Source organism: Mastigoproctus giganteus, chromosome 3, assembly GCF_048544385.1.
Source record: "Mastigoproctus giganteus isolate SK-2022 chromosome 3, ASM4854438v1, whole genome shotgun sequence".
Classification (NCBI taxonomy): domain Eukaryota; kingdom Metazoa; phylum Arthropoda; class Arachnida; order Uropygi; family Thelyphonidae; genus Mastigoproctus; species Mastigoproctus giganteus.
The window spans coordinates 16988316-17276673 of record NC_143577.1 but is presented as its reverse complement, the minus strand read 5'-3'; the positions used below and the strand labels follow the sequence as shown (position 1 = coordinate 17276673).

Below are 288358 nucleotides of genomic sequence, written 5' to 3'. Positions count from 1 at the left end.
CCTATCTCTTTTGGCCCTTTGAAAATCACATCTAGCTGTACGAGTAAGTGATTTTAAGTCTTTCAAATGAGAAGACCACCAGAGTAAGTGTAAGTGTAAGTGTAAGTGTGTGTTGTTGTCTTACGGCACCAGGGGTTTCCCCCATCTCCGCGTTGCTTTCATTGTGGTGAACCAGTTCACTGGGAAATGCCAGAGATTTAAAAGTGTGTGGGAATTGTTCATGTGTTGTGTTCTGTACCGTTGTTCATCTGGTCATTTAGCCGTTGGACCCCTATTGAGGCCCAACGTTGTCCCACTTACGCCCCGTGGAGGCAGACCAGGAACCCAGTAGCTGTAGATTCACTCTGGCAGGTCCTGCCGCTTAATTTCCTGGGATTTCGGCGGCTAGGACCTTAAAAAAAATAATAATAAATAAAATAAAAAAAAATAATAAAAAAAAATAAATAAAAAAATAAAAATAATAAAAATAAATATATAAGTAAATAAAAAATCTGCGCTGGGGTAATGTCGCTTTGGTTTGCTAGGCCGAGTTTTGGGCGTAAGGTAATTTTATCATATTTAGTTTTTGACGTGTGGGGCTTTCGCTATGATGAAGGTAGAGAGGGGAGGGAGACCGAAGAGTACATGATAGGGTTTCCTCTTCTTAAACGGTATACTGTCATCACAAGCTTGAAGGATTGAATCCTGAACAAACTTGACCAGCTGCGCCGTATCATTCATCTCCAGTTCAAAAGGATCCAATATCAACATAATTCCGGAAATGCTTGGTTTCTGAGTTTTGACGGTCTGTCTATGACACTTAACTATTCACATCGCCTTATAGTAATTGTTGAAAATGTCCAGCTTCTGCCTGAACACAGGCCTCACATCGACGTTTCATGGACTCGCGAAGATGATGCCAAATTCCTGGCATGTTTCGTATTGTCTCACGACCTGCCACAATTCGATTGCGGGGGGGGTTTGCACATCAGCTACCGGAGTCGAATACACCAATGACTTTAAATGGCCCCACAAGAAGAAATCTAGTGGGTTTAAATCAGTGAGCGTGGAGGCCAGGCAGTTGGTCCACCTCTACCTATCCACCGACCAGTAAACCTTCGATTCAGGTAATTGCGGGCTATGTGGGTGAAATGTGCGGGAGCGCCATCATGCATGAAGTGCCGCTTGTCGACGAATGATCAGTGGCGTGTCGTTAAAGAAATTAGGCATGTTGTGTTCCAGAAAGTTTCTGTACACCTGCCCTGTGAGTTTGGAAGTACATGGAGGCCCAAATAACTTATCATCAAAAACACCCGCCCAGATGTTGAGGCTGAACCGCTGTTGGTGATGTGTTGGAAGAATTACATGTGGGTTTTCCTCAGCCCATACATGCTGATTGTGAAAGTTTTGGATTCCGTCTCGTGTGAACTGTGATTCATCTGTGAATATCACTGAGGCAGGAAAGTGAGGAGTTGTGCCACACTGCTGCAAAAACCACTGGCAGAACATGACTCGCGTAAGGTAATCTGCTGGCGACAAGGCCTCTACCCGTTAAATATGGTAAGGATACAGTTGGTGTTATCGCAACACTCTCCAAATAGTCGAACGTTGAACAGCCAGTTGCACTGCTACTCTGCGTGTGCTGATTCCAGGAGTGGCATGCACAACATCCAAAATCTCCTCGTCTACTTCAGTAGTCGTAGATCTTGGTCGTCCTCTGTCGGCAGTACGAGGTGTAAAGGTCCCATGTTGACAAAGGCGGCGATGGATATCTTCAAACGTTTTCCTTTCTGGACATCTTCGTTCTGGGAGCCTTTCGTGGTACAAACGACGAACCTCCAGAGCATTGCCGTTCGCCAAACCGTACATAAAATGCATATCCGCTATCTCCTGAATCGAGTACATGGTCGGAATGGAAAACTAACAGATTCTGTCAGTACCTTGTGATGAAGGAAATCACCTGCGGGAGATAAGACATTCCGGTTAATAACTCGAGAACCAAGCATTTCCGGAACTATGTTGATATAAAATATTTTTATTGTCTACATATGAAGAACTCATTCCTGAAGTTATGCCGTGTATTTTTAAAATAAAAATATAAATTTAAGCAACTTAAACCCAACTTACGTGGCACCCCTTGAATGTTGTTGCTGTACCCTAAGGTGCCGCGGTACCCAGGTTGAAAACCATTGGACTGAAGGCAGTGTTGCCAAAAAGTTGCAGAACCCCGGTTCGGAATTACTTGTGGAGCTGTATTTGGTTTTTTCTTACCTTCAGAACTAAAAAAACAATACAGATATTATTGAAAGCGAGTATAACATAAAAACAAATTTAAAAAACGTCCTACGTAAGATATATAACGAAACATACCCATTGAGAGTGAGGTGTACGCTCTACGTCTTGTAATTTTCAAGTCGAATCGCGCAAGCACTATTGGAGTGACGAGAACGTGGGTAACTAAACATTAAGGTGGCGGTAGGCTTGTTGACAGAAACGCGGAAAAGGGGTGGTGATATTATGATTTAGACCATTTGAGCGCGTGGCCCTGTTCGACGAAATCGGTTGAACATGCTTGTGGCCGGCCCTGAGTCTTGCTAACATGTGAAGATTGAGTTTGCAAATTCCCAGCATTTACTTCTAACTTTATGCATTGAATAATACAACTGATGACATCAACTTGAGTGATTTGTGAATAAAGTACACATAATAGCGAAAAACGAATAACATATCTGGAATCAATGTATAAAACCTGTTTTTACCAGATTTTTGCCATTAGTTTTCAGACATCGAAAACCACGCGGAATGGTGTAATTTATATGCATCTTATGCAATTTTCTTCTCTGCCACAAGTTTCTTCAGTTCATCGGACATCCATTTGGGTGTCAATCTTGAACAGTATTTCTTCGTTTGTATGAAAAGCCTAGTAGCTTCTATTATTACTTCCCTGAATGCTTCCCATCTAGAATTTGCTGTTGGTGACATCATCAGTTGGTCCCAATGTATAGAATTTAAATTTAAGAACTGTGTCCTAATAAAGGGAAGTAAACACACCTAAAACGTTTAACATTAGTCATTAAATTAATATATTGGATTTTTTTTTTTTTTGCTATTTACCTCAAGCTTTGTGAATTTACTATACATTAAACAGTCAACGCTTCTAACACAGTATTTGGAGAAACCTCCAAATCCCCTTTAAATTTAATGCATTAAACCTAGTGAAATTGAGGTGAGTTTTATTAGAAGCATTGGCTATTTAAAGTATATTCGTCATTAATTTTTTATTAAATATAAATATTACATTTAATATTTATTTATCAGATGTTAGGAAGGACCTGTTTTGTGATTTTATTTGTACCAGAAGATGGTCGCAAACTTCCTCGATACGTATCATGAAGACAGTTTCGGTCTTATAATTTTTTTGTGTTGTTTCTTTAGCGCCCTCTATTGGTGTCGGATAGAAGTGCGTATCGTGTGTTTCGCGCATTGCGTTTTTATTCATTGTATCCGTTTTGCAGTGATAGTTGTGCGCCATTTTTAATCCAAAGCGTATTTTGATTCGAAGTAGCATTTAAAGAATTCCAAGTAAGATTTTATTTATCACAGTAATTTCCGTGTTGAAGTATTTAATGTTTCTTATATATGTGTGTGCATTTGTTGTAGTTAGTCGAGAGATATCTTATATGGGCAAAACAATTCAATATTTTAGGTTTCAGTCATGAAGTAGAAGGTAACAATATGGAATATTCCGAATGGCTTCAGTTTGTTCTTATTTCTATTTGTCATATATGTAGTGGTATATCATTAAGATTTTAAAAAAATAAATGTTATGCAATAATAATTTTTTTCAGACGTCTCATTTGTAAACTTTGTTGTTATTTAAATTATTTTGCGGTGCCAACGGAAACGGCCACCATTTTGTGCAATCATGTGTCCTGTAAATGCGTAAATTTTCTTAAAGGGCTATAAGTAGTTGTCCTTCATAACTCGCTTCAGTTGTTAACTGGATGTTATCGATTTCATTTTATTTTTACATAGTTAAAGCGTTAAGATGAAAAATTACTGTAAGCTAGTATTTTTTTTTTTAATAAGGTAGTACAGTAGTTTGTTTCACCGGAATGGTGCACTCCATAGAACATAGCGTGTTTTGTAGTTCGAGTGTTAGTGCCGGTGCCAGAATTTTTTGGTAAGGGATTGAAGCAGAATTCCTGGGATTCATTGAGCTTTAGTCATCATGTAATAGTAAAAAAAAAATAAATAAATAATAATAATAAATATATATATATATCATAAGTTGAGGGGGGACAGGGATATACTCTTTAGCTGCTACTCAGGACCACCCTTGTAGTAAACTGGTTCTGTTTTGAAGGATGCCTACATGAAAAACTTGCATTTAATTAAGCGACCGACTTGTTTGAATCAGTATTGGAAATAAAAGTTTATAATTTTCGTACATGATTGTAATATAATATGCAACACTTGTGGTAGCTACGATTTTTTTTTTTTTTTTTTGCTCTCGTGGCCTTAATGTGTGCTGTATATGTTGTGTTTCGCCAGTTAGCATAAATGCATCACTTGAAGGGCATGTGTATTCACATCTTTAATATTAACGATGATAAACTTCAACCGGGTTTCTCCCCACAGTAATGTAGTTAAAATATGCCAAATAACCTAGTGTAGAAATCTTTGTATAATGATAACGCTCTCAGGAGGCATCCAAGTTTGTAGGTGGGTGAGAAGTTGTGAATTTTTGTAGTGTTTTCAAAGTTATAGTGAAATTATTTTAAGTTGCAATGTATTTTTACAATTGACACCTTGAAAACATGTGCTTAAAACTGCAGTTTACTTACAAAGATAAAAAATAAACATTTCCCTAATTCTTCTTATAGACATGTAATGCATGTAGCATATACAAGGTGTTTCGTGAAATTATAGACGATGGCCTAAAATTTTCCGATACAACATGCTATGTGTATGCCAAAAAAAAAAAGTTTGAATGTGTATTATTTATTTGTATATAGTAAAAAATTGATTGAAGGAACTGAAAAATTAGACATTTTGTATTATAATATGTTGAACTAAGGTTAAGTAAAAGTTTATTGAAGTGGCACTGTTTTTCAGTTTTACAAATGAAGGATGAATCCAGAGTTTTTTTTTTAACATTTAGTTATGTCTTTACCTTTGTGTTTAGCTTTTGCTACACAATCATGAAGAGGGTCATTCTTACAAAAATATTCAAGTGCTTGGTCAATCATTTCAAGGGCTTACTTTAATTTTCAAATCCTTGTAACTGCAGGGACTCAGATAATGAATACACAGATACCGGGAGCTCCCCCTTGCATGTGCGCACACACACACACACAGAGGGATGGTATCAAGTGCAAACTTAACCAGTGGCATCTGAAGACATCAGTTATTCTCTCTCAAAGAAAATGTGTGCATGTGAAGAAATAAATGTATAAATTATATTGACATATGTAGTGAAAGAAAATGAGTGAAAACAATGGCAAACTTTGGTGCCACCCAAGTTGGAAAGCTATAGACAAAACATCAAGAGGTTGTTAGGCAATTCCTTTTCAGGAATTTTTAGAGCTGTGAGCATTTAAAGTTTTATACATAGTTATTGATGAAAATCAGTAACTATGATAGGGACTCAAAACTCCAGCAATCTACCAAGTGATGCACACCCGATTCAAGCCTCAAAACAGAAAAACCAAGTGCAAACTACTCTGGTTAAAAAGGACATTGTTTTATTAGGAGACTCCATTGTCAGGGAAACGAGGAATATTTTTTGTAATAAGGATAGGTGGAGCAGAACCAGGGTATGTCTGCCGGGAGCAACTATTGATGATGTCACCAACAGATTGTCAGATTTTAAAGGGGGTAAAGAAAATATTATTATTCATGTGGGGACAAATGAAATTAAACGTACACAATCTGACGATTTGTTGGAAAAATACAGGACCATGCTGAGAAAATGTCGCGAGCTAGGCCATAATGTCTGTGTCTGCAATTCTGCCCAGACACGATAGGAGGGATTATATGTTAAGAGCCTTGTGGATTAACTCAAGACTTGAAGGAATCTGCAAGGCTTTAGGGGGTAAATTTCTATCAGCATGGCCCACACTTGTAGGTAGAAGGAATTTTTGTAGAGACGGGATACACTTAAACAAAGGTGGTGCAAAAGTTTTTGCCAGTATTATTGAGGATACCTTAAAGGTTCAGGGAAACTGCTAGTTAGGGGGGATGTGGGTAATACTGACACGCGTTTATCTGATAATATTGGTCAAAGTAACTCTTGCACATACCTTAAGAGTTCTTATCTGTTACCCCAACTGGACGTATTATCTAGATGTTCTGGGGGCAGAAATGTTTCACGTGAGCGGGTAGCTAATATCAGGGAAGAGAGCCTAAAAAACTTCTAGGGTTGTTAAATATACAAGAACAGTAAATCTTATTTGTTTATACAGTAACGTTAGAAGTGTCATCAATAAAATGAGCGAATTCGAACTGCTGGTTAAAACAAGTAACGCGGACATAGAGTTTACAGAGACATGGTGCCACCCTGAAATTGGGGATGATGAGTTTCAGTACGGCTTGTATAATGTATTTAGGAAGGATGGGTTAGATAGAAGGGGTGGTGGAGTAATGCTTCTTATCAGAAGCAGCCTGAGTGCGACGATAGCTTTCCCCGGATTCAGACATTTCACATGCTAGTATAGAGTCTGTATGGTGTGAGATAGTTGGAAACAAAGGTATAATGCGAGTAGGAGTAATCTACTGACCAGGTGATTGTGAAGATTATGACAAAAGCCTCTACATGCAAATGGAATGGCCAAGTAAGCGTCAATGTCTTATGGGTGATTTCAATTTGCCTGTAATTGATTGGAGTAAAGGGAAGGAAACTCGACATGGGGAACAAAATTTTTAAATCAACTAGACTGCAACATGTCAGGGAAATTACTAGAGAAAAGAATATCCTCATCATCACACATGAATCAGATGACATAACAGGGCTGACAGTAGAGGAACCAGTAGCAGGAAGTGATCACGGAGTTCTACGGTGGATGATGACGAGAGAGGTAGCAGAAGTAAAAGGCAAAGGAATGGGTTTTAATTTCAGAAATGGAAATTACGATGCCTAAGGTACTACATGTATTCAAGAATGAATACAATTGAACTGTGGTATGCTTCTAAAACATTAATCACAGATGCCTTGAATGTGTATATACCATTAAAAAAATACTCCACGAGAAGGGTTCCAAGTTGAATGAATACTGAAGTTGCCACATTACTTGAGCAGAAAAAGGTGGCATGGAAAGGTTACAGAGCAATAAAAAGTACTGAAGCCTATAACAGCTACAAGGTGATGTGTAATAGAGCCACAGAAAAGGTTCAACAGGCAAAGGCAGTTTATGAGAAATCACTAGCAAACAGAGCAAAGAGGGGGGGATAAAGAATTCTTCATATATATAAATGCCAAGAAGAGCAGGACAAACCAGATTGGACCTTTACGTAAGGGAAAGGGGATAGTAATAAATACACTAGCTGCCGTTGCAGATGAACTCAACAGTTATTTTGCATCGATATTTACAATTGAAAAACCTTTTGTGGCAATGGGAAATTGTGGGAGCGAAGTTAAAAAAATATGTAATTAATGATATTGAAATTTCGTAAGATTATTTAATGAAAAAACTTTCGAGCCTACAGACCAGTAAGGCTCCTGGAGTTGATGGAATATACCCTATAATCTTAAGAGAGGCGGCAAGCGAGTGCATTGAGGCTAATTATGCGAGCATCACTAGACTGGGGAGATTCCCTTGGATTGGAAAAGTGCAAATGTATCTCCCATACATAAGGGTGGCTCTAAAAGTGAAGTTGGAAATTATCGACCTGTCAGTCTGACTTCAGTAGTAGGGAAAATCAAGGAGGCAATGATCAAGGTTGGAATTCAGGATCATTTGGATCGAATTGAAATTCTCAAGGATACTCAGCATGGTTTTGTAAAGGGAAAATCATTTTTAACAAATCTGGTTCGCTATTTCGAAAGGGTCACTCACGAGCTGGATTGAGGGAATATTTTTGACATTGTTTATTTAGATTTCAGCAAAGCTTTTGACTCAGTCCCACATGAGCGGTTGCTTTATAAGCTGGAACAGGTTGGAATCACTTGGAAAATCCTTAGATGGATAGAAGGATGGCTTCAGGGCAAGGAGGCAGAGGGTTGTGATAAATGGCTATTCCTCAGATTGGGTTGATGTAAGAAGTGGGGTTCCCCAAGGATCAGTATTAGGACCACTGTTGTTTTTAATTTTTATAAACGACATCGATGAAGGGATAGAGGGAGTGATGTCTAAATTTGCAGATGATGTTAAAATTGGTAGAGTAGTTAATGATCACTGTCAGCTGAGCTTCTTCAGAGAGACCTAGATAGACTTCAGGAATGGTCAGAAAAATGGCAGCTGTGCTTTAATCCAACAAAGTGCAAGGTATTACACCTGGGAAACAGTAATCTCAAAAAAACTTATTCACTTGGAGCATTGTAAACAGGTTGCAAGAAAGGCCCACGGTGTCCTATCGAACTTTTGCAAGTAGAGATAGGGACGTGATAATCCCATTATATAAGGCTTATGTTAGACCACACTTGGAATACTGTGTTCAAGTATGGAGACCGCACCTAAAGAAAGACATCAAGCTTCTTGAAAGAGTGCAAAGAAGGGTAACTCGCCTGGTGAGATCGGCAAAAGGGCGTCCTTATGAAGAAAGACTTTGAATATGTGGGTTGCAGAGTTTGGAAACCAGACACCATAGAGGAGATTTGATTGAGGTGTTTAAGGCTCTGAGAGGCATCAGTAAAATGAATGAGGACAAAATTTCAAGATTATAAATGATGCTAGAACTAGGGGACATAAATTCAAGTTATGGGGGGAAATGTTTAGATTGGACTGCAAGAAGTTTTATTTTAGCCAGCGAGTTATAAATTACTGGAATAAGTTGCCTTCATGGGTGGTAGAGGCCGACAGTTTGGGGAAATTCACCGGTCATCTGGGAAGGAAACTCGACATGGGGAACAAAATTTTTAAATCAACTAGACTGTTACTTGTATCAACATGTCAGCGAAATTACTAGAGAAAAGAATATCCTCATCACACATGAATCAGATGACATAACAGGGCTGACAGTAGAGGAACCAGTAGCAGGAAGTGATCACGGAGTTCTACGGTGGATGATGTAAGGCTAAGGGAAGCGCATGGGATGATAGGTTTAATTTCCTTTTTTTTTTTTTTTTTTTTTTTATCATTGTTTTGTTTGGATTTTTTTTTTTTTTTTTTTTTTTTTGGCTGGTGCAGCATAAGCCATAGGCTTTCTTGCACCATGTGGCCGTTACTAATACTAAAAGCAAGTAAATGATAAGGAAATTGGAAGAATATAATTTCTGGTTCTGAGTTAACCTGTCATGGGTGCATTTAGGATTTATTTCCTTTATGCACATGGGATCAAAGTGATCACATGCATTTAAAAAAATCAGCAAGAATTAATTCAAAATTGTTCACTTATTTTCACTCTTTTCTAAACACAAATGTGAAAAATCCATTCTTTATATGCTTTTGTCAGTGAGCAAAATGCAAATAAAAAACCTGTGTGCTTTGATGAACTTTTGCAATTGGATGTTATCCTGTCAATAACAGAAGGCACCACTATGTGAAACAAGAACTGGATGTGTCAACAGTTTGATTATAAATGGAACTTCAGTATCAAAGCCAGATTGTCTGGGGTCTCATCAACCATGTGACAGGTGCAGAGTTAATAGTAGGTTATAATAATAACTGTCACCTGCCATTATTATGCAAATTATTAACTTGTGCGTGTTAAAAGTATAACATTGGCCGGCACGACTATGAACTTTTTCCACCAATTGTTATGCTTGGAATAAAGGCACAAAATAATTTTAAATTTTTAATTTTTTTTCTTTTTTGAATCCAGTTATTTTCAATCTATTATGAACATGGCTGTGAAAAATCCGCTTTTTTAATTTTAAAATGTATATTTTTAATTTTTTAAAATAACATGTCCTTCTAGCATACCTTACATATGCTCTTTTCATAACATGTTTTTCAATGTCCACATCTGGGCATGACCTTCGTTGCTAGAAAGCAAAACCTGAAAGAAACAAAAATTGAAAAACTCATAGGCCTCAGTGACTGAATTTCAGACATGCTTACTGCAGTTGTAAACAGCCTCTGATGCTAGCATGTTTCTATTCATTCACTTGCTTCAGGTCAAAGGTTATGCTAGCTCGTCTTTTATTGGATGGTATAGATGCTGCAAATTAATTTCTTAATTTGAGAGTGCTTGATAATTAATGTACGAATTGGCTTTATGAAGAAAAACTTTCTTTTTTATTATTATTATTTATTTTTTTTTTTATTATTATTATTTTTTTTTATGGCCATGCTTCTGTAACAGAAGAATTAATGATACAGATCGAAAGTCAAACTGGTAATGAAGGAATACCAAAATTCACAATGATGCCATTTTAACATATTTGCTGCTGGCTGTAAACTATGACATTAATGAACCAAATTTAAAAATTATGGGATTGTAGATTGGGCAGGACAGAAATATTTTTGGGCTTCATTCTCACTGTGACTAAATTAGCCACTGGCAAAGGTTGGACAAAAATATCTCGTTTTTCTTTCATCAAATTGTAAGAAAATTGTTCTTAAAAAGTCAGATGGTTTTTCATCCATGTGGATTAAAAAAACCCTTCATATACAGATGCCTCAACCAGCAGTGAATGTGTTAATGGCTATTTTTAAATTTAAATTTAAGTTGCTTTGGTGTGCATTATTACCAAAGTACCTGGTAAAAGGTTAAACAAATGACACCAGTAGTTTGTTACCTATTACCATTAATTGTGCATCATGACAGTGGCAGTTTTTTTTTTTTTTTTTTTTCTATTTTCCATAAAATGCAAAAGGGCATTTACATGTAAATGTAGAGAATCTACTGTTTATTAGCTGCAGATGATTAGAGTAATTTTTTTCAGGGAAGAATGCGAGAATTATAAAGAAATTCTGTAATAATTGATGATATGGATGTTGGTGAAGAGGCCATTGCTGCGGTAATGGATCAGACTAGGTTTTCTTTTTGGAAAATACCACAGGGGGAAATGGCAGGAAGGACACTGGTTGTTAGGCAGAGTTGATTGAAGGTTGGATAAATATTTCTACATTGCAGCTCCAGACAAAAGATTCATGCATCAAACAGTTATTATACAACATTCTTTTGGGATGTGCCCATATACATAACACATTAACTTTCCAGGTGTTGACTGGAATTTGTAGGTTGGTTATTCACACACTAGCAAGATTTTTGTAGATTTCTTGAATGACTGTTTTCTACAGCAGCATGTTAGAGAGGCACCAAGATGAAGCAATACTTTTGATCTGGTTATCAGCAGTGGTTCTTCATGCATTAAGAACCTGCAGGTAGAATACTCTCTGAGTGGCGGCGATCATGGTGTACTGATGTGGAATTTAATTAAAGGGAAAAGTGTAAGGGTGACTACAGTTGTCTTAGGCAGTTTTTAAATTATATGCAGTTGTATCAACTGATGATGTTACCAACTGTTAAAAATAAAAAGGTTATTTTTGTAATTGAAGTAATTGAAATAATTTTGTAATGGTAAGGGTGTATCAGGGTTAGTGTCTAAGTTTTCAGATGACACAAAGGTTGGCAGGGTGGTTGATGACAGTAATGATGGCATGCTGCTGGAACAAGATATAGAAAAATTAGGTTGATGAGAAATGGCAGTTAAAATTTAAAATTGACAAATTCAGGGTACTGCATATGGGTAGCAATAATCCCAGAACAACTTATCAACTGTGTAGTATTACACTCAGGTTAGTGGAAAATGAAAAAAGACCTGGGGATAATTGTGTGGTCAGATATGAAATTCTCTGAGCAGTGCAGACATGGTGCCAGGACAGTTCATGAGGTTTTGTCAATGATATACACAAACTTTGTTAGTGGGGACAAGGAGGTGATTATCCCCTTGTGCAAGGCCATGGTTATGCCACATCTTGAGTACTCTATGCAGGTCTGGAGGCCTCATTTTAGGAAAGATGTAGATTTGCTGGAATGGGTGCAGAGAAATGCAACCAGATTGAAGGGAACAAATGGGTGCTGTTACCTAGAAAGGCTTCAGTTCTGCAATTGCAGCATCTGGAGACTAGGCACTTGTTGGGAGATCTGATTAGGGTGTTAAGGCCTTTAATGGATTCCATTCTTCCTCTTGCTGAGACTACACAAGAGAGGTGGCATAAATTCAAGTTGGGGAAGGATGGTTGCAGGATAGATGTGTGGATGTTGTCTTAAACCAGTGGGTGGTTGATTGTTGGAACAGGTTTCTCTGTTGTGGAAGTGGATGATTTTAATAAATTCAAGGAAGAACTATATCTGAAAACAGATACGTTAGTTATTAGCTTTCAAAGAGAATGTCCATGACTCACTGGCTGTGGAGTACAAAGCATATGAAAAAATAAATATAAATATACAGTCAAACTTGGTTATAATGAGCATCAAGAGACCCACGAAATTTCCTTGTTATAACCATTACTCATAATATCAATGATGAGTTAAATCTACCTCTATATTTTTTTTAAATCTCAATAACTTGATAAAAAGATTCAAAAAACAAAAGAAATACTAGAGAGAAAAAAAAAATAGTATATACCTACATATTATTTGTATTAATATGCTTGTATAAACAATACACTTAATATTAAACACGATTTCAATTAGTCTTTTTATTGTGGTGAGCTATTGAAGCAATGCTTCGTCAACGTTTGTAACCTCGCACTTTCTGTGTTTTTTTTTTTTTTTTTTTCTCTTTCAGTTATGTTCTTTTCCAGTGCCAATATGCAAACCACAATGTCGAGACTGTTAAAGAGGACAAAAAACATTTTACACACTTCAATGTTATTTGCACTATATTCTAACTTGTGAATACAGCCACTGCCTGGCTTCAGTAATACTTGACTTATGGAAATTCAACTTTATGTAAGTTTTTGCTGGCTGGTGCAAACTTAAAAAAATATATATTTTGCATCCCATAGGAATAAATGGAGGTATTGTGAAAATATTATAATGTGAACCTAATAACACACTGTGGTTTTTTTTTTTTTTTTTTTTTGGTAATTTGTTCCAACACGACTGAGAAGCAATATTTGTGATGTACCTATGCCAAGAGAGATTAGAAGTCGGGGTATTCTCTAATAGAGATATGTGATCTTGTCTCAAAATCTGAGTGTCATTAAAGATGATCAGAAGAACCCTTTTTAGGATATGTGACAGGACTGAGTTTTAGAAGGGTTGAAATAAACTTATCTTTGCTCTGCTGAAGAATTACCTGGAGATCAGTGTTTAAGGAATTGCTGATGGATATTCCAGAAGTTGGAGCTGTTTGTGCAGGGCAAGGTTTCTCAAATGCAGTGTGCTGTCAGCAGCAAAACTATGGATAGGATTTCCTGTCAATGGAAGGTCATTAATATATAACAGGAAAAAGTGGAAGAAAGAACTGAACCTTGGGGAATACCACCTTTAGTGAAGAAGCTAGGAGACAGCCATCTACCATCACCTGCAGTGAGCAGTCAGAAACAAAATGGGATAACCAATTACAAAACTCTTGGAAAACCATGAGATGGAAGCTTATTTAGAATACCTTTATGCCAAGCATGGTCAAAAGCCTTTGAAATGTCAAGAGCAACTGCTTGAGTTTCACCAAACTTTTCCATTGAATTTGTCCATAGGTGGGTAACACACCAGTGGATTGACACACTGATGGAATCTGCATTGGTGATCATTGATCAGATGGAATGATTCTAGGTAGTTTATGGATTTCTCCATAATTTTAGAAAGAGTAGAAGTAAGTGCAATGGGATGATAATTGGGTGGGGGAGATTTGTCATCCTTTTCAGGAACTGGCTAGATATGAGCAAATTTTTAAGCAGAAGGGGAAAATGCCCATGGAATAAGAAAATGTAAAAGATGACACAATAGGAGTAAGCTCATGAGCACTGGTTTCGAAAACAAGTGGAGAAATTTCATCAGGTCCTGGATCTTTCAAGACTGTTCAAAATTCTTCTGACATACTTTTGACACACATTGAATGGAGTGTACTGAGAATGGTAGGAGGTGGTTTACTAAGCTTGCTTGTGAATACTTGATTAAGAAGAAAAGTAGGTTGTTATCAGGTCAGCTTATCTTTAGCTGGGGTGCAGTAGAACCATTAGGTTTTGACAGGTGGGAGTAGAGAAGGGCAGAAGTTGCAGTCAGTAGATTTGGCAAGAGACCAGAATGCTTGATTACCATTTGGACAAGTAGCAAGTTTTCTACTCTTAGCCTATTCAAAATCTAAATTCGACTGATTAATAACTGCTTTACAGTTGTTGCAAGCTTTGGTATAGGCACAAAATGAACCTGGAGATTTGGATGCAACAATTGCGATATGCAACATTCTTATCTTGAGCGGCCTTAGCACATTTATTGGAAAACTGAGTTTTTAATGAAGGATAAGATTTTAAATTGAATGTGGAATAAAGGATTTCATTCCTACAGAAATAACACCGAGCAACAAATTTTGGATCATCTTGTTATGGGTATGAAAGTAAGTTTATTTTATAGATTTTGGGGTGCTAAACATGGAAATAGTGTTTAAAATGGTAGATTGGCTCTTATTTTTGAAAAAGTAGTTTTTTATATTTATATGGCAGTAAAGTGTAGCTACGAACATACCTGTATCAAACATGGGACCATTTCACCTTTCACTTGTATTCAGCTTCGGGAGCATCCCTTTTCACCATCCAACAATAATCAAAAATTTGCTTTTGTATCTTTGTTCCATCACTGCAATGTCTTGATGGAAGCGCTCAACATGTTCACCACTGACGGCACCACAGTTTGGAGAGAAGAAATCCAGGTGTGAGTGAAGAAATGCAGCTTCGATGACATGTTGCACCCCAGTTTTTCGTAAGAAGTAATGAGATCTTCCATAAACTGCCTGTAGTTGCTGGCTTTAACATAACACTTTGAACTTTTCATCTTTGAAAAATTGCCTTATTTGTGGACGAATGAAAACACCTGCCTTAATCTTCTCTGTACTAAGTCTTATGAATTTCTCTTGCAAGTATGTGAATGCAGAACCATTCACATCCAAAGCCTTCACGAAATTTTCCACAAGCCCCAGTTTGATGTGGAGTGGTGGAAGCAAAACTTTATTTGGATCTACCAGAGGTTCAAATGCTACATTCTTTGTTCCAGGTGTTAATGATTTTCATTGGGGCCAACTCCTCTTCTTGTTGTGCATATCCTTGGCATGACTATCCCACTTGCAGAGAAAGCAACAATATTTAGTATAACCCTTTTGTAGTCCTAATAAAATGGCGATTAACTTTAAATCACCACATACTTGGCACTCATACTTCTGATAGTGTACACCTAAGAGGATGTTCTCCATGTTTGCATGTTTCTTTTTTGTAGATGGCATGTGCAAGAGGTATTAAAGGCAGCATATTTCCATTGTGTGATAATGCAGCCTTAAGTCTAACCTTAGAAGTGCCTATAAATAGCCGCCATTCTTTAGGAATGTGCTTCATGTTCATTGCTGCCGTTAGACCATCAACATCCTTACAAACAGTGAGTTCACCTCTGTTTTGATTTTGAGTTTTATTATTTCATTATTTTATATTTTTGCTGATTTCGAGTTTTATTATTTCGAGTACAACGTGTTGTCACTTTCACAGAGTGATCTAGAAGATTGCACTGTTGTAGTCTTGAGGCTAAAAGTTCTGCCTTATTCTTCTGCAATTCAAGATCCCTGATGAGGTCATTAAGCTCACTTTCTGTGATCTTATGTGGTTCAGAAGGATAAAGGTTTGGACAAAATGGTGGATTCCTTGACGTAGACAGCTGTTGTACTTCTTCGTGTATATCAAGTTGATGTTCATCAGTGTACAGAAAAACTGTCGTGTGGTTCAGGAATAGGTAGTACTTCACCATGAGGCACAGGACGAATGACAGATGGTATATTTGGGTACATTTGTCCTCTTTTTCTTCATTGTCATCCCTTTTCTAATAGGAGGCACCATCCAGAAGTAACAGCCTGTGGCATGATTCGTTGTTGCCCTCCATATCATGGGCACTGTGAGAGGCATAAAACATCCCTTTCGATTCACCCACATGTTGAGTTTTGATGAACTGGTAGTGCAATATGTGTGGAGCCCTGTTCTTTTCCTGGGCTCATACTTTACATCCAAAGTACAAGAAGTGGGCTTTTTTTATGGTTAGAGTTAAGGGTAACTTTCTTGAAGCTAACATGACTTCTCCACATATGTAACAGAAGGCATCTGGACTATTCACACAATTACGGGGATATTAATCTTACATGACACATACTGTGCGAAAAGTAGGAATCACACAGAGAACAGCCATTAACTAAGAACAAATTACCCTGTATCTAGCCATATTCGAGGATTACTGCAACGGAGTTGACGACGCATTCGAGGCCACAACTTAACACCCAATGCAGAATGTGATGGTACTGAAACTGTAGTGTTGCTATGTGTTTTGTCAAGAGCCATCCCACCTGTAATTTGAAACAAGTCACTCAACAAATTTTAATGTGATTTTCTTGTTCAGCAGCATAAAATTAGTCAATATTAGGTATTTTCGTTTTCTTAACATTTTACATGTTGACCAGTGTATGTATAATATCAGTGTAGAATACATTATAGTTTACCCATAAATTTAGCTACATACGTTAATGTTGACATCAGAAGATTTGAAACAGTATTCTAAGGAAAAGCACTCTTGCAGATCATCCCTTTTTGCATTCTTGTAATGTCAAACAATGAGGTTGAGAATGCCTTAAGAGGAAGGGTCTGTTGGAGAAGAGATCATTACCAAGTTGTGAGCTGAGGTACCTAGAGGACCACTCACCTTGACCGTGTACTTTGTTTGTGAGAAGATCAAGAGTGGCTGTGTGGTTAGGATTGTCTAGTATTCAGGTAGGTGAATGAACACCCTCTCAACCAGATGGAGTTGTGAATATTAGAATCATTCCTTTGTGATTCTAGTGTCTTGAGGCAAGAAGTTTGGCATCCTCTTTGGAGAGGGTTAGATTCTGATGAGATCATTGACTTGTCTCCGTAAACAGCTCTGTCTCTGATCTCTTTGTTGGGTGTGTATACCCAGGATAGTCTGAGGTTGACAGGTGCCAGTTGCACATTCGTCGCATTTCATCTTCAAAAGATTCTAGTCTGTGCTGTGGCAGTACTGGAACCATTATATTATTAACATGAGGAATTGGTCTCATTACTGAATCCAGGTTTGTATAAAGCTGATAATGGTCACCATTATGATCTTTTGGCTTCCTCTGTATCATGTTTATGGCAAATGGCTTAGCCTTTTTCCTTTTGTTCAATCAGTCATGTAATCCATTTGAACTGTGGTGAACACACTTTTTTTTCCTAGAGGGCAGCCAAAATGTAACTGATAAGTTTTCTGAATATCCATCATGATTTTTTTGTTACGATTTAGGACAGCCACACATACACAACAGAATTTGTTAGTGATTTTTACTTTCAAGGCATGAAATTTGAAGTGTTTCACTGATTCACTGGATCTTGCTTGAAACAGCTATCAGATAATTATGAAATAACAGGAATGTAGATATTCAAACAGTTACATAAATAAATGTATAAACAATAATAAATATATTCACATAGGTTGGCTGGATATGTATGTGAGTGGTATGATCAGTCTGATCATGTTTGTGTAATTAGTCTCAACACAAAAACTAGAAATTGGAATTCTCTCTCGTGAAAAAAACTTGTTGATCTATGTTATATATAGATCAGTGATGTCATTATTATCTGGTAAGGTCCTTGTTCACTATTGACTGCTTTCTCTCTCTTTTTTTTTTTTTTTTTTTTAGCATCATGGGAGACAATGAAAATGAGCTTTTAGATTATGAAGAAGAAGACGAGCAAGATCAAACTACTACAGAGACTACTACAGAAACTAAAAAACCCGCTGGTGGTTATGTATCTATTCACAGTTCTGGTTTTCGAGACTTTCTCTTAAAGCCTGAGCTATTAAGAGCCATAGTAGATTGTGGTTTTGAGCATCCTTCAGAAGGTACTTATGTTTAAGATTCTGTTTTTAATGTATGTTAAACCTAAATTATTAATTTTTTGATTTGATTGTTAAGTTTTGAATGATAAGTGTACGAATGTCTCTTGATGTCTGTTATGTTCAAACTGGTTGTCCTTGATATGCATTGCCTCCACCCATTTGTAATATCATGCACCTTTTATCCTAGGTATAAGCCTGCACGGTAGACATGATCTGATTAATAGCAGCAAGTTGTATATTAGGAATCTTCAAGTAAAGGAACCATTGGGTTACATTTTTAAATAGTGTATTGATGTGGAATTTATCCAAGGAAATTGCCCTTTCTATAAGATGGTGGAACCACATTCAGTATATTATTGTGTTCAGGTCTTCAAGGCCACTCCCAAAGAAAGAAAACTTCTAGAGATGGTTTAAAGAATGGCAGCTGGATTGGAGATGGGTTCTAATCGACATCTGTATAAAAAATGGCTGAGAAAGTGCTCACTGCAAAGCGCGGCAGCTAGACATCTTGGGGAAGAGGCTGCTTGTTGATGTATAGGAGGCCCTGAAAGGGATCAGTGAAATGAACAAGGGAGGTATATTTTCAATGGTAGGAGAAGCGAGAACTAGAGTTATGTAAGCAGTAATAGAAAGCTAGATCTCATGAAGGTTACCTTTTGACAGTGATTGTTATAGATCATTGAAATAAGCCACCTGCCACTGCAGTTAGAGGTGGAGATATTGGTAATGTTCAAAGTGAAATTGGGTAGTGACTTTTTAGTGGTGGGAATTTTTAAAATTCTTTTATTTTTGGAAGTTACAGGAAAAGTCTACTTCTACGTCATTTAGCCTTACTAATATTAAATGATTACTATTTGGGGATAATGGGAAGAGATTATTTTCACGAAGGTGCTTCTATAATGGGCCCAAGCATTTTTTCAACTTTTCATTGGGACCAATTGTTGGTCCCATGGAAATGCCAAATTAAAAGTGTTCAGATATCAGAGGCTACTAAAGTTTTTAGACAAAAGTGGATGTCAGATTAACTGAACAGCTTAGCAGTGAAAAGGAAAAATGCAAAGAATGATGATAAATTATCAGGGGACACAAGAAGCCTACATTGTGTATACTAGTCTGCAATTAGTAAAATAATAAGAGGAGTTTACCTCAATATAGTACGTAGAACCCTTCCGTATGATACCCTCCAGAAATTAAAATGGAAAAAACGAAAAACTCGGCAACTTACCGGTACATTAGAGTAAAATATAAATAATTAATCAATTTAACACAATTCAAATCAATTTAAAACAATTAAAAATCAAATTAATGCAATTAAAAGAATCTAACGAAAATATTCAAAACGATTTTCAAATATTCAAAATCGTTTTGAATATTTTCGTTAGATTCTTTTAATTGCGTTAATTTGATTTTTAATTGTTTTAAATTGATTTGAATTGTTAAATTGATTATTTAATTATTTATATTTTACTCTAATGTACCGGTAAGTTGCCGAGTTTTTCGTTTTTTCCGTTTTAATTTCTGGAGGGAATCATATGGAAGGGTTCTACGTACTATATTGAGGTAAACTCCTTATTATTTTACTAATATTATCATCAGCGTAGAACATATTGAGTAGTACAGCTCTGATTCATACTAACTAGTCTGCAATGATATTGCTGAAGTTAAATGTGAACTTGACTCCTGTGGATGATGTTATTCTATCCAGTTGTATTGGATTAGATATGCAATCTGTTATTCATAAGGGTGGTTCAAATGGCGAAAGTGGGTAACTAAAAACTTGCAGTTTAACTACTGTGCCAGGAAAATAATGGAGTTGCTAGTTAAACAATTAATGCAGTGGCTGAATCAGCTTGTTAGCAGTGGAGCTATAAGGCAATCACATGTGTTTGTTAAGTGGAGATAATGCCTGGCCATTTGATTAGCTACTATGAAGTCATCTAGGTGCAAAGGATGATTTTTACATATACTGAGATCTCAGTAATGCATTTGATACTGTTCTGTCAATGATTGTTGTATAAATTGGGGCAATGTGGCATTAGGGGTAATTTATAGGGGCTGTGTGTAAAGGGATGGTAAAATGCTAAGAGGTGGAAATAGCCACTGTTCTGGTAGTAATGTCATGAATGGGCTACAGATTTGGCATTGGGATTCATTTACTGTTAATATTTATTTATTATAATGATATATTAAGTTTGACGCCTATATTTGTTGGTGACACAAAAATTTGGTGTGGTTGATTATTATAGTTGATATTTTTCAGGATGTGTTACTTCAGAAAAGTCTAGATAACCTAGGAAGAGGATACGAAAAATGGCAACTGAATTTAACATTGATAAATCTTAAATCTCAATTGCCATTTAGGTAGTAGTAGTGATAGAATAGCATAGTATTTTGGGTGTGACATCAGAATCACGGTAGTTGATAAGGAAAGGTTTAAGGGTGCAATGTTAAGTCTGGTATGACTTCTGAGAAGTGCAGACGAGTTACTAGAACAGCCTTGTGAGGAGTCTTTCAGATATATTTAGGGACAAAGAGGTGATTATTCTATTGTGCATGAGAGTGATTATGCCACATTTGGAATACTGCATGGATTAGTAAACTCCATTTTAGGCAGGACATAGATCTGCTGGAGTGGGTGAAAGAAGAGTACAAGATTTGTTGGGCTACAGAAAGATATTCTCAAAAAGAAAGACTGGATTTTAGTAAATTGTATAATCTTCAAACTAGACATTGGTAGGGTGAGCTAATTGGAATGTATGAGACTAAAAGGTTAACTGAACTAAATGCTTTTCACATCTAAGGGAGGTAAATTTAAAATGAGAAAAGATGGTTGCAGAATAGATGTGCAGAAATTCATATTCATTCGTAGAATAATTGATTGTTAGAGTAAACGTTCACTTGTGTCATGAAAGTGAATAATTTGAATGTAAATTATAAAAACGGTTCCAACAAATTGTTGGAATAAATGGGCAAATGAAGTAAAAAGGCCCCCACCTTTTCTTTTTTTTTTTTTTTGCTATTGCTGTGCGAACTTTGCTTCCTTAAATCATTTGACAGAACTTATGAAAGTAAGTGCAGTCAAGAAGATATCAGAAAAAGATTTGAGGACTTATTTTTATTTTATTATTATTTTTTTTCTTTTGCAGTTATGTTCTGTTTATACTTCAACACAATCACTAGGTTGAAGAGTTTACAATTCTGACTTGTGGGGGGGGGGTATATTAGCCAAAATTATTTTGAAAAAAATGTTTTTTTGTAAGGTTAATTTGTTTGTAAATATTGTCCTACCTTGTTATTTAAAAAAAAAAAAAAAAAAAAAAGTACCAGAATGAATTTTTCTATAGATGCTCTGTAATTGAACAGCAAATAATGTGTTATTTTAGAAAATAAATGAAGCATATAGTTTTAAAATACAGTCTGTCCTCGTATAGCACAATAGTTGTGTTCCTAGAAACCCTCGTGCAATGCAAAATCATACAATATAAACAACAGGCCCTATGGGAAAAGTGGGTTAGGTGCCAACCACCCAAGATTGAAAACACATTTAGAACCAAAACATTACCAAACACAATAAATAATCTGGTAATTTTAATCGTTATAAAATACTTACGTATTTTATAACGACTAAAATATGTAATAAAAATAATATTATATTTTTTATTTTTATTATAATATAATAAATAATAATAAATTTATTTTTTATTATTTATTTAAATAATAAAAATTTATTAATAAAATAGTAAAAAATTTATTATATTAAATAAAATAGTCGTAATAAAATACTTACGTATTTTATTTTTACTTACGTATTTTATAATACGTAAGTAAAAATTATAATACGTAAGTCGTAATAAAATGCTTACTTATTTTATTACGACTATTACGTAATAAAATATTGCTAATGCTTTTGCTTCTATCGTAAGCAAACTTGTTTTTTGTTTGATTTTCTATCCAAACAGATGACAGTCATTCCATCTCTTCCAATTCTTTGTATCTTAATCTAATGGATTTTAATTACACTTTGTGTTGTTCCTGCTATGAAAGTTGTTTTTATTTTCTCTGCATTCTTTCTAATTCTTGGCGTTGCCTCATTTTGCTCAAAGCGTTTCACAGTTTCTTATTTTTTCTCTATCGACAGAGGCGGACTGGCCATAAGCCTTGCCCGGGAAACCCCGGTGGGCCGGAGTGATTTTGGCCATAAACCGTAGTATGAGGCCACTATAAATTTTCCCGGGTAAGAATTTTTGATCCACTCTGCCTCTGTTTATCGATATTGCTTTTTTTTTTCTCTCTGAATCTGCAGTGTCTTCGCCAGGATGCTTCCTTTTCACACCTTTTAAGTATTTTACTAATTTTTAGGGAATAAAGCACAATTACAAAATGAGGAGGCATGCTTGATACACATAAACAAAGCTGCGCCCGCGTAGCAATTGAATAAACAACACTGTAAAGGCCGAGATATACTATTAACACCTCACATTTTACTAAAGCACATTTCTAGGGGTTACTACCATAAAACAATTTCCAGTTGCGTTTCTGCTAGTGGAATCTGTTATAAACTGGTAGTAAACTCCATCTAATTGCATTTGCGATTATATCGATAGCTGGAATTGTGTTGGTTTTTACATTATTATGGTGAACTGTGTTTCCCCTTCACTGATATAAAAAACAAAATACAATTTCAGAATCTTCTCTTCATTCCTATTGTGTTTCGTTCGGTTGGGGTGATTCTGCGTTCGACTGCTATTTCTTGTAAACACAAAGGCGAATCGTGCATAAGCGAATTAGGTTCGTGTTATATATCGTTCCCCTATTTATAAATCGTATATGATCGAATTTGTGTGAACACGTGTTATACGAGGACCGACTGTATAGGTTGTTGCATTTCATGCAATAAACTATATTTTAAAACTATTTGCTGTAGCAAGTGCCTGCCTGGCAACCCAAAGGTCGTGGGTTCGAATCCCGCCTTGGGCTTGGATCACAATAAAATGCAAAAACTTTGGGATGTGCATTATGGCCACAGAAGCCGATGTGCCAACAATGCATTATGGCCACAAAAGCCATGCGCCAACAACTAACAAAAAAAAAAAAAAAAAAATTTGCTGTAGCATATTAGCATCTTAAGCTTCCTATTGTTTTATATGACAAGCTTGATTACCATAGTTACTAATTTCTAAAAAATCCTCCGAAATACCATTATGGCGGTAAGACACTAATCTGTATTGAGTTTTCAAGTTTCTTACCTCTTTGAAGGTATGCTGAGGTAGCAGAAGAGAATGTTTTGCTGTTTTTAGTGTATAGGGAGGTGTTTTGGTATTGTGTGAAGAGATGTGCTGGTATTAAGCAGCACATTTCACATGCAGGCCAATTATATCACGCCGACTGGGCTAGCCGGGTGGGTAAAGTGCCTGTCTGGCAACCCAAAGGTCGCGGGTTTGAATCCCGCCTCGGGCTTGGATCAAAGTACTGCAAAAGCCTTGGGAGGTGCACTATGGCCACAGAAGCCGATGCGCCAACAACTACAAAAAAAAAAAAAAAAAAAGTTATATCACAATGCAATGCAAACATGTGAAACTGCTATCAGTGACATTTTGTTTCATAAAACATCACTAATTTTCTAAACTAATTAGATAAAACTGTGTCATTAAGATAAGTGAGGGAAAGTAAACACAGAAAACTAGCAACTTATTTGGAGCCAGCTCTTTTGATAATTTTGAAATAAACTTTTTTAATGATTTTGTTTGGTATTAAAATGTATCAATAAAAGTATCTATTTTTGGTTAAGTATTAGTATCTATATTGTTCTTCTTGCTAACTACCAATCCTGAATGTGGTAGTAGTGATAGCCAGCCTTTTGCACTGCTAATTTTATTGCTATTTGTAAACTCAGTGCCCCTGAATCTTCATTTTTATTATGGAATTCGACTTTTTATTGTTAGTTTTACACTGATATTGATGGATCAGTTTTGTAAGATTTTGGGGAAATTTTTAAAAAACCACTTGACAAATTCCCCACCCACTCACACACGCACATATTTGCGGTTAAAAATGAACTGCAAGTATTGTGCCTTGTTGCAAATATGCATCCATTTAATTTCAGTCAGTAAATGAGTGCTGTAAAAGGAAAGGCACATGAAATGAACCACCAATTGATATCGGCACACTGATTGAACAATAGGCTATTTGCATTATGGCTAGAATTGTGCTTAGCATCAAACCCACAGTCTAGAGAGCACAATAAAAGTTGTATACAGGGACTCCCCGGCTTATGTAATACTCTACTTACGGAAATTTGATACTTTACATAAGTTGTTTTTACCGGCTGGTGCAGACTTAAATAAATGGAGGTATCATGAAAATATCGTAATGTGAACCCAATAACACATTGGTGGTTTTTTTTTTTTTTTTTTTTTTGTAATTTGTTCCAGTACCTCAGAAGTTAATTTTCGCTACATAACTAAGCTATTTATTTCTCTAAAAGGTCATTTTTATAATGGAAATTGCACTACACTTTCATCATTATCATATGTTCCATTATAAGAATAAATTTTAAATGCCTTTGTGATATTTTTCTAAAACACATTTCTGGAGGTCACTACCATAAAACAAAAACAATTTGCACTTTCGGGTTTATTGGGCTTTTCTATTAGCACGATCTGTTATAAATGGGTGGTAAACTTGATCTTATTGCATTTGTAATAATACCGATAACTGGAGTTCTGTGGGTTTTTAAGTTATGGTGTTATGGTGAACTGTTGTTCCCCTTCACTGAAATAAACCTTTTTTTATAAAAAACAAAGAATGCCACTCCAGGTTGGTACCTTTCCCTTCACAATGGTGAAGGGAAAGGTACCAACGAAAAGTGCAAGTGCTGGACCAAAGTATTTTTGCACCCCCTTTACTAAGGATATACACTGAGTGATCACTGAATTATGACCACCCCTATGACCTGTTGACCACGAGGTAAGAGTGCACATTTAGTTGACTTATGTAGCATAGATAAGGTGTCAGTGGTTCAATAGGTAGTAAAATTCCGAGCATGATGGGTAAAAGGAAGGATTTATCAGACTTTGATAAAGGGCAGATTGTGGGTGCTTGATGAGCTAGTGCCTTGATTTCCCAAACAGCTGAACTGGTGGAGTGTTAGTATACCAGGACTGGCGTCAAAAGGGTCAGTGAAAGGTTGATGTTAGAGGTGAGCGCAGGGTCCGATGACTCGTACAGGCAAACAGGTGCAGCACTGTCCAAGAGTTGACTACCCAATGCAACATGGGCCAGCCCAGAACAATATCTGCCATTGACCATGCGTTGCACACTTGCATGTATGGGCTATACCAGCAGACGACCCATACAGCATCCTCTCCTAATCGAGGTTCATCAGCGTAAAAGACTCGTCTGGTGCAAAGAGCTTGTAAGTTGGATGTTAGAAGACTGGAAGAATGTGTGCTGGTCGGATGAGGCACGTTATTTACTCCACACCGTAGATGGTCGTGTACAGATTTGGTGTCAACAACATGAGGCTCTTCATACATGGTACCAAAAGTGCAGGCCGATGGAGGTGGTTGTATGATGTGGGGCATGTTTCACTGGAAGGAACTGTACCCCTGGTGAATGTGGAACAACGTATCACCGGTCTCCACTATCATCGACTGCTTGCTGAATGTGTACACCCCACTATGTTACAATTTTTCCCGAATGACAGTGGTGTCTTCCAAGATGACAATGCGCTGAGCCATCCGGCACTTGATGTGCAGGAATGGTTTGAGGAACACAGTTCTGACTTCCAACATGTCAATTGGCCTCCAAACTCCCCCGATATCAATCCCACAGAGCACTTGTGGGACACTATGGAAAGGCATATCAGACGCCTGGATACACCAGTTACCTCCATACCTGCCTTGCTTGCCGCATTACATAGCCTGGTTGGCCATACCTCCCGAATGCTACCAACGTCTTGTTGAATCAATGCCACATCGGATAGCTGCTGTACTGACAGCAAAAGGAGGACCTACGAAGTATTAGGTAAGTGGTCATAATTCAGTGACCACTTAGTGTGTGTGTGTGTGTGTGTGTGTGTGTGTGTGTGTGTGTGTGTGTGTGTGTGTGTGTGTGTGTGTGTGTGTGTGTGTGTGTGTGTGTGTTTCATGATTTGTAAAATTTGGCACCCCTTAAAGAATGCCACTCCAGGCAAGGGCCCTGCTAGACCATGCCTTAATCCAGCACAGGTTCTGACAATGCTAGGAAACAAAACAAAATTGATTTATAAATGAAGTACGAAGCAGGACAGAGTTTGTCATCTATTTCATGGAATTAGGTTTCGCTGCTTCAACAGTGAATACTATTTTAAAGGACGGTGCACGTATAAAAGATCAACGCATTTTAGATCAACAATGATATTGACGCAACCCGTCAATGTAAACCTGAGGTAGGATGACCAGATTTTTAGCAAGGAAAAATAACATTTTATAAATTATATAGTAGAAAATTTTATTTGACAACTGAGAAAGGAATAAAAAAGATGTTTCCATTTTAATTTACACATTAAAATAATTGTTTAATATTTTAATTGAATACGGAAAAAACAAATTAAACTCTTATTATTCAATTAAGATTATAAAACAATTAAAAAATGATCGATTACAAAACAATTAATGAGAAGGATGAGCTTGGATTACCGATAATATTTGATCCATATTTGAAATTGCCAATCTTATGTCATCTTCTGGATCAAGTCCGGAATGCTGTTTTGTTTTTATAGCTGTTAATTTTGAGAAGCCAACCTCATAAATATGTAGACCCGAAAGGTAGCAATGTTTGTATTGCCGTTTTCGATAATTCTTTATACTCGTCTCGAAGAGAGAAAGCCAAAATTTTTCACAAGTTGTGTAGTCTTGCAAGATTACATTAAGCATGTAATGTTTCAAGACTGTAATGTTGAAATGAACCGTTGTAATGTAATGTTGAAACGAACCATTACATTAAGCATGTAATGGTTCGTCAGTGACAGGTCAGTGGTATTTGTTTGGGGATTAGACGCATTGGCATCTGTGGCCATAGTGCATCAAGGTCAACGAGATCTTCCTTTTTCTGAATGGTAATTTTGGGACATGAAGAAATTTCAATAGCAAAGGGATCACGAATCTAATCTTTTGGAGATACATTAAATCGTTGGAAAAAATTCTTAAATAGGTAGGTGTAGGTGTTAGGTTTTAGGTAGGTGGCAATGATATCCTTAAATTGTAAAATGTCAGTATTATTAACAAAATCAGAAAAACATGGGAACATTTCAGTATTGTTAAGCTCAAATTCAGTTTTCCAAAGATTAAGCTTCTATTTTATCACTGATTATTAATATATTTGTTCCTTGTCCTTGACGACTTAAATTTAAATCATTAAGTTTTTCAAATATATCAACAGGGTAACTAAGTTTTCCAAGCCATTTTTGATTTATAAACAATTAGCAAGATTTTGATTTTTATCTGATAAAAACAATGAAACTTCATGTTTGAGGTCAAAAAGATGCCGCAACACTTGTCCACTGGACAACCACCTCTTTCGTATATAGAAGAAGCATTTCGTAAGCGGATCCTATTTTGTTGCAAAGAACAGTGAAAAGTTTGTTATTTAAGCTTATACTTTTAATAAAGCTGATCACACTTACTGCATCTTTCAAAACTTTGCAAGGATAACAAAAGATTCAGCAATAGTGTGTGATTACAAATTTTTCCTATTGAATATGAAATTTCCAACGATGCTCTTAAAACTTTACGATGAACTGCCACATGTTTCTTCATGAAATATTTCAAACTTTTACACAGGTCTCCTTAGCCGAGTGGTCAGGAGCGGGAGTGCAGTAGCACACACTCTTTGAGTAGACCGGGGTTCAAGCCCCTGACTACTGAATACGGTCGATCTGCCAACCCGCACTGGACCAGCATGGCAGATTATTGTCCATTTCCCTCAGCATGAATTGTTGAGGCTTCTATCCTGCAGTAGGTTGATAATGGCTGCACTTTACCTTTTTATGGCACTGGCATGTCTTTTGAAAAAGGATTCAGTGTTTTTCATTAGCTCTGGATGTTTTGTATGTGTCTTTTTAAATTAACAGGTTTTATGCTTTCCTTGGCCAGTTTTTCGTAACATATTACGAACACAGGACATTGCTCATCATCAACAATTCTGTAAGTGAAGACGTATTTCATAAATTTCTCTTGAGGTTTCTATTCTTTTTCATTCCTTTTGATTTGGAATATGATGGCTTTTTACCAGAAATTGGTGGTTGCACTACGCTTGAAATAACATTAGTGTCCATATTTTCACATGATATATTTCTTACCTTATTAGCTTCTGAAGTATTTATGGCAACATTATTCTCGTCACTCCTTGGCCATTTTGTTATGCTTACCTGATTGTCCATGGTAAAATATATTTTTTCTTCTTAAAAACGATAATAACATGAAACAAGCAATATGAAAAGTAGCAGAAGAATGAAAAACATCCAAGTTGACAAAGCACCGAATTACAAAACAGAATAAAATTTGCTGTATAAAATATTTACTGCCACCACATATTTGCACCTGTAGCCTTTAGGCAATTTGAGAATTTGTGCTGTAGGAAACATGAATTAAGAGCTAAAGGGATTACCATTCAGCAAGTGTACTGAGAAGTATTAATACATACCAGGGAGCTGCACTAGTCAGCATCTTTCTGTGTGCGTCAATAGCCAGACAGCAAATTAAGGTGTATTCACAACGCAGATGATAATAAAGAGTGGCGGTGGGTTTTTTGTATTTGAGACCAAGTAGTAAGGTCTCTACATCTACAATACCGAAAAAAAAGTAATTTTAACATGTTTTTTAGCTTTTATGTACACAAAAAATATTTTTGTGTACATAAAATAAAATTTTGTGGAAAATACTAAACTTTATCTAGTTTAGTATTTTCCACAAGAAGGAAAGGTAAAAATTTTAAAAATCTTTTAGAACATGCAAACTAGGAAAGGAGATGCAGTTGTCAGTCACAATTAGTGGGAGCTTTGACCTTAGCTTTTTTTTTTTTTTTTTTTTGTTATACACCTTGTCGCACAGTCAGTTGTGAGATCTATTCTATATCAAAATGAGAATTTGCTTATTGTAGTGGTAAAAAAATCTCTAATCTTGCTGTATCTAACTACAGTCTGCAACCAGAGGCAGACTGGTCATAAGACTTACCAGGGAAACCCTGGTGGGCAGGAGGCTGATGTGATTTTGGCCATAAACACTAGTATAAAGCAGCTACAAATTTTACCTGGTAAGAATTTTTGACCCAGTCTGCCCGCCTCTGTCTGCAACTTTTCTCTGATTACACTTATAGAGGCATGAATTATTTTAATTTTCATCAGGGGCCGCATATTTGTTCCCCCTTTTTCTAATACTATAGAGAAGTTTGGATACACGGTGCCTGACACGTGGTCAGGAGTAGTCCCCTGATGAAATTCCTGGCTGCTATGTATCATCTTTTCATTTACTGTATTCAGATTTTGCATATTTACCCTCCCTTGATTTGACCTCTTGCTAAAATTTCCTTCCCATATCTGAATACTGTTATTTATTTATTTGTTATTTATTATTTTTGTATATTGTTTGCTTCCTCAGTCCCAGTTCATTTTTGTACTAGGTTTTTCAAATTCTTTCATTTTTTCACCACTACTTCACTTCCAGTTTCTACTATCCCTTAAACTTCTCTTAGTTCAGGCACTTTGTGTATTTTTCATTTTCACAGACACTATTTATGTTACAAACCACACATTTATATCCTTTTGCTTCCTTTACTGCTGCACTGTGCATTTTGGAGCATTAGAGATATGATTGCTTTTGTTATTTTCCTTTTTCTGTTTATTTTGCTTCTTAACAGTTTAATATTACTATATATATATATATATATAAAATGTGCATGTTTAAAATAATAATAAAAGTAACTTTATTATTCAGTTCAGCATGAATGTATTCCTCAAGCCATTCTTGGGATGGACATCATATGCCAAGCAAAATCTGGTATGGGCAAGACAGCCGTGTTTGTACTGGCAACTTTACAACAGCTTGATCCTGTTGATGGACAGGTAAATATTAAGCTTGTGTAATTTAAATTCATAAAATTTTGCTTGTATATATATATATATATACACACACACACAGTAGAGCGTCGATAACCTGAAACTAATTGAGACCTGGGGTAGTTTGGACTTCCAATTTGTTCGAAATACTGTTCTGGAAACTAAAAAAAAGTTCAGTAAGCTTAAAAGTTGTTCTTACGTATTTTTATTCATAAGTAACAAAACAAATTACTTTCAGTCACAATAACGTGAATAGGCCTTTAACAAAAATAATTACTTAATTTTTGCTGCACCTTTTTCGAACTTCGTTTCTTTGCTGCCAGATCTCTCTTTTCAGCAAGAGTAGTTGAGTTGGATAGCATTCAGTTTGTTTGTCAATTTTCATGTGTAATTTAGTTTTGTTAATTGGCAAGCTAATAAAAATGTAAATTTGTGCTTTATCTTCATTTTTATAGCCTGTGGATAATATTCATCTGATTTTTGCTTATTAGAATTGCCGTTTAAAAGAATCAAAATTCAATTTGCAAATGTGATCACAATAACTAGCTATTACAGTAAATGTTGGCTTGTTCAGATTTTCGATGCTCTTCTGTATATATATTATTTATTTATTTTTTTTTAATGGTGTTCAGAGATTGGACAGGTGATGTAATGCTAAATGTTTTGTTTAGTATATTCTGATAAATGGTTCTTAAAAATTTATGCAAAACAGCCATTTGTTGGAGAAGAATACAAAATTGACGGTTAGTTTTTAAAAGCAAGAATTTATTGTGGCAGTTGCCACTCTTTGAAGTACAGACTGAATAAAAGCATAATAATTTAGCTTATGTAAAACTGCTATGTGGTAAATAAAAATGGCCTATTTGTACATCTGCTTCATTGTTAATATTTTCTTTTCAGTTTTCAAGGTGAAGGGATGATTTTGAAATGTGTGATCTTGTTGCAAATCTGTCTAGGAGCAGTTAAAAGTGAAAAATAAAATACTCTGTGCATTGGGAACCTCTTCTTTTTTGTTCTGAGATTACAGGTGCTTTGAGTGGTTCATTTCCATTTAATGAGATTTTGAATTTTTGTTCTAGTCATGGATCGTTAAGTATCTTGGAAGTACTTCTGGAAAGTTCATTTAGAACTTGCTTGAAAGCTAACCTATCCTATCACTCTTTGTTGTTTGTATGTCATCATATTGATGTCCGTTCCTGTTCCCTGACTGCCTAATGACGAAGAGGTTCTGTGTGGTGAGCTCAGTGGTGAAGAGTCGTGAATTACTGGACTTATTCCCTTTGGCTAAAAAATTCTGTGCATATAGCAGCAAATGTGTTGGCCTTATTGTGGTGAGGTAACCAGTCTAAAGGTTCACCTAGAATTTTTCTACTAATTGCAAAGGTATTTCAAACTTTAAGGTAGAACTATTAATTGTTTGTCCTTCTGGACTGTATTTTTGGCAAACAACGCCTGCACAGTCGAAGGCGGGGGGAAATGCTAGGAGTGTAGCATTTTGTTTTTCTGTGCCTTTTTTGAATCAGGAAGGAAGAAGTCTTACACTTGGTTGACAGCTAGATGATTTTGGGATCAAACCCATAAGTTGCATGGGTTTGATCATTGGTTGCATGTCCAAAGAAATTGGAAGTAACTTGCTGGTGGTATTCACTTGTTCCTCTGTTAACAGCCATGCCTCATGCTTTGCTGAAACATGTGTTGTGTTAAAAGTTTTGTTAAAACTGAATGACACGATCTGATGGAGATATCTCTTCACAAACAGTTAATTTTTATTTCATAATCCAAGTTCATACTTGACATGATTTTGTGATTTTTTTTTTTCCCCCTTTTTTATTTTTTTTGTTGAGAGCCACCAGATCATGGATAACTTTTAACAGATTTGCTACTCCTTAAAGCACAAGAGCAAAATGGCTCTGAGCTTCACTCCATTTTTCTCCCTTACTAAAATTTTTAGGCAAATTTTTGATTCTAGACAGTTTGCTGTGGTGTCTTGGCAGGTTCATTTGAAACATGTTTTAAACTCATTTCCATGATTTACTCAATGAAAAGGGGGAATCTACACTGCTTCATTGTCACCAGTATCTTCTACTCAATTGCTGTTGGTCCTCTATCTCTTCTCCAGATCTATTACTGCATATCAGGATCCCTGCTGAAAGTGGTTCAAGTGTTACTTTATGATCACACTTTTATTTTCTCTAACAAATCCCAACCTGTGTTCTGAATGTTAGGTTAGGCTTGCCCCAAGGAGGGGATCTTTTCGGCCCTTGCTTTATCAGCTCCTTCTAGCAATATCATCCGTAAACCAGAGTAAATTTTTAGGATTATATCTGGATTCCAAACTTCACTTTCTGGCCCATTACACAAAGCGTTACTTTCATTCATAATCTGAACACTGTATGGAATATTTTGCCATCTATATCCTACCATATTATTGCAGATTGAAAATTAGCCTGAATTGAGTTGGATGGTTTAAAAATGCAAATATAAACAATTTACTGATGATTTGAAGAGCAGATAAGTCAGTGTGGACTGCAAGTTATTTATTGGCTGTTTGAATATTGTAAACAAAGGGACATTGGATCAGTTCACTCAACAATTGATGGCTTTTCAAATGTGACAAAAGTAGCTGTCAATTGCAACTTCAGTTTTGTAGCATCTTTGAATCGAGGGAATTAATTTTGAGATAATCTACAGAAAGTTTGTTAATTCCAGTTGTTGCACAGTCAGATCATATTTAATTTGTAACTGAAATTTTCATAAACTAACATAATGAATGCTGTGACTTATCCTATGGTGATGCATGGAACAAAGTTAATCAGACTCTACAGTTACTTAACTTTTTTTTTTTTTTTTTAATTTTGTATATTTAAATTTGTTAAGTCTTTATTTGTGTATGAAGTCACTGAGAGGTATAAATTTGCTTCCCTTTATCTTTAGGTATCAGTACTTGTGATGTGTCATACCAGGGAACTGGCATTTCAGATTTCCAAAGAGTATGAACGTTTCTCTAAATACATGCCAACTGTCAAAGTTGCTGTTTTCTTTGGAGGCTTAACAATAAGCAACGATGAAAGAATTTTAAAGAATAGTTGTCCCCACATTGTTGTTGGAACACCTGGACGGATTTTAGCTCTTGTCCGTAACAAAAAACTTAATCTTCGTCATATTAAACATTTTATTTTGGATGAATGTGACAAAATGTTAGAACAGCTTGGTGAGTAGATTTTTTATCATTTTTTAAAATTTATTTATTTTTTACGTCTTAAGTAATGTGGACATTTTAGGTATGAATAAATATTTCAGGATATTGATTTCAGGTTTAATGTTGGTGCTACTGGAGAGCTCAACTTTTGTAAACTAGAGGAGCCACATTAAGCTCAGATCCAATTAAATTGCTTTTTAAAATATATTATATGTTTTAAACATATTTATCAGTGATTTTAAAATATATTATATGTTTTAAACTTATTTATCAGTAATTGTTTGCAGTTATGATATGAACAGGTTAAATAAAGTGTTGAGGAGTCTTTAAGAGTAATGTGGTTATACGTTTTATTTCAGTAGAAAAACTTAATTCATGAATACACCATAAAAATACTTGTAAATTTGTATGCATGATAGTTATTTCTTTTAATCAGGCTTATACAGAAAAGTTGTAATTTCCATGAAGGCTGTATTAGAAAATAATACTTGATGAAAGGGGATGTTGGCTTAAAGGTTGAGAACCATTGCCTTAAATGCTCCATTTCTTTTTTAGTATAGATGAAAGTCTTAAGGTTAGACTGTTTCATAAAGCAGACACCTAGCTAACACTCACTCTCCTGATACAGCATTGATTTGTCTTTATTTTAATGTAACTGCACTATTATATTCAAGTGAAATTGTTGCCAAAAATTAAATCAGAATTTAAAAAAAAAACGCTGTATATCATTTACATGTATTTACATATCACTTGATCCAATTCCATGAACTTCTGAATCTGAATTCCAGAGAATCTTAACTTCTGAAATCCACAGCAGGCAATTAAAGCTAATGGGATCGATCTCTCAGGTTCAAGGCTATTTTCATGTTGAAACGAGGTATCTGCCCTTCTCACTGTTGGGCAGCTGTGGTGTTCTCTCTTTGCCAGTGAAGTTTTCAGAGGTGTTAATTCCCACACAATCTAAAAACTTCAAGTGTGTGGAATAAGTAGGTTCTGTGGAATGACATGTATATAATACTTTAAGCTTGTAGCTATTATTTAATTGTTGCTCATTTAGTGTTTTTACATTACATATAATTGCTTCCTTATAAATCTAATTTTAATAAAAACTTTCTAGCTGTAAGTATTGCCATTAGTGATATAGGATGGTGTTATTAGGTTTAAACATTCCTTGCTGATCATGATTTCTAAATCTAGTAACCTTTTGGTTAAAATCTTGACTCCATTTTAAGCCTATTTGTAAGAGTGTATAGCTCACCTGCTAGAATTATGTAGTTATGAATTTTTAACAAATGTGCATGATGCCGTCAGGAAAGCACATCCAGAGTGTGGTTGCTTTCCTGATACTATTGTTCAGGTATCTCAGAATTGGGGGCAGACTGATGAATTGTTTATATTATGGTTCAGTTTGTGCTATTAATTTATAGCCTGAACCTTGCAACCTAGAGAGCCTCTAGAGGAGCAATCAACCTTTTTTTGGCTAGAAAACAAAACAGATAAAATGCAGAAGGTTGTAGGCTGCAAGACTAGTTTCTTACCACTAATTATGAATTTTTTGAAATAGAATATAATTTTTTCATCTTTGTATTTAGTTTTTTTTTTTTTTTTTAACCTTAAAATACATAAACCATGAGAAAACTATATAAAAATTGAATATTATTAAAAAAGGATATTTCAAAAGTCAATGTGAAACTATTTTGTAACATGTTAGTTTTAAGTTCAGGGGACACAACACTTGAAGGGTATCTGCATAACTGAGGGGTCACATGCAGGCTATGATTTGGACACCCCTACAATAGATGTATTCAGTGCATACTTGGCATAATCAGTGACCATTATCAGTATTTATAAAATATAATAATACAGTAGTAAAATATATTTTATATATTAAAATTATCTTAAGCCAGTAACTTATCCAGATCCTATAGGTTCTTTGCCTTGCTTCTACTACACACACACTACTGTAATATTTTTTCTTACCTAAGGGGGAGGAGTTGAGTCTCCTTTGAGTTCACCATATGAAATATCTCCTTGAAGGCTGTGGTCAGGTCAATGTAACACTTATCTAGTCTAGTTTCTTTCCATTCTCTGTTAGCAATGCATTTGGCAGTTTTTCAGTCATCCTGCATACATGTCCAAAGAAATTATAAAGAAACATTGCAATTGTTTCTTTATAATTTTAGCAATGGATTTTATGCAGTTCGGTTCTCTTTTTATTGTGCCATTAGTCTTCTCCTCTGTTCAGCTAGTTCTGTTTATTTTTCTGAGACATTAGCATTAGTATAATCATATTATGCAAAAAAAAAAAAGCAAGCTTATACAGGTGATAGAGGGTACCAAACGAAACATTTTTTGTCAAGTAAACATAGGTCATAAATGAGTCGTTATACCAACAGAAGCTATTAAAGGGTTGTAAAAATCTGAACAACACATTCAGTAATTTAATGTCGTTTAATGCATGCAAATCATTTGCCGTTGCACACAAAATAGAAAAAAACAAACCAGAACATAGTGCTCGAACGTACAACTACCATCAACATTAACGTATGCATGCATTGAGAGGTCCTCGGAGTGGTGCGTATCTGCTGCTAATAGCATAAAAGTATAATGTCATTATCATCAGTACGGGTACATATATGGAACGTTTCACCGTAGCAGAAATGGCAGATATCGATTTAATGTACGGCGCAGCAAATGGAAATGGAAGAGAGGCTTGCAGGATTTATCAGGAACGCTTCCCAGACAGAAGGTTGCCTCACCATGCAACATTTGCTGCGATACACCAAAGATTGCGGGATAGTGGCTCTTTCGGTGTGAATATGCATGATACTGGACGTCGACGTGCTGCTGGGATACCCTGGTTTGGGGAACGGGTTTTGCAGATCTTCACTAATGCTCCTTCTATCAGCACAAGAGCCGTTGCACATCGATTGGATGTGCAGCATCATTTGGTGTGGGATGTGGTGCATGAAGCCAGACTACATCCTTTCTGATGCCAGAAAGTGCATGCACTAGAACCTACTGACTTTGCCCACCGTATCGAGTTCTCCCACTGGTTTTTACAGGAAATCAATTTGCAGCCTGATTTTGCCAATAATGTGCTTTACACTGATGAGGCATGTTTCGCCCAAGAGGGATTGTTCAACAGCTGGAACAGTCATGTGTGGACAGAGAATAATCCCCATGCAATGGTTGAACATGGCTACCAACACAGGTTTAGTGCCAATGTATGGGCATGCATTGTGGGAAACGTTTTAGTTGGACCATACATGTTACCTGCCCGTTTAGATGGATGACTCTATTTTCATTTTCTAGAGCACACACTTCCAGAGTTGTTAGAGGATGTTCCTCTGATTGTCCGAGGCACAAATGTGGTTCCAACATGATGGCGCACCACCAAATTTTGACAGACGTGTATGCATACACTTACATACAACCTTTCCAGGCGATGGATTGGTTGAGGTGGACTTGTAGCCTGGCCAGCAAGGTCGCCTGGTCTGACTTGTTTGGACTTTTTATTTTGGGGATACATGAAGACTTGTGTATGAAATGCCAGTTGACACAGTGGAGGAACTTATAGCACGGATTGTTGCAGCAAGTGCAGAGATACAAGACAATCCTAGGAACTTCCAGCGCCTACAACATTCAATGATGCGTCAGTGTGAGTTATGCATTGAACATCATGGTCACCAGTTCGAGCACTTCTTATGAATTGTTTTTTCTATTTTGTGTGCAACAGCAAATGGTTTGTATACATTAAATTACTGAATGTGTTGTTCTGATTTTTACAACCCTTTAATAGCTTCTGCTACTATAACGACTCATTTACAAACTATGTTTACTTGACAAAAAATGCTTCTTTTGGTACCATCTATCACCTGTTCAAGTTTGTCGGTACAGTTTCTCTGCATGCACCCTGTATAGCATCAGCCAAAAAAAAAAAACTCTTCCTGTTTCACCCATCCATTCATTCCAAAAGTTTGTCTTCAGTCTTGAATTTTTTTAAGCTGTCAACTTCCAGAACAACAGATGGAAGTTAGTTCCAGCAATCAACCACCCTCTGGCTAAAAGCAGATTATTGTCACATCTATTCTACAACTGTCTTTCCTCAATTTGAATTTATGATCCCTCAGGTGCAGAATCTGAGCAAGAGGAAGAATCTCCCATCAGCATTGAGCTTGCTCAAACCATTCAAGGCCTTATATACCTCAATAAGATTGCCTTGCAACTACATAGTCTCCAGATGCTGCAATTTGCAAAACCCAAGCCTTTCTTGGTAAGCGCAACCCTTTGTTCCCCTCACCAATCTCGTCGCCCTTCTCTGTACTCGTTCTAGTAGCTCAACATCTTTCCTAAAATGAGGCTTGCAGGCCTGTAAGTGTGGCCTGACCTTTGCTTTATACAAGGGGATAATCATTTTCTTGTACTTGCTAGCAAAATTCCTATATATCATTGACAAGACCCCATGAGCTACTCTTGCAGCCTGCCTGCAGTGATCAGAAAACTTCATATCTGACTACATAATTACCCCCGGGTCTTTTCATTCTCCACTACTCTGAGTATAGTACTGCATGGTGTATGTTACTCTGGGGTTACTGCTACCCATATGCAGCACTTTGCATTTGTCAGTGTTAACCTCTCAGCCCATCTGCTCAAATTTTAGTTCCTGTTACACTAGCATGTTGTCATTACTGTTGTTAACAACCCTATCAACCTTTGTATCATCTGCAGACTTGGATATTAAGCCTTCATCAATATCATTGATAAATACGGAAAAACAATGGGCCCAACGTGAATCAGTGGGAAACTCCAATAATAACATTAGTCCATGAAGAGCAGTGTCCGTTGATTACCACTCTGTCTTCTCCCACTCGGCTATCCTTCTATCCATTGTAGCAACTTCCTGTTGCTACAACGGATATTAAGGGCAACTTAATGCCATACTGCTCTGACTTGTACAATAGTCTTCTATGTGCAACAGTATCGAAAGCTTTCCTAAAATCCAAGTATATGATATCAGAATTATTTTTTTGCATCCAGTTCCTTTGTGACCACATCATAGTATCCAATCAAATTGATCAGACAAGACTTCCCCTTAAACCCATGCTGACTCTGAATTATAACTGCAGTTTTGGACTTCATATGATTGGTGTTTTCTCGTTGTAAGGTTCTCAAGTAAGTGAAGCTGTGTACTTGTCCTTTTGTTTGGCTGTTGATTATTAGATAAATGTATTCTAGCTTCAACTGGCCTCTGTAGCTGAGTGGTCAGGAGCGGGAGTGCAGTGGCACACGCTCTTTGAGTAGACCGGGGTTCAAGCCCCTGACTGCTAAATACGGTCGATCTGCCAACCTGCACTGGACCAGCATGGCAGATTATGGTCCATTTCCTTCAGCATGAATTGTTGAGGAGGCTTCCATCCTGCAGTGGGTTAAGGGCTGCAGTTTTTATCCTGGTTCTACTTATTATTTTCATTTTTGTTTCATTGAAGTTCATGTGTATGTCGTATTTGATGTATGTTAAGTTGGGACTGTTTAGGTCTTTTTTGCCAATAACTACAGTAAAATCTTAGAACTTGAAGTTTAAGGGTCCAAAATAAATTGGTTTACATTTAAGTGGGGTTGAAGCATATGTACATGTTTGGAACATGTCAGTATTAAATAAGTAAATTTTTAGTTACTCTTATTAGCACTGCAGAAATTTCATAATTCTCATTTGAATTAATGGATTAATTTAGTTGTTGTGGGAAAGGTAACATTTGTCTTGTGTAGAATTTAGTAAATTTCTTGCATGTGGTAACAAAATTGCAAAATTTCCTTTTTTCCACCATTATACAGTTTCCATACAAGCTATGTGTAAAAATATAATTGTACACTGAAAGGACAGAATTCACGGGATACCTGGTTCCGGGGCAACGCGATGCTTTCACTCCTCTCGCTAGTGGACAAACCCATCGATTGGCAGGTATATATGTACACTGCATTTACGTTGACAGTAATTCGATGTCAGTGCAGATAAATGTCATGAGTTAACAGACTTTCAAAGCGGGTTGATAGTGGGTGCCTGATGCACGGGTCACTCCATCATGGAATTGGTACAGATATTGTGCTATCCCTATTCGACGGTAACAAGAGTGTATCGGGAATATGTCATTTCCTGAATAAGATCTCATCGTGTGCAGAGAAAGGTGGTGGATGAATGTGGCCTTCGACGTCTGTCTCATTGTTTCAGTCAACCGTAGAGTGACAGTGGCACAAATCACTGCCGACTTTAAGAAGGGAGGTGCCAGAAACGTCTCCACCAAGACACTTAGGCGATCCTTAGCCGTAATAGGTTATGGGAGCCACCGATCCACCAGAGTCCCATTGCTAATGCCATGACACAGAACTCCATGCCTTAACTGGGAGAAAGAACATTGGCACTGGACCTTGGATCATTGGAGACTGGTCTCCTGGTCCGATCAGTCCCGTTTCCAGTTATTTCGAGCGGACGGTAGGGTGCATATCTGGCCAAAACTGCACAAAGCTATGCACACGTCATGTCAACAAGGAATTGTTCAGGCAGGTGGACGGTCGGTAATGGTCTTGGGTGTATTCAACTGGCACACGTTGGGACCTCTAGTATGTCAAGATGCATTTCTGAATGGTCCAGGTTACATGTCCCTCTTTGCAGATCATCTGCATCCCTTTATGGTCATTGTGCACCCACAGGGCAATGGACTCTTCCAGCAAGACAATGCGCATCCCCATAGAGCCACAGTGCCTAGAATGTGGTTTGAAGAGCATTCCGTAGATTTTACCACTATGGAAAGGCCTCCCTGTTCATTGGACCTGAACCTTGTGGAGCATCTTTTGGATGCTGTGGAAAGATCCTTTTGAGCTTTGGATATAAACAGCTGTCCATAATTCTGCTGCATTCCTCCACCCAGGAATGCGGCAGAATTGTGGACAGCAGTGTAGCAGGCATGGGTGGAAATACCTTTGGAGCGCTTTATTGAATTAGTGGATTCAATGCCTCACCTTGTGACTTCCCTTATCCGGGCAAAAGGCGGGCCTACCCGTTACTACGAATGTATCCCATGATTTCTGTCCACTCGGTGTACATACCTGAGAGAGAGATTAAGACATTTATACTGCATGGATTAGGAAAAACAAAAGTTTTTATTGATACTTAATATCATTTACAAGCACAATCTTGACACTGAATTGTTTCTAACTATATTTGAACTGGAAATTGCACTGCCCATTGCATCAGTGTAAGCACAACGTAGTTTGTCAGGTGGAGTAATCCACCAAATGGTTGCTGAAAATTTTGCCTAATGTTATTCCTAATTATCCATCACTGTACAATACCAAACAACACTGAAAAATTCTGTTATTTTACTTTCTGAATATTGTGCGAGAACTGATTGCAGCAGTGACAGTTCATCTGGCAGGGTGAACCACTAGTGGCTTATTGTAATTAATGCTTTGTTGCAACAATTAGCACTAGTTCAATGTGGAATCATGCCACTCTTCTCTCAGGCAGAGGGAGTTAGGGTTTTCCCTGTGAGTTATTCCAGGTTTTTTTAGCCCACACAACATGCAGATCAGCCTGCAAACACCTCTACAGACATAATACATGTGGCATAACAACATGGTCAAACAGCAATACCAATTTTAATTTTAGAGTTAAGTATATTGCTGGGGAACAGAGGATACTTCTCACTGGAATGGATAAAATTTTTAAAAATGTACCCACTGAATAGGTGACATTTACAGTTCGTTGTGGAAGTGTTAAAACTGTGTATGATGGTTAGGCTTCTTCTGGCAGTGTGGGTCTTAGCCTTCTCAATAATTTTCCACCAGTAAGCCCTCCCAGAAGTCCAACTTCTTATTCCCATGATCTTTACGTCCTCTTCTACATCTTCCATCCATCTTTTCTGCTTTCTTCCTCTCCCCTGAAATGGTAGGTTTCCATTTCATTACACTTTTAGTTGTTCTGCCTTGATCCATTCTCATAACATGTCCCAACCAGGCAAGTCTCTGGCCCTTCACAAATCTGATGATGTCCACGCCCTGAATAAAATGGTCAAGTTCATGGTTCATTCTGATCCTCCAGAATTCATCAACATTTTATATGGGCCCGAAAACTTTTCATAAAATTCTACGCTCAAACACTCAATTAGTTTTTCATGTGCATGGAAACATCTGTTTCCACTCAGGATACGGGACTTAATTTCATTAGTACAGTGGATTCCGGTTATTTGGGCCACCGGTTAATCGGGGCAGCCGTTTATTTGGGGCAAATCTTAAAAAACAAAAACCAATGGAGAAAATAACCAGGGTTTACTTCGCTTAATTGGGACAAAATGCCGTTTAATCGGGGCAGGAGACCTCAGCACTGGAGATTACCCTACGATTGTCTCTGACCGTACCACTTAGTTCGGTCGGATTTCTGGAGGTCACAACCATAAAACAATTAGCAGTCACCTGTTTATTGGGCTTTTCTGTTAGTGCAATCTATCATAAACGGACAGTAAACTCGATCTTATTGAATTTGCAATAATACCGACAGCTGGAATTCTGTGAGTTATTATGGTAAAATGTGTTTACACTTCCATGGAATCTTCAATCATAAAAAAAATAATTTTCACAATCTTCTCTTCATTCCTATTTTTAAAGCTTCCTAATTTGTTACTCTGTTCTCACTTGCGCGTGTTGTGTTACTTGCAATTTGTGTGTGCCCTGTTATTTGTTATTGATTGCTTATCTTTTTACAGTTTTAAATTTTAGCCCCCACCAACAAATGTCAGTGAACAGAAATGTCAACTAGTTTAGTTAGTATGTACATATTACAGTATGTATTAATTATTCCGATTATCACGTATATTCTTCAGATTTTCGCGTATCATTTAATTTTTTAATTGGTAAGGTAATAAAGGGTAAATTTGTGCTTAATATATCTTTACTTTTATAACCTGTGGATAATATTCCTCCTATTTTCGCTAATTAGAATCGCTGTTTAATAGAATTAAAATTCAATTCACAAACGTGATCACAATGACCGGCGCTTAGTGCACATCGTATAGTGAACGGTACTTTACTATTTTGAGTTCGTCGTAACGTGATTTGATTGTACAGTGAACTAATTGTAAAGGGGGGGGGGTAAATTGTATTTTTAACTATTTACGTGAAACTTCGGATAATTGGGGCAGCCGCTTAATCGGGCCAAAATGCACTAGTCCCGATGTGTCCCAAATAACCGGAATCGACTGTATTAGAGTTGGACTGGTTTATCTGTGAGCCTGAACATGCTCAAATGAGAAGCCACTGGTTCTTAAATTTCCCATGTTATCTGCCATTCTCTGGACTTCCATATATTTTGTCTTCACTTAATTTATCCTAAGTTCTCTTCTTTGTGCTTTGCTATCCAGCCCAGCCACTGTTTCTTCCACTGCTCCTTTAGTCCTACTGATAATAGCAACATCAGCAGAATATGCACAGACCTGCATTGTCTTTGTGCCTATGTTTCCAGTCACTTCTAATTTTCTGACAGTTGCCTCTAAAATCAATTTAAATAACACAATAGAGAGTGCATCACCTTGCTAACACCAGTGTTAATGTCGAAGGGAATCGTCAACTCATTGTCAATTCTCACCACTGCCTTAGAGCCAGCCAGGGGTGCTTTTATGAGCCTAACAATCTTTGCAGGTGTGCCCAAGAGAAGGAGACATTTATCATTTCCTCTCTCTTGAGGGAATCAAAGCTCATTTGAAATCTACATATAGGTTAAATAAGTGTGTATTGTTCTCAAATGTTTTTTCCTGTATCTGCTCAGTTGTTGGGCAATTGGGTCCGAAACCACTGATACAGTATGCTGCCAGTCTGTTATAAATATCCCCCCACAAAACCTTGTAAGTAATGCCCAGTAATTTAATACCTCTATAGTTGGAGCAAATCGGTTTGCTCTTGTGAATCAGCTGTATGATTCCAAGTGTCCATTCATCTGGAATTTTTTCCTCGGACCATATTAACAGTATCAAATTATGTATTGTTCTCCCTCGTGTCACTCCACTGTTCTTGAGCAACTTTGCAGTTATTCCATCAGCTCCCAGTGCGTTTAAGTTCTTTAAGTACTTAACTTTTTGAATTTCTTCGAAGCTAGGGTCTACAATGCATGGCTGCTATTAATTTTTAGTTTGTAAATTTACAGTATACATTATTACAAAATTCATTATTCTGTGAATATTTAATGTTCTCAGTTTACTTTTTTTTCTTTTCTTATTTTGTTATTCTTTTAATTTTTTACAGTTTCCATATAAATCTAATTATAATAAAATTTTCTAACCCTGTGGTTGCCATTTGTGTGATACAGGCTAGTATTATTAAGTACAGTAAATCCCCGCTATTCGCGGTCGCTGATTTAATATAAAATGAAACCTAAAAAAATGTGAATTTTAAAGCGCCGTGAACATTTTCCGCCATAAAAAAACATGGGCGTGGCTAAAATTATCTTCCCTGGTCAAAACAGCACTCAGTGGGTAGGGGGAGAGGGGTGACAAAATCGCGAGTGTGGATGTTTCTCGCTAATCCTTGTTCAGTATGTGTTATGCGCTTGTCATGGGAAGTTTCGTCGTTTGTTTTTAATTTATATGCTTATAAATTGATAAGCTTTGATAAATTGATATGCTTACAAAAGTGATAAATCTACCGTTTTGCAGTGTAAAACAGACTTTTTCAAGAGTGTTAACGGAAGAAAGTGACTTTATTGTGGACAAGTTCTTTCTAACCCGTACAAAAATATGGCTACGAATAATAAAGGAAATGTGAAAATATCAAAGAAGGTGATGACATTAGTGAATAAAACTGAGTTATTAGATAAAATTTCTAATGGTGAAAATGTCTCCTCAGTGGCAAAACATTATAAAATCAATGAGTCAATGGTACGATCAATCAAGAAATCGGAAGAAAAAATCAGCCGTAGTGTCCATGAAAATGCGCTAATTGCTTCAAAAATTTGCTCTGTAACTCGTGATGTTAAATTAGAAAAAATTGAAAAAGCTTTAAATCTGTGGATAGAAGACCGAACTCAAAATAAAATTCTGTTAAGTTCACTCATCATTCGTGAAAAGGCAAAACTCCTTTATCAACACTTTAGCGAAACTGGTGATAGCACTGTCGGAATAAGTTTTTTAGCTATAGCAAAGGCGCTGGAATTAAAGATTTGTTTGAAATTTCTAAGAAATATTACATTTAATATTAAATTTGTTTCTTATTTTCATTTCGATTTTTCACTATGTACTGGCTATGTACATAGTCATATTATGAAGGTACATATAATACATACATAGACAAAATTTTACACTAGTTTTTCTTATATATTTCATACTTTGGAACGGAACCCCTTTATTACTACGGAAGCCATAACTCAGTATTTGCGGAATTTCTCAGAAACGTAACCCCCGCGAATAGCGGGGGTTTACTGTATTAATATTCCTTATTAATCATGGTTTCTAAATGTTAGTAGCCTTTTAATTAAAACCTTGGCTCCATTTCAAGCTTATTTCTGTGAAGTCTGTATATGATTGTCCACTGGCTAAAATTATGTAATTGTGGATTGTTAACAAATGTGTATGGCTGTATGCAACTAGACATTGAATATATAATTGCAGATCAGGTAATTGTAAAGTGTGTGGATTTAAAATGAATATTATCCAGGTCATTTATTTATTTGTGTGGATAAAAAAGAAAAGATCAAAAATTGCAAATCACAGTGCCAGTGGGTAACTGAATTGACCGATATAGCGGTTAATTGCAATCTCATAAAGTGGGCTACGTTTCATGATATTTCAATTAAATTCTTCAGCATTACTATTAGCATCTGTTTTGGAGATGAAGAAATACATTTTTCATGGATGCTGTTTAGTGTCAGGAAAATAACCAAAAGTGTTAAAGTTGATGTAGTTATTGGTGGCCAAGCACAACTGAAATTGCATGCTGTAATGGTTACTCTGCTGGTTAGCTAGAAATGTAATTCTGCCTGACTAGTTGTTCATTGCCTTCATTTCATACACTGCTGTTTAACCAGAACCATGTGTAAATGTATGTTTCTGTAGACCAGCTGGTTTTGTATAAAGCACCACACTTAATGCTGCTTGATGCAGCATGCCTCCAAATTTGTTTACTACATTTATAATTGGCCTGTATATATAAGCAGTATACATATATTTTAAATATATTAGTATTTTTCTCTTGGCTTAATTTTTGTTTAATTTATTTTTTAGATATGCGAAGGGATGTACAAGAAATCTTCCGCAACACTCCACACGAGAAGCAAGTAATGATGTTCAGTGCAACTCTAAGCAGGGAAATTCGTCCTGTGTGCAAAAAATTTATGCAAGATGTAATTATTTCCTTCCTTCATCCGTTGCTGCATCTACTTAATTTCAATGTCATATTGTTTCAGTTTTGGCTACTCTCTAAGAATCTAATTGGTTGTGTGATAGCTGTTGTCCATCTTTGTGCTAGGTTAATAGGCTTTAGTTTATCATTGTTGCAAAGGAATTGCTGTTTTAGAATAGATAGGTAGACCCTAGCAAGATAGGTATTCTACTGTCAAAGCCATTTAGGTGCATTTGACATTATGCATTTTTTCTAAGATAGGTTAGCTGAGAATTAGGACAGGTCCATTTTCAGCTGCTACACAGATCACTAAATAGCGGTAGTCTAAACCTGTTAGTTTTCAAGTTAAGACAGCCTCCCTCCTCATGTGTGTAATAATAAACAAGGTTCTTGTAAGGTCTCTCTCTTCGCTATTGCTTCATGGTGATTTTTCCCACTTGTAATAAAAAAAATTTGGGGGTACAGGGGCAAGATCATGGTTAAGTTAACATAATTTTTATGGCTTTCTTCATTGGTTTGGTTTCTGAAGATTTGTGATTTTAAACCTGTATTTTTTCCTACCCCCATCTTTTGAATAATGTTCTGTGTATTCTGTTTCAGTCATTTCTTTGTTTCAAGCCAAATTCAAAATTTATAAGTGGTTTTTAAATTTCCCTGCAAGTATTGTCATCGGCAGCAAACCATTTTTAGATCAGAGACTCAAGTGATACAGACTCTTCTCTTAAACCAAGAATCATCTGTAAACCAGATTTTTGCAGTCATACAGAAAACAGATATCTGAAGACCTTCAGTCATCATGATCTGGATACCGAGAAGTGGATATTGGTCACAAGTATCCTCCTGATGACAGCATTCCTGGTGATCGGATGCCTCATCTCTCTCCTCTCTCTCTCTGCCTTCCAGTTTCTGAGATGACAGTCTTGCCGTGATCCTTGGGAATGTATATGGCTCTACTCCATGTCCAGCTCAAGTTTCCAGGTCTAGTCAACATGCCTACTAGATGACAACAGAGCCCTGATCTGCTACTTTCAGGCTATTTTTTGCGTGGTTTTGTTGCTAAGCTATACATTAAGTACTTAAGTAACTTTGTATATTAATTATAATAATAATTTAAATTTAACTTGCCTATGAAATTATTTTTAGTGTTTGTATATACAAACACTAAAAATATATGATTGTCAGTTATTTGTGCCACATAACTTTTTATGCCACACATGTTTATATTTTTAATGATTTATCTTGATAAATTATTTAGCAAATTTTGTAGTGAAAAAAAAAAAATCAGTTTTTCAGACCTTAACTCTATTTATAGGATCTTCTCATATTTCATAAATGAAATATGCATCAGCAGAGTGATACAACTCCATAATTTTGTTAGAATAATGTTTTGGAGAAGCATTTGAAAATGCTTCACACAGTTCATCAAAGTGCAGTAGATCTTTATAGATGAATATGATAGGTGAAAACAATATTTTACCATTTCTATGTCCTATTCAGTATTTTAATATTTCCAGTTTTGCATATAGAATTCTTTTTTCTCCCTTTTATTGTCTACACATTCATTCTTTCAGCCTTTTGCGTTCTGAGAAAATGACTTGTGCTATGGTGTGTCTTACAGATACCCATTTTGTCTTCCTGTAACAGCATTGATTAATTTGGAGGTTGAGAGTACTTCTGATTTTAACAGTAACCAACGTTATTCAACAAAATATGGATGTTATAATGTATTAATTTTTCAAAGTTAATAGGAAAAAAACTTTATTTTACTGTGACTCTTGCATGCTCTTTTTCCAATATCTTTTTTTTTTTTCACATCTGATTACAATGATATTTTTTAACTGCTGTTTCAATTGGTTTCAGCCACTGTCTAAGATAAAAGCATTTCATATTTATTGAATATTGATGACATTGGCAGACTTAATCTCAACAAAACCTAGAGAAATCAAGCAGATGGGTCATTCCATGTCAAGTGGCCTAGGGGTCCCTGCTCAACCATCTTCAATTTTGTTGAAACTTGGTGTGCTGTTTCAACAGGTTTCAAATGAAGCTGTGCAAAATTTCAGTTCAAAATATAGTGTGCTTGAGGCACCAGCACCTTTTTTGTGGAGGTCACTTGTGTTATGCGAAATAAATTACAAAAAATTTTCAAAGTTAAGTGTTACTGTTGCACAGCAGTGATAGGTAGTGCTCTGAAACTTTGCGTCCGGGCTCAAAACCCTTCACAGTTTTTACAATGCGGTCTAAAAACGGCACTAAAAATTTGTCGCAACATATTTAAGCCAGACTTTTGAAAGTCATAACTTTGAAATAAAAACCTTTGGTACCTTCTTCTTTGGACATTCAACTTACCAACTGCATGAATTCAGCCTAACTAAATATGAGCTCTTGTACTTGTTTTCTGGCTGAGATATTTTCCTTCAAAGATTTGACTCAAAATTTGAAAGTTAAATATGACCTTAAGGGGCAAATATTTTCATGTGGAGCACTTTCAATTCTCTCATTTTTGCCACCACTGGAAAGAGCAGACCTTCAGCTACAAGGATCATGGTTTATCTGTTTTGTGTTTTTGCACTTAAGGCCTTAAAATTGAGCCTAAACATCAAGTAATTTTATGTGCTGTATTGCTATTTTATGAGATCTCTTTTGTTGCAGAACACTTCCTTAATCCTGCCTAATGTTTAGAATAATCTAGAAATAGGGTATATTCTAGAATACCCAAGAACTATAGAATGTTCTAGAATAACCTTGAATGCCAAAAAATATATAAAAAAAAAATAATAAATAAAAACTTATGAACATTCTAGAACTCTGGAATATTCTAGAATCATACAAAAAAGTATAAATAGCTGATATTTGAACCATGCTGTTATTAATGTGTTTTATCTTCATGATGAACAGTTTATTTTGTTCCTCTATATTTTATTGTTTAACTATAATAAAGTTAAGTTTTCATTGCTTGCAAAAACATCTACTTATTCGTTGGCATGAAAGCCATGGAATCAGAATATTTTCTGGAGATAAGCTGGACTCTTGCATCATCAGTCATATGAATAATTCTAAATGTCATGTGCTATCCTATACACGCAAAACTGGGTTAGAATTTGAATTTGAAGAATAACAGCTGGTAGGTCGATGTTGTGGATTAAAAGTGGGTGAAGTAAGAAGACAATTTGTCTACATCATGAAGCTTTCTTTTTGACAAAATTTGAATTTTTGCAGCATTCATCTTGCAATCCTTTCCAGAAGAAAAATCATATGGTGAAAAAAAAAGTTTACAACCAATTTATTTGTCAATGGCAGACTACCTGAAAGACCTAACAAAGGTAAACATAAAACCAGACCATGATGACAAAATGCATGTGACTGAAAGCTTGAACACAAGTTTAATGGCTATTGGTATTTCTCCTCCAAAATTTCAGTGAATGGCTAAGAGAGATTCACAAGGCTATGCCAAAAGGAAGGCAAGTCAAGTACAAGATGTAATTTCCAGTAAAATTGCATCTATTGGTGGCTTGGATCCAAATGACATCATGGAGCCAAGTGCAAGTCATCAGTGTGGAAATTGCTTAGATTACAATGAGCTGCTGAAAGAATTGGAAGAAAAGTTGATGGTATCAAGTCATTCAGAAATACTTCAAATATTAACACTAGCTCCAGTTAGTTGGTCCATAAAGAAAACAGTGGAAGAGTTTAGTGTCTCAGAAAGAATGGTCAAGAAAGCTAGAAAACTTAAAGCAGAAGAAGAAATCATGGCCATACCTGTAAAAAAGTTTGAGCAAGTAAAGCAAAAGGTGATGGAAATTTTTGAAGATGATGAATTTAGTCAGATATGCTCTGGAAAGAAAGATTACATTTCCATTAGAAATGCAGATGGAATAAAAATGCAAAAGCAACTACTACTCAGCAACTTGAAGGAAATGTTTATAACTTATCGAGATAGAAATGAATCTGACATTGGATTTTCTAAATTTTGTGAACTTCGACCCAAGTGGTGTGTCACAGTTGGTGCACCAGGAACACATTCTGTATGTGTATGCACAATCCATCAAAATGTCAAGTTAATGATAGCAGCAAGTCCTGTTGAATGTGATTACATTAGTAAAACAGTCTGTGATTTGGAGTCAAAATATTGTATGCTTCATCAGTGTGAAAAATGTCCAGTAATAAATGAATTTAAGTTTCTAGAGAATATTTTTGAAAACAATGAGCCAGAAGATATTGAATTCAAGCAATGGATATATACTGACAGAGATACACTGGACACAAAGCAATTAACAACAGAAGATTTTATTGAAGAGTTGAGTGTAAAGGTATTTAACCTTTCCTGTCATCACTACATTGCTAAATGTCAAAGCTACCATTTGAAGTCAACAAAAGAAAGCCTAATAACAGGAGAATTGGTCATCTTGATGGATTTTGTCTGCAAAATTATTCATTTGTGCAAGATGCTGTTCAAGGGTTCCACTGGGAGAATAGCCAGGCTACATTGCATCCATTTGTCATTTATTACAAGGATGTTGAACTTCAGAATATAAATTTCTGGATAATCAGTGACTGTCTTCGCCATGACACAATTGCAGTGCACGTTTTTCTAACCAACTTAATTGAATATTTGAAGAGTTTCATGACAGAAATCAGGCACATTTACTACTTCAATGATGGTTCTGCAGCTCAATTCAAGAATTTTATTAACTTGTGTCATCATCAGAAGGATTTTGATATCAGTGTTGAATGTAATTTCTTTGGCACTAGCCATGGCAAGTCACTATGTGATGGATTTGATAGAACAATAAAACGATTGGCAGCATGTGCAAGTCTCCAATGCCCAATTGAAAACCAAATCCTGACACCAAGAAACATGTTTGAATTTTGTGACAAGCATGTGACTGGAATAAAATTCTGTTTTGTTTCTAAAGAGGAAATTGATCAAGTAGGGCCATTTCAAGAGAAAAGGTTCATAGATGGTCATACTATTTCTGGAACAAGAGAAAATCATCACTTCATTCCTATTGATGCAAAACAGATTCATGTTTGCAGAGTATCAAATGACACACCATCATTTGTAGCCCATGTAGATCAGACTAGTGAAACCAATATTCAATATGTGCTGATTGTTAATTTATAACCTAGCCAATACATTGCCTGTATTTATGACAATAATTGGTGGATTGGAAATATTTGTGAAATTTCATTTGAAGAACATGATGTATTGGTAAATTTTATGCATCTTCATGGAGCAGCTCACTCATTTCACTGGCCTGCTAGACAAGATGTCTGCTGAATTCCTGAACAACAAATTATTGCCAATTTTCCAGCTGCAAAAACAACAACAGTGGGATGACAATATAGCTTGCTGAAGTAGTAATATCAATCATCAGTGAAACTTTCCAGTTCATTACGAAGCAGTCATTCAATATCTTCACACTCACTTGCTTATTTCAAATTGTATTGTGTTTTAAATAAAATTTGCTGCAGTTATAACTTCTTTCAAGCATAGAAACTGATAGAACATCATCTTTATGTTTGGAATCCTGAATAAAGACCACTTTTCAAGCTTGGGAACTTGCACTAAAAAAAACCAATGCAATTTCTTTTTGTGCCATTTGCACCCCCATTGTAAAAAATACAGATCTTTTTGTGCATTGCAAATATATCCTTTCTCCGTAAACCAAAGGGCAGAGTAATTGCTCTTGTAAATGCAATAGTTCTGCCCTTATTGAGATGTGAAATATCTTTGAAGGAAAATATCTCGGCCAGCAAACAAGTATATGAGCTCATATTTAGTTAGGCTGAATTCATGCAGATGTTAAATGGATTACCCAAAGAAGAAGGTACCAATGGTTTTTATTTCAAGGTTATGACTTTCAAAAGTCTGACTTAAATTTGTTGTGACTCATTTTTGGTGCCAGTTTTAAACCACATTGTAAAAAATGTGAAGGTTTTTGAGCCTGACACAAAGTTTTGCATCCTCTGCCAAAAGTTAACTAGGTATATGAAGTTTCAAGAGCACTACCTCTCAATGTTATGCAACAGTAACACTTAACTTGGAAAATCTTTTGTGATTTGCTCCACATAACACAAGTGACCTCTACAAAGGAGGTGCCTCAAGCATACTATATTTTGAACTGAATTTTTGCACTGCTTCTTTGGAAACCTGTTTAAACATCTACACCAAGTTTCAACAAAATTGAAGATGGTCGAGCAGTGACCATCTTCAAAATTAGGCCACTTGACGTGGAATTACCCAGATGTGATGAGAAGGGTAGATTGAAATTTAATACCGAAAAATGTAAGGTACTGCATATGGATAGCAGTAATTCCAGAATAACATACCATTTAGGTAGTACCACACTTAACATAGTGGAGAGTGAAAATATCCCAGAGGTAATTTTACAATCCAAAAGATCTCTGAGAAGTGCTTACAAGCTGCTAGGACAGCTCGTTGGCTTTGTATCAATGATCAGGAATTTTGCCAGCGTAGAAAAGCAGATGATTATCTCATCATATAATGCAGTGGTTTGGCTGTAACTAGTATAAATACAGGTTTGGAAGCTTCATTTTAGGATGGAAATGGATCTGTTTGAACAGGTGCAGTGAAGAGCAACAAGATTAGTCAGTGGTGCAAAAGGGCGCTGTTACCTAGAAAGACTAGTTCTGCAGATTGTATTCTGAAAACTAGGCATGTGCAAAGGGACCTGACTGAGAAATTTGTAAGTCAAGCTCATATGTGGTTTATGGCTTGTGAAAGTTCTACCTTGAATGATGGGTACAATATCACAATAAGATCTTTTATATGAATCCATTAAAGAAAGTCTGTTTTATTTGCATTATCAGTTTGGTATGTCTCTGGCATTCCAATTTTAAAGTTTATGCGTACTTCACGGTGTTTGAAAATGCATCAGTAGAGAATTGGGGGTTATACACTTAATGTCACAAGTATATCAGTGAGAAACTAAAATTTGTTTAAAAAGTGTACGGATTAAAAAATTGCAAATAAAAAGGACTGTGGCTTCAGTTCAAATTGCATACATATTTTGATATACTTAATGAACAGAGAAGGTTTTGGTATTAAATTACACAGTAAACTTTGGAGGATAATCTGTTGAAATGGAAAACGTTTTCAGTATATCAGCTACAAGCATTTAAGACCATCTGTAGCAGAAAATGAAAAATTGGTAACTACCTAGATTATCGGCAGTGATTTTGTGGAGATTGTTTCTATACATGTGGTCTTTGAACATAAAAAGTAATTTCAGGAGTTGATGTTGAGAGAATATTCTGGCAAAGATCATTCATGGCCAGAATGTGTAGGAGAGTGATTTTAAATAACACAATTACCAAAATGTTCATTGAGAAGATTCAGGTTGCACTTACCATTCATTTGAGTCCCATCTGGTTGGAAAACTGTTTCATCTAATTGCCTATGCTTTGGAGAAATGCCAATAATGTTCAGATGGAATTTTATTGGTGAGGAAAATAGGACCAACAATTTTTATGGGTATAGTCATCCCTCCATCATTAAATGTAACTATGGAGGTTAAAATAAGCCATGTCTCTCAAAAACAGTGTTTCAAAGAAAGTTTTCTTTCTCAGAATGCAGAGTTATTTTTTTTTCAACAGATTTGAATAGCTGTGTAATACTTTTCATTTAATACATCAGAATCACAATTATATATGATACTGTGTGGTTAAGGCAGTAAATCCATAGTAATGAAAAAAAAATCATGCATGAATGATTGGGAAACTTGTTCTTTCTTGGATGTACCAATTGCATTTTGTAAGTGTACAGTCAGTTTTAGTCACCATTGCCATATTTTCTTAAACTGCATAAATGCAGCAAATGGGTCGACTGGTTCATTATCTCTACATATTGTCTGCTTACTACTTTCACTAAATGATTCTCAGTGGTTATTATTTTAATTATAAATTTGTGAGGCCTTTTGTACATTTCTAATCTCAAATTCTTTGAAAACAAATAAAATAAGAAAGCGCTTAAAGATGACTTTATGCTCCTTTCACTGAATAATTCACATTTCCTGTAGATATTAACATTAAAGTAGCTTTAACCATCCAGGAAGCATAACGTTTAACTTCAGATATGTAAACATAGTCCTGAAGGACAGAATAAACTTGCTAGTTATTAAATCTTATTTATTTTTTCCTCAAAATAATATCCTAAGTTATTGAATTCTTGCGTGGGAATCATATCTTGAATAATCAAGCATATATATTGCGGTGCATTCAAACTTTTCTAGACTGTCCATTTTGAGAATGAACTGGGATTTATTTTATATTAATTGATTTGTTTGGTTAAATCCATTTGAAAATGGATAATTTTCATCATAAGCTGAAACAAGCATACCATGAGTTGTCTTATCTGATATTCAAATCTGTAAATCAAATTACAATATTTATTCACTGTGCTTTTTTTGGGACGGTACAGCATACCGGCACCTTTATTAACAGTGACGTGTGACATTTGAATGCATTTCGAAATTTGTAATATTCCATAACTTTTTTCACGTTTACCTACTATTCAAATAACCTTAAAATTATTTAACTAAATTTGCATTTTTCACTGTCTATTGTTAAGATATTTTCTATATAAAACTGTATAACAATTTTTATATTTCTAAATTACTCAGTCGGGCCCCTTTTTAACGAAGTCCTTTTATAGTGAATTATTTGAATTCCCCTTGGAAGTTACATTTAAAATAATTTTCGTTGGGTGAGAAAATTTTCATATAGGGAATGGATTAGGAGAGAATTAACTTGGTATGCACTGTTCGTGCATTTCTGGCCTTCAGGCAATTAGTCCTGCTGCACGAATTAAGAGAGCTTAAAGGGATTACTATTCTATAACCTGGTAAAACCTATCCGACCACCTGTCTCCCACATACGGAGAAGTTCCGCTGGTCAGCAGTGAGCAGATATATTCCCGGTGGGCTCTAGTCAACCTTCTACTGCAGTGTTGTCCAAACTTTTCCCATACAGGGACATGTTCAAAAAAAAAAAATTCAAAGTTAGATTTCTTTAGTGTGTTACTTTTTGTATGTAAAAGTAAAGTTGAAAATATTCGAAAATTTTATTAAGTACAATGCACAATTACATTTACTGAACAAAACATTTAATGAGAAAATTTTTTTGATAATTAACAAAATTTAAATTGCTGTTTTAGTTCACTTTCCAGGCGGGCTATAGGTTGGACACCTCTGTGAATCAACTGTAAGAGTCCCGTTCGAGAATTTGGAGAGCACCCCAACAAATAATCATCTGTTGATCGCGGAAGTGCATCATCCACATTTTTCCGTATCTCTGTTTACCTGGTCACAGTACCTGAATATCCGAATGACACTGACATTTTGGACAGTTTCAAAAAAAATAGAAAAAATTCAAATTTAAGAACTAGTGACAATGCAGATGATGGGAAGGAAAATGAGGACAACGAAGGTATTAAACCATCTAAACGTGAAATGTTGGCATTAGGTGAAAATGAAGTTAGAAAATTGTCAATTAGGTTACAGTTAAATGTAAGATATAATTCGTGGATTTCGGGAATACCTAATTGAAAAGATAGTTTCAGAAGAATTTGATGGAAGCTCTGGGTACGATACCAATTTTCTTCCAGTTTCTTAAAAACAGTAGTGAAGAAATTGTTTTTCTCATCAATGAAGCTCTGGTTGGGCTGGTGATCAGATTCATTTGTGAAAATCCTCGTCACATTCACTTGATGAAATTGTAGGTAGGTCCGCCGCTGATCCAGCAAAATATGCCGATTCGTGGATGCTTCGGAAACGTCATTCAGCAAGAGACACAGAGGAAGGAAAGAAGTCGGCATAGGGTGTCAGTTGAGAACTTAATAAAAATTTGGAAAGATATAATTCCAATAGAAAGACCCGTATAATGTCACTCGGTTGTCTGTCTATCCGTCTGTCACAGCATTGTATCTCTGGAACCACTCAACCTATTGACTTCAAATTTTGAATGGGTTTGTGCATCATGTGGACCAACATAACACCATATTGATCGTTGTTGACAAAAATTTGTCTGAGAAATGGGGAGTACAATGTGGTGGGAACAAAAATGTTGCTAACAACCTATAGCTTATTATATACTGTTGAAAAGAGCTAAACAAGTGGGCTTAAAATATAATTTTAAAATTAAAAATGGCGGCACCAGACAGGAAAATGTAAGTTTGAATGTCCCCCTTATATTTCCGTTGCTAACTGAGCTAAAAATTTAAAAATGGTATTAGCTATGCGTTATTCGATACTTATCAAGGAAAAACTATTCCAGTCGAAATCTATCATTTACTTTTTGTGTTAATTAAAAGACCAATTTTTTTATTGCACTTCAATAGCATGCTTCTTTCTACTAAGTAATTCTCCTTTTGGTGACAAAAAGGTTGCTAAATAGTTAGTTAATAATTCTATAAAGATCATCTATAAATTTTGCGACGAGAAGTATTTTTTAACAATTTTCAAAGGTGGAGTTTTCCCGGCTAGGAGGTACTCAGAGAGTCAGTGTTGAGGCGGCAGTGGTGGGGAGGTGCCTGTGCGGAGTCCTGCATGGGCCTCACCTGCTAGTCGCTTCTCCCACCCTTATCATTCACAACAACTGGAAAGACTCAAATAGACGTTTTCGTTAGTTCCTCAGTTTTAGACCAAGCCAGGGATACTAGAAACTCTTTTCAGTTACCATAAAGCTCTATTTGAGATACTGCACTAACGACCAATCGTGACTATGGTCCCTTCAAATAAGTAAATAAATCAGTCAACTACTGAGTGCTGGGCACTCAGTAGTTGACCGATTTACTTATTTTACTCGTTTTTTTTATACTTGAATAATAAATTTATGCTTAATAAACTGTGTTAATATACTAAATTTATTGTTCTTATTCTAAAAAGCATTACTACGAAAGTAACAATATCGGGGGGGGGGGTTACAGTAGAGTACATTTCATATCCTTTTTAATTTTAAATTTTTCCTGATAGCAAAGAATGAGTACTGACACTTTTTTTTTTTTTACAAAAAAAGCACTGTTTATTCAAATTAGAGATTTCAGTTTTGTGTGTAAAGTTGAGATTGTTGGTGTTCAAAATTATAAATTATTGATTGATTGATAGATGATATGATTGCGATTCAGATGAAAGTGCAAATTATTTTTTTACCAATAAATGGTGCTTAATTTTAAAAAAAATGTCCACTACAGAGTATTCTATCCGTGCATCAGTTTTTTTTTAACTTCCAAATGCATGAAAATTATGGAAGATGGTCTAGGCCAGTGGTCTCCAAAGTGGGGTTGTGAGATAATACTCAAAATCGTGAGGGCTGTTTTCCATACTGATATATAATCTAGATAAAATGCATACCATGTAAATTATTTATAAATAAAACAAATAGTATTACATTACATTTACTATGCTTGTTACATAATGATTTCTTATTTTGTACTTGAACTTCAATTTAATTTTGTTTTGTATTTTTTTAAATGATTATAAATAAAAAAATATATATTAAATTTTTACATATTTATTTATTTATTTATTTATTTTTTTTTTTACCCCGGGATGCACTCTAGTCCTTTTAAGTAAAATAAGGGTGCACGACCAAAAAAAAAAAATTGAGACCACTGGTCTAGGCAAGCCCATGACTGATATCACTACCCTGGCTGCATCAGTTGTATGTTGTTTTAGGCAGGGGTCATTGTGCAGAGTTGATAGATTTCAAATGGTTGACTTTTAGGCAGGGCACAAATATAGGAATAACTAAAAGGGATATTTTAGAAAATACTCGCACTCTCTGTGCCTGTAACTGTACTTTTTTTTTTTTTTTTTTTTTTGTTGTTGTTGTTAAACAGATAAGATCAAACTGAAAGATCATTTTGTCAGCTTTCTGAATAGTTAACTGTATCCTGTTACAGTAGTTGTTATTAGTGCAGATATTTCATATCACGACAATAGTTTCAGTCCTTGTGGTGGTGTGGTAAGCCAGAAAGTGAGAGGCTGTGTATTCTGGTTCATAGTGCATCATCATCTATCTTATTGTAGATTGGGTTTTGATAATCAGTAAACTTCCTGATCTGTTATTGGCTTGCACCACTGAAACCACATCAGTCACTTGCATTCTTCAGTTTACTAATTTATTTAACATGCCATATATGAGGTACAGTCAGGAATGTTCAGACATTGACTTTGTATTTTAAAAGTGTAGCATTATAGCTTGTTGCAACATGTTTGGTGTCTTGTGTAAACATAGGAAAACATGAATCCTTTGTTTTGCTTCAGTCAATCTGAATTGACTTGCATCGAATAAAAAGTTTTTAATGTCTTTTGTCAATTTTTAAAATGGATGATTTTTATGAGTGGTGAATTTTGTATCAGTTTTGTTTCAAATCAACAAAAAGTGCAACAGAAACTCATGAGATGTTAAAGGTTTTGGGGAAGGTGCTGCTTGTCTATTGGAGATGATCCTTGCTGTGTCCATCTTTTGATTTCAGAAACCAGTGATTCAGTCACTTGTAATCTGATTATGAGCGATGGACAATTAGCTGTCCACAAAGTTGCTGGTGACATTGGTATTTCTTACGGAATGTAAACCAATTTTAACATGTGCATGTGTGTGGAGGAAAGTTCTTGCATGTCAGGATCTCAATGTGATTATGCTGCTATACACTTTTTCTCCTATCATTAGTGATGGCGAATCGTAGGTGTGTGGCTATGACCCCGAAACAAAGGTCCAGTGTAAGAATCCATCTTCTTCGAGGCCCAAAAAAGGTAAGATGGTCTTGATCAGATGTGAAGATCGTGCTTATTGTGCATTTGTCCTGCATGGTCAAACAGTGAACCAGGTTTGCAATTGCAGCAGAGCAGTTCTGTGATTGCAAAGTGCTATTCAGAATAAACAGCAAAAACTGTGTACTTTGGGGATGAGACTTGCAACATGTAATGCCTTATATTTTATGCACTTTCTATTTAAAAATATTTTGCAAAGTTCCCCATCACTGGTTTTCCATCTTCCATACTGACTAGATTTAGTTCCCTGTGATTCCCCATTCCATCATCTCTCCCCATATTTAAAGTCCCTTTGAAACGTCACAGAGTCACAGATTTGGAATGACTGAGAGAATTATTCAGAATTAATTCCAGAGACTGTTGGCAATTCCAAACGAAGCATTGTCAGGAATGCTTCCAGAAGTTGCAGAGACATTGGAATTGGTGTATACACTGTCAATGAGACTTTGAAAGATATCATCCAAATAGCTAGCTGGTAAGCTTTGTTATTTCTCAAATATTAGTGTAGTCTCCCAACCTTTTAATTACACCTTTTAGTTTTTGCTATATTAAAATACAATTTTATTCTAGTAAAATAGCTTTATTGGGATGAAAGAGTAGCTGTTATTCTGAGATTATTCTCAGAATAATGGCCTTTGTAATAGAGTCAAGTGAAGGAATTGTGACAGCACTTAGTGTCTGTCTCAAACAGTATCATGAAAATAATGGACAAGTTTGAGAAAACTGATTTGCTAAGCATAGGATATAGGCATTGGTCAAAACTTATTCCCAAATATGAGGTAGGGAATATCATAGAACAATTTGACTGCAATGAAACCAGCAGTGGATGCTGTATTTGGAGTTGGTTTGGTCTGTCTTATGCTGTGGTTCAAAGAGACCAATGGCAATGTAATGATTCATTCTGGGTTGGGTATTTATTTTTAGCATTAGTTGTTAAGAAATATCGCTTGCACTTCTTGGTGTGTGATCATCTGATATTCAGTGCATTATTATGAGAAGATTTGAAACATTAAGGACACATTTCATTTTACATTCGTGTATTGGCTTTTAATCATTATCGTCTTTCATATCCTTCATGTTAAGGTGTACATTATCCTGTTTAGAAAGGTTAAGGACACAAACTTATTGAGCCACTTAAGTTGGTGAGTTATCCACTCTCAAGCAGTTATATATGGTTTTTTGAGACCATATTTTCACTGGTTTAATTCTGGAAAAAAATCTTGCTGTAGAGCACACACACACACACACACACACACAAAGTCTGAATCCCTTCAGTACACAAGTTTCATGTTTTTTTACTCTTGCTTGGGGACACAAATTGCTTTTTTCTCAAATTTTATAAATAAGATGAGTGATTTTTTTTTTTTTTATTGTTAGCATTAGTTCAATTTTAAAAAAGGGCATTTTTATTATTTTAAATTTTTTAATGATTTTTGATAAATTCAAAGCTAAAGTTATTTGGAGTTTAAATTTTCTGACAAATTTTGGAATGAGCTTTAAATGTTTAGTAGTTTCTTTCCTTTAATCATATATATATTTGAAATTGACTCCATTTAGCATTTGTTATGTGGCATAAATAATCTTCTATGAGATAAAATTAGCTTTTACTATTGTGAAATCTTAAATCCCTTGCCAACAAGCATTGCATTATGATATGTTAAAATAACATTAATTTCTTTGAATGACAATTATATATGCTCATTTAAGTCATTTGAAATTATTAAAATATATCCAGGATATTTGGGTTATGGAGCCTTTATCCTTTAGTAAGAGTGTTTTAAAATGATCCACGAAATGTATATTAATCAGTTTCCATTTTCTTAACTAGTTAACAAATAATTATGTAGTTCAGTGTTAAAGAAATTTTATATTTGTTACTAGGTGCTTTGACTTGTTTGCCAAGCAATGAATTGTTCTGAATTCTTTAAAGAAAATCCTTTCTTCATCTGTTTTTTTAATTAACATTAATTTCATTGGTGTTGTTGGAACAGACAGCATGAAAAGGGGATTGTTTATATATTGACCTCATTAATTTACTGCTAGAAATAACAGGTAGGTTATTTATTTATAAAAATTTTAAAAAATGGAATAATATCATCCCACTGCAGAACTTTAAAGCATAATTTCATAAATATATATTGGCATATCATTTTCTAGTTTTTCTAGATTCCCCACCCCCACAACTTATTTTATAATAGCAAACCATAAAAATTTTCTGTTTATAATGTTCAAAATGATAGTTGAAGACTTAGGGCCATATGCATAAAAGAAGAGAACTAGTTTGTTAATTTATGTGTCATTATATCCTGTTTATGTATGAATTTCTACCAACAGCAAGCACTGGGCTCTAAATGCACTCTCTCAGAATGTTGAGCAAGAAATAACTCGTTTGAGGTAACAGCAGACTTTGGAAGAACCAAATAATCAAATTCAATGCAGTTTGCCTTTGATTGTGAAATTCTTTAACATAAAACAAAAATGAATTTATATCTTAAAACATTTCCCATGGAAACTTAAGATATCTGTAAGAAGCAGTGGTTATATGCCTAGGTTTAAGAATTTTACAAGGAACAATAACAATAAAATAAAAATAACATGACTGCTATTCTGGAAGATGCACAGTTCTTGGACTGAATTTTTTGTCCATCTGCTGATGACCAGTAAAAATTTCATTTATAGAGTCTATCATTATGTTTTGTCAATTAAAAAAATCTGCAGTTGTACAGTTAGACATTTTATGCATGAAGCCCTTAGTTGATTGAATATCACTTTATTACAACTGTTATACTTTAGTGATGCCAAAGTTTCATGTAAATCCCTTTAAATTTGTTTTTTAGTGTTTCCTATATTAACTCTTCCTCTTTTTTGAGATTTTTTATAAATGTGTGGTGCCATGGTAACCATGGGCATATTACACATTCTATACTATATTCTATACATTCTATACTAGATTTTTATGGCTGGATAATCTTCCTGACGTTTACTGTGGTTAAGCTATGGAAATATATCTGACATACTCCGAAAATTGTTTAAAATTATGTATAGCAGTGATTTTTCTGTTCATGCAGGATATTGGAATAATTCTGGTGAACAGTCTCTTGATCTAGGGGTAACTTGGAATTTCATTATTGTCAAATAATAGTAAAAAAATGCTGACTTTGGCTTTGTGTTGATATGTCGTACTTACTGCTTTTATTTATTACACAGTTTTCTGTTGCTTCCTATATTCTGCTGTGATGTTTCTGTAGTGTGAAGAGTGGTTTATAAATAACATTAGAAACATAACAAAATAAATAACATTAGAAACAACATCCAGGTTTTCTAACAAAATTGGCCTGCACACAGTATGTGATCAGACTTGTTTCATTAGGCCAATTACATGAGCAAGCATGCCATGCATTAAAGCACCCTGTGATTTATAAAAAAAAAAAAAAATTCATAAATGACAGGCACTTTATAAAAATTATTTAAAATATGATTTCATTATAAAAAGTTATTTATTATAGTATTAAAATAAATGATGGCATCAAAAAAGGGACAGTTTTAAATAATTTCTAGCCTGTTTTGAGTTTGTTAAAAGGTGGCACTTGAGAATTAAATGAATTTCTTAATTAAAAATTATGTAATAATTTAATGTAATTTGCAATATATCAGTGGTCTTACCAGACTTGCTGTGTGTATTCTATATAGGTATGTCACAAATGTGGTTATCTTTCATTCAATATCAGCTTGTTGAATGGGTTGAAATAATAGAGGAAATCAGTGACATTCTAGAAGAAGAAAAGAGAACTTAAATTATTACCATATTTGTTTGGAACCCACTTGGCATACACCTACTGAGAAAATAAAGACAGCAGTGGGGTTTCTTTTGCAGTGGATTGATTTTCTTAGGAAAATGTCCTTCAAATTGATATAGCCCTTTGTGAAGCTTTATAAAATTTAAATAGTTTGAAAAATTCAGTAGTTTAAATTCCAAAGGTAAGTCACTATCTAAGTCAACTCAGCGTGGTATCATTTTGGACATGGTATTGTGAATCGTTTCTTGAATAACTGGTGATCCAGTGCCATTAAGTTTTCTTTATGGTTACTTATCTTAATGTAAGTTAGTATGGTTAGATAATCTTAAATTTGTCTGTAATAACTTAGATTCACTTTACAAATGGTGATTTAGTCAGGTATTGCATCTTGTCAGATTCATTATTTCGTTATAATATAAGGGTTGGGTGGTTCCACATGTTTCTGGCCCATTGGTAACTAGATTTTTTTTCTAGTTATGTTTTATCAATTTGGAAAGTTATGCTGTACACTTCTCTTATTTAATGGCATTTTTCATTGAAAAGTATAGTTATTAGAGAACAGTTTCAGGTTGTAAGTTTAAAGAATAAGTTCTGTAAAGGAATCAGAACATTTCCTGTAGTATTTTAATTGAAACCTTGTTCAGTTGAAATTATGCTAGTTATTCTGGTTTGTTTTTTGTATAATTGAGTTTCTCAGAAGTCACAAATACCTTAAATATCCATTTATTGGTATTTTTAAACTTGCACAGGGTGCAGGTCCATCTGTTTTTTTAAGAATATAAAAGATACAACTGCAGGAAGAAATTCATATTTTGTTTTTTTAATAACAATGCTAACAAACTACAGGCCTCTTTGCTCAAAGTATTACACGAGTAAGAATTGACATGTTGTATGCTGCTCAGTGTGTGTATATGTATATTAAAAAAAAAAGTTGATCATGTGAAAAGTTATGCCAGCAAACATATTGATATGTTATATGTACCATTGTGAGAGATTTTTTTTTTTTTTTTACAGTTATATTTCTTGAAGTTTAGCAGTTAATGCAGGTTGAAATTCAAAAGGAAGGAATCCAAAAATTCATTCCCCCCAGTGGTATACCAGTCAGAGTAAATCATGAGAGAGATTGGCAGATAAACTTTTTCTCTTCTTTGTTAAGGCAGAAAGAAGAGCTTTTTTGGATGATGAGATGGAGTTCAGCTGCCTATTTGTGTTAGGAATTTTTGAAACCAAATAGATAATGCCAAGTGCCCTGTGCAGTTTGAGAGATATTTCATATGGCAATAATGAAATAAAGATGTTAAATGCTCAGTTGGGAATAAAGTTGGTGTAGGCAAAAGTGAACTGCTTTTAATTTTTTATGTAGTGTTAAGCAGGTAGAAAGGTAGTCATAGCATTGGGGGATTTGGTAGGCCTGTAAAGATTGTCAAAGATTTCAAGAGTAAGTCACCACAAATAAGGATATCAATTTTTGAATTGAATTTTTCAATAACTCTTGCTACAAGAGGTTAATAGACAGCTCCAACAAACCCTCAGTATTATCATCACCCAATGTGCAGAGAATGCACTTGCTATTGGTATAATAACAAAGTTGTGCCTTCAAGGTTAGTATTCTCATTTTTAGATATTCTGCATTTTGCAAAATTTCCTTGGTAGTTGATTTTTTTCTAGCCAACTGAAAGATTTCATTGACTGCTGTTGTGGTAATCAGTATAGCAACTTCGTTCCCCCTCTCCCATTTTTTTTAATGTATGGTGTCATTGTAGAAGAAAAAAATTCTTGAGTTTGATATCATGATGTTAAAAGAAATACAGGTAAGCTTGCAAAGATTTCTTTTGTACTGTTATGTACAGAAGGTTGACTTTATTGTTATGAATTTGCAAATGAGTCCCATGCCAGTTTACTGGCTTGTCTAGCATGCAGCACCACACTAATCAATAAGACAATTTTTAATATCTGAGGTGTGTGTGTGTTGATGGCAAAGTTACCTGTATATATTTGATTTTATTGTACTCTTCCAGATGTTTGTACTACTGTCTGCTACTCCATCAAAATGTGTTGTTAATCCATCAAAATGTGTTGTTAATCTATTTTGATGAGATTTTGTGTAGTACCTTTCAGGACAAGTATCTGGCAATGCACAAGTCAAACCACTAAACAATATAAATTTTATCTCTATTCCATAAACTATTTCCTATTGTTGAAATTACACTGTTTATAACTGCATATATTTTTGTTAAGTTCAGTTGTTAGGGATTGGCATTCATTTCTAACATATCATTTGTAATGTTGGTTGTATTAATTTTTTTTAATAAAATTTTGGCAGGGTGGCAGTTAAAATGAAAAATAATTTCATTAGCATATTGTTTTGCTCTTAAAAATATAAACTCTATATCTTTTAAGATTGTTTGTTATTACAGCCCATGGAAGTTTATGTGGATGATGAAGCCAAGCTTACACTTCATGGTTTGCAGCAATACTATGTCAAGCTAAAAGATAATGAAAAAAACAGAAAACTGTTTGAGCTTTTAGATGTACTTGAATTTAATCAGGTATTTTTGTCTTAGATGTTTTCTGAAGTCTCAGCAGCTATTCTTAACTATAAACCTTTTAATTCATAATATGATATAGTATATTATATATTTAAATAGTTGTATAAGCATTTTTCACTAACTTCTTGAACGTGTATAAGGTTTGAGGTTGACCTGAACTGTTTTAACACACACGTGTGCACCAGAATGACAAAACACTAGTAGGTAGTGACAGTGCTGCTCTCAGTTTGATATACAGCATGCCTTCCATGTATGAGTATTAGAAACAGTACAGATTATCAGACTTCATTACTCAAAATGTAGCGGACAATGTTGTATCATCAAATTTCTTTTAAAGAAAGTGAACTAGGTGGAAATTCTTTCCAGTTTAAGTGTACAGTAATGGAAAGATCTTATCGTATTCAAGTGTATCTGGCTGATGCAACAAGTTTTTCAATGGCAGGAGGAGGTTGCCATTGCAGATCATTACATCAAGGAGCTGATTTTGCAAAACAATTGCATTGCTTCAGAATTGGAAAGGTTATTCATAGCTACTTATTGTTCAAACAAGTAGGTGCTAAAGATGTGACATCTGACCTGGAGGGAAAACTTGTTTCAGTAGTGACTTGTGACAAGGCATTGGTACACTGATTCACTTCAGAATCAGAGGTCAGCATGTAGTGGCACCACAAAGGATCCCCCCCACACAACCCATAAAAATTCAGAATGCACTTCTCAGGTGGTGAAATTATGGCAAATGTCTTGTTAATACTTGTGAAAAAGAGCAATGAGTTTGATTGTGATATGTACTTCATTTTGGTCAACCTTGAACTACCCTCATGTTTGAGGCAATTTATAAAAAATCTACCATATAATTTTACCAATCCAGGGCAGATTTTCATTCTAGAAAGACAGCTAAACTGGTTGTCACTCTGAAGGCCAAATGGCAGAAAATGTCAGAGGACATTTACAAAAAACTGGAAAATATATAATTAATTCAGTCTCCAAGCAAAATTTAAAGGGGGAGACTTCAAAATAGTCCTGTGCCTGTCAAGTGTAGTATAACCACTTGTTACAGTAGGAGGTGCAACAACTGTCAGGTTAAAAGTAATATTGACTAACTACAATATTTAATAATGATGCATTCATTTTTTAACCACAGTTGTGGTTGTGAGCAAAGAAATAATTTCTGCTTCCTTCTGATAATTACTTAATATAAATAGTTAAAAATTGACGTAACTGATATGGCACAAGAAAGATATTGGACTAGATAAAGTTTGCAACAGCCTTGCTGATTAGATAAAAAGCATGATAAGCCAGCCCATGGACCACCATTTCTCCACCCTTGTAATGTATGCTCTGGTCTTAGTGTGAGACTGAGCAAATTAGCTTGTTGGGTGGGAGAGATGTGCAGCATAGTTGGTAGTTGTACTTGGTTGATGTCACCTCCAAACCTTTTCTATCTGTCAGAAAGAGTTGTACTTAAGATTGGATGAAGTCTATATGTAAAACCCAGTTTGTTTGTTTTTTTTTTTTCACCTGATTTTAATGTGATGTTAATTTTGAGAAATTGCTGCATAAGTGGGTTCTTCTAGAACACATGTTCTGCTAATTTCTCAGATTAGGTTAAAAATTAGTTACTTTATTTTGATTGGCTCAAGCAAAATGACTTGTGTTAGTTGTTTTTTTTATGTCACATTTTCTTTATCCTAGTGAAATAAGCTTCCTATAATGTCAGTTTCTAGATACTGGCATTTTAGTTTTTTAGAATAAATTGGCCTACATATTTCTGCTTCTGAAGCTTAGTCTTACCTTTTCAGGTTACAGGCTCATATTTAATTCTTCAGTTTCCTTGTCACCCCTCCACAGAGGCCGCCTCTGTGGGCAGGAGCAGCAGTGCATAGCACACGCTTCTCGATTAGAATGGGGTTCGAACCCATGACCACCACCTATCACCAGAGCAATATGGCCTTAGTTGCTAATGCTCCTAAAAACCAAATAACAAACAAACAAACCCCTCCGCAGATGCTTTTGGTGTAAATCACGAGAACACTAGTAAAGGAGGGTGTCCCCCTGACCTTTAGCATTAGTAATGGCTACATGGTGCAAGGAAGCCTATGGCTTATGATGCACCAGCCAAAAAATACATAAAATAATAATAAGAAAAACAAATTAATAAGAGAATAAGAAATGGACAACTTATGCATTTCCTTCCTCCCTTGGGTAATTATCCAGCTGACTTTTGAATTTCCCCAGACAGTCAGCCTCTACCACCCATGTAGGTAACCTATTCCAGTAATTTATAACTGGCTGGCTAAAATAAAACTTCCTGCAATCCAGTCTGCCCCCCCCCCCCCCGTAACTTGAAATTGTGGCCCCTAGTTCTAGAATCATTTATAACCATGAAATTTTTGCCCTTATTCATTTTGCTTATGCCTCTCAGAGCCTTAAATGTCTCAGTCAAGTCTCCTTTAAGGTGCCTAGTTTCCAAGCTCTGCAAACCACATATTCAAAGTCTTTCCTCATATGGAGTTACCTGTCTTTGGACCCTTTCAAGATCAGTGTCTTTCTTTTAAGTGCAGGTCTCCATACTTGAACACAGTATTCCAAGTGCGGTCTAACAATAGCCTTATATAATGGGATTATGATGTCCTTATCTCTACTAGTGATTGTTTTATAAATCATCAATAGGACACCATGGGCCCTCCTTGCTATATGTTTTTAATAGCCTGGTATATGTAATTTTGTAAGTGAACTTGTATTAGCTATAATGAAATTGAAGTCTACATCAAATGGAGATAATATAATTTAGTTGTCTCTTTATCGCAGAAAGTGGAACTCGTCCTGCTTTGTGGGGATGTTGCTACATCCTGTGAAAATCCAAGATGCATTTTCAAATGGGCTAAATGAACTGTACTATCCCTGTAATATCTTGACTGCACAAGTTTCTGCAAGTCATGAATTGTATACCTTGATAATCTGCTCTTATTATCAATATAATGACACGAGAGGGAGTACATCCAAACCAACTTCCAGTACCTATAGCTAAAGTATAAAGTTCTCTCCATTTGATTCTGTAATGTGTATTTGCGTTAGCTTTGATGTACACTTTCATTTAAGAAAAGGCTCAAGAAATGAGTTCGTGTGAAACAGTTAGTAATAGTAAATCAGTTTGCTACACAAGTAGTCTATTTTGTAAATTCATTAGTGTGTGCTCATGACATCTCATACTTCATGTTGCTGGATTAGTCATATCATCTTTATGAATGTAAAATGAATTTGAGACAAAAATTTGATATCTTAGCAAATTAAATAAGAAAAAAATCAAATTTAAATAATATTAAATGGCAATTACTTTGATAATACTCTAATAGACTTAAAGAAATATGCCGTTTTATTAAATTTTTTTGAATATTTAAGGGGTCACTTAATGAAAATGTCACATCTTCTTTAAAGTCCATACTCAGTAATTGAATTGCCTCAGGCATCCCCCCTCCCACAAGATACTGTATTGAAGATGATTCTTAACTTTACAGAAGTCATATGGTGTTATAACTTATTTGGCCTTTTTAAATTAACATTCAGTTAATATACTCCTATTGGCCAGCTAGTCCTAGGGGGGGGAGCACTATGCTGTACTGTATTTACTTGCTTTTCATCCATCTAATCAGACACAGTGGTACCTTGCAATTCGACAGTTGAATTTTGCGGACCGGCACAAACGCTACGTGATATTGCACGTTAGAATTCTTTGCCGGACTATGTAGCTGCGTTTAATGTTACTAAATAGCACTAAATAGTGACGGTTGCTTCATACATTTTAACCAATGGTATTAAAGAGCGGGAGCAACATTTAACCAATGATAGATAAAGTGGGAATAGATCCTACAATCGTTCAGCTACGTTAGCTGCCCTCAAAGATAGCTACAGGTATGCCGTCAGTTCTTCCTCAGTTATAAGACATCTCGTTAATAATCGTAGTCTGAGTTTGCTCGAGTTGTTTGTGCTAATTTATAATTCTGCATTTCTCGTAAAGTAAATTTTGTGCTTTGGCAGTTTATTTTTTGAGTGATAATGGGTCCAAAGAGAAGTGAACAGCAGAATAATTCAGGAGAGAAACACACTTGGTTGAGCATAGAAAAGAATAAAAATTATAGATAAAGTGCAGAAAGGTAGAACAATTACACATGTAGCTCAAGAGTATGGCAGCCCTAGGTCAACTATGGCAACTTTTTGGCAACAGAGACAAGATTATAGGTGCTAGGGGCTGGAGCAATGAAAATTTCTGACAGAAACAGATCTTTAATCAATGAAGAAATGGAAAAGCTGCTTCTTACCTGGATTAGAGAAAGACAGATGAAAGGAGATCCAGTGACTCGGGCAATGATCTGCGAGAAGGCTAGGTTAATTTTTGAAGAATTGCAGAAGAAAATTCCAGGACGTATCTCAGATCAAACTGATGAATTCAAGGCAAGCTGTCGGTGGTTTCACAGATTCAAAGGTAGAACAGGTATCCATAGTGTTCTCAGACATGGGGAAGCACTAGTGCAGATAAAAAGGCTGCAGAAGAGTTTGTAAAAAAATTTGAAGATTTAATCATGAAGGAAGGTTACTTGCCGCAGCAAATTTTTAACGGGGATGAAACTGAGTTATTTTGGAGGCGCTTACTAAATCGAACATACATCACGCAAGAAGTAGTGACGCTCCCAGGACATAAGCCTATGAAAGATAGGCTTACCTTGTTATTGGCAGCAAATGCAAGCAGAGACTTTAAAGTAAAGCCACTTCTCGTTTACCACTCTAAAAATCATTGGTGCTTTGGGAAGAAAATCATCAAGTCCAAACTGCCAATGATGTGGAGATCCAGTGCAAAAACCTGGGTAGACCAGAAAGTCTTCAAAGATTGGATTTTTGAGGAGTTTGCCCCGAGCCGAAAAAAAATTCCTCACTGACAACAATTTACCTTTGAAAGCACTGCTGATTCTTGACAATGCTAGTGCCCATCCCCCAGACTTGGCAAACATTCTTGAAATTGACTTCGATTTCATCAAAGTCCAGTTTTTGCCTCCAAACACCACATCACTGATCCAACCCATGGATCAAGAAGTACTTGCCTGTTTTAAAAAACTTTACACCAAGGCTTTGTTTTCACAGCTTTTCAACGTGACTCATTCTTCTGATAAGACACTGAAGGAGTTCTGGAAGACTGAGTTCAATATTCTTCACGCCATTTCCTTTATTAAAACTGCCTGCCTGCCTGGGAGGGAGTGACACAGAGGACCCTTTGTTTGTCATGGAAGAAACTCATTTCTTCCTTTTTTTGGGATGACAGCAGTGCAGTCCAAGCTGCTGAGGAATCAGGAGCAGTGCAGCCATGCGAGAAATCATTTCGACGGCGGAGAACCTCGAAGTAGGAGAAGTTGATGGGGCTGATGTGGAAGAGTTTGTGGAGGATCATGATGACGAACTAACCGTGGAAGAACTCAAAACACTCAGCGAACAGGAAGCAAAAGAGAGAGAAAAGGAAATTTCATGTGAAGAAGGCGGAAAAGGGGCCGATGCCAACTGCTGCCATTAAAGAAATTTTATTCCATTGGGTGGGAGAAGGTGCAGTCTGCTTGTTTAAAATGGCACTCCAACACTGCTGTTGTAACTAGAATGACAGACTTGTTTAATACTACTATGCATCACTTCAAGGCTATCTTGAAAAAGAGGGAGAGACAGTCCACCCTTGATCAATTCCTCATCCCCATTCAAGCCGAGAAGAGAAGGGGTAGAATAAGATAAATAAAACATCCTTCCTAACAACATTCTAAGGCTCAATGAACTGTATGTACTCATTATGTATTTTGTAATTTCGTTTGTTATATGGTAGAATATAGTAAAGTCAATAATATTGTGTATTTCTCTCCGACAACGAATTAATCAATTTGCCATAAACTTATATGGAAAATATTGACCTGCAATTTGACAAATTCGCAATTCGGCTCTAATTCGGCAATGGATTACAGTCGAATTGCGAGGCACCACTGTATTAATGTTAGAATATTTATTTTAAATAAAAACATATGATTCATTTCTAATTTCATGATATAATTACAAAGGAAATGGTATTGACATTTAATTCTGTGTAATTTTATAGAAATATCATTATTTTACTTTTAATTGCAATTAACTAAAGAGTGATTACAAAAAAAAAAAATCTATTTCTAGCTATGGAAATTGTTGAAAAATATTTATCAATGTGATTAATTTTTACAGTAAACAGCTTTTATCAACCTTCTTTCAACAAAATTGCACCTTATCACTTTACAAAATAAAAAAATTTTTTAATGGAATGGTAATGCACAGATAGTATACACTTTGAATAACAGTGCAACTAGTTTCATTGCTGTTCAGGTGTAATAATGCTTTGCATTAAATGTTTCATTTACAACAGAACAAGAATGTTCAGTTGTTGGTCTATACTTTCTTAACCTTTGACAGGTGCACAAATTTTCTTATGACAGATCCACCTTGGGATAGGTATGCCATTTTAAAACCTTAAAATAACAATAAAAAAATTAATTTAATCTATTATGAAAATAGAATTCCAATTGTGAAAAATCTGTTTTTATATTAAGAGCATATATTTTATTTTTTAAATACCCCTCCATCTATCATGCCTTGTAATTAGTGTTAAAAAACTCCCATATTTGAACATTATTGTTGAGAAGTGAAACTGGAAAGAAACTAAAATCAAATAACCTGTAAGCTGCAATGAATGGTCTGCCATCAAGAGATCTGGTAAACAAAATCTGAAGTAAGCGAACACTTGTGTGAAGGTTCTTTGATCAAATGTAACAGTGTGCTTCAATAATTGTATGGGATAAATGCAGGTAATTTTAAATTTAGCTTTGCAATATGAGTTTATTAACAGGCTTAAGAAATACTTGGTTTTTATTATTTTGTTTTTTTATCGCCAAACATCAGTAAAACAAATTGATGCAAATCAGTCAAACACAATTGATTAGCATTGGTATAGACTCAGATTTTGTTTAAATTAGAAAAAAAAAATAGCTTTGGCATACTTTATCTGGGTATGCTCCTGCCAGAGGTTAATATGATAGCAGGACTATGACTGGATAATTGTTTTATCACTTGCTACAAATTTTGTGTGGTTCAAGGTTTTAATTTCATTAATGTTAATGAGGAATTTATTAAAGCTTGTTTTCAGACTTTCTCATTTAGGAAGTTTGGGATAAATAAAATTTAAAGACATGCCAGTGCTTTTTAGCATCACTTACTTTGGTACTGATTGGAAATAACTTCAGCTCTACTGACATGGGATATCCTTTAAAAAAAATTTATTTAAACTAGCATCCTTGTTTGTTTCTATAAGGATTCTGGCCATTTTGTTTAGTCATCTGTCATTTTTCTTGAGACTGTGTCTCTTGGGTCATCTACTGTGTAACCCCATATGTCTGAGTGTTAGCCAAGTGGGCAGGAGCAGCAGTGCATAGCACACGCTTCTTGATTAGACCAGGGGTCGAGCCCGTGACCACCGCATACCCGGAGCAATATGGCCTTAGTCGCTAATGCTCAGGGGGGGAAAAAAACAAATAACAAATAAATAAATGTCTGAGTGTGCAGTGTATCATTTGGGATATTTCTCTTACATTCTTCATATTGTGCTGTGATGTCAACTGTTGTACAGTGGCCCGCCATTGAACTGATACAAATGCTGCACTGTTCACTCACCATGAACATCTAACTTGCATAGTCCTTTACAATTCTGTTTGCAGGAGGTGGTTTGACACCATCCTTTGTACACCTCAACTACAGTGGACTGTCGGCAAGAGATAATACGTGCCATTTCTGATAGGGAAACACCAGATACAAGTTTTCACAATCGTGCTCATTTGAAATTGGGCATTGATTCCATTCGGAAGTAACATAAGGTGGTATTATTCTTGCAAATACGGTTAACATTAATAGTGAATACTGTCTGTACTGAAGTTATTGTTTGTGGGAAGGGCCCAAGCACTGTTTGCTTTTAAAATTCATTGAATTAACATCTTGTGTGGCTGAAGAGAGGAGTAGCATGTGTAGATCTGCACTTTAGACCTGGTGAATTCTGAATATGTGCTACTGAAATTTTAAACAAAGTTGAAACATGGATTTTAATAAAATGGTTCTTAAAAGTGTTGTGTGCTGGAATGTAACACTGTTTCTGTGTAATCTTTATACTGCTGTTTACTTTAATGCCAGACTGCATTCACACATCGTTTTAAAACTGTAGCAATTGAATTGAAGTTGTGCCAATTCAGAGAAAACATGAGGGATTCTTTACCTGTAATAAATTTTTGAATTTTACAAAAATCAAACCCTACACCAGTTTCAAAAGTCACTTGGCTATGTTTTGGAATTTTTTGTGTATCTTATCAGGGATTGTCTTTGGGCTTTAGATTAGGTAGTCTCTTAACACACACATTTAGGTTTGAATACTGTAATATGTAGCATCTAAGTATTTACCAGATTTGTATCCAGAACATGTTCAGAACAAATTAAGTTAGACATTCCCCGTGAAGCTCGGATATTTTGGTTATTTGGAGCTGGTTTTAGGATTTATTACGTGAAAAATTCTTATTTTTTTATCCAGTAAACTAATTTACTGCACATGGAAAAGTGTATTCTTATCCTTTAATTTAATTATATACATACCAACTAAATCCTTTCAACAAAACCAAGATGCTGATTGTTTCATCTCACTTCATGTTTTATAGTTTTAGACTTCACACTGCATACTTGTATAAAAGTGTATTGGATGATTCTGTAAGCTATTAAAGTGATCTGCCCATTTCATTCTGAATATAGGAGTCCTGAAATGCAGATTTCCACTTTTGTCTGTTGGCTGTCATGTGAAATCATATACAGGATATTGCTAACTGTTAAGATTCTTTTCACTTTATTCAAATATGAGGAGTGATTTAATTTGCAGACTGGTGCAAGATTTTGTTTACTGTGCGTACTTTCAATAACTGGTGCTATGGGTGCTCTCCTTGATTGCTACTGAGCAGCCTGTGTGCACACATGCTAGTACTTGTCGAGCTACCGTTACATGAAGTGAAATTGGCTGCATGTCACAATTGTTTTGAAGCAAGTATCATGTCTGACATACAGATCGAACAGTGATATGATTCGTTATTGTGTCAGATGGGACTTAAATGTATCAGAAACAGAGATGAATGAAGCACGTGGTATTGAGTGTCTTGATGGGGCAGCCATATTTAAATGTCACGCATTCAGTGAAGCATGTCTGTGAAATATGCAATTTCACAGATTCGTAGACATGCTATGAGTCTGTGAAATTGCAAGAGCCCAGAAATCTTGGATGAAGAAGTGTGAATTACACTTCATGAATTAGCTGTTAGAATGTCCATTTCATATGGTAGTGCTCACAATTTTGTGATAAATCACCTGAAAGTGTCATGAATCATTGCCTGCTGGATTCCACAGAATTTGACTCCAGAACAAAAACAGCAAAGAGTTGACTTGTGCAAAGAAATGTTTTGGTCGTTTTGAAACACAAGGTCAAAACTTCTTAAATATAATAGTGGCTTGTGATGAAATTTGGATTTTTCACTATGATCCGGTGACAAAACAAGAGTCAAGTGAGTGGAAGCATTCTGATTCACCAAGACTTAAGAAATTTTGATCTTCTTGTTCAGCTAACAAACAAATGGTTCTTGTGTTTTTTGACGTAAAAGGCATTCTTGTTGAACATTTTGTGCCTCGTGGAACAACTATGAATAAGTAAACATACTCTGAGGCAGAGTTAAACTTGCCGTGCCATTCGTGTGAAATGTCAAGAATTTGCCTGTGTGAGGTGGTTTCTCCATCACGACAATGCCAGGCTCCATACGTCTAATGTTGTGCAGCCAGTAATCACTGCCATAGCTGCCAAGGTTCTACCACATCCCCATTATTCACTGGACTTAGCCCTGTGTGATTTCTTCCTGGTTCCACATCTGAAGAAATCTCTGAAAGGCATGCGCATGAAGTCTGACACAATGCTCACTGGGCCACAACGGAAGCACTTTGCAGTCTTTCGAAAAATGGCTTGCAAGAAGCATCTAATGTGTGGGTATGATGGTGGTGAAAGTGTGTAAAGTTCAAGGGAGAGTGTTTCAAATTTATAGAAGATTCAGAGCCGACTGGGCTAGCCAGGTGGGTAAAGTGCCTGCCTGGCAACCCAAAGGTCGCGGTTTCGAATCCCGCCTCAGGCTTGGATCAAAGTACTGCAAAAACCTTGGGAGGTGCATTATGGCCACAGAAGCCAATGCACCAACAACTACCAAAAAAAAAAAAAAAAAAAAAGAAGATTCAGATGATTACAATTAAGATCTTGCACCCATCCATGAATTAAATGATCATCCTTCGTAATTTGAAATTTTAAAAGAGAAACTGAAGCATAAAATTGCCTTTGCATAGTTACAGTAGAATGGTTTTTCAATGCAAGTGAGAGCAAAATAGTATTATGGGTGTCGGTGTGACCATTACATGACTAGCTGGTCAAATGTCCTTTCCTTTCTCCATTTTTTCCTAAGTATTTTGTTTGTTATCCAGGACCTGCTTTTTTTTCTCTTTAGATTTGGGAGTGTTAAACTCAGAAGTGCTTGCAGGTGCTTAGTGCAGCAGTGATGGCATCAATATCTTGCTTTAATTTGACTGTTGATTGTGGTTCCTTAATTGCTACATTTGCAGATTGGCCACGTGATGGCCAAAATTTGTCAGCTTCTTACAAACACCCTGATAACCATATTGCACGGGTATATGTCACTGAGGATGTAATTTACCATACTTGTACTGGATAAAAAAAAAAACATGAACCTTTATTCAATATCAAAGCAGGTCACCTTTGTTTCAAATAATAACAAGCATGCAGCATGGCACTGATTCTATAGGGCATTTGTAACCATTCTTCCAGCAGAATATCAAGTAGCTGCAACAGAAGGAAGAGGGCTTTGTTGCCGAATATCTCTCTCCAGCATATCCCACACATTCTCAATAGAGTTGAGATTGGGTGAACGTGTCGGCCGAGGAAAATGGTGGAAATCTATTGTCTTCTCTGACCTATTCTGGCACTGCACTGTTGTGTTGTCATCTATAAAGTAGCCATCTTCAGGATAAAGAGTAACATTGCATGCTGCAGTAGATCTGATAAAAAAAAATTTAGATCCTCCCTGGATGATATTTTAATATTCCACTGGTATCAACCTACCCAGTCCATGTCAACAAAACATTCTCTATACCACGACGCCATCTCCATGTGCTTTGGTTGTCTTAACAAGGCAAGCAAGGTACTCACTCACTTTCTCTCTCACTCACTTTCTCTCTCTCTCTCTCTCTCTCTCTCTCTCTCTCATCAGTCCAAAACAAAGTGGCTTCCAAATAGTCAGGTTTCTTCAATTCCTTGTTCATGGTAGTACAGGTTAAAATAAGGCAGTTCTAGACTTGATTTAATTCAGATATTATTTGCTGCACACTGGATGCCTTATTTTTCTTTAGAGTACAACAGCTTTGCTCTTGATGTAGTGATTTTCTGCCACATTTACACCTTTAATATGCGGAAGAACCACTTGCTTTCCAGTCATTAAAAACCTTTCAGATGGATACTTTTGAGAAAAAGGTTGTCTTTTGTTTTCTTGGCTAATGGTTCCTGCTAAATGTTCAGCTAAGATAAGGCCTTTTCAGTCTGATTAATCACATTTTCCCCACTCTGGCTTCAGATTACTGCAGTCAAGCTGCTTGTGCAGTCTTTATACTCAATGAGGTAACGTGTCATTACTGTTGTTGGGTAGTTCAGACTGGCTGGAAAATTTGCTAAATAAACCATTGTATTAAGTTTAACAATTTACATCATCTATGCACCATGCTGGTCAAGCAACATCTTAGTCATTACTTTTGACCAGCAAAGTAATTAAAATACCAAATGGCATTTTATACAGTTTTTAGGATTGTATACTAAAATTTTTAGTTGTCTTTATGCTATTTTTCTCTAATATTCTTAACATTCTGCTGTGACACTAACCACTATTACATGTGATCTGAACTGATAGAATTCTTAATTTTTTATGCCAGACTTTTCCACCACTTCTACTTGTTTTTATGGGGTTTAATCTCTCTCTTTCTCTCTTTTTTTTTTTTTTATATATATATATAGTTTATATATTATGTTTCCACTCTCCAAAGTAGAACTTAATTAAGAGCATATAAATCTATTTGGGATTTATATGCCAACATTGTTAAATGGTTTTATTTTTTATTGCAAAATGTAAGATGCAGAAACAAAAAAAAATTACAAGTATCTTTAGTTAAAAGATTCATTTAAAAGCTGCTTACTTGTTTAATAAAATTCAAAATTTTGTTAAATGAGTCAATTTAAATTATAAAGAATTATATGCGAATAGTGAAATTAATTAGAAAATTTTGGATACAGAGAATAATAATGCATAATATGCGATTATAAATAATTTTGTGTATTGAGTATAGAGCATGTTTCTTTACATTTCATTTCCTAATTATAAGCTTTAACCCTTTCAGGAGTATGTATAGATGTTTGTCAGATGCGAATTCACTGCAGTGCACACAAGGACTGTACCAAAAGGACATTAGTTCACACAAAAAAGAAGGTAAAAATAGAACCACTTAGAAAAACATGAACACATCACCCATACACAATCACTTGCAGACAAATTCACCCTTTCTACTGGCTCTTGAAATTTTAAAATACTCTTGCAGTAGAAGTGCATTTCAGCTCACACGAAGTGCTTGCACTTTGTTTTTCTAGGACCTGAACAGATGGCAGTGGGTTAGGGAACACTTCGTGGCCTAAATTTAATTTTCTGAGATGAAGATAGCAAGCTTTCTCTCAGTTCACTTGTATGATAGATTGATGATGTCTACATTTGCGATCTTTGAAGTGTTTCCATGTAGGCATCCCATATACTTTGGCATCATCCGCTGCACACTGGAGTAATAGATACATTATTGGTAAAAAATTTTCTCTTGCTGAAAATGCAAGTGGTGCACATGCACCATCTCAGCTCATCTCTTAATGGAGATGATAATTGGTGTTGGCAGATAATGTACATTTTCAAGATTGTTTCAAACAGTGCATCTGTTTGTGTATGATTATAATCGATAGTAGAGGAAATAGTTTTGAAAATTAAAGGTTGAAAATTAAAGATTGCACCCATTGTCCAATTTAAACTTGCATGAGTGAAATTGAGTCAGTTATGTTAATAGATGAAGAGATGATACTATTGGGGTGGGTGGATGTCGTTTTTATACATTTTTTTGATTACTGAGAATCATGCCCTATTGTTTGGCTGTTGGGTAGAATTAAGAAGGGATTGATATTTAAAAGCATTGTACAGATAGTGTTAATATTTTAATAAAACTTGCACATATATGAGCAATAACCTGTGCCTCCTTAAAGGATTAAAAATCAGATTGAGTTTGTAGATTATGTATCATAGACTTTCTGCAAATGGCTTTTTTTTTTTCGTTTAAGTAAGTTAGTTTGTATGCTGCTGTTGAGTTTCAATTTTCTAAATGCTAATGCTGTTTTAATTGAAGCAAAAATTAGTTGTTTTTTTTATTATTATTATTTAATTTGTTTTCACAGGTGGTTATATTTGTGCGGACAGTTCCACGATGTATGGCATTAGCTCAGTTACTGGTTGAGCAAAATTTTCCTGCCATTGCTATTCACAGGGGAATGACACAAGAAGAAAGGTATTTATACATAATTATTTCCATAGAACAAATAATTTTCTTTGTAAATAAACAGAATTGGGATATTTGTGGGGTTTTTCTGAGTTATAACAGAAGTCTGTTACTTAGATAACCTAAAATTCTGTCCACTTACATGCTAATTTAAATGACCATAGGTTAAATGGAAAAGTTATTCAACTACAGGAACTCTCCGCCTTGTGTAAGGGTTACGTTCCGTGGAACCGCTACCCGGGTTGGAATTTCTCCCATGCTTGTGCAGCACTCGCAACTGTGCTCGCTGAACTGATTGAATCAAAAAAGAAATGTTCGATGAAATATGTAAATAGAATTATTTATTGTATATGTGCCGTGGGCATATTTTCTTCCATGCATCATTTAAAAAGGCGCCTCCGTAGCCAGGTGGGAAGGAGCAGCAGTGCGTAGCACACGCTTCTTGATTAGTCCGGGGTTCGAGCCCGTCACCACCAAATACAGAGGATGCGGAAAGGTCAGGGAATGACCACCGCATATCCCGGAGCAATATGGCCTTAGTTGCTAATGCTCCTAAAAACCAAATAACAACAACAACAGCATCATTTAAACAACTTTTAGTAATTTCTGCGCAGGCCTTATTAATGTTTAAGATGGCGTGTAAATATTCTAAGCTTTCCAAAAGTCTCTGGACATAATTTTTCTCATCGTCTACTGCAGACAGTGCCTGAGCAAATATGCATAAATAGTATGCTTTTAAATTCAAAATAACCATCTGATCCATAGGTTGGATGAGTGAAGTTGTTTGGTGGTAGAAATATGACTCACGTTTCGATTGAAATCATCTAAATGCATAGTATGTCCAGGAGCATAATCTAATAGAAGCAAGAGCAGCATTTAAACCAATCCTCAAATAGAGATATTGTTATCCATGCACTTTAGTTCGATTGGAAATACACAAGTAAAGTGGCTTTATTAGTGCCCTTAAATGCCCGAGGATTTCCAGAATGGTACACAAGCAGTGGTTTTAATCTGTAATCTCCCGCTGCATTAGTCCTAAGCAAAGAGTTTGATCCTATCTTTTGATGCCTTGAAACCTGGCATTGTATTTTCCTCTTTGGCAATGTATGTTCGATCTGTCATTTTTTTCCAATACAGAGCGGTCTCATCAACGTTAAAAATTTGCTGCATTGAATAGCTGCCTTCATCAATAATTTTTTCCAACACATCACAAAATTTCTCTGCAGCTGCCGAATCAGCACTGGTGGCTTCACCACATTTTAACGTTGTGGAAACCAACACGATGCTTGAACCTGTTAAACAACCCGTTGCTTGCCACAAACTTGGTTTGGGGTTAACCGTACTTATCCTTAATATCTTTATAAATACTTGTTGCTTTTGCTTGAATAGTCATAGACTCAGGGGCACTCACTTCTGAATCAGATTTTCCATCCATATTATTAATGGTTGTTCCATATTTGATATAGCACCTGAATGCTATTTTTTGTATGCTATATCTTAAGTGCATTTATCCTTTGACATGTTCTTTTATATGTGCACTGTCCTTTAAAATAGTATTAGTAAATTAATACATTCATAAAACTTTGTATTACAGCTCTGATTCATACTATTTAAAATAGTATATACTGTTGTAGCAGCGAGACCTAATTCCCTTGCAATAGATGGCAAACTTTGTCCTGCTTCGTACTTCTTAATCATCTTCGTTTCTGAAAATTTGTTTTTTATATGATTGAAGATTTCAGTGAAGGGGAACACATTTCACCATAATAGCATAAAAACCCAGACAATTGCAGTTATCGGTATTATCACAAATGCAATAAGATCGAGTTTACTACCTGTTTATAATTAGATGCACTAACAGAAAAGCCCAATAAATCGGAAAGTGCACTTTGTTTTTATGGACGTGACCTCCAGAAACATGCTTTAGAAAAATATCACAAAGGCATTCAAAATTGATTCTTATAACAGGAACATATAACTATGAAAGGGTGGTGCAATTTCCATTATAAATGACCTTTTAGAGAGATAAATAGCTTAGTAAGATAGCAAAATTTTCATCTTCCAAGGACTTGAAACAAATTACAAAAAAAAAAAAAAAAAAAAAAAACACCACCGTGTTATTGGGTTCACATTATATTTTCACATACGTCCATTTATTCCTACGGGGACAGTGAAATACTGTTCCATGATTTTTTTTTTAAGTTTGACAGGCAAAAAACTTATGCAAAGTCGAATTTCTGTAAGTTGAGTATTACATAAGTCTGAGAGCTCCTGTACTTATCCACTGTGTATTTTTATGATGCTTTATTGGTTGAAATATAATTTTCATTGCCAACCCAAAGCATTCTATGGGCCACCTTGACGAACAAATTTTCTGCAGACCACACACAAAATAAAACAATCTTTTAAAAATAAAAGATCAATTGCCACAAAAATTTATTTTATTCATTTATTTTTATTATATATCCACATCAATGAGATATTTACTTTTCTTTGTGATCACTCCGTTTTTAAAATATACTTCAATATTGATAGTTGCACATCTTAATTGATTTTCTAGATTTTCACTATTATTGAAGATTGATTTACTTTTAATAAATTTCATTTTTGAAAAGAAAGTTTTATGAATGTATATGGATCCGAAGCGGCTCACAATTTTTTGTGCAAAAAATCTTAATTTGGAATACTTTTCTGCTGTCACATACGGGTTGTAAAGGTTGATTTTGGATGTTGTGGTGTGAATGTGTTTTCATTGTTGCACTGTAAATCAATTACTTCCATCTACAGAGTTTCCGGTTCAAAGAAGGGTAGGAATTGTCGGAATTCAGGGAAGTACAGCTGGTCTAGTATTATGTTTGTCGTTATTTATTGTGCCTAGTGCAACTAGTGAATGATTTCCCACTGATGTAGTCAGTAGTATAAAAATAATGTGGTGGGCTGCAGGTTAGCCAGGCCTGGTTTAGGTTAAATTTTTTGCCATTTTATTTTTAAAGATTAAATGGCAACAAACAAAAAATTTACTTTGCCACTGTTACAAAAGCTGTTATTGTGCCGTGTGATAAACTTCAGCCAATTTACCAAATATGGTTTTTATAACTGAATTTGGCCATTACGTATATTATTAAAAAATTGTCTAACATTGTGAAATCCTTCAAGTTTCCTTCTCTTATACTTTAAATAAGTAACACCCATACAGCACTGCTTTACTTCTCATTGTGGATTGGTAGGTACCCAGGGGTATAAGACCTGACACTGACCTGGTTGTTGACTTATTTGTACAATATGAGAGTTAACAAAAGGTTTTGAACTGGGTCGTCAGCTCTTGTGCATCTGGATACCTGTCTGCCCTCAAATAAGAGATCAGATAGCTTTGAAATATGTGTGGTGATATTCAACTGAGAATAAGTAATAACTGTAGGCTTATCTAATGGGGTAGTGTTGCTTATTCAAAAGTATAAGAGGAAGGCAAGTCATTGTTAATGATATCACAATATGAGATGTTATAAAAAATTCATTAAACATGAATTTCAAGATGTTTATGCATCTTGAAATTCAACTATGCAGTAGTAATATTCTGAAAGAGGCCTCTGATGTCGGGAAAATTTATGTCTGGGAATAAATAAACTCATACGCCGACCATTAAATAAAATTTTTACTGTAACTGAATTTATACAAATAATATCAAAAAAACAAATTATTTACAATAAACTGATGGTTGTATATTACGGAATGCTAAAATATAAAAGTTAAAAGCGCTAAAAAACCTGAAGCTTTCGAGAGCGTCAGCTCCCTTACTCAACAGTAATAAGACTTCTTGTGACCTCTTTATATAGCAGGCTTACTGTACATCCACACGTGGTATTTCTCCACCTGGTTCTATCGACTATCATTATCATTTATAGTCAAATTCCCCACAAAATTTACAAACTCTGTGGGGAATTTGACTATAAATGATAAGAGCATGATCTCTTTTGATGTATCTTTATTCACATGTATCCCTATTAATCATGCAATATATTGTATAAAAATGACATTGACCAGGGATGTCTCACTTGGTAATAGATCACTGCTTGGTGTTGAAGATATTTGTGCTGGGGTAGAATTATGTCTGGCTAGTACTACCATGTTATTTCAAGGAACTATGTACAAACAGGTTCACGGTACGGCCATGGAGTTGGAAAGCAGGGTTTTTAGTGGGTGTTCGTTTCCTATTAGAAATTGGAAAAGATATGTTGACGATACCTTTGCCCTGGTCCAGAAGGGGAGGGAGGATGATGCCATTTGCTGGCTTAACAGCTTCTCCCGGTTTATTCAATTTACCTCAGAGGTGGAAACGGATAGTACCCTGTCATTTTTGGATGTATTGGTCTCTAGGGCGGGTTCTAGACTTAAGACGTCAGTTTTTAAAAAACCCATGTGTGTAGAGGTCAATACACATTTTTATTCAGCACAAGCTGGACAATACAAGAATAATGTAGTAAAAGCTTTATTTGACAGGGCAGGATCCCGCTGTACCACTTCTGAGGATAAAGAAAAAGAAATTAATCATGTCACGGCAGAACTTAGAAAGTGCGGATACCCCCCAGAGGATCCTGGATAGATATAGCAGAGGAGTGTCTGAACGTATGGAGCCGTTCGTCCCGGTAGCCACCGCATACATCCCCTACTATCCGGGCCTTTTTTTTTTTTTTTTTTTTTACGAAAACCCCAAACACGAAAGGTATCAAAACCTATAGTACTGTGCATGGGTTGAAGGAGAAGTATGGGGGGAAGGGGGTGCCGGAAACTTTGCTCTAGAGACCAAACATGGGTTTCACCACTTGATGAAAGTCATCTACCACCATATGACGAGAATTTTACGGGGTTATGAGACATGCTGTGTGCAGCTTCCTGGACGGTGTCGCAAGTTAAAGACCGTATACCGACAGATCTCAGTAGTGGAGTTGTATACAGAATAGAATGTCCGGATTGTGGGGAGTGTTATGTGGGGGAAACAAAACGATGGCTTGGGGATTGTCTGGGGGAACATTTGAATGCTATAAGAACCGTTGACTATAATAAGTCTGCTGTGGCCGAACATTTTTGGGAGAAGCAGCATCAAATCTCCCCAGAGGACGCTATTATTATGGATTGTGCACATGGATACTGGGAGTGTAAATTGGCTTGAGGGTTTGCGGATTGGCTCATCCAGTAAGAATACTATGAATAGAGACAGAGGTATGCGTATTCATCGTATTTTCGAAGCAACTGTATTAAGGTTGGATGAATGTTTTTGTTTGCCACGTACCCGAACCATGTGGAGAAATACCACGTGTGGACATACCGCGAGCATTAGCAATAAATAAACTCATGCACCAACCACGAGAATAAGTATTTTACTGTAACTGAAAATTTAGAAATTAAAATAAATGAAATTACTACACTATGTATTTACAAAAACTGATATTATAATAAATTAAATTATGTACATTGTGAAAACATTAAAACTGTAATAAAATCCTTGCAATAAAATATACTAAAATAAACCGGATTAAAAACGATAAACCTGGAGCTTTCGGAAGCATCAGCTTCCTTCCTCAGCAGTAACAAAACTTCCTGCAACACTTCCTTATATAACAGGCTCGTAGTACTTATACAGATGGTTCAGTCGGCGCATGGTCTGAACTGGAAGCGGAAACAGCTCAGGAGCATGCCAAGCAAAACTGTTCATCCGTACTTAGGACAATGGTTTCAAACAGAGGATGCATGCGCATACCTCTGTCCCTGTTCATGATATTGTTGTCGGATGAACTGATTCATAAGCTCTCGAACCATTTACTGTCATAGAACCGATGTGCTCGATCCACAATAACCACATCCTTTGGGGAGATTTGATGCTGCCTCTCCCAAAAATGCTTGGCCACAGCAGACTTGTTGTAATCAGCGGTTTTTATAGCATTTGCATGCTCCCCCAGACGATCCTTGAGCCGTCGTTTTGTCTCGCTCACATAACATTCCCCACAATCCGGACATTCTATCCTGTATACCACTCCACTACTCAGGTCCTTTGCTATTGGGTCTCTTACTTGGGACACAACTGTGTGCAACCTCCGCCCAGGAAGCTGCACACAGCATGTTTTATAACCACGCAAAATTCTCGTTAGATGCTCAGTAACGCCCGGATAGTAAGGAATGTATGCGGTAGCCATAGGAACTGATGGTTGGATTCTGTTCCTCAACTGAGTCACAGCAGACCTTAGAAAATGCAGATACCCCCAGAGTATCATAGACAGATTTAGTAGAGGAACAGAGTTCTCAGGTGGTAGATGACTTTCATCAATCGGTGAAATACCACCACTTTGCTTATTGGAGGCGTGAAGTGGTGAAACCCATGTTTAGTCTCTAGAGCAAAGTTTCTGGCACCCCCCCCCCATACTTCTCCTTCAACCCATGCACGGTACTAAGTACTATAGGTTTTGATACCTTTCGTGTTCGGGGTTTTCATAAAAAAAAAAAAAGTCAGGAGCCGTTTGTTCCTGTGCCTACCGCATACATTCCTTAATATCCAGGCACTACTGAGCATCTAGCGAAAATTTTGCGTGGTTATAAAACACGCTGTGTGCAGCTTCCTGGGCAGAGGTTGCACACGGTTGTGTCCAAAGTAAAAGATCCAATAGCAAAAGGGCCTGAGTAGTGGAGTGGTATACAGGATAAAATGCCCGGATTGTGGGGAACGTTGTGGGCGAGACAAAACGACTGCTCAAGGATCGCCTGGGGGAGCATGCAAATGCTATAAAAACCACTGATTACAACAAGTCTGCTGTGGCCGAGCATTTTTGGGAGAGGCAGCATCAAATCTACCCGAGGATGCGGTTATTGTGGATCGAGAGCTTAGGAATCAGTTCATCCGACAACAATATCATGAATTAGGGACAGAGGTATGCGTATGCATCCTCTGTTTGAAACCACTGTCCTAAGTACGGATGAACGGTTTTGCTTGGCACGCTCCCGAGCTGTTTCCGCTTCCGGTTCAGACCATGCGCCAACTGAACCACGTGTATAAGTACCGTGAGCCTGTTATATAAGGAAGTGTTCCGGGAAGTTTTGTTACTGCTGAGGAAGGAAGCCGATGCTTCCGAAAGCTCCAGGTTTTTATTGCTTTTAATCCGGTTTATTTTAGTATATTTTATTGCAAGGATTTTATTACAGTGTTAATGTTTTCACAATGTACATAATTTAATTTATTATAATATCAGTTTTTGTAAATATATAGTGTAGTAATTTTATTTATTTTAATTTGTAAATTTTCAGTTACAGTAAAATACTTATTCTTATGGTTGGTGTTATGAGTTTACTTATTGCTAAGATATATATATAAAGAGATGTTGCTCTGTTGAGGAAGGGAGCTGACGATCTCGAAAGCTTCAGGTTTTTTAGCGCTTTTAACTTTTAGCATTCCGTAATATACAACCATCAGTTTATTGTAAATAATTTGTTTTTTGATATTATTTGTATAATATCAAACTTCAGTTACAGTAAAAATTTTATTTAATGGTTCGGCATATGAGTTTATTTATTCCTAAACATGTAGTAGTGATAAAATTGCACTAACCAGTGTCGTAGTTCAAATATTATGTGTTATATTTGTTTTACAATACTCATGTTCACCCATTCTAGGCAAGCTATTTCATTTTAACTTGTTTGCTCAGCCTTACTTTTATTACTTATTACTGATCCCCAAGCTTTCTTATTGGCGCCTCCGTAGCCAGGTGGGAAGGAGCAGCAATGCGTAGCACACGTTTCTTGATTAGACCGGGGTTCGAGCCCGTCACCACCAAATACGGAGGATGCGGAAAGGTCAGGAATGACCACCACATATTCGCGGAGCAATATGGCCTTAGTTGCTAATGCTCCTAAAAACCAAATAACAAACAAACAGCTTTCTTATTTGTTCATTCAAAATATGGTCTCTCCATTGTTCTTATCCCTTTGTTCCATTTAGTTTCTTAATCTCATTTCTGAAGATTCTAATTTTTTGATTAGTTCCTTTATTTCTTACCCAGTTCTCATCTCTGTAGGCTGTTTCTGTCCTTTTCAAACTTGTTTTCACAACCTAGATGTCAGTTTTTAAATATTCTATTTGATGCGTTGGATTTTGCATACTGTTAATTTAAAAGCTCTTGACAGATTGATGTACATTTAGCACAGCTTGTAAACTTCAAGTTGATTGCAGTTCGTTTACAGTTTGTAGTAAATATTCTAGTTTCCGTAGCTGAGTGGTTAGGAGTGGGAGTGCAGTAGCATACGGTTGATCTGCCAACCAACACTGGACCAGCGTGGCAGATTATGGTCCATTACCCTCAGCATGAATTGTTGAGGAGGCTTCAACAATTCATGCTGAGGGTATGAATGAATTGTTGAGGAGGCTTCCATCCTGCAGTGGGTTGATAATGGCTGCAGTTTACCTTTTATTCTAGTTTTGAAATATTGTATTTAGCTACTTGCTTTGACAGGTGTCAGTTGAATAACATGTATCCTTAGTAGCAAGCATTAAAAAAAATTGCAGCAGAACTAATTAAGAAGATTCTCTTCAAAAGCTATAGTAATAGTATTTGCTATATAGTGCAAGGAAGCCACAGGCAAAAAAAAGATAAGAAAACAAATTGTTTCTCTCCTCACTTAGGTAACTATCCAGTTTAGACTTTTGAATTTATTCAAACTGTCAGCCTCAGCTACCTGCAAGGGCAACTTATTCCAGCAATCAACAACAAGCTGGCAAAAAAAACTTCCTACAATCTAAGCTAAACTTCAATCTCTGTAACTTGAATTTATGTCCCCTGGTTCTGGAATTCTTTATAACAGCGAGAATTCTGCCTTCATTCATTTTATTAATCCCTCTGAGGCACCTGGTTGCCAAGCTCCTGTAGCCCACATTTACAGAGACTTTCCTCAGTATTGTTGTCCTTTTTCCAATCTCACCATTCGAGTTGCCCGTCTTTGGACCCTTTCAAAAAGCTCAATATCTTTTCTTCAGGTGAGGTCTTCACTGTGAATCCAGGGAGTTTGCAGGTATACATGTAAGTTTTGATTATATTCTTTCCGCATAGCCCCTGGCCATCTATAGAACATTTCCCCCATACCTGTGGTAATCAGTATCTTAAAGAGACCAAGCTATAGTACATAAACGTCCTGTCCATTTTCAAAATGCCAGCCCCTGAAGAGGTTCTTTCATTTTGGGTAATGAACTGAAGCCACAGTGACTCATTGATAATTTAATTTCTTCTTTACTATGTACTTTTTGCATGTAAGTAGGCTTAGTTTTTCTTATTAAAACTTTTCTTTCAGATTATCCCGATATCAACAATTCAAAGATTTCCAGAAACGTATTTTGGTTGCCACTAACTTATTTGGACGAGGAATGGATATTGAAAGAGTAAATATTGTATTCAACTATGATATGCCAGAAGATTCTGATACGTATCTACACAGGGTAAGTTTAGTGTTTATTTGAAATTATCTGTTTTATGTGTGTGTATACACAGTAAAAGCCTCTTGTCCTGCATCCAAGCCTTCTGCAAAAAGCCTGTATAACCAGGTATATTGCACATAGTGGACAATGTCATCATATTTATAAGTATATGGTTTGCTAACAAAATACTTACCAGCCCAGTAGCAAAGACAGTGCTACTGGACAACAAAAGACAACAATATATATTAAAACTAACTTTGAAAAAAAATATTTGGAAGGTTTGAAAATACTGTACAGGTAGTTCTCAACTTTAAGTTAATTCGTTCCTAGCGTGTACGCCTCCGTAGCCAGGTGGGAAGGAGCAGCAATGCATAGCACAAGCTTCTTGATTAGACCGGGGTTCGAGCCCGTCACCACCAAATACGGAGGATGCGGGAAGGTCAGGGAATGGCCACCGCATATCCCGGAGCAATATGGCCTTAGTTGCTAATGCTCCTAAAAACCAAATAACAAACAAACAAACCTAGCGTGTAAAGCGAAAACTCGTGAAGCGGGAATTAAATCCCATAGGCATAATGTTAAAAATGGGGGTTACGTTCTCAACAATGAAATTAGTTAGCTAATTAGTTTGTTTAACAATGATTGATTTATCCAAAGAAACAAAAATCAAGCAAATTATAATAAATTACTTATGACGTACCAATTTTAAAGAATGTTTATTCTTCATCGTCAACTAAATGCACACTCGTTGATCACTTATTATTGGCTCGGCATTCGTTGGTTTGTTGCACAAGGAGCCATCTTCAGAAATGCTTCAAGAGGTGTTTGTTTCCAAGATAATCTCTTTTCTTTATAAATTTCAATAGTGCATAAGCATTTTTTAACGAAATGCACAAATTGCAACTAACATGATTTGTGCGAAGTAACAAGTTTATGAAGCTTTAAAAAAAAGAATGAGGAGAAGATTCTGAAATTTATTTGTTTTTTTATACAATTGAAGATTTCAGTAAAGGGTAAACACATTTCACCATAATAACGTAAAAAACCGCATAATTCCAGCTATCGATATTTTTGCAAATGCAATAACATCGGGTTTACTGCTCATTTATAATCGTTTGCAGTAACAGAAAAGCCCAATAAACCGAGAAGTGCAAATTGTTTATGGTCGTGACCTCCATAAATGTGCTTTAGAAAAATGTCACAAAGGCGTTCAAAATTGGTTCTTATAATGGAACATGTGATAACGATGAAAGTGTAGTGCATTTTAGTGGTTTGAATTGGTAACTAATACAATTTACACTATAAAAACTACCTCTTAGGGAGTTATATAGCAACATTTTGAACTTCCGAGGTCATGGAATGAATTACCAAAAAACAATGTGTTATTGGGTTCACATTACGATATTTTCACGATACGATGGTGTCTCTGGATTGGATTAATATCATAAAGCTGGGGTACACTGGGGTATTGTATAGCTATGCGCGTGGTTTGAAATGCGGTACTTATGAATGTTTAATGTTAATTTTTTGCAATTAATGTTCATGTTTTCGATTTTGTCGATACTTGGCACTTTGGGGTGGGAGAAACTCGTAAAGCAAGAAATGCCTGTATTTACTTTTGCATAACATCAGAGGATAGACTTCAGTCTGTCCTTTACCCACCTGCCGCCATTTTGTAGAGCACAGTGTTGTCTACTTGAGCAAGTGTTTTTTATCATATCCATAAGCCATCCATACATTATGCTATTCAAAAAAGAAAGTTTGTGAGAAATGCAAGTGTGTTGTGTTAACCTTAAAACAGGAACTGAATATTTGTAGAAGACTAGAGAAAGGTGAAAATTGTAATGTGCTTAGGAAAGATTACAGGAGTGATCATGGTACCCAAATATAAGAGTGCTAAAAGCAGGAGCATTGTTATGGGAGTTTACCATATTCCTTTATGCACCTCAAGTTAACATGCATTTCTGCATGTTAACAAACAACAGAATAATTAGATTTATTTTCAGCAACCAAAACAATAAAGACCCTTAAAAACCCATCTTTCAAAACTTCTCAACCTTCAAAACCTTTGCAACCGAAGTTCCCATCGAAGACTTGAGGAATCCATGATGGACTCTTCAGTCTGGTTTGTAGTTGTTCTCTCTCAGAGGGCATAATCCATCCCTTGAGTTATGCCAATTTTCACACCATGACTAGATGCAGCAAGAAACTCAACTCTGGAAACAATCATCTGTATACATTTTTTTTTTTTTTTTTTTTTAAATTTTCACATGTAGCCTTGTGTTAACTGTGACCTTCCCCATTTCATTGAGTTATGAATTAAATGAAATGGTGCAAATTTAATATACATTTAGATTAAATAGTTGCTTTTATTGGATGTTATTCATTATTTGATCTTTTAAAAAAAAATGTTTCTTCATTAATAAATAAATACCAATGTATGGAAATATGCTAAATTTCGAGTGATACCATAATGCACATAGAAATGAATTTCCACTTAATATCGACTTGGAGTGTAACATGTCAAAAATCAGTTGATTAATTATAACCAGTGGCCTAAGAATTGTAATATTTTTAATCATTTTAAATTTTCCAGGTTGCACGAGCAGGTCGTTTTGGAACCAAAGGATTGGCCATTACATTTGTTTCAGATGAGACTGATGCAAAAATTTTGAATGAAGTCCAAGATAGATTTGATGTTAATATTTCAGAACTACCAGAAGAAATAGATATATCTTCATATAGTAAGCATTTTTTTTTAATAATTATTCCTGACTCTGCTGTTAAATTAATAGAAATAGTCTGGCTTTAACTGAGCTTCTGTTTAATAGGTAATTCAACTTTTTATCCAACTGTGTAAAAAATATCAATTGTGAGGAAATTTGTAAAGGAACTTTTATGTAGTTGGCTAGGTAATAGTAATAGCCATATAGTGCAAGGAGGACAGCAGGCTTTTGCTGCACTAGCCAAAAAAGTAAAAATGCAAATCATTCCCCCCCCACACACAGGTTGACCGTTGAATTTATTCAAACCATCAACCTCAACTACCTGTGAAGGCAACCTGATCTGGCAAACAGTGACTCACTGGCTAAAAGAAAACTTCCGGTCTAAACCTCTTCCCCTGTAATTTGAATTTATGCCCCTGAATTCTGCAATTTTCTATAACAGTGAAAATTTCACCTTCGTTCATTTTACTAACCTCTCTGAGCCTTATAAACCTCAATCAGGTCACCTCTGAGGTGCCTGGTAGCCAAGCCCTGTAGCCCATGTATGGTTTCCCTTTTGCCAATCTCACCCTGCAAGTTGCCTGTCTTTGGACGATTTCAAGTAGCTCAGGCTTTTTTCAAATGATGTCTCTATACTTGAACACAGTATTCCAAAAGTCTTACATTTGCCTTATACATTGGGACTAATACCTCCATATCTCTGCAGGATAATGTTCTATAAATCATTGATAGGACACTGTGGGTTTTCCTGGCTGCCTGTTTCCGCTAGGAAAACTTCATATCTGCCTTTGCCTTTGTTATAACTTCCAGATTCCTTTCTTCCTCTACTGTTTTTAAATTAATCCTGCCATCTGTATAATATATTTTTAGATTGTTATTCCCCAAGTGTAAGATTTTGCATTTTGCTGCATTAAAACTTTCTGACCATTCTTGCAACCATGTTCAAATCTTACTAAGTTAGTTAGACATGATTTTCCCTTAACTAAATGTAAATCATTATTTCTAAGATTTTCCCTATCACTGAAGTCAAACTAACTGGTCTGTAGTTACCAGCTTTACTCTTAGGACTTCCTTTATGTATTGGTAGCATGTTGGCGCTTCTCCAATCCAAAGGAATGTCTCCCACATCCAAAGATGCTGTCATAATTAACTTCAATGGTTCAGTACACTCCTTGGCGCCTCCCTCAAAATTACTGGGTATGTGCCATCAACTCCGGGAGTCCTATTTGCCTTTATGCTCAAGTTTTTCTAATAAACAGTCATCTGTAATCATGAAATCGCTAATTTCATTTACTGCCTCACTTGCACAGCCTCTTTTCAGCATGAAGGGTCATTCTTCAATAAAGACATGCAAAGTACTCAATTCATCCAGCAACGTCAGTTGTGTTGTCTAAGGCTTCTTACACCCAGTGCACAAGTGCCCAATCTGATTTGCTTTTTCAATTCCTACTATTAGTTCACACTCTCCCTATATATATTTATATATCTTGTTCAAATTTTCAGTCGTTAATAAAATACTTTTTATTCATCCACTCAAGTTCAAATACATTTTTTTAAACTTGTAGTGGATGACACTTGGTGTTAATACAGTTTTTTCAAATATTAATTCATTAATTAAATTTAATTAATTAATTTTAGTTTTATATGGAAGAAAAAATTTTTTCTTATATAACATATTTAGCAGGATATAAATTTAGGAATAAAATTAAAATCAACAGGCAGTAGCTCATTCGGTAAAATGCAAGGATTTCAGTATTTTTCACGTGAAGGTGAAGAATGCGAGTTCAATTCTTGTGAAAATCAATAATTTTTTGATAAATTTTTGAAGTCGAAAGTTTGTTGACCTAAGTAGGATGACTTTAAAAAAAAATTTTTTTATATTACTTGTTTCTATCTTGTATTCACATACATGAAAAATTATCCCCATTTTTTGCTCTCTTAGTCAGTGCTTTCTCGTACACAGCTTTGGCCTCTAACCTTCGTCTGTGGTAATATTGCAAATCAACTTGGTAGCTCTTTGTAGGGTTCAGTAGTATTTTTCATCGCTCTGTAAGTGTCTCATTCTATCTTTTTCTGCTATTTTTGACCAGACAGATCTGCATTCATTCAATTTTGGAATCCTCCTCCATTAATATTTTCATAATGGTTTGTATGCTTTTCTTTATGGCTTCTTTGATTTTTGCTTTAAAGATATTCCATAATTCAAGTCTGCAATCCACCCGATTAATAGATGCCATATAGCGCTTTAAACTGTCAAAGTCCTCTTCTGAAATTAAAACCCATGCCTTTACCTTTAACTACTGCAATATATTCTTCATCTTCCAACTGATGACTGCACGATCACTACCAGTGAATGGTTCTTCTATTTTAAGCCTTTTGATTTCATTTAATCTATAAGTAATGATGAGGTCAAGAATATTCTCCCCTGTAGTATTATTTCTGACATGCTGGTACAAATAATAATCATGTACTTTATTTAGAAAACTTTGCCCATTCTATTTGGATGTAACAACTTTTGTCATTTTTCACAACCTTTTGGTCTTTAGATTACTCCCATTCTCATACCTTTGTTTCCAACTAACTCACACAATGCAGACGCATCTTCAGACTCAGCGAAATCTTTGTCAGGGAGTTTGCAGGTATACATGTAGTTCAAATTCAGTCATTTTATTGACAACACTCCTGACATTACTGTAGACAGTTAAGATTAGTAGTCCTCTATAGTTAATACTGACACCCCTTAAAGTTATTTAGGCTTGTTATCCTGCTCATTTGAAGCACTTCTACCCTCAGAACATCTTTCCAACATCAGCTGTTGTGGCAACAAATAAGAATTCGTGAGGTAAATGCAAGCATTACTTTGACCCATATCACCAGATAAGTACAAATCTATGTTACCCTTTTCCCCCTAACTAGCAGTTTCCCTGAACCCTTTAAGGTATCCTGAATGATACTAGCAAAAATCCTTGCATCGCCTTTGTTCAAATGAATACCATCTGTACAAAATAGATGCCTTTTACCTACAAGTGTGGGCCATGCTGATTTACCCCCCCCCCCCCCCCCCGAGTCTTGAGTTATTCCACAGGGCTCTCAGCATATTGTCCCTCCTATCGTGTCTAGGGGAATTGTGAACAAATGCACATTCTGACCTAATTTGTGATAGTTTTCGGCGTGGTCCTATATTTATCCTACACATGGTCGGGTCATGTTCAATGCTCTTTATAACACCCCCCCCCCCTTTTAAATCTGACAATCTGTTGGCAACATCAATTGTTACTCCCAGCAAATATACCCTGAAAAAGTCCCAATAAATAGGTGTTTTATTATCTATAGGTGCTGATTTTGCTGTTGTGTGTTTCACATGGATTTGTTTTACCAAATTAGCATAAGCTTTATAGCATAATCTAATTTGGTGAAACATTCATGTGACAAATAATGTAGCTCTTAAGAGCTATAACAAAACTTGGATGCTACATGAGAATGATCATGCTTTATTCCTTTGGAGAGAATAAACTTAATTCAGTAAATTAACAGTAACAAGCACAATTTATTGATATCTATCCTTTGTGCTTAGATACAGCAACATTAATTCTATGAGGGGCTCCTGTTTTTTTTTTTTTTTTTTTTTTTTGCTTCTGGAACAATAATCCACCATAGGAAAAGAATTCTTTTCCTATTCTGTTAGTACAGGACTTTAGTATTTTGTTGCTTGCTCTGAAACATTGGTCCACCAAAAATAATAATTATTATTATTATTTTTTTTTTCTGTTATTAGTATGCGAGTGGGTTTACTAAGGAAGCAAGACATGACTGTTCTTGCAAAACAAAACATATTCCTTCCATCTTTATCAGGAAACAAACCCAAGCCATTTCCACATTGTATGGAAAGGCAGTGATCATAACCATTGTGCTACCTGTGGGAGAAACTGAATGGTACTCTTTTATTTATTGTGTAAAGTGGCCCCAGCCAACCTATGGCAACCCCCTCCCCCCTCTGTATAAGTGTGTGTATGTATCATACTAGATGAAGGCCTGTCAGTGGTGTCTGTGTGCTGTTGGATTATATTGTTTGTATTGGACTAACCTAAAATGGCTGCAGAGGCTACAACCATCTGGTTTGTGTCCCTGACACATGGTTCGTGAGGTGTACTGCCTTGGATGAAAGACTACAGGGTTGTTGCAAAAGTATGTTCTGCCACATTGGCTCGTTCTGCAGACAGTAATCTGTTCCTTCATCAGAGATGTTTGTTCTGCCACAGTAGTCTTTATTCCTTACATTAATTGGTGTCCAACATATGACTTAAAAGATTACTGTGCTACTTTGAATACTGTTTAAGGCATTGCATAGTCAAGATTGTAATTGAGCATTCTTTTTGTAATGAAGTAATGTATCATACCATTTTAATGAACAGTCATGTTTTCTATGAATGTATAAAATTTTTTAGAAGCCTAATTATATAGTGGACAGATTATAATATGGAATTTTATAGTTCACTTTAAAGAAATACTGCTTAGAGTATGGTAGATTCTTGGGTATATTTTAAGTAGAACTTTCATTAATCTTTTTTTTTTTTACTGCTTTTAAGAAATTTGCCAGCCATCTTGACTTTTTCTTATATTAAAAGGTATGTTGAGTGTAAGCAGTTTAACTGCTTCTGTCAGTTATCTATATAGTATTAATAATTATTTCTAAATCTTATTGATTATAACAAGGCAACTAAAATGTTTGGAAATTGTTACTAATTTTTTTTTTTTTTTTCTTTCTTTCTTTCTTTACAGTTGAAGGTCGTTGAATTTCATTTGCTGTTTGTCATCAGTCACTGTTAGGTGCATGTTTAATATACATCATCACTGTCATGTACTGATTTTTTTATATTGTATTTTTACTTTCTTACATTGTACATTTTAGTTAGCCTGATTGCTTGCTTAATTGAAGCAATATTCATCCTTGTCATTCAAAAAATAAACTTTTATTAATCATTTATTTTCGTGTGTTATTTTTTATTTATTTTCAGAAAACCAAATTATTAAAATCAGTGTGTAACTATTAAATTTACTTATTGTGGCTTTCAAACTGTTGTAAACTTTAAGGGATAAATTTTAGGGGGGTGACAAATTAAGGTGCAATGGCTGCTTGAGCCATCTAAATAGCGTTAAATTACAGTCGTAGAGCGCTTTGCCACGTGCTTGCTTGTCTGGGGGAATTGGTAGAACGAAGAGTTATATAAGCAACAACAGTATGCGTCAAAAGTCAACAAATTGGCTGATGTTTGTTGTGGTCATATCAAAGTTTAATGATTGTCAGCCAATTTTGTTTGTCTATAGATCTTGTAGTGCATTTACGAAGCATTGCATATTAAGTTACTACTGGTTCAAACTGTATACAAGAAATTTAGTTAACCCATGACTCATGTAATATCATGCAGTTACATTTTTTTATTTATTAATACAATAAAACCTCAAATTAAGCACTATTTTGTGAAAAATTTTCTTAAATAAAGGCTTGTTTCTCCAGTCGTATTTGCCATTGTTAATTATACGACCACAGGAACTGAAATGTAGTTTCCTCAGAATGTTCGTTTCCTGCTGTCAGTCAGATTTATTCTACAATACGTTGGACAGTTCATTAATAAGGTAACTGTGCAGGGTATGATATTCAGTTGTTTTGGCAACTCTGTTGCATGTACGTTTCTTGTACATGCAACAGTAAAAATTACAAAATTTAAAAATTAAAACGTTAATTCTGTTATGTGAAAGCACAGAAATTAGATATACACTAACATGAGTGACAAGTGGCCTTCCAGGTGAGGGAGTCCCTCAGTTACATTATTGAATACTGCATGGTGTGCCAAATGTACCTCATGCATATATAATGGCTCAAAAATTAACTATTAATCATCCACTGGTATTGCACTACCTCTAGTGGATGCAGTATTTTAGCACACTACTGAAACGCAGATAGTAGATTATGCCCGTCTGCACATGTCTTGGGACAGGCAGCAGTTGCTCAGATGTTGGCTGCTCGCATTTCAGGCCGTTTACACATTCTGTAATCAAGACAGAATTTGTGGAGATGGGCCCAGGTCCTGGAGACGCTACAAACAGACCACAATGCATACACACATAAATGTCACTGAATATTTGAATTTTGAGAGTTGTGTTATATAATTTGTAAGAGAAGCTCCATTTTCTGCTGGAGTTTCTTACGCAGATTTCAATGATTGTAAATAGTGTATGTAAATAAATAAAAAAAAAATATATATATATATATATATATATAGTAAAATGGATAGTCTGCAGTGGTATCATCATCTTGTGCAGTAGAAGTACATTAGAAGTCTAGTCTTTCGATGTGGAATGGTGGTTGAATGCCACATCTGTACACCAATAATTTAAATTATACTCATGCATGCAAAGTTACAATTTGAAAAGAAGTTTTTAACCGGTGGTGTAGCAAACCTGCGGTGGGGGTTGTCCAATCGTTTCTTTGGTTTAATATAAGAATGATGGGAGAATTTGGGAGGTATGCTGCATTCTACCAGTTTGTTATATGCATGCTTTCTCCAGCAGCCCTGGGCTCAGGTTTTAATGTCACCTTTCATTTCTCAAAAAATACGTCTTCAGTACAAAAGATGTACTTGGGGGGGGGGTTGCCTGCAGGTTTCTATGGAAACAAATAAGCTGCCCTGTTTTGCAATTTGTAAAATTATAAATATTTAACACCATATATTTACTTTTGAATGAAAAGTATCATCTGACAGTGGTTTTGCCATTTTTCTCTGTTGCATGGGTCTAAGTTGGAACTTTGCTGGAGGCAAAGGGAGTAGAGTTTCTTAGTCATTCAAAGTTTTTCATTTTGCACAACATTCAGATCAGCATGGACATTCATATACGAGGGTGGTTTAATAAAGTTGCCCTGACCTAGCTGCAGAGGTGCTAATCTGTTGATTCTTGGCACAGATTTTAGTCCTTTACATAGCCAGCCACCGTGCAGATTACACATTTTTCCCATTGATGGATGAGGCTACGGATACTGTTTTTGTAGAAGTGAATTGGTCTTTGAACCATGACTTGCAGAAATTAGTGTCTTGTCAGGGAAGTGGTTACCCCGAAGAAATGATTTGAGGGAAGGAAATAAGAAGTCTGATGGGGCAGTATTTCATATCCACAAGTGGCTGCTTGCGTTGTTGTAATTATACTTTAGGTTCACACTTCTGAAATTACTTCAGAAGTGTGAACTGGGGCATTGTCTTGAAGCATTCTCGCACCTTTGGGCAGCATGCCATGCCTACATGTTTTGATTTTCTCCTGTAATTTTTTGGGAGTAAGTTGGCATAATATGCACCTGTAATTGTTTTATCTTTTGGCAAGTAGCAGTCATTATTATGCCTTTCTCATCCCAAAACACTTACCAAGACCTTTCCTGCTGATGCTTGGACCCTTGCCCTTCTTGGGGGGTGGGGAACCATGATTTGCCATTCCACGGACTGCTTTTTACTTTGGGGTCAAAATGGTGTATCAAACTTTCATCCTGAGTGATCCAACAGGGCTAACAGCTTGTGATTTCCATTGTCAATCAGAATGAAATTATAACATCCTCACTAATCTTTGCCTCCCGGGACAATTCACACACATCTGATAATCTTCCGTGATTAATGACTCCACTTCTGGTCGTGCTGTCATCAATGGCTGAATGGGGACGACCCGGAATTGGCTCAGATTCTACCGATGTCATCATCAGCCGTTTTCAGTCTACTGCAGGATGAAGGCCTCTCCAGCAACTTTCCAGTTCCTTCTAGTTTGAGCACTGGCCATCCATTTACTACCCACAAACTCATGAATTTCATCTATCCATCTCCACCTCTGTCTTCCAGGTTTTCTTTTAGCTCCTCTTGGGCACCATTCTGTTATTTTCTTAGTCCATCTGTCATCATGTCTTTGAACTGTGTCCTGCCCAAGACCATTTTAGTTCTTTAGTTTTCATAAGAATATCCTTTACTTGAGTTTGCTGCCTAATCCATGTGTTTCTCTTATCTAACAGTCTGATTCCCGATATAATTCGTTCCATTCTTCACTGTGTAGTTTTCAGCTTCTCTTCCATTCTTTTGGTGAGTGCCCAAGTTTCATTTCCATAAGTCATGGTGGAGAGTATATGTTGGTTCATTATTTTACGTTTCAGACAAACTGGGATATTGCTCTTCATTTATCATTACAGCTAATAACTTGTCCCAGATAAATATAGGACTCCACCTTTTCAATTACTGCTTCTTCAATCATTATTTCCCTTTCTGTGGCATACTTGTTCATCATTACTTTTGTTTTAGCCATATTCATCTTTAGTCCAAAATCCTTACTAACTCTGCATAACTGATTGAGATGTTCCTCTAATCCTTTGGGACCGTGGCTTATGACCACAATGTCATCTGCAAATTGTAAATGGTTTAGGTACTCTTTTCTGCAAAAAACCTAATTTTTTCTTCTTTGGATTTCTTTTTCCCTATAGGTTTCTTGGGCTTTATCACTTTCAGAAAGTTGTAATATTCCTTGTCGATATCTTGGTCCTGAGCAGTCTGCAGAAGCTCAAACTTGTTCTTAAGTTTCAGTACATACTGCTTTTTCTCCTCTTCTGTTATCTCAAAGACCTTTGTATTATCCTTTCCTACATCTATATCAAGTGTACATCATTCACAATATATCTTCTGTTAGTGAGGATGAAGTCGATTTCATTAGTTGTTAATCCATTTGGACTCTTCCATGTCCACTTTCTGTTCACCCTTTTCTTGAAAAAAGTGTTCATTACTGACAATCCTTGAGATTCTGCAAATTCCACAAGTCTTTTGCCTCTTTCACCAATTCCAAAATTTCCTATAGTTCCCCTTTCTGCACTGTTTTGTCTTTTTCCAACCTTAGCATTGAAGTCCCCCATAATAATAGTGTAGTGGGTTTTCTGCTCATCTAGAAGACTCGATTTCTGTGTACATTTCTTCAACCTCTTTATCATCATGGCTCGATGTTGGTGCATATATCATTATAACCTTTAGTTTGTACCTCTTAGAAATCTTGAGTATTAGTCTTGACACCCTTGATGTACTTTTGAATTCCAAAATGTTGTTTTTTAAATCTTTATGGACCAGAAATCCAACTCCTTTCACTGTTTCCATTGGTGTACAGCAGATTTCCACTTGATAAACTTATAGGTGATTCATTTCCTCTTGTTTCAGCCAAACCGATGATATTCCAATTCACATTTTCTAATTCCTTTTCCAACTCTAATAGCTGTAAGGTGTACATCCACTGATGTACCACACCTAAACTGTCTATGACAGTGCTTTACGGTGTCATAGGATGGGGCTTCATCCTTATATACAGCAGTCATCTTGTGGATTTCTTTAGATTTCCCCTTCAAGAACAGATACTGGATTACAGCTCTAAGTGAAAAAATTAAAACAGTGCTCAAATTTTACACCTTTAGTCCAGAGATATGATGCAATACACAAAATAAGACTGCGATATGTGGAAGTAGGTGAGGGCGATTCTTTGTGGTCTTAAATTGCCTTTTGCAGTGAGGCAATAAATCGCTGAAAGGACTCCGTGGTGTTTAATGGATCCCTGTTTACACTGCTCAGAAAACTTCATATCTGCCGTATTGTAACTCCCAGATCCCTTTCTATTGTATGTAATTCAACCCCACCAAATATAATTTATTTTGGGATTGCTGTTCCCCCCAAGTGTATGGCTTTGCATTAAAACAGCTGCCACTTTTCTGACCATTCTTGCAGCATGTTCAGGTCAATCTGAAGAAGTGCTGTTTGGTGTTGAGTTACTTTAGCTAGCGACTAATGAATATTCTTCAGATTGGTGTAACGTCAGAATTGGTTCTTGGACCATTATTTCAAATTTTGACGATCAAGCTGTCATTTAGGAAAATCTGAAAATTCTAAGATGGATTGCTGCTACCCAGCAATCCAGCTTACAATTTTTCCAATAATCCTCAGTGGCAGTTGGGATGATCACTGTCATCTCCACAACAGGCGGAAAAGATCTGAGTCTGAACCACGTTGAAGCGAATTTCTTTTTCACCATTTAACTGAGACAATCTACTCGATGCAATATGTTCTAGAGTCCGATGCACCTAAAAACCCTAGATTTCATCCATAATGGTTTGGTTAGGTGGACATTAACAAATAAGGCTATGGGGTGTCAGCATATTGTGCCTGTAACTGTGTGTACAAAATACGTGTAATTTTAATAATCAACAATTGGAATTGGCAAGCCCTCTAATGAAGGCATTATGACAAGTTTGGATATTTTTGAAATCCAGTTTACAGCTGATTAAGTGCAGACAGAAAATTAAGATGGAAATTTTAATAATTATGATATGCTTTATTCTTTTGCTAAACAATATTAACACAATTATTGGAAAATCAATAATTGTGTTAATATTGTTCTATTTAAAAGTAAACACTTTGTTGCGGGTAGATCATGCCATATGGTCCACCCACAAGGCAGCAATGAAGGGTTCCCCTCTGCTCCACCACATCCAGGCAAGATGGACCTTCGTTGCTGTCCTTTTTCCCAACATTAATTCCTGAATCTGGGTAAGCTCTGGGCTTACCATCAATGCAATGCATTCAAATAATTTGTATCTACTCCCTTTAAAAATAATTTTATTTTAAAGTAATTAATTAAATTTTTATATGAAAAGTATCTTTTAACACAACAAAATGCTAAATACGTATACATAACGCACATGACTGGCTATGCAGAGATGATATTGAAGGATTGTAGGAGAATACTCTGGAACCACCTAGACAGTGACTACATGTCCCCACTTCAACATTATTATTATGCCCACCTTTCCTCGCCCCATTTCCGTCCACCGCGAATCTGTGCTAATTGATAATTGAACTCAATCATAAAGTTACTAGAACTAGCATTATTAATTAGCAGTGTTCGCTAATAACATCATATTATTCTCAACGATGAAAATAATAATTATAAATAATTTTTCAATAGACTACCAGTGCATTCTTAACGCAGGTTAATGCAAAGAACTGAAATAGCATCCTCGATAACGCTTATCTGCATTTCAGTCGACCATATGAGGACACTGTTGTCCTTCCGGTGATGGTGACATCGCTTGGGCTTAAGCTCTTTAAAAATGACTGCATCTGTTCACGACGTAAACCTAAAGTAATTATTTTCACTTAATTGGAATTTTCACCCATTAGGCGAATCGTTTACCCATTAAAAACTCGATTCGATGCTCAGACCGGTTTCAGAACTGGATAACGGATTCGCCTAATGGGTGACGCTATCCGATTGAAGGTGATATTTGGTTATTTTAAGTTTACATGGACAGATGTATTTGTTTCTGAAGTGCCTAAGCCCGACTGGTGTCACTACACCAGGGGGACAACAGCGTCATCAAACGGTCGACTGATAAACAATGCAGAAGCGTTATTGATGCTGTTTCAATTAAAAATAATTTTGTCTGAAATTAAAGTTATTAATATTGAATTAATCTTACTTTAAGTATTTAGTTAATCTATTTAATATAAAATAATTAGTTAAATTAATTTGTTACTTAAACAAATTAATTTAAAATGTTATCACCGTTGTTATTTGCGTTCTGGTGCCATTAGATCCCACCTTAACCACCCCAATTCACCGTAGAAATAGACTAACGAGTCTCATCCAAATACTGAATTTCTTCTGCAGTTCCATATGATCAGAGAAAATTAAGTTTAATGATCCCTAAACAGAGGTCACTGTCAAATGAAACTATATTAGAAATTAGTAACTGGTTTACTATTTATAGTCATTCAATAATTGAGCTGTAAACAATATCTTAATGACGTCACACAAAACGTAGAAAATTTTTCTGTAAACAATGGTATGTGCATTACTTTTAGCAGTATTTTCATTGTTGGCAAAACTCCGATGTGAAACCGTCTGCAGTAGAGAGGAATGCAGCAGACCAGTAAAAACAAGTCTATTCAAATGAACTACACTCCATTCTGCTGCACATCACAGTAATGATCCAGACCAAGGACATCAACATATTCTTGACTACACAGTGGCCTATTAGTAGCCCAGACTCAGCAACTACAGTTGTTGCTGTTGTTATTGGGTTTAGGAGCATCGGCGATTAAGGCCATGTTGCTCGGTGTACATCGTTTGTAAATGGCCTGTATTCTGTGGTCGATTTCCTGTTTTGCTGGATGAAAAACCCGAATTTCTGTGAGAAAAACTATGCAACCCTCATGTGAGACCGACTAACTCAACCACATTGTGAAAATCAATGCTGATGGGATTCTTGCTCAGAGATAATCACCTGAGGACATAAATTCAAATTGAGGAAAGACGGTTGTAGGATAGATGTGTGGAAGTTTGCCTTTAGCCAGCAGGTGCAGCAAACTTCCATCTCTCGTTGTAGAAGTTGATAGCTTAAATAGATTCAAGCCAGAACTTGACAGGCTTGAATCTAATTTTTTTTTTTTTTTTTTTTTTTTGGTGATGCTATATAAGCTTGCTTTCTTGCATCATGTGCCTTTGCTAATGCTAATGCAAAAAAAAGCCACTTAAAAATTCCTCCAGTCGTAGACGGGGCTCGCACTCAGGTCTTTTCCACCCAGTGTGGGGAGGACGGCGATCCTACCAACTCTTCTAGCCACGAGGGCTGCAACTACAGGACATAAAATAGAGAAAATTACAGGGTTATTACAAAGTATATTAACAACTTCGCATGCTGATTAATCCCAGGGGCGCGCATCTGGTGAGTATGGGCTTTTGATGATTCCTTTCTAATTCTCTCTCTCTCAGAGTAACTCGGGAATTTTTTTTCGCTGGGAAAGCCTCGGGCTTCCTCACACCATATTGCTAACAATAATAATGATAATGATGATGAAAACCTCGAGAGAGTACCGTATTTAATGATGAATCCACATTTCATGTTAGTGGCGATGGCAACATGTCAAAGTTCATGTTTGGAGCAGAAAAACAAGGTCAGTATATACTTGAATATGTTCGTGATAGAACGAAAGGCAATGTGTTTTGACTTCAGGGGAAGTTCACGGGATCGCACTCAAATCTTTTCCACCGGTGTGGGAAGGACGGCGATCCTACCAACACCTCCACCTCATTATGATCGAGAAGTGAAGGCATACCGTGATCAGCACTTGTAAGATAAAATGGACTAGCTGTTAGAAGACCATTCATTGTCCTCTACGATCCCCAGACTTGATGCCAGTGGAATTCTACCTTTGGGATTTTGTAGAAACTGACATCCATCGACTACCATTACCAAAGAATGTGGTTGAAATAAAGACCAAGCTTGCCGAACTTCCAGGGGGTGCGTTCTCAACTTTTGAGAACCCTCCAGGGGAGGGAGAGGGTTGAAAAACACTGCTGTAAATAATTTTTTCATCTTCAATTTATTCAACGCTTCTTGGCAAGTCGCTGAGTGATTCACTTGGATTGGAATTTTAATCATTTCAATAGCCATTAATAATTTTTCCGAATTTTAAGTTTGTAAAATCTAAAAAGAGATAACGAATTCATATACATTTTGTTGTTGGTATATTATTGTTCTAAGGATGGAAGCCTTCAAGTACACTTAACAGAACCGTGCACTGGTATCCTGGGGCTGATTTCATGGTTGGTTTGGTGGCCCTTTCTTTGGTTGTAGCGGTGACAAGAAACGATTTGGCACCTACACCTAAGTCGGTGCCCCAGTGTATCCAGAATACTCCCCATTTGTACAGACCTGCCATTCAACAATTTCTCATGTCTAAATGCATTTCTCTATTTAGCTAATAAGTTCTCGTTATATAAATTTAACCCAAAAAAAGCTCATTAAAAAGATAATCTCATCATACAACAAAATAAAAATACTTTCCTAAGGATTTCAAAGTTATTCAAGTATTATTTTCTGAAATAGTAAATTTCTGGACATTTTTTTATTTATGGGGACGGACAGAATCCTTGAAATCAGGACTCTCGGTCACCATAACAATAATAGAATTACTACATGCTTAGAACAAGGTAGATTTCCATATTCTTTTATGGACAGGGCCTACCGATTCAGCTGACTAGACCCAATCAAACCTCCACCTATATATATATTTTTTACCTATTTTTATTTGGCAATGAATTTGCGGACCATTTGAGAACTACACTGCTCGACAAAGCTTACAGAACACGTAAAAGACATGGTGTAACTCATCCATCTTGCGATGAAGCGGAACAAAAGTTGGTATTCTGGTGTATCATAGCATAACGATGAAATGAGGGGACATTTATAAGGATTGTATAAGAATTTCCAAAAATGTCACATTACAGAAGTCGATACAATATGCTCGAAAATATGGACACATGACATCAGTACGACGTGTGATCAGCTCCAACGGTTAAACAGGCCTGACAGCCGTGAACCATGCTTGATATAAGGGTGTCTATAAGCTTCTTTGGCAACAAATCCCATTCTTCCACAAGCTGAGACCTCAGCTCACCAAGTAACCGAGGAGTTGGCTGTCGGCGTGCAATGCAACACCCAAAGGCATCTCACACATGTTCTATTGAATTTAAGGCTGGAGATCGGGCTGGCCACGGCAGTCGTTAGATATCTTCAGTTTCAAGATATTCCTCTCCACCACTTGAGTTCTATGGGCAGTGGCGTTGTCATTCATGAAAAGAAAATCTGTGCGAACTGTACCCCTCAAAAGTAGCACATAAGGTTAGCAGGTCTGTTCTCGGCACCTATGCGTACTTAAGGTACCCATATCAAAAACATGAAGAGGGGTGCGGCCGTTGATCTTTATTCTGCCTCACACGAGAACATCGCCTCCACCGTAAGCGTCCCTTTTTCTGATGTTGGAAGTTCGGTACCACATTCCTCATTGTCTCCACATGAAATAACGTCTATAAGTTATTTTTAGGCTAAAATGGGACTCATCAGAGAACAGAACTATACCCCATTTGTCAGTACCCCCAGTCAGATGTTCATGAAACCAGTTTCGACAAGCTCTGTAGCTTGTCGAAACTTGTCAAATGGCCGTATGCAAGAAAGCCAGTAGTTTGGGGTTAATGGAACACAAACCACTGGCTTCCTTGCATAGGACCACTTGAACTGAGCCTCCTGAAGGCAGTCCAGTTGTAAATGTTTTCACCTGTGGCCATAACAACCTCAAAAGGGAGTTGACGACAGGACATCGTAGGGTTCCGTTTTGCTGATGGAGTCAGACATAGGAGTGAGTGTCCTGGTTGATGTAGCCTTCGGGCGAACTTGGCCAGCTCTTATTTTAATGGTTGCTTTCTCTTAAAACTGCTTCCATAGTGCCGAGATGACACTGCCCGACACCTTAAAACAATGTGCCACCTCTGCCTTGCTTCAAGTCGTCCAACGGCCTGCCATCTCTAAGAATCATCTAAACGACGGTGATTTGCCATCTTGAGTACTGAAGATGTGACTATCCCACTGAGCAAGCAAAAAAAAAAAAAACTGTAATGTAGTGATATAGTCGCATCCTGTGTTTTTATAGACATGAATAATTTGCATAATGTGGCTCTCTAAGGTGGTAGATCGATTTCTATTGGATACTATACATTTGCATGCCAGGATGCCTATTATATCAAAAATTCACTTTTGGCGACACTGTTCACAATAAAATATTCAAGAAAAACATTTTGTCGATCAGTGTAGCTTTAGGCGCCAAATTGTTGTACTTGTTCTACGGATACCATTGAAAGTGGTGTAGCAAAGATCTTGGAATTTGACAAAATAAAGGAACTTGCAGATAGAAAAGCAAGACGGATTAGGATTTAAGGTATATAAAAACTTTACCGTTATATAACTAAATGCTCATTTTGCAATAAAATAAAAACCATGCCTATGTGGGTTTAACAGTGGCTATTACAAAATAGTCCTTTGTCATGCACATATATGAAAAATATAGGCCCGAATTGTGCACATATTTTCAATAATAATGTCCATACTAGGCAAGCCTGCAGTCCCAACCTAAATATCACCCCCCCCTACCACGTCCTGCGCCCGATTCAGTCAGACCATGTAGTCCTGCTCGAGAGTATGTGGAATCGAGACAAATTAATGTTTTTCTAATCTTTCGCTCAAATTTGTATAGCAGCCTTCAAGGTTTTTGCTCAAAATCCGACTAGAATGAGAATAATCTATGCGAAATTCATCAGCCAGCAGTGTGGTGTATATATTTTACTGGCTGGAAAGAAATTTCATATTTTTAGAAAAATAGTGAAATTTTTATAATAAAAGATGGCGCTGTTACCAGTAGAAATTTGAAAATCGGTGAGCACATGTTCATGATTACACTTATTGCAGTTAATATTACCAATGACATTAAAAGTACGTTTTATCCAACAAGTTGTGTTTTATGGATGGGGAAAATTTTTATGGCTTGTAGAGCTTTCATGAAACAGTACTTCATTTATTGAAAAATTATACAATTGATTTTTTTTATTACATTTTTAATTTAAAATTTCAGTTACAGGAGCTCACATCTGATGAGTATGGGCTTGGCACACCCAGGGTCCTGAGCTGGATATCATAATTCTTTGCTTTCTTGGTGATTCCTTTCTACTTCTGACTCTTGTTTTCTCTCTCAGGGTAATTCAGATGTTTTTTTTTTTTTTTTTGTGGCTGGTGCAGCATAAGCCTCAGGCTTCCTTGCACCATATGACTAATTATTATAATAATGAATTTTTCCTGACTATATAATAATTTTTTATAAAAGTAAAATATGAGAAGGCTTTGATTAAGAATGCGGTGAAAGGTAAAAAATTCTTTACTTATGTTAACACTTAGATGGAAATGGATGAACCACATCCATGATGATCCTGTTCAGGGTGCTGGCAAACAATAAATATTTCACACTTGCATTCATGCATAAAGAGATTTTAATGAATTGGGATATCAGAAGTACACCAAGTTGTAACTAATAACTTAGCAATATGACCATCCATACAAACAGGAATGTAGTTATATCGCAGCACAGCAGGGATTTGTTAAGAGGCGGTCTTGTTTGGCCAATCTGATTGAATACTGTGCCACAGTAACAAAGGATGGAAAAAATAATTTCCACATCATATACTTAGATTTCATAAAAGCTTTTGATACTGTTTACACATAAAAGACTGCTATACAAATTGGAGCAGTGTGGCATTAATTAATTAAGGACAAGTTGCTGCCCTAGATAAATTGATAGTTGAATGAAAGAAGACAGAAAATGGTTATCAATGGGCACAGCTCTTCTTGGACTAATGTTATTAGCAGAGTACCATAGGGTTCAGTACTGGGTTCACTATTGTTTTCTATATATTTTTTAACGATATTTATGAAGGCATAACAGGCTTAATATCTAAGTTTACAGATGATACGAAGATTAGCAGGGTTGTTAAATACATTATTAGGGTATTCTACTACAGTAATATCTATACAAGTTATGCAGATGGGCTGAGAAGTGGCAACTGATGTTTAATATTGCCAAATGCAATGTACTTCATATGGGCAGTGGAGAATAAAAAAAATCATGGGTAATTGTGCAGTCAGATATGAAATTCATTCAGCAGTGCAGACAGGCTGCCAGGACAGTTCATAGAGTTGTCACTGATATACAGGAATTTTGCCACAAAGATAAGGAGGTGATTATCCCAATGTATAAAGTACACATCTTGAGTACTGCATGCATGTCATGTAGCATCATTTTAAGGATGTGGATCTGTTGGAATAGGTGTATAGAAGGGCAACAAGATTGGTGAGAGGAGCAAAGGGGTGATCTTACCAGGAAAGTCTTGTTTTGCAAATTGCATCATCTGGACACTAGTTACCTAAGAGAAGATCTGACTAGGGTGTTTAAAGCCTTGAATGGATTAGGTATGCTCAGTGCTAATGGAATCTCTCCTCTTGTTCAGCCTACACACTGAGAGGACATAAATTCAAACTGAGGAAGGATGGTTACAGGTCAGTTGTATGGAAATTTTCTTTCAGCATGAGGGTAGTTGACTGTTAGAACAAATTCCCATTTGGTGCTGTGGAGGTGGGTAGTTATTATTATTAAAATAATTAGCAGTGGCAAATTATTTTAATAATAATTTGCCACTGCTGATCCCAAAAAAAAAAAAAAAAAACTTCCCTTTTCACCTATTAATTCCCTCCAATAGTTTGTCTAGTTCTTCTTTGAATTTATTTAAGCTAGCAACTTCCACAACCACAGATGGAAGTTTGTTCCAGCAATCAACAACCCACAGGCTAAAGGCAAACTTCTGCACATCTGTTCTGCAACTGTCATTCCTCAATTTCAATTTGTGCCCCCTCATGTGCGTAGTCTGAGCAAGCAGAAGAATCCCATCAGCACTGGGCTTGCTCAAGCCGCTCAAAATCTTAAATTCCTTAATCAGATAACTTTGCAAGTGCCTAGTCTCCAGATGCTGCAATTTGCAGAACTGAAACCTTTCTTGGTAACAGCATCTTTTTGTTCTCCTCACCAATCTCGTTGCCCTTCTCTGTGTTCGTTCCAGTAGCTCCAGTTCCTTCCTAAATTGATGCCTCCAGACCTGTATACAGTGGGATAATTACCTCCATATCCCTACTAGAAAAATCCATACATATCATTGGAAAAACCCCCATGAGCTTCCGTGGCAGCCTGTCTGCATTGCTTGGAGAATTTCATATCCGACTACACAATTACTCCCAGATCTTTTTAATTTTCCACTACTCTGAGTGTATTACCACACAGTTGGTATGTTACTCTGATGTTACTGCTACCCATATGCAGTACCTTGCATTTGTCAATGTTAAACTAAAATTGCCATTTCTCAGCCCATCTACTTAACTTTTCTAGATCCTGTTACAGTGGCATACTGTCATTAACCTCTCTGCCAGCCTTTGTATCATCTGCAGACTTGGACATTAAGCTTGATATGCCTTCATCAATATCATTGATAAATATACAAAACACAAGTGAGTCCAACACTGAACCCTGAGGAACTCCACTAATAACATTGGTTCATGAAGGGCAATGACCATTGATTACCACTCTCTGTGTGATAATCAATGAACCATCCCTTTATCCATAGCAGTAATTTGCCTTTAATGTCACACTGCTCCAATTTGTACAGTAGTCTATAATGTGAAACAGTATCAAAAGCTTTCCTGAAATCTAAGTATATAATATAAAAATTATTTTTGGCATCCAGTTTCTTTGTGGCTACATTGTAGTATCCAATCAAATTGATCAGACAAGATTTCCCCTTAACACACCCATGCTATGTTTGAAAATCGCAGTCTTGTCTAGATGATCCTGCATTACCTCTTTTACTAGTGAGTCAATTATTTTTTTCCCAGTAACAAGTTAAACTTAACAGGTCTATAATTACTTATGTTACCCTTTGATCCCTTTTTTGAATTGGGATACATTCACACATCTCCAGTCTGCAGGCAACTCCCCTGAATCCAATAATGCTCTCATAATTATGGCTAAGTTTTGGCTAGATTGTGGATATAGCTTGGCTTAATTTTTCAGCACTCACCTCATAGTAATCCACTTAGTTGGTTGAAAGTTTTGCCACGTGCATAGTGGTTAAGAGATTCTCATCAGGCTAAGTGATGAGATATATCTATCCTGATTCTCATCAGGATAGATATATTCCATCCAGCTGGGGTGCCTTTGTTACGTTTAACTATAAAAATTTCTCTTCCGCTTTCCTCTCAGTTATTACAAAGTCATTTAGCTCCCTATTAGAGTTTGATTAAATTCCGGTATCCCCTTCCCTAAAGAATTCCTCATGTGTGAATGTAGATGCAAAATATTCATTCAGTTTGTCAGCAAACTGAGGAGGATCATCAACAGTCGAACCATTGATGTAAAGTGGACCAATTTGATTTATGCCCTTGTTTCTAGTGTTTACATAAGTAAAGAAGTTTTTGCTGTTTTTCTTTGCATCCTTTGCGAAATATTTCTCGCAATCTGCCTTCGCTTGTCTAACCTCCTTTGTGACTTGATTACAGACTAGTTTATATTTACTATAGGCTTCTGTGTCACTCGATAATTTATATGTATTATAGTTCTCTTCCATGAGTCTTATCAGTTCATCTGACATCCGTTTAGGCCTATACCTTGAAGAGCAGTTCTTAGTTGGTATGAAAAGCTTAGTAGCTTCTATGATTAATTCCTTGAATGCTTTCCATTTAAAATTTGCTGATGGTAACATCATCAGTTGATCCCACTGTATAGAATTTAAAAAACTGTCTGAGAACCACTGTAGTCAGCTGTATAAAAGCAAAAACTCTTCCCTTTACCTTTGATGACCTTTAAGTAAATCTCAAATCTATACATTGTGATCACTGCCATCTAGTAGCTCTTTTATTTGCAGATTCTTAATGCATGAATAATTGCTGCTGATAATCAGATCAAGAGTATTACTCACTCTGGTTTCCTCTAGAACCTGCTGTTATAGAAAACAGTCATCCAGTATATCCACAAAAGCCTTGCTAGTATGTAAGTGACCAACCCAAAAGTACAGCTGTTTGTTCTCATCAGAGTGATTACGCCTATAAGACACTCCTTTAGTTATATTAAAGGAGGCGGCAAAGCAACTAAGCAAACCCTTAACCATAATTATGAGAGCATCCTTGGACTCAGGGAAGGTTCCCATGGACTGGAGATGTGCAAATGTATCCCCAATTCACAAAGGGGGATCGAAGGGTGACACGAGCAATTACAGACCAGTTAGTTTAACTTCTGTTCTTGGTAAAATAATGGAGTCACTGGTTAAAGATGCATTGCAGGATCATCTAGACAAGACTGCAGCAATAATTCAGACACAGCATGGGTTTGTTAAGGGAAAGTCTTGTCTGACAAATTTGATAGGATATTATGATGTGGTTACAAAGGAACTGGATGCAAAAAATAATTTTGATATCATATATTTGGATTTCAGGAAAGCTTTTGACACTGTTGCGCATGGAAGACTATTGTACAAATTGGAGCAGAATGGTATTAAGGGTAAGTTGTTACAATGGATAAAAGGATGGTTAAGTGGGAGAAGACAGAGGGTGGTAATCAATGGGTGCTGCTCTTCTTGGACTAATGTTAGTGGGGTCCCACAGGATTCGGTGTTAGGTCCACTGTTATTTTGAATATATTTATCAATGATATTGATGAAGGTATATCAGGCTTAATGTCGAAGTTTGCAGATGATACAAAGGTTGGCAGGGTTGTTAATGACAGTAATGGCAGTGTGCTACTGCAACAGGATCTGGATAATTTGGGCAGGTGGGCTAAGAAGTGGCAACTGAAGTTTAACCTTGACAAATGCAAAGTACTGCATATTGGTAGAAGTAACCCCAGAGAAATGTACCAACTGTGTGGTACTACACTTAAGGTGGTAGAAAATGAAAAAGACCTGGGAGTAATTGTGCAGGCAGATATGATGTTTTCTGAGCAATGCAGACAGGCTGTCAGGGCAGGTCATGGGGTTTTGTCAATGATATATAGGAATTTTGCTAGCAGGGAAAAGGAGGTGATTATCCCTCTGTATAAGGCAATGGTCAGGCCATGCCTTGAGTACGGCGTACAGGTCTGGAGGCCTCATTTTAGGAAGGATGTAGATTTACTTGAGCGTGTACAGAGAAGGGCAACAAGATTGGTGAAGGGAATGAAGAGATTCTCTTATCAAGAAAGGCTTAAGTTCTGCAAATTGCAGTGGCTGGAGACTAGGCACCTGTGCGGTGATCTGATTGAGGTGTATAAGGCCTTGAATGGGTTCAGCACGCTGAATTCTGATGGGATCCTTCCACTTGTTCAGATTACGAACCTAAGGGGGCATAAATTCAAATTAAGAAAGGACAGATGTAGAATAGATGTGCGGAAATTTGCCTTTAGCCAGCGGGTGGTTAATTGCTGGAACAAACTTCCATTTGTCGTTGTGGAAGTTGATAGGTTGAATAAATTTAAGGAGGAACTGGACAGGCATTTGGAGGGAATGGTGTGATTTTTTTTTTTTTTTTTTTTTTTGGCTGATGCTGCATAAGCTCATACACTTGCTTTCTTGCATCACATGCCACTACTACTACTACTCTCATTTTTTGCTTTTCCAGTGCTGATGTCAACATTGACATCAACACATCAGCATTTCACTTCTGACCCATGCAACTAACTCAACATTGCACTTGGCCACCCATGTCAACTGGATGCACTACTTTAGATTTTGTGCTTCTTAACTAAGAGCATAACCCTACCCTCCCATCCTGTCTGTCCTTTCTGTGTACATTATACTCCCCATATTCAAATTCTGCTTCCTTTATATCTGAGTGGCACCATGTCTCTGATATCCCAACAATGTCTGCATTTGATGTCTTGATCAAATTTAATTTCTGTGCTCCTAGCATTGATATACATGCAAGTATACATGTACCTGTTCTTCCACTTGTTACTCTAACTTAGCCCAAGTATATACTTGTTTCATGATGGCTCCCAGCAGTCCTTGAAATCCCCAGCATCTTGCTTTTAAGTCTGCTGGTCGTTCCAATAGAAGCAGTGCAAGAGTCACTTTCACCTCTACCTGGGGCTATTGTTAATCTATTAGTCTGTGCACCCCCCAGCTAGCAGTTCCCCAACCCACCTAGCACTGCCTTAGCAGCATCAGCAAATATTCTTGCACCCTTTCTATTTAAGTGTATCCTATCCTTGTAGAAGCAGTCTCTCCTCTTAACAAGCACAGACCCCACAAGCCCTGCACATTCTCTCCAGAGCCGAATTGATTGAAGGCTCTCATCATATACATCCTCCCTCATGTCTGGACAGAATTGCAGATGCTTTCAAATTTAACCCTAACTTGTGACTTTTTTCCAACATTGCCTTGTACTTGTTAAGTCTGCAGATGTCCTACCCTTAATGTTATTAGTGCCTTGAAATAATAATAATAAAATACAATACAATTTATTCATAAAAAAATATTGTTTATAATATATAAACTCATTAAGAAAATTAAATTTCTTGACAACAAGTTATAAATCATCACATAAAACAGTTTTCCATACAAATTTATTATTTAACAGAAAAGATAAAGAAATTACTATACACAATATATTCCACACTGTAAACAGAGTTCTATTTATATGCAAGATATGAAAATAGGTTAACTTCTAAGTCTCAAATCAACACTAGTCAACAAATTGTTAATTATATTCATTGTATACCTTTCTCCAAATCTATTTAGTACTCTAGGGTGAGGCAAAACAATTGATTTTGGGTTCCTTAAATTATGTGAGAAATTCCTTTGCTCATCCAACTCTTCATTATTATTATATTAATAATAACTCAAAGAATATCTAGATGAAATGTATGAGTCAATGGACAGGTGAAGTGGGAAGTGTTTCCTTCTTTTTTTTGGCTGATGTTGTATAAGCTTGGTTTTTTAGCATCGTTTGCCCCTATTACTACTACTATTGATAAGTGAGAAGACAGTGTAAAAGAAATTGTTTAAGCTTAAAGTGAATAAGCCATGTGAGGCCTTCAGAATCTATTCAATTATACTAAAAGAAGCAGCAGAAAGGTAAGCAAACCTTTAGCCACAATTATGAATTCATCTTTGGATTCAGGGGAGGTCCTTAGAGATCACAGATGTTCAAATGTCTTCCCTATTCACAAAGGGGGATCAAAGAGTGTGTGGGTAATTGCAGACTTGTAAGCTAAACTTCCATTCCAGGTAAAATAATGGATTCAGTTGTCACAGAAAAATGGAGGATCATCTTGAAAATAATGCAGTATATGGCAATTACAGCATGGATTTATTAAGGGAAGACCTTGTCTCACTAAAGTACTATGATGTAGTAACAAAGGTAGAACACAAAAAAATAATAGATTTCAGTAAAACTTTTTACACTATTCCACATTACCATTAGTTGAGGCATATGATGCAAGAAAGCAAGCTTATACAGCATCAGCCAAAAAAACCATTCCCATTTCACCCATCCGGTCACTCCAAATGTTTGTCTAGTTCAGCCTTAAATTTATTAACTTCCACAACAACAGATGGAAGTCTATTCCAGCAATCAACCACCTGCTGGCTAAAGGCAAACTTCCGCACATCTATTCTACAACTGTCTTTCCTCAATTTGAATCTGTGCCTCCTCAGGTTCTTAGTCTGAGCAAGCGGAAGCATCCTGTCAGCATTGAGCCTGCTCAAACCATTCAAGGCCTTATGCACCTCAATCAGATCACCTCGCAGGTGCCTAGTCTCCAGATGCTGTGCAACTTGCTGAACTTAAGCCTTTCTTTGTAAGTGCACCCCTTTGTTCCTCTCACCATTCTTGTTGCTTTTCTCTGTACTCGTTCTAGCAACTCTACATCCTTCCTAAAATGAGGCTTGCAGATCTGTATGCAGTACTCAAGGTGTGGCCTGACCATTGCTTTATACAAAGGGATAATCACCTCCTTATCTCTGCTAGCAAAATTCCTATATATCATTAACAGAACTATATGACCTGCTCTGGCAGCCATCTGCACTGCTCAGAGAACTTCATATCTGACTGCACAATTACCCCCAGTATCTTTTTCATTCTCCACCTCCCTGAGTGTAGTACCACACAGTTGGTACGTTTCTCTTGGATTACTGCTACTCATATGCAGTACTTTGCATTTGTCAAGTTAAACTTCAGTTGCCATTTCTCAGCCCATGTACCTAACTTTTCTAGATCCTGTTGCAGTAGCATACTGTCTTTAGTGTCATTGACAACCCTGCCAACCTTTGTATCAAATGCAAACTTGGACATTAAGCCTGATATACCTTCATCGATATCATTAATAAATACACAAAACAACAATGGACCCAGCACCAACCCTTGGGACACTCCACTAATGACATTAGTCCACGTAGAGCAGTGTCCATTTATTACCACTCTCTGCTGTCTCCCACTCAACCATCCCTTTATCCATTGCAGCAACTTGCCCTTAATGCCGTACCGCTCCAATTTGTACAGCAGTCTTCCATGTGCAAATGTATCAAAAGCTTTCCTGAAATCCAAGTACTGTATATGATATAAATATTTTTTTTTGCATCCAGTTCCTTTGTGACCACATCGTAGTATCCAATCAAATTGGTCAGACAAGATTTCCCCTTAACAAACCCATGCCGTGTCTGAACAATTACTGCAGTCTAGGTGAACCTGTATCACCTCATTAACCAGTGACTCCATTATTTTCCCCAGAAGTTAAACTAACAGGTCTATAATTATTTGTTACCCTTTGAACCCCCTTTGTGATTTGGGGATACATTTGCACATCTCCAGTCCATGTGGATCTTCCCTGAATCTAAGGATGCTCTCATAATTATGGCTAAGGGTTTGCTAACTTCCCTCGCTGCCTCCTTCAATAACTGGATAGATTACATCCACCCCAGGCACCATTTTTATGTTTAACTTCAACAATTTGTCCTCCACTTTGCTCTCAGTTATTACAAAATCACTTAGCACCTTGTTAAAGTTTTATAAACTTCTGGCCTTCCCCTACTTGAATAACTCCTCATGTGTGAATGTAGATGCAAAATACTCATTCAGTTTGTTAACTATCTGAGCAAGATCATCAACAGTTGAACCACCAACATGAAGTAGACCAATCTGATTCATTCCCTTCCTTCTATAGTTTACATAAGTAAAGAAATCTTTGTTGTTTTTCTTTGCATCCTTTGCCAAAGATTTCTCATAATCAGCCTTCGCTTGCCTAACCTCCTTTGTGACTTGATTACAGCCTAGCTTATATCTGCTGTAGGCTTCTGTGTCACCTGATAATTTATGTGCATCCCATGCATTTTTTTTCTCTACCACAAGCCTCATTAATTCAATTGATGTGACATCCATTTAGGCCTGAACCTTGAACAGTATTTCTTAGTTGGTATGAAAAGCCTCCAAGATTAAGTTCCTGAAGGCTTCCCATTTAGAATTCACTGTTGGTAACATCATCAGTTGATCTCACTGTATAGAATTTAAAAGCTGTCTGAGACCACTGTAGTCACCTTTACAAAAGCAAATACCCTTCCCTTTACCCTTGATGGTAGTTACATCTTTAAGTAAATCCCATATTAGTACACTGTGATCACTGTCACCTAGTGGTTCCTTTATCTGCAAATTCTTAACGTGTGAATAATCACTGCTGATAATCAGATAGAGTATTATTACCTCTGGTTGCTCCTCAAATATGTTGCTGTAGAAAACAATCCTCCAATTATTGTGGTGGAGGTTGTTCTGTTAATGATATACAAGGATTTTTCCAACAGGGACAATGAGGTGATTATTTAATTGTATGAGGTAGAGGTCAAGCTTATTCTTCACTATTAGTCTTCTCTCTTTAATCTAAGCTAGAAAGCAGTTATCAATATACACTGCTCTTTTTGCACTAATGTTGTTAGTTGAGTCTCACAGGGTTTGGTGTTTGGCCCATTCTTGTTTTCTATATTAATGATATTGATGAGGATATACACTGAGTGATCACTGAATTATGGCAACCTACCTAATACTTCGTATGTCCTCCTTTTTCCCTCAGTACAGCAGCTATCCAACGTGGCATTGATTCAACAAGATGTCAGAAGCATTCGGGAGGTATGGCCAACCAAGCTGTGTGTAATGCGGTCAGCAATTCAGGTATGGAGGTGAATGGAGTATCCAGATGCCTGATATGCCTTTCCATAGTGTCCCACAAGTGCTCTATGGGATTGATATTGGTGGAGTTCAGAGGCCAATTGATATGCTGGAAGTAAGAACTGTGTTCCTCAAACCATTCATGCACAACAAGTGCCTAATGGCTCAGCACATTGTCATCTTGGAAGACACCATCGGCATTCGGGAAAAAGTGTAACATAGCGGGGTGTACACAGTCAGCAAGCAGTCGATAATAGAGGAGATCATTGATACGTTGTTCCACATACACCAGGGGTCCAAGTTCATGCCAGTGAAACGTGCCCCACACCATACAACTGCCTCCACTGGCCTGCACTTTTGATACCATGCATGATGGATCAAGAGCTTCATGTTGTTGACACCAAATCTGTACATGACCATCCACGGTGTGGAGTAAATAATGTGACTCATCTGACCAGCACACCTTCTTCTTCCAGTCTTCTAATGTCCAACTTGCATGCTCTTTGCACCAGGCGAGTCTTTTACACTGATGAACCTTGGTTAGGAGAGGATGCTGTAGGGGTCGTCTGCTGGTATAGCCCATACATGCAATGCATGGTCATGGCAGATATTGTTTCGGGTTAGCCCATGTTATATTGGGTAGTCAACTCTTTAGCAGTGCTGTGCCTGTTTGCCTGTACGAGTCATCGGACCCGGCACTCACCTCTAACATCAACCTTTCTCTGACCTTTACAGTTTTGCTGTCGGGTCATTGTTTGACCATTTTGACACCAGTCCTGGTACACTTTAACTACGGCAGCTCTTGATATGCCTTTGCGCCATATGGACAATCGAGGCACCAGCTCGTCGAGCACCCACAATCTGTCCTTTATCAAAGTCTGATAAATTCTTCCTTTTACCCATCATGCTCGGAATTTTACTGCCTACTGTACCACTGACACCTTATCTATGTTATGTAGGTCAACTAACTCCATACTCTCGAACTTCACATAGTCAACGGATCGCATTCAGTTTTCATAGGGGTGGTCATAATTCAGTGATCACTCATTGTATATATCAGGCTTATCGGATGAAATTGACAGTAATGAAGGTATGTTACTCCAACAAAACCTAGAGAAATTAGGCAGATAGGCTGAAAAGTGGCAACTGAGGTTAATCACTGATAAATGCAAAGTACTATATTTGGATAGAAGTAATCCTATTATTATTATTAGCCATATGGTGCAAGGAAGCCTGAGGCTTGTGCTGCACCAGCCAAAAAAAAAAAAAAAATTCTGAATTACCCTGAGAGAGAGAGAGAGAGAGAGAGAGAGAGAGAGTCAGAAGTCAAAAGGAATCACCAAGAAAGAGAAGAATGATGATATTCAGCTCAGGACCCTGGGTGTGCCAAGCCCATACTCACCAGATGTGAGCCTCTGGGGTTAGAATAACATTGAGTGGTAATATACTCAGGATAGTGATGATTGTAAAAGATCCATGGTAATTTTACATGCAGTTCTCTGGGAAGTGCAGACAGGTTGCTGAAACAGCTCATGGGCTCCTGTTAATGAGATACAGGAATTTTTTTGCTAGAAAAATTCCTGTATATGCTGGCATTGAACATTCCAGCAGAATGCTGAATGCCAGTGGTTAGGCTGCATACAAGTATGGAAGCCTCATTTTAGGAAAAGTGTGTATATGTTGGAACAAGTGCAAAGATAAGCAACAAGATTAGTGAGGGGGCACAGAAGGGTACTCTTAAATGGAAAGGCTTGAGTTCTTTAAATTGCAGTGTCTGGAATTTTGTCCCCCCCATCACTTGATTGAAATGTTTAAGGCTTTAAATGGATTGAGTAAACTAAATGCTGATGGCATCCTCCTTACTGTTTCTCAGATAATGCACATAAGGGTATATAAATTGAAAAAGGACAGATGTGTAAAAATTGCCAGAGTGTAACTGATCATCAGAACAACTATAAGGTAGGATTAGACAAATTATTTGAGGTAATGGGCAAATAAAGTGGCTATTTTTTTTCTTATTTTGTTTTGACTAATTGATATTCAAACCTGAAATATTTTAAAAATTACAAATTTTTTTGAATCTGATAATGTAGAAATGAAGTAATTAGGTAATGAAAAACAGAATATCTCTATTAGATGTATTCATTTATTTTATTTAAATATATTATATACTTAAGTAACTAATATTTAAGTAAGTTATGTAACTCATAAATTTAAGTTATGTAAGTGATCTATGTGTAAATAACAAAATATACTTAGATGTTTTCATTTATCTCTTTTACTCTCCACATACAGTTGTCTAGGTCATTGGCCACGTAAACCATCTGAAGACTGATAAAAGTTTCAAGGTCTTACCTTCCATGGCTTTATTGCTAATGTTATCTTCAGTATGCTGCTAAGACTTTTGTAGATTTGAAGTATTCCTCATTGCAGATAGGTAGGTGGCAAAGAATTATGTTTTTTAACATTAACTAAAATAATTATCCAAGATCATTGCCTCTTAAATTGAATGCTGGGGTTCAGTCTATATATATTGAGTCTAAATATATATATATAACTGGAAAAATAATAAGTTAGGAGAAAGAAAACCCAAAAAATATATCTTAAAAGCATATTTTAATGGTTTCATTTTTTAAAATAAGTCATTACTTGATTTTAAAAAAAAATAGTAAACCATTAAAAATTCTTTCCGGGTATATCTTGCTGGATTTAAAATTTAGGAGATATATTGACAGTTTATACCTAGAAAGTGTAAACACGTCACACAGATAATGATTTTATTCAGATAGCCACGCTGGTGAATGTGATGCAATATGTTACATGTGATTTTAAGAGAGACAGCCTTTCTTGTTTTTATTGCAGAAAAGGGAAAAAAAGTATTTTTCATCACAAATAGTTCACCATTGTATTACAAAAAAAATCCTATTCATATTTTGAAAATTTTGTAAATATTTTCAAAATGCATCTCACTGTAGTTCTTACGTATTACCATAGAAAATTGTAACAAATGTGCCTACTTTACCTAATGGATTAAGTAGTTCTCGTAAAGTCAAAACCTTAAAAAGAATAAATAATTATCATTTTTTAAGATCTTTTAAAGTGTTCATAACTAGAAAAGTTTTTCTTTATTTTTTCTATTAAAAATTCTTCAAGAAACCTTCATCAAAGAGTTTGTATAAAATACTTTTAAAATAATTCCTTGGAAAAAAAAAAACAATTCTTCAAATTAGTTTTTTCCATGAACACAATTCTTGGAAAATTGAAGTTTTAAATGGTTAGAAATGATTAAAAAACAAAAACTTAAACTAGTCTAAGACTAAATCGGACATCTATTTCAGTAATAATCACAAATTATTCTTAGTCCTTAATTTTATAGCTAGTGGCGACTAGCTATAAAGCTAAAAAAATTGAGTCAAATTAATATTTATTATTTTGTTTATTACTGATTTATATTTATTTTGTTTATTACTGATTTGTATTTATTTTGTATTTTTAACCAGTGTTATAAATAATTTAATGTTATATAATGGTATATAATCTGTTAATCTACAGAGTGAAGCAATGTGCCACTCTCAAACTGACTCTCATGACTGATATAGTGAATAAACTATGCATAGCATTGCTTTGCATAGTTTATTCTTCTTTTCGGCCCATAGGAATGAATGAATATGCCACGACAATATTGCCTCCAGTTTCAGCTGCTTTTCTTGGTGTTTATTTATAGTGAAGAAGATAATTAATTTATTAAAATAAAAAATAAAAATCTTTTCATCACTGTCATGTGGCGATAAATTTAAATGATGAAGTAGACCTCCATCTGATTTAAATATTGTGGGAAAGCAGTGGTCTAATGAAAAAAAAAAGAACTTTTTTTACTTTGGCATTGCCAGTTGAAATCATTAGCAGCTGTGGCTAGTCCCTTCATCTGTGTTGTTGACAATTAGTGAAAGAGTAATACCACAAAAAAAGCAATTTTAATTCTCAGGGAAGGTGCTGATAAGCTTTAAGATAGCATCTGCCCATTGTACAAGGTCTCATAGCAACAGCAACCTTACTGCAGTTGTGCACAGAATCTACCCAACAGCCAGTGGTGAATTTGGCTATTCTAAAGTAGTAGTTCTCAAACTTTGTGATACCACAACCCTCTAAAATAATGAATGGTTTTATGCAATCCTCGGTGAATAAAACTAATGATTTCATTTGGGTTAGAATTGAGTAAGAAATAAATATGCTACTTACTTTTGATGCAAAGAAAAACAGCAAAGAGTTTTTACTTATTAGCATTAGTAGAGGCACATGATGCAAGAAAGCAAGCTTATGCAGCATCAGCCAAAAAAAAAAAAAAAAAAAAAAAAACCTCTCCCATTTCACCCCTCCGTTCATTCCAAATACCTGTCCAGCCCAGCCTTAAATTTATTTAGATTATCAACTTCCACAACAAAGGATGGAAGTCTGTTCCGCCATGTAAACTCTAGAAGGAAAGGGATGAATCAGATTGGATCACTTAACATAAATGGGTTGACTATTGATGATCATGCTCAGGTAGCTGATAAACTGGATGAGTATTTTGCATCTACATTCACACATGAGGAGTTATTCGATGAGGGGGAGTGCCAGAACTCTATCAAACTCTAACAGGGAGCTAAGTGATTTTGTAATAAGTGAGAGTGAAATGGAGGAGAAATTGCTGAAGTTAAGCATAAGGAAGGCACCTGGGATGGACGGGATCTATCCAGTTATATTAAAGGAGGCAGCAAAGGAAGTAAGTAAACCCTTAGCCATAATTATGAGAGTTTCCTTGGACTCAGGGGAGGTCCCCATGGACTGGAGGTGTGCAAATGTATCACCAATTCACAAAGGGGATCAAAAGGTGACACAAGTAACTACAGACCTGTTAGTTTAACTTGTGTTTCAGGGAAAATAATGGAATCACTGGTTAAAGAAGCATTGCAGGATCATCTAGACAAGACTGCAGTAATAGTTAAGACACAGCTTGGGTGACCAATTTGAGTGGATACTACGATGTGGTCACAAAGGAACTGGATGCAAAAAATAATTTTGATATCATATACTTGGATTTCAGGAAAGCTTTTGATACTGTTGCACATGGAAGACTGCTGTACAAATTGGAGAGGTATGGCATTAAGTGTAAGTTGCTACAATGGATAAAAGGATGGTTGAGTGGGAGACAACAGAGAGTGGTAATCAATGGACACTGCTCTTCGTGGAAAAATGTTATTAGTGGAGTTCCCCAGGGTTCGGTGTTCGGCCCATTGTTGTTTTGTATATTTATCGATGATATTGATGAAGGTATATCAGGATTAATGTCCAAGTTTGCAGATGATACAAAGGTTGGCAGGGTTGTTAACGACAGTAAAGACAGTATGCTACTCCAACTGGATCTAGATAAGTTGGGAAAATGGGCTGAGAAGTGGCAACTGAAGTTTAACATTGACAAATGGAAAGTACTGCATATGGGTAGAAGTAACCCCAGAGAAACGTACCAACTGTGTGGTACTACACTTAAGGTGGTAGAAAATGAAAAAGACCTGGGAGTAATTGTGCAGTCAGATATGAAGTTTTCTGAGCAGTGCAGACGGGCTGCCAGGGCAGGTCATGGAGTCTTGGCAATGATATATAGGAATTTTGCTAGCAGGGACAAAGAGGTGATTATCCCATTATACAAGGCAATGGTCAGGCCACACCTAGAGTACTGTGTACAGGTCTGGAGGCCTCATTTTAGGAAGGATGTAGAGTTGCTATAATGAGTACAAAGAAGGGCAACAAGATTGGTGAGGGGAACAAAGGGGTGCTCTTACCAAAAAGGCTTAAGTTCTGCAAATTGCAGCACCTGGAGTGTAGGAACATGCGAGGTGAACTGATTGAGGTGTATAAGGCCTTGAATGGATTGAGCAAGCTGAATGCTGATGGGATTCTTCTTCTTGCTCAGACTAAGAACCTGAGGGGGACACAGTTTCAAATTGAGGAAAGATAGTTGTAGAATAGATGTGTGGAAATTTGCCTACCAGCAGGTAGTTAATTGGTGGAACAGGCTTCCAGCTTTTGTTGTGGAAGCTGATAGCCTAAACAAATTTAAGGCTGAGCTGGACAGACATTTGGAACAAATGGAGGGGTGAAATGGGAGGGTTTTTTTTTTGTTTTTTTTTGGCAGATGCAGAATAAGCTTTCTTTCTTGCATTATATGCCTATGCTAATAACTGGATTATAATGGATAAATTTCAACGTTTTTAAAATAAATAGATATATGAGTATAAAAAAAAGTTAATTTCAAGATAATAGTCAACAAATAATACTTTAAAGAATGCAGCATTGTTAGTAATTCATAGAATCCTTGTGCCTCTGCTAAGTAAAGTAATCAGGTGGAAAGCTAATTAGAAAGCTTAGTAACATTCATAACTTAGCAAACTTAGTAACATCCAAAAGTCCAAACTCATCTACCCTTGCCTTAGGCAATAGTTTAAAAAAATTGTGGCACACCGAGTTGCTGTTGTTGTTTGGTTTTAAGGAGCATTAGCAACTAAGGCCATATTGCTCCGGGATATGCGGTGGTCATTCCCTGACCTTTCCGCATCCTCCGTATTTGGTGGTCACGGGCTCGAACGCCGGTCTAATCAAGAAGCGTGTGCTATGCACTGCTGCTCCTGCCCACCCGGCTACGGAGGTGCCTACACCGAGTTGCTCACAATCCCCTAGAGGGTTGTAACCTACAGTTTGAGAATTCCTGCTCTATGTCATAATTGGTATAATTTATAATGACATGAATATCAAATATGAATGATGCACAGTGCAGCTTCCAGCTTACCAACAGTGTCACTCTTCTTCTGAATGGATAGGGTTATGTTTCAGAGAGCTGCGTGTGTGTGTTTTTGGCGGGGGGGGCCCTCTCCATATATGGAAATAATATTCAGTGAAGAACATATTTGAAACTGTATAGAGTTAGCATATTCTCTTTCAGACATATTTAAATGCTAATTTAAATATGTCCACTACAGTATATAACAGAAAGCTGTTTGCACTAGTTATATCTTATTTTGGAAACTTTCACATTGTTAAATGCTTTTTATAAATATTTTTAATTGTAATTATACTTTTATATACATTTTTAAAGCACTTACTGATTTATTTTGTTTTTAATTGATTTCAGATTAAAATGACTTCCTTATTGAGGTTACCATTGCAAAGATTTCATTGTTCAACACTATGCAAAATAAATAGTGCACTGTTATTTTCCAGAAGAAATTATAGTGCAGATGCCCCAAGCTCAGTACCACATAAATCACTAAAAAATGAAACTGTAGGATCTCCATCAACTGTTCCTCAATCGGCAGATGCTGTTATTATAGGTATTTTTACTTTTACTAAGCCAATGAAACACAATGGAAAATTTCTTATATTTAGGATCTGAGATTTTTTTTTTTCCCCACAATAAATTTTCTTCTTTTGGAAGGTTGAATTAACTCACGTTTTCAGTACAATAAAATGTTTCACATGGTGAATTTTTTAAGTGTGAAAAATGCAAAGGTGTGAAAAATATGTTAATAGTGTACTCCTGACCACTCGGCTATGGAGGCCTCTGGCTTTTAGTAATTTACTAATCATCCCTCCGCCTCTGTCAGGTCAGCCAGGAAATATATGTTGGCACGAAGTACTCTGCACGCTACGATTAACTCAGCTTATACATACAAAAACTTGGTTTCATTATACCTACCATGTTCTATGTATATTTCGTGTTAGAAACAGAGGCCTTACTTCTTGCTGCTTTTTCGTTGGTTTTGATGGCTGGCCCTCGATAACAACGTTAAAATCATCGAAATTGCAACATTAAGTACTTTTAATATATTATTTTTGATATTATGTTTTTTACCTTTATTTTTGCAAGTTCGAATTGAATCATTTTATGACTGCTATTCCATGATCTCGGTCTACATTTTATTATACAACCTACTAACCGCTAGCCACGTTGAAAACGTAATCTCCTATAATTATGTATATATATATATTTATATATAAGTAGGTTAGAATACAAATGGAGGAATGCTGACCACATCAGATGTAGTATAGAAAAAATTAAATAGGTACCTGTAAAATAAAAGTAAATTAAAATAAAATTGAATAAAAATACATATAGTACTTAATGCTATAGATCCAATGATTTTAACTTCATCATCAAGGGTCAGCAACCAAAAACCAAAGGAAATATAGCAAGAAGCATGGCCTCTGTTTCTGATATGAAATATATGTTGCAAGAGGTAAAAAAAAGTAGGCTGACGTATATTTCATAGCCGACCCGGCAGAGACCAAAAAGGAAAGGAACGAAAACCAGATCAAATCTAAAATAAAAAATAAAATGAAAACTTAAGGTAAGATTAATCTTATCTTAATTTTAATACTACCTATAAAATTTTGTTACTTTTTTTTAGGTGGTGGTGTGATAGGATGCAGTACTCTGTATCACCTTACCAAATTAGGATGCACCAATGTTGTTTTGTTAGAGAAGCACCAGCTGACAGCTGGGACAACTTGGCATACTGCAGGTATGTTTTTATTAAATAAAAATCAAAATATAACACAGCTGATATTCGTTTTCTCTTATTTTCTTTAATACTTTTGTCATTACCTATATATCATATAAATAAATGTGTTTGCCAAAATTTTGGATGTCAAGTGAAATGCAAAGAACAGATTTAGGTCATTTATATAATATGGTACAGGTTTTTAACGTTGGTATCAAGGGACATAATTATAAACAAATAGACATATAATTGCATAGACTGGGCAGAATAATTCATTAGAATACATGTATAAATTAATAAATACCATCATTATTATTATTAATAACTTGAATATGTGATAAACCTTTTACCAATTTTTGACAAACCTCATCTCAATCGCATCTCCAATTTTCCCAACTTATTCAGTGCAGTTTAGATTACGGTTCTCTGAGAAGATTGCTTCATTGTTATTTCCCTCAAACTAGTCAGATACATGTCATATCTTGTGGCAGATATTGCCCTTCGATATAGAAGAGGAATATTGGGACAGAAGACTGGTGATAAAAGTGTAACATTACAGGACATCATGATACAACTTTCTGTTTAGCTTTTGATCCATAAACACCAAGCCCTTAATGTACATTACCAAGCATTAGAGATATTGCTTGGCAATGTACATTAAGGTCTATGTCCATGTGCTGGCTTCAGATCGAAAAGGATAGGTACTTCATCTCATCCACTCCAGAGAACATGTAATTATTCCTCAGGTTTTTGCAAATCTAACACAACAGAAACCATTCTAGTTCACTAGGTTTACTGATCGTAGGCTTGTAGGTAACAGCTCATTCAAAGAACCACTGCATATTACACACATATATTTTACCGTCTCTGTTCTTGTTGATCTAGGCGCCTCCGTAGCCAGGTGGGAAGGAGCAGCAGTGCGAAGCACACGCTTCTTGATTAGACCGGGGGTTCGAGCCCGTCACCACCAAATACGGAGGATGCGGAAAAGTCAGGGAATGACCACCGCATATCCCGGAGCAATATGGCCTTAGTTGCTAATGCTCCTAAAAAAAAAAAAAAAAAAAAAACCAAAATCTTGTTGATCTCATGTATAATCATCCAATAACTTTGGGCACTAACAATAGGTGTTGAAACAACCATATGGTCAGTTGGTTCAACACTACATATCCTAGGTGTTATATGTGATGTTCCATACTATCACTTTAGGGTAAATGTAAAGTCCATCCCTGAAATTGATCATACACTGAGTCTTGTAATGTGAAATCCCAATATCTTTCTGCATTCAACATCACCGTGTACCATCCATTATATAGCTACAAATGACAAAATGTAGCTTCTATAACTTCTTTTTGAGCTCAGTTCCCAAAATAGAAAGTAGGCTTATATGATCGGCGCCTCCGTAGCCAGGTGCAGCAGTGCATAGCACATGCTTCTTGATTAGACCGGGGTTCGAGCCCGTGAGCCACCACATACGGAGGATGCGGAAAGGTCAGGGAATGACCACTGCATATCCCCGGAGCAATATGGCCTTAGTTGCTAATGCTCCTAAAAACCAAATAACAACAACATAACAACAGCTTATATGATCATCTTGTCTGTGTGTGTACCCTTTTGTGTTTGCATTTTAATCAAAACAAAATTACAGTATAATTGAGGGGGTGGTGTTGAGACTACCCTGGTGGGAATTTTTATTTCAATTTGATGCAAGATTGCCACCATTCTGGGGTTCTTGTATTAATAATCCAAATTTAAAAATTTATAGCATATATTAGGGATTGTAGGTTATCCTAATGTGGGTATTTTTTATTTCGGTCTACCATCTCAAAACAAAATGATCATCAGTTAAATTATAAGTTATATTCATTTAGGACACTTTTGCTTAGTCTGATTTAAACCAGATTTACAGTACAGTGTTATTATTATTTGTTTTTTTTTCTTTTTAGGAGCATTAGCAACTGAGGCCATATTGCTCCGGGGATATGTGGTGGTCATTCCCTGACCTTTCTGCATCCTCCGTATTTGGTGGTCAAACCCCGGTCTAATCAAAAAGCGTGTGCTACGCACGGCTGCTCCTGCCCACCTGGCTACGGAGGCACCCACAGTACAGTGTGAAAGGGTCCTGAAGTATTCTGTTGGAGATATTTTTATTGAGATTTTCCTTCTTGAAATAGGATTACTACCATTTAAATTTTAAGTACCACCAGTTAAGTCTGATCCAGTCAAAATTTATGTACATGTTGGGGGGGGCTGTCTAATATACTCTGAGAGGTATTTTTATTTCAAGTTGCCATCTTGAAACAAAATTAAAAAGTCTACAACGTTCTCCATGTTGATAGGTCACTCCATAAGTTTGATTAAAACTTTTTATTTACTGCCGAAATATATAGGTACTTTCTATAACATCACCAAACCTGGTTTGGCTCATTTCAGACAACTAGGAATTTCTCAATACTTTTGCTAATGCAGTTTATATGTAGTGATCTTTCTACATTTTTTTTTTTTTTTTCAGTTCATTAAAAATTGTTTAATTCAAGATTTCTTTTTTATTTAATTTTTAGATCCTGTCCATTTTTACTTTATCCTCTGTACCTTCTTTTAACTTTTTATTACCCCACATCAGTTGACTAATCGTGTTTTATTATGCTTTGCTTCATTTAGGTAACTGCCCCCTCCCATCTGCATTTACTTATATATGTGCATTATAGCCTAAGCTGCTGATGCACCAACAAATTTAACAACAACAACAATACTTATATATGAACATTTCTGATCGGTGTTCCCTCCATAGTAAGTTGAAGAACGTAATGTCTCCACAACAGGTATACAGGGACAGATTTAAGTATGTGACCACTTAATATTTCAGCATGCGGAGATAATAAGTTTACTATAGTCAAAGCAGTGTCAGGAGCTAATAATCTAAATATAAAGACATTTGCTTGAAGTGTATTTTACAGTTAATTAATTTATGAAAAATACAAGTAACTCATTATTTAAAATTTATTATTTAAGTTAACGTATTTAGTAATTTATTAAAAATACTCCTACATCCCTCTGTTGTGGAAATGAAATAAACACTTGGCTCTATGGTGAGGATAATAAGATAATTTATTCCAAGAAATCCTATAACTAAGTAAAATTTCTGTTATACTCAAGAGAGCCGAGGCTAAAGTTTTCAAATTCATCGTAACTGCATACTTATAGAATTAATTATTAAGGACAGCCAGATTTTCAGTGACACAGTTCCAAATGGGCTGTATGTTTTTCATGCCAGCATTTGGGCTTAAACCTGCAACCTCCTTACTTGTGGTCCTCACGAGACCATGGCCAGCCTAATGCAAGTACTAACAATTCTTGAACCTTACAGCTTTAATATAACAAATTTAATTAAAAACTATATAAATATGATGAAACTCATATTACATTGCAGTGAAACATTTGTTCTGTTTCAGCAGCAAGATTCTATTATGCAGTGACAAAGCTGCCTTCACTTGGTCCTGTCTTCTAAGCCTGTTTAGGCCCACCATAACTTTCATTTAGGTCTATCTTGCATATGGAGCATTGCTAGTTACAGTTGTGGACCTCATTTTCCTGTATCATCTGGAATATGTCTTGATATTTATTTACTTCTTATTTAAATTTGTTATATTAATGAGTCCAAAAATTGAAACATCCCTTAATTAGTTATGTTAATATTTCTTGAAAACTAGCTTATTATGATTTACCATAGAGCCAAGGGTATTTCATTCCCATTAAGGCAACCTGCATATATTCACCTGAGACAACGTCTGGGAAACTTCTGTTGTTTTGCCCAAAGAGCTGCATAAGCACATAAAATATAGCTCATAATAAGCATCAAATAAGTACATAATGTATATACAGGGTCATCAAGAAAAGATTCAACAATTTTGAATGCCTATATTTTTTTGAGATATTGGGCTGGAATTGGAGAGTTTAGTGTCATTAAAACATAATATATAGCACCTCCGTAGCCAGGTGGGAAGGAGCAGCAGTGCGTTTAAGTACATGCTTCTTGATTAGACCGGGGTTCGAGCACGTCACCACCAAATAGGGAGGATGCGGAAAGGTCTGGGAATGACCACCGCATATTCCCAGAGCAATATGGCCTTAGTTGCTAATGCTCCTAAAAGCCAAACAACAATAACATAATATATATTTTTTTTACTGGAGTGAACATGGAAGAAAAATTTTTCCTATCAAGGCAGGCAAGATGACATGCAACAAATGTGGTTTTTTTATCTCCTGAGTGAACATTTCAACGATAGGGGTCATCGCTGAAACAAACTTCCAGATGGAAGTTTGTTCCAGAGATGATCCCTATCGTTGAAATGGTTAGTTTAAATAAATTTAAATAAGGATTTGACCAAATTGCAATGGGATAATGAAGTGGGTAATTTTTTTTTTTTTTTTTTATGATGTTGTATAAGCTTACTTGCTTGCATCATTTGACCACTACCAATACCAATAAATATCTATACAATATGGAATGGGATGGTCTCATTGATTAATGGTTAATGCAGGAATGTTATTTTTGAGCCACACCTGTGCCACCACTGCCAGGTTAAATATTAATTTGTTCTTATTTTGACACGAGTTCCAAAATTAGAGTGAAATTACTGTGCAAAAATCAAATCAGTATTTAAAAAAAATCTTAAATGTTAAAAAATATGTAAAAAAACTCATTGCCACTTCCCTTTTTTGATGTAATAATATCTTCTATATCTATTTATGTATGACTTGATTCAGTTTCATCAACTTTTGGATCTCATTTCCAGAGAATTTCAGCTTTGTAAGCCCAGCTGAGACAACAATGACTGATAGGTGTGATCTCCTTTGATTTTAAAAGCCAGTTTCATTTTGCCATGTTAGACTGTGTCTATGGTTACTTTGAAATGTAGATAAGATATAGCAGTATTGCAGTATTTATTGGAAGATTTCAAGGTGATTCATACATAAATAGAAATAAATGCCACACATTATTTGAATTGTACATGAAATGACCTTTACAAGTGTATATATATATTCTTCAGTACCCACATGTTAAAAATGTATATATATATGAAGTTTAAGTACATAGATTAAATGCATTACTTTCAGTAGTAATAGCATGCTTTTATAAGAAAATGTTTAAAATAATGATTGTAAATTACTCTTTAGAATGCAGTAATTCCAATAGTTAATGTAAAATGTCAGCAAAAGTGTTTCAACCATTAAAGTGAAAATTTAACTTTTGATTAATGTTTACCATGCCAGCTATAATTAATTAAGTAGTTATTTTTTAGGGCTCATCTGGAGACTTAGGCCAAATGACACAGATATTCAGATATTGAATCACACCAGACATCTTCTCCATGAAGTTTTGGAGGCAGAAACAGGAATTCATCCTGGATGGATCAATAATGGTGGTTTGTTTATAGCTAATTCTAAAGAACGTCTTGATGAGTACAAGCGCCTGATGACTGTAAGCCTTCTATATGCATTAACATATCAGAAATTTAACTCCAAGAGTTATATTAATTTATTTCCAATATATGAAGGTTATTCAATTAAAACATGTTAAATATTTGGTCGTTTTCAACAGAGTGGGCAAAATATCCAAGTATGTGTTCAAACCAATATGCCTGGCATACTAGTTCATAACAAGAGCAGATTTGCTTTTTGTTTCAGTTGTATGTGTAATTTTTTATATGATATTTCAAATATACGGTGCATCCAGAAGGATTAGTGTCCAGTGATTTTAGTTTAACTGCTAAAATCACAACAAAGTCAAAACAGAACTTTGGCTATGTATAGCAAGGGTTGATACTTAAAACCAGAGAATAAGCTTTCCTGTATGCAGTGCAATCATCTTCAGCCTCTAAGAGCAAAAAATGTTGATTGCAGGATTCTGTAGGGAAAGTATGATAACTGTTTCTTCTACCACTGTTGTCTTAAGAAACTGATTTTAAATAAACTGATGTACAGGTAACCCTTGTATAACACGGTTATTAGGTTCCTATAAAATGTGTTTTGCGAAACCGTGTTATATGGGACTAAGAAAAAGCACAAAAGTGTGTGGGGGGGTTACGTTCCAAAAGCTAACAAAAATACACCATTCTAGATTTTGTGTATCTTTTACTCTCTTTAAAAAAATCAGTAATCTGGGTTTGTTTGCTTTTGCTTGATAAATCTTTGTGAATTTCATCGTATGGAACTAAGCATTTTTGAAGCTCCCTTTTGAACTTTGGGTTCCTTTCATTCAAGAATCTGCATTCAAAAAATAAGATTCTAATTGCTCGGCTAACTTTATGCCTTCCTCTATGCTTTTTGGTGTAAAATTTGGAAGTTTAGAATTTTCATCTGCGATATCATCATCTGAATTGATTTGATTTTACCTCTGGTGCCATTTGCACCAAATCTGCTACACTGGCTTCTTTTTCTGCCAGTAATTCTTGAACGTCTTTAGTTATCATATCTTTTTTTTTATTTTTTAGGAGCATTGGTGACTAAGGCCATGTTACTCTGTGTATATTGTCTATAAATTGCTTGTGTCCTGAGGTCGATTTTCTGTTTTGATGAACGAAAAACCCGAGTTTCCAGGAGAAAAAACCATGCTGCCCAAGCCCGACTAACTCAGCCATGTGAAAAAAAAACCCATAAAAATTCCTCCCTTCATTGACAGGATTCGAACTCAGGTCTTTTCCAGCCAGTGTGGGGAGGACGGCGATTCTATCAACTGTGCTACCCATGTAGTCATATCATCAAAACCTTCCCCTCCTACCGACGTAGCGAGTTCTACTATTGCACCGATTCCGTTTTCTGCTGGCTTGACCATATTTCCTGAATGAACTGACTCTGGCCATACAGTTTTCCACATGTGTTTAACGTTGCCGGTTTTACTTCTTTCAGTGATAATGCTATGATTCTGATACAGTCCACAATTGAGAAATGTTTCCATGCCTCCATTACTTCAGTAGATTCGGAATCAATTTTTTCCAAAATCCATTGTAATGATTTTGTGATGGAATGAATTTTAAAGGTGGATATAATACCTCGATCTAATGGCTGAATGAAAGAAGTTGTATTAACCCCAGTACAACTATCGTGGTAGGAACATAACTTCAACGTTTGGATGACTTAAGTCTTTTGGATGGCCTGGTGTGCTATCCAGTAGTAATAAAACTTTGAAATCTAGATTTTTCCACAATTTCAACAAGTAAAAGTTCAATAGTACAGAACATAACATGGGAATTTCCCAACAAAATAAAATACAGGGATTTCTGAATAATTTTTTTTTTGACTAGCGAGTCAATAGCGGAGATTCAAAAAGAGTGGAAACATTGAAAAATTACATCCAACATAATAGCAGGGTTTTTTCCCACACAAAAGCTCAAAAATACCCTGTTATGCAAGGTTTACCGAAATTCTCTAACTGTGTTAGAGTGAAACTGTGTTATATAAGTACCATGTTGTGCAAGGATTGCTGCAATTTATCAATCGTGTTAGAGTGAAATATGTTGTAGAAGTACCATGTTATATGGGGGGGATTGCCTGTAATTTTAACTGAAATTTGAATTGCTTGTGCCTCAGCAACAAAAGCAAGGTCCAGGTAAACTGATGGAAGAAATTACTCTGCTTTGTGATAACACATTCTCACTTGCTGCCAAACCAATTCATGCGTTGCTTCAAAATATGCAGATGGAAGGCATTTCAAAAGATGCACTGGGAAGTACTCAAACATCCTCTGTCCGGGTTTGTCAATATATGACTTGTGTTTCGGAAAAAACTTTAAAAGGATATTGTTTCAATTTGGATAGTGAAGTCAAAACAGCCGTAAAGGAATGGTTCCATCAGTGGCTAAAAGAATGTTCTGAAGAATTAATATTAATAATTAATATGGTAAATCTGATTGTCTTGTAATGGGGGATTTTAACTTCCTGGATACTGGCCGGAACTTGTGGGTTGGCCACTCGCACACTAGCAAGGCTGTTGTGGATTTATTGGATCTCCCTCTGGTTGCTCTCGAACATGCTGCTGTTTTCTACAGCAGCATGTTCAAGAGGCAACCAGAGGGAGTAATACTCTTGATCTGAATATCACTACTGATATTCAGATTGACCAAGATTGATCAAGAGTGACTACAGTGGTTTCAGAGAGCTTTTAAATTCTATACAATGGGACCAACAGGAAATTCTGAATGGGAAGCATTCAAAGAAGTAATCTTGGAAGCTACTAGGCTTTTTGTCCCAACTAAGAAATACTGTTCAAAGTTTAGGCCTAAATGTATATCAGATGAACTAATTAGACTCGTGGGAAAGAAGTGTTTCTCTTTCCTTGAGACTATGCTGTCTCAAGATCTCACATATATCTACAAAGTGCTACCTGACCAAAGTATACCTTAGAGAATCTGCACATTCCATTTCTTAGTTGACTTTGATCCTTTAACTAACAAAGATAGCAGCTTTGATATTTATTATTATTATTATTAGCCATATGGTGCAAGGAAGCCTGAGGCTTATGCTGCACCAGCCGAAAAAAAAACTTCTGAATTACCTTGAGAGAGAGAGAGAGAGAGAGAGAGAGAGAGAGAGAGAGAGAGAGAGAGGTAGAAGGGAATCACCAAGGAAAAGAAGAATGTTGATATCCAGCTCATTCCTGATCAAACTGTGAGAGATGTTGATTTTCATGATCATGTGACCTTGAAACCAAAAGCGTTTGGAACTGTCATGTTTGGTGACCACATTCCATTGTTTAGGAGTTAAGAGATATCTCAGTTGTAGGAATCTCCTCAGTAAAAAAAAAAAATTTTGGCATGGATGGTTTACACTGTCTGCAAGCAAGTGCACTTAATAGAGCTTCTAAGACTTTTATTGAGAATCTTTTTTGGAGAGTGGACTGTTTCTTGACTGACACTTTTAAGTTATTCTTGGTTCTTTATTATTTTCTAAAATTTATTGCCAATGATATAGTCAGAATTAATATTAAGAGAAATGGATAGTTTTGGTATAAGATGTTGTTTTCACGAGTACTTGGAAAGAAAAAGTTTTTTTTGTGTGTGTGCCAAGTTAGAAGACTCAGTATTGCATTCTTTCTTTATCCCTTCACTATAACATTCCTCTCACCCATTCCTTCCACCACCACACTTACATTTTCAAATTCATGCTCTGTACTCTCTCACATACAAGGTGGTGTGGCTATTAAATAAAGAGAATGCACACACAGCCACTACACACTAAGTGCCACTTGTGTAACAAAGGCATCAGTTGACCTTGAAACTTTCCCTAGTTGCCAGCAAGTCATGTTTCAACATGCTCATTCACTTTGCAGTGAGACAGGTTTTCATTGCCATGTGTTTTTGCAGTTTTGCGTGAAAAATGACAAACTAAAGAATCAACCTCAAATTTTTTACAAAACTAAATAAAACACCAACAAAGTTATGAGTTGTTACATAAAAATGTAACATGTGAGCTCTTTACTATGTCAAGAGCTCATGTTTGAATAACATAAAGGATTTTTAGAAGGGAGAGAGAATGTGGAAGAGAATGGGGAAGATGGCTATCCAGTATCCAGGAAAACTGATGAAAATGTGGACTGGATAAGGACATTGATTAGAAGTGATCCTCATTTAAGCATTATAATGTTTGCATCAGAACTCAATATGAACAAAGCAACAGACAAATTTTAACTGAAAATTTAGGCATGAGAAAAGTGTGTGCCATAAATTTTGAATGAAGACACCAAGTTTGTGAAGATGTTTTGAAAAAAATTGAAGAAGATCCAAACTTTCTGAATACTGTAATTACTTGTGATGAAAGTTAGCTGTTCCAGAATGATCCAGAAACTAAAAGACAGTCAATGCAATGGAAGACAAAACAATCTCCCAGACCAAAAAAAGCAAGAATGTCAAAATCAAAAATGAAAACCATGCTTCTTGTTTTCTTTGATATTAAAAGAATTATTACGGCTGAATACATTACACCAAATCAGACTGTCAATCGAATGTACTGCATTGAAGTTCTGACAAAGCTGCATGAAAAAATTTAAGGAAGATTCCTGAATTGTGAAAGTATGGTTGTATGAATGTCCATCAAGACAATGCCCCATCACACATGTTCTCTCCTTGTCAGTTACTGACCAAAAAATGAATTCCTGCATGTGTGAACATGCAGGCCACCCACCAGACCTAGCCCCTGTGACTTTTTTTTCTCTCCCCTAGACTGAAAAGTGTACTTAAGGGAACTCATTTTCAGTCCATTTAAGACATTCAGAAAAAAAGACCAAGTGTTAAAAGGTCTTACAGAAGATGACTTCCAGAAGTGTGTCTGAGCTTAGAAAAAATGTATTGAATAGTGTATGCAAATCCATTGGCAATTATTTTGAAGGGAATAACACGAAAGGTACAAAATATTTCATGGCTAAGGTAAAGAAAGCCAATACAAGAACCACGGGAAACTTTGCTTAACTTACTGGGCAAACTTGTTTCCCACTACCGCAGTTACTCGCTGCATTCTCGGTAAACAGACGGTGTGTGTTATCAGTAGTGGCAGTAGAAGTCGATAACAATGTATTGATTAGTTTTTTTTCTCATTATTAAAAGCAGATTATTGGAGTTCGTGAGTGGGCTGAAATTTACTTTTGGATATACCCTCCAGACTGCCTCAGTCTTAGGATGTTTATTCCCCCTTCTCACTGTTTTTTCCTAATAGGAAACAAACTTCTACTGCTATTAACGATAACACACACCGTCTGTAGAAGTCATTTTCCTATTTTAAGGCAGCGGGAAGTGTGGGATAAACACCCTAAGACTGAGGAAGTCTGGGGGAGTATACCCATAAGTAAATTTCAGCAGTGAAGGCATTACACTCATGAAGTCCAATAATCTGCTCTTAATAATGAGAAAAAACTAATCAATACATCATTATCGACTTCTACTGCTACTAACGATAACATGCACCATCTGTTTACTGAGAATGCAGGGAGAAACTGTAGTAATGAGAAAGGAGTTTTCTCAGTAAATTTTCCCGAAGTTTCCCCGTGGTTCTCGTGTTGGCTTTCTTTACCTCCGCCTATTTCATTATATTTATTTTATAGCCACACCTCATATTTCACAGAATGTGACTCTCTCATACAGAATTGCTATATTTATCATACAAATTGTTCACTTTCTGTTCCAAACTTTTTATATAAATATTTACACAATGTTGGTCTAAACTGTTCTTCATAATCTGTCAGAACCAGACATTCAAATTTAATTTTTTGGCCCCATTCTGCAAATATTGAAAAGCTCCTCTGAAACGAGTTTTAAGTACATACCCTGGACTTATTTGAGAACTTGAACCCCCCTTCATTTCTGAGTTATGCAGTACAGTAGTTATGCTACTGATTACAACATATGTAGGAAAGCCAGCAGCAACACTACCATCCTTTTTTTGTCTGCATTTTATAATTCACCAAAGTCATTTTTATTCATTTTTGTTTATTCCCTCCATATGCATCCCCTAAAAATTATAATCTTCAGAAGTTCAAGTCAAATACAATTCTGTTCTTTTCTATTTAAGATACCCTAGTACCTCGAATAGAAGAATACTTTGAATATTTTGTATTTAAAGTAATAGATGCTTCTATTCAATGTGTTAAAATATCTTCATTAGCCTTTTTTATTTGATAATACCATTAACATATATTTACATGGTCTGAATTCTGCCTTTAGTTAGGTGCCCTTTCCTCTCTCTCATCATTTGCTGTGTATGTTGACAAACACTGCTACATATAGTGAAAAAAATGCTGATGTTCAACTAGAAGGCATGTGTTGCTGTTTCTCTCACAGTTTGAATTGGGAGCAAAGTCATTTCTGCAGTGAATAATGATTTTTTTATGAAACATTAGTGCAGGGCTGCATTGGCAGGTTGTAGCTCCACTGGCTCCCAACAGTTTTGGTCCCATCTGAATCACTTATCATGTCATGACTATTAACTGATGACCCAGTTTTTATGTTGGCCACAGTAGGAAATGCTACATAACTGCCTAGGTACACTACTTCATCCCAGCATCGGAGGGTCAGTATGGAATGGCACCATAAAGGTTGTCCACTACCAAAAAAATTTGAGAGATAGCATTCAGCTGGCAAGCCATGATAAATGACTTATGGTATTCACATGGGTTGATTCTTTTTAATTTTTGTGACCTCATGCAAAAGATTGTTGTGTCAGTATTACAGCAATTTGTTTCTCAATGATATGAGAAGAAATCAGTTCTGCTGCATGATCATACATATCAACATACAGCAAAATTAATGATGATGTTGTCAACTTTTGACTGGAAATCATAAACCACCTTCTTTATGGTTTGGATTTAACCCCCGATGATTATTATTTGTTTAGACCAATGAGGGAGCACCTGGGAGGGCAGAAATTCAAGCAAGATGACAGAACTCATGTGCATTTTCCTGAATTGGTCATGTAGTCAGCCTACTAATTTCTATGCTACAGGCATCAGTGCCTTGCCATAGTGATGGCAAAGTGTGCCAGTGTAAAGCAGCAGTGTCATCCTTTTTTTATAAGGTAACTCACCTAACTGTAAAAAAAGTCTGTGATCTGCAATTTTAGAAGTTGCATTTACAGAGATTGAAGCATTCATCATTTTAGCTTTTCTCAATTTTTCATATTCAAAGTATGAATATTATTTGCAAAAAATTACTAATTTATTATTAAATATTCATTTACTTTTAATCTAATCCTCCTTCTTTTACAAAAATTTTGTGACTCACCCAGACTTGTTTTTCAGCCCACTAATGGGTTACAATCTATAGAAGCACTGATATACAGGGACAATATCTTGAAAAACAAAAATTAGTTTGTTGGTTCTAGTATGTCTGCCTTTTTTGTAAAAAATAAAAAAAAAAAGTCTGGATCAACCTTGAGGTTGACCCAGACATATAAATCAAAAATATTACAAGAATGGTTTGAACTATCATCATAATATTTTATGTAAACATATATTTGTATTTATAATTATTTAATTAAATATAATCTTTATAAGTGAATTTCTTCCTTTGCATTCTATGAGCAAGTACACTGTATTGTAATCAGGGTTTCTTTGTTATTTCCTTGATCCCAATTCCATGATTTAGAGATGCAAAATTTATTGTAATTTCAATATAATTTTCTTAAAAAAAGCAATGTCACTGTGTTTATATTATAACTTTAATTTAGGTAGGGAAAGCTTTTGGCATTGAATCGTTTCTGTTATCTCCTGAAGAAACAAAGCAGCTTTATCCATTAATGAATGTAACAGATCTATATGGGACATTACACAGTCCAGGAGATGGAACTGTAGATCCTGCTGGATTTTGTACTGCTCTTACCAGGGCAGCAACTAAAGCAGGTGCAAAGGTATGCTCATAACGTATACTTGAAAATCAGTAAAAATTACTTAGACTGCAAACTTTTAAAATTTGAAACTCTGTTTGTTTATAACTTATAATCAGAATTTAGTTAGGGTTATTTAGATTAGCATAAAGGTAGTGAATATTATCATACACCTGTGTGTTACAACAGTATTACCTTTAATACAAAAGTTTGTTTTTCAGAACAAAAAACTCAGTGTTCTAAAGGTTAAACCTCACTACTTCAACAAGACTAACCCATTGTCAAGATGAGATAGATGGCAAGAGAGTTTTAAAAAAAGACACCAGAGGATAATACATGCTAATATATCTCCAATACACATTACAGAATAATTCAGGATGCCATTTTCAAGACGTGTTTTGAAATTCTCCACATTTTTCTTCCCTCACAAACTGATGTGACGTGTTGTCCCTAGTACACACAGCTTAAAGAATTCTGAGTGAGTTTTTTAAACATTTAGTCCCATCATAACAGTAGTTTTAAGTTTTAACCACTAAAGTTATAAGGTTTGTTAAAATCATCTCTTTTGACAATTTTTAGTTATATATTCTGTGAAAGTCAAAACATTGTCAGACAAAATCACACTAGATAAAAATTTTTTTAAAGGAATTTAAGGACTGGCTGTTGTATATAGACAATGGCTGGAACAAGTTTAAACTATTTTTATTAATAACAGAACTAATATTTCAGATATTATTCTGTAATCCTCTTCAGATCTTGTGAAACATGTAAAAGTATGTTAACGGAGACAATATTGCAAAAATATAGTATCCCTCAATTTGTGTTGCCTTGATTTCTGCCTTTTTGCTTATACATGCATAACCAAACCCCTGTTCATACCTGGAGCCACTTGCAAAAGTAAACAAGATAATGAAATATCCACAGAATATGTAAGGATAAATATTTTCATTTTGTGACTGCTGGAAAATAATACATTAAGTTGGATGTTTTTTCTTTCTCTTACCAGTGTAAATAATAACATTGCTCCAACTCTGAAACCATTCTGAAAGGAAATCAACATCTTCAAGGCCATATACATCATTGATAAAGCCTGTAATGAAGTTTCCTCTAACTGTATTAATGACGGCTGGAAAAAGCTATGGCAAGAATGCTGTAGTAATTTCAGAGGATTCAAAGAAATTGCAGAGCAAGTCCGAACTGAGATTGTATAACTAGGCAAACAGTTGGTCTTTGGGGAACTGGCGAAGGATTATGCTGAAGAATTGATTGCCTCATATGATGAGCCATCAGTAAACAAAGGGCTCATTCTACTGGAAAAATTGAGGACAAAAGTGATGAAGTAAAACAGGGGTGGTCAATCTTTTCCTATAGCATGCCACATATTATGTTGGAAATACATCATTATGTCACTTGCAGGTGTGGATCCATACGCTTCCATAACCCCTACTGATTTTACGTTTTTAAAATAAATTTAATATTGGTTAATGAATAAATGTTTGTCCTTACAGAACTGATGTCATGAGGAGCATACAAAATCCCTACTTTCCTGCTGTGAATTAATGGTGAGGTGATAAATATGGCTATATGTTACCACCGCATTGGAACTTTGGTAATAAGATTCAAAACATAAGTGTTTAATTTCTATGAGGTGCTTATGTATGTTTTTCATAATTTAATTTTTTTTATATACGTTTCATTCAATATTATTCATGTTAATATAATTATTTAATGATGTTAACATATTTTCAAGTAAATTTAGGGAAAGCCTCATGCTGCAAGGGCCAAAAAGCATTATTGCACAAGTAGGACATAGCCTCATTCTCTATTTAGCAATCAGAAAACTAGTTTTGCTACTTAGTGCATACTGTGGGGACACTTCTTGCTATGTACAGAACGCAGCTATGTCCGGCTTGTGAAATAATGTTAACATATGTATAGTGCAGTTTATCAAAGGGAATGTGATACATTTTTGCTCTATATCACTGTATAAACAAAGTGTTTATTAATTTATATTCAAAAAGAGGAAATGCTTTATTTCTAGGTAATTCTGAAGTGTCCAGTTACAGGAATCAATGTACAGAAGGATGATTTTGGTGTGAAAAGGGTGAAAGCTGTGGAGACATCATCTGGAAGTATACGTACAGACTGCCTTATTAATTGTACTGGTAAGTTATCAGAGTTTTATAAATTTTCTGGATTACATAATATATATATATATATATATAAAAGGTTTTTATAATAAATGTTGTGCATATTCCTCCCACAGTTATAAATGAGAATGGGAAAAGATGTTTTTATCACATCTGGGATTTCATATTGCTATCTCACTTGGAAAGCATGTGACTGTTCCTTGTATCCTGACAACAGTGGATCGCATTAGCATAAAATACTAGAATCATGCATGGCATCAGCTGTTTGTTTGTTGTTTAGGAGCATTAGCAATTAAGGGATATGCGGTGGTCATTCCCTGACCTTTCTGCATCCTCCATATTTGGTGGTGACGGGCTCGAACCCCAGTCTAAGGAAGAAGTGTGTGCTACGCACTGCGGCTTCTTCCCACCTGGCTACGGAAGTGCCTATGGCATCAGCAAAATAATATTTCATTTTAAACAATAACAGTTGAAAAGTTCATTAGGTTTTTAATTTTTTTATTTGTTTGTATCTTGTAATTGATGGCTGGAAAAAGCTATATGAAACAAATAGCTGAACAGTATATATACCTTACAATTACAGGATCATCAACAGAAGCTACTCTAAATTGGATTATTTATATTTATTGAAGTTTTACTTATATTTGCTTAATTTTCTATTGTTACAATAATCATGAAGAATGGAAGTTTTTTTTCTTCCAAAACCATTTTCATCATGTTGATCCTTGTGTATCCAGTAGTACAGGGATCACAAATGGAATATTGATGGAAATTTCCCATAATGTAACTGTTTCTTTATTGATGCTCTCCACTGCAGCTGTGATTTCAGCTTTAAAATCTCAACAACAAATCACATTCATTATATCAATTTAAAATTACTGCAGTATGAAAATGTTGGTAAGGAAATCAACAGCTGCATTTGACGTACACTGTCTTGTTTCATCTCTTTAAAAAAATGTTTATTACATATTAATTTGCCGTGTCCATGCTTTGAATATTTATAATGTAGGATTTGTAGGTAATAGTTAGCATTCATTATGTTATAGGGGAAACTGATCTGGCAATTCCAGCAGATGAAACGATGCACTAGACTGTGAGGTTTCTCCCTGGCCCATATGTACACATTCTGTTTACTGACCTACCCATTTAGGTGGAAGTATGCTTAACTATAAACTAAATCATCACCAAATGACATCTGGTTATGTTTACTGTAAGCTGGATTGCCTTTCAAAAATTAAAAGATAATCACAAAATTTGAGTTGCTTGTCTTTGTCAGTATCAGTCAGATACTGTATTTCTATTCTTTGTTGAATGGTGGTTAAAGTGAGTGTTTGTTTAAAATTAAGCTGTTAAGAGAGCACTTTTACAGATATTCCTAGACTATGAATAATTGTTTCCTGAACATGTGCAATGCTCTCAGGAATTCCCATATACTTCTTTCTGCTAACAACTCTTTTCAGAAAAACAGGTAGTAGCAAGTGAAGAGACTGGTGTTATATTGTCATGTGTAATAAGTTTCTCCAAACTTTTTAACAGACCTATTATTGCTGATGTGTTTGGCCCATTCTGTGTTGTGAAGTAGTCCTTTGTGACAGTATAGTGGTTTTTCCAACAGTCACTCATTTGGAGAAGTCTGGGTAGGTTTGATTCCCATCTGTGAGTGGAGGAATTTATAAAGCCTTCAATCAAGGCTATAGTTAGACAATATCTGAGGCAGAGGGAGTAGAATTTTTCAGCCTGCACAACATGCAGGCTGAAACAATACTGTGACAATACACTTTTGCAGACACAATGCCTAATGGTGCAGTGTGGTTGTTGCTGATGCACCTAAAACCCTACAATAACAAAAGGAGCTGTCACATTTTAATTTGAAGCTTGCACTGTACCTTAGTGACACTACCAGTTTAATAAAACGTTTTCATAAAAAACACAAACCATTCAGAATATGTATACCATTCTGTTCCTAATAGCTTAGGGAACTTTTCACCATAGAGCACCACTGACCAATAATAAACCCCTAAGTTCTTCATGTTCTGTGCTACCAAACTAATTTCTGTAAATTAAACACTTAGACATAAGCAATTTGAATGTTCCTTTTTTTGATGATGTAGAGTTTTAATATAACAGTAAATTTTTCTAAAGTATCATACCATATAATGATCAAACTTTACATACACACTAATAAACTGATAATGGACCCTTGTATTCCTAAAAAATAGAAGTTCAGATAGCCCATATGTGCCTACTCAAGAGTTAAATTATTTTCATTTTATTCTTGACATGAAGCATTCTAGCTTCATATCAAGAATAAAACTCTAATACAAGGCATCTTTTTTTCCAGGTGTTTGGGCTCCATATATTGGTAAAATGGCGGGTGTTAAAGTACCCTTAATTGCCATGAAACATGCTTATATTGTGACTAATCGTATAGAGGGTATACAGAATATGCCAAATGCTAGAGATCATGATCTTGCTCTGTATTTTCGTTTACAAGGTGATGCTCTTTCCATAGGAGGATATGAACCAAATCCTATCTTCCTGGAAAAGGTAAGATGAAATTTTAGAAACTAGAATTCTACCTTCTTCATAAAGTGAATTTTTAATTTTTTTACTTTTTAGTGTCATATTAAACTTTATTTATGGGTGTATATGCATGGGTTTGCGACAGGCAGTCTGTGCACTGCTCAAAGTGCACAGACTGCCTAGTTTTACTTATTTTTATAATTGTGTTATATATGCATGTAACATATTTCCATGGCCAATATCTATCTGAATCCATGAATAACATTCCCATAATAATAAATTATGATTATTCCATTCTTATTATTTTAATAAAAATTAAAATATGTTAAATAAAATTTGTTAAACTGAAATGTGATCTGTGGCATCAGAATGGTTAAGAAATGTTTTAGACCATTTAACGAACAAAAGCTTAGTTGATTATTAAAATAAACTATATATTACAAAATACAGTGCATGATGCTTATTGTAATCTTGGACAATGTTATTATTCAGGTAATGTTATCACTTTTATAAAGTCCCAATCAGGTGACTACAGATACACAGAAAAAAATGCTGTTTATTGTAATCAACACATTGGTTTATGTTATCACTTTCTTGCTTTATCTCAGTTTACCCATGTGCAGTGGAAGTGACTATGTAACATCCCGATTTATTCTTGAATTCAGACATGTTGTGTGGCTACTTACTGATTTTGCTTTGTAAAATTTGTATTCGTTGCTAATGTCATTACTCCTTGAAAGAAAGTATGTATCTATACTCCTACCAGTCTGACTGTTTTACAGTAGAGCATTAACTCCTTTCTTGATTTTAATATATTTTTTAATTTGTTTTTATTGGTTTACAAAAGTAGTTTATATTGCTTGGTTTTCATATTTTTCTGTCCACTTCCACATTTTTATGTACATATTTTCACTCTGCATCAATAAATAGTGCTGAAGAGCTGCATTCTTGTTCCAGTTATTGTTATTACTTTAGCTGAGTCTCAAAATGATTACAATAAACTGCATCCACTGTATTAAAGATGACTGATAACAGTTATTGATGTATCATCCTTACCTTTATTTTTTTGAAATACTGAAGTCTATATTAATTTAAGAGGTTCAGAAAAAAGTCATTTGGAAAACTGTAAAATATTCTTATATTTAAGTGTCAGTATAAAATGATTTTTTATAAGATTATATTAGTTAATGTTATTTTTATTTAATAAATTTTTATATCTATATAATATCAGTGTAGATACACCAAAAATAACTCTTAAAGAAAAACTATGGTAGTAGTGTGAAAGGCATCATTTCATCTGTATCTCATATTGTGCTCATCCTTCACAACGAGATGCCCATGTATTGCACTACTTCAAATAAGTAATGCTTCACTAATAGAGAAGGCTATTGTTACTTATTCTCGGTGGGCACCACCACCCAGACAGCACCATTTCAAAGCTTGTTTGTATACATGTGGGATAATAACTCTACTATACACTTGTCCCTATTAGACTTAAAAAAGCAAAAAGTAGAGGGAAAGTTATAGTAGGAGAGGAAGAAGAAAAGAAATGGCATAGAAGAATGAAAGGGACTAACTCCTTCAACTCACACCACTCAAACTCATAAACTCTTCAAATAGGCAATACTTCCCCAGTGAGAAAGACTGTTGTTACCTATTCTCAGAAACTCCATGAATATCGGGCTCCCCAGACAGCACCATTTGCAAAATGGTATGGGATAAGATACTCTGTTATTCACATATTAGACTTAGGAAAGCAAAAAAGGTGTAGGAAAATGATAGCAGGAGAGGAAGAAGAAGAAATGCTGTTGAAAGAGGAAAGGGGCAGTTACTCCTCATACTCGCACCACTCAAAAACTTGTAAACTCCTCAAATAGGCAATGCTTCCCAGTAGAGAAGACTGTTGTTACCTATTCTTGGAAACTCCAGGCAGCATCGGGCTCCCCTGGTGATCGTTTCAGGGATATTCGGCCCTTCTTTGGTGGGTGGGTGGGTAGGTACCCTGGTATTGCAAACATGACAGCCCAGTTGTTGAAGGTAGCACAATACATGGGCAACTCGTTGTGAAGGATGAGCACAATATGAGATACAGATGAAATTATGCCTTTCACACTACTACCGTAGTATTTCTTTAAGAGTTATCTATGGTGTATCTACACTGATATTATATACATATAGAATCTTAAAATATGCCTAGTTGCATTTAGTTTTATTTTAATAAATTTTTAAATCAGTTGAACTACCATTATTGAAATATTTAAATTTGTTGTCATTGCATACAATCACTGTAAGCAATATAAAATTTATATCATAATTATTCATTACATATCCATTACTTTTGCAAGTATTAATCAGAACTACAGTTTTTTATTTCAATTCCATCACCTCTCCCATTATCCCCATGATTCTTGCTAATAAGTTGTGATATAAATGTTTTCATTTATCATATACTTGCTCCATGCACTAGTTTTGCTGTTATGTGTATGCTGTGTATGTGTATATGTCTCATTTATGGTGAGTAACTTTTTTCTACTGTACATTAGATGGTGTGTAAAGCATCCGTGATGGTACCTTACAGCAAATACTGTGTGAAAGAACCATATCATGTGAACAGCAAAATTGTCTGATTTTTAGTGTGGAAATTCCTCACATGAATATAAGCATATAACTTGCTTATATTCATGTGTTTGAGCAGATAAAGTATATTTTCATTTCCACAAGGGATCCATTCTCAGAATACTGTTATCTGCTATCATATATGGTTGCTATGGTTGCTATTCATCCATACAGTAAGAGATGCCTTTGGTTCAAATTTCATCTAAACAGGAAGAATGTTTAAGAGGCTTTTTTCACACATGGCTGAATTGGTTTTGGGAGAGAGGTGTACAAATTTTTCACCTAGAAATGTTATTTGGCAAACAGGCAAATTGAATATGTAGCAATTCAATTTGCTACATATTCAACTGGCATGATTTACTGATGCTTTGTGGCTATAGCTATCCTTAGCAGTAATTCTAAACAACCCAACCCAATGCTTAATCTGAAGGAGCAGTGAATGTTTCATTGTTAGCATTACACCAAAATAGTGTTTCTCCACTGTCTACTTCTGAAAACTTCTTTTTGGATTAAAAATTCATAACTGATCTATAGCATCCTTCCTGGTCGTGGCAAGCCCTGTTCCCTTCATCATTTGAGACTAGTTTTCCATTTATAATTTGCTATGGTCTGTCTCACTCTCCCATGATATTCATTGAAATCTCCCATTGAGAACCACTGTAGAATTCTGTGCACTGTTTGTTTATGCTTTTGGTATGTTTGGAACAAGTGAGTGATGGCAATCACTTTAAACCATTAGTTGTGCAAGGAATTGTCCACTTTGGCTCTTTGTGAGCTGCACTCATTGCTGTTCAAAAGGTGAACAGTTAGTGATTTTAGAACTTAAGGATTCTTGTCATTATGCTATTGTTTTACACTGACTGGTATGTATTTTCAGGAACTCAAGTTCCATCACCTGCACCATGCTGTACTGATAGTTTGATAGTGTATTAGTGTCTCTATTCGGAGGATAGGTCAATTAAAAATGTTTACTTTTTGGGATTTCTGTATATACTGATAACATAATCAGTGTGTGTGTACACACACACACACACACACACACACATATATATATATATATATATATATGTTCTAGATATGATAGAATATGGTAGAGTAAAAATATATCGGATTAACAATGAGGTAGCAGGTTGAGTTACAGATAACATTAAGTTATCTATAATGTTAAAATTTACAAATAATTCTTCGCCTAATATGGATATATATATATATATATATATATGCATGTATATATTTTAAATTCATTTTCTTGTTTAAGGTTGAGCAGGATTTTGCCTTTGGTTTGTTTGAATTAGATTGGGATGTGTTTGGAACACATATAGAAGGTGCATTTCGTCGAATTCCAGTTTTAGAGCACTGTGGTATCAAATCTACAGTCTGTGGGCCTGGTATGTATGTATACAGAATTATGAAATTACAACCAATATACACTTGTCATATACGTATATTACTATTTCCAGATGTAATTGTAACACAGATAACTGTAGTTCTGTAATTTTTTGCTTTAAAAATATTCTTGTAGAAACTGCTGTACAGCTCACTTCAATTTTTGTTGCTTGTATAATAACTGATTAATATCTTTTAATGCCTATATAAAGTGTGATAAAAAAGTTTCTCAACCATGATACTACAGTAGTTATTGCAAAGTTCATCTGATAGGTAGTGGTAGAATGCATTTTTGCTGAATCATCTGTTGTTTATATCAAGACGAGTGGATTTGTCACTGAGAAATGATGTGTCTTTAAGTCAGTGGTTTTCAACCGGGGTGCCGCAACAACATTCCAGGGGTGCCACGTAATTTGGATTTAAGTTACTTGAACTTATTATTTTTTTAATTGATATGTTTATTTCGTTATAAAATGGTGTACAGTATCCTTTTAATTTTCTGGTGATCTATAATTGATGTTTACTAGTACCTCTATAAAAAGGATAAAATTATATTATTGTAATAACTATCATATAACATATATATTTTTTAATATTATATATGTGTATATATATATATATATACATAGAGAGAGAGAGAATCGGATCTAACAGGCAGAAAATTGAGTAGTTGAGTAGGGGTGCCGCAAAATAAAATAAATTACTTAGGGGGTGCCATTATTAAAAAAAAGGTTGAAAACAATTGCTTTAAGTAAAGTCATGTGGAATGCTAGATGCAATGTGTTTGTTTTTCATAAAATGTTCTTATTTATATGCCAGCATGAGTACAATGAATACAATGGTTAACTGTATTTAACTGTCACACAGGCTTGAACCACAGTCCCCTCAAACACATGTGCATTTCTGCACTCTCATGTTTGACCAAACCCTTTCAGCAGTACATATGTAGATCTAAGATTTTTTCTTATTTGTGTTTTCAACTAATTGCAGACAGTTTATAACAAATTAGTAATGATGCAGTGCATTACATTTCAAGCACATTAGCAAATAATAATAATTCCTGATTTATAACAAAAAAAAAAAAAAAAAACAAGCAAAAAAGCAACTTTTATGCATGAACTGAGAAATGTTTTTACACATCTGCCACATTGCCTATTCATTCTTATAATCAGTGCGCATGGTAACAAACATAATATCCAGTGCATTATCTACAATATATGAATAGCCTATGTGATATATATAGAAAAAAAAAAAGAAAGAAATAATACTTACCAATTTTCTGTTGGTCTGATTTTAATAAATTAAAAGGAAAGGCTTGGCAAATTTTTCTAACAGAAGAAAATTAAAATTTCATAAAAATCCATTCACTGGGGTCAAGTTATTATTTGTGGACAGACAGACAATGAAATAATAATTGTTGGATTTCTGTTGCTCTGATTTTAATGAAATTTGGGCTGGCTTGGCAAATCATTTTAAAATGCTTATATATAAAATTTTGCAAAAACCTGTCCATTAGGAGCTGAGTCATTACATGCAGACAGATGGACATGGTGAAGACAATAGGTGAATTACATATATATGCTGATGTACCTAATGGCAACATGAAAATAGCTTTTAAAATCACACCTGTTGACCTAAGTTGTTCTGATTCAGGCTTTAAAGCATTTATATACAAAATTTTCATTTACAGAATTTTCAAAATTCCACAAAAAATTTTAACTGCACTTTACTCTGCTAAGAAAATTCACTGAAAGGGATCCCACATCACTCATCATTGAAAAGGTTAAAGAACAGCATTTGCATCTAATTCTATTTGAAATTAGGTAAAACTGCGACAATCCTATGACATCTTTAAACTTGTTGTTGGGAGGAAACAGTGAGCAGAATTCAAATGTCAATGGTTCTCAAAGGTTTTCTTTCAGAATATTTCTAAAGCAGATTGTGCATTCACATGTCTCAGTGTGAGAATCACTAGAGAAGTCAAAATTTGTAGTTAACTGAATAAAAATATGCTACATATTGAAAATTTACAAAGTGAATCTGTGGCCTGAAAGGCAAATCATGGAAGTAATTTAAAAATTGAAGAATATTGAATTCAATAATTGAAGATTGAAGAACGAAGGCAAAACTGAAAATCAAGAAAATCGAAACCTGAAGAATTTTCATTTTTTTAATTTAATAATTGCTTTAACCAGCCAGAGAAATCTCAAAGAGATGTACAACAAGATTTCGCAGCTCTTTATATGATGAGATTCTTTGAGCTACAAATCTTTTCAACTAGACATATTCCAGAATTTTTTTCTCTTTGGTCATCATATTCTTTCTAATGCAGAGCAATTTGAAGAATAATGTCAAGGTATAAAGAGAGCAGGGGTACAAGAAATGATCATTTATTTTTTAATTTGAAAATCACAGAACTACAATTTCAAGACTTTCTGGTGAAGTCAGTGATTACTTCTTAGTGTACCTTGCCCAAGAAAAACTCTCTGAGGAACTGGTTACAAAATTTGAGGTTAAGTAACTTAGTGTCTTCCCTTTCAGAGTCAAGTTGAAATTGGTGTTGCCTTGTAGGAAAGACTTCAGAATATTCCAGTGATACTGTAGTCCAATGTTTTTCAATTAGTATACTAAAAAGCATTGCCCAAGTATTCCACAAAATGTTCCATCCAAAATTATCACTCATCTACATTTTTATACTTTGATGCACTTTAAATAAAAAAGAAAATCTACTCAGTATACCTATACTAAAAGAAATTCTCATCTAATTAATTTGAATTATTTTTTTTCTAGTCATGAAGGCAGTTTTTTATACTGAAAAGTGAATGAAGAAAATAAGGCTTATATAGATTTGGTATTCTGCCAATTTCATAACCATTTCATCTGTCATTCAAAAAAAGATTGAAAAACACTGCTCTATTCAACTGCTTTGCCTCCCCATAACATTCAACATCATACTGTAAGTTATCAAAAGAGCAAACATGTGGGATTGTGGAATATTGAGTGTTCTGCAAGGTAAAATACCCAGTTGCACATAGTATTATTTCAAGAAATTTGCTTAATCTTTGAATGGGAACATTCATCTTCTCTTTTTATTTGGTGAGTGTAGGATACAAACAAAATAAATATATGTATAGCATTGTATTTCTTATTATTGTTTGTCTGGTAAACACCACCATTAGCACTCTATAAAAGAAAATCACATGCTTTGCAGCAATAATTATTTTTAAAAAAAAGTCCCACTTCCGAAATGGTCACACTGGCTGATTTTTCATCTCTTTGCTTTTTAGTAGCTTATAAATTGAGAATTTTAATTTAATTTTTTTTTCCCCTGCTTAATGGTACTGAAAAAATTTGATGAAAAAGCTCAGTAAAAAACTTAATCAGTTGCCCTTGACATTTCCAAAGGCTTCTGATCACGTTTGGTGTAAAAATCTTCAAAATAAGTTCCCATCGTATGAAGTGTTATCTGTTTTTTGCAATTGGGTGGCCAGTTTTTTTTCCTGACCACTCACTGCAGGTGATAGTAGATGAGAGCTCTCTGTCTTCTGATTTCTCAACTGATGCTGGTGTTCAGTGCTTTCTCACACTTTCCTTCTTGTATATTGACCTTTTTTCATTGATTGAAAATTCTATCAATAGTTTTGTTGATACATAATTAGCATTATGTAGCCAAAAAAAAAAAAAAAACCCTTCCCATTTCACTGATCCATTCATTCTAAATGTTTGTCTAATTCTGCCTTGAATCAACTTCCACAACAACAGATGGAAGTTTGTTCCAGCAATCAACTACCCACTGGCTAAAGGCAAACTTCCACACATGTATTCTACAATTGTCTTTCCTCAATTTGAATCTATACCCCCTCAGGTTCTTAGTCTGAGCAAGTGGAAGAATCCCATCAGCATTGAGCCTGCTCAAACCGTTCAAGGCCTTATGTACCTCAATCAGATCACCTCGCAGGTGCCTAGTCTCCAGAAGCTGCAATTTGCAGAACTTAAGCCTTTCTTCATAAGAACACCCTTTTGTTCCCTTCACCAGCCTTGTTGCTCTTCTCTGTACTTGTTCTAGAAACTGTACATCCTTCCTAAAATGAGGCTTGCAGACCTGTACGCAGTACTCAAGGTGAGGCCTGACCATCGCCTTATACAAGGAAATAGTATATACACTTTCCAGTCTGCGAAACTGCTGTGCACAAAGAGCTTCAACTTCTCAGATATCTACCACCAGTTCATAATGTGCCAATATCTCCAGGTTATTCTCCAATTTGGCAAAAAAAAAAAAAAACTTAGTTAACTTGAATCTTTCTAAAACTCAGTCCTGCCTTATTTCTTGGAAAAAAAAAAAAAAAGTCTACTGCTCCCACACTCATCTTTGATGACACACAGATCACTAAATGAGATCACATATTCCTCTATTATCAAAAAAACTGGATTTTCTTTTTCATGCTTGGCCTTTTCTTCTAAGTAGCTGCTGAATCTTAAATCTGCTATATTGTTCCCATATATAGCAGATTTAGCTGAGGTGGTGCTTCCAAAATCTCTCTCAAGCTTTAATGATCTATCTGTCAGCTCTTTGTTTTATTGACATTCAATTTCTGCTGTATGCCTTTTCTATAGATACTTCCATGGGCAGTGTCCTAAAATTGGCATCTAATTCCATGGCTCTCATCCCAACAAGCATGAACATATGCCTCAACTAGTCAACATTTTTCTATAGTTGTCCATTCATTGTTCAACTCAAAACTCACAAAATTCACATTTTCTATTCCTCATATATGCCTTTTTCTTCTCTCCTTTGGAACAATCTTCCTGTGAAGTAAGGTTGTTCCAAAATTTCATAAGAATTACAATATACAGAAATTCATGTCTAATATTGACAAATATCTTCTATTTTCACAACCTTCAATTCATTCATGGTATTAAATTCTATACGTTCTAATACCATTTGGTTTGAGATTTTCATAAAAAGGGACAGGGGGAGAGTGTAAACAAGGTATGTAAACACACTTAAGCTAGTTTCAGCTATCTTATTCCATTTTTATTCAGAAAAAAAATTGTGGAACAAATCAGTTTTGAGCACCTCATAATTTTGACATGCTGTCATTGTCAGTACTTTATAAGTTGTACTTTAAGCAGATTAAATATTACAGTTGTGATATTTAATCTACTCAAGAAGGATATTTGTGAATTTAGTATCTAAGCATATTTTAGATTAATTTTCAGTTGATTATTATTTTCTTTTATCAGAATCATTTACTCCTGACCACAAGCCACTTCTTGGAGAAGATCCAGAAGTACGAGGTTTTTTCCATGGATGTGGCTTTAATAGTCTTGGGATGAATGCTGGTGGAGGAAGTGGCCGTGAACTAGCTAGATGGGTAATACATGGAAGACCAGAGTTAGATATGTATGGATATGATATCAGGTTTGTAGTGCTTTTTATTTAATTATCTTAAAATAAAATTATTTATATTAAAAACAATTAACAAAAAATTTAAATAGTTGGAAACCTTTTTATACATGTGTGAAATTTACATTGGAAATAATACTGAATTGCACAGAATTTCATATTAAACAGAAGGGACTTTTAAAATATCACAGTGTATAAAGCAGCAGCTCACATAGGCATGCATTTCAATCAGACAAAAATCTATCAACACAAAATTAATATTGTAAAATGCACAAAAAAAGTTAAGTATCATTATAGATATTGACCAGTTGCAGATGATTCTGGAAGAAGACCACCAATGGAACTTTTGATATGAGGTATCTCTTAGGTATAGTATAAAGAGTGTGAGAGTTCCATTTTCAGTCTTCCAGGATCAATTGGAACTGATAAATAAAGGTCCTTGTTTTTTTTTTTTTTTTTTTTATGTATTTTAGAATAGTTATTATGCTGGTGAATTTTTTGGGTAGAATCTGAAATTTCTAATTTCTTTTATATCTTTGGACTGAATGCCTGCAAGGAATGTAGTTCAGAGCAAATTAGAACAGCAGCAAAGTGGTCCAGATATCTGGTTAATTGGAACTTTTGTAAGAATATTTGTAGAATGCTCAGTAAACTTATTTGCTATGAAATATGGTTAAGTGTATTGATGTATTAATAACTTGTTTAACTGTTGCAAGCTTTCTTTGAATACCCTTTTGTTAGGGTTTATTCCTGAATAATAAGTTACATGATCTGTTGCCATCATATGTCAGTTATAGGCCATTTGGCCAAATGATGAGAAAGTGCACTTTTTCTATACAAGCCAAAAGAAAAAGAAAAAAAAAACCATCAAACAAAACAGAATTTTTGATACCATTCTGATTCCCACAAAGTAATCATACAGTTTAGCTTTAAACAGCCAGATTCACTGCCTCCATCATGTTGCGGATTCCAATGTTTGATAACTACTGCCCATAGGTTAACTTCGGGAGGTCCAATCTATTATTCTCTGAAGTATTTGTGCCCCCTGGTTCATGTCTCATCCAAAAGGGAGGACAGCCTTCCTCATTCATTTTATTCAATCCCTTATACATGACAATCAGATTTCCCCTGAGATGTCTAGTTGTTGAACTTTGCAGTCCACACCTTCTAAGCCATTCTTCATATGTGCATCACTTTGCACTTGTCACCAATCTGGTTGCCTTCTCTGAGCCCTCTCCAGAAGTTCTATTTTTTTTTTAGGTACAGTCTTCAGACCTTAATACAAATGCAGTCTAAATGTCTCCTTATAAAGTGAAATAATGGCATCCTTCTTCCCACTAGCAAAGATCCTATAAATCATAGACAGGACACCATGTGACTTCCTAGCCTATTTTTCTTTATGCTGAGTAAAAGCAGTAACATCACATAGACCATTTGCACCAGTTCAATAGAACCAATTGTTAACACTTTAGAAATGTACTATTTCTGTTATATTTTACCACCTCTAAAAGAATAATTGAAGTGAACCAGGTTGTAAAAAATTGTGGTGTGAAATCCACTGGCAAAAGGGAATACAGATTTTAATTTGCCTTTTATAAACAGGCGCCTCTGTAGCCAGGTGGGAAGGAGCAGCAGCAGCAGTGCGTAGCACACGCTTCTTGATTAGACCGGGGTTCGAGCCCGTCACCACCAAATACGGAGGATGCGGAAAGGTCAGGGAATGACCACCACATATCCCGGAGCAATATGGCCTTAGTTGCTAATTCTCCTAAAAACCGAATAACAAACAATAACAATAACAAAGCCTTTTATAATGATTCCATTCTGGAATCCTTTTGAAACAGAATAGAACAAGTTCTTATACATAATATAATCATTGTGACATCTTGCAGTTATGATAACAATAGTAGTAAGTGTATGTGAAATTCACTTTAGGATTGTCTTGTACAAGTCTTCACAGCACATTCTTATATTTTGATACCTGTGTTGAAATAATATAATAATAAAACACTTCACTGCTTTATATATTTCTGTCTCACTGTCTTGAAGAAAGCATTGTTCCCTCAGTGACAGCAATAGGCTTGGACTTGTGCTCACTTTCGAAATGATTTCATTATCCACAAGTAGTCCCAAAATTACTAATATCATTTTTAGTTAAATAACATCACCAAAAAGACAATTCTGTTATTTATTAAGGCAGTGCTATTATAGCTGTTTTGAACCTTCCTTGGATCCTCATCAGATTGTGAATGGCTCAATTAGCAACTGCTTGTTGAAATGGAAATGGTGAATAAATATAGCACATCTAAATGAGCAACTATGCAATGCATGGAAGGGAGACTTTCAGTTGAAAATATAACAGAAGTTACATAAATATTAAACCCTTAGAATTGGGCTACATTAGTCCACTGCCTCTGTAGCCGAGTGGTCAGGAGCGGGAGTGCAGTAGCACACACTCTTTGAGTAGACCGGGGTTCAAGCCCCTGACTGCTGAATACGATCGATCTGCCAACCCGCACTGGACCAGCGTGGCAGATTATGGTCCATTTCCCTCAGCATGAGTTGTTGAGGAGGCTTCCATCCTGCAGTGGGTTGATAATGGCTGCACTTTACTTTTACTTTTTTTAGTCCACTGCAGTAATTAAGTAAAGCAACTGGGGTTATATATCAAGATAGGTGTTGAAATATAAAAGAACAGATAGCAGGTAGCCACAATTTGCATCTTCATGCTATAATGCATTTTAAGTGTCAATACTGCATTGGCCCATTATTTTCAACATTGTGTTGAAATACAACCACATTCCTTTGCTTCATTTACAATGGACCAATCAGGATCAGTACTACGGGTTTAAGCCGACCGGGTTAGCCGGGTGGGTAAAGTGCCTACCAGGCAACCCAAAGGTCGCAGGTTCGATTCCCGCCTTCGGCTTGGATCAAAGTACTGCAAAAACCTTGGGAGGTGCATTATGGCCACAGAAGCCTATGCGCCAACAACTACCAAAAAAAAAAAACTAGGTGTTTAATATTTACATAACTTTTGTTATGTTTCAGTCAGAAGTTTGTTGTTTCTCTTCTTCACAGTGCTTATTTCATTTAGTTGTTCATTTAGAATTGAGACATTTATTTGTCACTTCAACAAGAAGTTGCCAATTGAGACCACTCATAGGGTCCAGTAATACCTGAAACAGCAGTAATGAGTTTTTAATGACTAGCATATTCACCTTCTTGGTGACATTATTCAATGACATTATCAAAATGCACATACAACAAAGTGAAAAGCTTGCACCCCAAAAGTAAAACAAAGATGATTTTAAGTATTTTTATATGGTTGCTTTTTTTTTTTTTTTTGCATAATATATTTATATTTTGCATATTTTTAAATATTTACATTAAGCGCAATTTTCATTATATATGCACCAGTATTTTGGCTTGCACACTGTGAACTATTGAAGAAACTTTCTTATAATTTAATTTTTAAATTTTTTTTATTTTATTTATCTTGTCGCAAACAGACACTTGTAATACCTCCTCTTATTTGCACTTATGGCTAGATAGGACTAGGATTGCTTTTCTTCCATATTATGTGGAAAATTCACATCTCTTTTGCAATATTCTAGCAGAGTTCTGGCTACAAATGCAGGCTCAGGGGAATAGACACCCACAATTACTGTGCCATCCTAAATAATGTTGATGGAATCCCTATAGTCATCATGTTTAACTACAAAAACTATCTGATAAGTTTATTAATAACCCCAGGGGCTCACATCTGGTGAGTATGGGCTTGGCACACCCAGGGTTTTGAGCTCGTTATCATCATTCTTCTTTTTCTTGGTGATAATAATAATAATAATAATAATATGATAATAATAATAATATGTTGTTGTTGTTCAGATCCTTTTTTTTTTTTTTTTTTTCAATAGAAGCTTCAGGAAAAGAAAATCTAATTTTTTACAACACAAATTAGAAACTGGCTTTTAAAACTCTTCGTTTACAGACAGTACATTAATGCATAATGGCCTTAGCACAATTTACAGCCATGTTTTAATTTTTGCTTTTATTCAGATTATATAACACATGATTATTATGGATTTTGTCCATGGTTTGTTTAAAAACAAAAACCTTTCATAATCTGGACTGATGAGAAAAACAGCCCTCCTTGACTCATTTGGAAAATTGAGATATGAATTGAAACTGTCTAACGCACAATGAAGTAATCACTTCAAAAATATCATGCATACCTTAAATGAACATTCACCCATTAATTCCCATAGTCTTTTCAAAATAAAATGACATCTATTCAAGTATTTTAAATTCATAATAAGCACTGGAAGTTACACTGATCATAAAAAGAATGTACAGAAAAATAAAAATTAAAAGACTATCTAAAAATCATACTGTCCATTGAATATCTGATATTAGAAGCAACTAATGGAGTAATCATTCATTCTTTGTCTTTGTAGACGTTTTTCCACTAACTTAACAGATCACCAACGATGGATAAAAGAACGGAGTCACGAATCCTATGCTAAAAACTATTCTATTGTGTATCCTCATGATGAACCTTTAGCAGGGCGTAATATGAGAAAGGATCCTTTTCATGAGGTATATATTCGGAACAAATTATTTATAATGAATATTTTGTGATACAATAATTTTATTTTTGCTTATGTTTATGCCATATATAAAGTTAACTATATTTTCATAGGGAGTGATTCTGCTTATATTGTTTTCATTATCAGTCATATGTCAGATTCAGTTTAAATGAGAGCAAATCAAAGTAAATTAAAAGACATGATATATTACATTCATTTAAGGAATTTATTTAAAAATAATTAGGTACAAATTATCTGTTGTGAGCATCGATGTTATACTGTTGCAAAAGAGTACTTTGCCTCAAGCTTTTGTAGGTAACAAAATGGATAGTGCTGCTGCTTTTTCATTTGGAAAAAACCTGGTTTTGATTTCATTACTGGCCAAAATTGAGAAATACTTCTCAATGTGACAGGAAGAACATTTATGGACTTTTTTAATACCATGACCAAGTTAGTCAAGTCAATCTCTCAGACCAGGGTTGCATGTTTTTCAGATGGAAGTGTGTGTGCCATTACATGTGTTTGTAAACCCATGTTTTTCATGCAGCAAAAAACACAAGCCAAATAGAGATGTGAAATTTGCAGACATACACACAGACTCACAGATCAAAGCATGAAATTTCAATATGCCATTTTGCCAGTTCTCAGTCATTTGGAAAGGTCTATGTTCAAATCCTGTTATAGACTGGAGGAATTCTTAAAGGCCTCTTCAATTGAGGCTGTAGGCAGCCAATTTCAGGTGGAAGGAGTAGGATTTTCCCCTGTGAGTTATTCCACATTTTTTAGCATGCACAGTATACATATCAGCCCTTTTCACCTTTTGCGTGCACCATTGGATCATTTTTCATTGAAAGACTTCCATTTAAAAAGCCTTTGAGATGTCAAGAGCAACTGCTCTTGACATCTCAAAGGCTTTCGAACATGTTTAGCATAAAGGTCTTCTAAACAAGCTTCCATCTTATGGTTTGCCAGCTGTTTTTTTGTAATTGGTTATCCAGTTGTCTCTCTGATCGCTCACTGAGGGTAGATGGCTCTCTGTCTTCTAACTTCTCCATTAATGCTGGTGTTCCCCAAGGTTCAGTTCTTTCCCCAACTCTTTTCCTCTTGTATATTAATGACCTTCTTCCATTGATTGGAAATCCTATCCATAGTTTTGCTGATGATAGTGCATTGCATTCCACTTTCCAGTTTGAGAAACCTTGCCCTGCTCAATCAGCTTCAACTTCTCGAATATCTGCTACCAATTCCTTAAATGCCAATCTCCAGGTAATTCTCCAGTTGGGCAAAGACAACTTACTTGTTTTCAATCCTTCTAAAATTCAGTCCTGTCTTATATCGTGCAAAAAGGATTCTTCTACTCCTATGTTATCTTTGGTGATGCTCCGATTTCTAGGCAAGATGGTATATCTCTTTTGGGGATTACCCTGACTTCTAATCTCTCTTGGCACAAACACATTACAAATATTGCTTCCTCTGCATCCAAAAAACTTGCTTTTCTCTTTCGCTCTCGGTGTTACTTTTCTTCCAAACAGCTATTCGTTCTGTGCAAATCTGCCCTACCATGAAATACTGTTCCCACATCTGGGGTGGTGTCCCCAGAATCTCTCTCAGGCTCCTAGATTCCATTCAGAAGAGGACAGTTAGGTTAATTAATGACTCATCTCTAACAGAGTCTCTCCACTCTCTGTCTCATAGATGTACTGTTTCTGCTGCATGCCTTTTCTACTTCCATGGGCACTTTTCTTCTGACTTGGCTTCTATAATTTCTGCTCTCTTTCAAAACAGTCCAAACATGTGCTGCCACCAGCCAACATCCATTTACTTTCCAACTTCAAACAATCAGAACCAATTTTTCATTTTCCTCGTTTATTCATTCAACTGCTGTTTTCTGGAACAACCTTCCTTCATATGTATTTCCTGAAAATTACAGTCTACAGAAGTTCGTCTAATGTCAACAAATATCTTATCTCATCTTCTCAAACTCCAACTTAAGCATGGTACTAAGTACTATAGGTTCTAATACCTCTCATGTTTGGGGATTTCATAAAAAAAAAAAAAAAAAAAATTTCAATTTAGTGAAATAATGAATGCATCAATGATAGTGTAACAAACACATGAAAATTTGTTTTTGCATATATCTTCCCGTTATTTGTATGGGAAAGTAACTTCTGATTTATGAACTTTTTAGAATTACTGTGATTATTTTTTACTGAACTAGAAATTTCTACAGATTAAAAAATGAAGAAAATTCAATTGGTTGCATTAAAGAAGTGCTGAATAACTTGCTAGTCATTCATGTATAATTAATTTAGTTGCTCTCTTTCAAAATGTGATCTGAAATAATTTGTATATTTTTTTTTTTTTTTTTTTTTTTGGATTTTTTTTCTGTCCTTTTTTTTTAATGTTGGTCCAAATATGGAATGTTGCTAAAATCTATGGAATCCAATACTGACAGTTGGAAAGCTAGAAGAAACACGCTGGACTTGAGTTTCTGTAAGTGTAGTTTTTAGGAGGAAGGCTGTTCCAGAGTAAGAACATCTAACACTCCATCGTCTAATTTAGTGGTTCTCAACCAGTGTGCCGTGATCCTTTTCAAGTATGCCGTGAGATTACAAAAATTTCATTGAGTTTGATGGCAATCACTCTTTTGGTGTACTGTGTTAATATTCATCTTTTAACTTAAAGTGTGACTTGAGTGACAAAAGATTGGGAACCACTGGTCTAATTGATCTCTCTTCTGTGTAATTGACAGGTTAGAGGTAATAAATTAGAGCAGAAAAATGAAGTTAAATAAATTAAGGTAACCTAATTTAAACATATGTTATCATAGGTTGCTTAATAATTACATAGTGATATGGGAATTACTAAAGGTTAGTTAGGTTATGTCAAAGTAATTTAAGGTAATCCAACTGATTTATCTATTAGAAGAGATTACCATAAATGTTACATGGTAACCTACTAAAATTATAATATTAATATGACAGTGCATTAAAAAATGTAAAGCTTAGCATCCTGGTTAGCAGCAAATGATTGTGAATTATCCCCTGTAATTCAGTGTTTTGCAAACATAGTAAACTACATTTAAGGGTGAGCATTATGTGCGTTTGTCTATTAATGCTGTGATACAGCTAGGAGAAAAGTTCTGCCAAGGTAGTTTGAGTTAGGGGTTGAACTGTGAATGGATGCTAGCTGGTTGATGCACACATTCTAATTAGTTTAAAATAGATGGAATTATGAATGCAAATAGCATTTTGGGTTTGATTTCCCAGAAGAAATCTGAAATTTGAGTCTTCACTTCAAAATGAAAGGGAATGGCAAAATTTCATATTTGGTAACAAATTTTAATGTAATTTAAAATTTAATTACATTACATGAAAAAGAAACTATTACTAGATATGCAGGAGTCGTGTCACTTTGACCCATTTTTCACAGAGATCTCTTGAATTTTTAATGGAAATTAAATAAAAACTTTTGTTGTATTTTGAGTGAGAAATAATCTCTCTGCATACATATATATGTGTGTATAATAGGTTGTTTTAAAATATTTTTAAAAGCTTTAATTTTCTTAAAATAGATACATTTGTGAAATAATAGTGCTTTAATTTGTTTTCATAGCACTATTTTTTTATACAATTTAAAATGAAATAAAACTACTTTTGTATTCTGCAGGTGTTGCTAAATGCTGGATGTGTATATCAAGAAAGAATAGGGTGGGAAAGACCAGGTTGGTTTGCACCTACTGAAAAGGTTCCTGTAAGTATCAAATTTTCACAATATTAATATATATAATGTATAGATAAATAATAGTTGGTGTATGGATAAATAATAGCTGCTGAATAAATAAATAATAGCTATAGCAGCTATTATTTACCTATACATTATTCTATCCATATATTTCCTTTTTTCCCCCACATTTTTTTCTCTTTCCTTTTCATATTATATATGTACAAACACAGCTGAAACCCATTAAAACGTGATTCGTTAGAATGTGATTCTGCTTATAATGCAACATATAAGCATGACTTCTATGTTGTCAGTTGAAAGGTGTTTTTAGTCACTGAAGGTCAACATTTTGGATTCCTTGTGAACATGTGACGATATTTTCAGTTTAAAGCGAACCCATGGTACACAGTATCCTTTGATTTCTGTAAGAACTATAATGAATGACTTGTAACTTTACTTGTTGCTATATATTATGGAGGCACTTGCTGGTTTGCAAACCGGACTTAAATTTCTTGAAACAGAAAAGGTAGATTCCCTTTCCATTTTACAGTTAAAATGCATTATTGAAATTGTTAAAAAGAAACAAAGATGCAATGAAATAGTCTACCCTTGATACAGTTTTTTTAAAATATGAAACACTTGAAAATAATTTTTTTTTTTATGTAAACCCCAAACACGAGAGGTATTAGAATCTGTAGTACTTAGTACCGTGCTTGGGTTGGAGGTTGAGAAGACGAAAGAAGATATTTGTTCATATTTGACTTGAACTTCTGTAGACTGTAAATTTCAGGAAATGCGTATGACAGAAGGTTGTTCCAGAAAACAGCAGTTGAATGAATAAACGAGGAAGATGAAAAGTTGGTTCTGTGAGTTTGAAGTTGGACAGTAAATGGATGTTGGCTGGTGGCGGCACGTGTTCGGACTGTTTTGAAAGAGAGAGCGGGAATTATAGAAGCCAATTCAGAAGAACAGTGCCCATGGAAATATCTATGAAGAGGCATGCAGCAGAAACAGTACGTCTATGAGACAGCGAGTGGAGAGACTGTTAGAGATGAATCATTAATTAACCTAACTGCCCTCTTCTGAATGGAATCAAGAAGCCTGAGAGAGGTTTTGGGGGCACCACCCCAGATGTGGGAACAATATTCCATGGTAGGGCAGATTTGCGATTTATACAGAACGAATAGCTGTTTGGAAGAAATGTAATGCCGAGAGCGAAAGAGAAAACCAAGTTTTTTAGATGCAGAGGGAGCAATATTTGTAATGTGCTTGTGCCAAGAGAAATTAGAAGTCAGGGTAATCCCCAAAACAGATATATCATTTTGCCTAGAAATCGGAGTGTCACCAAAGATAAGCACAGGAGCAGAAGAATCCTTTTTGCGAGATATAAGACAAGACTGAGTTTTAGAAGGGTTGAAATCAACTAAGTTGTCTTTGCCCCACTGGAGAATTACCTGAAGATTGGCATTTAAGGAATTGGTAGCAGATTTTCGAGAAGTTGAAGCTGATTGAGCAGAACAAGGTTTCTCAAAATGGAAAGTGGAATGCAATGTGCTATCATCGGCAAAACTATGGATAGGATTTCCAGTCAATGGAAGAAGGTCATTGATATACAAGAGGAAAAGAGTGGGGGAAAGAACTGAACCTTGGAGGACACCGGCATTAGTGGAGAAGTTAGAAGACAGAGAGCCATCTACCATCACCCTCAGTGAGCGATCAGAGAGAAAACTGGATAACCAATTACTAAAAACAGTTGGCAAACCATAAGATGGAAGCTTGTTTAGAAGACCTTTATGCCAAACACAATCGAAAGCCTTTGAGATGTCAAGAGCAACTACTTGTGTTTCACCGAACCTTTCCATTGAATTAGTCCATAAATGGGTAACATAAGCCAGAATATCACCAGTGGATCGACACTGACGGAATCCATACTGGTGATCGTTGATCAGACGGAAGGTTTCTGGGTAGTTTAAAATTTGGCGGTTAATTGATTTCTCCATTACTTTAGAAAGAGTAGAAGTAATTGCAATGGGATGATAATTGGATGGGAGGGATTTGTCACCCTTTTTAGGAACTGGCTGGATATGAGCAAATTTCCAAGCAGAAGGAAAAACACCTTTGGAATAAGAAAGTGAAAAAAGGCGGCAAAGAATAGGAGTCAGTTCAGGAGCACAGGTTTTGAGAACAAGTGGAGAAATACCATCGGGACCTGGAGCTTTCTTAGCATCAAGATTCGTCAAAATCCTTCTGACATCCTTTTGACGGAAGACCACAGGAGGCATTGAATGGAGCGTGTTGGGAATAGTGGGAGGTGTTTTACCAAGATCGTTAATGCATGAGTTGAAAGAAAAATGGGATGCTAGCAGGTCAGCTTTATCCTTGGCTGAAGTGACAACAGAACCATCTGGTTTGGACAGAGGTGGGAGCAGAGATGGGCAAAAGTTGCGGCCAATAGCTTTGGCAAGAGACCAGAATGCTCGGCTACCATTAGGGCAAGAAGCAAGTTTTCTACTCTTAGCCTGTTCAAACTCTAGTTTGGACTGGTTAATAACTGCTTTACAATTGTTGCGAGCTTTGGTGTAGGCAGAAAATGAAACTGAAGAATTAGAAACAAGCCAATTATGATATGCAACATTCTTCTCTTGAATGAACAGCCTTAGCACATTTATTGGAAAACCAAGGTTTAGATAAAGGACGAGATTTTAAAGTGGAGTGTGGGATAAAGGATTCCATTCCTGCAAGAATAATTTCACTGACACGATCTGAGCAAACGTTGACATCAGAAGTTTTGAAACAGTAATCCGACCAAGGAAAAGAAGAAAAGAAGTCTCGCAGGTCATCCCATTTTGCATTCTTGTTATGCCAAACAACACGAGGTTGGGAATAGCCATGAGATAAAGGTTCCATTGGAGAAGAGACAATCACCAAGTTGTGATCTGAAATGCCTAAAGGACTTCTCACTTCGACCGTGTACTTAGAAGGGTTGTTTGTGAGAAAAAGATCAAGCATATTGGCTGTATGATTAGGATTGTCCGGTATTCTTGTAGGTAAATGAACATTCTGTGCAAGATGATTAGTAATTGCAAAAGCTTCAGCATCTCGACCTGCTAGGTCGGTGTGACTAGAAAATGGAAGCCAGCTGGAGTTGTGAACATTAAAATCACCAAGGAAAATTACCTCACTGTTAGGAAAGTTGGACTGGAGAAAGTCAAGTTGCAAAGAGAGGAAGTCAAAGAGCTCCAAGTGATTAGTGGAGTTGGGAGAACGGTAGAGACAACAGATGAATTTGACACAATGAGGTAGAGAGATTTTAAGCCAGAGAAGATCAAAGAGAGGAGATTCCAAATTGCCAAGTCTCTGACAGGGAATATATGAACAGACATATGCACAAGTACCACCTTTGAGGCGAAAAGAATCATACAGCGAATAATTTGGGCATCTGAGATGAGCAGTAGTTGAATCAACCGATAACTGAGATTCTGTCAGAAAAAGTACATGGGGTTTGGCAGACTGCAAGTGGAAATGGACATCGTTGAGATTAGAATTGAGACCACGTATATTTGTGAAATGAATTTGGAAGTGCTTGGGAGGTTTAGATCTTTTCGCAGATAAGCTTGCTCTATTAGTTTGACAATTCATGGTGTATGCAATAGTAAGAAAAAGTGGGTGGGACATGCTGTATGAAGTAATGAAATTTTTGGATATGGCGTACACATGGTAAGAATATACCCAGATCCTTGACATAACGTGGCCTCGACAATGCTCCCCGCATACACACTACTCGGACTCCCTCCAGTCACTATCTGGCAGAGTAGAGGTAGCAAGATTATACACTAGCTGATCCGGAAGCCTCCTAGAGAGTTACCAATAGGTTCAGTCCGGTGTACTAACTAGCGGCCGGCCTGCGAACACCGTTTTAGAGCTGTACCCTCGAAATGTAAGGAATATTGGATCTCACCATGATGTTCATCATAACCTCAAAAGTCATCAATCATACTGCATGATGGAAGAGATGGGGAAGTGTTGTCCGGAACTTAGCTCTAGAGACTAAACATGGGTTCCACCACTTCAAGTCTCCAATAAGCAAAGTGGTGATATTGCACCGGTTGATGACAGTCATCTACCACCTAGTACTGCCTGGTAACATAGAGGGGCGCCGTTTCTCCATGTGGTGTGGGTGCCACACCTCGACCCCTGCTTACGTTGGTTCACACCTGGATGGTCACCCACCATGTACTTGTGCATGGAGGTTATACCCAGGATTACTAACAGTCCCACCATCGTGAAGGTGCAAGCAGAGGATTTGACTGTCACAGACCGTCCGGACTTCGCCGAAATTGGGTCCGCTTGATTAGTGTTACCCGAATATCAGTTCCATCAGCGTTTTAGACTCACAGGTAGCAAGTACAGCTTGTCTGGCATATCTGAGAGAATGCCTGTGACAACCTCAACCTGACGAAATAAATATCGCAGAGACCCTCAAACCTTTTGTTTGAGATTCTCTGTGATACGAAAGATTTCATCTAGTTCTTTTACCGTTATCTCCTTCGCGGTAACATTTTCATCTGGCTCATTTAAAAATTTGAATTTTTAAATGCAAGTCTGCATTGACTTTATTAGTGGGAGACAAACGAGTAACAAGTCTTCTTCCGATGGTTGATGGAATACACTGAGGCGAGCAGCAGGCAAACTGCCCTCTGTTAGCTAACGCGCGATTCAAATCTTTTTCAACTATCGCATAAAAAAAAAAAAAAAAAAAAAAAAAAAAAAGATCACGTAACGGGAAATTTGCATCGTGTAAAGTGAAAAGTGGTATAATTTTTTCAAATAGCGGTAACTTAAAAACACGTTAATCGAACTCGTGTTATGTGAGGCCTGGCTGTATATATGTATATATAAATATATAGATGAAATTAGAAAGAATTAATAGAAAATACAAAAAGATGGAGAAGTATTAAACATAAGGTGCTGAGCCTAATAGAAGAAAAGTAAGAAAAAGAAAAGAATGAGAAATATAAAGAATATTAAGAACCTACAAAAAAAAAAAAACATTGTAAAATTATATAAAATTAAAGGCTAAATCAACGAGCCATTAAAGAAAATATGATTAATTAATACAAAAAACAGTGAGCATCAAACTGAGGGTGGGAGGGCGGTAAATAAGGGGGGAAAAAAAAAGGTTGATGCAAACTAAACAAAATTGGTACATAGATCAGGCATTTCATCAGGGGACTACACCTGATCATGTACCACTGCATTTCTATACAAACTTATGTTAATGGAGAAATGATTAAAAATAATAGAGGAAAAAACAAAAAGGAGGGAGAAAAAGACAGAACCTCCAAGAACACAAGTAAGATAGCCCCAATGCAGTGTATGTAATTAAGCTAAGGAAATTAAATTAAACAAATTAAAGTATAAATGAATTAAAAAAGAATAATAAATGCCTTGATTTCATGTACATAACTTGAGAATATATAATGTAATGTAAAGGTGGAGGGAAATGAAAAATTAGTAAAAATAAAAGAGGTGAAAATTCTGAATCGCCCAAAGGACGGAAAGAGAAAAAAAATAGAGCGAGTGTGTAGAAATGTTTTGAAAAAGAGAGACGAAAAAGCAAATTTGGAGATCATAAATGTATTAACTGTGACAGGCAGTGGTATAGATATGGGAAATAAAGCAGGGCAAGGATAAAGATAAAGGAGGCAAAAATAGCAAAGAAAAGTAAGAATGTCCAAATCGCCCTCGTATTATACTAATAGTTCAATGGATGGAAGAAAGAAGAATAAAAAGTAGAAAGATAAAGAGAAAGGGGTTTAAAGGATACTAGGCAAGCTAGGTGCGTAAATACCCAACCTCTTAGAGAGGGCCTTGGCTGAGAGAGCATTAGTAGAAACTAATACCACTAGTCTGTTATATTTTAAAATGCTGAAAAATAAAAATATATATATGATGAATAATAGAGAACAATTAAATACCTGTTATTCGTTATGTTACATCAAGGTAGGCAAAAATGTATTATTACCAAGAAAGACAAATATTTCATCAAGATAGGTATAAATGGAATATAAACAGAAGAAGAGCTATGACAACTGTGGAGTTGTTCAGTAGAAAGCTGAGTAAAAAGCACTAGTGCCCTCTATAGCTATTAAAATAGAACTCAGTGAGTTGAGCTATAGAAAAGAAATAAAAATGAATGTGAAACTAATATTGTGTATATTAAAGCTGACTGCAGAAAAAAATTCTAAAGAAATGTGAAAGAGAAACATGCCATAGACAATAAGAAGAAAATAAAATACCATTACAATTGTAAATGATTATTAAAAGTAATAAAGAAAATAAACTTAGAGAGTGAAAAAGCATAAATATCATTCAGAGAGAAGTCATGTAATGCTTTCAAAGTAGTGGAACTACCACCATTAAAATATACATCTATACAAGTATCAAGTTAGCACTAACCAAAATGAGACATAATAAATCCAAATTTTTGTTTGATGAATGACGACATATTTTTCATATTATAATTGATAAAGTTAATTGGAATATCATTATTGAATACAGTAATTTATTACAAAGGCCATTTAAGGCATTAGTGAAAAGTGTTTGATTACTGCTTAAATTTGTGAGCTGAATAATCTGCGTACAGATGATGTTTTTATGAACTTGAATAGAAATATTAGAATTCCAATTAGTTAGATAAATAATGTTAAAATTAAATTTACTTCTTTTGTCAAATAATTCCAAATTATGATGAAGAGAGGGGCTATTTAAAGTAATACTTAAATCAAGGAAGTTAGCGTATTGATTACCATCATTTTCTTTATTCAGAGTAAGTTCGATTGGGTATATAGTTTTAGCAATATTCTCAAAATGAACATTCAAAACAAAGATGTCGTTGACATAGAAATTATGGTTTGGTTTGTTATGAGTATATAAATCTTCATAATAAGGTAAAAATAAATTAGAAACTATGCTTGGAATTTGTGAGCCCATGGGTGCTCCTACAATTTACCTATAAGTAAATTTACCATCATAAATGAAATTGTTGAGAATACATCGGTTAATATAGCTATTCTAAATAACCATCTACGTATAAAACGTTCTTATATTTAGAGTATAACTGATTAAGTACAAAAATAATCAGATGAGGTGGCAGAGAGGTAAATAGGTTTGAAAAGTCATATGTTTCAATGCTAAAAATGTTAGTATTAGAATTAATGGTTTTGATCGAATAATAATCAAAACATCATCAAAACCATTAATTCTAATACTAAAATTATTTTAGCATTGAAACATATGACTTTTCAAATGTATTTACCTCTCTCTACCACATCATCTGATTATTTTTGTAATCAATTATACTCTAAATATAAGATCTGATCATGGCATTTAAGGCTTTGAATGGATTGAGTAATTTTTTTTTTTGGCTGATGCAGTATAAGCTTGCTTCCTTGCATAATTTTTAACTACTAATATTAATTTTGTGGAGCACACAAAGGTATATAAATGAACTACAGAGATACACTTCTGAATTCTAGTTTCAGGATCTACTAAAACTTCAAGATATTTTCTTCCATTACTGCAGTGTGATGGTCTTCCAAATGGTAAAAAGGTAAAGTAAAGTGCAGCCATTATCAACCCACTGCACGATGGAAGCCACCTCAACAATTCATGCTGAGGGAAATGGACCATAATCTGCCATGCTGGTCCATTGCGGGTTGGCAGATCGACCATATTCAGCAGTCAGGGGCTTGAACCCCAGTCTACTCAAAGAGCGTGTGCTATTGCACTCCCGCTCCTGACCACTCGGCTATGGAGGCCTTGGTACATTTATATTTAATTGTGAGGATAGAATACACTTTGGAAAAAAACATGGAAAAAAATGGCAGGAATTTTTTTTGCACATTCATACTTTTTATTCTTACATGTTATATTCATGATGAGAACTGAACCAAAGCCTTTTTCAGAAGTGTAAAAGAAGAACAATTGTAATTACAGCATTGTTGTAAGTAGAGTTGCCATCTCTCCAGGTTTCAAGAGTTTTTGGGTTTAAGCGTCCAAGATTTATTGAAATTTCTTGGAGTCACAGAATGGTAGAAAAATAAAAATTTCATTCCACTTTGAGGTGAATGTTACGTTCTAAAAATGCATATATGGATTTTTAGAATGTATAAACTTACAAAATCAATATTTGTGTTGTGTACCACATTTTAAACCAAGGTCTGGCAACCCTGCTCAGTTATAAGCTAGTTTAAAAATAAACAAGGTCATGAGGATGATCTTGTTTATTTTTATCTATCACAATTTTTTTTTTGAATGTGCAAAACTGCAAAAACAGGATACAAAAGTATATGGATGAAATTAGAAAGAATTAATAGAAAATTCAAAAAGATGGAGAAGTATTAAACACAAGGTGCTGAGCCTAATAGAAGAAAAGTAAGAAAAAGAAAAGAATGAGAAATATAAAGAATAATAAGAACCTACAAAAAAAAAAAAAAAAAAAATGTAAAATATAAAATTAAAGGCTGAATCAACGAGCCAATCAAACGTGGATAAGCTAAAAGGGAAAGAAGAAAATATGATTAATTAATACAAAAAATAGTGAGCATCAATACATTAGAATATGATCTTGTTAAAAATTGCAGTTATTATTATAATTTATTTCAACTTTATCTTCTTTTATTTCTTTATATCACAGGTTTTGGAGTATGACTATTATGGTTATTATGATCACCCACGACATGAAAAATATGATTATGAAGAGAAGCTAAACCAGGACTATTCCTTTGGTTTTCCAAAACACCACAATACTGTAAGTCACAAATTGTATCTAAATTGAAAACTAGAAGCATAATATTATTTTTTGTTATGGAAGAACACAACTCTTTTAATGCAAAATATTTATTATAGCCAAGTTCCTGTAGGCTCCTACAGGAACTTGGCTAAGCTTCTGCTCCTTGGGGATCATACTGTGAGAGAAGATGCTGGTTATGTCCTATCTTTAGAAACTTTTGACATGGGCATTTTTTTACATTTTTCAAATTTTTCTAGTCAATTGCTATTGTAAGTAGTAATGACCAGAAAAAATTAATTGCCAGGAACTACAAAGATGCACTATCTAAAATAACTACCTGAAGCCCTTACTGTATGCAGTTACATTAATCTGTATTAGAATCCTAATATCGGACAATGTGAATGCATATTGTACACCTATGGGACCACAGGTGGAATCTCTCTATGTCCTGGATTTGTCACAGGAAACATAAACATGAGTTCCAAACAATGCCAAACACCTTCCTATGCTACGTATAAATCAATTAGGGAAAAAAAAAAATTTTTTTAATTCTGCTGACTTCGAATGCTTTCATTGCTTTTGCTTGAATAGTTTCACTGATGGATTGATTTCGGCGACTTTGCTGCAGAAACCCATTTGACGATCTGAACTGGGTACTCTAACCCGGTTCCCTTTATTTTGTTGTTGTTGTTGTTATTTGTTGGTTTTTAGGAGCATTAGCAACTAAGGGGATATGCAGTGGTCATTCCCTGACCTTTCCGCATCCTCCGTATTTGGTGGTTACGGGCTCAAACCCTGGTGTAATCAAGAAGCATGTGCTATGCACTGCTGCTCCTGCCCACCTGTTTACGGAGGTGCCGCGGTTCCCTTTAAAACTCCATCCCAAGGCAGGGGAGGGAGGAGACAGGTCTCTGTCTCCTCTCCTCCCCTCCCTGCCCTGCCTCCTCCATACTTCACCTGGTGGAGATCATCTCCACTGACCTCTTTGGGGATGCCTACTCTATTGTCCCTATTCTTCTGTTTCCCCCCAGTCTTCAGTCTCCCCCCCCTCTCATTAACACCCCTTAACAATGCTGCCAAATTCTAATCAACATCTAAATTCTACCGGTTTTATGTAAATCTCTAAGACAACTAATACTATTATCTTTTATGTAGCATATAGCCTCACATGTCTAAATTTAATAACATCAAAATTTTGCCCGACTTACTAGGCATATTAACACGTCTCTCTAGCGTTCAACCCTAACCAGCAATTTACTAACAGCAATCCCATTTAAGCATTAATGTCAAACGCGTAATTTTTTTTTTTTTTTATAGGTCCTAGTCACTGAAATCCCAGGACACTAGGTGGCAGGACCTGCCAGAGCAACTTGTTGTGATACTGGACACACTCCGGCTAGCCTCCATGCGGCAAGGTATGGGCAACATCGGGCCCCCACTAGGGGCCTGGCAACCAATAAGCCAGACAAACAATGGGCACAACACATCACACTGCACAGACACGGCCCACACACTTTCAAGTCTCTGGCTTGACAGTGTACGGTCCTCGATACAGCGAACACACGCGGAGGTGGGAGAAATCCCAGGTGCCGTCTGACACGAACATACCTTATGATGGGTTGATTTTTTATTGGTGAATTATTCTTTAACATTTCATGGAAAGATATAAAAGTATGAGAATAATTTCTGTTTCTGCATAGTTAATATTTTCATACCAGTGGGATGACATGACATTACATAACTGCAGTTGTGGGTAGGGAAGTGATTCTGCTTTCTTTCATATCCCACTTCACCTCCCACACGGGGTGGCCATTCCTAATGTGGGACATGTTGCTGTAACATATGTGTTCACAAGCCGATTTGCATGTTGCATGGATGGAAAACCTTCAATAACTCATGAAAGAAAAATCAGTGCCCTCCACCTGAAATCGTATCTCTACAACTAATTGAAGAGGCCTAAAGAATTCCTTCAGTCACAGATAGGAATTGAATCCAAATCTCTACAAATGAGTGGCAGATGGTAATGTGTCATGCCGACTATGCTGCCATGGAGGATGGGGTGACATTATAATTTTTACAATAATAGATCAGTGTTTGTTTGGTTTATCAATGTACAAAAAAAGTTATATTCTTAAATCAGTCTAAATTAAATGGGGTGTAATCAGTGATGATACTCAAATTAAACAATTTATACTGCATATAAATATTGTTGCCTAACGAAAGAAGTGATACTTAAGAGCTGATAGCTACTACCTGTAGCACCAAACAATTAAAATAAACAAATTAAAGCACTGCGAGGCAAACATTGAGGCATATGAAACTAAAAAATGAAAAATGAAAACCAAAATTAACAAACAAGAGTCAGAGCCCACCCAGGGAAGCATAGTGGCATGGGATCCTGCAAGGATAAGATGCAACTGCTGCACAAAGTAACATTAGGAAACCTTTCTCTGCACTACCCATAAGCACACTAGCACTTACTAAGAAAAAAAATAAAATAAAATAAAGAAAAAGTTTAAGGAGCCATAGTGACATCCTGATAATGGGACATCTGTCACTCTGAAAATTCCTTGAACATATGTATTTGTCATTGCCTATTTATTACCAGCAAAGTAACTGTGGAAGTACCAATGGAAACAATGAATACAGATCACTTTTTTTAAAATTTAGCAGCAATATATATATATATATATACACACACACACACCGATGAGCCAAAACAGCTCGTACCTGGCGAGGCATGGACATTACAAGATTTCTAAATGTGTCTTGTGGTATCTGGTACCAACACGTAACCAGCAGATCCTTTAACTCTTGTAAGGTCTGTGGTTGAGATGCCGCAGGTTGGAATTGCTGTTCCAACACAAACCACAGATGCATGATGAGATTGATGTCTGGGGAATTTGGAGGCCTGGGCAATACCTGGAAGTCTTCCTCATATTCCGCAAACCAGTCTCAAACAATCTGGGTGGTGTGGCATGGTGCATTATCCTGCTGAAAGACAGCACTGCCAGAGGGGAAGACAGGCCGACCGGGCTAGCCGGGTGGGTAAAGTACCTCCCTAGCAACCCAAAGGTCGCGGGTTTGAATCCCACCTCGGGCTTGGAACAGAGTACTGCAAAAACCTTGGGAGGTGCATTATGGCCACAGAAGCCGATGCGCCAACAACTACCAAAAAAAAAAAAAAGGGGGGGGGAAGACAGTTGCCATGAAAGGGTGTACTTGGTCAGCAATGATGTTTAGGTAGGTGGTAGATGTCAGAGTGCCCGGCACATGGATGACTGGACCCAGGATATCCCAGCAGAACATCGCCCAAAGCATGACACTGCCACTACCGGCTTGTTTTCATTCCACAGTGCATCCAGGTGCTTCTCCAGGTAAACGACACACTCACGTACCCCGCCGTCCACATGGTGCTACAGGAAACGTTATTCATCAGACCAGACGACCATCTTCCAATTGCTCTAGGTCCAGTTTCGATGCTCGCGTGCCCACTGTAGGAGCTGCCGCTGGCGAACCGTAGTTAGAATGGGCACTTGGAGCAGCCTATGGCTACACAGTCCCATTTTCAGCAGGGTTTAATATACTGTGTGTTGTGACACATACTCCCATCACCAGCATTCCAATTACCGGCTAGTTATGCCACAGTTCTGTTGCCACGTACCATCCAGAAGAGCCTTCGCTCACCTCGAGGCGTGGTCGTGCAACACCTTGCCGGGAGTTCATGGGTTTCCCCTCCTCGGACCACTTTCGGTAGGTACTAACCACTGCTGACTGTGGGCAACCCCACCAGCCACGCCATTTTGGATTTGCTCTGACCCAGTCGTCTGGCCATTGCAAGTTGGTCTTTGTCAAACTCGCTTATGTCTGCTGCCTTTCTCATCTGAAGAACAAGAGTAACACTGATTAACGGAGCTCATCATCGGGTGTTTTTTATACCGTGTCCTGACGTTCACCTGCAGTTGCTTAGATTTGCATAACGACTCGCTAGTCATAATGTCAGTGTATATGCATCGTATAAAAATGTTTAACTTGAGACACCATTAGTTAATTTCACTTGTTAATTAACTTTTTAATTACAGTAAGATTTATACCATATACAGTAAACCCCCGCTATTCGTGGTATCTGTATTCGCGGTTTCGCATATTCGTGGTCGCTGATTTGATATAAAATGAAACCTAAAAAAATGTGAATTTTAAAGCACCGTGAACATTTTCCGCCATAAAAAAACATGGGTGTGGCTAAAATTATCTTTCCCGGTAAAAACAGCACTCAGTGGGTGGGGGGGGAGAGGGGTGACAAAATCGCAAGCATGGATGTTTCTCGCTAATCCTTGTTCAGTATGTGTTATGCGCTTGTCATGGAAGGTTTCGTTGTTTCTTTTAATTTATATGCTTATAAATTGAATAAATTTATCAATTTATAAATTGATATGCTTACAAAAGTGATAAATCTACCGTTTTGCAGTGTAAAACAGACTTTTTCGAGAGTGTTAACGGAAGAAAGTGACTTTATTGTGGACAAGTTCCTTCTAACCCGTACAAAAATATGGCTACGAATAATAAGGGAAATGTGAAAATATCAAAGAAGGTGATGACATTAGCGAATAAAACCGAGTTATTAGACAAAATTTCTAATGGTGAAAGTGTCTCCTCAGTGGCAAAACATTATAAAATCAATGAGTTAACGGTACGATCAATCAAAAAATCGGAATAAAAAATCCGCCGTAGTGTCCTTGAAAACATGCTAATTGCTTCAAAAATTTGCACTGTAACTCTTGATGTTAAATTAGAAAAAATGGAAAAAGCTTTAAATCTGTGGACAGAAGACCGAACTCAAAATAAAATTCGTTAAGTTCACTCTTCATTCGTGAAAAGGCAAAACTCCTTTATCAATACTTTAGTGAAACAGGTGATAACACTGATGGGATAAGTTTTTTAGCTATAGCAAAGGCGCTGGTTTGAAAGATTTGTTTGAAATTTCTAATAAATATTACCTTTAATATTAAATTGTTTCTTATTTTCATTTCGATGCCATATGCTTGCATTTCAGTATGTACTGTCTATGTACATAGTCATATTATGAAGGTACATATAATACATACATAGACAAAATTTTAGACTAGTTTTTCTTATATATTTCATACTTTGGAACGGAACCCCTTTATTACTATGGGAGCCATAACTCAGTATTTGCGTTTTCGGTATTCGCTGCATTTCTCAGGAACGTAACCCCCACGAATAGCGGGGGTTTACTGTATGTTAATGTATATATAATAAATTAACACTATTATACCATGTGAAAATTCTTAACAAATAGGTTTTATTAAACTCACATAATACAAGCTCGATACTACACTAATTTGTTAGCAGGTGATGCTTCGGGATTCTTGCTGAACCCCACCTTCAGACCATAAATGATAATAAATGATACACTTTGGAGGAACTGGACTTACTTCCTGCAGTGTAATACAAACTCATTTGCATTACAGTGCAGGGCACTGTAATGCAAATGAGTAAGAAGATAATACGAACCCATTTTTATTATAGTGCAGGAAGTAAGAAGATGTGAATGTTTGGAAATTTTCATAATAACAGACTTCCCATGATTGCGTGTTACTCTGGTTTGTCAAAACTTTATTTTGAATTATTTTTTACTTTGAGAGAGTAATTGTTAATTTTGGTTTTATTTTTCATTTTTTAGTTTCATAGTTTTCTTTCATTTGCTTATTTTGTTTTCTTGGTTGCAGTTAGCACCTCCCAAGTATCATGCATTGCATTTGGCAGCAGTATTTTTACATGAAATAAAAGTGTTAATTTTGAGACATCAATAATATTAACTTTTAAAGATGCTAGGATAGCAATTTTCTAATGTCTTATCTGATACCGAAATGAGCTACCTCTTTTTTTTTTTTTTTAAAGAAGAAATGGAATATACAGGGTGATTCACTACCAGTGCGACAAACTTGCAGGAGGTGTAGGGGGCACAAAGACGAATCGGAATCACATAGCATTGCAGGGTCCGAAATGCCTTCGTCATGCGGTAGAGGACGTTGAACGGAAGGTCGCGTGAACAGTGATCCCACTGGAAGTCAGCATTGCGAACCAGTTCCTGAGGCAGTAGGATGGACGAGTATTCAAACATTGAACTAGCCGACATGCACCTCGCGTATGGAGCTGCGGACTGTAACGGGCGCGCCGCTCTGCGCTTGTACCAGGAACGTTTCCCGCACAGGTGTGCTCCTCATCATACGATTTTCGCATGTGTGCACAGAAGGTTACGTGTTTGTTTGTTTGTTATTTGGTTTTTAGGAGCATTAGCAACTAAGGCCATATTGCTCCGGGATATGCGGTGGTCATTTCGTGACCTTTCCGCATCCTCCGTATTTGGTGGTGACGGGCTCGAACTCCGGTCTAATCAAGAAGCGTGTGCTACGCACTGCTGCTCCTTCCCACCTGGCTACGGAGGCGCCTAGAGAGAGAGAAGGTTACGTGAGACTGGTTGTTTCACGAGAGGTACCATGAATTGAGAGCGAACAACGAGGATGCCAGACAATGAGGAGAATGTCCTACGTCTTGCAGAAGGCAATCCGAGTACGAGTACTCGAGCGATAGGCCAACGATTGAGTATTTCCCGATCCACTGTATGGAGGATACTGTCAACAAACCAAATGAGTTCATACCATCTGCAACGCGTCCAATCATTGGAGCCTGCGGATTATCCACTCCGGAGGACTTTTGTTACTTGGTTTCTTCAACAGAAACGGTTCACAAATGCTGACTTCCAGCGGGATCGCTGTTCACGCAACCTCCCGTTCAACATCCTCTACCGCATGATGAAGGCATTTCGGACCCTGCAATGCTATGTGATTCCGATTCGCCTTTGTGCCCCCTACACCTGCAAGTTTGTCGCACTGGTAGTGAATCACCCTGTATTCATAATGTATTCACATCGCAGCACTCCAGTATATTACTTAAATATGGATGCTATATAATTTGTGTATTAGAATAAACAAATGTTGATATTATTTTGTTTTATGTTTGTTTTATTTTAATTGAAAACAATTAAAATAAATTTTTAGATTAAACAGGAATGTATGCAGTGCAGAGAGAATGTGGCTGTTTTCAATATGTCTTACTTTGGAAAGTTTTATCTGACTGGACCAGATGCCCAGAAAGCAGTAGACTGGATCTTCACTAATGACATGTCAAAACCAGAGGGTGTGTAGTTGGAGTTTAGTAATTTAATTTTAAAATCAACTCTGTTCTTTATGACAGTGGAAATGTGAAGTAGTGTGAATAACACAAATAATGGATAATTTAAAAATAATATTATTATACTGTTATCTTAATGCAGAGGTTCCCAAAGTGTGGGATGTGCCTCCCCAGGGGTGGCACACTTGGTTTTCATGAAGCACTTTTTTTTAACAAAATATGGACAAATCATCCCACTAATCTAGGTATTTATTGTATTTTATTTCAGTGTTATTGAAGTAATAGTGAATAATAAAGTAAGCAATACTGAAACTGGAGTGAGTAATACTGAATGCCGAAAATTTACAAACATATCTATACTCACAGCTAATTATATGTAAAATCTGCTTATTTGCACTTGTTCTGGGAGATGGAGGGCATGAATTTTATGAAATATTTTAAGGGGACATAAGATTTATGAATATTTAGGGGGGGGGGGGGCAGCACAATGTATAAAAGTTTGGAACCTTTGATCTAAAGGAATTTAGAAATTTCAGATTGGCTGGTTGTTTTTGAAATTCCTTGGTAGGTACACTGACAGCTTGGGTCATAGTGTTCTGATTCATCGGTACCAGATGTGATATTATTACGGTCTGTACAGATAATGTGTTTTGTGGTCCATTTTACATGTTGCTTATGCTGAAAAATTTGGCCTAGTTCATGTTATACTTTTGGTATTGCTGTGCTTCTTTGCATTTTTAGGTAAAGCCTTCTCATAATTTGCCTTAGCTTGCCTAACCCTCTTAGTGACTTGATTGCAGATTAGTTTGTATATACTGTAGCCTTCTATGTCTCCTGATAATTTATACGCATCCCATGAATTTTTATTCTCTAGTGTCATCAGTTAATCTGACATCCATTTCGATTTAAAATTTGAATAATAACTCACAATTGGTATAAAAAGCCTAATAGCCCTATGATTACTTCTCTGAATGCTTCCTGTATATAATTTGCAGTTAGTAACATCATTAGTTGATCCCACTCAAAAGAATTTAAAAATTGTCTAAGACCACCTTTACGATAGCAAAATCCCTTCCCGTTATCCTTGACCATAGTTATATCTTTATGTAAATCCTACATTTTATTATTATTATTATTACTATTAGCTATATGGTGCAAGGAAGCCTGAGGCTGCACCAGCCAAAAAAAAAAAAAAAAAAAAATCCCCAAGTTACCCTGAGAGAGAGAGAGAGAGAGAGAGAGAGAGAGAGAGAGAGAGAGAGAGAGAGAGAGAGAGAGAGAGAGAGAGAGAGAGAAGAATGATGATATCCAGCTCAGGACCCTGGGTGTGCCAAGTTCATACTCACCAGATGTAAGCCCCTGGGGTTAGATGAATACATTGTGATCACTGCCAGCTAGTGGATCTTTCTTTTATTTTCAGATTCTTAATATGTGAAGAATCATTGCTGATAATCAGATCAAGAACAGGGAATTTCTTTCTCTTTTTATTTCTCTAACATGCTAGTACAGAAAATGGTCATTCAGTAAATCCTGAAAAATCCTGGATTTTCTGGATGACTGTTTGAGAGAGAGATTGTTTGGAGAGGTCTAATTTTGAATCCTATTGACTGGAAGAATTTCTGAAGGCCTCTTCAATTGAGTTTGTAGTTAGCTGATATCAAGCAGAGGGAAATAGGGTATCCCTTTGTGAGTGAGTTATTCTGGGTTTTTCAGTGGGCGCAACTCGCAAATCAGTATATTATTGCACATGTGTGTGCGTGCGTGCATGCACACTGGCACAGGCATAACACAATGGTTCAACTGAACAACTCTCTTTAACTGTACTTATAGAACTCTCTCTCTCTCTCTCTCTCTCTCTCTCTCTCTCTCTCTCTCTCTCTCTCTCTCTCAGTCACCATCTGTAGTGCTAATACTTTCTTCAGATTCCTGTGAACTGTGAAAGACTTCTAAGGTTCCAGCAAATCACACACTATACAGTTTGCATAAGTTCTTTCCTTGTGTGTTCTCCTCGTCTATAACCACATCAACATCAGGTATAATAATAACTACTTAAACATCACATCTTCTACTTCAAGGTAATTTACTATCTCAGCAAGAATAATATCTCTTCAAATATCTTTTCAAACAAAATTTTATTAGAATTGTGTAAATTGATAAAAGAAGATAAACATATATTTATAATAAAAATACAGGTGACAGGAAACTAAAAAGGTAAAATATGTGATAAATTTAAATCAGCAATATGTTGCAGTGTTGAAGCAACTACATTATATCAATGTCACAATAATGGATTGTGATGAAAATGATGTGTTGTGCTTACCTAAATGTTTCAAAAAAGTTGTTGCATTCTTTGACCCTCTTGCAACTACAAAAACAGTTTTGTAGTTGCAAGAGAAGTTGTAATTCAAATAATTATCTGAAACATATTTCCAATACTACAAACTGAGACAGTAAAAAATTCACAAGACAGGAGTCTTTAATAAAGCACTCCTGTTGGTAAATTATGAAACTAAAAAATACACTTCCTTTTTTTTTTTTTTCTATCTGCGGCAACCAGCTCCAAAAACTTAGTCAAAAACATTCCTAATTCAAAAAACAAAATTTTTAAAAAATAATAATTGTTGATAAATTTGATTATACTGACTTTTCTCATGTTTCTTTATTAGGAAGTACAATATACACTTGCATGTTAAACAAGCAGGGTGGTGTGGAAGCAGATCTCACTGTCAGTGTGATTGAATCTGGAGATGGCTCTGTGTCTAATCCAAAATTTAATGGTAAGCTTTATGTACCGATCTAATTTATTAAGCTAACTGTCACTCTCCTGATTTCATTGAAACTTGTATAAAAAATTATCACTTCTCCAGATTTTTATTTTTGGACTGGCTCAAAAGGAGTCACATAAACTAATAATCCACACATGTTGAACGCATTAAAAGCCAATATTGAATGAGAAATTTCAAAGATAATGTTTCAAATTCTACATGTATTCTTATGAAATATGGTGAAAAGAGTTCATGTTTACATTTGGAAAGGAATGCCTTTTATATACTTGTACATATATATATAATCCATATGCCTACTAACAGACATTGTTTAATTTACACCTAGTGTGAGATGGGAAATAAGTTGTAGTGTTTTAATGTATTTTATTCTCTGGTAAAATAGGTTATTTTTTTGAATTCAACAAAGGAAGTGTAATTTAAAGATGGGATAGAATATAGCCAGAATATGACAACTTACTGTGAGCCTGGCAGGAGGTGGTGAAGTAGGCTGGAAGAAGCAAATGCAACAAGGCTGTATCGGACACCAAAGAAGTTGGTCTCTGATAGAGCCTTGTCACAATTCCCCATCACACGGGTAAGGTTTACTTCGACCTATTTACACCTCCTTCCCCCCATACATGGGGTTACTTTAACGATTATAAATTTGCCCAGAACTCTCGGCTAACTTCTTTGGTCTCCAATATGGCCTTGTTGTGTTCACTTCTCCCAGCCTATTTCAACATCTACTGGCAGGCTCAATAGCAAGCTATCATATTCTGGTTATATCCTTTTGTCTTTAAATTATTATTATTATTAGCCATATGGTGCAAGGAAGCCTGAGGCTTGTGCTGCACCAACCAAAAAAAAAATTCTGAATTACCCAGAGAGAGAGAGAGAAAAGTTTTTGTTGAAATTCAAGTAGGACTGTTTGCTTTTCATTCAGTTTTTCTTCAATTGGAATTAATTGCTATTAATTTCATCTTAATTTTGCATTTTATTTTTATTTATTTTAGAATTATATTTGTTTAGTTTTTTATTCCTTTTCTTTTCGGTCTCTGTCAATTCGTCTGTGATATATATGTCTGCTCATTTTTTGTCTGCTACATATATATAATAACAGAAACAGAGGCCTTACTTCTTGCTATATTTACTTTGGTTTTGGCTGCCAGCCCTTGATGATGTACTTAAAATCTTAGGATCTACAGCATTAAGTACCATTTGTATATTTTCATTTAATTTTATTTATATAATCTGCTTTTATTTTTTAAGCACTTTTTTTAATTTTTTCCATTGTAACTAAACCTGATAGGTCAACACCCCTACTCATACACTTATCTAATCTATTTGTCTATATATATATAGAAAATTATTTTAATGTTATGTGCAAATCTTTAATTTAACTTATGCCAATAATGAAAATACCGTGTACCCTGGGAGCGATGTATGTTGAATAAAGGGGGGAAGAACGGAAAAAAGTAACGTTATAAACAAAGTGCGAATTTGGAAAAATGCAAAATTTGAAAAGAACGACCAAGGTAGAAATAGCAGATTTTTGAAAAGAAATAGCATTGCAGTATCTTTCATAATTTCTGTGTCTTCTTCAGAGGTCATCCACCTAAATTATGAAAAAGAACAGCAATACTCTTACTTCTGTTTCTGACATGTTCTGTATGTCAAAAAACACGTGTACGCGGACACGTTGTAAAAAATAATTTAGAATATAAATTTTGAATAAATAAAATACAAGTTAAGCCAAAATATTATGCCAAAGTATAACATACAGAACATGGATGACCTTACAGAAGTAAGTAGCCCGCCAAAAAGAGAAGACAAAGGAAGCGAGTGTCCGAATGACAAGAATGCCAATAACTTACCGCTACGTGACCTGTCGACAAAAAAGAAAGAGCCGGAGGCTAAACCGTGTATATATGTGAAGAAACGATAGCGGCACCTAGCGTTAGACGAATTTTGGTGTATGTATATTTTGTAATTTACGTAAGCGGTGGAGCTACGCTAGGTTCAAGTTAAGTACATGATACTCAAACTTCCGGGATAGCAAAGAAATATAATTGCTTACAAAGTAGCAATAGAGTAGCTAAACTTTGTTAAGGCGAAAAATTATGATTGGGTATATGGGTATAGTTAGAAAAATAGTACTCTGATATTGCTTTCGTTACACTAATCGCTCACAGAGCATAAAATGTAGAATTTAGTAAAGCAAAAAGATGATGAAATTAGGGATATGAAGTTGGGCTAGGGTAGTTCGGGGTTGCAAACCCGTTCCTATAGTTAGGACCCTGAACGACTGTCCGAGAGTAGGTGCATCATGTACTTAAGTCAGTTGTGTTAAAGTGTAAGATATATATAAGTTACAATTAACAAATAAATAGATAAATAAATTAAGATATAATCAAAATTAATTAAGATATAATTAAAATTAATTACAAGATAATTACAAGGTAATACACTATGTTAGACCAATCGGTGGGTACAAGTTTTCCAGACCGTAAGACACCAAAGAGGCCTAGTGTATTGTATTTACACTATTTACAAACTTGATGCATATGGGAGTAATTATTAGTTATAAACTAATAATGCTGTTTATATTGATATCTATTAAGTTTTTGTGCCTTAATATGTTAAGGGCTTTATTGATATGATGACGCAGGTATTTAATAGGAAAAAGATTTCTGGTCAATTTACTGTACAATGTTCTGATGTTATCAATAACTGTTGTTTTGTCGCTGCATATCGTTGCTATTCTGATGCATTGTGCTAAGATAACATTAGCATGTACCTGTTTGGAAATATTGGAATTCCATTGTGTATAGTTTACTATGCTAAAGTTGAAAGCTTCACGTTTGTTGTACAAATTGATGGAGGCTATACCGTTTTTTATATTGATGTCTAGATCCAAAAATTGGGCTGCTGTGTCAGAATTGTTAGTTCTTTCTAGTACAAGTTCGCTAGGGTATAGATGTACATAATCCTGGATGAAATTCGGGCAGTTAATTACTATGAGGTCATCTATATATCTAAATAGTATTAGTTCCTGTGGAAATGAGGTTTCTGACCAGTATAGATATAGGTTGGCTATTATACATGAGGCTGGGCTGCCCATAGGTGTTCCATTGGTTTGTTGATATACTGTATCGCCATCATATATGAAATTATTGGAAATACATAAATTAAGTATGTTGTTCCAGTAATAGGTGTTGCAGGAAATAAAATTCTTATGTTTATCACAGATATCTTTGAGTACCAATTTGAGATTGGTTTGATTGATACTGGTAAATAGGCTATGGAAATCAAAGGTTTGAATATTATTGACTGTATTACTTTGCAAAAATTTTAATACAGGTTGGTTGTTGCCTATGATTTTGCTGTTATGTATCATATTCATCAGTGGTTGCAGTAGTCGTTCAAGTGTTTTTCCTGATTTGTGTACATAACTATTTTTGCATGAGGTTATGAATCTGAAGCCTATTGGTTTTTTATGAAATTTAGGAATGAAGTAGATGTAAGGTAAGCTGTAATTACTTAAGTTGAGCTTTAGTTTTTTATTGAAGGCCATTAGTTTTTTTGTAATGATATTACATGTACTGGAAATAGGTTTGTAGGTATTGCTAGAGTTCAGTTCATTAGTTAAAGTATATGTATAAAAATATTTGCAAATGAATGCAAAATTATTGGCTGCTTTATCTACCGGTGTGATTACGAAGTATTTGTGAAATAACACGCCTATAGAAGCATACCAAATGTGGATTAGCCATACATTCGCCCTATTCAAACATAAATATGCATTACAGAGTTCAAATTTATATTATCAGGGCACATACTACAACTTGACTACATTAAAACAAAAACTGCTAGATTTTCACAAAAACTTCGTAATCACACCGGTAGATAAAGCAGCCAATAATTTTGCATTCATTTGCAAATATTTTTATACATATACTTTAACTAATGAACTGAACTCTAGCAATACCTACAAACCTATTTCCAGTACATGTAATATCATTACAAAAAAACTAATGGCCTTCAATAAAAAACTAAAGCTCAACTTAAGTAATTACAGCTTACCTTACATCTACTTCATTCCTAAATTTCATAAAAAACCAATAGGCTTCAGATTCATAACCTCATGCAAAAATAGTTATGTACACAAATCAGGAAAAACACTTGAACGACTACTGCAACCACTGATGAATATGATACATAACAGCAAAATCATAGGCAACAACCAACCTGTATTAAAATTTTTGCAAAGTAATACAGTCAATAATATTCAAACCTTTGATTTCCATAGCCTATTTACCAGTATCAATCAAACCAATCTCAAATTGGTACTCAAAGATATCTATGATAAACATAAGAATTTTATTTCCTGCAACACCTATTACTGGAACAACATACTTAATTTATGTATTTCCAATAATTTCATATATGATGGCGATACAGTATATCAACAAACCAATGGAACACCTATGGGCATCCCAGCCTCATGTATAATAGCCAACCTATATCTATACTGGTCAGAAACCTCATTTCCACAGGAACTAATACTATTTAGATATATAGATGACCTCATAGTAATTAACTGCCCGAATTTCATCCAGGATTATGTACATCTATACCCTAGCGAACTTGTACTAGAAAGAACTAACAATTCTGACACAGCAGCCCAATTTTTGGATCTAGACATCAATATAAAAAACGGTATAGCCTCCATCAATTTGTACAACAAACGTGAAGCTTTCAACTTTAGCATAGTAAACTATACACAATGGAATTCCAATATTTCCAAACAGGTACATGCTAATGTTATCTTAGCACAATGCATCAGAATAGCAACGATATGCAGCGACAAAACAACAGTTATTGATAACATCAGAACATTGTACAGTAAATTGACCAGAAATCTTTTTCCTATTAAATACCTGCGTCATCATATCAATAAAGCCCTTAACATATTAAGGCACAAAAACTTAATAGATATCAATATAAACAGCATTATTAGTTTATAACTAATAATTACTCCCATATGCATCAAGTTTGTAAATAGTGTAAATACAATACACTAGGCCTCTTTGGTGTCTTACGGTCTGGAAAACTTGTACCCACCGATTGGTCTAACATAGTGTATTACCTTGTAATTATCTGGTAATTAATTTTAATTATATCTTAATTAATTTTGATTATATCTTAATTTATTTATCTATTTATTTGTTAATTGTAACATATATATATCTTACACTTTAACACAACTGACTTAAGTACATGATGCACCTACTCTCGGACAGTCGTTCAGGGTCCTAACTATAGGAACGGGTTTGCAACCCCGAACTACCCTAGCCCAACTTCATATCCCTAATTTCATCATCTTTTTGCTTTACTAAATTCTACATTTTATGCTCTGTGAGCGATTAGTGTAACGAAAGCAATATCAGAGTACTATTTTTCTAACTATACCCATATACCCAATCATAATTTTTCGCCTTAACAAAGTTTAGCTACTCTATTGCTACTTTGTAAGCAATTATATTTCTTTGCTATCCCGGAAGTTTGAGTATCATGTACTTAACTTGAACCTAGCGTAGCTCCACCGCTTACGTAAATTACAAAATATACATACACCAAAATTCGTCTAACGCTAGGTGCCGCTATCGTTTCTTTTTTGTCGACAGGTCACGTAGCGGTAAGTTATTGGCATTCTTGTCATTCGGACACTCGCTTCCTTTGTCTTCTCTTTTTGGCGGGCTACTTACTTCTGTAAGGTCATCCATGTTCTGTATGTTATACTTTGGCATAATATTTTGGCTTAACTTGTATTTTATTTATTCAAAATTTATATTCTAAATTATTTTTTACAACGTGTCCGCGTACACGTGTTTTTTGACATACAGAACATGTCAGAAACAGAAGTAAGAGTATTGCTGTTCTTTTTCATAATTTAGGTGGATGACCTCTGAAGAAGACACAGAAATTATGAAAGATACTGCAATGCTATTTCTTTTCAAAAATCTGCTATTTCTACCTTGGTCGTTCTTTTCAAATTTTGCATTTTTCCAAATTCGCACTTTGTTTATAACGTTACTTTTTTCCGTTCTTCCCCCCTTTATTCAACATACATCACTCCCAGGGTACACGGTATTTTCATTATTGGCATAAGTTAAATTAAAGATTTGCACATAACATTAAAATAATTTTCTATATATACATTATGGTTGTAGGGTACCTTTGCTCTTGCAGTGTCCCTGATCCATAATTCATATTATTGATATTTCAAATTCAAATCCATTTTCTTTATTTACTTAATTTTTATTCATAATTATATATATATATATATATATATATATATATATATATACACACTTGTGCATACACACTATCATGTTATTATTTAATCAAAATATTTCATTGCATACAATAAATTATTTTAAATTGGATGACAGACCAGACATAAGAAACTGATCAGTCAAATCTAGTCATTATACAGTGAGTTTCACAATATAAAGTAAAAATATCCATTTATTTTTCTTTTGTAGGAAGGGGTTTTTATATTGCAGCTGCAGGAGCAGCTTCCCAACAGAATTTCACACATATCCTTAGTATTATCCAGGATAAAAAGTTCAATGTATCATATACTGATCACTCAGAGGAGATGGGAATGATCAGCATTCAAGGACCAAAGAGGTTAGTAAATATATTATAAGTCTGTGGTCAAATTTGAATTATTTAAAACAATTATCATACTCAAAAACTGTTCCATTTTTTTTTTTTTTCTGTATATATTTGTAGCCGAGACCTACTCCAGTTATTAACAGATTCAGATTTAACAGATGAAGAATTTCCATTTTCTAGCAACAAAATGATAACATTTGCTGGACATAAAGTAGGTATATTGCTAAAATATTAAAATATTCTCTCTCTTTCTCTCCACTTAATGAACTTTTTATAAATCATCGCTGACTGGGCTAGCTGGGTGGGCAAAGTGCCTGCCTGGCAACCCAAAGGTCGCGGGTTCGAATCCCGCCTCGGGCTTGGATCAAAGTACTGCAAAAACCTTGGGAGGTGCATTATAGCCACAGAAGCCGATGCGCCAACAACTACAAAAAACAAAAATATATATATATAAATCATCATGACAGAAGTTTGACTCTAATGATAATTTTACAAAATGAAAAATAACACAATATATGGTACTAACATTAAAAATGAAGATAAGACTGTGTTCTCGTCTAAAATTAAAATTACGCAATAAAAACAAACTTACTTGGTAAGTTTAATAACTATATTGCAGCTCTGTTTTAGTATACAAAATTCATAAAATATGAATCTGATATTTTCTGATCTTATTTTATTTCAATTTTTTCTATATTTTTAAATATTTTTGAAGTATTAATTATTACAGTAAATGCCAGACGTTAAAACTGCTTGAAATTTGGTATTTATCCAGTTATCTTTCCATTTATAATCGTATTTCAAAAAATTAAAATAAATAAATGAAACTATTTGTTCCATAACAGATGGCAGCACATTCTCACTAGCAAAGCTCTACATTTAATTATTAGTTGGACAGCAGGAAATATTTGTGCTAGGTAAATGCTTATTTTAAAAGCAAACTTCTTAGGTCAGTAGCAACTCACGTTGATGCATAAGGACTATAGAGGGAAAAAAATTCTGGTACTAAAGAAACTGATGTGATAAAGGAATGCTGGATGATTGAAAATGTGTATATTTCATTTTTAGAATGAAGTGGATTTCTTTTCAAAGTAAATTGCAGTTTAAGAGAATTTTAAACTCAATTTCAAAATTTCAAAATATACTGTTTACCAATGTGTATGATAAACTAGATTAGCAATTCCATGGACTCTGGTCCATTCTGAGCCCTATTATGTTGTTGTAATTTGATTTTTAGGAGCATTAGCAACTAAGGCCATATTGCTCCGGGGATATGCGGTGGTCATTCCCTGACCTTTCCGCATCCTCTGCACTTGGTGGTCACGGGCTCAAACCTCGGTCTAATCAAGAAGTGTGTGCTACGCACTGCTGCTCCTGCCCACCTGGCTATGGAGACACCCCCTGTTATGTACTGGATTTGCTGTGCATGGTATTGGCAATGTAATGTTAAAATATTTTCTTGAAAATATTCAAAGATGGGCAATAGACCTGGTGAGACTGACTGAAGAGTGCATGATAGACTGAGTGTGTAGGCTACAGAACGTGGTTACAACATACCTTAGAAGAAACCTAACTGATGTTTATGTCTCTGAGAGGAGATAGTAAAATGAATGAAGATAAAATTTTCATGGCATTAAAAGATGTCAGAACGAAGGGGTTTAAATTCAAATGAAGAGAGAACTATAGACTGGATTGGAGGAAATTCCCTTTAGCTTGGAAGCTGTTATAGTCTGACCAGTCAAAGATGAGCGATGCAAATAAACCACTTTTGAATGGGGGAGTCTATTTGACAGCTTTAAGTGAAATTGCTTCACTTTAAATTCTTAAAGCTGAAGAATGTGTGTAAGTGATTAAAATGTTCATTTAGTTGTGTTACTTTTGTGTTATTGATAATAGAGACATCTGTTTCTTACATCACCATCTTCTGAAATAATAAACATTTTGTATAGCTACTTTTAGGTGAAAACATCATTTCAGTGTACAAATTCATTTCCCTCCTGAGGTACGGGGGGTCCTCGGTATCCGAGTACAGTCAGTCCTCGTATAACACGTGTTTACACTACACAAATTCAGTCATACAATTTATAAATAGGGAAACGATATCTTATATAACACAAACCGAATTCGCTTATGCACGATTCGCCTTTGTGTTTACAAGAAATGGCAGTCGAACGCAGTACCACCCCAACCGAACACAACACATGTAGATAGGAATGAAGAGAAGATTCTGAAAATGTATTTGTTTTTATATCAGTGAAGGGGAAACACATTCACCATAATAACGTAAAAACCAACACAATTCCAGCTATTGGTATAATCGCAAATGCAATTAGATCGAGTTTACTACCAGTTTATAACAGATTCCACTAGCAGAAATGCAACTGGAAATTGTTTTTATTGTTTTATGGTAGTAATCTCTAGAAATATGCTTTAGTAAAATGTGAGGTGTCAATAGTCTATCTCTGCCTTTACGGTGTTGTTTATTCAGTTGCTACATGCGCACAGCTTTGTTTATGTGTATCAAGTGTGCCTCCTCGTTTTGTAATTGTGCTTTATTCCCTAAAAATGAGTAAAATACTTAATTAAAAGGTGTGAAAAGGAAGCATCCTGGTGAAGACACTGCAGATTCAGAGAGAAAAAGAAAAGCAATATCGATAAACAGAGGCGAACTGGCTCAAAAATTCTTACCTGGGAAAATTTATAGTGGCCTCATACTATGGTTTATGGCCAAAATCACACCAGCCACAGGCCCACCGGGGTTTCCCAGGTAAGGCTTATGGCCAGTCCGCCTCTGTCGATAGAGTAAAAATATGAAATTGTGAAACGCTTTGAGTGAAATGAAAGACCATGTGATATTGCACGTGCTACAGGCCTAAATGAGGCAACGCCGAGAATTACAAAGAATGCAGAGAAAATAAAAATAACTTCCATAGCAGGAACAACTCAAAGCGTAATTAAAATCCATTAGATTAAGACACAAAGAATTGGAAGAGATGGAATGCCTGTCATCTGTTTGGATAGAAAATCAAACAAAAAACAAGTTTGCTTACGATAGAAGCAAAAGCATTAGCAATATTTTATTATGATTATTTATTGTGTTTGGTAATGTTTCGGTTACAAATGTGTGTTCAATCTTGGGTGGTCAGCACCTAACCCTATTTTTCCCATAGGGCCTGTTGTTTATATTGCACGATTTTGCATTGCATGAGGGTTTCTAGGAACACAACTATCGTGCTATACGAGAACTGAGGACTGACTGTATTCATTATCCAAGTCCCCGCAGTTACAAGGATTTGAAAATTAAAGAATTAAAGCTTTTTCCCTTGAGAAAATAGATCAAGCGGTTGAATATTTTTTTTTTGTGAGAATGATCTTTTATAATAAAAAATGTCTAATAAAATAATTTTCCCATTTTTCAGTTTCTTCATCCATTTTTTACTATGTACAAGTACATAGTAACCATTACTACTGTATATAATATCAGTGTAGATACACCATATCTACTCATCCTTCACAACGAACTGCCAATGTATTGCACTCAAATAAGAAATGCTTCACTTGCGATACCAGGCTACCTGCCCACCCACCGATGAAAAGCCAACTAACTTTGAAACGGTGCCATGTGGGTGGTGGCGCCCACCGAGAATAAGCAACAATAGTTTTCTCTATTAGTGAAGTGTTACTTATTCGAGGTAGTGCAATACATGGGCAACTCGTTGTGATGGATGAGCACAATATGAGATACAAATGAAATGATGTCTTTCACACTACTATCATAGTTTTTCTTTAGGAGTTGATACCAAAGAGTCTGTGCCCAGTTAAAAACAAATTTGCCTGAAGCATCAGTTATCATAATGGATAATGCAAGCTATCATTTGATAAAAATGGATTGTATTTCTAATAGAGCATCTAGAAAAGTTTTCATACAGGAATGCAAGCACAAAATAATGTCATTTAGAGTGATGATTTTCAATCACAGAGCTTTTATATCTAATTAAAAATATAAGAAAAATCTGTTTACAAAGTCGACTATATGCCCTGAAACTATGGACATTGCATTCAATGTTTATGATCTCAACCTGCCATTTGGATTTAAATCCTACTGAACTCGCATGAAGTGATGTGAAGGTTTATGTCACAAAATAATTTTTGTGTGAATCAATGAATTTCCATTTAAAAACTGGAAATATTATTGTAAGCATCTCATAAAGATCAAGTAACAAATTGGAATGAGATGCAATCCTTGACTGTATGATTGAAAAAAATATTTCAAACCATGTCTTGGATTTGGAACTATTATTTTTTATTTTATTTATTTATTATTTTTTTTTTGTAATGTGAAGAATTGGAAACTGGGTAGGAAAATATTTAGAGAGATGTATATACCTGTTATGTCTTCATAAAAATATGTTTCAGTTAAATTCAAAATTTATACTCTGGTCATCCCAGAGGAGTTCTCAAGATAGAGAGAATACAAGAAACAGCACTGTATTTAACAGTCAGGGATCGAACCCTGGTCACTTACTTGTGTACTTGTGCCCTTTTACAGCCGACCACTCAGCTACAGTGGCCTTTTTCTTCTTACTGCATTACTTGCAATTCCCCTCAATAGATCAGTCCTTGTGTATTCAACATACATTGACTGCACGTTATTCAATTCAATAAACATAATGTCAGCCTTCAAAATTTGACTGCATATTTATTTTATTATTATTCATACAGTAGGGGAAATTTTTAGTGTTTTGTATTTTAATACACAAAGAGATAAAAAAAAAAAACACTATAATAATAAGTTGTGCTATAAGTTTTTCCAGTAAAATACGATTACTACTCTTATGCTTCTAATAAAAAAAATTCATAGTTGTCCTTGAATTACTTTTGATAGTATCAGTGAATATTTGCATGTTTAAAAATATAAAATTTAGAAATAATGAACCACAGAATTTCTAGACATTTTTTTATATGTGACATGCTCTCTAACTATGTAGTAATAGGTACAACCACTACTTATCTTTCACCAGTCAAACAGTAATCACTGGAATAAATTGTCTCCATTAGTATTTGAGGCCATAATTTTGGGGAAATTCAAAGTAGCGATGGACAAAACAAGTCTTTCAGCTGATTTGACTCATTACAGAAAATTAATTCATGCCAGTAAATTGAGTCATCAAGTCACTTTGAAATAATTCACTATTCAGTGTCTAGTATTAGGTAAATAACAGATATGCTACACTTGCTTTCCATACCAAATAACAAGTACAACTGAATGAAAATTATTGAACAATTTTGTTGTTTCTGAAATAATCAAATAAACAGATGATTAGAGCAGCATTTATTAGTGTGATCTATTCATTCTGCATGTCAATTGAAAGTTACCAAATAATCATTTGATTTGTTTAGGCTAGAAACAGAATGACGATTCAGTAATCAATTTCTGTTGCTCCATCACTTCAAAATAAGTTGCCAGTCAGCATACTTCTCTCAACTGGTCTGAGCCTTATGGTCAGAGCAGGCAAAAAGTTTGTTGTGCCCATGGGTATTCACATGAACAGATTCAGCCTTTTGTTATTTTTTTGAAGGGGAGAATTGGCAGTTTAGGTAAATAGAACATCTGAAATATCTTCACAAATATATTTAACATTAATCTTATTACAAATAGGAATAATGCATAATTTGCTATTGTCTTTCCCCTCAATAGATCAGCCCTTGTGTACTCAATATACATTGACTGCACGTCGTATTTTAATTTTATTATTCATGCAATAGGGGAAATTTTCAGTGTTTTGTATTTTAATACACAAAGAAATAAAAAAAAACAAAACATTATAATAAAAATGCAAAATCTGTTTTGGATAATTCAAAAGCCTGGTATAAATGATTTTGTTTTCTTTCCACTAATTTAGTGGTTTTTAATGTTTTGACAGAAAGGGTTAATATTTAAATCTAGTTCTACTTTAGCAATGCTGAATTCTCTAGGATTTTCTGTTTGGACAAGATATGTCACAGCAGAATCAAATTCCTGGTCACTGAATTGAGTCACTTTTTTACTAGCCATCACTAATTATTCAAAGGCCTGCTGGGTGGGTCTGTGGGAAGAGAGAAACTCTGTGTTTTTTTTTTTTTTTTTTGCTGATGCAGCAAAAGCCACTAGCTTTGTTGCACTATATGGCTAATAAGTATTATATTATGCAATTGAAAACTTGATTTAATAATATTAATTCAACTGATTATTAAATGATAACTACATAAATACAATTTCAGATAGTATGGTGATCACAAAGTCATGTGATTCTCTGGTTATGCATTATCTCAAATGATGACAACTGTGTGTTATTAGAACATCAGGTGAACTTTATTATAATTAGATAAATTCGGTTATGTCTTCAAGACTGTTATAAAAAAGAAACAGTATTTACCACAGTGGAGTGGTAATTTACCACTGCTTACTTGTTTTGTGTAAACAGTTTTTTTTTTTTTTTTGTTTCATAAATGGTGAATTTTCTCAAGAAAAATTAATTTTTCTTGGTAAACCATTGTAATATCATATATGGGAAGTTTACCACAATTTTACCACCACTCATCAAAATTATGATGCATTATTCTGTATAGTCTTCTATTTCCCCTGCTACACAACCATAGTTGTTGTTGTTTTGGTTTTTAGGAGCATTAGCAACTAAGGCCATATTGCTCTGGGATATGCGGTGGTCATTCCCTGACCTTTCCGCATCTTCCGTATTTGGTGGTGACGCACTCAAACCCCGGTCTAATCAAGAAGCATGTGATACGCACTACTGCTCCTTCACACCTGGCTACGGAGGTGCCACGCAACCATAGACCTTGCAGTCTAGCAGTTATGCCACTTCTGCAACTCTGTCAAATTTTTACTTCCTTATATATCTTTGGTTTAGTGTGGAAAATTTTGCTCCATTGGTGCAAAATAAATGCTTGGGTATTATAAATATAACATGGATCTTAATTTAAATGGACTTTCAGTTTTTCTATTACACAGGCAGTAAAACAAAATCTTCATTTATTTTAGGTTCGAGCACTGCGATTATCTTTTGTGGGTGAGCTTGGTTGGGAGTTACACATTCCAAAAGCAAGTTGCATTCCTGTGTACACTGCTCTGATGGAACAAGGAAAACAGTTTGGTCTAATCAATGCAGGATATAGATCCATAGATTCACTAAGCATTGAAAAAGGTAAGTGATGTAGAAACTACATTGGAGTTTTCAGAATTTTAAATAGAATTATGATTAAAGTGGATCCTGATATTGTATTCCCAAGAATCTGCTGATTATTGGAACTTTATTAGAGAAATAGCCTTAAGTGTCAAGAAACATGACACGAAAATTTTTTTAACTAAACATGTGTATCTAAAATAAAACTTTAAGAAATAAATAATGCATTAGTTAAAATACAAAATCAAATAAAACTAGTAAAATGAACTGAGATGCTTTTGAGGTGGAATGCCCCTTTATTAACTCAGAAAAGTGAACAGCATATAGTAGTTAAAAAGCAGCAGGTCTGTGTGACAGATATAGCCAAGTGTAACAGCATTCAAAAAAAGGGGAGGGGAAGAAAGAGAGGAAAAAGAAGGCTAGACTTTAATGCAAAATGACACTTAATTTTGTGATGAGAATTACAAACCCCTTGCACACATTGAATTTTGAAAATTTTAAATCTTTTTTCAAAAAACACAAAATTTTCACATTATAAAGGAACACCTACCTCAACAACATCTTGATATTTTTAAAGCTTCTATCTATTGATTTTATCAGTTTTTACTTGATTCTGTATTTTAACATTTTCATTTCATTTTAGTGTTTCATACTTATACTTATGTGTGTTATTTATTTTATTAAAATTTTATTTTAATCACCCGTGTTTAGATAGTTAACTTAAGAAAGTCTTTGTGTGTATTATTATCAGATATTTTTGTTTGTCATGAATATCCTCACTTATTCCTCCATTTTTTTATAGACTGTATATTGTACAAGTTCTAGCAAATATTTTCTGAAAAGAAAGAAATTGTAAATGGAAACTCACTCACTAGAAGCCAACAACCTATGCCAAAATAAGTGCAAACAGCGATATAAATTGTCAGAGGATAGAATATTTAGGAGTAAAGTAACTAGTATTAGTTGGCAGTAGCAACTGTGTAATTAGATCATGGATGATTCTGGGTAGGTCCTAAAGGGTCACAGTCTCCCATGATCAAAATGATTCTCAAGAACACTGGTTTAACTCCCCCCCCCCCCCAGAAAATCCTGGGACTGCCCCTGAATTAGATTCCTTCACACCTAATTTATATTTTTATCAAAACTTTAATGTATTATTCAGCAGAGTGTATAGTTTAATTTAATAATGTGGAATTTTTATTCGACATTCTAAATTGAGTATATGAGCAACATAGCAGGAATTTTAAGAAAGAGTTAGGGACTTTTACTTACATTCTGTGCGGTTTACTTTCTAGTACTTCTTTTTGTCTGGTGCCTGGATAGAATAAAATGGCTCAATAATGTTGAAATAAATTTATAAATATATAATTAATTATTTATTAAATCCATATAAGTTTAGAGCTAAAAATCTGCAAACTGCAGAAGGTATATAACTAGCTTAAAAATAATGTGAATGCATCATTCTGTACTTAGCTATAATGACAAACTGAAATTCATGAATGCATCAGACATCCCAGTGACTCTTAACCTTCAAATAAATAGCACTTCTCTGTAATGAAGTGTCTATTACTATTTATTGAGTTTGTGCCTTTGGGCCAGCCATGGTCCACTGTGTATAGCCATAAGTAAGAAAGTTGGTTTGAGCTTGAATACTACCACAGAAAAATAAGCATCCCATTGTGAGCTATGTCATTAAAAAATCTGGCCTCTACCATCTCGAGAATAAATGGATATTTATTTATTTACCTATTGTTTTTTATTTGTGGGTAACTAAGCACCCTCGATGTAAGAGCTGATAATTGAGTTGTGATGAAAGATGTACAAGAGATATCAAAAGATACAGTATGTTTAAATCTGTATTTAAATGTAGTTAAGCTATCATTAACATAATTAGCATGCCCACTTTACAGAATACATCCACTTCAAATAAATAGAATTGCTACTTATGTGAAGATTAAATGAGGTAACTCATTGCTTTACAATATGAAATATATGACACTTTTATGTGCAAACTTCAGTTTGCCATGATAGCTATATTCACAGTGAAACTTGTATGTAAAAATGGTATTCATGATTTTGGTTGACTGAAAACTATGGGCACAGTTTTATTTCCCACTTAATAGTATTTTGCCAATCCCAATGATAGCAAAATGAAAGTTGTAGGCATTTTAATTTTACTTGTTAATTTATTACTATTAGGGTAATAGTGGGCCTTACTGATGATTATGAGGATTCAGCAATCTAGTCATCATTTGACTACCCTATATTCTGATGTATAAGTTGATCTTTGAAGCACTAAAGAATTTTCTGAAGTTTTAGTCAATTTTGAAGCTGAGCATAAAATTCTAAGGCTGAATTGAAGGAACATACTTAGGGTTAGAAAGACATGAATAAATGTTGATATATTACATATATATTTTTACATAGATGTTTTGTTTCATACTTTAATACCCAAGGTTTTGTTACGCTTCTGCATCAGATGAAAACTTTATGGAAATTGTCATGAGTTGTTTTAGGATTTACTTTTCAAGTTCTTGAAAAGTAAACTGAGATTTTCAGTTTCTTAGAGCAAGTTTTCTTTCATTTTGAGACATTGTTTACAGCAAAATAAATTGCAGTGCAGTATGAACAGGTAACAAGGAATGGCTTGGTTACATAAATCCAATCAAAACATTGGATTTTTGTAACCAACCATCGGTAAGAATGACATGTCATCATTATCTACGCCTGTTGATTTTGGTTTCACAACTTGAATGAGGAAGTATTATGTGCATTTATATATTTTATAGAAATTTTAAGAATTTCTTTTAAATGTTTTTAATTGATATTTTAATATTTAAAGCTGAAATTTGAGTTAGCATTAGCAAAGGCACATGATGCAAGAGAGCAAGCTTATATAGCATCAGTCAAAAAAAAAACAAAAAAACACCCTTATTTCACTCATCCACTCGCTCCAAATGTTTGTCAAGTTCTGCCTTCAATCTGTTTAAGCTATCAACTTCTACAATGACAGATGGAAGTTTGTTCCAGCAATCAACCACCCCCTGGCTAAAGGCAAACTTCCGCACATCTATCCTACAACTGTCTTTCCTCAATTTGAATTTATGCCCTCTCAGGTGATTATTCTGAGCAAGAGGAAGAATCCCATCAGCACTGAGCATGCTCAAACCATTCAAGGCTTTATACACCTCAATCAGATCACCTCTCAGGTGCCTAGTCTCCAGACACTGAAATTTGCAAAACTTAAGCCTTTCTTTGTAAGAGCAACCCTTTGTTCCATTCAGTAATCTTATTGCCCTTCTCTTTACTCGTTCCAACAGCTCTACATCCTTCTTAAAATGAGGCCTCCAGACCTGTATACAGTACTCAAGGTGTGGCCTGACCATTGCCTTATACAAGGGGTTAATCACCTCCTTATCCCTGCTAGAAAAATTCCTGTATATCAGTGACAAGATACCATGAGCTACTCTTGCAGACCATCTGCACTGCTCAGAAAACTTCATATCTGCCTGCACAATTACCCCCAGGTCCTTTTTATTCTCTACCACTGTCAGTGTGGTACCACAGAGTTGATACGTTACTCTGGGATTACTACTTCCCATATGTAGTACTTTACATTTGTCAATGTTAAACTTCATTTGCCACCTCTCAGCCCATCTGCTTAACTTTTCTCGATCCTGTTGCAGCAGTGTACTGTCATTAGTGTCATTAACAACCCTGCCAACCTTCGTATCGTCTGCAAACTTGGACATTAAGCCTGATATACCATCATCAGTATCATTTATAAATACAGAAAACAACAAGGGATCCAACACTGAACCCCGAGGGACTCCATTAATAACATTAGTCCACGAAGAGCAGTGTCCATTGATTACCACTCTCTGTCTTCTCCCACTCAACCATCCCTTTATTCATAGCAGCAATTTGCCTCCAATGCCACCCTGCTCCAATTTGTGCAGCAGTCTTCCATGTGCAACAGTATCAAAGACTTTTCTAAGATCTAAATATATGATATAAAAGTTATTCTTTGCATCCAGTTCCTTTGTGACTACATCATAGTATCCAATCAAATTAGTCAGACAAGACTTCCCCTTAACAAACCCATGCTGTGTCCGAGCTATAACTGAAGTCTTGTCTAGATGATCCTGCAATGCTGCTTTAACTAGTGCCTCCATTAATTTCCCTGGAACAGAAGTTAAATTCACAGGTCTGTAATTACCTGTGTCTCCCTTTGATCCTCCTTTGTGAATTGGGGTCACATTTGCACATCTCCAGTCCATGGGTACCCCCCTGAGTCCAGGGAAGCTCTCATAATTATGGCTAAGGGTTTGCTTACTTCCTTTGCCGCCTCCTTTAATATAACTGGATAGATTCCATCCACCCCAGGTGCCTTTCTTGTGTTTATCTTCAACAATTTCTCCTCCATTTTACTCTCAGTTATTACAAGATTATCTAGCTTACTGCCAGAGTTGAATACACCTCTGGCATTCCCCTCCCTGAATAACTCCTCATGTGTGAATGTCGATGCAAAATATTCATTCATTTAAGTTTACACTGGTATTACATGGAATGTAATACCAGTGTAAACTTAAAAGAATAGAAATAATTGAATTATGAAGTAAGCAGTGGTTCTAAATGCAAATTTCACTGTAATACATGACTGTGAGATGTAGTAGTAGTAGAGACATGTGATGCAAGAAAGCAAGCTTATGTAACATCAGCCAAAAAAAAAAAAAAAACCCATTTTACACATCCATTCCCTCTAAATGTTTGTCCACTACTTCCTTTAGTTTATTTAAGTTATCAACTTCCAAAAAAAAATCAAAGCAAAATCATATCTTGGTCTTCTTTAATGTAAAATTCATTTTACATTAAAGAATATGCTATCTGCTGTGCTATGTAGAGTTACGCTGCTTGAACAGTACAGTGAACTATGACATAAATGCTATGTCACATAGCCTAATGTTTAAAAAAGGCATGAAGCAAGCCAAAACTGCTGTCTCATGACAATTAACATGTTAAGAAACACGAAGGTGGTGTGTGTGTTCTGTTAGTATTGGCAAATAATGATGAAGACAGCAAGCTTATACAGCATCAGCCAAAAAAAAAAAAAAAAAATTACCCTTCCCATTTTACTTTTACCTATCCTTTCGATCCAATAATCTGTCTAGTTCTTCCTTGAATTTATTTAAACTATCAACTTCAACAACAGATGGAAGTCTGTTACAACAATTAACCACCTGCACTGTCCTTCCTGAATTTGATTTTATGCCACCTCATGTGCGTAGTTTAAGCAAGAGGAAGAATCCCATCAGCACTGGGCTTACTGAAGCCTTAAACATCTCAATCAGATCACATCACAAGTACCTTATCTCCAGATACTGCAGTTTGCAGAACTGAAACCTTTCTTGGTAAGAGCACTCCTTTATTCTGCTCACTAATCTCATTGTCCTTCTCTGTACTCATTCCAGCAGCTATATATCCATCCTAAAATGAGGCCTCTAGACCTGTATGCAGTACTCAAGACATAGCCTGACTATTGCCTTATACAATGGAATAATCACCACCTTATTGCTGCTAGCAAAATCTCTATCTCATTGACAAAACCCCATGAGCTGTCTTGGCAGCCTGTCTGCATTGTTCAGAAAACTTCATCTAACTGCACAATTACCCCCAGATCTTTTTCATTTTACACTACATTGAGTGTAGTACCACACAGTTGGTACATTACTCTGGGTTACTGCTACATTGGCAGTACTTTGCATTTGTCAATGTTAAACTTCAGTTGGCACTTCTCAGCCTATCTACATAACTTTTCTAGATCCTGTTGCAGTAGCATTCCATAATTAGTCATTAACAACCCTGCCAACCTTTGTATCATCTGCAAAATTGGATATTAAGCCTGATATTTAGGGAATTCCACTAATAACATTAGTCCACAAAGGGCAGTGTCCACTGATTACCACTCTCTGACTTCTCTCACTCAACGATCCTTTTATCCATAGCAGTTACTTTCACCTAATGCCACACTGCTCCAATTTGTATAGCAGTCTTTTATATGTAGCAGTATTAAAAGTTTTCCTGAAATCCAAGTATACAATATCAAAATTATTTTTTGCATCCAGTTCTCTTGTGACCACATTTTACATATGATACCTATATTATAGAAAATTTGAAGTATTCACCCTTATGATTAAATATAGGACAAAGTGTTGTAGAACAATAGGATGCAGTATCCAGAAATATAGGATTAGTAGAGGCATATGATCAAGAAAGTAAGTTTATACAGCATCAGCCAAAAAAAAAAAAAAAAAAAAAAAAACCCATTTCACCCATCCATTTGCTCCAAAAGTTTATCCAAGTTTGTTTATAGAAAATATATATGTTTCAAGCATACAGAAAAAGATAGGTCAGTAGAAGCACTGATTAAGTTACAGCCAGTGAAGTTGGTGCATAAAAACTCTATTCATGTCCTACTGCAGTGACTGATTTCAGCATTCAAATAACTAACTGTATTCAGCATTTGGAAATTATTAGGCAAAAATAATGAACTATATATTCAAAATTGTGTATTCAGAGGTATTAAAATAAACTGTATTGCCTCCATGTTTTTGGAACACAGGCAAGAAGTTTTGAAATGAGTAGTTGCATCCCTATTTTTCAAACAATAGGGATGCAACTACTCAGTGTAAGGATAAGAAGTTTTAAAATAAGTTGTTTAGTTCTCATAGTTTTGGAAGGTGGGCTGTGATTTAAAAATAAAAAGTCTCATTCCGGTGTTTCTGAGATGTGGGCTTGGAACTAGTTTAAATGATTACTTGTAAATTATTGATGGAGTAGGATAAAAAAACTGTAATCTAATTTTTTTTTATGTGAATGATTATAACATGTGCATTAACTGCGTAAATGCACGTGTGTTATGGGGTTTTTAACCCTCTTGGAGAGGGAACCACCTGAAAACTAATTTTATTCCAATATGACAAGGAAAAAAACTGGTTATTTTTGTCAAGCAGCCTTTGCCAGCAACTGATTAATTCACCCATAGTGAGAAGAAAGAACAAAAATGTCTTTTCCCTCCCCTGTCCAGATCATAAAGGTTGCTGGTCATGCCAGTGGTGAAGGGGTTAAATTATGAAGTATTCCACTTTGGACTTCAAAAACTGTAACTGCTTTAATATATGAGCTGAAGAAAAAAGCAGTGACAGCATGGCCATGTATCTCAAACGGCACTGATGTTAGTGTGAGTGTCGTGTAGGAATCAGTAAGTGGTAATGTTACTATTAAAGGTGTAACATGTAGTTTAGGTTAGATATTAATTAGTAAGTATAATAAACCAAGTATATCAGTTAAAACAAAGTTAACTGCTCAAGATGAATCGGAGGATTGCTGCAGAACAGCAGGCACAGGGTTTTGCTCCAGTGCACCCCTTGCATCCCTAGGATGCAAGGGGTGCACTGAACCCGGGTACCAACGTTCAAGGGGTGCCTGAAAACCTGAAACTTACATGCACATATGAAGAAAATTTTAAAGGGGGGTGCAAACTGTGATTGGCACCTGAGTGCCACATACCCTAGAAACGCCCCTGAGGGTAATAAGTGAGGTGTCTTGTGGATTAGTGCTGGGACCACTGTTGTTTTTGAGCTTCTTAAATGACATTGATGGGATATGGGATGTGAAGTCAAAATTTGTAAATGATATCAAATCAGAAGAGTGGTTAACAACCAGCACCAAGCAGTGTTAATGTAGAATGATTTGGACAGGCTTCAGGAATGGCTAAAAAAGTAGCAGCTATGTTTTAATGATACAGAATGCATGGGAACAATACTTTTATACTTGGGAACAACCCCAAAATAAGTTATGTGGATGTGAATGAACTAAAAATAGTAGAGCAGAAAGGAATTTTGGGATTATAATATAAGCAGATGAAAGTCTCCATGCGAAGACATGCAGCAAGAAGTGCCCATGTCCTAGTTATGATTTATCAATATTGGTTGGTGGAAATAGGGCAGACATAATCCAACTACATAAGACAGTTGTAAGTTGGCACTTTAAAAAGATATCGAGCTTCTTGAAAAGGTTCAAAAATGAACATTGTGCCTGGTGAGATTGGCAAAAGGGCACCCATGTGAAGAAAGCCTTTGCATATGTGAGATATGGAGCTTGATAACTAGATACCTTATAAGAGTTCTGATTAAGTCTATTAGTAAAGCAACCATACATATCAGTTTGACCAGGTACTGGCTTTAGAGTATATCTCATTGTCCGGAAATTCTATATAAAACCACATTTGTACCAGTTGTCTTTTCATGATGAAAAAATCAAAAATAAAGAACAACTACCTCTGATGCTGAGCAACAATGCAGATTGATATATCAGATGGTACTTGCACTTTTGTTATGCTTATTTGGATTAAAAACATCTTTATTACCTATAAGTATACAATAAAATGCAGTTTTTGGGAAGAATTTAAATAGAAAGATAGTAAACCTGAACAATGAATTTTGTCAACTACTCTGAGAAAAGAAACCTTGTTATAATGCAGCCACATAATGAGGCATCCCAGTCTGGGTTACAGAAAGTCTGGTCACTTTATTTATAAGGCTTAGGGGGATAGTAAAAAAACTTAATGAAGGTGAGATTTTTACAGTTATAAATGATACATGAACCAGGGACCATAAATTCAAATTATGGGGGAAGAGGTATAAACTACATGTATAAAGTGAGTTATTAATTACTGGAAAAAATTAGCTGAGAGCTTAGAAAAATTCAAAGGTCAGTTGGATCAGTACCAAAATGTGGAGTGACAGTGTCTTTTCCCTTTTTAGCTTATGCATCAAAAGCATTTGGCTTCTTTGCATCATATTGCTAATACTAATATGTAAACCCAGAGCCTCAGACTACTTAAATCCAGCATCACTGTGAAAGGCCTCCTCAATTGCGGCTGTATTGATTCAGCTTTGGGTAGAGGGAATAGGATTCCTCCTGAGTGTTATTCTAGGTTTTTAAGCCCACATAATATGGAAATCAGCCCATCGACACTCATTTTTACAGATATAATACACACAGCACAATATCCGTCTTTGATGCTAACGTCCTATAAAAATAATAACAATGCTCTGGGCTCAGGAGTCTCCTTCAACTTCTCCTTGACATCAATGTTCAATAATGAGAGAAAAAAATGCAAGTTTTCTGGGTTTTTGGTGATGGGAGAGACTGGCTGTAAAAAATATTCCATAAACAAATGCTTACAATAAACAACCTACTAAACAAATCCTTACAATAAACAACTTACAAGGGGATTGGGAGTGCAAACATGGGTTTATGAGGTGTGGCTATTATATAACAAGACTGTTTGCAATAAAATAAATATAAAGAAATGTTTCATACCTTACAAGTTATCCCTTCAAAATAATTGCCTTAAGTTTGCACACATTGTTCCATACGTTCTTCCAAGCACAGAAACATTTCTGGAAGTCTTCTGTAAGCCCTTTTAACAAATCAGTCATTTATTTCTGAATGTCTTCAATGGACTGAAAATGGGTACCATTAAGTACACCTTTCAGTTTAAGGAAGAGAAAAAAGTCACAAGAGGCTAGGTCTGGCGAGTACAGTGCATGTTCACACACAGGGATTTGTTTTTTGGCTTGAAACTGATGAACAGTTTCAAACCAAAAGAAACTGATGAATAGTTTCAGAACATGTCGTGTGCTGGAGCATTATCTTGATTGAGCATCCAACCATCCTTCTGCAATCCAAGTCTCTTCTTTTAAATTTTTTCACGCAGCATTGTCAGAACTTCAATGTAGTAATGTTTGATTGACAATCTGATTTTGTCGGACATAATCAGCCATAATAATTCCTTTAATATCAAAGAAAACCAGAAGCATGGTTTTCATTTCTGATTTTGATACTGCTTTTTTTGGTATGGGGGGATTGTTTTGTCTTCCATTGCATTTACTATCTTTTCGTTTGTGGGTTGTACTGTTCCAATACAACCCAGAAACTAAATCAGAAACTAAACCCCAGAAACTTACAATATAAGTAATTATAGTACTCAGAAAGTCGAATCTTTTTCAATTCTTTTCTAAACATCTTCAGAAACAAAACATGTAAAAAATGTGGTGCAATGTTTGCAGCTTGCAGTAAAGCAGGACAAAATTTGGTATGGTGGTGTACCATAAAATAACAACGAAATGAGGAGACAGAAAGAAACTTCAGAAAGGTATAAGGCACATTCATAGGGGTTGTATAAGAAATACAAAAAAGGTCACATTACAGAAGTCAATACAAGATACTTGAAAATAGGGTCAAATTACATCAGTACAATATATGATCCCCTCCAATGGCTGAACTGGCCTGACAGTAGTGAACCATGCTTGATATAAGGGTATCTATAAAATTCTGGGGCAACAAAACCTATTCTTCTACTAGCACACACCTTAGCTCACCAAGTGACTGAGGAGTCAGCTGTCAGTGTGCAGTGCAACACTCAAGGGTGTCCCACACGTTTGATCAGATTTAAGTTTGCTGATAATGCTGGCCATGGCAGTTGTTGGATATCTTCAGTGCCAAGATATTCCTCCAACACTTGAGCTGTATGTACAGTGACGTTTTCATACATGAAAAGAAAATCTGGCCATCTGCACCCCTAAAAAGTCACACATAGGGTTCTAGGATCTGTTCTCAGTACCTTTGTGCAGTTATGGTACTCCAATCAAAAACATGGAGTCGTGCGACCGTTGATCACTATTCTACCCCACACAAGAATGCTGCCTCCACTGTAAGTGTCCCTTTCTCTGATGTTGGAAGGATGGTATCGCATTCCTCGTCTCCATATGAAATAACATCTAGAATCTGTTTGTTGGCTAAAACGGGACACATCAGAGAACAGAACTGTACCCAGTATATGTCAGGCCTCTGAGTCACATGTTCATTGCATCAGTTTCGATGAGCTGTGTGGCGGTTTGCAGTTAATGGGATACAAACCACTGGCTTCCTTGCACAGAGCCCACTTGAGTTCAGCCTTCTTAACACAGTTCGGTTGGAAATGTTTTCACCTGTGGCTGCAGCAACCTCAAGAAACAGTTGATGACAGGAAATCATACAGTTTTGGCTTGCTGTTAGAGCCAGATAGAGGTCTGTTTTTGTTGATGTAGTCCTCAAGTTGACGTTGTCCTGGTCTCTCAACCCATATTTTTATAGGTATGAATAATTTGCATAATGTGTGGCTCTCCAAGGTAGTAATTGTTTTCTATTGGATACTCGGTATTTGAATATCCCGATGCCTGTTTATTCTACTATTTGCCTTCAGCAACACTGTTCAGAATAAAATATTCATGGAAAAACATTTTGTTGTGTTAATTTTGTCAGTGTATTTTGGACTATGACCTTTTGCTCCGCAAAATAAGCTCTTAACAACTGATATAAATTCCAGGAACGTACAGTGATCCTCATTCTGTACATAATGCTCTCCCACCATAGACAATCAAAAGATGGAAGTCAATAAAGACTCCACCAACGTACTTCATGAAAGTTGTACCTTATTCACCACTTCAAGCATCCTCAGTGGATTCTGCTAGTTCTAAACCAAAACTTGTTTTTTGAGGCTTGATTATACACTGTCCTACCATTAATATCCAGACACCTGCCTTTAGAAAAAAAAAGAGCTTTTATTGTGTCATTTAATTTTTTGTGCTGAAACCTTTCGCTTTTATGACGGCCTTCAATCTTCACGGCATATTCTCAACCAGCTTTTTATAAATGTCAGGTGATATGTTCCTCCACTTGGCCTTTAACACAGTCACCAGTTCGGCCTTGTTCTTTGGGCGATCTCGACATGCACTTACCCTATGATCCAATACATCCCAAAGACACTTGATGGGGTTCAGATTAGGACTCTGGGCTGGCCAATTCCACACCCATGTCCACACTCATGGCCTTCCCCAAAGTATTGCCATAATGTTGGAAGTGCATAATTGTCCAGGTATTGCACAGCATTCTTGGTTTTATTGATAACGACAAAATGAATGGGCCCAAGCTAAATCATGAAAAGCAGTCCCATATCGTGATAATGATTCCACCAAAGCTCATTGTTGGGAGCATACAATCAGGAAGGAACTGTTCCCTGGCATTTGCCACACCGAAGGATGGCCATCAGACTGGTAGAGTGTGAACCTCGACTTGTCTGTCCATAGGACTGTTTTCCACTGCTCTACAGTCCAGGATTCCTGCTCCTTACACCATGTTAATCAGCATCTAGCATTTGTTGAGGTGATCAATTAGCATTAGTAAAGGCACATGATACAAGAAAGCAAGCTTATATACACCCTCAGGACAGCCCATCCCTGCTTGAATCTATTTAAGCTATCAACTTCTACAATGACAGATGGAAGTTTGTTCCAGCAATCAACCACCTGCAATTCTGTTGAACTGTTGAGGTAATTCTGTTGAACATGTCATCTTGCATGCCCACTTTTGCAACTGTCTGTTCGAAGCCCAGTGTGCATATTTATAGCAGGTTCTGTGACATGTTGCATGCATAGGACCTGTTTCCCCATCCAATTTAACGGTGTCCAAATATTAATGGTAGTGCAGTGCATATGCTCTATCACTCTTGTTGCCTCTTCGTTACCATGCACTTCAGAGTTTTCCCCCACGCTTGACAAGGCCAGAGGCTTATTTGATCTTATATCTTGTGGGTCTTTGTCCTGCATCTTAACAAAATTTTAATTATGGCCTATTTAAACATGCTGGAAATACCCCTTCATGTAACCGACTATTATATATACCTAGCAGAATTTCTGACTATTTATCAGAAAATGCCTTTAGAGCCTCAATAACCACATTTATTAGTCAGGAGGCTTTACGGAATACAGAATCTTTCAGCTCTTGAACAGTGAACTCTTTCTCATTATCTTCATTAAGATATATTCTATTATTCTCTACTAATCCTCATCTAATTCTTAAGCACAATGCAATGTCCTTTCTGTTCATTAAGGAACACATGGTGTAACATGAAGGCACTATTCAAAGCAGTTTCCTACAGCACTCATCAATGTAATATCTGCAGTGACCTCAGTATCCCCACACCAGCTGAAAAAGGCCTGGGTTCGAGCGCCGTCGATGATGAGGAATTTTTATGGGCCTTTATCACCATGTGGCCGAGTTATTTGCCCTCAGACGAGAGTAGCATGGGTTTTTCATCCAGCAAACAGAAAATCGACCACAGAACACATGCAATTTACAGACAGTATACACTGATGGGCCAAAACATTATGACCACCTACCTAATATGATATTGGTCCTCCACGTGCAGCCAAAACAGCTCGTACCCAGTGAGGCATGGATGCTACAAGATTTCTAAATGTGTCTTATGGTATCTGGTACCAACACGTAACGAGCAGATCCTTTAACTCCTGCAAGGTTGAGAAGCTGCAGATTGGAGTTGCTGTTCCAACACAGACCACAAATGCTCGATGGGATTGATGTCTGGGGAATTTGGAGGCCAGGGCAATACCTGGAAGTCTTCTTCATGTTCCACAAACCAGTCTCGAACAATCCGGGTGGTGCGGCATGGTGCATTATCCTACTGAAAGACCGCACCACTAGAGGGGAAGACCGTTGCCATGAAAGGGTGTACCTGGTCAGCAATGATGTTTAGGTAGGTGGTAGACGTCAGAGTGCCTGCCACATGGATGACTGGACCTAGGGTATCCCATCAGAACATCGTCCAAAGCATGACACTGCTGCCGCTGGCTTGTTTTTGTCCCACGGTGCATCCAGGCGCCATCACTTCCCCAGGTATAAGATGCGCGTGTGCCCGGCTGTCCACATGGTGCAACAGGAAATGTAATTCATCAAACCAGATGACCTTCTGCCAATCACTCAAGGTTCGGTTTCGATGCTCGTGTGCCCATTGTAGGTGCCGTCGCTGGTGAACCGTGGTTAGCATGGGCACTCCGAGTAGCCTGCAGCTACGCAGCCCCATTTTCAGCAGGGTTCGATGTACTGTGTGTTGTGACACATTACTCCCGTCACCAACATTCCAATTATCGGCGAGTTGTGCCACAGTCGCCCTTCTGTTGCCACATACCATCCGGGAGAGTCTTCGCTCACCTCGAGCATTGATGAGCCGTGGTCGTCCAACAACTCGCCGGCGGTTCATGGGTTTTTCCTCCTCAGACCACTTTCGGTAGGTACTAACCACGGCTGACCGTGAGCATCCCACCAACCCTGTCATTTCGCATATGCTCTAACCCAGTCGTCTGGGCATTACAATTTGATATTTGTCAGACTCGCTGCCTTTCCCATCTGAAGAACAAGAGTAACACCGATTAACGGATCTCACTATCAGGTGTCTCGACCCACGCTGTAGTTCACCTGCAGTTGCTTCGATTTACATAACGACTCGCTGGTCATAATGTTTTGGCTCATCGGTGTATAAGGAGCAATACGACCTTAGTCGCTAATGCTCCTAAAACCCAATAACAGCAACAACCTCAAAGTCATTGGTGTGTTAATAGGCTTAAAAGGAGGGGGAGTTCACAAAATGTTGTTTCTTATGGTTATGGGACAGCAGTTATACCGCAGACCATTATACATGATTTGCTTCAAAGAAACATATATGAGCCAGAAACGAGTAGGGTGTAGTATTTTGCTTCCATTTCACAATTAAATTTGTCTTAAAAGTTTGTGAAAGCGATGGATAAGATGAATTCCAGAGGATTTCATTGCTTAAGTTGGAAATTTGCAAAGCTCATTACCATAGAAATGAGAGGGAATCTTTATAAGACCTCAAATCATACAGTTTCTATAAGGTGAAAGCTTTGAAAAATGCAAGGCCGAGTGGTTAGAGCGATTTTGAAATAGTACACGCTTTTCCAGTGGACCGTAGTTCAAGCCCGTGACTGCTAAATACAATTAAGGATTGTATTCATGATTTATTATGAACTGCTCTGACCTGGCGGTCGTGCTGGAGTATAAACAAAAACATTTTTTTGTTTAAACTAAAAGTATAGCAGAATTTCAAATACAGTACATAGTTTCGTTAAAACATTTTGGGTAATGAAAGGTCTCTTGCATACAAAAGTGCAGTTTAGAAATTGCTCGACGTATATAAATAAATGGAATGTCGTATGTCTCTGAAACTTCATTTCTTACATCCACATTTCGACATGTGATGACTAGCCAGGGTGCGATTCCATCAAGACATAAGTCAATGAAAAATTGCCATCACGGTTTCTAGAATGGGCGTATGATGGCAGACTAACACGACATTTCGAACAAAGAGTACCGAAGAAAATCATGTGCACAATATTTTTAAATTGCACTGATATCTTTTACTGAAGTTTACTGTATTATTTCAACTATGTGTATAAATTATATTGGGGTTAAAATGAGAAAATGTATCTGTAACCAGTCTCGTGTGTTTTGTAATGAAATTATCTTACCAAAGTTCCACGGAAAAAAAAAAAAAAACACGAGTTTTTGGTAAAATGTGGGATTGTGGAGCTAAACCACTACTTCCTTATTCTGCTGATATACCTTTTCACTAATATTTTTCTCCATTATGAAATCCAGGTTAAAAGAACGACAATTTGATGGCGTAGAGCACATTGAAAGACTGTGACAAAAGAACTGATGGCGATCAGTTCATTTGCATTTAAAAATGTTTCCAACAACTTTACAAGTGATATCACAAATGTGCAGCTACTTATGATGATTAATCTGAAAAATATTGAAAGCTTTTCCATTTTGACTTTTGGTTTTCCTTAATTGACTTAGTCCTGGAACTAAATCGTTAACTGCATGTTACTTAACATGTTTTTACATTATATGATATTTGTTTAAAACGATGATCCAGCCATAACACCATCCTTTATATTTAGTGGTGCTCATGTAACAAATAAGAATTAAAAAACGAAAGGGGGGAAAAAAAGGAAGGAAGGTAGTGAGATAGGAAGTTGGGATTAACAAACAGTTTTGATTGGGAGTGAACAGCCAGATGATGGACGGATAGAGAGTGCAAGCAAACTTGAATTATGGGGGAGAAATATATGAGGAGCATATTGCATAACTGGGTGCTTCAGTTCCTTCTCCCATCCAGCGTCCTGCAAACCAAAACATTTCTGCCTGCCATCAGCAGGAAACGCTAAGAAAGCCACTTCCGGTAGGGTGCCGTCATCATAATCAAACTATTAGAAAAACAACATAAAAACTGCTGTGTTCACTGGTGAGAGAGACACTCACCAGCAAACGGGGTCGAGGGTCAGATGACGACCGGCCTTGACTTGATGGAGAACAGGGAGAAGTTAGGAGACGGAGGGAACAAGACGGTGGGCGCATGCGGTATATCTCGGATATTTCGGAAGTGGAGAGACAGGCATGTAACCCTATCTGGCAGACAGCTGGGCACGATCGGTACGGCGAGTTATACGACGGCCCTAGGAAACAGGCGGTATGATGGGGAGACGGGATTAAAAAAAAAAGGAAAAGGAAAAAAAGTTTCCATTGGAGGTCACTAGCCGGTGGCAGTGACGAAGAAGGAATCGGATTACTGAAGAAGAGAAAGGAAGACCTGCAAGAATAAGAAATTGGGTGTGGATATGTCTATTGCAGACTCGTTTTTTGTTTATTTTTTTAAAGTTTTGAGCTTTTGTATTGAATATATACATATTCTGGGAGTGGCTAAGCCCAGATGAACCTTATGCCCTTATTTGAAGTGCATAGACAAACCACTTAACATGTGTATTAGTGCGCATTGATACAAAACAATTAATGCGTGACCAAACTAATATAACTTTAACTGAACAATAAAGCATAATGGCAATAAAAGACAAAAAAACAGGTCATTACAAAGTAGAATGGCTTTTGAGGGGGGTTAATGATATGGTGATTTAATGCTGGTACAATGGCCTATTCTCATAGAGGTAACGTGCAAAAATAAGATATCTTTTGAGCAACAATATACCTGTCTTACATTCCCACGATGTTTTTTTTTTTTTTCGCCATCTTGTTACATGATGGCGAATTGGGTACATAATCATTTGTTTTCATACCATTTGGGATAAGGATAAAATTTACAACTTTTTCGGTATGTTTTACACTTCCGCTTTCGGTAGAGAACTCCCCAACGACGATTTCAAAGTAGAGGGAACGGAGGGTGAAGATATACTGGACCGTTGACAGATTGTCTGCAGACAACAGCGGAGGTCTTCCAAAAAAGTGCAAGAATCTCGCGGTTCTTTGACCACTTGTTCTCTTCGATCACTAGCCACGGACAACAAGGTCATGACCTTGCTGGTTACTTACCGTTTGTTCTCACCATTTGGACATGCAGTTCTGACCTTTGATTCTAATCGTTAACAGCAGTACTGACGCTTCAATTCGTTTTTCTTGGTATCCGGGGTTAGTTCCGAGACTGTCATCCCAAACCTGGGAAAGCGCCACTAGCCGTGAGAACTAGAACGAGATGTTAAGGCCAGAGAGACGGGGGAGGGGGGGGGGGGGGTTGATTGCAATGATTTTGAAAAATTTGAGAGGGAATATATCATTTTTGATCAAATACAATTTGTGCTATTAAGACTATTAATCTCCTTTCCTATTGGATACATGACAACTCAAAAGAGTTCACGTTTTGAAATGACCGGATGATAATCCTGATAGTATCTTTCATCATTTTAACTAACAGAAGCATGTCCCCGGACTAGATTTATTGTATCGGTCAGTTCAACGTCTGTTTAACATTTACACACTGATTTAAAGGCTATTCACAGTTCCGGTTCCTAGGACACAAAACGAATACTTTCTATGGAAAGACACATTTAGCAGCCCTACCCTTTTCTTCCTTCCTTCCATCAACCTTCTATATTCGCACAGTACATAAAACATCCGTAAATACGACAACTAAATCTCCCTCCGCGTTTTTCATGTCCGAAAGGGTCAGCAACCGCTGTGGTTTCCCACCCAACAAGGTCAGTTCTGACTGAATAACATCGGTATTGGTGTCAACCCAACCCTATTTGAGTGATGTATATCTATCACACAAATTACTACATAACCTTTTATATACATGTAAAAACTTTCATCGCAATTCAACCAACTTCCTTTGCAACATAACGTGAGAATCAGCATGGAACATCGTTACTTCCTCCACGTGCTTTGAATTTTTATATTCTATCACCAAGCGTTCAATCGTTAGGAAAGTAAAAATAGTCTGATTGCTTTAAAAAAAAGTGAGAATTCCCAAAAAATCAAAACGTTATTCGATTTTCGATGATATGAAATTCAAGACAAATCATAGTAGATTTTTTTTTCATTTAAGTAATTATTTTAAAATTTTTAGCAACAGAGATAATCAAACGCAAAGCTTTCGGTTGTATTGTAGTAGTAGTAGTAGTAGTAGTGGCACATGATGCAAGAAAGCAAGTGTAGAAGCTTATGCAGCATCAGCCAAAAAAAAAAAAAAAAAAAATCACACCATTCCCTCCAAATGCCTATCCAGTTCCTCCTTAAATTTATTTAACCTATCAACTTCCACAACGACAGATGGAAGTTTGTTCCAGCAATTAACCACCCGCTGGCTAAAGGCAAATTTCCGCACATCTATTCTACATCTGTATTTTCTTAATTTGAACTTATGTCCCCGTAGGTTGGTAATCTGAACAAGTGGAAGGATCCCATCAGAATTCAGCGTGCTCAACCCATTCAAGGCCTTATAGACCTCAATCAGATCACCGCGCAGGTGCCTAGTCTCCAGCCACTGCAATTTGCAGAACTTAAGCCTCTCTTGGTAAGAGAATCCCTTCATTCCCCTCACCAATCGTGTTGCTCTTCTCTGTACACGCTCAAGAAAATCTACATCCTTCCTAAAATGAGGCCTCCAGACCTGTACGCAGTACTCAAGGCGTGGCCTGACCATTGCCTTATACAGAGCGACAATCACCTCCTTTTCCCTGCTAGCAAAATTCCTATATATCATTGACAAAACCCCATGACCCGCCCTAGCAGCCTGTCTGCACTGCTCAGAAAACTTCATATCTGACTGCACAATTACTCCCAGGTCTTTTTCATTTTCTACCACCTTAAGTGTAGTACCACACAGTTGGTACGTTTCTCTGGGGTTACTTCTACCCATATGCAGTACTTTGCATTTGTCAAGGTTGAACTTCAGTTGCCACTTCTTAGCCCATCTGCCCAAATTATCTAGATCCTGTTGCAGTAGCACACTGCCATTACTGTCATTAACAACCCTGCCAACCTTTGTGTCATCTGCAAACTTCGACATTAAGCCTGATATACCTTCATCAATATCATTGATAAATACACAAAACAACAGTGGACCCAACACCGAACCCTGTGGGACTCCACTAATAACATTAGTCCACGAAGAGCAGCACCCATTGATTACCACCTTCTGTCTTCTCCCACTTAACCATCGTTTTATCCATTGTAGCAACTTACCCTTAATACCATTCTGCTCCAATTTGTACAGTAGTCTTCCATGCGCAACAGTGTCAAAAGCTTTCCTGAAATCCAAGTATATGATATCAAAATTATTTTTTGCATCATAAACTGACTACAGTGAAACAGAGAGTAGCGACATCTATAGTAAAAGTAATGATAAAATAGTGAATTATATACTTGTTTTAATGGGGAAAAGCGAAAAGTAGCATACACAAAGGAAAAAGAAAATCGTCTACATGATTGTTTTAAAATGGCTTCTTTCTGTTAAACTGGGCACATTAATCCATGAAAAAATCGCAATACATGCATTATTAAAAATAACTAAATAATGAGCTATTTGGTATAGGCCAAATTCACTCTGAAGTTCGTTCCAGTTCTGTACAATTCTGGACATGGTGCATTATCCTGTTGGAAGAATCCATTCGCCGATCAATGGCCACTGCCGACGTGAAAGGATGTGCTTGGTCAAAAACCACTTCCAGATAACCTCTGGCATTCGAATGTTACTCCACTGCTATTACGGAGCCCAACGTTCACCACGAAAACACTCCCTACACCATTTCATCGCAACCGCCAGCCTGCATTGTTCATACTGGCAGGATGGGTCGATGGACGCATGCTGTTTGCCCGCGTGGGCAGCACAGGTTGGTAGAATCGCCGTCTTCCCCACACCGGTTGGAAAAGACCTAAGTTAGAGTCCCGTTGATGACATGAGGTATCTTTCACAACGTGATTGAGTTAGTCGGTCTCAGACAAGGATAACATGGTTTTTTCTCCCGGAAACTCGGGTTTTCCGTCCAGCAAACAGAAAATCGACCACAGAACACACAATTTACATGCAATATATACGGAGCAATATGGCCTTAGTCTCTAATGCTCCTAAAACCCAATAAGAACAGCATGCTGTTTTCGCCATATTCTGGTCCTCTCTCCAGCATGAAATAGCAAGAACTGGAATTTATCAGTCCAGGCAATTTTTCCAATCCTCTGCTGCTATGTTCTGAGTCTACTGTAACCATCTTCTTAATTTTTGCTGATAGGAGTGAACCGGGTTCGGTCTTCAGCCGCGATACCCCATACGCCACGAAGCACGACGAGTTGTGCATTTTGAAACCTTTTGACGGTTTGTAGCCTTTGTTTAACCTGCAAGGGTCTTGCCAGCCTCCATTCAAGCTGTATTCTAGCCTGTCCATTCAAGGAGTTGTTTCCAACCACAGGGTCGCCGTCCACTGGATATTTGGTTATTGGACCAATCTCGATACACCCGATACATGGTCGAAAGTGAAAACTCAGCAGGATTGCAGTCTCTGAGATACTCATATCAGCGTGTCTCACCCCGACCACCACTTGCAAAGTCAATTAAACCTTTCGTTTTACTCACTTGAAAAGGTGAGAGTATACTTTTTTTTTTTTAACTGAGATCATGCTATGTCATCGCATTCTTAAACGTTAAAAAGAAAAGGTTTTGTTTAAACGCACATGAGATATGCATGATTGAAATCAGTTGTCAGTCCGCATTAGGAATAACAATGAGAAACATGCATCACCCAGTTTGATTATCAACGTACCATCCAATAATATGACAGCATAATTTGGATTGATATCGAAAGAGACAGCTCCGAGAAGCGAAAACATGGGGTCAATAAGTTACGGATGCCAAGCATTATAGAGGTTCTTTAAAGGAAAGAATACCGATTAAACGCTTCACAGTAACTACCAGGTCGGTAGTTACTGGGTCGGGTCCTGTGAATCTTTTGCAACCGACATTATCAACAGTTTTGAAGATTACCAGCATAAAGGAGACATGTACATGACATAATAATATTATACATCTCGTGAGTCGTAGTTAAAAAAAAATAATAATAATAAAATAAAAAAGATATTGTGTGGTTTTGACTGCGTGACACTCCAGTCTCCCAGTATTGCATAAATCCAAAAATGACATTTAGATTTATTGCATTTTCTCCATAATAAAAGAATTACTGTATCCTGTTTTATTAAATATAATTTCATGGGACTTGAGATCGTGTCGCGACTGTAGTGACTTGTAAAATTGGGTCACATGCTGAACATGTTGGGAACCAGAGGCCGAAATAATATTGCGCTATTGTGGCACACATAATTGCCCTTCACGTTTGATAATGTTGGTAGAACATTGCATGAAACAGCTTTTTTATTGTCATTTCTTTTAACTTGACCCACGTTCGTGACGAAGTCCATTCTGTTTTGCAATTACAGTATTTTCCATTCATTTTACCCTTTAATTTTTGAATTTCTGGCATAGTGGGCAGGCCTAGCCTTAAACTTTTGGAGTTCTTACTGAATGCCGCTATTAACCCAAGAAGAAAATGATAAACATAAAAGTTCTTTGGCTGTTTATTCCTCTAATTTAAATATTACTTCACCGTGCTCATGGCATTAAATGTAAGATACTTATTGGTTTGTTATTATGCAAACTGTTGGAGTTCTGAAATTTGCTGTTCGCTGGATAAAAAGCCAGAGTTTCCTGAAGGCAAAAAAAAAAAAAAAAACGATGTAACGTTTATGCTCACACCCGCTACTTACTCTACCGAATCAACGTTACTGACTGAGCGTCATCTAGGAAGTGACGTCATTTCTATCTCGCATTTTCGTTACCAATCTGTTTTACTTCAGTCCAAAATATTTAGTATATGCTAACGTTTTATGCTCACGCCTGCTACTTACCCTACTGATTCAACGTTAGTGACACAGTTAGCGTTATTTAAGATGTGACATAATTTCCGTCTCGCATTTTCATTACCAATCGGTTTTTACTTTAATCTGAAAAATTTAGTAGGTGCCGCCAAAGATGTTTTCACATCAAAAACCATCAAACTCATCTTTTCACAGCAAAGGTGTTTCCACACCAAAAACCATCAAAACTCAGAGACCGACTAACTTAGCAACGTTATGAAAAAGGCCCATAAAACTTCCTCGCGTCCTTGATTCGATTCGGACTCGGGTATTTCCCACCCAGTGTGGGGAGGATGGTGGTTATGCTAACTGCGCTACTCACGATGGTGTTACGTATATTGTCCCTAATCTATTATACCATCAAAGCGGCAGTAGTATAGGCATATGGTGCAAGAAAGGAAGCTTATACAGCATCAGCAAAAAAAAAAACGTTTCATACATCCATTCCCTCTGAAAGTTTGTCCAGTTCTTCCTTGAATTTATTTAAGCTATCTATCAACTTCAACAACAACAGATGGAAGTTTGTTCCAGCAATCAACTACCCGCTGGTTAAAGTCAAATTTCCACACATCTATCCTACAACTGTCTTTCCTCAATTTGAATTTATGCCTCCTCAGGTTGGTAATCTGAGCAAGAGGAGGAATCCCATTAGTATTAAGCCTGCTCAACTCATTCAAGGCCTTTACACCTCAATCAGATCACCTCGCAGGTGCCTAGTCTTCCGACGCTGCAATTTGCTGAACGTTTAGCCTTTCTTGATAAGAGCACCCCTTCGTCCCCTCATCAACCTTTTTGCCCTTCTCTCATCAACCTTTTTGCCCCTCTCAAGCAACTCTACATCCTTCCTTAAAATGAGGCTTCCAGACCTGTACACAAGGTACACAGACAGTACTCAAGGCGTGGTCTGACCATTGCCTTATACAAAGGGATAATCCCCTCCTTTTCCCTACTAGCAAAATTCCTGTATATCATTGACAATACCCCATGACCTGCTCTGGAAGCCTGTCTGCACTGTTGAGAAAACTTCATATCTGATCTGTACCAAGGTCTTTTTCATTTTCTACCATCCTAAGTGTAGTACGACACGGTACATTTATCTGGGGTTACTTCTATCCATATGGAGCACTTTGCAATTGTCTTTGCAAATTTGTTTAATTTGCAATTAAACTTCAGTTGCCACTTCTCTGCCCAACTTTTCTGGATCCTGTTGCAGTAGCACATTGCTTTACTGTCATTAACAATGCTGCCAACCTTTGTATCATATGCATACTTAGACGTTAAGCCTGATATACAATCATCAATATCATTGATAAATATACAAAACAACAGTGGACCCAACACCGAACCCTGTGGGACTTCACTAATAACATTAGTCCACGAAGAACAGCGTCCATTGATTACCAATTCTGTCTTCTCCCACTGTTGTTCTTGGATATATTTTTGGTCACGATATTGGCCTCGAATTTGGCGTCTACAAAGAGATATATCATTGGAAATCTCAATTAGGAATCGAGTTTATATTAACTCGATACTAACCAGAATTTAATGGGCCATTTTTTAAATACGAAATTAAGTAATTGATGCGACTGTGCAAATAATCGAATGAACTAATATTAAAAATCAGAGTATTATACTGGTGTGCAAAATTTAAGGACTAGTCAGGTTTTCACCTGTAGCTTCTCATAGCAGTGGCCTGGATATGGGAAAAGCATATCAAAGGAACCTTATTCAAAAAATGGCAACATAGCACTGGTTGCCATTATACAGATGCATCACTGCCAAAGATGGAACAACGGGAAGAGGTAGTCCTCAGTAGGAGATATGGCCACCCCTAATGTCGATGCAGGCTTTGCACCGCTTGTCCATACTTAGAACAATGTTGTTGATAAGTTCTTCCAGTAACATCGTCCATTCCTCTATCAGCACCATCTTCAGCTGGTGAACATTTTCTGGTGGGTGTGGACGTATCGCTAGGTGTCTCCCCATAGCGTCCCATATGTGTTCGATGGGATTTAGATCGTCGCCGAAATAGGCAGTCAATCCATACGAACAATGTCCTCACTTTCCAAAAGCATATCAACAGCTGCAGTGCAATGGGGTGTGGCGTTATCATCCATAAACACGAACTCGGGGCCAATGGCACCTAGGAACAGATGCACATGGGGAAGGATTACCTCAGTACAGTAGCGTGCACCGGTTACAGTACTGCCTCCCCAGACGAGAACACCTTGACCGCCATATCGATCCCTTTCAGTAATGTTTGCTGGGTGATACCGTGTGCCAACCTCTCGCTAGATTAGCTGACGTTCAGAATCGCTGCTGAGACTGAATCTACTCTCATCAGTAAAAAGTATCCTAAGTAAAGATTTTGTGGTTGTAACATTTAGAAATATTGGTAGTCCTTAATTTTTGCACACCAGTGTATTAGCACAACAATAACAGTTGACCCAATAGTTTAATGGATAAAAGAGTTTCAAGCGTGTTTTTATTACTTTGGACATACGTGATCCAATCCAGAAGTGAGCATCCCCCCCCCCCCTTGATTATTTTGAAACAAAAATTGGACGAATAAATGAGAAATATAAATAAAAAGTATGTTATTGGAAGCCAATTTACTAATTACATAAAATAGCCGCTGAACATTAAACTAGAATCTAAATTTTGGCCATCATAACCGACTTCTAGGGAATTCTGCTGTCCACTTGGATCACAAATATCAGACAAGTTGCAGAATCTAACTTACCTTCAGCTAAAGTAAAAATACTAATTTGTATATGATTCTACCAACGCTTAACATTTATAACACGAATTTTCTAATCCCTTTTAATACAGTTGAATTTTCAAAAGCGTTCATTGCCAAATTAAATCATAATAAGGCAGATTCAAACGTCACTCAAGGACCCTCGTGGGTAACACAGTAGGTAGGATCACAGTCCTCTCCACACCGGGTGGAAGAAGACCTGCGTTCAAGTCCCTGTCCATGACAGGAGAAATTTTTATGGGTCTTTTTCACAAAGTGATGAGTTTACAGTTACCTAAGACTGACCGAGTTAGTCAGTCTCATGCGAGAGTAGCAGGTTTTTTATCCCGGAAACTCGGGTTTTTTATCCAGCAAACAGACTTCAGAACACGCAATTTACAGACAGTATACTAGGAGCCATATGGCCTCAGTCGCCGATGCTCCTAAAACCCTACAACAACAATAACAAAAAGGAATTAAAAATATCCATTTCATCAAGGATAACTACTGTGTGGGCGATTGTATTTAATTATAAGCTTACTATAGCCATCACGTCACATTAACCACTTTAATTACTACCCTGACATCATATTCAGGGGTTTTAATACTCCCCTTATCTGATACAGGTAATTGGAGCTGCGTAGTCCACATAACTTGAAAAGATAATATCCCTCTTCTCCCATTCTGGATCCTGTTGACTGCGAATGACACTGACCTGTTTAACCGTTTAATGAAACTGCATTCTAGAACTGTAAAAATAATTATTATTTGCCCTTTATACGAGTATTTTGTTTAGTTATTTTTAGGTAGTATTCTTAAATAGATGTTAAGAAATTTATTTATTTTTAAAAAATAAGGAAAAAGTCTCATTTCTATTTGTCCAATTTTGAGAAATGCTTCTAAAGGAGTCAAATATAAAATTTCCCGATAATCTATTCATATAAAATTCTATAAACCGTTTTCTTTTCCATCTCCTTTTCTGCATTCACACGTTAAAAGGAAATGCAGCTTCTGTAAAGCATTCAAGCAGTTTTAAATAACGGAAACTTATTACAAGTGTAAGGAAATTTTTGGTTAGTTTTCTGTTTATACTCCGGGATGACCACAGGAGTTCACGAGACAGAGAGACTACAACAAACAGCACCGTATTAAGCAGTCACGGGCTTGAACTCCAGCCACTCAAAGCACGTGTGCTTATGCGCCTTAGTGCCTGACACTTGGCTACGGCGGCCTCCCTGTAAACCTTATTTCAGTGTTTTAAAATTAAAATAAGGTTCATATCTGTACAAAAAAAAGAACAAAACCTTAAAACAAATATTCAGTTTTCTTAAAAAGCTGTGTTGGATACAGGTACCACCAGTTGAAAAACTCCGCAGTACCTGAGTTAGTGGTTCCAGCAAGGAACCAACTAACTCAGCAATCAACTTTTTCCGAAAACTAGGATTTGTCATCTAGCAAACATGCAAATCAACCACAGTACACACGCGATTTACAGACATAATAAACTGCTCAACAAAATTAACAGAACACGTAGAAAACGTAGTGTGCAGCTTGCGTTGAAACTCGAAATGGGTGTCCCACATAGATCATCCTTGGGCCCGCTGATATTTCTGATCTACGTCAACGATCTGCCAAGCACTCTTGAAGACTACCAAATTAAAATTAACATATTTGCAAACAACATAAAAATTTATAAAGCTGTTCGCTTTCAACAAGGCCATCAAAAAAGTTAGTTCTTCCAAAAATTTGAGTGTTTTCATCAAAGAATCACTTTCCTTTGATGTCCACGTCTCAAACATTGTGAGGGCAGCTAGCAAAAAACTAGGATTTCTTAAAAGAATTAACCGAGATGTCAATCAATTGGCTCTATTCATATTTACAAATGTATGTTAGGCCAGCCATAGAATATGGCTCCCAGGTCTGGTCCCCACATTAACTTACCAAAAACAAGAACTGGAAATACCAAAAAAAAAAAGAGCAAGGCAATACGTCTGTTTTAAAAATGGATTAGAATATAATGAGAAATCTTACCAACAGTGGTGTATATTCTTTGGACTTGAATCGCTGGAAGAAAGAAGAGACAAAGCCGATCTACCAGCTGGTAAATGGTACCATAAATTGCCATTACCTCGTCTCACAAACTAACTTCAACGCACGGAAAAGAGTTTTAAGAAACCATCTTATGCAAGAAAATGCTATTTAAATAAATAAATATGGTCACATGACATCAGTAGAGCGTATGAACCCCTTCCAACGGCTAAACATGCCTGACAACAGTGAACCATACTCGATACAGCGGTGTCTATAACATTCTGTGGCAACAAATCGCACTCTTCCACCATCAACAAGTGACCGAGGAGTTGGCGTATGGATATTACTACAACAGGACTGCAAGGTCAATTAACAAAGCAAACTTGGAGATATTTGATATCCCTGGATACTTCAAGAGGCAACTGAAATCTTTAACCGCACCCATTACCTGACCCTTAAAATTTCTTGTTCTTCGATTATGTACTTTTTCTGTTTTTTACCAGATTAAATTTGTATTCCAAGTCTCTGCTTTGGAGTTGTGTAACTTTATTTTTCTCCACACTAAGGCATGTTTGTTTGCTGTTGTGTAGCTGTGTAAATAAATAAATAAATATGGTCACGTGACATCAGTAGAGCGTATGATCCCCTTCCAACGGCTAAACATGCCTGACAGCAGTGAACCATGCTCGATACAGAGGTGTCTACAACATTCTGTGGTAACAAATCGCACTCTTCCACCAGCACTGACCTTATAGCTCACCAAGTGACCGAGGAATTGGCGATGGCGCGCAGTGCGATGCCCAAGGATGTCCCACATATTCAATCAGATTTAAGTGTGTGACCGTGCCGGTCACGGCAGTCGTTGGATATCTTCAGTTTCAAGATATTCCTCCACCACTTGAGCTCTACTTGCTGTGGCGTTGTCGCGCATGGAAGGACAATTTGGGCCTTAACTGCCTCCCGTCCTCTTTTGAACTCTGCCCACAACTGGGTGATAAGTCCCCAAACACTCTGGTCATTGTTTCATGGATTTCTTTAGCATTTCTGCTCTCTTTGGTCAAAAGTTTGATAATTGAACGGTGCTCGATTTTCTGGATATTCATTCTTCTTCCTACCAACAAAAAATAAATAAATAAATAAATAAATAAATAATAATAATAATAATAATTAAAAAATTTTAGAAACTGCAAAAGACACTTGACATATTATTTTTCTCGTGATATTTTATAAGAGGCTATCAAAATAACCTATTCTGTAATTTATTAATTAATAGTTCTCAGAACTTTCAGCCCTCTTGGGTAGCACAGTTGGTAGAATCGCCATCCTCCCCACACCGGTTGGAAAAGATCTCAGTTCGAGTTCCATCGATGATATGAGGAATTTTTATGGACATTTTTCACAACGAGGCCGAGTTAATCGGTCTCAGGCGAGGACAGCCTGGTCTTTTCTCCCTTAAACTCTGGATTTTTCATCCAGCAAAATAGAAAATCGACCACAGAATACACGCAATTTACAAACAGTATATACGAAGCAATATGGCCTTAGTCGCCTGATGCTCCTAGAACTCTACTACAACTCAGACCTTTTTGACCAATCTCGTAGAGTGTTATTGGCTGCGTGTAACGGTATTTTCGATATTTTATTAGCTAGATGTTTTTGTAATATGCCACAGAATACATCTTTTTCTTCTTTTTTGAGCCCGGACGTTTGGTGTTCCCTTTCAGACGAGTTCTGTTGGCTTCGAGGGTGTTGTAAGTGTAAAATTTAGTCGCCAAAAAGGTGCCATGCTTCGTCGAAATATTTTGTTAAGCAGCCCAGACTAAGCCGTCAGTTCATAAGCTTCTTTGCCACCCGCTGTGTAGTGACTCTTTTCCGTCAAGGCTGGGAGAAACTGGTGTTTTTTCTTCTTGTCCCTCCTTTGTTCGCGTCTCATTATGCACGAGCGTAAATGTAAGAGGAGGGACCTTCCTAATTCACTCGCTGCCCGTCTCTTCTTCCCTGGCCGAGTACTTGTTCGGCCCATTGATTCGAAAGGGTAATTTCATTGAGCCTGCGCTGGTAGCCAGTTGTCTAACCTGAAAAACTTCTTCCCCTGTCGTTTCTGCCCTCCTCCCTCTGTTCGAAGAGGTTCGTAGGTCACTCCGCAGGAACCACCATCGGGTCACGGTCTCAGGTACAGTTCCCACCGTCGAAGAAGCGGAGCGCCACGACCTTCTCCGAGTTTCCCTTTAAATCTCCCCACATTCCTGTCCGGTAGCTAGTGGAAGACTTTCCCAGAAACCTGTTGCTCCGAGGGGTGAAGAAGGTCCGACAGGGACTAAGCGTGTCATTGTTGACTGTAAAACGTCCAAGTTGTTCGCTAGCGTCTTCCTTTCACACTCCGCACTGCGGGAATCCACTTTGGTCTGGAGGAATGCGAGGAATGCCCGTTGTTGATTGGCTGGCAGGTACCCAGTTGTGTGATAGCTTCGAACGACAGCTGTTTATGAGGTGGCGCGGGTTGAGAGGGTGTGTTAATTAGCAACCGTACCCTTTCCTTTAACGTACTCCATTTTTTTTAAAGCCCTAAGTTTCAAATGTCAGAAAAATTGCTTTCATTTTAGCAGTGTTTCGCGTAGGCTTGCTCTGCAATAAAAATGTTCAACTCCCACTCTTTCTGTTATTTTTTACAATAAAGATATTTTCTCTACTTCTTTTTTCTCTTTTCTGCTTCGTTTTTGCACCCCTCTTTTCCCCACTTTTTATTTAGCTTGACTTTGACGAGTGATCAATACCAAAGTGCAATAGTACACACCTTTGTGTTGACCATGGTTCTAGCTCACGTGACCCCTGTATACGATTAATGATATTATTTGTCAAAATGCTCGGAGTATAAAACAGAGCACTTATTTATTTATTCTTTCTTTCTTTTCTTCTCTCCCCTATCTGCCCATGCTTCTCATTCTTTTTCTTGCTTTTTTCGTTCCTCTATCTTTCTTTCTTTCCCTTATCTGTTTTCTCTTTGTTGCTCTTTCATGTTCCGTGTCTCTCTTTTTCTCCCGATTTTCTATCCTGTTTTTTTCTCCCTCCTCTTTTTCTTTCTTCCTTCTCTCCCCATCTTTTGTAATCTCTCTCTTTTTTTTTTAGCTCTCTTTATTTTTTTCTCCTCTCTCTATCAGTCCGTCCTTTTTGCTCTTTTTCCCTCCCTCCATTCTCTCCCGTGATCTGTTTTCCCTTTGTTGTTCTGGCTTTCTTGTTTTCTTCTTCCTTCTCTCCACCCTCTTTCTTAAACTATTTTTTAGCTTACTCGTTCTTTGTTCTTTCCTATATCTTTTCCTCTCTTCATTCTCATCTTTCTTTGATCTCTTTGTCGCTCTGTCTTTCTTGTTCTCTCATTTTTCTCCCTCTATTCTTATTCTGTTTTCTTCAGTATTTTTCTTTCTTTCTTCTCTCCCCCTCCTCTTTTTTTCAGCTTACTCTTTCTATCCTTTTTTTTTAGCTCTCTTTATTTTTTCCCCTCTCTATCAGTCCGTCCTTTTTGCTCTTTTTCCCTCCCTTCATTCGCTCCCCTGATCTGTTATCCCTTTGTTGTTCTGGCTTTCTTGTTTTATTCTTCCTTCTCTCCACCCTCTTTCTTAAACTATTTTTTAGCTTATTCTTTCTCTGTTCTTTCCTCTCTTCATTCTCTCCTTTCTTTGATCTCTTTGTCTTTCTTGTTCTCTCTCATTTTTCTCCCTCTATTCTTATTCTGTTTTCTTCGGTATTTTTCTTTCTTTCTTCTCTCCCCCTCCTCCTCTTTTTTCAGCTTACTCTTTCTTTATTTCCCGCCCCTCTTTCTATCCTTTCTTTTTGCTCCAGCATCTCTCTCTCTCTCTCGATAATTTATTATGAGTAATAACAAATTATCGAAGCTTCCAGTACTCGTTCAGAAATATATATACTTTCACCCCTGGATGGCAGCAGGAATAGTTTTTTAAATATGCATATTTAAAAAAAAGAAGTTAATTTGTAAGTTCTGAAAAATAAACACTAATAATCAAAATTTATTTTTATGATTTTAATGTCTTGGTATGAGAATCGCATCTTTCCAAGTGTAAATAAATTTTCCTGTTATACTCTGAGATGACCACACGGTCAGAGGAGTTCACAAGATAGAGAGAATACCAGAGATGCCCAGTATTGCTTTCTGCGTCTTCCCTCATCATAAGTGAAGAGCCCACACAAGTTTCTCTGAAGACCATTATTCATCTAGAATTAAAAATCATGGATGAGAGCAACTGTTCCTTTCCAGTTTATACTGTATTTCATTTTACTGAGCAACGAGTTTGCCTCAAATTAGTGAACATTGCAATATAAACCACGAAATATTAAAACCAGCTTTCGAAGGTGCTGTGGGTTGTTCGGAGACTTTTCAGTGGTTCAAAAAGTTTAAAGAGGGCCACTTGTTCGTCGAAGATGATCCTCGCTCGCTCTGGCCGCCTTTTCACTTCAAAGACCAATGATTCAATCGCTCCTGTTCGTGATCTGATCAGGATTTATCAGCATTTAACTGTTTGCGAAGTTTCTAGAGAAACTGGTGTTTCTTAGCGAACATTGTCAATTCTGAAAGAACCTCGTCAATGTGTTGTTGCTGACCTATACCTTGTTCCTTTCATCGTTACTGGTGGGGACTCGTGGATGTATGTCTGTGATCCGGGAACAAAGGCCCAGTTCGCTAAAATACTCCATCTTCTCTAACTTACAAAAAAAGACAAGATAACCTCGATCAAATGTGAAGATCACGCTTATCGTGTTTTTTGACTCACTGTTTCATCATGCGAGGAACGTTCACTATGAATTATTTGTCTCACACGGTGAAACAGCTTGAGAAGGTGAAAACGGCCGATAAAGTGGACTTCGGGGATTGGAGCTTGAATCATGACAACGTCCCTCATTCGGCACTTTCCATTCAAGAATTTCAAGGTAAATACTCTATGAAGGTATGGAGAATGGGGGACCATCCCACCACTATGGTCACTGCGTTTGGAACATCACAGTTCTTAATGATGCATATAATTTGGTGAAAGCTGCCGGGTTCAAGTTTAGACTAGTGTTGTTTAGGAAACATGCCAATCAATTTAACAGGTTTTGGGAATTGACTGATAGTTCATTGTTAGGGAATTGCTAATCATGTTTACGAATAACAGTAGACAATCCCAAGATCTTTTAACGCTTTGAAGTGAAATCTCCACCTTGCACAATAAACTCTGATGGGCTACTTGGAGAAATAAACTTGCGAGTAGTAGTAGACAATCCCAAGATCTTTTAAGAAAATTTCCCAATTTGGTGCACGGCAAATCTGTTTATCGCTTTGAAGTGAAATCTCCACCTTGCACAATAAACTCTGATGGGCTACTTGGAGAAATAAACTTGCGAGTAGTAGTAGACAATCCCAAGATCTTTTAAGAAAATTTCCCAATTTGGTGCACGGCAAATCTGTTTATCGCTTTGAAGTGAAATCTCCACCTTGCACAATAAACTCTGATGGGCTACTTGGAGAAGTAACCCAACTCAGAAATAAACTTGCCGATTCTTTGGTGATCTAAAAATAGCCGATTTCGGAAGTTCACTATTGTGCCGGCTAATGATTGCCGGATTTTGGAGGTTCACTATTGGATAGGTTATAGATTCGATTGGATATAAATTTACAGCAATACTTAGAACAGGATAGAGTAAAAAATCGATTCAGCCTCCATAGATATTTTAATTGATTGTGGTCAGTGGTGTTTTCTCTAATTTGGCTTTCACTACCACGCTTCCATATACTGTACTCAGTGTGTGCCTGTGCGCGCTTCCTTAAGCAGGCCACAGACGCTCAGACAGAGTCATGCCAATTCATTAGTGGTAGATTGCCACATTCTCATAATAGCGACAACTGCTCACAGACGTGTGGAGGCACTTTCGCTGGAGTTTTCTTGTCATCAGTGGCTTGAAATGAATACCATTTGGCACTAAAGTTTTCACGCCTTAATTGCGAGGTGATTTTATTACTAATAATCAAACGTGACTTGACTGTTTGAGTGTGTGTATAGCCAATTTACATCTAGCCTTGGGGTTTTAAAATAGGTTAAGTTGCCAGCTGCATGGTTCTTCTAGGGTGCCGATTGCTTGCAGGTAGTCTAGGACTGTCTGCCCCCGGATCCACTAAATTCTGAGTTCTTAAAACAGCTGCCAGACGATGGAATATTGAACTAGTTGGGACATCCCTGAGGTAAAAGTTGCACTGATTGATTACCTGTGTAATAATTTGATTGACCAATCCGCACTGTGTGGACTGTAGTTGCTTTCTGTGGTTTGACAGTGGCAGGAAACAAATGCTTGACAAAAACAAGCAGCATGATGTGAAAGATTAGTCTAATTCTCCTGAGGAAAATGGGGATCATTCGCTCTATAATTTCACTTTATAATTGCGCTAAATTAATCGCAGTCTAGACTGACACTGCAGCTACCAGGACATCACAGGAGGAGTTGAGCGTTTTACACCTTCAAATATTCGTAGTATGCGGGAACGGTTAGAGAAGTGCCCTCTTATAGAAAACTTCTTAAAAGCAGTTCTGCGAAAGGCCAACACTTCCAAAGCAAGTTCAGGTGCATAAATAACACCTGTCAAAGGCCTTTTGTAAGGCGTAATGCGGCGGCAACCTTTTCTATTCCTCCCCCCTTATCTAGTGTAGGGCGTCAAGAAGCCTTCACTGTTGCCTCTTTTTCACTTCTCTACTGGCGCAGATACCATGGCACAGACGTTGATTACAGGGATGTCATTCACGCAGCAAACTTTTAATCAAGCAACAGGATAGAGACGTCAACACGCTTTGATCTCATTATCTGTATTAGCAGCTTCCCTACCAACTCTACATTTGACACACCTGTGCAAGCGCACATTCCTTCCGACACCGAATGTTTTCATCGAATGTCTCGTAGATGCGAATACGTGATAGGTCACAAAGACCAACGGGAAAAAAAGAAGGTAAAATTTTGATGAAATTCTAATCTAAGTCAAACAGCCGTTATGCTGTTGACCTTTGACTTCACTCGTTTCGTACTAATTAAATAAGTGAACCGACTAAATTCCAACAGGTGTTAAATGTGATTGCACTTCTCACCTGGGGCGAAACCTGTTCTGGATCTTGGACCATTCCTTTAAGTTCTAAGATGTTCCTGCAAATACAGAAGAACCATTTTACTTCTCACGGATCCCAGTATGTAGTTTACTGGGTGTCGAATTGGAAGTCGTTTGCAGAACGCCAGCCGTGACGAATAGCTTATTGTCTTCTCGTTGTTAATGTCAACCTGTAGAGCGAGGTGTCACCACTGTTTGACCTTCGCGTCTGGCTCTGTTAAGTACTCTTTCCTCCTTCTTAGTGGTTAGAGACAGAGAAAGCGAGGGAGAGAGACGCCATCAGGTCGGAAATTCAAAGTTTCCCCTTCTTTGTTGACTTCACTGTGATAAGGTCTGATTGAGCACAACTTATACACCGAGATCTTTGTCACAATAAGGAAAGAAAAAAATTGCACTTTATTTTGCTTATTTTGGACCTCCATGGATTAAAAATAAAACTCATAATTTAACATTAAAGTATCTGATGTTAAGTACTTAATAATATAATATCGGTGTTTAGATACACCATAGATAACTCTTAATAAACTACAAAGTAGTTGTTGTAGGCATCATTTGCTGTTTCTCATATTGTGCTCTGCCTTCACGACGAGTTGCCATGATATTGCACTACTTCGAATAAGTAACTCTTCACTAATAGAGAAGACTATTGTTACTTATTCTCAGTTGAGTACCACCACCCAGACAGCACTGTTTCACGGCTATTGGCCGATCATCAGTGGGTGGGCAGGTACCCTGGTAATGCAGACATGACGACCCAGTTGTGAAGTTAATCACACAATATGAGAGATGCCAAGTGGTGTAGATGTCAATATTTAAAATAAATAAATGCACAAGGCATAATACTTTAAGAGTTTGGTATCTATATAATATCGGTGTTTAGATACACCATAGATAACTCTTAATAAACTACAAAGTAGTTGTTGTAGGCATCATTTGCTGTTTCTCATAACTTCACAACTGGGTCGTCATGTCTGCATTACCAGGGTACCTGCCCACCCACTGATGATCGGCCAATAGCCGTGAAACAGTGCTGTCTGGGTGGTGGTACTCAACTGAGAATAAGTAACAATAGTCTTCTCTATTAGTGAAGAGTTACTCATTCGAAGTAGTGCAATATCATGGCAACTCGTCGTGAAGGCAGAGCACAATATGAGAAACAGCAAATGATGCCTACAACAACTACTTTGTAGTTTATTAAGAGTTATCTATGGTGTATCTAAACACCGATATTATATAGATACCAAACTCTTAAAGTATTATGCCTTGTGCATTTATTTATTTTAAATAAGTACTTAATAATGAAACGATAGAAAGAAAGGAAGGAAGATTTTTCCAGCATATTATTATTCAAAATTAATTGTAATATATGTATTTGGCGTCCGGGAACCGGCAATCATGGCGGTTGAGTATGGTGTGGAATGATTTTCAATAAAGGGAAGATAGGGTATGTTACAGGCTAAATGACCCTTGAAGAATGTAACAGAAATATCTTTCCTACACTAAATGGACTGATAACCACAATTGTCTCATTATGGGCGACTTCAATCTACCTCTTATAGACAGAAAATATGGACCAGAAATACATTATATGGTAAGTTTTTTTTTTTTTTTGACTAAACTGGATGATTGCTACTTATCCCAGCATGTCTGAGAAAAAGAGTACAAGGGGATCCTAATATCCTAGATCTGGTTCTCATTCAGGAATCTAATTTTATAAAAAAAACTTGGCAGTGAGAGAACTGATAGCAGGCAGTGACCACAGTACCATAAACTGGGTATTAGAAACATATATGATTAAAGGTAAAGGCGAGGTCTTCAATCTCAAGAGATAGGATTATAAGGGACTGAGACATTTCTCAGGTTCGATTAATTGGAAAGTACGATGTCGGATACAAATATGTTATGGGATATATTCAAAGAATTTATCAGTGGTGAAATTCCGTAAACGTAAGATGCCAAAATGGATAACAAAGTGAGGTTAAAATTTTAATTGAAAAAAATAAACAAGCAAGGACCAACTACAGTCAATCTCGCGATTGAGATTTGTAGTAGTATTATAAGAGAATAGGTAACAACGACACTGGTGGGGTAAGATGGGCGAAAGGCGATTACGCCTTTCGTCCATCATACCCCACCACTAGGTAAAGGATCCAAGAACAGGACAGGAAGTTCTTTTCATCTGTGAATACCAAAAAGAAGACAGCAAATCAAATAGGCCCCTTAATTAGTTGCAATGAAAGGTCCGTAGAAAGCTCAGCAGAAATGGCAGATGAGTTGAACAGATACTTCTCAATGATATTTACAGTCGAAATGTTAAGGAAATGTCATTAGACTTCGGGAGAAACCCCCCTGGACTTTGGAAATGCTAATATCTCCGAGTCCACAAAGATGGTGGACTCGGAGACATTAACTGCAGGCCAGCGAGTTTGACTTCCGTGGTAGGGAAAATCATGGAGTGTGTAGTTAAGGATTGAATTCAGGACCATCTTGACAAGAATGGTACCTCAAATAAATCCCAGAATGGATTCGTTAAGGAGAAATCATGCCTAACCAGTCTAGTAAATTAAGATGATGTAGTCATTGAACATTTGAATGCAGGTAACAGTTTTGATATTATTAAACTAGACTTTAGTAAAACTTTCCATACCTACTCTCATGGAAGGTTGTTATATAAACTGGAATAAATTAGAGTTACTAGTAAGATGCTATGCTGAATCGCAGGCTAGCTAAACGATAGAAAACAGAGGATCGTCATGAATGGTCAGTCTTCGGGGTCGCTCACGTAAGAAGTCTGGTCCCTCAGGGCTTGGAGATAGATCCCTTCGTATTTTGTAATTTTCATAAATGATAGTGAGACAAGTATAGGCGCCTCCGTAGCCAGGTGGGCAGGAGCAGCAGTGCGTAGCACACGCTTCTTGATTAGACCGGGGTTCGAGCTCGTGACCACCAAATACGGAGGATGCAGAAAGGTCAGGGAATGACAAACCGCATATCCCCGAAGCAATATGGCCTTAGTTGCTAATGCTCCTAAAAACCTAATAATAAACAAACGAGACAAGTATATCCAAGGGAAGCTATCTACGTTTGCTGATTATGTATGTAAATCTGGGAAGGGTGGGTAAAACTTTCAGCCAGGCCACAGTGCTTCAAAAAACTTTGGTTAGTTGTATATAGGATTCGAAAAGAACAACTAAAGTTTAATGTTTCTAAATGCATTTGGAGACAGAAAAATCCTGAAGTCACGTATAAGTTAGGGGGAAAAGGAAAAAGATCTGGGTGTTTACGATTCAATCTGACATGAAATTTTTCATGAAGTGTGAGCAGATTGCTAGGAAGGCTCATTGTGTTTTGCTTGTAATTCATAGGGTCTTTACTGATAGGGAATAGAGAAGTGCCATTGTTCCTCTATATAAAATGATAGTCTGGAAGACTGGATTTCATGAAGTTCACCCACGAATAATGATTGCTGAACGTTGGAATAAGTTGCCTCTGAAGTTGGTAAAGGGAGTCATTTTGGTAAATTCAAAGCAGAATTGGATGGATAAATATTAAATATTCTACTTTATTTATTTATTTATTATTTTTTTTGGCATTTTGCTAATGTTTTAATAATCTTTTCTGAAAGTGTATATTGGAGAAAATTCTTTGATGTAAGCATCAGAAATCAATCGTTTTGAAATAAAATTAAATGTTTGAAGCATTTAAAATTTCCCTTTCCCTTAAATTTCCCGTCTTTTCCTTGCTGTAATAACGTTTTGTAACACGATAAAAATGAAAGTTTTTTTCAATAGAAAAATATGGTGCATGTTGTTGTAATAGGATTTTAGGTGCATCGGCAACTAAGGCCATATTGCTTTGTGTATACTGTCTGTAAATTGGGTGTGTTCTTTAGTCTGTTTGCTGGATGAAAAACCCGAGTTTCCTGGAGAAAAAACTATGCTACCCTCGCTGAGACCAACTAACTCAGCCACGTTGTGAAAAAGGCCCGAACTCGGGTCATTTCCACCCAGTGTGGGGAGGACGACGATTCTTCCAACTATGCTGATATGGTGGATTTGGTGTTTTATATTGCTGATTTCGAATGTGCAGCCCGTTCTTTTTTAGCTCCATCAATTCGCAAGATATTTCACATTTTAGTTTTGGCATACTTAGATATATATATAATTTTTTTTTTTTTTTTTTTTCCCATCTGTTCATGTTAGTTGGGAAACTGATTGATGCTATGGTCCCTACTGCTACAAATGTTGTGTATTTGGATACAACTTTTAAGAATTCCAAATTATTTGGGTCCTTGGTGTGTTTTGGTAAACGAGCCACTGGGAAATTTTCATACAAAATTCCTATTTTGTGTGCCCCCACCCACTTTTTTTTGTAGTGCCCTCCATCTTTTGAACTTTTTTCACAACGGGGCCCAGTTAGTCCGTTTCAGGCATCTCAGAAACTTAGATTTTTCGTCCCGCAAACAGACAAGTCGACCACAAAACACCCAATTCGTAGAGACAACATATAGGCACAATGTACAATATGGTCTAAGTTTCTGATACGCCTAAACCATACAACAACAACGTTCTCCAACTTTTTTTTACTTTTATTTTCTATTTATTCTGCACGGTTTTATCCTGTTTTCAGTAGCGTCTAGATCATCCGAAGCAAATTTCCTATTTATTAAAATTAATAATAAAATATTTCTCGTTTAGAAAGTTCAAATTATTTGTTCCTTCAATATCATCTTTTTAATGACGAAGTTCAAAAGTTGGCGATTTACTCACCAACATTTCTACTATCCAGGTAGTAGAAATGATGGAAGTGCATTACCCATGCATAAACAACCTTTTTCATACTCTTAGACATTTAGTCAAGAAATATTTTTAGAATTTTAATTTTATTGGTAATTTTGCAAGCAGCCAATAAAAATTCTTGGCTCCAAGTATTTGTTGGAAACTCCTTGTTCATCTCTCTGTCCGAATGAGTGGCATATGACCCAGTCAGTCGATGATGCTTAACGATGCGGTGATGAGGGATCACGTCCCACGGAAATTTAGGGGAACTGAGTTCCCAGATTCCTTATTTCTGTGGTGCCTTGAGATCGGTCATAAAGGAGAGTGGATTAGGGTTAACCCGTGTTCCCACAAGGGGTGTGGACGGGAATGGCGACCTTGCCACCAACGAAGCAGGGTCTATTGTCATCACTACTCCACGCCCTGTAGGGTGGGGCTGCGCAATGAATGGCGGTCGCAGAAGTGTTTGTTGACCCGACATCCCATTTTTGGTCTCGCCCCGGTGCTCACACTCGCTATACTGAAAATACAGGACTTCCGACCTTTTCACCGAGTTGTTCGACTGAAGGGTACAGGGTGGGAAAGTACCTGAACGATGTCATCTGAAATGCTGGGTTAGTTTTGAACATTCTACTTATTAAATGCACGAGAGAGCAAAGGATGAGGAGAAAAAGTGACCTGCCTGGTTTGGATTTCCTGTCAGCTAGCTGTGATAATTGTAATAAAATACACTATGGTCAGAAAGAGAGAAAATTAAATAAAATACGGAAGTGCTACTGAGCCCTGTGCTGCTGGAACTAGACGAATTCTTGGCAGATATATTCAAGGAAGTCCAGTATATATGCACGAATGAAAAAAATTACAGTAGATTTTAAAAAAGATTGAAATTCCTGTACTAACATATCCAATAATTGTCTAAAATTTTAACTAAATATAGAAAACAACAATGTACCCAGCACTAAACCCTGGGGGACTCTACTAATAACATTACTCCACGAAGACAGGTATCCATTAATAACCACTCTCCGTCTTCTCCCACTCAACCATCCCTTTATCGATAGCAGTAACTTTCCCTCAATGCTACAATGCTCCAATTTATGCAGCAATATTTTATGTACAACAGTATCAAAAGCTTTATATATACAGTATATATACAGGGTGTTTCGGTTAAACGTTTCAGAACTTCTAAGAGGGGTAGGGTACATCCTGACAACTCGAAATCATATAGCAATGTGGGGTCGGAAATGATTTCTTGAAGCGGTGTTGTACACAGAAGCACCATAAAGAAAAGAGACCGTAAGTGAGAAATCGTTTTAATAATACATGAAAAGAAGCAAAAGGTACATGGATTATAGTAAGTGTTCGAAGTTTCTTCCACGGGCTACAATGCACGCCTCACATCTCCGACGCATGGACATCCGAACATTCTGGAACACTCCAGGCGAATTTCGAATTTCTTCGGCAGCTACTGCGATTCTTGCAACCAGCTCCTCAGCATTGTCAACAGGGGTGTTATAAACTAGCGATTTCATATGACCCCAGAAATAAAAATCAAGACATGATAGGTCGGGTGACCGAGCAGGCCAACGCACGGGACCACCACGTCCGATCCACTGTTGACCAAATGTGACATCCAGGTAGTTACGAACATCTCCGCTATAATGGGCAGGGGCTCCATCGTGTTGGAACCACATTGTCTGTTGCGTCGATGCAGAAATCTGTTCATCTCTCAAAAGTTGTGGCAATACTTGCTGCAGAAAGATCAAGTAGATAGGTCCGGTTAGACGACACGGTAACAGGTAAGGTCCGATGAGGTGATCTCCCATAATACCGGCCCATACATTGACCGAAAATCGAATCTGTGCTGCGCGACGTCGTATTGCATGCGGGTTCTCGACCGCCCAGATATGGTCGTTATGCGTGTTGAAAATTCCTTCCCTTGTGAAGGATGCCTCATCGGAAAACAACACTTCAGCAGGAAAAAAGGGGATTTGTAGCACATTTTCCAAGGTACCACTGTGCGAAAGCAATACGAGGTGCATAATCCTCCGGTTGCTGTGTCTGGACACGCTGCGCGTGAAACGGATGCATGTCTTGTTCTCAGAGAATCCTCCAGACGCTGCAATGGGAAACCCCAACTGCGTTTGCTAGACTTCGTGTACTCGTTCTTGGATTCCCCTGTACATGCTGCAGCACATTCTGTTCGACGGCTGGAGTCCGTGCTGTTCTTACCCTGTCCCTGTCAGCTCTTTCAAATGAACCTCTCTCAGCTAACCTCTGGTGCAGTCTTGCAAAGAAATTATGACTGGGCATACGCCTCGTCGGATATCGTTCTGCGTACAAACGCTGTGCGGCTGGCCCACTACAATTTGCAGCCCCGTACGCCAAATGCATATCGGCTAACTCTGTGTTCGTGTAATCATCCATCCTACTAACTTGGCGTTCTTGTTCAAGAAATTCGAAATTCGCCTGGAGTATTCCAGAATGTTCGGATGTCCATGCGTCGGAGATGTGAGGCGTGCATTGTAGCCCGTGGAAGAAACTTCGAACACTTACTTTAATCCATGTACCTTTTGCTTCTTTTCATGTATTATTAAAACGATTTCTCACTTACGGTCTCTTTTCTTTATGGTGCTTCTGTGTACAACACCGCTTCAGGAAAGCATTTCCGACCCCACATTGCTATATGATTTCGAGTTGTCAGGATGTACCCTACCCCTCTTAGAAGTTCTGAAACGTTTAACTGAAACACCCTGTATATACACACACACACACAAAGAAAAATATGACAAAAGAATAAAATAAGGCGCTTCAATAGCTGTAAGGCATTATCTACTACATGTTGTTAAAACACAATTAGGATATCAAATTAAGAATACGCTCGCAGTATACCAAGCCAGGTAAGAGACGAAAAAAAAGTAACTTAACTACAGCAACAAAAATAGAAGAGTGGGAGGGAGAATGCCCCTCCGGCACACAACAAGATTAGTGAGGGCCACAAATGGCTTTTTTGTTGCTCTTTCTGAACCCGTTCAAAAGAGATCCACATCCTTCCTAAAATAACGCACCCTCCCACCCGTGTATTCAGTACTCAATATGCGGCCTAATCATTTCCTTATACAACGGGATAATCCCCTCCTTGAGCACAAACCCTACAACAAAAATAAAACAAGCAAACATAATATTGTACACAGTAAGGGGCCTTGAACTGAACTCTGAGGAACCTACTTATAAATTTGTTCATGAAGAGCAGTGGTCATTAATAACCATCCTGTCTCCAGCCACTCAACCATCCCTTTATTCATAGCAGTAGCTTGCCACACTGTTCCCATTTGTACAGACATGAGTTCGAATCCCGTAAATGATGCGTGGAATTTTTATGAACCTTTTTCACAACGTGGCTCAATTAGTCGTCTCGGGAGACGGTAGCATGGTTTTTTCTCCCAGAAATTAGGGTGTTTCGTCCAGCAAACAGCAAATTGATTACAGAACATACGCAGATGATATCCCATATTGTACCATGTTATATATGGTACAATATGGCCTACCCTACAACGACCAATCCACAGAAGCACTCATCTGACTTGGTGCAGACAATACCGGTTCTGTATCCAGGAACAATGAGCTAGGACAGAGGGGGATAATCCTACAAAGGTTTATTCCAAAAACATGTTCTTCTTTGTTAAGCTTTAGCATTAACTGTAAACAAAACAATTTTGTCTTTGCTACCCAAGCTCTATTAACATGAAGCGTAAATCCGTCTTTGGGACCAATGTTCTCTTTACAGATGATTCGAGATTCAGTTTCTCAAAGGGATGGAATATGTTTCCTTTTAACATTAGAGCATGAGACCGTTTTGAGATGGTTCTGGGTAGTTTCACTAAGATTAACGATTGCACTGATCTCCACAACTGAGGAGGCATATTGACTGATCAACGATATAGGAATGTGGTTCTTTAGCCCTGCGTGAATTTTTTTCAGAGGTCCTACAGTCTCTAAATTCATTTTCATGGACGATAAGAGATTCCACATAGGACTCAGTTGGTCGACAAGCTCTTTCGAAGTGAGAACATTCTTCGAGTGATCTGGCCTGTCAGATCTCCTCAACTTAGTCCGATTAAGCATGTTTGGAAGATGAACAATGGCAAGTAGATTTCCTTCCAGAATCTTCCATGCACTAAAGTGTGTCCTTGTAGAGAAGTAAGATTTATTATCACACGATAATTCTCTTCTTTTTTTTTAATGTGTTATTATTAGCCATATGGTGCAAGGAACCTCGAAACTTTTGCTGCGTCAAAATAATAATAATAATAATAATAATAATAAAATAAACTACATATTTGACTCCCTCCTCGGGTAGAACCTTTCCAGCTGAACTTTGAATCTTCCCAAGCTGCCAGCCTGAACCACCTATGGAGACAACTTATTCCGATAATTAGCAACTTGCTGGCTAAAACTTCCTGCAATGCAGTCTGAACCTCTTACTACGTTTGAATGTATGGCTCCTAGTTCTGGAATCATTTATAATGGTGAAAATTCCACCCTCATTCATTTTGCTTTCACTTCTCAGAGCCTCATAGGTGTCTAGTTTTCAAGCTATGCAGCTCTCATAGTCGAAGTCTTTCCTCATATAGGCGCCATTTCATCGATCTTACTAGGCGTCTTTGAACTCTTTCAAGAACCTCGATGTCGTTTTTTAGGTACGGTCTCCATACCTGGACAAAGTATTCCAAATGCGTTCTTACAATTGCCTTATACAGTAGGGTTAAGATCCATCTATCTCTAGCAAATAGATAAATCATCGATACACCACCATGGGCTCTCCGCTCTCCTTGCCACCTTTCTACACTGCTCTGAGAACTTCATCTACAACCATATTGTAAATCTCAAATCTCTTTCGTCTTCCATTGTTTTAGTTCCACCCCAAAATGTGATCAGTCCCACTGATCATAACTACCTGGCCAATTTTGATATCTGTCAAGAGCACGGTAGCTAATGCTTTTCTTTTGATTTTTTAAATGATTCTCTAAAAAAAAATCAGAAACAACAGTGGTCTCAGTACAGATCCTTGGAGTACCTCTCTTCTTACGTTAGCCCAATTTGAAATAAGTACGTATTTACTTTATTTCATGTTTTATGGTTTCAGCTTAACTTTTGGATATCACTGTAGTAATTTGTCAGTGTTTGAGGATTTTATGTAGAGGCAAAACTATAAATTCTAGGTATCTCCCTCTCCCTCCTCTTATCCCCAGGCCGGATGCCGAACAGCGATCTTTGATAACCTTGGCAAACCAGCCGTCGGGACCCATGATCCTTCCCCCAGTGGCGGTTTGGTACCTTCTTCACTGTTTTAATGTCAAATTAATGAGGTGTCTAAATTATTCCGAAAATATTTTTATCGAAATGAGGGCCCACAGTCAGTAATTAATACGCCTGCAGTACTATTTTTTTTTTAAATTATTTTATACTCTCTGGAACATAATTAAGAAACCCCCTCGCAGGAATTTCTTCAAAAGTACACCTGCCAATCTGTTTATAACGCAGTATATGTTCGAGACAATTTCTGTGTACACTGGATGATGTACTGAATTTCCGTGTCAGTGATATGTGAGCAACTCTAACAGCGTAGTGACGGTGTCATCAGGCATGACCTTACGGAGACCGCTGCCGGAAACACTACACCCTGTCTTCATGGAATTGTTACCAGTGCGGCGAATGTGGTCGAATGTAACCTGAACTCTCGATACCCAGCGATAGAGCCGCTCCTCCTGGTACCCGTACAGAAAAAGAGAGAGAGAGAGAATTGGAGGCTTAATTTGGCGGACGGATGACTCTTCAACCCCCCCTCCCCATCTTTCGTTCTACAAGGTCAGCGCAAGGTTGACTTCATCGTCTGCATCAGCTTGCATCTCTTCTTTCTTTCCTATCTTTGGCTGATCTTTAAAAAGCTCCTACTACCCTTTCTTTTCTCCCCGTTCGGGCCTCTCCCTTAACACGTGGTTCTCACTCACCCTTCTTCTAACCAACTTGGGTGTTGCTGGGGATCATGGAAAAAAAAAATGATACCGAGGCGCCATTCTTGTAAAATAAAAACTTTTTAATTACGTATATATATACCTTCGGGTCCCTCTAAAATTATAGCCCCTTTCAAGATGGCCAAAATCAATGCAACCCCACATTCCTCCTCCAACCACGGGTCCGAAAAAACTGTAAAGAAAGTAATTTTCCTCAAATCAGTTGAATCATTTAAAAACACTTTTTTCTTTCTTTTTTACTTTCGACTCTCTTGAAACATGCAGAATCTTTTCAAATTGCTTAACCATAAATTTAGAGGTCCACGTGGTAGAGATTTTACCTGTAAAATGAGGTCCCCCAACCAGGCCACCCGGCCTCCGAGAAATTGTCTTCTACCCTACACAGAATCCTTCATCAAATTTGCAGTGACTATCACTTTCATCTGCGGTCCGATACCTGGTAACGAAACTTCTGCTACCCATCTTGCCCTGCCATAATTTCCAATTGTCATAATTTTAGAGGTCTCCATGGTAGAGATTTTACCAGGGAGACCTGTAAAATGGACCATACTCGAGGTCCCCCGACCAGACCACCCGGCCTCCATGAAATTGTTTTCTACTCAACCCACATGGAATCTTTCTTAAAATTTGCAGTAACTATCACTCCCATCTCCAGCGGACTGATACCTGGTAACGCAACTTCTGATACCCAATCACCTTTCCCTGCCATAATTTCCAAATATGTTTATTAGGGTGTTGATCTAAACGGAAGATGAAATGATCTTTTTATTGACATCCCGAGTTTATTAACACCGCACTTGTGATGACGGATTTGCATTTCGACCTTTCTGACCTCGATCAACAATAATTTAAAGAAGTTCTTTCGATTAATTCACATTTACATAACAGTTTATGACCCCAAGGTGTCGGATTTCTTACTTGATTTATCGGGATCATTTATTTTCTGAGGAATTCAGTCGTGAAACATGCTGTGCGCTGTCAAATGGAACACACGATGCGCTGGACGTTCTGTGAACATTTTTCTTTTTTTTTTATTCTTTCCTTTTCTTCTTTCCTTTCTTCGTTAATCATTTGAAGTTATATCCAGACTTCAAGACGTATGAAGTGTAATTTGCCATTTTCGTTCGCCTCAAGGCGTGTGGCCAATTTTTCAGTTGATTCACACCAGATAAATGGAGGATTTCAGATGTCAGTGTCACTATCTAATGTACAGGAGTTAAAAATCCAAGAAAATAACCCGCATTATGGCATCTTCAAATGTCACGTGCATGACATTTACATCAGTGGTGGTGGTGCAATAGTCAGACACCGCAGTGTGATTAGGACGATCAAAGTGCCGCCAGTATTAGCATAAAATAAAAAATGTAGAGAAGGTCATGTGATCAGTCCATGACGTAGTTTTTTTTTTTTTTTTTTTAATGAAAATCCCAAGCGTGAAAGGTGTTAGAACTAGGGCTTGCAAACCGGTTTTATAAACCGGTTAAATCCGGTTTTCATATTGAGTTGTTAAAACCGAAACCGAGCTTCTAAAACCGGATTCGAATATTTTTTTAGTTAGCCCTCGAATATAGTTTTTTGTTATGCACATTTTCTTTTGTTTGTTCGTTTATCTGGATCATTCAACTGCTTTATGTTTTAAACATGTTTTTTTTTATTTTATTTTATTTTATTTTATGTTTAGGTACGAATCTCATGGGCAAGTGGCCCAAATCTAGGAGGGGTACCTTTTTATCTTCCCACCTGTATCTTTTGAAACTTGCCTTGTTTAGACTCTTCATTCAGTGCTTGCGGGAGTGACGCATAGTATTGTGCCTTTGTTATCTTCAATATTTTTATTTAAAATTGCCGGTGATATAAATTCCTACTAATTAATATTTATTACTCTTAATATGTCTAAGATGAAATCAAATGTATGGAATTATTTTGCTCGAAAAGCAAAGATGAAGCACAATGTTCGAAATGTCAGAAGATAATGAAGTCGTCTGGAGGATCTACATCATATTTGATGTTGCATTTAAAGAAAATGCATCAGATTGACATTAAACAAGATAACAGTGAACCTCCCGGAAAAATGGTAAGAACATTAGAAAACTTTATCGTTAAAAAATCTATGGAAGAAGAGATTTCAAAATTAGCTGCTTTAGATGGATTTTCTTTTAATTCAATTGCCAAGAGTGAGTTTATACAATCAAGCCTTCACCTTCAGAGAAATAAATACGATAAATTACCACCAGCCTCAGTGAATGGAATTAAAAATATGGTTCTGAATTATTATAAAACTAAGAAAGAAGAACTCATTCAGCATTTCAAAAATTCATTGGTTTCGGGTGCACGGTATTCATTGACTCTAGACGAATATACGTCTATACAAAATAAAAGGTATATGAATATAAATGTGCATTCAAAAGACAATCATTGGTCGTTAGGTCTTATTGAGATTAATGGTTCACTTGATAGCAGAAGAACTGAGCAAATTGTGAATGGACACTTGAAGGAATTTGGTTAAAACTTGGATGAGGATATTGTTGCCTGCACCACCGATGGAGCAGCAATGATGATTAAGTTTGGCAGGAAAATTACGCCTAATCATCAACAATGTATAGCCCATTGTATACATCTGTCAGTTATAGATGTACTTTATGGAAAAGCAATCAATTATGGTGCGACAGTCTCTGAGTCTCCCAAAGACAATGAAGAAAAAAAATAAAAATAATGAAGGAAGTAGTGATGATGAAGAAGTTGAAGAAAGACAGAAAGGCATGCTTTATCAAACCGACTTTACCGATGAGCTCATTTATTTCTTCAATCCGATGGCCAATATTGCACAAACTATTAACAAAGTCAGAAAAATTTGCAAGCTTTTTCGAAAATCGCCTACCAAAAATGACATATTACAAAATTTTGTTAAAGCAAAATTTAATGGGAAAGAATATAAACTTATATTAGATTGCAAGACTAGATGGGATAGCACATTCTATATGATTGAGAGATTTTTGAAATTGAAAAATTGCATTCCAAATGCTCTATATGCGGTACTGTCAACTGAAGCTGTGTCTGACGATGACTGGAAAACACTTGAATTGCTATGTGAAACTTAGCGACCAGTTGAAATGATTCTGAAGGGTACAACCTCAGAAGATAGACTTACTTAAAGCCGAGTCTTCAATAGAATTTCTGCTTGCTAAGCTTGATACAGCAGAAAACCCATTTGCTTTAAAGTTTCACCAAAGCCTTTTGCAGCGTTACAATGCAAGACGAAATTGCCAAACTGTGGCTTTGCTGAGCTATCTACACAACCCCAAAAAGTTTAGGAAAGAAGATTCAGGTTCAAGAACTTTTGATTTTCCAAGTAAGCAAGTTTTGAAAAAGCATGCTGAAGAGATTTATCAGAGATTATTTGCAAAACATTCCGAAGGAGTCTTAGCGTTGAATGAAGAAACTGAAAATAAACGAACTGTTCTTTTAGAAGAAAACAAAGACTCATCTAGTTCCGATGTCGGAGATACACTCATGCGAGAGTATGATAGTGATTATTACTGATATAGTGATTATTAGAGAGTATGATATGAAAGAGATTAACTGAAGAGCCTTCAAAATATCCGAGTGAATTGGAAATCAGCAAAGAATTTAAAATTTCGGAGGCAACTAGCAGCAGAAGTGAAAAGCTGGAGAAAGTTTATAGAGCACTGCTGACCATTAAACCAACAAGTGTCCAATCTGAGAGAGTGTTTTCGATCACTGGTCTCTTTAACACAAAAATAAGGTCAAGTCTATCAGGAAAAATGCTTAATATACTGTGTTTTTTAAAGGGCCATTTTCAGAAAAAAGCTGAGCAACGAATAGTAAAGTAATTTCCCTAAGCTGTTTATTTTTATTTATTTATTATTATTATAGGGCTTATTATTTTTTTGTATAATCTCAAACTGGTTACCTTTTTGGATCATTTTAATTTTTTTATTTTTTTTACTATAAGAGGTGATAGATTTGTTTAAAAGATTTGATTACGATTTGTACAATCTACCCAAGATAAAATAAATACCTGTGTTATAAGCTTTTAATTATTTTCCCTAAGTCTGAGAAAATCGGTTTTAAAACCGGTTTTAAGAATAAACTTCGGTTAAACTCGGTTTTGAAATTTCTCGGTTTTATGCAAGCCCTAGTTAGAACCTACAGTACTTAGTACCATGCGTGGGTTGCAAATTAAGAGAAGACAGAAGATACTTATCGAATACATAAGAAAGAAGGTTGTTCCAGAGTTCAGATATAGAATGCATAGATGAGAAGATGGAAGTGTGAATAGATGCTGACTGGTTGTGGCACGCGTTTGGACTGGTTTGGAAGAGAGTGGGGAATTATAGATGCCAATTCAGAAGAATGGTGCCATGGAAGTGTTATAGAAAAAGGACAGCAAAAACTGAGCGTCTATAAGACAGAGTGGAGAAAAGGGTCAAGAAATGGTTCATTAATTAACTGGATTGCCCTAAGTGTTATTTAGAAATCTGAGTGTCATCGGAGATGAGCATAGAAGCGATAAAATATTGTTTTCTAGCCCGATGGGAGAATTACCTGAAGATCACCATTTAAGGAATGGAGGATAATCGAGAAGTCGAATCTGTTTCTGCAGGGCAGGGTTTCTTAAGCCGAAAGGTAGAATGTGGTGTGCTATCATTAGCAAAACTCTGGATAGGACGCCCAGTCAGTGGAAGAATCATTAATATACAGGAGGAAAAGGCCGGGAGAAAGAACCGAACCTTGTGGAACACCAGCATTTTTTGAGAATTGAGAAGACAGAGAATCGTCTACCATCAGCCGCTGAGAGAGAGCTGGCTATCCAATTGCAATAAGACAATCAGTTGTAGTTGTAAGGTTTTAGGAGCATCAGCGACTAAGGCCATATTGCTCCATATATACACTGTCTGTAAATTGCATGTGTTCTTTGGGCGATTTTCTGTTTACTGGACGAAAAACCCAAGTTTCCGAGAAAAAACCATGCTACCCTCGCCTGAGACCGATTAACTCAGCCATGTTGTAAAAGGGCCCGTAAAAATTCCTCACGTCATCGACGGGACTCGACCTCAGGTCTCTTCCATTCAGTGTGAGAAGGACGGCGATTCTACCAACTGTGCTACCCACGAGGGCCAGACAATCAGTACTGTAAACATAAGATGCAATTTGTTTAGAAGGCCTTTATGTCAAACCACGATTAAGGATCGTGGTTTGACATAAAGCCTTATTATTTTATCAAGAGCAACTGCATAAATTTCACCAAACTTTTTCATCGAATTTATCCAAAGAAGAGTAACAAAGACAATATATTACCACTGGATTGACACTGACTGAATCCATATTGGTGGCCATTGATCAGATGGAATTTCGAGATAGTTTAACAGTTGGCAAATGATGCATAGTTTTTGGCATAGAGTGGCATTTTTAACTTGGCATCTTTCGTGCCACTTCATGTCGCAATTGTTTTTTTTTTTTTTTTTTTTACATTAAAAATGTTGTGTTTATAATCCAATACAACTAATAAGTCAGCAGAGTTTACAACTAATCATTTAGAAAATGAATACAATGGGTAACCGTATTGAAGCAGTCACTGGGGCTTGAATCATGGTTAACTCAAACGCGTGTGCTGATGCATCACCCTTGCAACCAATTTCTTCCTTTTTTTTTCCCATTTGATGTGGTAGCAAAATAGTAGGAATAGCCATCAGAGTGGTGACATCTTATTACTAATAAAAGACAGTACAATGGACTATAGCTGGAGAGAAAGCGACCCAATATGAAATAATTATGAGTAGATTATGTGGTATAATCGCGACTTAACAAGGACCACAGTTGTGCAGTTCATTCTCGTTGATTTCGACTGGCACCATTTCCAAAAAAAAATGCTATTGCTGTTCTTTCTAAAGCACCAGTAAATTTAGCTGCTTCTTTAAAAAGATGTCCTTTAGACCTGCCAAATGCTACTCCTCCTTTGTGCCACTCGCTGACATCTCTTCTGGACCCCATCTTTCTTGGTGGAAATCCTTGCTTCTTCAGTCTCAGCGGCTATATAGTTATAGAACGCAGGTTAATGTTATATTCAAATTTCAACGCTGTGAGTAAACAAGCGGTAGAAGATTTGCGTATTTAATTTGGTTGATGCCCTAAATACCATAAGTAACTAATATTTTGTTCAGTGTGTATTCATCTTTAGTTGAACTATGTGTATAATTTTTTTAGAGGAAAAGTGTTACTAATAAACGTACACCGAGTGGACAGAAATCATGGGATACCTACCCAGTAACGAGTAGGCCCACCTTACCCGTATAAGGGCAAATCACACGGCTTGGCTGAGTCCGGTGGCTTTCATGAAAACATCCCCGAACCATGACACCACTGTCCATGATGGAGCTGGAACCTTGATTCATCAGAGACCAGGCAACTCTTTTCCAGTCGTCCAATGTCCAGAACAATGTTTTCGTGCCCACTGCAGGCGAAGATGTCGATGACGGTTGGTCAACTTGGGCACATGAACAGGTTGTCTATCCACAAGAGCATCCGCTGGATGGTGTGCTCTGGTTGTAGTCTGCCTTTAATTGAGGGATCGCGAGCTGTCTGTTGTCCCGACAGCAGTGCCAACCGCCGTCCACTTCGACTGTCAACCAGTGGTCTCCCAGTCCAGGCACTTTGGGTTGTTGTGTGTCTCTCTTTGGACCATTCCCAACTCACCTTCACTATCTTCCTCAGTGCACTTTGTGCACTGAGGCTTTGTACAGACATTACATGTGCCGTCACTATATACGTTACTCCTAGGTGCTGTAGGATACGTCCACTGGTGGAAATAGGGGTGGACATGATGTTTTGGTTCATGAATATATAGCCACCACGTGATGTGTGGAATTATACCTTCCGAGGCACGAAGCATTTTAGCTTAATTCTAACCTTGAAAATTCTCTCATAAATTTGGTAACAAAACGTAAACAATTCGTGCGTTCTCATGATGCATCATGGATGAGTTGTGAAAGAAATAACGATAAATGTTGGCCTTTTATTTTTTCTTCTTTTAATTATTATTTTCCTTTTAATTTTCTGCTCACCATTGGACAGCAATAAAAAGCACTTCCAGACTTTCATGGTCGTTGAAAAATTTTAAAATCCACCGCAGCTTCGCCGGATAAAAACGCTATCCGGTTTTAGATTCTGGACAGCGATAAGTCTTTTGCCACTCCCTAACTCGTGTTATTGTAAATTCATCCCAAGTAAATTAGTCCTCTCTTGTAGGAGACACGCTTATTAAAATGCAGAATTCAACCTTGAAAATACTTATGATATACATTGTATTTTGTAACTAAAATGTAACTAAAAGTTTTGTTTTCTTCTCACGAATCCACCAAGGATGTTTGGTTAAAAACAGACGTTGAAGGTCGCAAATGATTTCAAATTAGGGACCCAGGAAGGATTTGCCACTCTTACAATATGTTTATAGGCTTCTTACAGGGAATTCGGCTCGTGTCGTCTTCTGATTAGTACCGGCCTCCTCTGTGGAACACTTTCCCTTCGTGGCCTCTCATTTCGTTGTTTTTATCTTTATAGCCACCACTCGCCCAGAGTTCTCTCCCCTCCCCCACCACTTCTTGACACTAGCAACAACCGCCTATCCATTTGTAGAGAAGTCTTTTTCTCCCCCACTTTTCGCCCTCGACATTCGTGGGTGGCCAAGTTAACACTGCCATGACCTCGCATTCTGTGCTTAAACTGAACTCGATTGGTGGGATCGTGGGGTCGTCTTGTCACCCATTTTATGGTGACAATCGAAGGACGCCTTTAATTAGCACGGGAGGCAGAGAAAAGCTGTCACTAGCAAGGTCAGCGCAAATGGTTAGTTACTGGAGCCAGGTACGCGAGCAAACGTGAGAATTTCCTTTCTCATCCCCACCTCATAAATCTGTAATAGAGTATTCCGACTAATGAAGTACCCATGATTGAGTTTATTTAATTGGCTTTGCTATTTTATGGCGCCACAGTAACAAGGGAACTTCAAGCACATTCTTCGACTTGCTTTCTTTTCTATGCACGTGTTGAAACCCTAAGAGCAATCCCAACTTTTCGTTCTGGTTTTGGTTCTCATAAAGGAAATTTTGTTATAAGAGGATTGTGAGGACCTGGTTCTCTATTAATTAAATTTATAAATGAATCTAATTTTATTGTAAGCAAATTATATGAATACCTAAAATTATCAGAATCTGAGGTATTTTGTGGCAGGGATTTGTGGAACTTATACCCCCCCACCCCTTATTTATTTGTTGTTGTTGTTGTGGGGTTTTAGGAACATTAGTGACTAAGGCCGGATTGCTCCCTGTAAATTGCGTGTGTTCTGAAGCCTGAAGTCTGTTTTGCTGGATGAAAAACTATGTTTCTGGGAGGAAAAACCACGCAACCCTCTTCTGAGATCGACTAACTCAGCCACGTTGTGAAAAAGGCTCATAAAAATGTCTCATGTCATCAACGGGACTGAAATTTAAGTCTTTTCCACCCGGTGTCGGGAGGATGGCGATTCTACCAACTGTACTACCCACTATGGCTTTTTATTTATTTCAAAATTGCTATTTAATTAGTGAGGTGTGTATGTGTCATTTGCCATCAAGACACCCAAGTCCTTAAAATGGAAGTGGGCAGGACATCGCGCCAGAAAACAAAATGACTCGCGGGATAAGCTCACAACTGTTTCGCTACCAAGGAGAAGACAAAAGAAATACAGCAAGACAGAAAACCAGGTGGAGAGATGAGTTAACGTCCCTTATGGGCCCCCACTTGGACAAGATTGGCATTGAACCGATATGAATGGAGAGAGTAGGGGAAAGCCTTTGCGCAGTAGGAGTCCACAGGCTAATACAACACAACAGTATGTGTCATTTAATCACTTTATTCACCTTATGAAGTGAATTAAATTTGAATGGTTAAATTAAATAGCCACCCCACTGATGTAATTTTTAAAACAAGTGGTAATAGGTACAATAACGAAAGGCAGGATAAAAGACGAAGGATGGGGCCCTCGTGGCTTTTTTTTTTTTTTTTTTCACAGAGTGCTGAGTTAGTCGGTCTCAGGCGTGGTAGCGTGGTTTTTCCTCCCGGAAACGCGGGTTTTACGTCCAGCAAACAAAAATCTTTTAAAGTATAAAATATTTCTTGGAATATTAAAAAAACGTGTTGAAAATAGTTTTAAACATTTATTCCATCGCTCAATCTTTCTTTATTAGGCCTGATGACAGGATTAAACATGAAAACCAGAAACGTTGCCAGTTGTTAAGTAGTTCTGTTGTGTATGAGTGTTTAACTTATTGCAATACATTTTAATGTAATTTTAATAGCCATTCTGATTTTGTGTAATTACTGCGCAGTAAAATTAACTTGATTAAAAGTATATAATGTAATGTTATCCTTATTTCACAATATAAATGTTGTCCCTCTAGTGATGATGACAGCGCTCGGGATTAAACTCTTTAGAAACGACATTTGCTCACGTAGTCAACCTAAAGTAACTAATATCGCTTTTAATCGAATAATATCACCCATTAGGCGAATCCGTTATCCATTAAAAACTCATGGCCCTGCTGTGACTGTTTTCGGAACTGTTTGGTTCCATTATAAATAAATAAATTTTCTTTTTATACTGCGGGACGACCAAACGGTCAGAGGAGTTCACAAGGTAGACAGAATACAAGAAACAGCACCGTATTTAGCAGCCTAGGGCTTGAACCCCGGTCACTCAAGGCACGTGTACTTACGTACCCGCTCGCATGACCACTCGGCTGCGGCGGGTGGTCATACTAAGTTTAAGACATAGGGACACGTTGTGTCTTATGTATGGCGACTTTGAAAGTCAGTTTAACTTCACCATGATACGCTGTGGTGATGTAAAATGTCCAGTAATAAGTGTAGTGCTATGTTCGTGCAGCATATGTGTGTTTAGTTGGTGCTGGCCACTTTGATTCTCGGTACCCATCCACGCCACAAGGAAGCGGGGCACGAACTATTCCGTTCTCATACTGCTCTCAGTGGACTAAATCCCCTACCTACAGTAGTTGTGCCAGTTTTATGGATGCCAGTATCCATACCATTCAGGTCCAACTGAGTTCATCAGAAGTAAAGGATTCCATCCCAGCACAACAGTAAAAAAGTGGGATCAAGATAAATAAATAAACCCACCTCCACAGTAGAAGTGCAAAATTAGTGAGTGAGTGTCAGCAGTCCCACATCCTTGAAGTTGGTTCCTGCAATCCCGTACCACAGCAGCTTAGAAGCAGAAGATTGAGTTAAGAGTTGCAGAAGGTTGCAAGGTTAAGAGACGGATTGAATAATGATCAAGTGCGTAATCCACGAGGGATCACGTATGGTGTCAAAATATTTTCTGCAAATGACGAGGTTTAGGTTAAGATGATTTATCGTATGTGCCTACCTTAGTTCATTTTTCTTCTCTTCATTACTTCTGCTTTCTTTTATTAATCACCTAGAAAGTTTTAAACGTTGATGTTGCTTTTCACTTCTCAATTTCTATACATTTTAAAATGACACTGTCGATTTTTGATTATTTCATTATGGTATTCATAGATGGCGCCACAACGTTTCTTAATATTACCCACTTTTTATAAACTTTTTTTTGAGATTTGCAAGACATGAGTGTTATTAAATTACAGTGTTTTCTTAAGCCATTAAAAGTATATCCTGGCCATAACAGATTGAAAACTAATGATACGAAAGGGGAAAAAAAAAAAAATCTTTGGATTAAAATAATGAGTTCTAGTAGCCAGTTGAGTTGTAGTAGAGTTTTAGGAGCATCAGAGACTATTTTGTTTGTGGTCCATGGTCGATTTTATGGACGAAAAACCAGAGTTTCTGGGAGAAAAAAACCATGATACCCTTCGCCTAGGACCAACTAACTCAGCTGTTGTGAAAAAGGTCCATAAAAATTCCTCACGTCATCGACGGGATTCCAACTTAGGTCTTTTCCACCAGGTGTGGGGATGGTCGGCGATCTTACCAACTGTGCTATCCACGATAGTTAATTGAGAACATTTTTTTTTTGCCTTGACACATAATCTGGACCATTAAAGCAGCTAAAATTAAAAAATTTGGTGCTGCAATGGGTGGCATACCATCTGACTGATTAAAAGAAGCCGAGTTGTATGTCGAGGCATTGCTGAAGCCCAAACTTCAGCAATGAATGACAATCGAAATAGAGCATCCCTTCTCTCTCTCCTCCTAAAAAGTTTCGAGTGCAGAAGTCGGCTGGGAAAGTCACGACTTCCATCTTCTGGGCTGCTGAAGTGATCATGATTGATTTCCTGGAAGGTGGTGAACTATCAAAATTTAAAAATTTCGCGATAAACCATTTTTGTAGTACATATTATGTCATCATAAACAGTATGAAAAACGGGCTCCTCTGATTGATGCTTTCAAAAGTCCAAACAAGATACTTGATAGTCGCTTGATGCGAGGACTGGTGAATATGGGGAAGATGACTTCCATGCACAGGTCCTTGATTGCTGATAACACCATACAGCATATAAGAAATTGTACTGCAGACACTTTTGGACAGCATCTCCACTGTTTTGCTTTGCTACTCATTGAGAACCGTTTGAGTAGGAAAATCTGTCACTGAAATGATGTTCACGTCTCAAGAAAACAGTTATGATCTATCTAATCGTTGATGCAAGATGACTCCTTTGGCGAATTTTCTGCACCTCTTAAGCTTGAATTCCTTGCAGAAACGTCTCAGTAGGTTAAAATAGCACTCGGCATTGATAGTTCACCACGTTCCAGGAAATCAATCATGATCACTTCAGCAGCCCAGAAGATGGAAGTCATGACTTTCCCAGCCGACTTCTGCACTCGAAACTTCTTAAGAGGGGAGAGAGGAGGGATGCTCTATTTCGATTGTTCCACTATTTCGATTGTTCTTCTGTATCAGGGTCGAAGTGGTGTATTCATGTTTCGTCCAGAGTGATATAGCGTCCCCCCAAAACTGAGCTTCATTAGTTTCAAAATGCTGCACAATCTCATGACAACACCTCAACCTTTCCCACTTCCGATCTGTATGGTGATTTTTCATTCCTAAAACGTTCACCACAATACTGTGAGCTCAGTACCCAGTTTTTGACCGTGGCATATGAAGGACAAGAATCCCCCTAATGTTTCCTGCATGTCTTCGTGAATTTCTTTCGGCGACATTCCCTTTAAATGAAAGTACTCAATGACTGCAAGATGCTTGATTCTTTCAACAGTCGCCATCTTCATTCACCTTCCACACTTCAGCACCCTCTGTATTGCACGGATGCTTGCAACAATTTTGTTTAAACAAATTGTGAACCTGGTTTCCTAAACAGCATACAGTAGGCTTCAGCAGACGTTTTTCTGCCTTTCCCAAGTTGAAATTGAGACTGAAAACCAGTGCGGACTATATTGAGGAAGACGAAGAAAATATTTTCCTTATCCACATTTGAATTAAGTCTCATTATTTTATTTTATTTATTTATTATTATTTTATTTTTTTTTTCTACAATATCGGTCCGACTGTCAGTCTTTGGAGAGGTGTGGGTTCAATTCCTGCCGACAATTGGAGGGATTTATAGTTCTCTTCACTCTAGGCTTTATTTAAACTAATTTTGGACAGAGGGAGTAGAGTTGATCCCGATTTTTCAATCGTTAAAGCATACAAATCGATCCGTGTACAATACACAATTCTTCAGAAAAATGTACAATATGAATATAAGGGACCAAGCTCTGGTACCGTTAAACTAGCTCTCTTGGGTAGCACAGGGTGGAAAAGACCCGAGTTCGCATCCTGTCGATGACGTGAAGAATTTTAATGGGCCTTTTTCGAGGCTGAGTTGGTCAGTCTCAGGCAAGGGTTGCATGGTTTTCTGTCCAGCAAACAGAAAATCAACCACAGAACAGAAGCAATTTACTCCCTGACATCTCTTTATTAAAGAGATGTTAGGGTGCCCTGATGGTGATCTTTCCTACAAGGTTTTTCTGCTCCCTTTTGTCAACTATGTATTTCACTTTTCAGCCTGTTGTAATAGAAGTCTGATTTAATGTTTCAGTTCTTTCCGAATTCAGCTTCTGTTCTGACAATGACGTATTTCTTCAAAGTTGTAATGCAAAGAACGTTTCCTTTGTGAATGTAGTGCTCGAAAATGAAAGACGTGCAAAAGTATCCCATCCACGTCGGAATTTTTTATCTTTTCGTGGAAAAGAACCCCAGGTGCTTTCACTTTGTTTTGCCCTCGGGAATTCCCTAACATAACCTAATTTATTTCTAATCACGACCCATTTAGTGTGCCAAGGTTACAGCGGAACTAACATCTTAGGAACACATTATTAAATGACTAAATTACTAATTGGTTTCATTTAAGTTGTCAAACTAAGGATAACGGGAAAGCTTTCCTACCCCTTTCTCTGTGTTCTTTTTAATATATGTGGCTTCTCGATTATTTTTACGAATTCGGTTTTTTCTCGGTTATCACTTCAAATGGGTAAGTATCCATCAGCTTCTCAACATGTCCCAGACATTGTCAATTGGATTCAGACCTGGAGAATTGGGCGGCCAGAGTAGATATGGAAATCTTGGAAATGTTCCTCGAACCATTCAGGTACAATTTTTGCACAGTGAATAGTTTCGGTGTCATTTTGAAAGAATCCATCCCAATTTGAGTAGAAATGAAGTAATGCGGGGTCCGATACAACAGAAAGAAATTCATTGCGAGTAACACAACCTTCTAAAGATATGAGCGAACTCAGTTCGTAATAACAGAACATACCCAATACCATGATACCACCTCCAGCCGCTTGAGTGGTGGACACGACAATCTGGTTAGCCGACCGGGCTAGCCGAGTGGGTAAAGTACCTGCCCGGCAACCCAAAGGTCGCGGGTTCGATTCCCGCCTCGGGCTTGGATCAAAGTACTGCAAAAACCTTGGGAAGCGCAATATGGCCACAGAAGCCGATGCGCCAACAACTACCAAATCAAAAAAAAAAAAAAAAAAAAACAATCTGGTTGCATGACTTCATGGGGTTCACGCCACACTTTCATCCTTAAAATAGTGGAAAAAAAGTGTAAATCTCCTCAGACCACATGATATTTTTTCCACTCTCTTACTTCAGTCTTGACGTTGGCGGACCCACACCAATTAAATCTTTGGATTTTTTACAGAAAGAAGTGATTTTCGTATAGGCACACGATTATTATTATCAGATTACCATCAACTCCCGCAGCATAGTTCAGTTAGAAATGGATCTCTCTTTGCCTAAATTGAATTTTTTAGTCATTTGCTGTCACTGGACCTTATATTCTGACACAGAATTCTCTATCTATTCCAACGATCTCGTTCTTGGAGATTTTCCGCCGCATTCCTTCCTTTTTTTTAGAGGTACTTTATTTTGCCTTTCCCTCCTTGTATACTTTTGAGATAGTTGTTTTTTCTTTTTCTCAATTGTGGCTCCTTCTAGACGTGCTCGAACACCTTTCTGAAAATTGGACAGATCACCTGCCTTCCCAATGATTGGATCGACTGAGAATCCCAGGAGAGAGGGCAAGGATTTCTGCAGAAATCCCTGCTCCCTCAATTATATGCCACTCCAGGATCTGAAGAAATTACTGTATGCTTTACACCTTGTAAACGTTAGTACTGATTTGTACAAATAAATTAACTTCAGCTATTAGGCAAAAAAAAAAAAACATTGCCAAACGTTTCCATACCTCCAATCCTTATATCCGCAAAAATATTGTTTTTTATTCATTGTATGTGGAAGAGCACTTCAGACTGAATTGGACAGCTTACAACTACCAAAGTATGCCACTTCGTAATCGTGACTGAGGGATACATCAGAAGTTACTGTCCGCTTAAATCGTGACCACTTGACCCGTTACTTACGAAGGTTACTGTGTTCGCCTGACTTCCCAGCTCTCAAGTCAGAGAGTAAAACAGGCTGTAAGAAGAAGGTTGTAATTAGCTGTGTATCAGCAAGACTGTGGCGCTCAGGGGGGGAGGAGGGGGTTTACACTATAGTTCGTGCGAAATCTACTACCACCACTGCTTATATGACTTGGGGGGAGTAATATAGCGGGAGAAGAGGCAAGGAAGAATGGGATCTACGACCCTGGGTCGAAGGGTGAAGAGTCGTTTTCCGGCTGCGTCGCTTGTTCGTCATGATGAGGAAAGAGATAGTAACCGGATGGTAAGGTCGAAGGTATGGAAGATGCACAAAACCAGTAGGGTCCTAAATGATGTTATTATGCCTCCCATTCTCTTATGTACACAAACACACACATACAAGTTTTACAAGATGGATATTGTGAAGCACAGTTTCTGAAGGAGAAAATTAAATAGACATGAAATGTTCCAAAATTAATAACCATCTAACTTTTGACCTTATTTACATGGGAGAGGCATGGAATGTTGATCGTATTTACTCGCCCAATTCTCCTATCGCAGAATTTTCCCACGCAGTTTTTGAGAAGAATTGAGGAAAAAGATTCCTTCACCATTTACAGTTCAAAACATGCTAGATAATTGGATAGCCTAGAAGACAACTTCTGTTTTTTGATTACTTCAGAGATATCATATGCAAAGGTTGGCTTGATGTGGGATTTTAGGCGCATTAGAAACTTAGGTCATATTGCGCCGTATATATTACATGTCTATCTGTAAATTGCGTATGTTCTGCTAGCCTCATCTGGGGCTATCTCAGCTCCATTGTGAGAAAGGCCCATAAAAATTCCTCACGTCATCGAACTCAGTTTTTTTCCACCCGGCGTGGGGAGGATGGCGATTCTACCCACTGTGTTTCTAGCGCTTTTCTCATTATAAACACACGTTTATAACTGCGCCTGTTTGCTGTTCAGACCTGAGTGTTAACATATCCAAAATCAGGAAGAAAAGATCTGAATTGAGTTTTCTCTGACTACACGGTCAGAGGAGTTCACAAAATAGAGAGAATACAAGAAACAGCACCGTATTTAGCAGTCACGCAGGCTTGACCCACAATCACTGAAAGCACGTGTACTAATGTGCCCTGATCGCGTTGATTACTCGGCCACGGCAGCTCCCCCAGCCAAGAATCATTCCACATTAATTCTTTCTTCTTTCACCATTATGAAAGAAGAACTGACAGAACTGATACTGCAAAATATACATACAAAGGGTACTAGGAAAGTTTTGCAATATGACGCAACAATGAATCACAGGAAGCTGTTTGTTGCTGCATGTTGAGACATGTTCATACGTGCATAGTAGCCGCCGCTCCAAGTCGATGGGCTCAGTTATTCATTAGTAGTGAGAGTGTAAAGTGCTTGCGATGGCATCGTGGTCACGAAATGAGATAAGGACAGTTTTGCGGTATAATTTCGTGCGTGGTTTAACCATAGACCAGTGCTTAGAAGAAATGACTCTTGCACTAGATGATGATTGTCCACATTGTACAACGATATTCAGGTGGTATAGAGAATTCCAAAGGGGAAATTTCACTCTGGAGGATTCTGAGAGGCCGGGAAGGCCACGAACGTCAGTTACGGAGGAAAACGTTACTGCTGTGAGGAAAATGCTTGACGAAAACAGGCGAGTGACCTACCAACAGATAGAGGATACTTTGGGCCTAAATGCACCAGCAATTCGTTCGATTCTGCAAGATCATTTGCACGTGAAGAAACTTTGTTCTCTCTGGGTGCCGCATCAACTGACTGAAGAGCAGATGACACGACGTGTGACTTGGTGCCGGGAGATGTTAAAAAAGTTTGATAAGGGACAATCTCGGTATGTGAACAACATCGTGACAGGTGACGAGACTTGGCTGTACTATTACGATCTGCCGACCAAGGCTCAAAACAAAGTTTGGGTCTTTGATGATGACGACACACCCGTAATTGTCAGAAAATCCCGATCTGTAAAGAAGAAAATGATAGCTGTATTTTTCAAATCGAGTGGAATTGTGGAACGTGTCGTTTTGGACACGCAGAAAACAGTCACAGCTAAGTGGTATACTGAACAATGCCTGCCTAAAGTCATTGGATCTATGAAGAACCTGCAGCCAAAGTCAAGAATGGACACCTGGTACCTCCATCACGATAATGCTCGAGCTCACAGCGCCAAAGCCTGCACCGAATATTTGACCACGACAGGACTGAAACTTCTCGAGCACCCTCCCTATAGGCCAGACCTTGCTCCCTGCGACTTTGCACTGTTCCCGCATGTGAAAATGAAGCTAAAAGGGAGGCGGTTTTCCAGTGATGAGGACCTTCTACGGGCTTGGGACAACGAGTGTGCTTTACTCCCTAGTGAAACTTGGCAGAACTGGTTTAAAGATTGGTTTCGGAGGATGGAGAGGTGTATTGAATGTAGAGGAAATTACTTTGAAAAAATTAAATAAACAAAGCTGTATTGCAAAACTTTCCTAGTACCCTTTGTATCTTTATCTTCAATGATACTGAGAAATAAAGAAATTTTCGTATTTTTCAAACTCATTTCGCAACTTGCTCTCTTTGAGTTTGTTTGGAGCATACAAATCTTCGACTGTCGTAAAGAAACACGTTTTGGTTTTAAGAATTCACAATCTTCCCCACGTGGGCTGGAAAATACCTGAGTTCGAATCCCTGTGGATGACCTGAGGAATGTATCACTTTATTAGATCGCACAAGTCACCTTGAGGAGACAGCATTGATAAGAACAACACTAACGCTATTTTTACGAATGTATAATACATTCACAGTGCCCTATTTTATTAATCTTAACTGCTTTCTAAATTCAGAGAGGTTATCATCCCTCGCCTGTATCATATGTGTTAAGTTGGAGCAATCCTAGTTAGCTCTGATCCATTGGAATCATCAGACTCTGTTATATCATTTTCTGTTCACAGACATCATATTATTAACAGTGTAATTAACTATTTGTGGGAATAATTACCTAATAATTAACTATAGTAAGATTACAGTACCGTAGAACATTCCTTACACCAAACCAGGTCTGGAAGCCTAATTTTAAGAAGGATGTCGAGTTGCTAGAACGAATACAGAGAAGGGCAACAAGATTGGTGAGGAGAATGTTGGGGTCCTCTCACCAAGAATGGCTTAAGTTCTGCAAATTGCAGCTTCTGGAGACTAAGCACCTGCGAGGTGATCTGATTGAGGTGTATAAGGCTTTGAATGGTTTGAGCAGGCTCAATGCTGATGGGATTCTTCATCTTGCTCAGATTACGAACCTGAGGGGATATAAACTCAAATTGAGGAAAGACAGTTGTAGAATAGATATGCTGAAATTTGCCTTTAGCAAGCGGGTAGTTGATTGCTGGAACAAACTTCCATCTGTTGTGGAAGTTGATAGCTTAAATAAATTCAAGGGAGAACTGGACAAACGTTTGGAGGCAATGGTTAGGTGAAATGGTAAGTTTTTTTTTGGCTGATGCTCATAAGCTTGTTTTCTTGCATCATATGCCTCTACTAATGCTAACTTGCGTGGCTGGCACAGTGGTTACAAGCCTCGAAATTAGTCAGGGGCACAAAGGGCACTCTTGCCAAGGAAAACTTCAGTTCAAGGAAACTAGACGCTTGTCAGGAGACCTGACTGAAGCGTTTAAGGCTTTGAATACAGGGTGTCCCAAACGTCACTGAGCATTTTGGTGAAACAGTGTGATTTTCAAATAAATTTCATTACGACAAGTATATTTATTCTTTTTTTTTTACATAAAACATAAGTATTTTTAATGTGTTAGAGATGTTATTATAATTTTTATTAATTGTTTTCTTTTCAGATCCATAATTCATGATGAATGTTCAGTTCAAGAGCGAATTTTTGTTGTAACATTCCGCATCATGAAGTTTTGTAAAATAAGGGAAAGATTTTCAAGGAGATTTCATAGTCCCGGTCCTACAGACAATGCGATTCGTGCACTGGCGAATAAGTTTAAAAGAACTGGGTCTGTGCGTGACGAGGAGAGATGGACGGCCAAGGATAGCACGTGAAAGCACTGAATCAATTCGAGAAATGTTTGAAGAGGACCCACATTTATCAGTTAGGGAGGGATAATGAAGACTTAACATACCCAAGACCTACCACATCCAACTGTTTCATGACCTGTATGAAGAAGATTTTCCACGTCGAGCAGCAATGTGTGCAGAACTTGTCGATCAAATCCAAAATAACAGTTTAATGGACCACATTATGAAATCTCCTTGAAAAATCTTTCCCTAATTTCACAAAACTTCATTCCTTTGATGCGGGATGTTACAACAAAACTTCACTCTTGAACATTCATCATGAATTATGGGTCTAAAAAGAAAACATTAAAAAATTAATAAAAATTATAATAACACATTACAGATACTTGTGTTTTATGTAAAAAAGAATAAATTTATTGAAAATCACAATGTTTCACTAAAATACGCAGTGACTTTTGAGACACCCTGTATATTGAGTAAACTAAATGCTTATGGCATCCTTACTCTTTCTCTGATGATGAAATTGAAAAAGGATGCTTGAAGGATTGAAAAAAATTCATTTCAGCTAGTAACTGATTGTTTGAAAGAACAAACTTTCATCCAGCAAAACAGAAAAACCAACCAGAGATTACACCTCGTGGTCTTGATTGCCTTATCGTAAATATTAAACAACAACCCGTCTTACACTAAAATTATTGGGCCGCTTTTTCTCTTCACATTTCTTTCGTGTTTCTTTTTCTTTCGTGTTTCTTTTTTTCGGTTTCTTTTCTTTCCTTAACTCTTTGATGGATGTATTTGCCTTTAGGCAGCGCTGCGGTTGGTACTGATATGTCTAGTGTACAGACACCAACAGGGTTTCCTTGTATAACATCCATAATTGTTCATGTAGAGATAGAAACCGATAGTTAATGGAGAAGCAAAAAAAAGAAAAAGAAAAATCTAGAGCTTCTAGCACTTTGCGCGTGTTGTCTTGTCCATTTAAGAGACCTCTTACGCAACGTTTATAATAACAGGGTCATCACTCTGCCACTATTTAGTATTGTCAAATAATAACATACCGATGGTCATTAACCTAGGAATAGTGAAACTGGTAGAAGAAATGGTTGAAAAATGATTCCAGTTCTGAAAAAGAAACATAATAAAAAGTTCCAAACATCCATCGACTTCTATCAGCCTGTACTTATCAATGAATTAATGATGCCTCGATACTTTGGGCATTCTAATTTCATGTGCTTTGACGAAGCGACTAAAGAAGAGATTGGTGAAAGTTGATTATATGGTCAAGTCAGTAAATGCAAGAGTCCCCTTCCGACCCTATATTATTTAAACTCTCATTTGCTTTCTATCGGTACAATGCTGTTTACTAATATTTGCTTGATATGATAATAGTAATAATGAAGTGCATTCCTCTAGCAACACATGCTATGTATTCAATGTCAAATTCATATTTATTTATTTGTATACAGATCATCACACACATTCTAGTACTGAATTAGAAAACCAAACAAAAACGAGACAAATATCAAAACAATTTCTTAAACAAGGAGATGATTATGAATAAAATCATTACATTTGTTAACTAGAAGCTGAAGTATGGGAGGTACTGTATTAATTCAACTCCACCTTGGAACACCATGATGATACAGAACTCTGCAAGCGGCCAGAAGTGTGTGTGTGTAATGTTGTGTTGTTTAGTTGTTTCTGGCTACTTTGTCACTAGGACCGTGGCGAAGTGGGCCACAACTATGCATGTACCATAGCCCAATCTCGTACTGAATGCCCAAAGCGAGCTTGGGACCATCCAAAAAAAAAAAAAAAGAAAAAAAAAAACCCGAAACGTAGTTCTCGCTCCAGAAACCTGAAGCCACCACAAACAGACTCACTCACTCAACCACCTGTAGCACACATCTAATACGATAACCTATTATGTTAAGCTACCCGAATATTTAAATTCATATGCCATGTGTCTTATGTATGTTAATTGCGTGTGTTCTATGGTCGATTTGTCTGTTTTGCTGGACGAAAAACCTCAGTTTCTGTGGGAAAAACCTTGCTATCTACGCCTGAGACTGACTAATTCAGTCAATGCGGTGAAAAAAGCCCATTAAAGTTCCTCGCGTCATCGACAGGATTCGAACCTGGGCCTTTTCCACCCGATGTGGGGAGGACGGTGACGATACCACTGTGCTACCCGTGCAGACCCACCTAATGGGATAACCAAAAAAGTATATCGGGGTCCCCTGTAAATGATTACATCTACCCATATATTTATATTGTCTGTAAATTGCGTGTGTTCTCTGGTCGATTTGCCTATTTGCTGGACATACAAACCCCAGTTTCTGTGGGGAGGGAACCTTGCTGTCTACGCCTGAGATCGACTAACTCAGCCACGGAGTGAAAAAAGCCCACTAAAGTTCCTCGCGTCATCGACAGGATTCGAACCCGGGTCTTTTCCACCCGGTGTGGGGAGGACGGTGACGACACCACTGTGCTATCGCGCAGACCCACCTAATAGGATAAAAAAACAAATTATGATATTAGGGTCACCCGTAAATGGTTACATCTATCCACATATTTATTGTGTCTGCCCCTGCCATAGCATTACTGCAGGGGCATTTTGAGATTCTTTCTCAATAATTATTGCACTTGCACAGAAATGCTAGAAAACCATCTTCAAATTATGCATCACTGTTTAGCTCATTTATTTTTCCATCATTCTTTTTTTTTATTATTATGGTTTTGGGTCTCAACACCTAGAAGTGGCCTGGCCTTTCTGTTCCTCTGAGAGTCCTGTCAGAGAATGCCATGCAAAATTTAACGCGACTGGAAGTGTTCAACTTAGCAAAGGATCTGATGGTGCAGCCATTAGTGATGCAAAGTACACAAGCTATATGTACAGAGTTCCCAAAAATCTATCAGAATATCTAGAAAATTACAGCTACCACTGACAATTGTCCACAAAATTCTACATAAGCAACTACAACCAGCCCTCGTGGGTAGCAGTTGGTTGGATTGCCGTCCTCCCCACACCGGATGGAAAAGACCTGAATTCAACTCCCGTCAATGACGGGAGGAAATTTTATGGGTCTTTTTCACAACGTGGCTGAGTTAGTCGGTCTCGGGCGAGGGTAGCATAGTTTTTCGTCCGGCAAACAGAAAATCGACCACAGAATACACGCAATTTACAGACACAATGTACTAGCGCCTCATAGCCTTTATTCTTTCGGCGCCTATTAATAAACGATTATTATAACGACAGAATTCTACGTTTTGATAATCATAAACAAATAAAATTAAATGTTGGATCAATAACTTTTTTTAAAAGATATTCACTGTAATATTTTTCAATCCATTATGAACAATGAGAAGATGTGTAATGTACAGAAAGTTTGGTTCTTTGTTTATTGATAGTAATGGCATGAGTCGCCATCCAAAAATCCATTAACGCAGTTTATTGAGGTTTATTCCGGTTGTTCTTTTCCCCATATCAACCATGCCTTGTTAGCCACATAAAACTGATAAAAGAAAGCAGCTCCAAAATTTTTTCATTACTGCACATAGTTTTATAGTCCAATTAAGTTTCAATTCGAGCTTGGAAGGAACGCTAATAGCTACGAAATATTTTCAGGAGTAACGGTGAAATTCAGACATGGCTGGAGTACAAATCAGAGTAGAATGGAATACGATGGGCAGTCTCTTGGCTCTCTCTCTCTCTCTCTCTCTCTCTCTCTCTCTCTCTCTCTCTCTCTCTCTCTCTCTCTCTCTCTCTCTCTCTCGCACACATACTCAGAGCAGTGGCCAACATTTTATGGACGGATCTGGCGGCTTCTGGGTGGTCTCGAAAGCTCTGACATCCCTCAAATGACATGCAGGTGAAACTTTGGAGAAATGACAGGGTACAAACGACAAGGGTAATTATGGCGATGTGCATATACCGGGTTACGTAGCACAGAATCCCCTTCTGCTACCTCCCTGCTCCCCACTTGCCAAAAAAAAAAAAAAAAAAAAAGAAAAAGAAAAGAAGTAAAGTCATTGTCGTCTACCTTGTTATACTGGACAGGTAAGAAGTGAACATTCCCTACCATGGGCTGCAGTTGCGATGACCTTTTAAGTATTACCATTTTCAATCTTTTCGAGTCAAGCATCCCTATTCCTACGCAGCCAACACAGTGGCAATGATCGTTTTTCTTAAGCATTATGTAGCATCATGTGGAAAGTTCCTGGATCCCGACAAGAGGTGTATTCATGAACTTATCTGCTTGGCCAAATTAGTCGGTCTCGGGTGAAACTCCTGTTTTTTCATCACGCATCAAAGTTGTTGTTGTTGGGTTTTAGGAGCATCAGCGACTAAGATCCTATTGCTCCGTATATACTGTCTAAGTTGCGTGTGTTCTGTGGTCCATTTTCTGGACGAAAAACCGTGATTCCGGGAGAAAAAACCACGCTACTCTCGCCTGAGACCGAATAGCTCAGCCATGTTGTGAAAAAGGCCCATAAAAATTCTTCTCGTCATCGACGGGACTCAGGTTTTCCACCCGGTGTGGGGAGCTTAGCGATTCTACCAACTGTACTACCCACGAAGGCCCGCATCAAAGGCAATCCACAGTAATTTAAAAACAAAAATTGCTTCGGAAACAGCTGGAATCAATATAAGAAAGTGAAGATGTTTGTTTATAATAATTTCTTTCTTTTTGCTCATCAAGATATACAAAATTGGATGAATCTAAACAACGAAGCACTGCAATTCTCTCTGCATAATTACCTTTATTATGTTTTTATCACCAGAGGGAACTCCCCTTGCGTTCCTCTTTTGCTGGTCCATAATAGATGAGACAGCGCGTCAACCCTTAATCAGCTTTGGTGACATTCTACTTGTATTAGACTTCGCCTTATAACTTGATAAACTAGTAGCGACCTCGGCGGTCATTCTGGCTGCATAAATTGATATTGATGGAGTAGCGCTCTCTGAAGACTTCTTGTTAGGCCAAGTGATTATTCTTATTATTCTTCGTCAGTGGCAAAGGTCACCATCTTTAAACACTTACAAATGCTCTATGCATCAAAATGAGCAGAGAAGCGAACAACACAGGGGAAATATTGAAACTTCCCAGAGGAATCCAAAACGTACGAAAAAAAGATTCAGAATTCGTTCCACAATCAGAAATTTGTTCTAGAAGCAGGGACACTGTGAGAATGAAGTTTTTTCCATGGTTTAATGGGATCAGAAGGTGAAAATATAACAACGTGTCCCCAATAGAAGGAGAGATCTTTTTCTCCATTTATTACGGTTCTCACGGTATATTGGAAGCTTTCACTTCCATCTGATACTTATCTGGACCATTGGCGATGTACGGGTGTATATCCATGTGTGTGTGTGCATGTTCGTTCGTTCGTTCCTTTCGATGCATTTCCACCGAGTGTTCACGGAAAAATAGGTCATCCGCCAAGATGTGTCGATTAGTCGAGGCGCGTGGCTGATTTACAACCCCAACTCCTTTTTCCTCTTCTCCTTTCTCACACTTTAATTTACATATAAACGAGGCCGCATCCTGTTTTGTGAGCCGCAAGCTTCTCTACATCATCCTATATGGAATAGGCGCACATCAACTTACGGACGCTCCTGTGCTTCCGCATGCGATTTACTTTGGCCGTTCTTGGAGGATGGGTATAACGATAGGCTTTCACTCTGAGGTGACCCAATTTCATCACGTGCACAAGAAGAAGAGGTTAAACATGCCGTGTCAGAAGGATTTCCGCTCCTAGATAACAACGTGCTTCGTATTTTACCCCATGGGTAGCTACATTGTGGACGTCCAATTCTTATTGGTTTAAAGATGATTTGTGCAGATCTTCCAACCGAAATACTGCTTAGCTAATGGAATCCTCAGTACTGTACTGTAAACTCAATGCACTCATTAGTAAGCTGCTGATGTCCCTTTTTATGAAATTACATGTATATAATATACGCACAGCAAAATCTTCCATAATAAACCTTTCTTTTCAATGCACCTTAAAATAAATTAAACAAAATTTTCTATAATAAATGTTATCTAATGCTACCTTTACCAGACTTTTTATTTTCTGTTAAGTAGAAGGATCTTGTGATCCATCTATTGTACAGTCCTCTCTTCAACATCCAGCAATAGTCAGCCATATTTCAACATATTTGAAAAGACCCAAGTTCTAATTCCATCAGTGACGCGAGAAATTTTTATGGGCCTTTTTTCACGTGACTGAGTTAGTTTTATCTCAGGCGACGGTTTTTCTTCCAGCAAAAAGCAAATCGACCATAGGACACACGCAATTTAAAGACATATTATGTAAGGAGCAATATGACTTAAGTTCCTGATGCGCTTAAAATCCTACAACAGCATCACCCAAAATATTTTAAACTATATTCCCTAAGAAGTTCTCAACATCAGACCTAAATCTATAAGTAGAGGGCATGAAATCGGCAGGTTATATCCAAGTTGGACACCTAATAATATCGATGGTTCGACTGTTGGTGATCCTGCTCATACAGCGGACAAACTGAACAAGTATTTTGCATCTACATTCACACATGAGGAATTCTGTAGGGAAGTGGAAGACAGGAGCTTATTAAACTCTAACAGAGAGCTAAATGATTTTGTAATAACTCAGGGCAAAGTGGAGGAGAAATTGTTGAAGTTAAATATAAGAAAGGCACCTGGTGGATGGGATCTATCCAGTTATATTAAAGGCGGCAAAGGAAGTAGGCAAACCTTAACCATAATTATGAGAGCATCGTTGGACTCAGGGAAGGTCCCCACGGATTGGAGATGTGCAAATGTATCCCCAATTCACAAAGAGAGGATCAAAGGGGGACACAAATAATTATAGACCTGTTCATTTAACTTCTGTTCCGGGGAAAATAATGGAGTCGCTTGTTAAAGAAGCATTGTAGGATCATCTAGACAGGACTGCAGTAATAATTCACACAGAGAATTGGTTTGTTAAGGGAAAATCTTGTCTGACCCATTTAATTTTGAATACTATGATGTGGTCACAAAGGAACTGGATGCAAGATTAATTCATATCATATACAGTATTGGATTTCAGGAAAGCTTTTGATACTGTTGCACATGGAAGACTACTGTACAAATTGGAGCAGTATGGCATTAAGGGCAAGTTGCTGCAACGGATAAAAGGATGGTTAAGTGGTAGAAGACAGAGAGTGTTAATTAATGGACACTGCTCTTTGTGGATTAATGTTATTAGTGGAGTTCTCGGGGTTTATTGTTGTTTTCTGTATTTATCAACGATATTGATGAAGGTATATCAGACAATGTCGAAGTTTGCAGATGATTCAAAGGTTGGCAGGGTTGTTAATGACAGTACGCTACTACAACAGGATCTAGAAAGTTGGGCAGATGGGCTGAGAAGTGCCAACTGAAGTTTAACATTGGCAAATGCAAAGTACTGCATATGGGTAGCATTAACCCCAGAAAAATGTACCGACTAGGTGCTACTACATCATTCAGGGTAGTGGAGAATGGAAAAGACTCGAGGGTAATTGTGCTGCCAGATATGAAGTTTTCTGATCAGTGCAGTTAGGCTGCTAGAGCAGCCCATATGGTCTTGTCAATGATATACAGGAATTTTGCTAGCAGGGATAAGGAGGTGATTATCCTTTTGTATAAGGCAATGGTCAGGCCATAACATGAGTACTGCGTATAGGTCTAGAGGCCTCATTTTAGGATGTAGAGTTGCTAGAACGAGTACAGAGAGGCGTAACAAGATTGGCGAGGGGAACAAAGGGGTGATCTTACCAAGAAAGGTTTAAGTTCTACAAATTGCAGGGTCTGGAGACTAGGCACCTGCGAAGTGATATGATTGAGGTGTATAAGGCCTTGATTGCTTTCAGCAAGCTCAATGCTGAAGAGATTCTATCTCTTGCTCAGGTTACGCATCTGAGGGGCATACATTCAAGAGGAAAGACAGTTGTAAAATAGGTGTACGGAGAATTGACTATAGCCAGCGGGTGGTTGATTGCTGGAAAAAACTTCCATCTGCCGTTGTGGAAGTTGACAGCTTAAATAAATTGAAGGCAGAACTAGACAAGCTTTTGGAATGAATGGATGGGTGAAATTTGAAGGATGTTTTTTTTTTTTTTTCTGGCTGATGCTGAATAAGCTTGCTTTCTTACATCATAAGTCTCTACTAATGCTAGTGATAGATGGAATATTAGGATACATAATGCTCTTTGCATTGTGACCCTCTGCTTTAATTAACTAGGGAAAAGTGACAGCCAATGCAGTGGGCTGTAGGCTCCCGTTAAATCATAGGAATTACGAATGGCATAACTTTAATTTTACCATTTTACTACAATGTCAGTGCTTCAACAGAGGTTCGGCAAACTATATGTGGAACCCATTATTTATCTTGGTCACTCAGTTTCCTTCCAAATACACATAATACACATTTTTTACAAATTTTGTAATATCGTGGCTTTTCTTGAGGACTACATAACTCCAGAAATACAACGAAATAAGTTCGGATTGTTCAAACACTTATATGAAGACACGATAACCTCAAAAATAAACTGAGCTCATACTGATAAATACTTCTGCATGGAGCTCTCATGGTCAAGAAACAAATGATTGAAGGCAGTATTGCCAAAATGTGAAGATTTTGTTTTCAAATTCTCGAATTTTACTCTTAACTTAATACACTTAATAATACAACTCATAATATCAACTTAAGTGATTTGTGAAAAAAACAGTATGTGATAGAGAAAAAAGTTACTGATACTAGTTGCTGATAATCCTATAACAACAACATATACCAGAAGAGATTGCCTATCAGTTTTATTGACGAATAAGTTCTCTTGAAATATAAATTAAATTACCGTATTTCTGAACCATAAAACCTGCTTTTTGATTCTGGAAAATTGCCCAAAACTACTTTGCGTCCTTAATTGCTGTGTGCACACCAGTGATTTCATTTCTAGCTGTGGCTAGAGAAGGTGTGCTCAAAATGTACAGGTAGCCTTCTGAAAAATCTTTTAGTATATGACTATTTTAGATTGCAAATAAGGGTGGAAACCAAAAGGTATTGAATTAATCAATGAGTTAGCAATTCCATACGATCATAGACAACCGCAGCCATTGGACATCTCAATTAACAAACCCTTTAAAGCATTTATGCATGAAGAGTGGATCAAATGATGGAGGCACCAGACCACAATTTTAAACGGGTTGAATGAGGCCAACAACAATTTCTCAGGTGTGCAAATGGGTGAAAAAATTAGTGGGAATTCATGAATTGGGGATGGTGATAAAAATGACAGTTAGCTTTGTGGTCAAAACACCATATGATCTATGCATCACTTCTCTGTTCGCTATTGTTCTGAACAACGAAAGAACGCTGCTGTTTCGATATTGTAAACAAACAAGACAGTTTAACTAAACAATATTCGTAATTTGCCTTCCCATTCTTGACTGGAAAAGAAAACAAATGTTATGGTGATGGTTTAATTATTCTCTGAAAGGAATCATTATGCTTACAGGAAAAGAAAAAAAAAGAAAGAAAGAAAAACAAAATGGTCCGCACTTAAACAGCAGCCCTTTTGCATTTGATTACATTTTATTACTACCACATGTCTCCACGATTCTTATTCAACAGGCGTGCTTCCATGCCGACCAGGAAAGACGAAAGTTTGCATTGTCTCAAGTAGACCGTAATGTGACATTGTGTGTGTGTGTGTGTGTGTGTGTTAATCGCCTGTGTAGTTGCCGCAGTCTATAAACCAGTTATTTAACAATGATAGGCGTAACATTTAGGGTACATTATTACATTAGCGAAGGAGAGGGGGAAGTTGGGGGAGAAGAAGCAGGGATGAAATCGCCTCCCGGCAAAAGGTTAGTGGGGCATTAATGAATTAATAAATTGTAGAATTATGAAGGCCATAGACAATGGAGTGTCCGAATTATATAGAGTGTCCTCGCAGCAACGTGCGTGTCTTGAAGCAACTGTAAAATAGTTTTCGGGAGGGAAAGCAGTTGTAATAATAATTGTTATACGTCCATATATCATTGGAGTTGTAGGCCGGTTGTGTTATGATAGGGCTATTGATGCAGAAAACCATATTTAATTAAGAAAGTAAGACTGTTGATTGGTTACTAGCCCAAGTCCATGAAACTTTCACGAAGTCGTTGATTTTGATTATAATCTTTATGTCCTAAGTACTTCGCTAGGTGATTAATAAACAAAATTCCAGGATGTTATTTCCAACTCATAAATAGCAGTGCACACAAATGCCCAATGAAATAATGTTGTTGTGGCTCCGATCAGTGGTCGCTTCGATGGTAGAATAAGAACGACATAATTAATCTTTTGTGCCACGTCATGAAATTCAGCTCTGACTGTCCAGCTGATTCAGGTCGGGGCTTCGAGAAAATCATTAGAAATTATGAAATAGAATTTATGAGGAGCGTTCTATAAATTATCTACCTACCTATGAAGGAAATGAGATAGAGGTAAAAATCTGTTTTTATTTTTCAATGTTAATCCCCTGAACTTCAATACACTTGTTCCCTTTTGTTGGCAATGAGGAAATTCCAGACAAATTAAATTCTTTGTCCTATCCATCAAAGAACGCAGAAACAGCAGTCTTCAGTTCATTATCAAAGCGACGTCCACGTACGTGTTTCTTGAGGTGTCGAAACAAGAAATAGTCACTATGGGCTAGATCCGGTCTGTAAAGTAGATGGGTAAGTTCTGTGAAGTCACAGTCTCTCAAAGCAGCAACAGCATGTGACCTGTACACTGGTGCGTTGTCCTGAAGAAGCAGAACACCTCTGGAAAATTTTACACTGTTTTTCCTTTATGTCCTTTACGACTTCCTTTAGGTTATACAGCAGGGATGCATATGTCTCCACAGTGACTGTCTGCTTGTGTTCCAAGCAGTGAATGTAGAAAATTCCCTCAGCATCCCAAAAAATGTTGGCCATAATCTTGTCAGCTGAAGGTTGTGCCCAGTCCGAAATTTTATGGGTGGAGAGAACCCTTGTGCTCCAGAAAATTTATGGGTGATGAACCCACGTTTCATCACCCATAAAAATTCTGGAGATGAACGTTTCAGAATCCCTTCCATAAAGCTCTAAATTCTCCCCACAATTTTCACCGTACTCTGAATTGCTTCTGCACAGTGGTCAAAAATCTGGGGACTCACCTTGCACTGACCTTAGTCATCCCCAAATGTTCATTGAAGGTGGTTATAACTGTTCCATCAGATATTTCACATTTCCTAGAGATTTGGAATACCTTTAAACGTCTGTCATTCAGCACAAGGGTTTCCACAGCGATCACTCCAGAAATGGCACATTTCTGGAGTGATCGCTGTTACAGACCTTTCTGGACGTGGATCATCTTCGATGGACTCGCTACCCCACATGAATTGTTTTGGCCAGAATTTCACCTGATACTCTGAAGGTGCACTATACACAACCACCGTCCTTTCATGAATGGCCTTTGGCCCATTTTCTTCTCTGGTGAAAACTTGATGACTGAACGATGCTCCAATTTCAGCAAATCCATAATTTGATACATACAGGTGCCTTTCTTCTTTCTGTTACAGCAGCACAACCTACAAACATAGAGGGATCAAAATTAGTACACTGGTGTGCAAAATTTAAGGACCAGACCAGTTTTCACCTGTAGCTTCTCATTGGAGTGGCCTGGATATGGGAAAAGCATACCAAAGGAACCTCGTGAGGTACAGAATTGATGAAGGAAATAACACCGACACAACAACAACGGTACAGAGGGGCTTTATTCAAAAATGGCAACATAGCACTGGCTACCATGATACAGATGCATCACTGCCAAAGATGAAACAAAGGGAACAGGTGGTCCTCAATAGGAGATATGGCCACCCCTAATGTCGATGGAGGCTTTGCACTGCCTGTCCATACTTAGAACAATGTTGTTGATAAGTTCTTGCGGGAACATCATCCATTCCTCTGTCAGCGCCATCTTCAGCTGGTGAACATTTTCTGGTGGGTGTGGACGTACCGCTAGGTGTCTCCCAGAGCGTTCCATATGTGTTCGATGGGATTTAGATCGGTGGAACGGGCAGACCAATCCATGCGAACAATGTCCTCACTTTCCAAAAGCATACCAACAGCTGCAGTGCGATGGGGTGTGGCGTTATCATCCATAAACACGAACGCGGGGCCAATGGCACCTAGAAACAGAAGCACATGGGGAATGATTACCTCAGTACAGTAGCGTGCACCGGTTACAGTACCGCCTTCCAGCATCTGGAGTTGTGTACATCCATCCAAGATAACGCTTCCCCAGACGAGAACACCTTGACCGCCATATCTATCTCTTTCATGATGTTTGCTGGGTGATACCGTGTGCCAACCTCTCGCCAGATTAGCTTACGTCCAGAATCGCTGCTGAGACTGAATCTACTCTCATCAGTAAAAAGTATCTTAAGTAAAGATTTTGTGGTTGTAATATTTAGAAATATTGGTGGTCCTTAAGTTTTGCACACCAGTGTATGATCCAAATTGAGATATGTAGAAACATGATAAATCATGAATCACTGAAATATAACTATGGAAATTACCGTAGGTAGATAATTTATTGAACGCCCCTCGTAGCCTAAAAACCATAATTGGACCTTGTGAACAGAAGCTGGATTCTACTGAAAGGTCCAATGACCCCTACAGAACACGGTTTGGTTAAGAGATTTTACTCCCATTTTCACAGTCATGTTATTTTAAGTGTCTCTGAAAGAGGGCCCTCTCTCCCAAAAATTATATACGTTCCTGTACAGTTTTCACTCTATTTCCCGTCTCTCTATTTTGCTATTGTCTCCACCTTGTCCACCCGCTGTCTGTTCGTCCGCATGTAACAACTGGACTCCTACGTTTTGACTATAATAAAATTTTATATTTGACTCTTTTGGAAAGATTTGTTCAGCCATCTCAAATTTCATCATCTGATCAATAGAAATACAGCAATTATTATTTTTTGTCCGTCCGCATGTGATAACTCAACTCTTAGTAGTTGGATTTTCATGATATTTTATGTTTTGCGCTTTTAGAAAGATTTATCGAGCTGTCCCAAATTTAACTGAAATTGGACCAATAGAAATGTATGTAGTAACTATCATTTATAGTTACATGGGTTCCTCAGAAGAGGTTATTGTTTATATTAGAGCAGGTAGGGATAAATAGGAAATATACATCGGATGAATAGATTCTAGCATTATCCCTATAAGGAACGGCTTAGAAAGTGTGGTCTGCAGATCTTGGCAACTGGACACCTTCTGGGGGGGGGGGGAGATTTGATTGATGTGTATAAAGTCTTCAGGAGAATTAATAAAACGAATGATGCAGAGATATTCTAACTAGTGATGTGTGGTAATGAGTGTCTTGGTATGGAGGACGGCCAAATTCCGGTGCGAAGTGGTTTCTCCATCAAGACAATGCCAATTCCCATACAGCTAATATTGTGCAGTCAGTGATCAGTGCCGTAGGTACCAAGGTTCTTCCACAACCCCCTTATTTACCGGACTTAGCCCCGTGTGATTTCTTTCTGTTTCCACGTCTGAAGAAAGCCCTGAAAGACAAGCGTGTCGCATCCGATACAACGATGCTCGCAGAGCCACAACTGAAGCACTTCGCCGTTTTTCTGAAAATAGCCTTTCCTTTATTAGTCCAAATCTCAGATCCATATAGTAGGATACTCTGAAAGCATTATATATTAATCGTTTGGTTTTGGGGAGAATATTATTGCTCCCTAATATTGGATTCAACATTCCCAGGACCTTTCTTCCCTCATTAATTCTTCTTGTAATCTCATCTTCAGAAGAACCATCCATCTGCACCTAGATATCTAAACTGCTTCACATTCTTTATCTGCGCTCCATTTACACTCAAAATGTCCCCTGTTGTTGCGGCTTATTGAAATTTATTGTCAAAATTTTTAACTTATTAAAGTCCCAATTTAAGAATTATCTTCACAACTTCTCAACCAACTGACGAAATTTAAGAGAATGAATTAAAACATGACAGATATTTTCTCAGTAAAACAAAAGTGAGAGATGCTCATATTTAGAGCTGTGAGATTATTTAATTCATTCGTAATTGGTTCTTTATTACGCAGGTTATCGACACTGGCATGCCGATATTAGGATGGATGACACCCCACTAGAAGGTGGACTGGCATTCACATGTAAGCTGAAGAGTGACATTGAATTTCTAGGTCGGGATGCTCTGCTGAAGCAAAAGGAACACGGGCTGAAGAAGAGATTAGCGTGTTTTACAATAGATGAGTAAGTACTATCATCTTATTTTCTTTTCTTTATTATGGTACTCACATCAATCATCAAAATTCATATGGTGTCTGTGGCCTCTCATTCTTATCTTATCACTCATTCAAAGATCGATTGAGTTGGTTTGGATAAGCTTCTGTGTAACTAAGGCTAATATGCGCTAGTATATTTTTATCCCTCGCATGTAGTACCAGACCTGGACTGGTCGACATGGATAATTGACACACTGACAATTGTACCAAGAGGTCAGTTTTGAACTACGTTAATTAAGCGCGAGTTCTTTCTTTGCACCGGAATTATATATGTGTCTGTGATATAACTTTGTGACTCTTGAAATTAATAACTATTGATACAGACAAATAAATCAAGCAGATTGAAAATTTTATCTTATTTTTAATTGAGGTTCTGTTCGGATTTAATGCAAAACGGCTGATTTTGTGACGTTTGTTAGGACAGATTGGAGAAAATTACCTCAGTTACATTCTTTTTTACAGTTAAGGATACTTTCCACACCTGTAGGTATCACTAAACCCCCATAATTGAATCATTTGCGTACCCGAAAGTCCCTACGTCCCAGCTGAACACGTTCGTGATCGCCCCAGGTGAAACTTGCTTTCCAAAATGTATGGTATCATGTGTGCCCAAGTGATGGAAGCTATTCTTCGTGGAAAATGCAATTAAACGGTAAGATTTACTTCGGACATACAAACCCCAGGCCCATGAGGATTTTGTAATAGCAAAGAATCGGAAAATATTTTGAAGATTGTCAACAGTTTCTCCAGATGTTGTGGCCTAATATCTTGTTTGTTACAGAGGTGGTGGCTGAGCGGAGTAAGAGTGTTAAAAAAGATTTTACCATTTGAAAATTAAAATTTTTACATGGCGACCTCTCCTTTTTTTGGTAAATATCATTAGCGATTTAAATGAACTAAACATTAAATTACAAAGTAGGACCACTTTTATTCACAGATTGCACAATCGTGTTGTTAATAGCATAGTGGTTTCCCCACTTCTCACTCGTTTAGAATTGTCTGAGTCCGATTCCCGTCGAAAACTGGAAGAATTTCTAAAAGTCCTCTTCAGTTGAGGCTATAGTTAGCTGATCTCTGGATTTTTCAGCCCACAGAACACGAGACTGCGTTTTCAGCCATGCAAACACTCAAGCCAAAAAGTCACGCAAAATTGCAAGATACAGATCTCTGTGTTTACCCATTTACTGTCAGGCCCAGAATTCAATGCAAAATTTAGGTAGTATGACATCCTGGCGCACAGTTGCTCTAGGCCATTTAGTAGTCAGGCCACGTGACTACCAAATACGACGATATCTCTCTCTCTCTCTCTCTCTCTCTCTCTCTCTCTCGTAAAGTCCTAAATATGAGAATTATAATCAGCATTGAATATATAACAGGAGTACTCGTGGGAGGGTAGGATTGGTGTGCATATGAAGACTGGACGAGACTTTCTGCTTAAAAGAAAAAAGTTGAGAACACCAAGAGGGCATTTTGGTGGAAGAAACTTCGGAAGAGCATTTGAAATAAAATGGCCATCTTGCAGTCCATATTTGAATCCTGCTGATTACTACTTGTGGGATTATCTAAAACGCTGCCTCTAGAGGACATTACTGAAAAGATGCACACTAAAAAAGGCAAACCAAGTATAATGAATATAACCCGATCAGCTTTCCTTCGCTGTTCACAAATCATTACCCGAATCGGAGCTGTACTGATTAGGAGGAATAACATTTTGGGTGAAATTTATTCACGTAAATTGAATGCAGTCTGTTCGAAATTGGTTGCAGGACTGGAATACCATGAGTTCAAGCTAAATCACCTTGCAGCAGATTTTTTATCCTACGTTTTCTCTAAAAAAATGTCAATCGTGGTAAATCGCTTTCTGCTATATTAAACACGACGGACTCAATGCCCTCTTCAGTCCAGATTTAGAAGAAAAAGGAAGCCAAATCTCCTCTTTCCAATTAAAGTCTTATTGTCTGGTGCAGATTAACCGAGGTGCAGTTGGTCAATTGCTTCGGGTCCTCGAATTTCACAGGAAACCCCGGAGCAATGCAACTACTGTTTTTCCAGATTCCTCCTCCCCCGAATCTTATTTTTAGGGCCTCTAAAATTAACTAAATTATATTTTCTATTTATATTTCGCGACGACCACATAAGGTTAGAGGAGTTCGCAAGATCGAGCTACAAGTTTCAATACCATCTAAAAGTCAATAGCTTTCATTTCCTCTATTGCAACATGGAATAATCATTCAGATAGATTACATCCATTGCAAGATATAATTTGCCTCATAAGATGAGGTCAGCTGTCCATATAATGTGTTTTAATCTCGTTTTATCATCTCGGAATACTGATCGATAAGACTTTCATTTCTTTGCCATGTATTCACACCAATCCCTGCGACCGTAAAAGCTTTTTTCATCAATTAATTAAAAGAATCTTCCAAAAAAAAGATAACAGTTTTTTTTTATTGTTTCATGTACATAAAAAAGGCCCTCATTCTTTCCTTCATCTAGGATCTGCTACTGTCCACCCCTCTTTCCCAGTAATAACACCTAAGGACATCTCGTGACCGCGTTCGTAATTACTTCATGGTCGGCTTATGTTTTACTATCCTAGGTGCGACTAGTCACTTGGCTTTTTTGATCTTGGGATGTCAAAATCAGCAGAATTGGTAATTTGTTCGTGGCATTTTAATTTTGGTCCCTTCCCGTCTCACCCTGAGTTGTGCTCTTCTTTTCAGCTGCTGCTTTCCTTCTGCGTTGCTCACTTGATTTGTCAGGTCCCGGATTTTTCAGTACCAAAGTAGACATGCGCAGGAAGTTAAGGCAATGGTTAAATTTAGATTCGTTATTTTAAGAAAAATATCCATCTCTTGTTCTTCCATGTATAGCATATTTACCATATTCTCCATGTGGTTTGTGCGCCCTTGCAGCACATTGATCATAACTTCGAAATGCGCAGTACCACACTAAAGAGGATCCATAATCAAATCCTTATTTTAAATATCTGAATACAACGCTGTTAATGCAAATAAAATACTCCTTTCCCTACAAAAAAAAAAAAAAAAAAAAATATATATATATATATATATATATATATACACACACACACACACACACACACACACGCTCATGAGCCAAAACATTAACCACCCTTATCTCCACTAGTGGACGCATCCTACAGCAAATAGCATAGTGGTGCTGTCTGTTTGTTCGTCTGTACGAAGCAGCAACTGCAGGTTTGTCGGAGGTTGCTGAGCAGCCTTTCGAAGGCTCCATAGTGAAAGTGTGATGGGAACGGTCCAAAGAGGGACATACAAACGCCAAACGTACCAGGACAGGGACAGTCTGCGTGGTAGCACAGTGGTATCGTCGCCGTCCTCCCCACACCGGGTAGAAAAGGCCCAGGTTCGAATCCCATCGATGACGCGAGGAACTTTAATGGGCTTTTTTCACTCCATGGCTGAGTTAGTCAGTCTCAGGCGTAGATAGCAAGGTTTTTCCCCCATAAACTGGGTTTTTCGTCCGACAAAACAGACATGCAATTAACAGACATAAGGCACAGCAGATTAATTTAATTATTTGGGTAGCCTAAAAATAATAGTTTAGGACAGGAACACCACCACTGGTTGAGAGTTGTGGTAAACTGCAGTTGGCACGTGCCGTCTGGTACAAGATGACTTACGATCCCTCAATTAACGGCAGACTCAACCAGGGCCTATAGAGAAACTTTTCTGAGCACACCATTCATTGGATGCTCTGGTCAACAATTTGTAATCTGAATCCTTTAGGAGATTCAGATCCAGTCAACCACTGGATCTGAATCTCCTCCTTCTGTAATGAGAATCTTGCACGAATGTATGCAAATCGCAGTCGAGGGACCAACTGGAGCAACGAAGTCGGGAGAAATGTTCTTGAGAGAGAGCCCATTGAAGTGAATAATAAGACAAGAATTTCAGAGAGAGAGCGTGCCTTGGGGAATCTTCCAGAAGTGCACATCCCAGAGTTAAATTGGAAGGTTATCCCCGTGAACATTTTTACCGAGACGAGTACTCTTCTCTACATTATAATTTGCAAAATACGATTAGTACTCACTTCTCTTGCCATTGTTGGTATGGCTGACATAGTGTAGCTGCGTTTTTGCTTTCCAGCGAAGTTGGGAGGATTTCTTAAGTAGGTCTACATGCTGATGGAAGAGCAGTTTAAGAGTGGAACCAGATTCCAAAATCGCAATGCACCGACACGTTCTGGACACTGATAGCTTCGATAGTGGAGACAATAGTAGGAGATTTCTTCCATGAAAATATGATCCTCAAGCCTAGATCTCGAACAATGGCTGGATTACATCTCCCGCCATCAGAAACCAATAACTATACTATTATTCTTATAATAATCTTATAATCAATTAGTGACTCGGTGGGGGGGGGGGGGAAGATCTAATTTAGCGTGTAAAGATTCTTTGGACGTAATCAGTGCTAGTAATCCAATTTTACTGAGTAACATGGAACAGACATGGTAAGCTGAGTGGATATGGATTCATTTAAATTTTGAAGGACAGCTATATATTCAAGCAATTTTATGTTTATAAATATTTTACATATGTTGTGTGATATTCACTCGCTGAAACTTTTATATTATAACCCCATTTATCCATCTTTCTGCAGGCACGCGCCACTGTGGGGATTGGAAGCCATTTGGAGGAATAACAGGGTGGTCGGATTCACTCGCCGAGCTGATTACGGCTTCGCCATTGGGAAAAGCATCGCCTATGGCTACGTAACCGACCCAGAGGGCGGAATCGTGACAACCGACTACCTAAAAAACGGCGAGTACGTTCTAGAATGCATGGGGAGCAAATATCCTGCTGCCTTGCACACGAAGTCACCCTTTGACCCAAAGAACAAAAGAGTGAAGGGAATATACGACGAACCACTCCCCATTTACAAAAATTAGCGGAAGTGTGGAAGTATCGCAATGGTTAAATTTCGTGCGTCCTTTGGCTAAAATTTTTTTTTTACGTACTGTATTTGTTGTTAAGTTTTCGAATAAGCGAATTAATTCTGCCAAAAGGTATATGTACATGCCCTCGAAATTCCTTCACGTGTTGATATTCTGATAAGGTCGAATAATTTTTATATTTCCTAGAATTATTACGTCAAATAAAAGGTCACTATGATGTGCCAAATGATCAGTGAATGTATCGCATTTCACTACCCTACCTTGAAATACAAGTATCATCTAATTGAAATTAGTTGCGTGAAAATTTTAATTTCGTTTTATTTCTGTTTTTTTTTTTTTATTTCAGGTCTTTTTCTCTGTCACGCGAAGGAATAAAAACAAAACGCATATTTGTTTTCCTCTAGTAATCGCTTAAAACATTTCTAAGAATGATGAATATTCAGCAATAGAAAGAAGCGCCACCTTCTTTCTATTTTGTGTTTTAAACTTAAAAAAATATTATTCCCCGCTGCACTTAATGTGATAATTTAAAACCAATCCAAAAATAACAGTGGTTTGATGCTGTTGTTGTAGGGTTTTAGGAGCATCAGCAACGTAGGCCATATTTGCTGGATGAAAAACCCGATTTCGGGAGAAAAAACATGCTACCCTCGCCTGATATCGACTAACTAATCCACGTTGTGAAAAAGGCCCTTAAAAATTCCTCACGTCATTGAGGATTCTAACTCAGTTCTTTTCGATCCGGTGTGAGAACGATGGCGATTATACGAACTGTGCTACCCAGAGCACTATATGTACAGGACCTTACCGATAGGTGTGACCAACCAGAACAGCGTTCCGGTTCGTTCTGAGCCCTGTATCCAGTTGCTGAAGAGAAAAAGGAGGTGCGCATATAAACAAGGCAAGTAGTAATAACTGTGGCGAGCGAGGTAAAGCCATAAACTGATCTAAAAGATGCATAAAGTAGAAAGAAACATGTGAATTTGAATTTTCAAATGACCTATGTCAGGCGCCTCTTGAACATGATGGTGTGATTGTAGTAGGGTTTTAGGAGCATCAGCGACTAAGGGCATATTGCTCCGTGTATACTGTCTGTAAATTGCGTATGTTCTGTGGTTGGTTTTCTGTTTGCTTGAAGAAAAAAACCCGCGTTTCGGGGAGAAAAGTCCATGCTACCCTTGCCTGAGACTGCCTATCTTAGCCACGTTATGAAAAGGCCCATAAAAATTCCCCAAGTTATCGACAGCGCTCGAACGAAGGTCTTTTCTATCCGGTGTGGGGAGTACAGCGGTTCTATCAACTGTGCTACCCAAGAGAACCCCGAACAGAATTCTGCAAAGGCCAGTGGTGTAATATTGTTGTGTTTGTACCGTTATGTTGTTTATTGACTATTTAGCTACCGAGAAGCATCAGCCACGAGGAAAGAAGCTTCCCAGTACTCACCCTTGCCATGAGGAGGGGAGCCTCTACTATAAACACGTATGGTCCAAGAGGTCTTGCTGACCTCTTGGACCATACGTATTTGTCCCATAATACGTAGACGCAAATGAAAATAAGGAAAAGGAGAAAACAGAGAAAAAAGTAGAAAGGACCAGAGCCTTATTTATACACGTAAAATAATATCCCGCGCCAAGCAAATTTGGTGACATTGAGAAAGTTTACAGGAGGAACGTCATAATAAATTTTCATAGAGTATCTTCAAAATCTAACATATCATGGGCCTGGTCTTGGTAGGTAAGTTTATGTAGTCTTCTCCTAGTTCTTGTGGAATGCAAGACGTATGGATAAATAATAAATTCCTTTATGATTTATTTATCTATGCTTCCTTCATCCTAAGAACTCCATGGGCAGTTAAGACTGTTGTCTGTTCTCTGTGCTCATATATGTGTATATTAGGATTAGTAGTGGTATATGACATGAGTTCGAATCCAGTCGATGACATGAGGAATTTTTATGGGCCTTTTTCACAACGTGGCCGAGTTAGTTGGTCTCATGCGAGGGTAGCATGATTTTTTTCTCCCGGAAACTCGGGTTTTTCGTCCAGGAAACAGAAAATTGACCACAGAACACACAATTTGCAGAGAGTATATACAATATAGCCTTATTTGCTGATGCTCCTAAAAGCCTACTACTACAACTAATATAAATGTTCCTTTATTATTGTACGGTTAATTTTAGATTTCTTCTCCAAGATTTTTTTTATTTTTTAATTTGCATCTTTGTTCGTCCATCATGTTAAAATGGAGAAGGATTGTTCTTTCTAATGTATAAAAGTTTCAGCTCATCAATAAAAGTTTCGTGTTTATTGATAGGCTGAAGCATACTTTTATAAATATGTTATGCAATATGATTTTATGAATATGATATGTATATAAATAAATATTCGTTTCTCTCGCATTTACCAGTTTTTCTTTCATTTTGCGGATTAAGCAGTTGCAAAGAACAACTGCTTAATCCGTATTATTCTAGGTACATGAGCGAAGCAATATTATCTGTTGGGAAAAAACAGAAAGAGAGAAAACCATGGCGTCACATGGCCATCCGAAGGACACAGTCTAGAGATGCAAAACAGAAAATTTATCTGGAATAACAAAGCGTGTTTTGATTCTTACAAAATTAACAGCTGTTGCGATTTGAAAAGATCGCGTGGATTCAGATAAATGTTCATCTCTTAAGGCTTCCATGGGGGGCCATCTTATTGATATTACAAGGTGTCTAACATTTGCGTATGCCATTTAAGACGTACTTAATATTCACTGGATGCACGCGTGTGGATTAAGCTAACACATTGCTCCCTCCATTAATAAACATCCCATGCGGGTCCTACTTCACCTGGACAAGCTACTTGAAATGATAAAAAGTGCGCAACATGAACAAGCTGATATAAGCCACTAACTGACCATGTCACGCACGTGTTTAGCACGCAGCTGAGGTAACCTTGCACACGGTTATTAAACGCCCTGTTCCGTGTATTTATTTCATATACAGCAACCCCGAGTGGTTATTAAGTGCGAGGTGGGAAGGAGAAGTATGTTTGCACGAGGGCTATCGTGCAGTTCATGGCTCACATTCTGCCGGGCTCTTAGTTCGTGTTTTTAAGGGGTGTGGTGTGACCTAGTGGACGGATCGATACGCATTTGTTGCTTGAAACGCAATTCGATGTTCACGCCTTCTGGGAGGATATCAGGAGCGAGGTTATTTTCTGCTTCCACACCTGCTGCTATATTGGATTTTCATCCCTCCAAACCGGCAACTCGACCTGGATAATAGGCAATTTATAGACATTAGCTGCATTTACTTATGCTGTAAACAACTTAGCTGAAGTGTGAATTATTCATCAACAGTTGAGAGTCCTGCTTCAGAAATAGAACAATTGTTAATTTTGTTTGAGCAAACTTAATTGCGAAGCGAACACTTCCTTTCTTAATCACCGGTTGATAATGAGTCTGGGAGTATAAACAGCACAGATTTCGTTGATTAGACTGAGACTTGTCAAACTTGAGTCTCTTCCTTTAATGATCGCTGTGATGAGGATGGGAACTATTTCAAGTTGAATTTGAAATGTGTGCCACTTTTGCTGTAGAAATTTTGCATTCCTGAACATCCTTCAGATGAGTAGAACAATTAAACGTGGTTCCCCCCAACCTCATCATCATCATCAGCCATTTTCAATCCACTGCAGGATGAAGGCCTCTCCAGCAACTTTCCAGTTCCTTCTGTTTTATGCAATGGCCATCCATTTACTACCTTCTGTTTTATGCAATGGCCATCCATTTACTACCCACAAACTCATGAATTTCATCTGTCCATCTCCGTTGTTGCCTTCCAGTTTCCTTCTAGCTCCTCTTGGGTATTATTCTGTTATTTGTTATTTTCTTAGTCCATCTGTCATCATGTCTTCGAGCTATGTGTCCTGCCCAAGACCATTTTAGTTCTTTAGTTTTGATAAGAATGTCCTTTACTTGAGTTTGCTGCCTAATCCATGTGTTTCTCTTCTTATCTAACAATGTGATTCCCAATATAATTCGTTCCATTCTTCACTGTATCCAGCGATGAATTCCCCCCCCCCATCTGTTCCAATTCCTGCTACGCCCATTTTTAACCCTGTGTGATGCAGTTAACAAACATTTCATTGTTTTGAAAGGGAAGAGAGCAGATAAGGAATACAGAGAATTGGAAGTTAGGAGTTTGTGGAGATGCCACATTGGATGAAAGTACTGTTTGTAAGTGAATATCTTATGTTAGAAATGGCTCTATCATCAACCGCTCCACAGATTTGGAAGCCAACTACTACGATCAAAAGCATTGCGGTTTGAAGATAGAATGGATTCTCATGGTGTTTTAGTGCTCCTTTTCCTTGTAGGACCATGAATTTTACAACTTTTCGCTACTTTCCCTTCTGTCAGATTTATTCTGGGAAACATAATTTTCATCAACTTGTAACATGAAGAAGAAACAACCTACTGACTTGCAAAAATATTTTATCCAAATATAGACACCGCAAAAAAAAAAAAAAAAAAAAAGAATCGACCTTCTGTAGAGTCTGAAGATGAGCAACCCGCTTGATGGTATCTACAAAAACGGTGCCCATTTGGTAACTGCGCACATTAGAGAAACCACTAAGGTGTATATAAGGTTCTGAGAGAATACAACAAGGTGAACGAGAGTGAAATTTTCAATTATGAATAATTCCAAAACTATAAGTGATAAATTCTAAATTATGGGAAGAGGTTTAGACTGAATTGTAGGAAATTTTCTTTCAATCAGCGAGTTGTTAATTACTGGAATAAGTTGCCTTCGTGGGTAGTTGAGGCTGAGAGCTTGAGGTAATTCAAAGATCAGCTGGATAGGTACCTATGTTAGGAAGGAAACACTTAGGTAGTTTTATTATATTTTTTTGGCTAATGCAGCAAAAACCAAAGGCTCCCTTGTTTAAATATGAGTAATATTAAATACTTAAAAAATAATAATTACATACCGTTATGGTTTCAAGTGGAACGCAGGAGCGTATACAGAAATGGGGGCCGAAATGGATTTAATTCAGTATTGAGAAAGAAGAAATACAGTGTGCGCCATGGAAGTTTACAGTTTATTTATTTTCCTGATGACTGTAGAACATTACAATACTCTTCTTCATCTATGTGGCATAGTTATGCGCCTAAATGTTCTCAAGCAAATCAGGTCCACAAAATTAGATTCAGAATGTCCAAATCATTTCTGCAGTGAATCGCTTGCCAGATCATTCTGGCAGGACAGGCTATTCAGAGCGGGGCCAATCAATGCCTGAACTTCCTCGCGAAACCAACCCAAAGCGAAAAACGTCACCGACATTCCAAACGATTCTTTCGTACCGTATTCATTCACTCTTTCCTTCACAAAGAAATCGCTGTTAAACTCCTGCACGGAACCTTTCCCCTATGGAAGTACCGACTTTTGGTCAGAAGGTGGCACGCTTCACAAAGGGGTCATTCTTCGGAAAAAATTCCAGGGTTGAATGGCCCACGTTTTCTTGGAGACGGGATTTAGTTCGTTTCTTCCCACTCTTCCCCGTGCTAAGTCGTGAGTAGGGGTCATTACGATACGGGGTGGAAAGAAAATTATTACCTACCCCGTGACTGAGAGGGGTCGTCCGCCAAGTGCTTTGAAGGAAAGTACCTTTAGAGAACTACGAGGGATTCAATTGGAAGAGAGCGAAATCGTCTCTAAGAGATGATGCCTACATCGATCGGCAGACTGAAAAACAGATCACGTGATGTCTGAATACTTCGGTTATCTTATACTAACGTCAACTTATTCTGCCTCCCTCTGCTAACTAGATGTTTTCTTCTCTATCTTCACTTTCTCTCTTTTTAAACGATCCGTGAAATCCTTATCGCTTTTAGGTTATACTGGCTCCCGTTTCCAGAGTGATAAAGTGGAGTCCCCCCCCCCTCTAAATAATCTATAACTTCTAAATACTGTTGCGTTGGATATTTCATCTGATACCACCACGTTTAAGAATAGTATACGAGGATCGTTTGAAGAAAAAAAAAGTCATATTAGGGACACCCGAGAGCCAACTCATCTGCCCATGTGCAATATGTTTATAAATTGTATGGGGTCTCCGATTTGTCTCTTCTTCTGTCAAAAAATCGGAGTTTCCGTGCAAAAACCTTACTATCTACACCAGATACTAGCTTAATCAACCAGCCTTTCCAGCCGGTGTGGAGAGGACAATGATTATAACCACTGTGTGAAAAGTAAATATTTTTGGGGTTGGTTGGTCAGGTGATTGATATGGCACTAAGGGAACTAATCTCATGAGTCTTCTGTATATTTTATCAAGCTATTCCTACCTCGTTGATGAAGTTAAACGATATGTTGATACCTGGCTGAATAAGAAAAGCACCTGAATACCTGAATTTTACAATAGACGTATAAATCCACCCATGACAGAGTGGGGCAAATGCCTGAATGTGACTGTATCAAAAAGTAGTGTGCCAATGTACCTTAATTTATGTGTTGTTTTACTGTTCCATGATTAAATGTCTTTTCAAAAAAAAATAAAAAAAATATTACCCTACTTTCCAAGCAGCCCTCGTATTTTATTCACATTCCTTACCTTTCGACAGAGCAAGGTGGTTTGAAAACCAGTTTGTAGAATAAGTAAGGCAGCAAATACTAACACTACGTGGACATTTGGGAGTCACAGACCTCATGAGACACAATATTTTCCTAAGAGTTAAGCAAATGTTTTAAAATGGGGGACGTTATCACATAGTATTTCTGTTCAGAGCAACCTTCACTACTGAAGAAATATCGTGCGATACACCAAAAAACAGGGGAGGGGCACATTCCTTCAATAAAGAAATGAAATGGGTCACCCAACAGACAGTTTACTGTTAATTAAAATTATATTACACCGATTCGGATCAAAATTTCAAAATTGTAGGAAATACAGAACATATTTTCAAATATACAAAAAACAGGAAGTACAGACACTGTACTCTTCAGGAAATAAACGACAGGGATTAGGCAAGATAATACTGCTTCCTGGTAGCTAAATGTCCTGAAATCACGCGAACAATACACCTACATTTAGTACATTAGTATATAAAGGAATCACTTTTAGTACAGAAAGAACCACCCAAAAACAAATAACACATACAGTACATACATAAACATTACTAACATTGACTTCAAAGAGCCACTTTCACTCATCCTGATCTTATAGAGGAATAGTGAATTCAGGTGATAATAAGCTGCTCCGGTCATGTTCGAGCCTTGACGTGAACTTTTAGGTCCATGTCAAGGCTGCGAACATGTATTTTCAGCATTTGATACGGAATGAACCGATCTGTGAGGTTTCTAGGTGGCTGGCAGATTAGGACTGTCAGCTTCTAGAACCTCACTGACCTAAAACTTCACTCAACTCCAGTGTTGAAGTTGAGTATAGCCTGGAGGTGGAGCGCCAGCAGCACATGTTCAGTATTAAGGGTGGCGATATCTGTCCGATGAGCATCACTTTACGTAATGAAGGGTCGCTATGTTTATATGAGTGATGCGACCAATGAATATTCATAAAGATCACCAGGGCTGTAGTCCACTGTTGTAGTGGGAACCTTGATTTCCAGTTCACCATTTCAATTACCAGAATTTATTTGCCAAAGGTGGTTTCATCGTGGGGGATGCCAAAGCCCATATTTCAGCACCATACAATAGTGGTAGGTAAGATATCGTTCTGATATATTTCTTTATTATTGCGTGCCATGAATATTTTGCTGATCTTGCGTTGCCATTCATCTGAGTCTTGCAGCACTGGAAAAAAAAGCATTTCAATCTGCAGACGGAACGTTGTTTCCAATCGGAATCAAACAGATCTAAATGAGCTGTAACGGAATCTGTGTGTTGCTAAGAATTTTCGAAATCACAGATACAATAAACTTTAGAGGATCATCATGGCAAATTTATATGGATTGATTTTTAGCCCGATCTGCCCAAGATAGGTAGATAGATGCACAGTGTTCTATTAATTGACTAAGTGGTGTAGGCGAGGCGCGCATTCTAAGTGAAGGGAGTTATAATTTTGAGGTCATCGGAGTAGCTCAGGTGTTGGCTGTTCTTCACTAATAGCGCTATTATTGGAGTAAACAGCAATCCCAACAACACTCCACTGCGAGGTACCCGTAGCCACTTCTTGTTCCCATATTCACCTGGGATTGTCAAGGATTATCCTATTCTGAAGGAGAGATAGGAAGTTCAGAATGTTCCCACTAACGTGTGATTCCTGACGACGTGGAGCATTGACACCTGGACAGCATAAAAGACAGCTTCTATATGTAGGTATGTTATTGCTAGTTCCTCTTTTTTCTCGAAAGCTAACAATATACTGTGGGTGGTGATGAGCAGGTTCGTAATGGTCGCTCGAGCCTTTTAGGTTAGCAGAATGCAGCAGTGTCCAATCATGTTTTGGTTAGGGGTCCAAAGCAGATGAAATACTGAAGGTCGCGGCAAGTATGGGAGAGACGCGGTCGCGAAAACAGTTCCTTACCACAAATTATGCATGTTTCTACACAGATACTATTACATGGTGATATAATGATTATGATATACATGGTGATATATGATTGACAGTAATTGAACATTTTAACTGGAATTAATGTATTTTTAACCACCTATATACAATATACTCCGCATAAAAAATTAGTCACCTGTCTAATTTTTCAATTAATAATATGTAACCCCCTTCTTTAGCGTGAATCACTTTATGAATTATTATTAGTAGGAATTCAACTATACCTCTTAAATCGTTTATATCAATATTAGGCGTTCTGAAAACAACTTAGCTCGCAATTCATACATGTTCTGTGGGTGCTGATGTGTTTTCATCTTGCGTTCAAGACAGCCCCATACGTTCTCTATAGGTTTTAAATCTGTGACCTGGCTGGCCAATTTAAATGTCCTATCATTCCCTCGTGTTCCTCGTGCCAGTTTAAAACAATAGAGACCATACGAACTGGTCAGTTGTCACCCTGAAATACAGGACTATCGAAATAAATATGATCTTTATTGTAAAGTTCATAGCTACACGCAAGTACGCTAACTTTACAAACCCTTCACGGCACTAAGCCAGAGTGTTCCTCAAAATGATCAAGAAAAGGAACAATTTAATCATTCAGAATATTTGTATAGCCAACCTGATTCATTCCTGGTTGGTATTTCAAGTAGAGGACCCACTTAAAATGGTTAAAGCATCACAAGCCCACCACCATGTTGTACGACACCAAGCACACAGCATGAAATGCCTCAGTACTTCTGCTGTAAACTAAGGGCATGGCATCATTAGAGTATTGACAAAATTTGGATTCGTCAGATCACATCACAGCTTTCCAATCAACAGTTCAGTCTTTATGCTCCCTAGCCCATGTTAGCCAGACTGTTTTACGCTCAGATATTAACATTGCTCTTTTTTGGAGGATCCTACTCCATATATTGACGTTATGCAATTCTCCTAGCAATGATCTCTCAGAAATCGGCTGATAAGATCCTTGGTTAACTATTTGCAGCAGACTTTCAACCACAAGTAAATTCAGCTACTTATTTAATAAGATATCCTTTAGGGCTGCCAAATGCTACCATTCCTTTTTACCACTCACTAAACTTTGAGTGTTGTAAGGAAATAAGCTAGAAGATACACACATGTTCAATCTATTACATGTCCCCTACATACCACAAGTGGCCTCTTTTTTGCCTGATATCCTTATACATAAGAATAATTACTCAAGAAAATTAATATCATAAAACACACACTATTTGTTCCAATTTACTCGAGTTACGTGAAGGGATGGACGACCTCCTTCTGAACAACAACAGCAACAATTAAAGATGGATTTCATTAAACGCTACAGTCATTAATCATCCTCCGAAACATACCAGTGGACCTTCACCCCATGAGACAATTCCCTACCAAAATCATTCACCTCCCACAACTTGCACAGCAGATACGACACACGACTAACTCTTTCCCTCATGCGCTTTCACGCTTTGTCTTTCTCGTCTACAGAAGAGCATAAATTGGTATTCATCATAATACCTATTTCTAATTTTGACCTGGGTTGAAGGTATCCTGCTATTTGTCGAAAGTAAGTAAATTGTGCGGTCTCCTTGTAGTGTCCTCTTTCTGTGACAGTTATCCCATTCTGAAGGGGGGTGGGATCTCTTCTGACCAGTTCTGTGAGTTTCCATAGTTTTTGCTTATTGTATCCTCGGCCTCTTTAAGGCATCAAAGATGACATACAACCATACTTTGCAAGCAACAGATCAGTGAAGATCCATACGGTTTCTAATATTTTGGTCGGAGAATGTATGAAATGGCAACAAATCTCTCTCTCTCTCTATCTGTCTAGCTATCTATCTATCTATATAATATAGCTATCTCCGTCTCGCACATATCTTTTCATCATCTGCATGGGACAAGACCTATTACATTAACTTGTCTTTTTTTTCCCCCCAACTATTCTTTTCCCTTACCTCTGCTCTCAGGGTCGTGTGTGTGTGTGTGTGTGTGTCTGTGTGTCCTCTGGATTCCTGTTCGTACAAAGGAGCTCAAGCACACGCAAGGCCTTGGAACGTGTTGGCTCATCAAAGGGACAGGACGAAGGGTACCCAGGCAGGTGTTCAAAACCAGTCTCCCTCCAACTTTTC

General features: G+C 36.8%; 2 protein-coding genes across 2 annotated transcripts; both read left to right on the top strand.

Annotated features, from left to right (window-relative positions):
• The first annotated feature begins 3484 nt into the window (after positions 1 to 3484).
• Positions 3485 to 95816, top strand: Hel25E (ATP-dependent RNA helicase 25E). The gene is made up of 10 exons (XM_090369189.1): positions 3485 to 3561; positions 17975 to 18177; positions 30147 to 30274; positions 33203 to 33479; positions 45731 to 45849; positions 64857 to 64988; positions 78640 to 78749; positions 88065 to 88209; positions 90785 to 90932; positions 95694 to 95816. Exons 2-10 carry the CDS (start codon positions 17979 to 17981, stop codon positions 95705 to 95707), a joined length of 1272 nt encoding a protein of 423 aa, XP_090225315.1. The 5' UTR covers positions 3485 to 3561; positions 17975 to 17978; the 3' UTR covers positions 95708 to 95816.
• A 10868-nt stretch (positions 95817 to 106684) lies between these two features.
• On the top strand, positions 106685 to 277669 carry Sardh (Sarcosine dehydrogenase). Its single transcript, XM_090369863.1, has 20 exons — positions 106685 to 106741; positions 119875 to 120016; positions 124745 to 124943; positions 126021 to 126134; positions 131417 to 131595; positions 139325 to 139504; positions 141522 to 141645; positions 143972 to 144177; positions 148028 to 148157; positions 153400 to 153577; positions 158023 to 158164; positions 161824 to 161907; positions 170576 to 170689; positions 177754 to 177892; positions 180553 to 180663; positions 187200 to 187347; positions 187453 to 187546; positions 194375 to 194537; positions 272534 to 272702; positions 277381 to 277669. The coding sequence occupies exons 3-20, from the start codon at positions 124751 to 124753 to the stop codon at positions 277667 to 277669; spliced, it is 2757 nt and encodes a 918-aa protein (XP_090225989.1). The 5' UTR covers positions 106685 to 106741; positions 119875 to 120016; positions 124745 to 124750.
• Positions 277670 to 288358: the final 10689 nt, after the last annotated feature.

Excerpts from the sequence above, each read along its gene's own strand:
- Hel25E (XM_090369189.1), top strand. The coding sequence starts at position 17,979 with ATGGGAGACAATGAAAATGAGCTTTTAGATTATGAAGAAGAAGACGAG. Across the intron at positions 45,850-64,856 it reads GCAAAAAATTTATGCAAGAT|CCCATGGAAGTTTATGTGGA; the intron begins GTAATTATTTCC and ends TTGTTATTACAG. Across the intron at positions 88,210-90,784 it reads CTGATACGTATCTACACAGG|GTTGCACGAGCAGGTCGTTT; the intron begins GTAAGTTTAGTG and ends TAAATTTTCCAG.
- Sardh (XM_090369863.1), top strand. The coding sequence starts at position 124,751 with ATGACTTCCTTATTGAGGTTACCATTGCAAAGATTTCATTGTTCAACA. Across the intron at positions 158,165-161,823 it reads GAAAGGATCCTTTTCATGAG|GTGTTGCTAAATGCTGGATG; the intron begins GTATATATTCGG and ends TGTATTCTGCAG. Across the intron at positions 161,908-170,575 it reads CACCTACTGAAAAGGTTCCT|GTTTTGGAGTATGACTATTA; the intron begins GTAAGTATCAAA and ends TTTATATCACAG.